The 288,358-nt window shown below is 33.2% G+C and overlaps 1 protein-coding gene across 4 annotated transcripts; it reads right to left on the minus strand.

Moving 5' to 3' along the window:
• Positions 1–18,886: 18,886 nt before the first annotated feature.
• Positions 18,887–236,935, minus strand: COL11A1 (collagen type XI alpha 1 chain). 4 transcript variants are annotated; one of them, XM_025398280.1, is made up of 67 exons: positions 236,506–236,935; positions 211,183–211,350; positions 207,075–207,288; positions 203,020–203,182; positions 165,230–165,358; positions 159,862–160,014; positions 159,583–159,675; positions 156,790–157,044; positions 155,768–155,830; positions 154,278–154,319; positions 153,285–153,347; positions 151,154–151,228; positions 150,006–150,089; positions 147,571–147,627; positions 143,587–143,640; positions 141,672–141,725; positions 141,482–141,535; positions 141,264–141,317; positions 140,042–140,095; positions 139,872–139,916; positions 138,617–138,670; positions 138,153–138,197; positions 137,839–137,892; positions 137,337–137,381; positions 132,340–132,393; positions 131,108–131,152; positions 130,034–130,087; positions 129,908–129,952; positions 123,568–123,621; positions 121,693–121,800; positions 118,613–118,666; positions 113,812–113,865; positions 113,485–113,529; positions 113,285–113,338; positions 113,133–113,177; positions 109,265–109,318; positions 104,342–104,395; positions 99,915–99,968; positions 97,059–97,166; positions 96,583–96,672; positions 96,270–96,323; positions 81,081–81,188; positions 75,344–75,451; positions 74,060–74,113; positions 70,085–70,138; positions 69,471–69,578; positions 64,599–64,652; positions 63,096–63,149; positions 61,876–61,929; positions 57,254–57,307; positions 56,301–56,408; positions 55,949–56,002; positions 55,239–55,292; positions 53,753–53,806; positions 41,812–41,865; positions 41,534–41,641; positions 40,998–41,051; positions 32,892–32,945; positions 31,893–32,000; positions 31,292–31,345; positions 31,147–31,182; positions 31,001–31,054; positions 29,245–29,494; positions 25,621–25,733; positions 24,111–24,179; positions 22,110–22,343; positions 18,887–20,589 (listed from the first exon to the last, which is right to left on the minus strand). In XM_025398280.1, exons 1-67 carry the CDS (start codon positions 236,609–236,611, stop codon positions 20,443–20,445), a joined length of 5,457 nt encoding a protein of 1,818 aa, XP_025254065.1. In that variant the 5' UTR covers positions 236,612–236,935; the 3' UTR covers positions 18,887–20,442. The 4 variants fall into 4 exon arrangements, with proteins under 4 accessions (XP_025254065.1, XP_025254074.1, XP_025254084.1 ...); XM_025398289.1 differs by lacking the exon at positions 159,862–160,014 and adding an exon at positions 160,278–160,394; XM_025398299.1 differs by lacking the exon at positions 159,862–160,014.
• Between the last annotated feature and the right edge of the window lie 51,423 nt (positions 236,936–288,358).

The raw sequence follows: 288,358 nt of genomic DNA on the forward strand, positions 1-288,358 counted from the left end.
TGCATGGATGTTCATCAAGGATATTGGCCTGAAGTTTTCTTTTTTGTTGTTATTGTATCTCTGCCAGGTTTTAGTATCAGGATTATGCTGGCCTCATAGAATAAGTTAGAGAGGAGTCCCTCCTTTTCAATTTTTTAGTATAGTTTTAGTAGAAAGGTCATCAGCTCTTCTTTGTACCTCTGGTAAAATTCAACTGTAAATCTATCTTATCCTGGGCCTTTTTTTGGTTCATAGGCTATTTATTACTGCTACAATCTCAGAACTTGTATTGGTATATGCAGGGATTCAACCCCTTCCTAGTTCAGCTTTGGGAGAGGGTACATGTCCAGAAATTTATCCATTTCTTCTAGATTTTCTAGTGTATGTTGATAGAGGTATTTATAGTATTCTCTGATGGTTGGTTGTATTTCTGTGGGGTCAATGGTGATACCCCTCTTATCATTTCTGATTGTGTTTACTTGACTCTTCTTTCTTTTCTTCTTTATTAATCTAGCTAGCAGTCTATTAATTTTATTAATTTTTCCCAAAAAACTACTTCTATATTCATTGATATTTTGGAATGATTTTCCATGTCTCTATCTCCTTCATTTCAGCTCTGATTTTGGTCATTTCTTGTCTTCTGCTAGCTTTGGGATTTATTTGTTCTTGGTTCTCTAGTTCTTTTAGTTGTGATGTTAGGTTGCTAAGTTGAGATCTTTCTAGCTTTTTAATGTGGGCATTTACTGCTATAGATTTCCCTCTTAACACTACCTTTGCTGTGTCCCGGAGGTTCTGTTATATTGTATCTTTGTTCTCATTAGTTTCAAAGAACTTCTTGATTCCTGCCTTAATTTTATTGTTTATCCAAAAGTCATTCAGGAGCAGGTTGTTAAATTTCCAGATAATTGTGTGATTTTGAGTGAATTTCTTAATTTTGAGTTCTAAGATTGTTCTTAGATTGCTCTGTGTTTATTATTATTTCCGTTCTTTTGCATTTGCTAAGGAGTGTTTTACTCATAATTTTGTGATCAATTTTACAATAAGTTACATGTGCCAATGAGAAGAATCAATATTTTATTGTTTTGGGGTGGAAAGTTCTGCAGATATCTGTCAGGTCCACTTGATCCAGAGCTGAGTTCAGGTCCTAAATATCTTTGTTAATTTTCTGTCTCGGTTATCTAATATTGACAGTGGGGTGTTAAAATCTCCCACTATTCTTGTGTGGGGGTCTAAGTCTCTTTGTAGGTCTCTAAGAACTTCCTTCATAAATCAGGGTGCTTTGCTGTTGGGTGTATATATTTTCAGGATATTTAGGTCTTCTTGTTGAATTAAACCCTTTACCATTATTTATTGTCCTTGTTTGTCTTTATTTTTATATTTGGTGGTTTAAAGTCTGTTATGTCAGAAACTAGAATTGCAATCCCTGCATTTTTCTGTTTTTCATTCCTTGGCAAATTTTCCTCTATTCCTTTGTTTTCAGCCTATATGTATCTTTGCAATGTGTGACTGATCTCTTGAAGAGAGCATATTGATGGGTCTTGGCACTTTATTCAGCTTGCCATTCTCTGTCTTTTAATTGGGGGATTTAGCCCATTTACATTTAAGGTTAGTATTATTATGTGTGAATTTGATCCTGTCATCATGATGTTAGCTTGTAACTTTGTAAACTTGTTTATTTGGTTGCTTCCTAGTGTCACTGATCTGTGTATTTCAGTGTATTTTGGTAGTGGCTGGTAATGGTATTTTCTTTCCATATTTAGTGATTCCTTCAGGAGCTCTTGCAAGACCAGCCTGGTGGTGACAAATTCCCTAAGCATTTGCTTGTCTGAAAATGATCTTATTTCCCCTTCACTTATGGAGCTTAGTTTGGCCAGATACGAAATTCTGGGTTAGAAATTCTATTCTTTAAGATTATTGAATATTTGCCCCCGAGTCTCTCCTGGCTTGCAGAGTTTCTGCTGAGAGGTCTGCTGTTAGTCTAATGGGTTTTCCTTTGTAGGTTACCTGGCCTTTCTCTCTGGCTCCCCTTAACATTTTTTCTTTCATTTTGACCTTGGAGAATCTGATGATTATATGTGTTGGAGGTGATCTTCTCATGGAATATTTTACTGGGGATCTCTGCATTTACTGAATTAGAATGTTGGCCTGTCTTACTAGGTTGGGAAGTTCTGCTGGATGATATTCTGAAGTATGTTTTCCAACATGGTTTTATTCTTCCCATCTCTTTCAGGTACCCCCATCAGTGGTAGGTTCAGTCTGTTTACATAATCTCATATTTCTTGGAGGTTTAGTTCATTTCTTGCCTTCTTTTTTTCTATATTCTTGTCTGCCTATCTTACTTCAGAAAGATAGTCTTCGAGCTCTGAAATTCTTTTCTCCACTCGGTCTATCCTGCTATTGATACTTGTGATTGCATTATGAAGTTCTCGTTTTGTGTTTTTCAGCTCCATCAGGTCAGTTAGGTTCCTTTCTAAACTGGCTATTCTGGCTATCAGTTCCTGTATTGTTTTATTATGATTCTTAGTTTTTTTTGCATTGGGTTACAACATACTCCTTTAGCTCAGTGATGTTTGTTATTAACCACCTTCTAAAACCTACTTCTGTTAATTCAGCTAACTCAGCCTCAGTTCAGTTCTGTGCCCTTGCTGGAGAAGTGTTGTAGTCATTTGGAAGAGAAGAGACATTCTGCTTTCTTGAGTTTTCAGCATTTTTTGTGTTGATTCTTTCTCATCTTTGTGAGCTTTTCTACCTTTAATTATTGAGGTTGCTGATCTTTAAGCAAATATTTTGTGGGGTCCTTTTTGTTGAGGTTATTGTTTTATGTTTGTTTGCTTTTCTTTTAACAGTCAGGTCACTCTATCATAGGGCTTCTGTGGTTTGCTGAGTATCCACTCCAGATCCTAATTTCCTTGGGTTTTCCCATATCACTAGGTATCACGGTGAAGGCTTCAAAACAGCAAAGATGCCAGCTCCTTCCTCTGGAAGTTCCATTCCAGGGGTTACTTACCTGTTGCTGGCCTGAATACACCTGTAGAAGATGGCTGGAGACCGCTGTTGGTAGGTCACACCCAATCAGGAGGAACGGTATTAGGGACCCAATTAAATAAGCAGTCTGTCTGCTTTTGGGTAGAACAGGTGTGCTGCATTGGGTGGGGTCGTGGGGGTTGGGAGCTTTCCTTGTCTGGACTGTTTGTATTCTCCAGAGCTGACAGACTGGAAAGATGGAGTCAACTGAACTACAGAGGTGGTGGTCATTCCTTCCCACCAGGAGCTACATCCCAAGGAGTGATTAGATCTCTATCTGTAGAACCCTGGCTGGTCTGGCCCAGTGAGGAGGAATAGATTGAGGTCCCATTTAAAGAAGCAGTCTGGCCACAATCTGGTAAGGCAGCTCTACTCTTTTGTGGGGGACCCTCCCTCGTTCAAGCTATTTGTATTCTCCAAAGCTGGCAGGTTGGAACGGCTGAGTCTACTGAACTGCAAAGATGGCGGCAGTCCTACTTCCAGGAGACTGGAACCCTCTCAAGCAGATTTCAGCCTGTTGCAGTTGGCTGGCTGGAGTTTCAAGCCAGTGGGTCTTAACTTGTGACATACAATACAAGTGGGGTCTGCAGAATAGCCCTGCTTGGCTCCCTGGATTCAGTCCCCTTCTTAGGGATATGTATTGGCAGATTTCCTCCCATGCCAGAGAACCCAGGGGCAGAGTATGTACAACTCCTGGGTCTCTGTGTGTGCCCAAGGGGCTGTATGCCAAGATTCCACCCAGCTCTGTGTATTGGACCCAAAGCACTGGTGATGTGGGCTCATGAGGGGATCTCCTGATCTGTGGGTTGCAAAGATCCTTAGAAGAAGCATGGTTTCCAGAGTGGGGTCACACTATTACTCACCACTTCCCTTGGCTTGGGGTGGTGGTTCCTTGGGCTCTGTGCCACTCCTAGGTTGTTTGTCACCCCCCCTCCTTTTCTTTATTTTCCATGGGTCAAGTTGTTCGCCTAGTTATTCCCAATGCAAGAACATGGATATTTCCATTGAAGGTGTTGAATTCACTCACCCCTTTTCATTTCTCTTTGTGAGTGCTGCAGACTGCAGCTGCTTCTAATCAGCCATCTTTGTTCCTATGTCTGGCCTATCTTTGAAGTCTCAAAGGTGAGGAATTAGGTCTGTCTCATCCACCACCGGATATCCAAAAAAAGAAGTAAAAAAGCATGTCTTAGCTACATCCATACACTTTTATGCACTCTTATGCCTATTTTATTTTTAATCTCATATACTTCATTAACATTTAGCACCTGTTTGTCAATCACCATTTTATAGTTGCACAGAGCAAAACAATCCACTTTACTCTCCAAATTTAATGATTGTTAGTCACCTTTTTCTTTCCTGCTGCATGTGTTTCCTCTCCTCATATTCCAAGAAATAAGAATAGGGGACATAACTGGTTCACTGGTTACTAGCTTAATTCTGCGTGATACACACTGAAAGCAAAATCTCTTGTTCAATGCATCTGGAATGTGAGATCCAAAACCTTTAAGTTCCTAGCAATTTAATAAAACTCTCTATTTTCTAAGAATGTAGGATTATTGCTTAATACTAATACATCTTTTATCTACTCAAACAATATTTACTTAATACCTAGTTTTCTAGGCCTGCTGTAACAAAGTACCACAAACTGAGGCACTTATACAACAGAAACTTGTGTTTTGTTTTTTGTTTTTTGTTTTTTGTTTTTTGTTTTTGAGACAGAGTCTCGCTCTGTGGCCCAGGCTGGAGTGCAGTGGCCTGATCTCAGCTCACTGCAAGCTCCGCCTCCCGGGTTTACGCCATTCTCCTGCCTCAGCCTCCCAAGTAGCTGGGACTACAGGCGCCCGCCACCTCGCCCGTCTAGTTTTTTGTATTTTTTAGTAGAGATGGGATTTCACTGTGTTAGCCAGGATGGTCTCGATCTCCTGACCTCGTGATCCATCCGTCTCGGCCTCCCAAAGTGCTGGGATTACGGGCTTGAGCCACCGCGCCCGGCCGAAACTTGTGTTCTTACACTTCTAGAGGATAGAAGTTGACACTTGAGATATTGACAGGCTTGGTTCCTTCTGAGAGCTGTGGGAGGAGGATCTGTTCCAGGCCTCTCTCCTTGTTTGTAAATGAGTGTCTTCTTCCTGTGTCTCTTCACATAGTTTTCCCTCTATGTGTATCTGCCTCTGTGTCCAAAGTTCCTTTTCATAAGGACTTCAGTCATAATGGATTAGGGCTCACAATTATTACTTTGTTTTAACTTGGTTATCTCTTTAAAGACCTTGTGTCCAAATAAAATACATATGAGATACTGGGATTAAGACTTGGATATATGAAATTTTGTAGGATACAACTCAACCCTCAACATACCTATTATATAATTAGAAGTGATTTTTAAGCTGTGAAGGATGCACATTTGTACTCTTTCTGGGTAGACTAAACTAACATTCATTAAAGAGCAGTATATGACACAAACAACTATGTGACCAAGGGCTGAAATTAAGTGGACTTCATGTTTGTACTGTAGGAGTTCAAAAATAAAAATAACAATATGCATTGGAGTAATCAGAAAACATTGGAGGCTTTAATAAACATAAAGGTTTAATAGAAATAAAGTTGAATAATAAAAATAGAATTTTGATAAGTATAAAAAAATTTTTAAAAAGCATTTAAGTTAGAGGATATGAGTGAGAGCACAGAACTAAAATGGAAGGCATATTCATGTCAGAGTGAACAGATGCTCTGACTCAGGGAGGAGAAACACATTGAGGAGAAATAGAAAAGAAGATTAAAAAGAAGAAAAGCTTAGGCCAGAAAGAAGCAGTTTTTGTATATTAAATAAGTAAAAGTTCTTTGAGTATGAGATTGACAGAGATTATGATAGAATCCAGATATCATCACAATCTTTCACTCCTTCCTATATTCATGCATTTTGCAATGTAACTTTTCAGCTCCTCCCATTCAGAGGTAGAGATTATTATTTCTTTTTTTCTAGTGAACATGATAGCCTGTGACTTGCTTTTCCAATAGAAAGTCTCCTAATTAACAGCGAAGCAGTTTTGACCCTTTTCCTCAAATGAATGGCTGTGTACGTGTCTCCTTATCTTTCTCTCTCTTCCTTTCTGTCTTTACCCATTGTGATACCATTTGAAGAGATGTGGTCTAGCATGCTGCCATGTGAAGGAAACCCACACAGGCAAGGTCATTCTTTATTGCCAGACTCTAGTTGGCCAACCAATTGCCAGCAAACACATGAACAAGCCAAAGCAAGATCAGTCTAGTCTAGTTCAGGCCAGAACAGCCTCCCATCCATCACAAAGACTTAATATTTAAACCACAAAGTTTTTCAGTTGTTTGTTAGGTAGCATTATTGTGGTAGAAAAGAAAACAAACTGTAACATTTTGTTACAGTAGGTAGATAATCAGGCATGAGAAGAGAGCAGGAGAGGGCTCCTCCCTCACCAGCCTCCTCCATCCAACCAGTCACACACACACCAGGAATGTCAGTGGACCATTAGGTGATGCTCAGGCAGTTGTTAAACTGTCTCTCTAAAGTAATAATTAGTCGCAGCTGGTGCCAGGGAACGGCAGTCTCCCAATAGATAAGAAACACTTGAAACTGTTTATCAGCACCTTCCCAATAAGATCTCAGGAATTGGGCATGTTGACTCAAGCATGTGCACTAAGAGGCAAAAGGGTGAAGTTTAATTGGTCTATGACCTTCCTCTAGGAATGGTAACTGGTAAGGGAAGAATGCTTCAAGTGAGTATGCACACAACTCCAGTAAACAAATTGTTCATGTGGCCCCTCCCAAGTGCTAACAGGCCACTGTGTTTGTGGACAGCCCACCTCAAGGGAAGAATCAGGTGAGAAGGGACACAAGACCCCAGAAGCATACCAACATATAAAACCCTAAGTCAAAGGTCAAAGTGTGCACAAGTCACCCACTTGTCCTTCTTCACCATTTTACAGTTGCACAGAGCAAAACAATCCACTTTACTCTCCAAATTTAATGATTGTTAGTCACTTTTTTCTTTCCTGCTGCATGTGTTTCCTCTCCTCATATTTCAAGAAATAAGAATAGGGGACATAACTGGTTCACTGGTTACTAGCTTAATTCTGAGTGATACACACTGAAAGCAAAATCTCTTGTTGTTGCTTTCAAGTGTACTTTACTTCCTTTCAGTCCTACTCTAAAGTTTGTTAATAAACTTTCACTCATGTTGTGAAAGATGCCTTGGCCTCTCCTTCTGCCTTCTGCCCCTCAGTCAAACTCTTTTTACTGAGGAGCCAAGAATTGAAGTTGCTGCAGGCCTATATGGGTTTGCTGCCAGTAACAATCTGAGTAATTAAAGGAAAATAGATCTGACAGCAACAGTGGTGTGCATTGAAGTATTTGTGAGCCTATTTGGAAGTGAAAGTGATGATTAAAATAAGGAAGAATATTTGGGAAATTGATTTAAGAATGAACTCAGTCTAGATTACTAATAATTTAGTTTTACAATGAAAGAGTCATAAAAGTATTATGAAGAGAAAACTGAAAGACCTTGCAAATAAAAAAAGGAGATGGGGAAAATTAAGAAATTATTTGGCTTTTTGTCAAGTATTATAGCCAACCTTTTGCAACTTTCTTTTAAAATATTTCTAAAGTGATTTGTATGGTTCAAATAAGCATTTTTTTTAACCCATTCCTTTCATCAGTTTGTTAGTCATTTGTGGTGCTAAGAATGGGAAGTTTGAGAAACATTTCTATAAACTGTGTGGTTGCTTTTGAAACTTTCAGAAAAAATGAAAAGGCTTTGCTCTGAATGATTGGTTAAAATGTGAATAACAAAGCACCTTAGATTTTTGATAAGAACTTGCATTTAGATGACTTTGGTCTTTCAGTTAGTAAGATTTTCTACTTGCTCCAGTTCCATGGTATATCAAGGACAAAGTCAAATTGAATATTTTCCTGTCCTGCTCCTTGACTTTCTACCAGACTCATAGTGCTTCATTACACCTATCCTCTATTTTAAACTAAATCCTTCCCACATTGTTTTACAGGATGTGCCATCTGAGCAGGGAAGGATCTTTAAAATGAGTGTAAAAGGCACACCCATATATATAAAAACTATGAAAATATGGATAAATATACCAAGTGTAATTTTTGTTTTACTTTGTTATGAGTACCAAGAATAAGATAAAATTTTGAATATTCGAGTAAATTAATGGTCATGGGTATATGTTTGTTAAGAATAGAATAGGCTGGGTTCAGTGGCTCACGTCCGTAATCCTAGCACTTTGGGAGGCCGAGGCAGGTGGATCTCAAGGTCAAGAGATCGAGGACCTCCCGGCCAACATGGTGAAACCCCATTGTATCTACTAAAAATACAAAAAAAATAGCTGGGCGTGGTGATGCGTGCCTGTAGTCCCAGCTACTCTGGAGGCTGAGGCAAGAGAATCACTTGAACCTGGGAGATGAAGGTTGCAATGAACCAAGCTCGCACCACTGCACTCCAGCCTGGGCAACAAGAGTAAAACTCCATCAAAAAAAAAAAAAAAAAAAGAGTAGGAGAATAGTAATCTTAGGTCATTTTTAAAACAATTCTCATCAGTAATCAAGTAATTTTCTTTTAGGTCTATATTCATGTATATAATGCAGCTTTCACTAAATTTTCTTGGAAGAAATATCTATTTTGCTCACAGATAAGCAAAGCATCCATTAAAACAGAATACGTTAATTTTAGGTAGAAATTAGTGAGTAAAGAAGAAAATAGAAAATATGAATGGTGTCTACCTTTTCTCTGTTGGGCTCTTTAGTTGTGATTCTTCAAAGATCTGTACATCTGCACATCATTTTCCTTTTGTTACACAAATGTGTTACTTAAAGACAACGTAGCGACTTCAGTAATACTAATGCTTCTGATGACAAGGCATATAATTTTGATACAGATTTGTATTACTGTGGACGATTCTTGCTGGGAAGGCTTGCATAGTAACTGATGCAGTATATGATACTAACCTACCACTGAGCCTGCTTCCAGCTGCTCTATTTGAATGAAGTTAACTAGAATTAGCCTGAAGATTCTCTGTTTTTAGTTTTTTATTTAACGATTCATCTCTTCTTTTATGTTACAAATGAGAATTTAATATGGAAATAACTAATTTCCAAGACAAGGCTAGGGTATTTGAGCAGCTTGTTCCCAGTGACTTCAAATGATTTAAAAAAAAAAATACAAAAAGAAGCAACATTTGTCTTCAATTTATGCAAAATTACTTATGAAACTCAAAGTTTCCTAGACTTTTAGATTTTTTTGCACTGAAAAGTACATTACAAATAGCATCTCATGTCATTAAATTTACTAAACCTGATTTTTTAACAACTTTATTATTCAAGCTACAAATGTACCTAACCTTTTTGTAAACCAATGTCGTAATAGCACACATTTCTATTCTTTTCATTTTTAACTGGTATTGGATAGACAATTGCAATGAACATATTTTAGGTAAAATCTATCTACATGCAATAGGGTCATACAATTCAACTAGCATCACAATGCCAAATTGCACTGTACTTAAACATAGGAGTCCAGAGTGAACCAACTTGGACAGAGGCAGAATAGGAAGGAATGTCACTCAGGTGGCCTTACTCAACAATGTAATGTGTTTGACATCTATTCCTTTGGCCAGTGTTTTCTAGATTAAGTAACTGATCATTCTAATGAGTACAACTAATATCTTCTGAAATAAAATACAATACTATAAAATGGAATATTACATACCATGGTGAATCACAATCAATATATTTGAAAATATTATTTCAATTTTGTGTGGAGTGCCTATAGATAAGAGAAAGAGTGAAGGAGTGGTTGTGAAACGTATGTTTTACACATGGTAAAACAGAATAAGTGAAAGTCAGTGTGGTAGGTGATAGGAAGCCATTGAGGAATTTCATATGTGGGAGTGAACTGTGTGTGGAAGTTAGATTTGGAAATAAGGAAAGTAAAAAATATCACATAGCAAGCCTTTTAAAATTGTGTAGTGAACAATCATCACTACACAAACTTGGACAGTGCTGTAACTGCCGAATGGATTCTTCTCACCTGCTGCCTGGATAGAGCTGATTTATCAAGACAGGGGAATGGCAATAAAGAAAGAGAGTTTAATACATGTAGAGCTGGCTAAAAGGGAGACCAGAGTTGTATTATTACTCAAATCAGCCTTCCCAAAAATTTGGAGGCTAGAGTTTTTCTAAGATAGTTTGGCAGGCAGAGGGCTAGGGTATGAGTCCTGCTGATTGGTTGAAAAATGAAATCGTAGTGGTGTGGAAATCGTCCTTGTGTGCTGAGTCCCTTCTGTGTGAGTGTCACAGAGAAGTCACTGGCCCTCTTGGGACCATCTGGTCATCAGAAATGCAAAAACTTGAAAATACATCTCAAAAGGTCAGTCTTAGGTTCTACAGTAGTGATGTTATTTACAGAAGGAATTAGAGAAGTTACAAATCTCTGAAGTGACCTCCAGAATAATGGCTAGTAATAATTTTATTATGCCTGTATCTTGGGCAGATATCAGGCCCTTCTCATCCTCCTAATCTGGTGATCTTTAATGAGTTTTACAAAGGTGGTTTAGTTTTCGGAAGTGCTATTATTAAACTGTAGACTAACTTCCTTCCAAAGTTAGCTTGACTAGTGCCCAAGAATGACCAAAGGCAGTTTGGAGGCTAAAGGCAAGATGGAGTTGACTAGGTCAAATTTCTTTCACTCTTATAATTTTCTCACTGTTATTTTAGCAAAGGTGATTTCAGTGGTAATGAAAATAAAGGGGAAGGAACAAGTCTGAAAGATATATAAGTATAATTGACAGAAACGGATGACTGATTTGAAAGAACAGCAAGCAACTGATAATTACTCCAAATGCCTTTGGCTCAGGCAAAAGAGTGGATGGTAGTGCCATTAAGTGAGATAAGGAGCACAGGAAGGGGGAGCAGATTTTGACATGATAAATTGTCATCTCTGAAAATATGCATATTGGATTAGGTAAATATTTTATTATTTGTGATATCAAAAACTTTTAAAAGAGTTCAGAAGATAATTTAAATTGCAGTAGATTAAAAAGTAAATCTTGTGTAAGAAAGTAGAGACTGGGTGCAGTGACTCATACCTATAATCCCAGTAATTTGGGAGGCCAAGGCAGAAGGATGGCTTGAGAACAGAAGTTCAAGACCAGTCATTGTCAACATGGCAAGACTCCCATCTCTATTAAAAAAAAAAAAAAAAAAAAAAAAAAAAGTTAGTGGCTATAATGCTCTGATCTTTTTCAAACCAGATAATTTTATTCCTATAAATTATTCATAATTATGCCCAAGGCTTACAGTCTATTTAGCTATTCCTTCTGTGCTAGTGTTTACTTAGGAAAATTTTAACATTAGCAGACAGAAATATATAACTAAATTTTAGCAATTAATTACTCTATAAATGTACCTCTTCTACGGTTGATAAGGTACACAAACTTTTATTTATATGAGGCAAACAACTGGCCCGAAACATTGTAAGTATGTATTGTTTAAGTAATTGCAAGTTATTTTCATATGTAATTTCTACAATAGTAAATGAGATACAATGGAAGATACAAAGTCAAGCAATAGAGTTATTCCAGATATCATTTATTTCACTGAGACTTGTTGGCTTTTCAGATTTTAGTAAAAGTAAGATTTCTATGTTGTTATAAGTTCTTAAAGGCTAGGTAACTATTTTAAGATGTGTCTGGTGAATGACCCTGGGATATTTGTAAATTTTTTAAAAAGTAATTTTAAAAATTTTATTTATGGCCAGGCGTGGTGGCTCATGCCTGTAATCCCAGCAGTTTGGGAGGCCGAGGTGGGCAGATCATCTGAAGTTGGGAGTTCTAGACCAGACTGACCAACATAGAGAAACCCTGTCTCTGCTAAAAATACAAAATTAGCCATGTGTGATGGCACATGCCTATAATCCCAGCTTCTCCGGAGTCTGAGGCAGGAGAATGGCTTGAACCTGGGAGGCGGAGGTTGCAGAGAGCCAAGATCACACCATTGCACTCCAGCCTGGGCAACAAGAGAGAAACTCCATCTCAAAACAAAACAACAACAAAAAAGATTTATACTTCTTTCTTCATTTTAAGTAATGCATGTATGGTTACTGTAATACAAATTTGTCTTATCACCCACTTAAATATCTTCAACAATCTCTTGGCGCTTGGTCTTCATTATCTGACTCATCTCACAGATTCATTCAACATAGATAGAATATCTAGTAGGTAGATTCTGAAAAATCTGCCAACATTGTCATTCTCAACACGACTTCCATTGTGACTTTGTCCTGCTTAAGAACTAACATTCATTCTTCATTATATGTTGCATACTATCCAGACTCTTTTGTGTGATTTTTAAGCCATTACAACCCAACCGTAAATACAGATCTTGGCAATCCATCACCTGTGTCCATTCACTGACAGCTGTTTCATCAAAGTTCTTGTCCTTTTCATATGCTATCCCTGCTTATGCTTCTGGAATACTTTCATGGATTTCCTATTCGAAGTGATCTTCTTTTTCTCCTCCACACGCACTCATCTAAACCCTACAAATACTTGGGGACCTACCATCATCTTTACAATGTACACTTACAAACTGACTGTTATTCTTTTTCCAGTTCTGTGAATCTCTGTATAGTCAGAAACTTGATAATAAGCTTTCCTTTTAGATAGGATGGATGCATCTCTTCCATTAGGCTGTTATTAAGGATATAGTATAGACAACTTATGACATAATTATTTTGTGAACTTCTTTCTAGTAGAAACCTGGACACATCACAATGCTAAATCATATAATTGATCATTGATTAATTGATGAATAAGTGACTACCATATTTTCAGACATTGACATTCCATTATTCCATGATTTGAAACCCATTGAATATATTTTTAGAAAATATTTACATGAAAATTGTGAGAGACTTTCAAGAATTTAATCCAAAATCTACAATGAAAACTTAATTTGCCCTAGTTACATTGGTTTTTTACTTTTAGTTAAACAGATAATACTTTAAGGGTTGGTGTTATTATTATCACTTTTTTTCATTCTTATTTCTTTCACTAGTGTGTTAGTCCATTTTCATATTGATATGAAGAAACATGAAAGACTGGGTAATTTATTAAAAAAAAAAAGTTTAATGGACTCACAGTTCCATATGGCTGCAGAGGCATCACAATCATGGTGGAAACCAAAGGAGGAGCAAAGGCACATCTTACATGATGACACACCAAAAAAAAAAAAAATGTGTGCAGGGGAACTGTCATTTGTAAGACCATCGGATCTCATGAGACTTATTTACTATTATGAGAAGAGCAGGGGAAAAACCCACCTGCATGATTCAATATCTCTTGCCAGTTTCCTCCCACAACATGTGAGGATTACGGGAACTACAATTTAAGATGAGATTTGGGTGGGGATATAGCCAAACAATATCATTCTGTCCTTTTCCCCTCCCAAATCTCATGTTTTCACATTTTAAAACCAATCAAGTTCTCCCAACAGTCCTCCAAAATCTTAGCTCCTTTTCGCTCTAACTCGAAAGTCTATAATCAAAAATCTCATCTGAGAATAGGCAAATCTGTTCCACCTATGAGCCTGTAAAATCAAAAATAGGTGAGTTACTTCCTAGATTCAATGAGGCACAAGAATTGAGTAAATACACTCATTCCAAATGAGATTTGTGTTGGAACACAGCCATACCACATCATTCCACCACTGGCCCCTCCCAAATCTCATGTCCTCTGATTTCAAAACCAATCATGCCTTCCCAACAGTCTCCCAAAGCCTTAACTCATTCAGCATTAACCCAAAAGTCCACAGTCCAAAGTCTCATCTGAGAATAGGCAAGTCCCTTCTTGCCTATGTCTGTAAAATCAAAAGCAAGTTAGTTACTTCCTAGATACAATGAGAGTACAGGCATTGGGTAAATACAGCCATTCTGGCCAGGCCTGAGGTCTCACACACTTTGGGAGTCTGAGACAGGTGGATCACAAGGTTAGGAGTTTGAGACTAGACTGGTCGATAAGGTAAAACACCGTCTCTACTGAAAATACAAAAATTAGCTGGGTGTGGTCGTGGGCACCTATAGTTCCAGCTACTTGGGAGGCTGAGGCAGGAGAATCGCTTGAACCCAGGAGGTGGAGGTTGCAGTGAGTTGAGATTGTGCCACTGCACTCCAGCCTGAGCGACAGAGTGAGACACCATATCAATAAATAAATAAATAAAATAACTAACAGATAAAGCTATTTCAATGGGAGAAATTGGCCAAAGGGACTATAGGTCCCATGCAAATCTGAAATCCAGCAGGGCAGTCAAATCTTAAAGTTTTAAAATGATCTCCTTTGACTTTGTGTCTCACATCCAGGTCACACTGATGCAAGAAGTGGGCTCCCATGGTCTTGGGAAGCTCCAACCCTGTGACTTTGTAGAGTATAGCCCCTCTCCTGACTTCTTTCATGGGCTGATGTTGAGTGTCTGCAGTTTTTCTAAGCACACAGTGCAAGCTGTCGGTAGATCTACCATTCTGGAGTTTGGAGGACAGTGGCCCTCTTCTCATAGCTCCATTAGGTGGTGCCCCAGTAGGGACTCTGCATGGGGGACTCTGACCCCATATTCCCTTTCTGCAGTGCCCTAGCAAAGGTTCTCCATGAAGGCCCCACCCCTGCAGTGAACTTCTGCCTGGGCATCTAGGAGTTCCCATACATCTTCTGAAACCTAGGCAGACATTCCCAAACCTCAATTATTGACTTCTGTGCACTTGCAGGCTCAATACCACATAGAAGCTGTCAAGGCTTGGGACTTGTACCCTCTGAAGCCAAGGCCCAGTCTCTACATTGACCCCTTTCAGCCACAGCTGGAGCAGCTGGCTCTCAGAGCACCAAATCCCTAAGCTGCACACAGAATGGTGACCCTGGGACTGACCCACAAAACCGTTTTTCCTGCATGGCCTCTGGGCTTGTGATGGGAGGGGCTGCCATGAAGATCTTTGACCTGCCCTGGAGACATTTTCCCCATTGTTTTGGGGATTAATTTTCCTCTCCTTGTTACTTATGCAAATTTCTGCAGCTGGAATTTCTCCTCAGAAAAGGGTTTTCATTTTCTATCACATTGTCAGTTTGCAAATTTCCTGAATTTTTATGCTATGCTTCCCTTATAAAACTGAATGCTTTTAAAAGCACTCAAGTTACCTCTTGAATGCTTGTTGCTTAGAAATTTCTTCTGCCAGACACCCTAAATCATCTCTCTCAAGTTCAAAGTCTCACAAATCTCTAGGGCAGGGACAAAATGCCACCAGTCTCTTTGCTAAAACATAACAAGAGTCACCTTTGCTTCAGTTCCCAATGAGTTCCTCATTTCCATCTGAGACCATATCAGCATTTTGCTCAAAACCATTCAACAAGTCTCTAGGAAGTTTCAAACTTTCCCACAATTTCCTGTCTTCTTCTGAGCCCTCTAAACTGTTCCAGCCTCTGCCCGTTACCTAGTTCCAAAGCTGCTTCCACATTTTCAGGTATCATTTCAGCAGTGCCCAGTTCACTGGTACCAAGGTACTATATTAGTCTGTTTTCACCATACTGATAGAGACCTTCCCTAGACTGAGCAATGTACAAAAGAAAGAGGTTTAATAGGACTTACAGTTTCACGTGGCTGGGGAAGCCTCACAATCATGGTGGAAGGCAAGGAGGAACAAGTCACATCTTACATGGATGGTGGCCGGCAAAAATGAGAGAGCTTGTTCAGGGGAACACCTCTTTTTAAAACCATCTGTTCTCATGAGACTTATTCACTATCATAAGAACAGCATTTGAATGACTTGCTGCCATGATTCAATTGCCTCCCATCAAGTTCCCACACAACAAGTGGGAATTCAAGATGAGATTTAGATGGGGACCCAGTCAAACTGTATCCCCGTGGTTTTGTTTAGCTCATACCTGTAGTATTATAGACAGAACTACCATTATAACGTTATTGTAAAATAAATCACAGTTACTATAGCATGAAGCATTTCTGAAATTATTTCAAAATGTGGTTTTAGGACAGAGTTAACGGTGGATTTGTAAATTTTTTTTTTCTATTGTTTTCTTTTTACCCTGAACCATCTCCTTCTAAATATTGACAGATGGATTTATTAGATGAATAGGGAATGAGGATTCTGTATGGGTTACTATGTACAGCTTACTGAACTTGGAATGGCTTAAGCAGGATATTTTTCCTTAAAAAACTTTCTGTAAATAATTCTGCAATCTATGGATCTCTTGGCTGCAGCTGTACTGAGCAATGGTTAATCACACAGCCAGTACAGGGATATGAAACTAGCAAAGTACCAAAGTTGAGAGACCCCCAAGACCTATTAAAATCATCCTCTGGCAAGTGAAACACATTTTGGTAGATATAGAAAAAGAAGATTTGATAAGCTATGTCTCATGAATTCAGACTTACTGGATATTAAAATGTTTTAGGCTGCTGTTCTTTTTTTTGGTATCTTTTGCAAATCATTTGTAAAGCTTGTATATAAATCTCTTTGATGATTTGGTCCTCTGTGATCATGCAATTTGCATAATATTTACTTTGTTAATATGAAATCTTTATAAAAGTTCTATGATATTTGGTAGCACAGGTGTTACTAGCTACATTTTAGAAAGGGATTTATACTGTGGTGATAATAGTGGCAGAAAGAAATCTAGAGCAGCAGCAATTTCTTTATAGCTGATACATGCCTGATATTGTTAGGTAACTCATATGTTTTGCAGCTATCCAGCATGACACCATCTATTTAACATGAAATTCATAAAGCTTAAGCTCCAGGACACTTCTTTTACATGGGCTCCATTTAAGACCCTGGGAGGTCTCCTAGAAATATGTTTACGTGGTCATATTATTAGTAATATTTGCTAAAGTAAGATTGACCATGATTAGTTAAGAACGTTGTTTTACTGCTGCAACTACTCTTTGTCATTTCACCTTTTGTTAGGTAGAGTGGAAGGGGCCAGCAAGGAGAAAATTCAAATATAGATTCATTTATTTGGGGTTTGTATACTATATTTACATGAGGGGGTATAATTATACAACCTGTCATTATTTTTGTATATTAATGCTGGCAATTCTAGTGTAAACGACTTTCTGGAATAACCCTGTCATCCACTGATACAGTTGGGATATGTGTCCACACTCAAATCTTATGTTGAATTGTAATCTGCAATGTTGGAGCTGGGGCCTGGTGTGGTGTAATTAGACCTGGGGGTGGATCCTTCACGAAGAGTTTAACGGCATCCTCTTGGTGCTGTTTTTGTGACAGTGAGTTCTCATGAGATATGGTTATGTAAAAGTGTGTGGCACCTCCCCCATCACTGTCTTTATGCACCGCTTCCAGCCATGTGAGATGCCTCACTCTCACGTTGCCTTCTGCCATGATTGGAAGCTTCCTGAGGCTTTCCCAGAAGTAGAAACTGCTATTCCCCTGTACAGCCCGGAGAATCATGAGCCAATTAAACCTATTTTCTTTATAAATTACTCAGTTTCAGGTGTTTCTTTATAGCAGTGGTGGAATGAACTAATTATATGTCATGATGACCACAAAGAGGACTGAGTTTGTACCTTGGCATGCATGTGTTTTATGGTGCCCAGAATATAAAATCTGTAGGCAGCGGAGGAGAAACAAGATTTGAAATATACAGAATCAGAAGCTAGTCTGTGGAAATTTCTCACAAATTTTGTAGTGCATATGAAATATATGTAATAGAGATTTTGCTACATTTTTAAATAATCTAAAAATTTTATGATACTTACCAATAACGACATGACACAGAAATATTTCTAAGGTATCAATAAGAAACATTTTTTCACCTTGCAGGTTAAGAGTATCTTACTCTACAGGAAGTTAAATTATGAAATCTCTTATAAAGAGGCACTTGATTGCAGCCAAAAATATAATATAAAAACTCACAGAAGTGTTTCAGAAAGATAGAAACATTGTTTTCCCAGATTTCCTGGTATTTTTATGTGTCAACTTTTTAATAAAATTAATAATTTGTTGTCCTATCTTTATTCATTATAGTCACTTCTGTACTTTGTGTTTGTAATTTTATTTCTTAAAGAAAGTTAGATCAAATTTCCTGTGCACTAAGTCCATGATTTACCCTGCCTTCAAGGTCTATACTATTTTTTGTATTTTTCATATGAATAACTTATACCTGCTGGGGCTAGTATTAAAATGTCATCTAATAGTTTTTTTCTATTCTGATGAGCTTTCTTTTGTCTAGACTAAATTAATCATAAGGGAGAGAAAAAAGTCTGATGTCCTACAGAAGACTATATCCATATATGGGAAGAATATAAAAGCAAAGCCATTCAATTATCTATTCATTCTGTTGAGTGCCAAATTAAAGATTTTTTTTTGTTTTAAATGGATAACACTGCATCCCTGAGGCAGGCTAATATGCAAAATATTTTGTTATTGCTATACTTTCACTAAAGTAAATTTTCCAATGTATACAATCCTTCTATTCCATGATACAAAAATTGTATGTATGTTTTAGATAATTAAAAAGTTCTGAATGTATGACTAATTTTGAAACAAAAACACTTTTGACACTTTGTAAAATACTTAATTACAAAAATATCTCTTTGAAATTTTAAGTATAATCTACTTTTATTTTATAAATTTAGTATTACCATGTTCTTTTTACTATTTTACGCATGTGGGGGATTTAGACAACTTATCTCTGAATGGTAATATGTTTGTTCAGAAGTGTAAAACTATTCTAATCTGGATGGTCAAGAAAGAATCAAAAGCTTTATCTGCAATTGAGAATAATTTGAAAGCTATTTAAGAAAGAAAATGACCAATCCAGGTAGCCAAGACTTGAGTTTATTTATTGGATTCATATCTCCCTTCTTAAAAGGACATTTACAAACTCGATTTCAAAAATAAAAGAAATTCTTTATGACAAATTTCACGTTTTAATTTCAATATTACAGGTATGTTCTTTTGTGATAAATTATCAGTTGAAACTGTTCCAGTGAAATCTGGTATCAATTAATTTAACACTTTATATAAGAAATAATAAAACATTTATTTTCAAGTCTTACATATATTACTTAAAATAGATACAAAATTCAGTTTTTAATTTTTAAATTGTATTGCTATTTCAAGCTACCTTAAAGTAAATACTTTAGTGGGAAAAAAGGTTTAGATTTTCCTGAATAAGTATGACTTAAAACAAATACTCTTAATAACAGTCCACCATATGTTATTTACTTAGCAATAGGTAGGTCAAATGATTTATAAAATTATCTTGAAAGGAAAAAAGTAATATTTGTCGGGCAAGTAAAATAATTTTCGAGACTGTTATAATATGCAACTTAGAATCAAATTCGAGAACTTGATTGATAAGAAAATCTAACATTGCACAAATTCATAAATAATTGCTTAATTTCCATCTTTAATATTAACCTGCATTATTGAAGCACACTGAAAACAATGAGATGAGATAAGGTAGAAAAAAATTATACATATGATCGTTTGCTTGACGGAAGCATTGATTTGTTAATATACTTTCTTACACACATTTCCCTGTCCAAAAGTATAAACTTGCTTGTTTTCCATATATACAAGTATCCTGTGAAATCCTGGATTCTGAGAAGAACAAGTTTGAGGTATAGCCTTGAATAAAGCATCAAAATGCGTAATATTTTTGGCTGAGATTCAGCAAAATGACTGTTGGCAGAGAAGAGCTGATCGGAGTGTGCTTCCAAAAGTCTTCCAGATTTTTGCCCTCTGAGAATTTTGTTGGCGACATCAAATAATTGAACTCTTCAACATCAATATATACAAAGGCATTTTATTATTAACCAAAGAGAGGGGCTTAGAGTCATCAGAAATTACAACTTTATTTTTTCATAATACATATATTTATTGCCATCAGAGTTCTGTAATTCTCATAAAATTAGAGTCAGATGGAATTCCGGGACATGTGCAAGTTTTGGAAATGGACACAGGTAACAGTATAGAACTGTACACAAAATAATTACAATTTATTAAACACATTGTTTTAGCACATCCTGGATGGATGAGAATGAGCACCATATTTTTTATGAATATATATTTTTCTCTTTTTGTTTTCTACAGCACCAAAGAAATTCAGATAGGAAAAGGAGAGATGAGAATTGGGAATCAAGAATCAGCCCTGTTTCCATCTTAGCCACATTAACTTATATCTTTACGATTTTCAAAGCTTTTGTCATGTGATTATGCCCCCACAAGGGCATCGGTATCTCCTAAATGGTACCTGTATATGTAGCAAGTTGTTTTCTATACCATCCTTATTCAAAACTTGCATGTGGCACAAAATGGGTTGGTGGCACCAAGGTATATTTTCTGTTGATTTCATGTGTTCTTTGTCCTAATCTTAGCCAAGAAAACAAACGGGACCAACTTCAAATCCGAACTTCTGATTCTGATCACCGAAGTCATTGATCATGACATCAACAATAGGTACTTGATCAATTTTTGGTGTATTGATTTCAATGACAGTCTTTTCATAGCCTTTTCTGGACTGTAAAATAAAGCAGAAATAAAAAGTTACACAATCATTTAATATTTTTAAGTGCATCTTAATTTTTCTTAGGCTTCTAGTGGAGGTAAGAAGCTGAGAGAGAAGAGAATAGAAAAACAAATTTTCTATTATCTATGTAATAATTCTTATTACTGAAATAGTTCTAAATTTTGAACATTGATTACTACATTTAATATTTAGCTATAATTACTTAACTATGATAGAGCTATATATTTCATAGTTAAAAAGAATCTTGAGTTAATAAACACAATATGAAAATTGATGTCAGTATTGAATCATATATATATAAACATATATATATACACACACATATATATATATTTTTTTTTTCTTTTTCTTTTTTGAGATGGAGTCTTGCTCTGTTGCTCAGACTGGAGTGGAGTGGTGCAATCTCAGCTCACTGCAACCTCTGACTCCCAGGTTTGAGCCATTCTTCTGCCTCAGTCTCCCAAGTAGCTGGGTCTACAGGCATGTGCCACCATGCCTGGCTAATTTTTGTACTTTTAGTAGATGAGGTTTCACTATGTTGCCCAGGCTGGTCTTGAACTCCTGACCTCAGGTGATCTGCCCACCACGGCCTCCCAAAGTTCTGGGATTACAGGGGTAAGCCACAATATCCAGCTCCTCCTGTATAAATAATACATCTTTACCATTATAGTTAAGATATACATGGTCAAATTCTGTTACAGAAAAATTTGAATACAGGTTCAGAACTATAATGCAGAAAATCAAAAGTCAAAAAATTTCTTCTGCTATATGTTAATTTTATGAATATTTAACAATAAACTATATTGGAGAAGATTTTCCCAACTCTTTCTCCATTCATTTGCTTTATTCTCTCTTCTTTATTCTACTTGCACTACACTCATTTTGAGGAAAACATGAACTTATTTATCTATAATTGTGACTTCTCTTTAATCATCAATATTTGGCTAAAGCAATGAGCTTTTTAGGGCACCTATTTATTATTTTCTTATATAAAATCTTATGTATGTGAAAAAGGTACTTCTATAAGATAGAGATAACAATAATGATAGTGGATCTCAAACTGATATAGTACAAATTAACAAGTTTCTTATAAAAAAATATAGGGCTAAAAATTACTGATATTATAAATGGTGTAATGGTGATTCCTTTATCTGTCATTTTAAAATCACCAGTAAGGAGGCAAATGACATAAGGTTTTTTTATTTTCTTTTTCATTTTAGGAATAACTGGCTGTGATATGATTCAAATATCAGGATTAATAAAATAACATAATCCAAGATTACATTCTATTATGCCTTTAAAAATGTTTCAGAGTGTCTATGCGTGTAACTGTGTGTGTGTTAAGATTACTGGTTTCTCACATACCATAGTTTAACATGTCAGGATTAAGCATCAAATGTTAATAACAACTGACATCCATTTCATGAGAAAAATCTGGCTTAGGACCAATTGAAACGGTGACATATTGCCTCTCATCTCTGTGAAGGCAGACAAGCAGAACTTATACTCACCGCACAGCCATCATACAGTGCTTTGATGAAAGGGTTATTGTCATAGGACATCTCCTCATCATTCGATCCCAGGAACCGAAGGGCTTTGTCATAACTTCCTGATGACACATCATACCAGGCTGCTGACTGATGACAGTGGTAGGTGAAATTTTGCCGAGCAGAGGCAGTCAGAAGTTTCAGGAATGTCATTTGCACCATATTGATGGAATTTCCTTCAACATCTAAATATGAAAGCTAGGAATAAAGGAATAAAAAGGCACCTAATGACTCTTTTCCTCCTTTATGCTACCAAGAATAACATCATCGTCGACAGTGAACTGTGATGCCAGAAGCATGTAGATGAATCAAAAGTCCCATGTTAACTTAATTGAAAAAAGTGTACATTGAGGGTCAGAAGACCCAGAGACAGGATTTTATGAATTGTATCCCACCTAAGTTACTGTAGCCGCTGCTTACCTTTGAAACAATCATGTTATCTCTATGTCTTAGTTTCCTAAACAGTCAACTCTATAAAAAATGCTTTAGTTTCCAAGAAATGTTTCAGTATATTTGTGCATCTTTTTGAAAAACAAATTGGTAAAATAATGAAACAATGAAAACCAAGGAATCTCAGAGTAATGCGAAGATTATCTGGTTTTATGATGTTTGATTTTGACTATTCCTTTCAAACATTTCAAAATGTATCAGCTTTATCTAAATCTGTAAACATGTTCTTGCACTTTTCATTTTTGGGGCAATAGTTCTCAAAGGTTATTAATATTTTCAGAAATGCCTGTTTGTCTATTTTTAGATGATGTTTGTACTCAACATTGTATTGCTAGCACCAAGCATAATGTGCAAGACAAGTTAATACTTGTTGAGTCAATACTTATTCTGTGATTATAGCAGTAAAGTAGTCTTAGCTGTAAATTATTAACAACTGTCTCCTATCATCTTTATAAATTGTCTTAGTTTTGGTAATTAAAATATCTGAGTTCAGCTGAAACATATACACTTAAATTTGAAAAAAAAATTTGAGATGTTCACCTAGATTACAGATGAGGTTAATGTAAAGGCAGTTATCTGTTACTTTCTTCCTTAAAACAGATTGTACTTAGTTCTTATTGAATAGCAGATCAGATGATGAGTATTTTTGTAGTTTTGAAGGAAAAAAATCTACTGGGAAAATTTAATCCACAAAGATAGAGTTCTATCTGTATATATTTTAAACTTATACAAAGATAATAATGTAATATGGATGTTTAATATGCAACTGGAAGACTATAATAGATAATTATAACTCCAGTGGAGAGCGTCAATGCAAGTGGTTAATATGCATGAGTTTGTATAGAAATAATAACTATATAGTCATAAATGGAAAATAATAGCTTTTCAAAGAACATTAAACAACTGAATAATTATCTGCATAATTGGAAAACACTTTAAATTCAATAAATTCTAAATAAAATACTTTAAACACATGTATATGTTTAAACACCTTTTAAATACGAATTTAACTTTGACATCTAATCTTAAAATATCTTTAGAAAATTATTGAAATGAACTGGTAATTGTACAGAAATCTTTAAATTTGTGCCAGAACAATCAGAAGAAGTTGCACATTCCAACTTACTGAAATGAAGAACAAAGAAGGAATTAGGTTTCAAGTAGATAGAAAATGAAATAATAGGAAGATACTAAGTAGATATTATATTCCTTATACCTGACATTTCTAACATAATCAATTTTTATGATGTCTATCTCAGGTACTTAATAAATTGCATGATTTGATCCTCGTTTTCAGTAAATTTAGCATATTTCCATTTACTTTTATACAAAAATGTTAGGTTGCTTTAAGATACCACCGTGCTCTAAGAGATATTAGGTGGAACAAACTAGAGACCACAGGGAATCCTCCTTTAGCATAATTTAGACTTTCACTGTTAAGGTCCAGAAATACATAATTAGAACTTCACTTCTTGAGTTTGTGAAAAACCATTTCATGTTGAGGTAATAACATACCAGTTTTCCCCTCTTAAATTCACTAAACCAACTTCCTGGTTTCTCCTTTGGCCATGATGAAATTCTTACCTGTTGTAAAGGAATAGAAAAGTTAGTAAGTAGGTGAAAATTTACAGTATAAACAGCATTTTTATAGACATATAATTCATTTTTAGTAAGACTGAGAAAATAAGGAGTTCTTAAAATCATTTTAAAATGATACAAATTAGATTATACAAAATGAGATAAAGAGAGAAATTTGAGATAGATCCTGTAAATTCTATGCAGTGAAGATTGAGCCATTTCCTTTTTGTTCTCTTCATCGGCTCTAAAGGAAAAGGGGAAAGACGACCTGGTAAAGGCATACTAAGGGTTGCAGGGGACATTGGTGGAACACTCAGAAACCCTTTGCAAAGGAAATCCTCCAACTGTCAGTCAGTGTCATCAAGCAAGGCAGGTACCGTCTTCACTCCATAGCCAAGGAACATGTTTGAAAGTATTTAGACAGTAGCTAAGGAGAGATGCTATGTGAAAGGCATTGACTGGAAACAACCCGAATCATTCCCTGCTGGTTAGAATATTTAGAATCTTTTATAGATCTGCATTTATTATTCTGCTTTGTGAAGAACAGCAAAGGGTATGTAAGTCCTCACAATAGGGAACTTGAGTTATCTGTGTAAGAAACGGCATTTTCTATTTTTCCACATTTCTCTGGAGGCTAGGGTAGCTTTACTGTGCTTCATCACATGCCAAGTAGGGTTGGGAGATGGAAGTTGTTTTTTCTCCTGCCCTTACTACCCACTCTTTCCTCAGAAACTTAATTTTTCTCCCAAAACCATTAGTCACACATAAAGCTACTTGTTTTGCCTTAAGGAGTTTCTATGCCTCTATTGTCCACATCATTTACTAGGAAGAATGAGATTTATTACATGAATACCAATAAAGACAAAATGTCCCACTGATAAAATGTTTGGAGAATATTGTTATGCTTGTGAATAAACTTTCTTTACATTAATGATTTGCATTTAGCTTTGAAGATAGAACTCAGTATACTGGTAATACTGTTAGGTAAAAATTAAATAATTTGTTTAAAGGAGCTAAATATTTAAAAAATATGTAAGTGCAGAAAAGACTTTTGTTGTATATAAAAGATTAATTCTTTATAAAATTAGATATTTTGGGTGTAATATGCAGCTGTGAGGTCTATGATGTGGTAATTGGGCAGAAGAACACTATACAGGCACTAAAATTTGAGATTCAGCTGTGCTGTGTCATGGAAAGCCATAGAATTTTTGAGAGCAAGCAGGTGCAGAAAGAATACATCTGGGTAAAAAATAAAGAAGAGAAGTATTTGTTAACTCTCTGCATCAATTTGGTGCTTATTCATGTTTATGCAAATGAAGTGCTCTAATTATTCTGTAAGAAAAGCAGATAAATGAAAATATGACAGTATAATTTTCCTGTTTAGTTCAATATTGCAAAACATGGCAGGAACTGTCAACATTCACCACCAAAACAGATTGGTACTTACTCCCTCAGATTTTTTGTCTGGATAAATGCAAGTCTCACCACCAGATGTGAAATTACAGTAAACTTTGAAGGAATCTCCTGAGCAACCTTGGTTAGGATCAATCCAATATTCACCTAGAAGGTAGCAAAAAATATGTCATATAAAAATGCATTGACATCATTGTTGAATGCATTAGATATCAAATTTTGTTAGAAAGAGAAATAGGGAAAATACATGTTAATAGATCTTTTCCCTTTTAAGCTTTTGGGCATATTGGGGTATGTTTTTTAATAGACAGTGATACTTTCTCTTGTCTGCCTCAAAGCTTTGCAGATGCCCCATATATTCTACCTGGAATACCTTTTTAAAATTCTTATCATGCCTATCACTTTTTGCTTTCAGCTTAAATATCATCTCCTCAAATATTAACATTCCATTTATCCCTGTGTAATAAATTGTATGCATATTGAAATAAGACATACTTGACTCCAAATCTCATAAGTATTATTTACTACTTAAATAATCTGAGTAGTATAATCAATATATTGTCTTCCTAGTTTATTCATTTGTAACAATGGAGGTGATGTCGGATCTACTTAGCCTCAGGGATCAAACCTCTGCCTTATTTTATATATATAAAAAAAACTTCTTGCAATAAATGTACTCTCTCTTTGAAGGGGGTCCTAAGAAGAACTACTTTATATATTTTAATGCAGCCTGCTATTAATGCTATTGCTGAAGTGTTGCAGAACACATTTTATCATGTGAATAATCATCACCATTCATTTGGTGTTACGTGAGTAAGCACTGAAAATAGTGGAAGTAGCAAAGTTATTCTTTAGATAACTGACAATATGGTTTTAGTTAACAAGAGTTACTAGGAGTGAAAAGTGATATACATGTAAACATTACTTTGCTTCCCTCTGTTGGTGCTCAGAAAATGATACCCCAAAGTGAAAGCCTATGAAGCAGTTTTTCTCTGACCTCTGCCCTCCTCTCATCCCTCATTCTCCCCTGAGGCAAGTTATAGAAATTAGAATCCCTCCTCCCCAAAGTGGGTCATAGAAACCAGAACCCCTTTTCTGCAAAGCCAGCTATAAAACCTAAACACATTACTCTAACTGTTACAGTAGGTAGTCAGTCAGACATAAACAGGGAGGGAGAGTCTCGCCAACCCCACCAGGAATGTCAGGCGACCATCAGATGAAGGTCAGGCGGTTGTTAAACTGTCTCGCTAAAATAATAACTGGTTGCAGTTGGTGCCAGGGAATGGCCGTCTCCCTTTCCCTCATAGAAAACACCTGAAACTAGTGACCAGCAGCTTCTTTATATGATCTCAGGAGGTAGGCTAGTGGGCTCAAGCATGCGCAGTAAGACGCAAATGGTTGGAGTTTGACTGGTAGATAACCTTCCTCTGGGAACACTCAACAGGTAAGGGAAAAATGCCTCAAGTGAGCATGCGCACAACTCCAGTGAACACAAGGTATGTGTGGCCCCTCCAAAGTGCTGACAGCCCACTGCCCTTGCAGACAGCGCACCCCAAGGGAAAATCAGGGGAGAAGAGATGCAAACCTCAGAAACATACCAATATAGAAAACCCCAAGTCAAAGGTCAAACCACACACTTGAATCCCTCAAGACGACCGCTTGACCCTCTTCCAAGTGCACTTTCTTTCATTCCTGTTCTAAAACTTTCTAATAAACTTTCACTCCTACAACCCTTAGTATGGCATATGGATTTGCCACTGCTAACATAACCTTCACCCACCTTTCTGTGTAACAGTTGGCCATAAAGTAATTAAAACCTTTATTCAGAGGGGTTCTACCCTGTACTTGGGAGGATGAAATGCTACAATACAGAGGCCAGGGAGAATCTGAACAGAAGGCCTTACTAGGTTTCCCTACTCAGATTAGTACCATTAGCTCATACCCTTTTTTTAATCCAATATTATATTGCATTTCTACACAGCTGTCCCTGCCTTATCAAACCTAAGCACAAAATCAGACAGCTTCCTCTGTATCTTTGCAGCTTGAATCTGAAGACTCCTATGTCATGTTAAACTATAATCAAATACATTTTTAATACTTTTCTCTTGTTAATCTCTTTTTTTCTTATATAGGGGTGGCAGCTTTGACCTTTATACTGAGAAGGAAAGGAATCAAATTATTTCTACCTTTATACTTCCAACTGTTTTTCATCCTGCCACTTCATTTTAAATATTTGAATTACATAAGTCCACTGGCTATGAACTTTCAATATTTTAAAAGCTCAAATTGCTTATCTTGGTGCTGGAACTCTAAAAAATGCAGTATCAACCTGCTTTATCTTCTGCTACTACTTGTATATAAACAGGAAAAGTATTCTAACAGTCACATAGCTTTAATATGTTTTTTAACAAAAACATCTACATTTTTTCAGATTACACCATTAATATACTCATGTCTGAAACAAATTAGAATTCTCAGGAAAAAAAAATACAAGGAAATAAAAAAATCATCTAAGATTTTACCAAGTAGAGATAACCACTGTAAATCTTTGATATTTCTTATATGGTTTTTAGGAGTATATAACATTGAATTATCTAAATCATCTAAATCCTTTGCTTAAATAATACCAGTTAAAAGTAAATCTCCTTATAAATCACTAAACTAAATGTATCTTTTTCAGATAAACATATTATAAACATGAAGATGTCAGATACCAGTTTGTATAGGAATACTAATAATTACCTGTGTTTTACCTTTAACAGGTGTGCTTAAGATTAGAAGATTTTTGTGACATCCTTTTTTTATGCCGGCTGTTTTTGAACTACACTGAATTTTTCTATCTGCATTGAGTTACTTAGATCACAGTTATAACTGTCATTATATGACTGGTAGTGCAAAACGATATTTTCTGCTGAGTAAAGGGGAGACAAAATAGTTCAACATAAAGTGGGAAATTTAAAAACCAGATGAAGATCTGCCCCTTGCTACTTTAATAATTGTATAAGTTTAGTCAACTAACTTAGCATACCTGAAACTCTTTCTTTCTCTGACCAATAGGTATATAAAGGTTTTGTCAAAGAGTTGATATGATAAATTATCCTAATTGTTATTAGTGAGTAAGAATTCACAGTTGTTTGGAATATCTGTGGATGAGTTAAAGATACATTTTTGCTCCAAGCTATCCAAATTCTTAAATATTTGGTGTACCAAATCATTGCTAAACCGATAGATCAAATATACATCAGTTATGCTATTTACATATATCCATATTATTCATACTAATCTAAAATACTAATCATATTAATGTAAGTATTCACATTAACATGAAGTTAGTAATCATATTACAATATACACATGTGTGTATACACAATATCTATTCTGTGATAGTTATTACAAGCAAAGTACATTTGTGTTAGCTCTAAACATCCAACAATGATCTTGTCATAGTTTAATAAAACCTTATTTAACAGACAAGGATTTTCCAAAGCAACTCTTGATTTATACAGTATAAATGATTTTTTTCTGTCTAGAAGAGAATTAACTGTTTCGTTTTATTTAGAGACTGTATTAAACATTTAACTAGAATAAACGAGCTGACAATGCACCTCAGAAACTCAGAGGCTCGGTACATTTGCTTTGTCATGTATTATTAACATACCATCTGGGAAGTCAGGATGGCTGAGTTGCAGGTCTTTACAAGTTCGGGCTGGATTGGTCTGAGTACCCATAGGAAATTTCATATGCTCGATGTCTTGTTTCAGGGAATTGAGGGAACCAAATATTTCTTCCATTCCATCTGAGTAATCAAGAATATTATCATCTGCATCTGCTTGCATGCCTTCAGTATGTCTTCTCGTTTTTTTGGAGGACAAGATTGGTAAAGGCTGAATGACTTCTCCAGGTGGACCCTGTAAAGAAGAAAATATAAGTGCAATTGTTTCATAAGGTGGAATATTCTGCAGATATTAATTAATACTGGTTATGTTTTTGTTATAAGAAATTAAAGTTGGTTTAACTTTTCAGTAGCTACAAAATTTATGCTATAGGATAAGTTTATAAATATATAAATATCATAGATTCTTCTATGATGAACTTGGTGGAAATACTGAGGTAGGTGAATAAGTTAGATGACTTCTCGCCCTTTATGTACACAATAATATAGCACAGATTTGTGTAGATATGTTATATATGTTAGTCTCTTGTTTATTAATTAGTCATCATTTATATGCCCTAACTCTACAACTAGATTGTAAAGTCTCTGAGGATTAGAACAGCACTTTAAAGCTATTGCGCTCTTAACTATTATATTTGATAATTTATATTATAAAACATTAAACATTAAAAAATATGTACACATTAGTTTGCTTCAAATACGTGTGACTTAAATCATTATAAATGAACAAACTTAAAATAAATGCACCCAGACTTGAATTCACATTGCGAGCAGAGCTATAGCAAATAGTTTTCATATTGTCATGGGTTGAATTGGATCCCACGACAATTTGTAATGTTGAAGTCCTAATTCTCAGTATCTCAGAATGTAATCTCATTTGGAAATACAGTCATTGAAAATATAATTAGCTACCATAATGTCACTAGAGTGGGCCCTAATCCAATGTAAGTGATATTCTTATAAAAAGGAGAAGTTTAAACACAGATACACCCAAAGAGGGAAGATAATGTGAAGAGACAGGGAAAAGACAGCCATCACAAGCCAAGAAGAGAAGTGCAGAACAGATCCTTTCGCCATGGACCTCAGAAGGAACCAACGCTGTCGACACCTTGATCTAGGAGTTCTAGCTTCCAATACTGGGAGATAATACATTTCTGTTGTTTGAGCCACCAACTCTGTGGTACTTTGCTATGGTAGCCCTAGCAAACTAGTATACATATAGTTGGAAAGATTTTAGCTCAAGAAAGAAGAATAACGTTTCTTTCACATGGATCTATATTTTAATTCTACCATTCAATTAGTTATCTGAAGCCTAGAACATTTTAGTATCAATAAGTGGTAGCTATTACTATTGCTTTTATTAGTATCCTTATATATGCACTAGGAAAAAATGTGAAGCATCTGAATTTTTGTCATTATTCCTAGAGTCAAGCATAAATGTATCTTTATGGCATAAAATAAGTTGGTTTCAGTAATGTGACAAAATAGTATAAGAATCTCTTGAAAAATTAATAAAAACAAGGCTATAATATATAATTAGGGTATTTATATTTGAACAGTGAAATCAATTAAAATTTAAGTCTTGGCATGTAGACTTGATTATGTAAATGATATAATGTTTCCTATAAAATCAGCACTTTTGACAGAATGTGCTTTTTGTCTATCTTATAAATTCAGAGAAATCATTGGCAGCTTCCAGATGCGAATTATCAGAATATCACTCTTGTTAACATGTACTTACCGGAGGCCCAGGAGGCCCTGGAAGACCACTGTCACCTTTCTGGCCAGCGGGTCCCTGTTAGAAAGAAGAGAGAGGACATAAATAAAGAAGAGTCAATTAAATAGGTTTCAATGAAAAATTAAATTGTCAAAGGGAAAAGTACTTACAGTAGAGCCTTTGTTACCCTTTGGGCCTTGAGGACCCTAGAAAATGCAAAGGCAAAAGCACAGATAAAAATCTGGAGCATTTGTGTCTCTTTGTTATATTTGTAACTTAACCCTACCTTATAAGGTTATTTTGTCTTGTACTTACTGGCAAGCCTGGAGGACCAGGTGGACCTAATGGACCAGCAGGACCAGGAATTCCCTAGAGAGAGAATCAGCCAATGTAAAGGGATTTCCTCAGCTATTTCATTTTCATGTTTTCATAACTTTTTAACATTTTCGTAACAGCATACACTATAAAATTTAGAGTATGCAAAAATATTTATGAATGGCTTAAACATTTTTCCATGGTGAATCTAAAAATTAACTTGTGCAAAATAATCAGAATTTTTCCTATGTTGCTACAATATCAATGAGGTTTTTCTTTTAAATCTATGTGTGTATATGTGTATATTCCTTTATCCCTCAGAATATGATTTACAGGTGATGGGAATTTAGTACATGTTGGTTTAAATAATACTCAACTGTAATTTTTATGGTTTCTAACTTAAATATTGTAAAATTTATTTACCCTAGGGCTGAATACAAATATCTTTTTAAGAACATTACTGACTTAAACAAATTAGAATTAAGACACTCTAAATTCTTTCTTTGATCATACTTAAAGGACTGTGTGTGTGTGTGTGTGTGTCTGTGTGTGTGTATATTATTGGAAATGAGTAGAAAAAATAACCTGTATTTTTACTCACCCCATCCCCTTTTGCTCCTGGAGATCCTTGAGTTCCAGGGAGCCCTCGGTCACCTTTTTCCCCTTGTTCTCCTGGAGGACCAATCAGGCCAATTAAACCAGGATGTCCCTTTGAAAGGCAGAGGAAAAAGTTATAACATGTGCATTACTATCTTCATAAAATTTTAGTTATAAAATATTTGCACATTACATTTCTAAAGCATAAAAATGAACAATGCTGATAAAACAACATTAAAATAACCCTTCTGAATGAAATATACAGTTAAAAATCTCCTTCTCATCACCTAACTGGATCTTTTACTGCTTACTTTAAGTGAGGGCTTTATTAAGCATTGGAAATAATACAAAACAAAATGCTTTCTAAAAATATCATTTTAAGTACTCCATTTGAGGAATCTCTCAACCAAAAATGACCATCTATAATATTAGTTGAATAAATAACAGAAAACTCATTATTTTAATAAGTATCTCATTTAATATGAAATAATTTCTATTCTTCAGAGACTCTGCAGTCTTTAAAAGGCATTTGAAGATTTAAAAATAATCCAAACAATAATAATACCATTTTTAAAAAGGCTCATTTCTCTAAGTACTTGGTGCAACTCAGCATAAATTATAGGAGAGCAAATTAGTATTTGAAAGATATTTCTAGTTTAAAATTTTTATTTTCACATTTAAAAACATAAAAATAGATATTTTGTTATTCAGCCTGTTTATTTTCTGAATAGTTATTTTAGTATAACCATATGCTTTCTCCATATGGTTGCTATAATGGAATCTTGAGAAGATATAGCACTGAATTCCGGCACATTTTTCACTATTTGCATATTTTCTCCCCTCTAAATACATCTGGGAAACTAAGGATTGAAGCTTTTTTTCAGGGTTAGAATGATGAAGATATTGGTTGACATTTTTTTTGAATGATTTTAATCTGCAAAAGCAAGGCTATTAGTATATAAAAGCATATTCTTTTATCAATAACACATTCTTTCATTCTCACCTTTTCACCCTTGGAGCCAGGGTCACCTTTGAGACCAGGTAAGCCAGGAGGTCCCTAAATAATAAAAAAAATAAATAAATAAAAATAAAATAGAATAGGTATGAATTAAAGAATCCTATGACTAGTCACAGACCTAGTTTGGTTTTGAAAAGACGGAGTTGAAAATAATAATGATTAATGTTGCTTTATTTTTAAGGCTTCTAAGTAAATTTACATATTTAAAATGCTATGGTTTAATTTGTAACCATAATATTCATAATTTTGATTAAATGAATGTGAAGTTAGAAATAGAACATGGTTATATGGGTTTTCAGTTAAGAAGAAAGTGTCAGTTTTTAAGTATGCTAGTTTCAGAAGGGATTTCCAAATTATATATCCAGTCAGTCAAACATTTTTATGTTACACAAATTTAAAAGGTGATAATATTTTTAGTACAATTTTTGAAAATCTCAATAAACTTTTGACAGTCAATAGATCTTTGATAACCACAGGAAAAAAATTAGACAAAATTTTAATACACTGTTTGGTTTGTATTTAAGTAATAACCTCTATTTGTATATGTTAGAATGGTTGCCTAGTAATATTCTATAGAATAAGAAGATAATTCCTATATATACTAAATTAAAACATAGAACTCTGTAATTCTTCTAGGCCATGGCCAATTTTCTGAATTCTGATCTCAATTCTTATTCTTTGTTCTCTTGAAATTAGATGTCTTTCATTGTGATTACTGGAGAGAGACATATACTAAGAACACTTAATAATTCCAATAAAATATTGCATGTATATTACTCATGAAGAAGTTAGAGACCATGACTATTAATTTCTCTAAGTTAAACTATACAACGTTACAAACTACATCAAGATGGTACTTTCAGCTGCAATTTCTAAATTGTACCTCATATCTAAATGATTTATGAAATTAATAAAGAAATTTATTTTTATATAAATATACTTCTATTTCAATAATTTAACTTTTTTAATAGTCCCAGACTAAGACATTTATCTTTTTGACTTATATTTCTATGCAAATTATGGCATGACTTTAGCAACTAACTCTTTGTCCTGCCTCCCAACCAAAAAAATCTTCATACTGATGACTTTCGAACAAACTGCTTTATCTACAAATTGTTGTACTCTAGCCCAGGCACAATGGCTCACACCTGTAATCCTAGCAGTTTGAGAGCCTGAGGTGGGAGGATCGCTTGAACCTAGGAGTTTGCAACCAGCCTGGGTAACATAGCGAGACATTTTGTCTCCAAAAAAAAAAAAAAAAGCAAAAACTAGAATTGGTGGTGTATACCTACTGTCCTAGCTAATTGAGAGGCTAAGGCAGGAGGGTCACTTGAACCCATGAGTTTGAGTCTTCAGTGAGCTATGATCACACCACTGCACTCCAGCATGGACGACAGAGAACACCCTGTTGCTAGAAAAAGTAAACAAAACAAAAAAACACACCACACTAACAAACCAAATTGTTGTACTACAATTTTGAAGACAACACAAAATACAGTCCTTGTTGTGAAAGTATACAAGTGAAACTACGCAGGCAACAGATGCTGTTGGAAGTGAAACTGAGGCTAAAAAAACGATTTATATGTGACTCGTGAAATTAGGGCCACGATAACCTAAATATGTCACTACTGCTTGCCACAAGTAAGGCACCCAGCAACAAAAGCAAACTGTTCATACGGTTTCTCTATGAATTAGAATTGTTTTGATAGAATTGAATTTTCTCGATTATAATTTCAGTAATAATTTTCATCATGGCTCTATGACAGCAAATTGTTTTAACTTTTTACCAACGTACATCATGGGTCACCACTACTGTATCTTCTACAAGGCTACCATGAGTAATATTTTCCTCTATCTGGAAACACTCTATTTCTTCAGTGTAAAAAAGCACATTATATCCTGGTCCATAATTTTTGTGAATTTAAAGCATTAAGAACTATGGATCTGATCCAAGCAGTGTGATGCACTAGGAAAAGTATGGGTTCAGAATAGGATAGGTCTGGCATAGAAACCAACTCTCTTCTTAGCTACTTAAATTAGTTGGACAAATAGAGCTTCAGTTTTCTCATCTACAAGCTGGGGACTACAAGTCCTGTCTCATAGAGCTGCTACATGAATCAGGATGGGCCTCCCTATTTCTTCGTTTCTGAAGCCTGCTTCTCAAACTGAAACTGTGAACATCAGGAAAGAGCAAGAATAGTGTTAATATAAATTAGCGCTTGTGTAACAATGGTATTTTGGACTATTATTAGATATATTTATGTTTTCGGCCGGGCGCGGTGGCTCAAGCCTGTAATCCCAGCACTTTGGGAGGCCGAGATGGGCGGATCACAACGTCAGGAGATCGAGACCATCCTGGCTAACACAGTGAAACCCCGTCTCTACTAAAAAATGCAAAAAAACTAGCCGGGCGGGTTGGCGGGCGCCTGTAGTCCCAGCTACTCGGGAGGCTGAGGTAGGAGAATGGCGTAAACCCGGGAGGCGGAGCTTGCAGTGAGCTGAGATCCGGCCACTGCACCCCAGCCTGGGCGACAGAGCAAGACTCTGTCTCAAAAAAAAAAAAAAAAAAAAAAGATATATTTATGTTTTCAAATTCAGTTAATTCTCTAAGTATTAAAATGGACAATTTCCCTATATTATTCAATTAACAACAGACAAAAGTTATTTTCAAACAAGCATATGCAGTTTTAAGTGTGGATATACTTAATAATAATCTTCTAATAAGGAGAAAAATACTAATCCTCAGAGTCAAATTTATATGAGTTTAGTTACATTCTCTTTTATATAAGAATAAACAATCATCCCGCCCTGTTAAATCTCAGACAAAAAGATCACAAGGAAACTAGCAAATTCATTTTTGAGTAATAGTGATCTCCCCATTATCTGGTGCTTTGCTCGCCACAGTAAAAACTGTATAAACAGTGAAGCATAATACAAATTTGAATTATTATCATTAGTTTTAGATATGCTACAGATAAATACCTATCAACTTTTTCATCCCATTCTAATAGAAAAAACTAAAATGGCAAAAAAAGAACTACTAGTGATTCTAATTGCTCAAGCTTAATGAAAAATATATTATACATTATTTGTGTTTTGAATGCATTAAAAATCCTTTCCATAAATATTATTCATGAAGAAGTTAGAGATAATGAGTACTAATTTCTCTAAGCTAATAATCTCTCATAACATTACAAACTACATCTAAAGATGAATTTGCCAAATAAAATCAGTTTTTATTCTCATCAGCTGGAAACAGAAATTGGTATGATATTGAGAGCAGTTATAAATAACCCTCTGAACCTGAAACAGATCAAAAACATCAACTCTGCATATAAAAATGTTATTCTAACTATACATATTTTCTATTTTTCTCTTTCGGATATTGTAAATTGAAAACCCCCAGGGAAATACATAATTCATAAGTAATAAAGTGAAAAGGAAAACAGGGATGATACATTCTTAAGTGTCTAGAATACACAAGCAAACATTTTCCCCTGCAGTATTATGCTTTCTGGAATATTTGCTTTGATCTGCAGTTCAAAACTCTAGTTCATTGAAATTTAAAGAAACTGCAGATCCTACACTTTATTTAAAAGACAAAATTGTGGAATAATATTTAATCTGGTGAAAACCAAATGCTTTGTTTAAACCTTTTTAATCATTATGGAATGCTACCCATATCACCCTTGTCTACAGATAACTTAAATGTAGCATTAAAGAAATAAACTCTAATTCAGTATCCCATCCTATCTTTTAAGTTTTTATTGTTTAAAAAATAATGCTATCAGATATTTATCATTTTATTATCAAAAGCAGAAATGTGTGATAATACTAAACTTGTTTGAACATAAATGCTAAATAATTTTTCAGCTGCATTAAAACAAATAGAATCTTAAGAGAGTATGAAACAAAATAAAATAAAAGCTTAAAACTAAGACAGATGTTAATTCTGACTTCAAAAAATCAAATACATTTTAATTTTTAAAGTAACTAAATTATTTCAATTTTGACTTTGTATCAGAGGGTAGAATTTAGACATCATCATTCTTCTCTTTAAAACACTCAATTGGTGAGGCGTGGTGGCTCAAGCCTGTAATCTCGCACTTTGGGAGACAGAGGGGCATGGATCACTTGAGCAAAGGAGTTCAAGACCAGCCTGGGCAACTGTTAAAAACCTATTTGTACTAAAAATGCCAAAAATTAGCCTGGTGTAGTGGCACAAGCCTGTAGTCCCAGCTAATCAGGAGGCCGAGGTGGGAGGATCACCTAAGCCTAGACCAAGGTTGTAGTGACTCGTGATTGTGCCATGGCACTCCAGCCCCAGTGACAGAGTGAGACTCTGTCTCAATAAAATAACTAACTAACTAACTAAATAAATAAATAAATAAATGAAACATTCAGTCTTATTCCCATTTAATGTTGGTTGACTACTAAAATAGCAGTATAATTCAACCAATACAAAATTCTATTGAAATTTTGAAAAATCCTTTAAGAAACCCTAATAAAATTATACTGACTCTAACAGAGTTCCACTTAAAAAAATAAACTCGAATAGAATTCTTTATATAGGCTCATCACCATCCTTAGCTTTTGATTAGCTTCCATATGTGCTATTTATCTTTTTTGTTTGCTGGAGTGCAATGATATGATCTTGGCTCACTGCAACCTCCGCCTCCCGGGTTCAAGCTATTCTCCCACCTCAGCCTCCCGAGTAGCTGGAATTACAGGCATGAGCCACCATGCCCAGCCCATCTGTGCTATTTGTCAAACTTCCATTCCATACGGTGATCTAAGTACACATTTGTAGTGTGTGTGTGTGTATGCCTATACACATATACAAATGTAAATCTGTTGAATTCATGTTCATAAACAAGTTTTTTACCATGTGAAATATGTACTTTTTAAAGTAAAAAATAAATACTATATCATATCTGACTCTAGGAGAGCTGATAGCATAGTGTAGGCAGACACCAAGCAGAAATCATTTTAAGAGTCTAAAAAATTAGTTTGTTGTACTCTATTCCAAAGAATTTCATATCCAGAAACTTCCTATAAAATTGTTAAACTTATCTATGTGGGTAATGGATGCTCTGTTAGCTATTTCAATTGTCTAAATAGGCAGCTGCCAATCTGGAGAGATGAAAGTAGGTAAGTTGTACTTACTGAACAGCTAAGTTGTATTTAAAAGTTGGGGAAAAGGGGAATGTCTTGGTAGCTTTATCTCACCAGTAGAAACAATACAGTAGGTAGTTACAGGCAGCTTCTAGAAGGGGAAAAGAGACCCAATAGGTACTTGTGGAAATCCAGAGATAAGCAAATTGAAGCCTGTGTAGATTTGGATACGGGTGTGAATATATGTTATAATGAGGAAAAAAATCATCATGGAGAAAGTATTATTATTATAGCTTTCACACAGATTAATTCAGAGATTAATAGAAACCTCTATGAATTTCCAAATCTCTGTTAGTCTCACAGCCACTGTGTTATCCACACTTAAACCTCTCTGTTCCTTCTTTAATAATCACATCATGTTTCTAAACAGGGAAGGGTCCCTAGAGGAAATGACATTTAAATGGTCCGACTCTGTGTATATCTAGTATCCTCTGCTTGAGTCTATCATAGTACTTAATATGTTAACACTCTAACTTTTGTACAAAAATACAAGGTATTTTTGTATAAGTATAATTGTATTTGATCTCTTCCATTTGCTTTAATAGTCAACAACTTTTGCATAAGGTTTATTGATGATACATATCATGAATGAGGTCGAATTTAGTTACCTTCCACTAAGAATATAAAATTGATTGTTTTTCAAAATATTTATCATTATTTCATTATTTCATTTATCATTATATCATTATTTCATTCATTTAGTGATTCTTGATTTGGTGCTACTCGTGCTAATTGGTGATATAAAAGTGATTTACAAGCAATTCATTTAATTAATCTAAGAACCCCATGGGGTAGAAGATATCCATATCCCAATTTAACTCATTTAAACTTTAGAAATATCATCGGATAGAGGCTAGCAATATTCCCATTTTATAAATGGGAATATATAAATGAAGAATATATAAATATTTAATATATATTTAAATATATGTTTACATATATTATATATTTTTATATATAAATGAATAATATATATAATTATATATATATATATATATGAAGAACTTAAAGCTAAAAAAAAAAAAAAAAAAATGTTCCTAAAGTCATCCACCAAGTAAGTGGTAGTGCTTGTTTCTGAATCCGAGAGTTTGGCTCTAGAGTCGATAACCTTAACTAGTAACCATAATAAGCTACTTCTCATTCTGATTTTAAAATTACCTACTAAAATAGATCTTAGTTGAGTTGAAAGGCTCATTGAATTGCCATAAACGGCATTTTGAAGATGATTTCTCTGCCCATCCTCACCTCATGAAGAGTAAGTAGCATTTTCATTGAGATTAGATATCACACATCAAGACTAACTAAAGCTATGAAAAAAAACTACACATTATATTCACATCATAAGTACTCTCCATAAAACAAGCAGTCAGAATGGAATGTGCCCATGCAGCCCACTTCTGATGCTTATCATTCCGCTTTACCTAAAGGATTTGGAAATTATTCTGTCCTCTTGCACTGTAAACTCACATTTATTTAAGAGTCAAAAATGCAAAAGTTTGTATGCCGAATCAGGTGGTATGTCAGAAGGTTTTATTTTTAATATTAGCTGAAGGAAATCTCCAGCATGGTGCTTTTTATTTCATCTGCAGAAAGGTCAAAATATTTACTGGAAAATCTGAAATAACAAGAAAAAAAATCCCTGGCAAATTTTAGAGTGACATTAAGGCAAGGCATTTTTTTCCTTCCAGGCTCTGACTCTGGGCAGTTATGAGTTTATCATATCTAAGGAGAATATTCCTAAGTAATGATACAGATGTGGAGCTGATCCTGCTTCAATCAGTGCCCTTTTCCTAAACTGGAGGTAATGGGCAGCACTGATCATCTCCTGCTTGAAATCTACCAAAATTTGATAACTTTCATCTAATTACTAAATAAATGATCTTTAAATTCTTCAGTGAAAGTTTAAATAATCTCTTTAAAACTTATGAAATATTTGGTAGGTATGCTAGAGGAAATTGCTGTGGCATCTTTGTTGAAAGGAATAACCAAAATTCTTCCTGAATGAATTGTGAATCCCAGTTGTGATGGCTTTGTGCGTATGTTTCTATCTCTGAGATAATTAATATATTTATGATAAGAGGCATTTGAATACATTTTAAAATATATAGAAGGACTTGACTAAATTAATACTCATCACACTTACAGAGTGCTATATGTATCATTTGCCATTTTGATTAATCACTTCACACTTAACTATTACTGGATAATGACACTCAAAAATCTCTACCATAAGAAATCTATATATAAAGCAAGTAAGTCACCTAGTAAGGAATTATTTTAAAGGGCAAGTCTTTTATTCTCACTTTCTGCCCAAATTTGTATCAAGAATAGCTTTGGATCCTATAATAAACTCCATCTATGAATAATATCCTAGTCAACAAAATTCTTTATTGCATTTCTGAAGCATGTTGTTTGCACACAGACTTAATGATAGTGACCAAGCTTCACTGTTACAGTAGCCATATCTTTTTTTCACTGAGATTTATTGTTTTATATTTCAGCCTGTATGACTCACGAACAGAACAATTTATTTTGTCAAAGAATCACTGTATGCTGGTGCCAGCATACTTTTTAAAGTTAAATGCCAGGAAAATAAGCGTAACTGCAAGTGTTTTAGGGAACTATCCAGACTAGGAAAAGCACTGGCTGGATCATTAGTGGCATTTCATTCAGAGTGGAAATATTTTTTTTTCATCCAACGTGCATAAGAAAGAAACAAATCTTCTGATCAAGTGGTGTATTTTCCATCTACCTATCAGTTAGGATTACTTTCCTCTGAGACAAAATAATATACTTCTTGGAATATTAGAAAAAATACAAACCTATTTGTAAGCTAAAGTGTCAAAAATTCTAGCTAATAGACAATTTTGTTGTAGAAATTCTCATTATTTGAATGACTGAAAAGATCTTACTCACCATAGGACCAGGTGGTCCATCTTGGCCTGCAGCTCCAGGGAGACCTTGTTCTCCCTAGAGAAAATAAAAATGATTGATTTTTAAAATTAATAAAAGAATACATATTTATTTCTTTATTTAAAATTTTAGAAATATGATAAGAAAACAAAGCAAACATCACCCATAATTTCTGCCATATGGAAGACATCTACAAATATTATAAATAATTTTGTTCCTTTACTATGCATATATGTCTATATTCACATACACACAAATATATATATAGGTGTATATATAAACATTTCAAATCATTGAAATTTTAAAATTTAGTTTTCTATTTTCTCTTTATAAGTTAGTGTTTCACCATGAACTTATTAAATAAGTGATATACTTAAATATATAGTATCTGACTTTTTTACATTATATGTATAGAATTCCTGCAAAATTATCCACATGATAACTTATGGACTAATGCTAAGATAAGCACCTTCATTCACAATTATTTTAAAATAAAAATGTTATTTTCAAAAAAGCATATTTTTAACACAGATGCTCACCACAGGGCCAGGGATGCCCCGAAGACCTTCTGGACCAGGCTTTCCTGCAGGTCCCTGAGGACCGACTGGGCCGGTTTTTCCAGGAGGACCTTCGGCACCTGCTTCTCCCTGTTAGGGAATAAAATATGGGAGCACATTAATGATGAGAAAAGACTTTTATCATTTTACTAAATGTACTGAAAAAAAGTTGATCAGTTTATGCATCAAATTTTCAAATATAATGCCTATTATATATAATATATATTATATATATGTATATATTATTATTATTTTTTTACCTTTGCGCCTTTTTCACCTTGTCTTCCCTCTGCACCTGCAGCTCCAGGAGGACCCTATAGATATAAGGTTTAATGTAAAGTATGTATCACATATAAAAGCAAAGTTAATGAGCACTTGTTTACAAACACTAAAGTTTAATTTGTAACAGATGAATAAATTACAGTTTTCTATCACTATTTGGTTTAAAACATAATAATGAAAATCAAAACCCATTTTATGTACAAACTTCGTCTTAAAATACTGAAAAACAGCACAGATTAAGTATACTACAGATAATCACTTCACATCAATATAAGAAAGCAGTAAAAATAAAATTTTTAAAGAACTGCTGATAAATTAAAATCAACACCCTGAATGTGTTAAATACTGATATATCATTTATGTTTATTATTAGAAATTAATTTAATGTATCTATTTGTATTCTACTTGTATTCTCATACGTGTTTTAAGAATGGCCCCTTTCTTAATCTTAGAATATGTATATGTTCATGCATTCTTACAGGATCACATAACAACTAAAGAAACACAATATTTTAAATTATGATGGTCAACAGACACAGTATTTTCATTTTTGAGAACTATGCAATTCACATAAATAGGTAAAATGAAAGTGAATATCACTTTGTAAATCATAATATTGGAAGTAAAATTGAAAAAAAATTACACTTCAGATGTCATCCAAAAGTATGAGTACAGAACGACTGAAAAAGAAACTTAACGATCTCCAAGAAACTGCTTTTCATTTTTTCCCCTAAGACTCTGTTATTTTTCCATCAATTTACTTTAATTTTCATAATAAATTGTGCTCAAAATCATTAACTGAGATTGGGGTGGTGGTTGCAGAGAGTAGTCATGGTGGTGTTAATTGGTGAGAATAAGGCGAGACAGGAGGATGCCATATTAATATTCTAATGGTGACTATATCCCAGCCTTTTATATCGTATTTTAAACTGTATATCAATAGCGGTGGATGATGACAGGTTGCTTGAAGGGTACAACATGCATTGCTTCAGTGTTGGATGCACTGAAGGCTCAGGCTTCATCACAATGCAATAACAGTATAGCAAAATTACACTTGTACCCCATGAATATATACAAAAAGTAAAGACGAATAAAATGAATATCAAGCACTTCATCGATTCCATGAACTCCATGGAATTCCATGAACTCATTTTATCTCAGAAAGAGTCAATGATGACATCATTAGTAATTATTTTCTCAATATCATTCCTATAACTTTATCTATTATTAGACATTCATTGCACCTCAACCCAAAGATAAGAAATGTATAAATTCTATGGGTAATATCTTGAGGTGGAATCAACATGCTAATAATAATATATACATTAAAACTTCAAAGAACATCTTTCGAATTTCGTATTTATGCAAAAGGAATTCTGTATTGAACCATGAATTTCAAATTTGTTCTATTGTTAAAATGTTGAGTCAGAAATTATTTTGGTGTGATATTTAAAATAATAACATGCAAAGTAGATACAACAATAATAATGACTATTATTTTGGAAATAGACATGATGCTATCCAATGAAATAATAGCTTTTCCTTATTCAATGATAGTTTTTTCTTAGACTAGTAGCATAATGATATGTGGGCTTAACCTCAAAAGATTGCATTTACAAACATGAAGCTTATAGTAGAGAAGACTTATCAATGCATGGCTTTTTAAAAAGCAAGCCATCTATTGTCTAAAATTAGAAGGAAAATATCACCTTTATGTGAAAGGAGAAAGAAAATCAGAATTAGAAGAGCCTAGAGAATTTCAACATAACTAAACGAAAACACAGCAACTAAATCGTGATTAAAATAAAGGGCTTCTCTTCCCTACATAATTTCTTCCCTCTGTGAACAAATATCTCTCATAGTAATTTTTTTTTTTTATTAAATGACTTTGTTCTGTTCTTTTTCTCATTTTTCTCAATTTTATTTATTCCTTATATTTTTTCCAGATGACAACAAAATTAAGAAAAATGAGGATGAAAGCAGATATACTTTCCTGAGAAAGTAGTAAGTATCCTTTAGAGAAAAACTCATGTGTTCCCCAAAAAGCATAGGCTAAAAACTTAATCCTCAACACAGTGTTGAGAAGTGGGACCTAATAGGAGGTGTTTAGGTCATGAGGGCTCATGAACTGATTAGTAATAAATATAAAAAGGCTGAGGCAGCCAGGCACAGCAGCTCATGCCTGTAATCCCAGCACTTTGGGAGATCAAGGCGGGCGGATTGCCTGAGGTCAGGAGCTTGAGACTAGGTGGACCAACATAGTGAAACCCCGTCTCTACTAAAAATACAAAAAAATTAGCTGGGCATGGTGGTAGGTGCCTGTAATCCCAGCTACTCGGGAGGCTGAGGCAGGAGAATCGCTTGAACCCAGGAGGTAGAAGTTGCAGTGAGCCGAGATCGCACCATTGCGCTCCAGCCGGGGAAACAAAAGCAAAACTCCATTTCAAAAAAAAAAAAAAAAAAGGCTGAGGCTGTGATTTTGATGTCTTGCTCTTTCTTGTCTGCTCTTTGTCCTTCCACCATGCCATGGCATCACACTACAACAAGGCCCTTGCAAAACGTGGCCACTCAATCTTGGACGTCCCATCCTTCAGCCAATAAATCTGTGCTTATTATACATTACAGAGTCTGTATTATTCCGTTATAGTAGAACAAAACAAAGGCAATGCCTCTGGGCAAATTCTTGTCCCAATAATTTATTCCTCATATGTTTGCATAAACGAAGGGGCAGAAACTTAATCTGGTGAGCTCTTGCTGTACTTTCATGAAGTAATGAGTGTTCTTATTGAAAAATACCTCATAAAAACATAACACACTAAAATAGGGTCTAGTTAATCTCCACCAGTGGTTATTGTTATAACAGATTTTTCTACTCATGAGAACGATTCTTCACATAAAGCATCTAATATAATCTTCTTTCCACTATTCAAGTTTTACAGTATGATTCTGTAATTTAATAATTTTTCCACTCATGTCACAAACATTTAAATAGCGCTTATATTCCAGAATGTGCTATGCATATAAAAAACAAGTAAAATCAAATCTGTAAGGAATTCTCAGAATTTAGTTACAAACACAGATACAAAGATTAACAAATAGAACACTGTAAAATAAACAAAGATGAGATCAGTGTATGAAATAGGTACAATGATCCAGTTTGGCAGTATAGAGGATTTTCCTAAAAACCTGGTCTCTGATCTGAATCTTACAGTATGGGTAGATGAGAGAGGGATGGCTTCTTCTAACACTTTCTTTACCTTCTGATCACTCACATGCATGCTCAAAGGAGTAAGAATGGAAAGTACACGATACTCTTTACGGACCTGCTAAGAGTTCACTTAGGCTAGCAGCTAAGCATTTATGCATTTGTCTTGCTATGAGGCAGAATATTAGGGTGCATGACTATGTGGTGACTTGAGAGTTAGGGAGGAAAAAAGAGAATTGGAGAAAGGCAGAGACTTGGTATATGGAGATCTTGATTTTTTAATATTAGCAAATAAACTGCCAAGTTTAGTATAAAATTAGCTATTTGAATAAACAAACATTTTTGAACATGTTAAATGAACAAGAATTTTTGTTTCCCACATTAAAAAATTAGAACAATTTTCCCAAAAATATTAAAAACATTAATATTTAAAATAGTTTAAAAATAAATACATTTGATTCAAAATTTTCAGAACCTTTAATACTCCTCTTGAACTATGAATCTGCTAGAAGGGAATTATGAATCTCCTAGAAGCAGTGGTTCCCAAATTAAATGCAGACCTTTTTTTCATAATGACCTTACTTGGAAGGCACAGTTTTGTACCACACAGAAATTTTAAGTGGATTTACAATTTATTTTATTATTACAATGTACTTTCTACCTATACATTTATATAAGAATTTTTCAAGGATTTTGTAAAAAAAAAAGTCTGAATTTGAAATTTGAATTAATTCTATATATATTATAATACTTCATATACGTGTGCATATATATACACATACACACATAGTACATGCATATACAAGGTACACACACACATATATATATAGTTTGTGTGTGCATAGTAAGTTAAAACCTCATCTGTCATTATAACCAATTAATAACAAGAGTTACCATTTTAATTTTTTATTGTGAACTTCCCTTTGGCAATATGAGCTGAATTCCATTTAATATGTGCATTTTGAGGTTATAATGCTTAAATTATTTTAGTCAGCTCTAGATTTTTTTTTTTCAGTAAAAGGACATGGGACTAGTTAAAATGATAAATTTAGTATTAGAAGTCCATGGCTTATTGAAACAAGCTGTACAAATCTTCCAGTTCCTTAAGGAAATATACATTCATTCTCAAGTATTACAAATGAATGACAGAAAGTACATGTACTACGAATGATAATGTAATTCTCCTATTTGTTTAATAACCATTAGAATTTTCTTTCTCAGTATCACTGCCACTTACAACATTGTGATCAATATTCTGTTAGGAAGTTTTATTATCATTCATGCGTAAGATTCAATCACAGAAAAAAAGTGGTAATACTTTTGAACACATTTCTTGTCATTGCTACTTCTGACATAAGATATTATGGAAAAAAAATGTGACTTTTGTTATCGTTTCCACAGTGGGAAAGTAAGGATTTGAGAAATGTTAATTTCCACAAAATATACACAAAGCTAATTTAAGATTAACATTTCTAGATGGACTAAAGGGACACAGATTGTACGGCAATTCTGTATTCAGCCAAACCACGAGCCTGTTGAACAGATATTATCCTACTGCATAGAAATACGTTCTTGCTATTTTCACAAAAGTGGTATTAAATTGATTGCTGCATCAGATATTGCTGTCTGCTGACTGAACCCAAAGGTTTGTGGTGACAGTATTCTCAAATCAGTTTCAATTCATAGAATTCACTCTGCATTATATCCCTCTATTATTAGATGCTTTGTGTTCACCCGTGGTATAGACAAAGTGACCTCACATATGTACAGTGTATAAACAGAGTGATCTCACTTATGTACAGTGTTTTCCTCTTTTTGACACAGTGTCTCACTCAGTTGCTCAGGTTGAAGAGCAGTGGAGTGATCTCGGCTCACTGCAGCCTCAAACTCCTGGGCTCAAGCTATCCTCCCACCTCAGCCTCTGAGTAGCTGGGACTACAGGCTCATGCCATCATACCTGGCTAATTTCTGTATTTTATTGTAGAGATAGGGTTTCACCATGTTGCCCAGGCTGGTCTCCTACTCCTGAACTCAAGTGATCCTCTTGCCTCAGTCTCTCAAAGTGCTGGGATCATGGGCATAACCAAATACCTCTTACTTGGTTGACTCATAGTTTAATAACTTTATTTTTTCTTAAACCAGTCTTAAATATCTACTGTTTGACAAAAACATTTTATTAAAAAATATATGCAGTTGTCATGAATTTAAATGCTTCTATTTTTGGTAATTGTTATCATAGGAAATACTTTAACATATATGTCACATGAATTTGCACCAAGGGATAACCAATTTATATTAGTAGTATAAGTATAAATTTCTTTAAAATTACAATATCATATACTTTGAAAGTGTATATATATAGAATATATCCTTTTTCTATGTGTATCACCCAGTTAGTTCTGTATTGGTCACCGCTGAACTCAAACACCAAAGCAAAATCAACAATAAACAAAACTAAGTTTACCGTGAATTTATTGCTAATGATCTGTCCTTCCATGTATACAACGAGGACATTAGAAGAAAATATTTTACTCCTTTTTATCTTTATATTCTTTTTAATAATAGGTTTATTGAGTTTATAAATAATACTAAAATTTGAAACCCTTATTCAATGCTTAATAATAACATCCACTGTTTGAGATCCTGATAAATTCAGGCATTAGGCTTTGTGCTTTAAATATACATTTTCTTAATTTCATTTACTCCTCACTTCAGTATTGTAAATTAGTTACTATGCCTACTTTATAAATGAGAAAACTGAGACTCAAATAAATTAACTTATGCCAAGTCACATTTTTAGGTAGCAAGGATTTGCAACAAGTTCTGTCTGATTCTGATGCAACAGCATTCTGGTCTACTTTTTAGTGAAATTAAGATAAAAGGAGTGTCAGTTTATAGGTTGCAAATGATGTTAGTAAATAATTTCAGCTTCAATTTCTGGGTTTGCTTTTTTTTTGTTTTGTTTTGTTTTTTTGTTTGTTTGTTTTTTTTTTTTTTGAGAGAGAGTCTCCCTCTGTTGCTCAGTTTGGAGTACAGTAGAACAGTCATGACTCACTGCAGCCTGCACCTCCCAGGCTCATCCAATCCTCCCACCTCAGCCTCCCAAGTAGCTGGAACTACAGGCATGTGCCACCACACCTGGGTAATTTTTTAAAGTTTTTGTGAAGACGGGGGTCTCACTATGTTGTCTCAAACTCCTGGGCTTAAGTAATACTCCTGCCTAAGTCTCTCAAAGTGCTGGGATTACAGGTGTCAGCCACTGCACGTGACCTGTGTTTCCATTTTTTTCTTTTTCTTTTTTTTTTCAAGCTAAGCCACCTATTTGTTTATGTTGAGGTAGAGCTATTGACTAAATTAATTAGTGTTGTAGGCTGTACATTAATGGTACAAGCATTAATTGCTAGTGTTAAACCAGAACAAATCATAGTTTTGGTAATAAGATTGTTGACATAAGAGTAATTTTTTACACCATTGAAATATATTTTACTCTGGTGAAGAAAATAGATTATTATGTAAAACAGACAGAAGCAATTAAGCATGCCAGTTTATCCAAACCTAATATAGAAAACAATTTAACATATTGTGTTAAATGGTTTTCAGTTTCAATTCATTGTTGCCATATTTTAAAAGAGAAAACCCTGCATATTATTGCTCGATTGGACTGACCTAAGGTTGATTTTTCTGTTATATCAAAATGAATGTGAATAGCTTTGTAAGCAATGCATAGTCACCACCGTTCTCATGTTATTATTAATTTATGAATACAAAGCCTTCTAATTTTTTTACAAAGTGATGAGAATGCATTAAAATAGCTCATCCTCTTTCTATAAATTGTAATTTAAAAAGAGAGGATAGAAGAGTGCTAAAATTTTTATGAGGTTAATTTAAAACAACTTATCAAAATCAAAGGGAACTCAACTAATGTACTTTCTCATAATGCTATAGAGCACATGCTAGAATGACTCAATATTATATAATTTTAGTCTTTCAACATAAAAATGCATTACATATACAGTACAGTATCATTAACTTAGAAGCTTCCTACATACCACTTGTAACAATTGCAATCCATTTTTATTCCACAGAAGTAACTACTATCCTAAATTTTTGTTAATCATTGGCTTACATTTCTTTATCATATTTACCACTTATGTTTAAATGCTAAACATGTCCTTAACAATGTTGCATATTATATAAATGAAATAATGTAATCTATCTTTTCCACATAAACATTATATACACATACACACACAAGACATATGTATAAACACACACATATTTATTCTGCTTAATATTTAACAATAGATTTTGACATTCATCTATGTTATGCATGCATCTGTAGTGCATTTACTTGTATGGCCATACAAAATTTTAGTTTATGAATATACCTAAATTAACTTATCTTGTCTACAGTTATTATTAACAAGGATAACAAAACATTATTCCTCGAGTCTTTTGGAGCAAAATGTCATCTAGGATATGTGCTTAGAAATGGAATTACCAGATGACAGAAAAAGTTCATGTTACATTCTATTAGGTAACGTAGAACTATTTGCCTAAAGCAGCAGTACCCAGTAACTCATAGCAGCCGTGCATAATAATCTTCACTGTTTTTTGAAAACATTCTTCCCAATACTTGGTTTGTCAAAATACATTTTTGTTAATTGGTGGATGTGATATAGTATCTCAATGTAATTTCTAGTACACACTTTCCTAATTCCTACAAATATTTTCTTTTTTCAGGGGGTATTTGTGTCAAATACTTTTTCATGCCATTGGCATATTTTTTTCTACTGTTTTTTCTTGCTACTATAATTTGTAAGACATACTTAGATATCCTAACAAATTATTCTATGCATGTTTCCTGTATGTTAGAAATATTTTCTCCTAATCAGATCTTTTTGTTCCACTGTCTTCTAAGTACTTTGGGTAAATAGGAAATTGTAATAGCAACTTGATACATCAATCTATTCCTTTCTGATTACACCTGTGTGATCAGAATTTATGACTGGATGTCAAAAATTATTCTCAAATAATTTTTCCTAAAATATTTCAAAGTATACCTTTGACATTTATGATTATAAATCAACTGGAATTGAATTCTGTGAAATGAGCTAGATGAGGTATATTTAATCTTTTTCCATATAGAAAATCACTTCTCTCAGCAGAATTTTTTCAATAGCCTATCCACTTTCCATTGATGTGTAATGTCCAATTACAAATAAGGTTTACATATACTCATGGGTCTTTTCTGGGCATTTTCTTCAATGGACCATTGCCTATACATCTATATTAAAAAACAAGCATAACTTTCCAAATAAATTATCTTAGGGTCTTATTTTCTACTCATCAATCCACTTAACCATAATTTTATTTTTTTAAGGATTGTTTTATTCCTTTTAATCAGGGGAATTAACCAGGTTATCTAGTTAGAAATATTGGCAGGACTGAGAGTAACATAATTTTTCTATTTTGTAATTGTATTTGATACTTATGTCTAAAGAAAAATTTACCAATTGCTTATAATTTCAGAATATCATGTAATCTTTAATGCTGGATGAGAAAATAATTATTGATTATTGCTATAATTTGGATATTTCTCCCCCCGCCCCAATCCTCATGTTGAAATTTGATTCCAAATCTTGGTGGTAGAATCCAATGGGAGGTGTCTGAGTCATGGGAATGGATTTCTTATGAATAGATTAATACCCTTCCTTGATGGGGGTGAGTGGTTTCTCACTCTGTTAGTTGCTGAAAGAGTTGGTTGTTAAAAAGTGCCTGGCACCTCTGCTGCCCCTTCTTGCTTCCTTTGTCACCTTGTGATCTCAGCACACACCTGCTCTGCTTCTCCTTCCATGAGTGGGAGCAGCCCGAGGCCCTCACCAGAAGCAGATGTTGGCATCACGCTTCCTGTAGAGCCTGCAGAACTGTGAGCTAGATAAACCTCTTTTCTTTATAAATTACCCAGCCTCAAGTATTCCTTTACAGCAACACTAAATGTACTAAAAAAGGATGCTTCATATTCTTAAAGCAACAAGTAACTAAATATGTTTGCACATTTCCATTAATATACTACTGTATTTTTATTATAACTGATTATTTCTAATATATGAAAATGCATCCTTCATTATAAGAGACAGGAATTAAGAATCAGCAATTAATTCATGTTTTAAAATTATATCTCATTTAACTAGAAATTGTGAGGTCCAACTTAGATGTAAATGAATAAGAACGTAAATACACGGACTTTCTCTTACTTAAAACTACTTCAGTGTTGTAGAACAAATGTATAATCTAAACCTCTGAATATGTACTGACTTTTCTATGATATTTTCTCAATTCTAGAATTGGGGGGAGGTCTTCCTAGAAGTCTGACTTATTCACTAAAATTATAATTGTCGATCATTACCCATTCCAAAGTAATAAACACAAATATATTTTAAAAACATGTTATAATAAAGAATAAAAATTTGTTGTATTATATTATCATGATTTTAAAATTAGTAAATATGACTGAAAATATTTGAAAGTTTATAATATCAATAATGTCAACATTGTTATATCAAAATACTTTCATACAACAGCTTAATAGTTTTAACATATAATATTTTTATGTGATAGTTATAGATTTATATATAAGTTTTGGGTCATATTATTATACTAAAAGGGGGGCATGAGACTTACTGGTTCACACATACATGTCTCTTTTTTATGTTTCCATTAATACTCTTTAATAAGTTATTTTATCATTTACTTAAAACATTTTTCAAAAATATTCAGCTGTTTTCAAAATAAATAATTCATGTGACCCACCACTGAATGGCTAAAGAAAGGAATTCATTCTAAAACTCTGTTACCACATTAAGAGAATTCATCTCAAATATCAAATGGTAATTAGTTAAATTTATAAAAAAAATAAATAAATAATCTTTTGACATATTTTAAAATGAAACTAGACTAGATAGCACTTGCTAAGAGTTTGACTTGAGTAATAAAATGAGCTGAGAAGCTGCCAATATATAATAGAATATTCAAAATCAATTTTGATACAGTCTCTCCTTTTCTACTTGCTACATTTTGAAGCAAGGTTTAATTTCCTCTGTATCAAAAGCATCATGCTTTATACCTGTATGATGATTATCCTTGCGCTCAGAAGTTTTTAATAACTATGCCATAACTCAGAGGTAACACAGCAACAGTTGTGAGGTGAATATATTTTTTTTATTGTGTTACGTGAGTTATCTTATGTTCAACCCAACCGTAGTGTGGGTGTTAGGTCCCCTGAGAAACAGAGAATACACAATTTGCCAAACGTAATACAGGTAATAACTGGTGAAGCTCGGTTGAAAGCCAGCTATTATAACTGCATTGTTCTACCAACCATATTATATAGCATCCCACCATCTGAGGCCAGAAGGAAGAAGAAAAAAATGATTTACTGTTTTTTCAAGAAGTATTTCAATACATTCTCAAGGACATTTTATATAATTATTCTTCCAAAAGGTCTGAAATAGTATAATAGACAGCTATGCATCACAGTTTTATGAGCAGCTGGACTTAAAGCAGAAAGAGGCAATGGATATGAAAAAATCATGCAACACTTTCTAATTACTTTCTAAGAATAAGAGCCCCATGGTTGTTTGGGGGATAAATCTACTTATACTGAGACCATGCTTTGGGGTTGCAGACACAATAATAACAAGAGAAAATGTAAAAAAAAAAAAAAAAAAAAAGTACTTGGCCAATGAAGAGCAAATTGTTTTCAGAGACAAGTTTTATTATAAATTAAGTATATTTTTGGCAAAGAGAAATGTTTGTAAATATTGATTCAAATTTGTATTGCTGAGAGACAAAAGTAAAACCCATTCACATTCTATGTTTACTGTAAGGATATTCAATATCAAAAATTCCCCTAAACTAAAGATACCATTAGAAAACAGCAGTGGCACTAATTGCCCTGCTGTAATCCAGTAACTTTGGATTACTGAAGGGGGAATCAGCCTGATAAATATATTTTGATGTTTATCACATATTTTACTTATGTGCCGGTTTGAAAATAGACTGAAGGAGGTACAGAAGAACGCTCTAAAGTGAAACAGCTGCTGCAAGAGGCAGGTCTGCAGAGATTGCTTTATTATGAAAAGAATGCACCAGTGAGAAAAGGACAGGAAAGTAAACCTCCTAGGGTCTACTATGGCCAATAATTTCAGCAATATCTATTTATTTATATTGTGCTATAGCACATCATTAAAATACTGTTTCTGAGTCAGAGAAGTTTGACACTGTAAAGCAATTTAACATTATATACTGATTCCTGAGCTCATTCCATTGATGCATTCAGGTTTTTACAATGTTTTAAGCTAGCACTGGACTTTTGACAGCTCATCCCCATGTATTACAACAGGAGTTAATGTTCAGGATGCCACCAAAGTCTTTTATAATAATCTACTACATTTGTACAAAGGGGAGATCTAAGCACAGAGGAGTGGAAAACTCCTTAAGTAGAAGTTGCTTTTCTCATTTTTATTGTGACAGTGAAATAGTTAGAATATGTTATATTTTAGTTATTATTTGGCGCATTTACAAATTGTTTTTAGGATTTATGATATTTCTCATTATTCTTATAACATGCTGCCTGCAGCTTGCATATTGTATAAATTTATACATGGTGACTAATGAACATATGTTTCAAATAAAGAATTAAAGAAACTTACTCTTTTTCCAGGAGGACCTGGTGGGCCAGCCTCACCAGATGGACCAGGAGGACCCTATAAAATGTGAAAAAATACCTTTAACAAAATTGGATATTATTTTGTGGCCTATATAAAATTTCAAAATCTGGATGGAAACCCACCCTCTTTCTTCATTTCCATATGTCAGTATTTCCTGGAAAATCTCGGCCCTATTTCAGATACTTAAACTTCCTCTAGATATTTATACTTAGAGCTGGTAAATTTATATGGTAAAATGATTTATAGTTAGAACAAAATGAATCAAACTCTTTTTATGTAAAACTGTGTCCTATTAAAAAGTGCTAATTTATATCTGGCAGGCATTAAACAGGCATGCTAATTAATATAATCATATGGTTCATAATTCCGCTCATATCACATAAACATGTGAAATCATAATACTATGACTTCTAAATTTCTTTTTGTACAACACTAACATTCTATGCCAAGGTGTATATATCGTGTTGATATGGTTTGGCTGTGTCCCCACCCAAATCTCATCTTGAATTGTAGTTCCTATAATTCCCATGTATTGTGAGAGGGACCCAGTGGGAGGCAATTGAGTGATGGGGGTGGTTACTCAAATGGTGTTCTTGTGATAGTGAGTGAGTTCTCACAAGATCTGATGGTTTAATAAGTGGTTTTTCACCCTTCACTTGGCACTCCTCTCTCCTACTGCCTTGTGAAAAAGGACATGCTTGCTTCACCTTCCACCATATTGTAAGTTTCCTGAGGCCTTCTCAGCCATGCAGAATTGTGAGTCGATTAAACCTCTCTGCTTTATAAATTACTCATTCTTGTGTACTTCACAGGAGCATGAGAATGGACTAATATACAGGCTGAGATATGACCCACAAGTCTTATCTATGCAGAATAAGCCTGTATCTGTGATAGCAAAGCATCTAGCGGGAGTGGCCCCAGAGACAAAATTGTGTTGAGGGACCATTGTCTTTGATTTCTAAAGTGAGTGCCCTCCCTTACTTTCACCCTAAATAACTATATGTGTCCAAAGTACACTCGTGTATCATTCATAAGTTTTTTTTAAAAAGGCCTATACTATGTTGAGAGTTCATTTAGGTTCACAATTAAAATAATTAATGCTAATGATGGGATAATAACTTTGTTAATGATGAGATAACTTTTCTTTTAGTATTATTGTGTTTTTAATTTTTTAACAAAATGGATAACTGAATTTGATATAGTGATACTATATATGATACTAATCATATCATTAGTATGATATGATTACATTTTTCATTATAAAGACTGTTTATTAATTTACATCAAATAAGAAACACTCCATGTAAGATTGACTTTTAACTGGAATTCAAAAAATTTTTTGATAATTCTTTCAGAAAAGTGCATATACAGAGAGCTATGTTTTTCAAAGGCTGATTACTTCTGATTGTCTCATTAAAATGCCTTGAAACTATGTAAAGACTTAAAAAAAAAAAGTATATTTACTCACCGGTTGGCCAGGATCTCCATCTTCACCCTTGTCACCACCAACACCATCTTGACCCTATAAGAGGAAATAAAATACGAAGCAAGATGTATCTCAGTATCAATAAACCACACTACTTATCAGGAAAAAGGTATGTTAGGCCACCCCTTGAGAAAAATTATCAGATGGACAACTAAAATCACTATATTCTTTTATCCTTTTTAAAAAAGATTGTGGTACCTCTCACTCTCCCTACAAAATTTTGTAAAACTGCTACTATTAATATATCAAATTTAAAATCCAGCATGCTCTTTATATAAGGAAGAAAGAAGATGTCATTAGTATACAATGCCAGTGAATTCTTTCACCATGAACAAATATGGTATAGTTTGAAATAGGATTTATATTATAGAATAGAAACAGAAAACAAAGATCCTGTAACTTTGAAATAACAATAATGATACTACTCAGATAATTTGTTTTTACAACCCATCAAAGACTAGGAACCTAATCCAACTGTTGCACCTACGTTGCACGAAGAGCTTAATCACTCAATGTTGGTGAAACAGTCTCCAACTATATGGATTTTCCTGCATTTGCAATTACTTTTTATGTTTTCTTTTTCTTTCTGTTTTTGGGAGTTCACTTGGTAATTAGATTTTTTCTTTATTAACAATACAGAAACTGGAAACATTCCCACCAAAATAATTTCTTAATTTTTCCCTGATACTTACTGCAGGGCCAGGTTCCCCAGGAGGACCAGGATCCCCAGGAAAACCAACAGGGCCCTAGAATGACGTTTTGAAAGAAAAAGAAATAAATGAAAAATAAATTTTTATAAAGTTATGACATTCTGGAGGTTAAGAGGTTAAAATCATGGCAAAACCTGCTGAGAATATTTCTCTTCTCCCGCCAAAAATATTCTGAAGAATTAATTCAATTGAGAATGCTTATGAATATATGAAATGATGAAAAGTCAGATTTACCAACTACGGTCCAGAGCCTCAGGATTTCTAATTTTTCTAAGAAAAGCTCCAAGGTGAGTTTGGCATAAATGCCACATTAGAGGGGATTAAACTCACTTACCGGGTTACCCTTAGGGCCATCATCACCTGGTGGCCCCTTGGCACCAGGAGGTCCAGCAGCTCCAGGTGGACCAGCTTCTCCTTTCTCTCCTCTTTCTCCTTTGGGACCCTATGCAATGTTTTTTTTTTTTTTTTTTTTTTTAAGAAAAAAAAAAAAGAAGGAAAGAAGAGTTATCTTACAAATTTTGCATAAAAGTTTATTAATCTTGGCACATTGGGCCAGATAATTTTTTTTTTTTTAAGACAGAGTCTCACTTTGTCGCCAGGTTGGAGTGTAGTGGCACAATCTGAGCTCACTGCAACCTCTGCCTCCCGAGTTCAAGAGATTCTCCTGCCTCAACCTCCCTAGTAGCTGGGACTACAGGCATGTGCTACCATGCCCAGCTAATTTTTGTACTTTTTAGTAGAGACGGGGTTTCACCATGTTGGGCCAGACAATTTTTGCTGTGGAGATCTGTTCTCTGCCCTTTAAGAAGTCCAGTGGTATCCCTGGCCTTTACTAACTGGGTACCAACCCTCCACGTTTGAAGACCAAAAGTGTCTCCAGATATTGTCAAATATTTCCTGGGGGGCAAATTTACTCCTGGTTTAAGCTAATTAGAATAATATAGTCCTAATACGATTGATACATGTTTATTTAAGGCAGCAGGACTTTTTTGCTTATTCCTTTTATGGACAGTTCATCAAAGGGAATGTATACAGTAAACAGCCCATAGTTTTAATGTTCTAACTTCAGCAAATATGATCTTTTTTTCAATTTGTTTATGAATCCACATATGCAGAGGACATCCAAAGTTATTAAGCAAGGCTTTATATTTGTGATTATCCCTAACGGGTTGGAAAGGGAAAGTAAAAAGTTGAATCACAGCTAAGAGTTAAGTTACATGTTTGTAATGCTGTAAAAGAAATTCTCATACCAAAAATACACTGTGTTAACAATAACACAGTACTTACGCCTACGCCTGCTTCCCCAGGAGGTCCTGGGTTTCCTGCTTCTCCAGGTTCACCCTATATAGAGAAGATCAAATTAGTATTAGAATACAGACATGATATTCTACATTTGTAAAATTCAAATGTTATCATATAATTTTAGATTGGCCTTTTTATATATTATTTAAAAGGCATTGAAAAACTTTAATAACAGAAATAACTTTTTCTATTAGTGACTCCAGTGCTTTTATTTCTCAGGTAAGTAGGCAGAAATACATAGGCTTGATGCTATAGTTCTCACTGGTTAGTTAATAGTCAGCATATTAATCCAGATTACCACAAAACCATCACCAGACATGCATGTTTCCTAAAATATTATGTATTTGCACTGTGTCAATATTCAAATTACAATCAAGTTTATTGAGTGAACAATTTCAAATTGTTTGCTAAAATACAAATTTATTTCTCTTAACTACAACAAATTAACAGATGACTTGCTGGTACATATGTTGATATTTTATAGGATTTGTTTAGTAGGAATCTAAAGAACTTAGAGGAAAGACAATAATTATAATATATGTAAAGGTTCTTAGACATTAATTAAAACTGCTCCATTTGAGTATACACATAAATGTGATAGCCTTTATTATCTCCCTGTTTAGATATGAATGGCTTTTTTTCTAGCCCAGTGGACTAATAAATAAATCTCTTTAACTAGTAGGTTTTACCTATGAAAGTCTGTTGCTAATGCCTCATACTTTAAAATGCACAAAAAATATAACATCTTGTTCAAGTAATCATTTAAGTAAAACAGTACATTCATTTACCATGTTTCCACTCAAAATTAGTCACACTAGTGGTCTTCGCAATTGTGAGGTGGTAATTGTTCTTTTAAATTGAAAAAGAAGTGAGGCCTATATTTCCCTTACTTTTTAACTCTAATATTTCCAATATTCCTGACACAAATCCACTGCTCTTAAGTAAATGTGTCATATTACATACAAACACAATTTCAGGGCAGAGACTTTTTTTGTGTACATAGTTTCTTACTCTGAGAACATACACATATTTTAAATTCTTAAATTGCCCACTTAATGGTGGAGATATCAAGTACTTTTCAAGAGTTTATTATTAGTAGTGTGATGTGTACATTACTTCATCTCTCAAGATGAACAGCAAATACTTCCAGAATTTTTGGATAAATCTTACAAGAAAAATATTGCATTTATATTATTTATAAAGAGAGGTATCATTCATCTATCTCAGTATAATGGAATGATATGTTAGTGATATTTCCAAGAGCTAATATTCATATCTTAAAAATGAAGCAAGTACTTTGGCATTGAAATCAATTGTAAAATGTCCATATTAAAATATTTATTTAGAAATATGATAAATCTATTGAGCATGTACATTGTACATGTCATTTTTCATATAAATAGAAAAAAATCCTAAAATTCACATGAACCCACAAAAAGAGCCTTATTGACAAAGCAATCTTAAGCAAAAAGAACAAAACTGGAGGCATCACACTGCATATTTACAGCAAACTAATCTTTGACAAAGTTGACAAAAACAAAAAGGAAAAGATCCTGTTTTCAATAAATGGTGCTGAGAAATCTGATTTGCCTTAAGCAGAATTAAACTAGACTCCTATCTCTTACCATATACAAAAATCAACTGAAGAAGGATTCAAGAATTTAAACATAAGACCTGAAACTATAAAAATACTAAAATAAAACATAGGCAAAACTCTTCTGCACATTGGTCTAGGCAAATAATTCATGACTTAAGACCTCAAAAGCACAGGCAAAAGAAACCCCCAAACTAGACAAATGAGATTTAATTAATCTAAAAACCTTCCACACAGCAAAATAAATAACCAAAACGTTTTCTTATGTACCACATTAATTCACGGTAACATCACAGAAAGTTAGAACTACAGAAGAAATAGTTGAAATATTTTTAGTAACCCTCTATAAGTTTTGTTGTTCTCTTTTCATTCTTATCAACTATAAAGTTAAATTTATGGATATTGTGAAAAGATTATTTTTTTTTTTATTAAATGAGTGAAATGATATGCAGTGAAAAGATAGGTTTAAATAATCTTAGAATTTAAGTATGTGCTTTCTAGTGATAAATGCTTGAGGTGATAAAAAAATTAAAACATTAGAAAAATTTAAAAAGTATGAGCTTTTTACTACAAAGTCTCTTCATTTTAAGAATAATATATTAATATTCATTTGTCCAAAATATAAGAAAACTACCATTTTGGATGTTAGATCCAAGTGTGCACATTGTAAAATGACAATTAGTTAAAATGAAATTTATAATTTAACTAAAATGTTTTATTTAAAATATTTTAAGGAAGGTAGAACAAAATCACAAGTCAATAAACCATGGCAATAAGACTAATATTATATAAATTAAGTCTATATATCTAGTATCGCAATGCTACACACCATTCTGAAGAATAATATTTAATATAAGTTTTATGATAGAGCACTGGTATATGAAGGAGATGTTAGGTTATGAAGTCATCATTACTTATTGTGTAACTATTTACCTCATTACATAACACAGGTATTTAGGTACATATCCTTTTAGAAAAAACAACAAATTACTCTGTATGTACAAAGTTATAAAATATGTATAAACCTTAAGAAAATATCCTGACATATTTCCAAGTATTGACAAAATTACTGAAGTGCCAAAGCTACTTATAGCAATTATACAGTACATGAAGAACAGGTTAAATATATTTAAACAACATGCAACATGACTAAAATATACTTTTTTTATTCTTCATTGTCAGTGACTGGAAATAAATTTTTCAATATAGAAATGGGTATACATTCAGCCAGAATCAAAGCTGATGTTAGAAATTTGTAATCTATTAGAAATTATATTATCCTTGATTAAAAAACAACAACAAAAAAACGAAGGTTAGAATTCTGCTTCTATCCTGTTCTCTGTCACATTAAAAAAATGCAAAAGAAAGGAGCAAAATTAAAACTGCTTTTTATTGTAACACATTTTGACTCGGATTGATTCAAAACGATTCAGATTGACTGAATTATTCTCATAAGAGTCAAAGTTGGCAAAGTATTACTATAATATACATAGGCTTTAAATTAAATGGAAACAATGTGGAAGGAAGTTTCTCAGAACTCTAAACATCTGGCATTCATGCCTATTTTCAAGAGTATCACTGAAATAATGACAGCTTTCCCTCTGCATTCAAAATCTTTAGGAAACAAGTCAGTAAAAGCTAGTAATCCTAGAGACTAGCTCCCACAACAATTGAGTCAGCATTAGAGCCGAAAGGAGATGATGCAAAGAGAAGAGGAAAAGGTGTGTGCCTTGGGGTCTTTTGTCTACCATGATGATATCCTCAGAGACCAGTAGTCTCCCATAGGAACCTGAGCACCATGAAAAATGTTTTTTAGGACAACTGAATGGAATAAAAAATGTGTTTTCAATTTCAACACCAACTACCGGAACAGTTTCAACACACAACTTTAAATATAAGAATATTAAAAAAAGGCAGTGAATCAAAGAATGCAGTAAGAATTAGATAACGAGTTAAAAATTATCTTAATCAAATAACATTGATTATAATTAAAATACTAGAATACAAGCGTTGAGCTGAAGTAAACATCAAAATATAGTAACATAATCTAATCATATTATATTTTTTCTGAGAATTAAATGCTTTAATTAAAAGAAATCAATTTAAGTATAATATAAAATATATGAAAAAACTTGAGACCAAGAAGGGAATCATTTTTAAGAATAGGGTAAGTCTACACTACGGATATCCTTTAATAACTAGCAAATTAAGGAAATCTTTAGTGTTTTCACTGCATAATATGTGATGTTATAAATATAATTCTTTCCTTTCTGAAAATGGGTAGTTTATTTTTTAAAACAAGCAAATACCAATAATTTTCTTGAAAATTCTATTAACAAGCGAGCATGAATGCTTAAACAAGAAATCAATGGATCATTTTGACATTTTTATAAAAGGAAGAGCAGATTTTTTAAACAAAATCATGTTCACAAGAAAAAAATAAAAAGCTATTCTGAGCCCAGATATTGTGGCTCATGCCAACTATTTTGAAAAGTGACAAAGATAGGTCAGAGTATTAGTAATGAAAATATAACTCAAAATGTAACAAAATGAATGATTAATTCCTTTGCTGTTTGAAAGATTCCTTTTTCCCTTTAAGTCAGTTACATCAACCAATCTCTTCTATTTTGAGTACTGAGTATGACTAGACATTCGTGGACTGCAGTGTATCCTAGCTTAGTCACCTTCTAAGGAAAAACTTTGATGAAATTACAGGAATCCTCTAGGGCTCAGCTTTCTCAGCTTATAAATGTAGATAATAATGACACCATAATTATGAGGTTCCTGCTTAAAGAAAATAATATCTGTACTCATTCAATATAATAACTGGCAATCAAAACATATTTCAAAATCATGTTAACTTTAGTTTTTGAAACTACTAGATGATATGTGAATCATATAACTATGTAAAAGGCTTAGAAACACTCATACTAGAAGCACTTAAACTACTACCCAATATTATTAAAGTTCTTAATTAATGCTGTTTCAAACTGTGTGTCACTAATAGATTTACCTTTTCTCCAACACCACCAACTGAACCAACAGATCCTGGGGGTCCTTGTGGTCCCTGCAGTGTAGAAAAAGGAATGCAATTATCCATATTCTTATTAAAATAATGCATTTGTAAACATGTATCTAGTTGTTCTCAAAAAAGAGAGAAATAGATGCATGAGTATTCTTAGTCATTTAAAGAATGAGACTAAATGATACTTAATAGAGTTGTCAAATGTGCTGGATAGCAAATAATTTAATATATTACACTGATTTTCAAATTCACTATAATTTTGAAGATAAAGCAGGAGACTTTCACACTCTGGTTCATTCCTGAAGCATAATTTCAATCTCTTTGCCAACAGAATAGTTAGATTGGTTTTAGGCAGTGATTTTGTAGTGAATCAAAATTATGATCCTGGTTAAGAATTACATAATCCAGGCAAGAAACAAACCCCTTATAACATCTTTTAGCTTTTAAATTACCTAAGAAGAATTAAAATCTACAAACTCTTTTAGTTCCTCCATTTCTAGTTTATTTTTTTTTTCTCAGTTCTGGCCTGCCAGAATTTAAAGCAGGTATTAAAGAAGAATGAAGAAAATGAAGACCAGAGACATGAAGAAAACATAGATTTCATTGTGAAAAGTTGGCCAGAAGGAAAAATACTGTCAAAGCCATAGATCCGTTAATGGTAACAGTAAGATAAATATGGCATTATATTTCAAAATCTTATAACACTAAAATAATTTTTAAGCTTGGAAAATATCATCTTTATACAATTAAAACATTTTACATGATAAAGGGTGCATGTGCTGCTGTAACGTTATATAGACTGAAAATACAAAATACAAAGCTTTTAGATGAAAGGCAGTGTTAACAAGGGCATAAGAGTTATCATATGCAAGGCACAGTTTAAGTATGTTGGTTTGAACATGGTATTATAATTACCATGATGTGGTAATTATAATATACACAACATTATAACATTTCACAGTCACAGTAAATATATATTGAATGGAAAATGTGTACCTATGTTATATTTACCATGATTTGGTCACTATAAATTCCATTTATTGTGTTACATAATGAAGTGGAGTGAATAGGTGACCCTTGAGTTCTTAACCACTTAATATTAAACAATAGTGTGATTATCTGCATTATAACTCACAGAGAGCACCTGCTATAAAATAACAATATCTATATAACTTCAAAGTAATTAACATATATTTCAGAGTTCTTACATCAGCTCCATTGGGACCCTGAGGGCCTCTTGGGCCTGGAGGACCAGGTGGACCCTATAAGAGAGAAATATTGAGGTTTACAAAGACCAAATTCAAATGTGTTTCCAACATTTTCATATTATGACTAAAAAACTAAAAGAAGTTTAAGCCTGTAAAAACTATAGTTAGTGAAGCATATCAGGGTTATAAGTCATCCCTGATGGATACAACATCATGTTAGCAAATGAGCCTTTACACATAGCTATGAGGAAATTAGGATTTCAGGAGAAATAATTTGATTAGAAAATGGGTCAAGAAAGTCTATTGCTACTGTCTGGTATAATATGTTCACAATATAATTAGCTATATTTCATTCTAGAATATGTTACAACATAAAGAGAATGTAAAGTTGGAAAAAGAAATGGTGCTTGAGTAGATTTAGAATGCATTAACTCAATAGAAGTATTTTTTGTGGATACGTATTTTTAGCTTTTTCTATGTCAACTCCTAGGTTCTATATGCTAGAATTAGAAATAAGAATAATTATTTAATTTCATGGTAAAACAAATATTCTTTCTCCAGACAGTGCAGTCAAATTAACTTGGAACACTTTATATAAAATACTGATGACAGAACCTCCTACCTCAAGGTTGTGATTGAAATAGTCTATAGCAAGTGTGTTTCACTGCACATTAGTGCATTTCACAGGACATTAGTATTTTTAAAAGATTTCAGTTTATTCTAATGCCATGGTTGAAAAGCTTTTCTGTTATTATCTATTACTATGTAATCAGGAATAATATATCAATGATTCACAGAACCATGGTAACCATATCTGGAAAGTATCTGATACCGCTTGGAACTATTAACCAGCTATTTGAATCAGCAAAGTTTTTTTAGGCATTTCTTATATCTAATTTTATTAATGATGATACAGATCATTTCAAAGAATATAATAGATTTGAGTGTAATTCCTAAGGAGAATAAAACCTAACAGACAAGTGTTAAAATTTCAAAATGTGTATTCTGAAGGAAGTGAAAACTGGGGGCAATGTTGAAGGAAAGGGACACTTAAGACATGCAGTCATCACATTTCATTATGGATTTCAATTACCTTTGCTAATTATTTTCTTATCTAAGGTAGTGTTACATAAACAATTATATGCATTTCAAATTTTCAATTCAGGTCTTAGAGAGCCAGAATCAATAAATGCAAATAATTATAAGTCACAGCATTCTAATTAAGACATAATTGCTTATTAAGAATTTATTTCAAAGTACAGTTAATTTTTGATTCTGTATAAATTGCTAATTATCTAAATCTTGAGTGAATATCACCTATTCTTTACCTGCTCCAAATAAAAATCCTGAGCTACAGACTAAGAAATAACTAAAGCATGGCAGTTGTTTATATACACCTCAATAATATATACATAGTAATGAAAGAACACATAATAATTTACAAAGCAGTGACTGCCATACATCTGACACATACCCATCAAACATCAAAAAATAAAAACTTACCATGGGACCAACATCCCCATTTTCACCTTTTTCACCAGGTGGGCCTGGCAGACCCTAAGAAAATATAATAGAAAAATAATAAAAATCACTCAAGTATTTAAAAAGACACGTTTGATCAATTTCTAAGATAAAATCAAGTATAAAGTTCAATAAGTACATGGAAATGAAGATTCAGATACTAACATCTGTTAAAATACCTACTATACGAGTGTTGACCACATGTAATAAAATCTTACACCTACATTTACAAATAACATTTATTTTTTGTATAATATTATATTGTTTATTTTTAGTTACAATAACTAAATATATAATTTGATCTGGGAATTTATGAATGCCCAACCATTTGCTCAGTCCTGTACAAATAATATACAGAACTTCTCTGGTACAGATTTCTGGAAACTCTTGGCCCAAAATATTTTAGAACACGAGGTTTTTATAGTTAGGTACCAGTTTGGTAAAATAAATATTCTAATATATTTCAAAGGTTATGAATATCTTCTGAATTCTTGAAACTGTTAATTCAATTTCTGAATCTCACAAATCATTGAGCTCATGAAACCTACTATATTATACTTTTAAAAACTCTTTCGGGTCGGGAGCGGTGGCTCACGCCTGTAATCCCAGCATGTTGGGAGGCTGAGGCGGGCGGATCACGAGGTCAGGAGATTGAGACCATCCTGGCTAACACCAGTGAAACCCCATCTCGACTAAAAATACAGGAAAAAAAAAAAAAATAGCCGGGCGTAGTGTCAGGCACCTGTAGTCCCAGCTACTAGGGAGGATGAGACAGGAGAATGCTGTGAACCCGGGAGGCAGAACTTGCAGTGAGCCGAGATTGTGCCACTGCACTCCAGCCTGGGCGACAGGACAAAAAAAAAAAAAAAAAAAATCTTTCAAATCTATTTCCATTGTATTCAATTGCACTGTAACTGCTATTTAGGAGAAGCTCTGTGTTATGGTATAAAGGAAGACAGAAAGATTGCACTCAAATTTCTATTTCTTTATGGAAAAATCTATCTATTTCTTTATGGAAAAATTATTCTACTTCTTGACTACTTACTTGATCATTCCAAGAATTATTCCATGAAGATTATTTTTATTTCCTCTTTCATGTCACAACAATACTTGGTAAGTACATCAATTTTACATTTATAAATTTTCTTATGTCACTTTTGTGTATATTTACAGTCATGAACTACTTTGGGGCACGCATTCATCAGTGATCTTTTAGGTGTCAACTGTTTAGGAACTAGCAGAGGAGCAATCAAAAATTAAAATGTTTGTTGAATGAATGAATTCTAAGAAAATAACCTAACAAGGATAGCTACATTCAATAAAATATTTCTTGCTAATAGTAGCTATGATAGTAAAAATTCTGTCATTCCAGAAGTTTAATCTTAGAAAAAAGAACTAAAGAAATTCAATTATATAAAGTAGTGGAATGTTATGTGACTATTAATGTGATACTAATACTCTAAACATGAATAATATATACAGTAAATAAAAAATAAAAATGAATATGGATGGTATAACTTTAACTGTAAAATATGTATCTAGAATAGGCACGCTAATTATCAGACAGAAATAGCAAACATAGTAATCATTTCTAATATTGTAGGATTATGGATTTTTTTCATTTTTTAATGTTTTAAGAGTATAATTATATATTAATACATCTCACATATGCAATACATAATTTTTAATGTTTATATAATAATATTTTAGGTGTAATCTATTTTAGACAAAAAAATATAAACCATGTAAAAGTTCTAAATAACTGCTAGTACTTTAGTGATATTACTGACTTCTTGACACTGCACTGCAATTGCTGAATATTATTTGACTATGAGCTACTGTGAAAAATACATTTTACTTAATGCTCCCTAACCATGCACATGTAAAGTAGCTGAAACATGAGTTTCAAAAAGCAGTACTTAGCCTTTTGCGCACAGATGATAGCCTTTGATATTTTCATTCTATTTTACTTTATTCTGTTCTATTTAATTTTTTAATGTTGGTAATGTACAAAATTGTTTTTATAACCTACTATATCCACGTGATTTTCAGTTTTTAAAGAGAGTACTTTACTGGATGTATTTATATATTTGTTTAATTGTGGCATATATTCATTTTTATAAAGAAATCTTAGTTATGAATTTGTAACAAAAAATATGTACCAGAATTTCATTTATTTTTTCTCAAATGTCAGTAAGATATCTAAGAAAAGAGACTGCTATATGTACTCCCCAAACTGTTACTATCATCTGATGATTGTTTCTAGAATTATAAGTGAAGTTTCTGGAAGAAAAAGACAGGTAGTATTTCTCAGATCCTATTGACCTAAAAATTACTTGTAGGTGATTGCAAAAAATTTTAGGTTCTAAGTCAGTCTATTTCAGAAATTCAAATTCTTAATTTGATGAAACACATAAACTTAAATTCTTAAACATGCATGCATATTTCAACACAGTTGAAATAAATATTTCACTTTAACACCATTTTCTTAAATAGTACATACCACAACTTAAACATAATTAAGTTTCCAAAAACACAATAAATTAAAAATCACATTCCTTATTTTCTATCCTGGTTTTCACACCCTTTAGGATAGGGTTCATCTAATTTAGTATCCCCAAATTAAAAGGTATATCAATATTAGTTCACAGTTTTATTTTTATTACAAACTCAGTTGTACATTTTCATCTTTTTAATGCATATAATTATTCCAATTAATTCAATAAAAATATCACAATAGAAAAAAAATTATTTCTTTTTAATTAAGTTAGATCATAGTTTATATTGTTTAAGACAGAAAATTATCATTATTACAATCAGTGGAGACATAATGAGTCAAAATCTCTTGTTGCATGGAACTAAACACGCTGAAAGGCACTCTAGGGTTAATCAGTTCTCATGAAATGTCCTACCTTTCTCCAAGGAGGTAATTTATGCATAGAGAGTTTCTGTTTTAAGGTCTGTCAATTTAAAATCATTGCCACTTAAATGATGAGTCGAAAATGAAGTTAGACCAAGAACGCACACTCTCTCTCCCTCCATATATATGTATGTGTGTATATCCTTCATATGCAGATGATAGTAAACATCAAATTGAAAAATCAAGACATTTAATCTGAATGTTAGATTATTTTATGTCTATTATAATTGCTAATATCTATTCTGCCATGAAGACTCAATTAAAGGAGGCAGATGCAATTGTGAACATGTTAATTACATTAGCATCATCCAATTTCCTGATTTAAAGAAGTAGCTGTGGGAAAATATAATCACAATTGTAATGAATTGATTTCTTGAGTCACCCTCATCAAAAAGCACATTTCTTACTTTGTGGAAATGAAGATGATAATTGTATTGAATATTTTATAAATATAATCTACAAGACACCTTCTTTAATCATGAGAACTGTTTCTAAATTACGGTTTTATAGGATTCAGACTAATTAGTCAAATGCAAAAAAAGAAAATAAATATCCATTGGCAATCTAATTTTAATGTCCTGCTGTTTTCAAATATGTGTGCTTCTTACACATATTGATATGTGGTACTTATCACTGTTTATGTATAATTGTCTAACAAGTATAACTGAGTTAAACATGACAAGTATGAAAGTAAAATTTTTTCACTTTCCAAGTTTAAAAAGAATTATTTTGACCTTAAAATAAAATGAGACAATTAAAAAATCATGTTATCTGATAAACATCCATTGAGTGTTTTAACAGTAATAGTTCATTATACTGTGTTTATAATGTAATTTGTGTAATTATGCATATAATAAGCTATCTAATATCAAAAAACAGTAATTGTATAATTATATTTATAAAAATGAAGATATAAACTGTTTATATAAATTCAATTTACATATACTTTTCTACAACTTCACAAATTTCTAGGTTCAGTGAACTAGATGACTTAATTTACCATTTCTAATACTAATAATATACCATAAGTTATCCTCATGTGGTTCCTCAATATCATTTAAGACAAAATGTTACAACCTTTGCGTGGATCACTAGGAAGAGATAGAATAAGCAAGAGGAAGAAAAAAGCTCAATGCCTCCAAAGTTCGTAGGAAGCAGTGAACATCACGTGCAAAGTAAAAAACAACCTAGAATAGAAGATGTCCGCTCTGGAACATTTTCTCTAAGAGTCCAATTGTAAGATATATTTGAACAGAATTCTCTCAGCCTTTAGTGTTCTACAATTTAATACTTCTTTTCCTGGATATGCTTCATAAAGTTTAAATTATAATTTTAAAATAATAATAATTTATCTTAAATGATCGACTGTTAATTTGTTTACCTATTATTGTTTAACATGTGCTGTTGGCAGTTGCTATTGGCAGGATCCCATTTCTTTGAGAAATGCTTCTAATTTTTTTTAGCCATCTTGAAAGTAAGAGTCATAGGTCGAATTTCTCCAGGGATCCATCCCTGTCTCCCTAGGAATTTGTGTGCCTCCTATTGCTATCAGTCTGAAATACTAACTTATCTTCTTATGAGTCGTATGAAAGAACCCTAATACCTTACTTTTAAGTATCAGACTTAGGTAAAGCTGTAGTTCATTTTCCAAACAAAATAGGAGTGAAGAAAGGAGGTGTAATAATTAAAGTGGGGCTAAAAATACTCCAGAATTAGGAACCAGCCCTGATACACGTTCAGGAGAATTAATCAAACATGATAACAAGGATTTCAAGTTCAGTTACACATTTAAATAAAATAATCTTTATGAATAAACATTATTCTCAAGTTCTTATGTAGAACAAAGAAAAAAAATATTTTGTTTTACATCCATCAGAAAGCCTGGTGAGAAGTAGGTAGAAATGATGGAGTAAACAATGACAGGGGCATCTTACCTGAAGACCTATTGGACCAGGAGGTCCAGGGAAGCCTCTGGCACCCTCATCACCTTTTTGCCCAAACATCCCCTGCTGTCCTCTAGGACCTGGTTCACCATCACCTCCCTAGAGAAGAGAAAGAAAAATTGTCCCAAACTAGAAAAAAATTATTATTATATGGGTCATTACAAAAAATGTGACCATTTCCAATTTAACCGAAGCAGATGTATTTAAGAATAACCAAGTAAAAAGTAGACTAAATTCCCATTATTTGCTTCAATATGTTATTGTTTGTTTTGCTTGCTTGCTTTGCTTCTGGATTATGACTGATTTTGATTTGATCCTGTATACCAAGAGAAGCAAAAGCTGTCTCATAATGGAAATAATTTTCTGAATTATTACATATTAAGGAATTCTCAACAAATTATTACTTATTTTCAAATGAAGTTACAATATGTTTTGTTTCTAAGAATCAGCTTGGCTAGCTATATTTGATCATTTAAATTCGATTTAATGTGAAACATACAAACAAAACTTATTACCCCAAAAAATTGACTGGTTATGGGACAGTATATAAATTTAACCAGGGAGCTGTAAGGATTTAGATTTATGGAACAATGTGGAATACTTACAGCAATTCCAGGGGCACCAACTGGTCCTTGAAGACCTGGGGGACCAGGAGGACCCTGCAGTGAGATAAAAATAAGTAATTTATAAAGTGAAGCCAGAAGAGCCTCAGCTATATGAAACAGAACATTTAGCCTACCAAGATCAAATATTTCTGCACTCCTTTGGAAAAAAAAGAAGCATCGCATAGAACTCTTTTGCATTTAGTGCAATCATTATTTATTTTACTTCTTGATACTCAAACTTTCACATTTGAAATCAATTTTAAGTTGACATATATTGAAAGCACTCTTATCTGTAATATTCAAGATAGATTTCTATGCTAACAGAAATCAAGTTGTAAGATTCACATTTGAAAATTTTCAAAGTATCAGATTTCTTTAATGAGATAAATATGATTAGGAAAGAGTTCATGAAAAATTTGTATACTATCTTCTGAGTAAACATCAGAATTCTGAAGGTTCTATACAGATAGAATGTAGTGATATATGAAAATTTGGAATTTTCACATATGCATACACATGTAAACTAATTGTTACATATTAAGTACACCAGGACCTCTTATTTTGAGCAGTAGTTTTCAAAAGGCATTATGAGTCTTACATGCATAGCTATTTCTTCAGTGTCTCATTTTCTTACATTAGTAACTGGTCAGGTAATAGGAAAAGCTCAGGCATTAAAGAAATAAAAGTATCATTGAACTGTTTTGTTCTGTATCATAACTACTACTTGTGGGGAAACTATTAAAGCAAGATTCTGAAAATCTGGTTCATGGGCCACTGGGAGTTCTTCATATCCTTTTAGGATTCTGCTAGTTCATAACTCTTCTCATAACAACAGTAAGGCATTATTTGTCCTTTATACTATATAGACTTTTACATTAATGATGTAAAAATCTGTGGTGAATAAAATTGCTGGTAACTCAGTGCTAATCATGTTGGTAGCTACCATTTGTAAAAGTATTAATTGCGTTTTATCATGACATACTCTCAGTCAACATAAAAATGGCTGTTCCGCCCAAGAATGTTATGGATGTAATTGTATTGATGAGGCTTTGGTAGTTATCAATATTATTACATATTGACCTTGAATATGTGTCTTTTCATATTTGTTTGACAAATTGAAGACATACATAAATTATTTTTGCCTCATACTGTAGTACAGTGTTTGTCTCAAAGGAAAAAAAAAAAAAACACTTGGATTATAGTTTGAAATGCCGGCGGAACTTTTACATGGAACACTAAATTTTACATGGAGCACTATTTTTACTTGAAAGAGCAGCTGACAGAAAAACTATGATTATTTATAATCACAGTTATAAATAATAAATGTGATTATAAATAATCAGTTATAAATAATAACTGCGATTATAAATAATAAGTATGATTTTGGCAGATGTTATTCAATATAAAGGAAGCCTTGGATTTCAAAGAAAACAACTGACAGTATTGACCATCAATAACATTTAAACTTTAAAACAAAAATTAGAATTTTGGAAATCTTTCATCTGCCATTGCAGGCTTTACATCTTCCCAATCTGAAAGTATTTTCCTATGATATTGATATTGCATAAAGAATTGTGTCAATACTTTGAGGATCGTACCCAGGAAACTAATAATTTCCAAATTATCAATGAAGGGTATTACAAAATTCTGTATGAAACATAGGCATCAATGTGCAAGATAGAGCAGTGGAATATAAAGTAATAGCACAAAAAGTTCACTGTTTTTGTTTCAAATTCTGTTTTGCAATTGACCTTTAAGAAAAACTACCACTTATAAAATTCCTATGTAAAATCAAAGAATATTCAAAATTACCTGAAAAGTTACTGAAAATGCTCCTCCCTTTTATAACTACATAATTTATGTGAGCCTAGATTTTCTTCATGCTTTCAACCAAAACATGTCACCACAGGCTGAACTAGATATGAGAATATAGCTTCTTCTATTAAGCTAGACAAAAAAAAATGTAACAATGCTACTCTTGGGACTATATATTTTTATTTGGAAAAATATAGCTTTTTTATTAAAAGTGCTTTGGGCTTCTTATTCTTAATTTTAAATAAATCAATCACTAAATATTTTAAATATATCAGTTTTCATTCATATTATAGTAACCCATATAAACAAAAGCTTTTTGGGCTCCTCAAAAACCTTTCAGAGTATGCAAGGGGCCTGAGGAAAACTATTTGAGATTTGCTGGCCCAAATAATGGTCATTCAGTCATTTTAGCATAGCTTTTAAGGAGTAAATAAAACTTTTTAAAATGTGGCTTCTGTCAAGTGTATAAGGTAGTCTAATTAAATCAATAGTATTTATTTATCATTAAGAAATCTAAATGGAATCTAAAGTAATTTACTGCTATCATTTGCATATGGTTTGTCCCCACTGAACCTCATGTTGAAATCTAATTCCCAATGTTGAAGGTAGAGTCTAATGGGAGGGGTTTGGGTTCTTAAGGTGGATCCATAAGGAATAGCTGCATAGTGATTGAGTTCTTGCTCTAGGGAGATTGAATTGGTACTTGAAGGAATGAATTAGTTCCCATGAAAGAGGGTTGTTTTAAAGTCAGTATTCCTGAGGGGTTTGGTCTGTCTTTGTTCAGGCCTGCTTCCCCTTTTAAGTTCTCTGCCATGTTTTGACACAGTACAAAAGCCTGCTCACCATAAGCCAACCAGATGCCAGCCCCAGGCTTCTTTGTACAACCTGCTGAACTGTAAGCCAAATAACCTTATTTTACTTTTAAATTATCCAGCCTTGGGTATTCCTTTATAGCAACATAAAACAGACTAAGGCAGACACCAAAATACATTTTGTAAATTTACAGTCAATACTAACTGCACCAAACATATGCAGCTGGTTTTCTGTACACAATTTCTTGTCATAATTTTACAGTACGGATCCAGAGTATCAGTGCTATCACCTATTTGTTGATGTTTTGTTATACTGCATATAAAAATGAATCCAGAGCCTATTATGCATTAAATACTACAATTATTACTGCAAGATTTTTCTCTTTTAATTCTAGAGTTTTCTTTTTAGTTAGAAAAATTCGTCTCATAGGATTTCAGTAACTCTTCAGTTTGGGATTCAATCAATTCTAATAAAAACTTCTTTCAGTTATGTATTAACGTAGGCAGTAATTCCAACCCTAAAAGCATCAGACTGATGGATCACAAAATGGAACCAGACTGGTCTGTTAGAATAAAATTGCTGGTGATAATGTATAAACTTCTATACTAGGTGAAAAAAAAATACTTGAAGGACGTATCTCTGTACTCTCCCAATTTATGTTTCTATTGGAGAGCAAATATATGAACACTTAAAGGGGGAAAAAAGTGAAAATAAAGAACTTAGAAAATAATGTCCACAGATATTCTTTAGAAAGTATAAATTAGTAAGGAAATGCTGAAGCACGTGACAGTATCATCATCCAATATAGTTCATTTAAGAAGTAGGAACATGTTTAAATACATACTTTAAAGAGAATGTAAACTGGTAATGACCAAAGAAAAACATCATAAAGACAAGAGTGAACATACCATTTGAATGAGCAACCAAAATTATTTTGAAGTTTTATGATTTAAAGGAAAAATTTTAAAATAAGTGCTTCTAATATATTGGAATGAGCTACCAATTTGTATACATGTAAAACATAGTAATGCTATTAATTTTGGTAAATATATGTATATATAATTTCTCATAATCTTACAAAAAAGACTATTTCATTATGTTACTCTTTCATTTGTTATAGCAGAGTTATAAATAATGGCCTACAATCATCATACTTTACTTAATCACAGAAATAGAAAACATCACAAATATATAAAATTATAGAATTATGTAACTGCAGAGGTAATGTAGTATTGGTATTATAAGTTTTGGCTAGGAAAGTAAGTAGTATGATATAAAAATATCAATGGTAAATAGGAAAAGGTGTTAAATAAATAATGTTCTCTCAATAAAAAGTAGGAAACTCACATTTTCTCCTTTGTCACCCTTGCTGCCTTTTTGTCCCGGTTCACCAATTTCACCCTGAAATTGAAAGATTTGATTTACAGTGTATCTCTAACATGCTATTTCATTGTCTTAATTATCATCAGTTAAGTTTTGCCTTTAATATAATGACATGCTAGTGTGTACTGTCACTGTTTAAAATGGAAAATCTTGGGTTCCCTCTGCTTCTACCTTTCTAGTGTTGACTAATGTTAACAGACAAGTCAATTTAACTTCAAAGAATACTACAACTGAATTTATAACTTAAAAATTCAATGTGTCTCAAATATTACCTGTATAAACTGATAATGGAAGTACACTGATTTATAAAATCTATAATTACACATTAATCAAAAATTACTTTACTAGCCAGGTGCTGGGTCTCATGCCTGTAATCCCAGGGTTTTGGGAGGTTGAGGTGAAAGATTTGGCCGAGGAGTTTGAGACCAGCCTGGGAAGCAGAGTGAGACCCTGTCCAAAAATAAATGTTTTAAAAAAGTTAGCTGCACATGGTGAAGCATGCTTATAGTCTCAGCTACTTGGGAAGCTGAGGTGGAAGGATCACTTGAGCCCAGGAGTTGGAGGCTGCAGTAAGCCCTGTTGCGCCACTGCACTTCAGCCTGGGCGACAAAGCAAGACTCCGTCTCTCAAAAAAGTAAAAAATAAAAATAAAAACAAAATAACAGCAAAACTACTTCTGCTAATTTTCCAAATGCTAAAATGATGCACATTATCAGAGTGCCGGTTTACAAATTTTTAAATAATATTTTAAAATAATATAATAATATATTCAATCGAAACATTTAACACACAGCCATACATTTGGAATTAGGAGCTTAGAGTCTGTACTCACATGTTGGTACATGATAACAGGATTATCAAGTAAATACATAGCTCATTCTTCAGTCTTATTGTGCAATATGCAAGACATGAGGGCTAATCATATACATGTAATTAATGTTTTTATTTTATATTCATTTCAGAAAGATATTCTTAAAAATAAATAAATTTTGGCATCTACTATTTTTTCTCACTACCACTGTTCTTTTAATTGATTTTTCTGTTTATATATCACATACTCTTTTATGGAACAGATACTAATTCTGAACCTCTTAAATAAAACTTTTGAGCATATGAAAATGTGTGTGAAACTTTGAAAAAGGTAACCATCCACCTGGAGCCTAATCATAAAGATTAGAATTATCTAGAATTCTTGACAAAAATTAAGCTTTTTCACAGGATCTACTAACATGGATAACGAATACCAACCTTGTCTCCGTCTTCCCCAGGAGAGCCGGCAGGACCAGCTGGCCCTGGGAGACCAACAGGACCTTGAACTCCATCTCTCCCTGCAGGCCCTTGGGGACCTTTTTCTCCCTGTATTGAATATCCAAAGATCATTAGTTTTACAGTTTTGAAGTGCAGCTACAGGAGTAATAATCTAGCTTCTATATTTGACAAGGATATTGTTTAATGTTTTTTAGAAGAATGTTTTAAAGAATAAATGATACATGATTCCTACCTTTATTTGTGACTAAGAATACTATTCTTTTAAAATCACTTATAAATCTTAGGCTATGATCCACAAAAATAATTAGGACCCAACTTAGAATTTTTCTTTCAAACATGCAATTATTACATATTGACAAATCAGATTCCTTACGTTTGTAAAACTTTGTTGAGCCTCTACTCCCCTTCCTTTGTGCCACTGACATAGCTGTGCAATGGGTATTAGGCTTTAGAAATCAAAAAATGCACTTGCTCATATGTCCAACTTTGCCATATGCTTTACATGTTTCATATGTAACTTTCTTACTTTTAAGTGTTTGTTTTGGTTCTCCTGGTTTTTGAAAATGGCATTATTTTCATGTTTAAATTGACCTATATGGTGTAATCTTTTAAAAAGTGCCTTGATAATGAACTCAACTTCTGTTTCCAATAAAACATATTTCTATAGTTGAAAATAAATTATTTTCTAGAAGTCAAAATTTCATCAGTTTTGCACAAGACAATATTCTTGATTACATTCAGAGGTCCTTTCTGTCCTTCTGTTATATAAGCTGGGAATCTACAAGTCATTAGGATTTTGCCTTTTCACAACCCCACTTTCCCTCACTTCTCTTAACATCTCCTGTTCCTTTAAAATGACTTAGTTTTGTACATTTTATCTCCTAATTGTCTCTTGAATATATTCACTTTATCTCCACCACTGACACATTATTCTAAAATACTGGTATCCTTGTTCTGAGCTACTGAAAAAAAACGCTTGTCTTTCCCCATATGTATTCTTACTTCCTTCCAATCTATTCATCACACTGCATCCAGAAAGCCAATCAGATCATGTTACCTACATTTTTAGGTAAATTTACTTGTTTACTTTTCCTCAGATAAAGACTTCACGGCTTAGTACAGCCTACCATGATCTAGTTCCTGCTACCTGCCCAAACACATCTAGCCTCCCCCAAGCCTTGCTCTCTGCATTCCAACCCTTCTAGACATTTTTCTCAGTCCCTTCTAGACATTTTTCTCAGCCCCTTAAATCTGATGCCGTGTCCTTTCCTGTGACATTGCCTGAGCACATTTTGTTCCTCTGACCTGGAATGCGCCTATGAGAACTCTTTGCACAGTTAATTCCTTCTCATCTTTTACATCTCACCATCAATGCCTTGTCCCAGAAAAGGCCCCAATTCTAGCAGGTCTCTGTAGTATAATCTGACATACACCATTACATTCCCTTCATATCAGTAACCTGAGTTTGTCATTATATATGTATTTAGTGATTCTTTGCATATTATCAAATTGCCCTATCAGATAGTAAACTATGTGAGGGTAGGAACTGTGTCTGATTTTGCATTCTCTTGTATATCTCTGGCCTCTGGACCAGAGTAGTCACTTAAGGAACTGTTGCTACATTACTTAATTAATGACAACAAAAGTAACACTATCTATAAGGCAAAATTAAATTGTTAACTAATTTATTACTTGCCTGAGTTCCACATGTTCTTATTTTCTAAAAAGGTGCCATAATTATTATGTGAGGGATACCCCTGATGTCACTCTGGAGACCTTTTATTTTCTTCAAACAAATATGATATTTCAAATCTATCAGTACTCAAAGGATGTGCTGTGCTATTCACAGTAAACTTCACTATATTAAATACAATAGTTGATTCAGATAGCTCCCCTTAATTTGAATTTCCTTGCTAGCCTTAAACTCTAAAAGTCAATCCTTTTGTATAAGGTTTCCTGTAAATAAGGCAGATATATTCTCTTCTGCCTTCATTATAGTACACATAATCTCTAGCCAGGAATCACCTGCCATTCATTTCTTCTGACCTGGTCTGTGTGGTGTTGGGAGAAATTCAACAGATCTATAGCACTCTAAATTTATATTAGCTATTTATAATAACTCTTCCTCCATTATGTATCTCTTGGCCCGCAGTCTACACAACTACTGGAAACATTCATCTCCCCTTGTAGCCGGTCTTTATTTCACCACTTCTAACATTCCATTTACATTAATAACTAAATCTTCCCTTAAAAATTGATAGAATTAGCTAAACATCCCCATGTCCTTTGTTTGATTTGGCATGGTCTTATATTTAACCTATACTCCCACCCACAACTTTTATTACAATACACAAAATCCATCACTCCTTCCTCAACAGCTCATTTATGTATTTATTAGCAGTTTATTATTTCATCCTTTTTTATGGCACTCTGGTTCACACACTGATGGTAATGATAATACTACTACTAATAGTAATGATTATTCTGAACACTTATCACAATTATGAAAAATGATTGAGAACTGTGATTTTATCTAGTCCTCACAAAATACTGTGATTATCTTCTTTTCAGAGACGGCCATCTTCTTTTCAGAGATGAGAAAACAGAGGTTTTGATGTCAAATAACTTAACCGAAATCATGAACTAAATAAATGATAGGGCTAGCTCCCAACCCACTTCTGGTTGTCTTCAAGCAGGCAACTTGAGTCTACTCTCATTTCCTTAACTCCTTAACTTTTCCACCAACTATTTTCTTATTATTGATCAAGTAGATAAATATATGCACCACACAATAATAATAATAATGAGGCAATGTACTCAATCTTACTAGTACTTCCACCTACTGTTCATTTTTCTATGGGTTCCATTGCCTTGCTTGAGGTGATTTACACTCCTATATAGCCCATTTTTTTTCTTTTTGAATCAATTTAGAATTAACCTAAAGCTATAAATGTCCAGCAGGTAAAATCCCAGTCTCTTTATTTCTTTGTCTTTCAGATTTCTGTATTCTCGATCTTTTACAACATCCCACAAAAGGGAACTTGTTTATCTCTTGTTCTGTTTGATGGCATGCCTCTGGAGATACACACACACACACACACACACACACACACACACGAAAGAAAGAAAAAAAAAAAAACCTCGTGGACTATTTCTCTCTCTTATTAGATGCTTTGGAAACTGACACCCATTATAATTCTCCATTAAGACTGAGTCCAGACTTCTGCTCTCCCTCAACATTAAATCACATAGTGATCCAAAACTATGCCTTTAAACATCACTCTTATTTTAAATGACTCCCAGACTTACATTTCTGGCACTAATTATTTTCTCTGCAATTATACACAGACACACATGCTAGAAATTGTAAATAAGTATTTGGAGAATATTTTTCCTAAAATCTCAAGACCTACCTCCCAGAGTTTCTAATGTAACTGATTAATATAGGGATGTTACTTAGGACATTTCTCCATTCCAGGAAGCAGGGTTGATAGGTAGGTGGACCAAGGGCTTGTCTGCCACAGGCCCCATCTTGTCTTTTTTTTTTTTTTTTTAAATGCAAGTATAAACCTGCTGATAATTGCATAACATTTTGATAACACAAGCTACTCAGCAGAGGTAAGATCTAAAATTTGTTTGGAAAAAGGAAGAAGTAAAGGCTAGATATAACATTTTGCCAAACATTTTCATCAGTTTTTACTAAACCTCTGAATATATATCTATAACTCCTTTCACTGAACACTATTATTACCACTTCATGCTACTGTTCCTAAGCAGACAGCTCCTTCAAAAGTATAATGCTAGCAATACAGTGCCTACCCCTTAGTTATTCTAAATAGCTAATTTTGGCTAATAGAAAATGGAATGAACATCCTGGAGTTGTTGTCCTTGGCTGGGATAACTGAAAGAGAATGGGTAAGTAAGGCATTCCCTTTTCCCTTCCCTAGTTATGATATCACTAATTACCAACAAAACTCAGGCATGAATCCTGGCTCTTACAAAGGCTAATGTCAATAATTTTTCATCTATCTCACCTAATTAATTTCTTATCAATTTCAATGCTTTTCCATATTCTGATCTTTATTTCAATAATTTACTTATTCTTCATAAAGCTAAGGTAATTATCCACTTTAAAACCTACCATTCAATATATTATCTTCACAGAAATATTGACTTATCTAATTAGTATATTCTCAATTTGTATAAAAAGCAATTTATGCCTATTTTCTCCATATGCATTATTTAGTGTATTATGCAAAATATGTGTTCCCTATATTTTTAAATTAACTTGTACTAAAGGACCTGAATCTATTTTCTATCTTCTCCCGGTACACAGTACACTATGAAATATATTTTCTCAGCATATTAAAAGTGCTTTTTCTGTCACCTAAAAGTTCTATCCACAGGTGGCATGGCCCATTCCAACACTCTAACTCTTTCTGAAAGGTAATGGATTACAGGAAACAATTTTTTTTTAAAATTTTTAAACTGCTACAGTTTTAATGTGTCACCAAAAAAACATCTTTTGGAAACTTAATTCCCTATGCAACAGTGCAGGGGAATGGGGCCTAATGATTAGGCCATGAGGGCAAAGTGAAATTAATTAATGCCGTTATTGCATTAGTGGGTTCATTACAACAAAGGGAATTTGTTTTCTTTTTACTCTCTCTCTCGCCCTCTCTTTGTCCTTCTACGATGGGATGATGTGTCAAGAATTTCGTTACCAGATGTGATCCCACTAGCTTGGACTTTCCATCCACCAGAACCATGAGCCAATATATTTTTGTTCATTATAAATTACCCAGTCTGTAGTGTTCTGTTAAAACTGCACAAAATGGTCTCAAACAGAAACATTGGAATATCACAGAATAATCAGAGAAAATGCATAGATAACGAAAGCAAATCAAATTGATAAAACTGAAGTCTTAGTGATAGAGGAGTATTTTTGAATATAAGCTTAAGCTTAATTTTATATCTCAACACTTACCAGTATATAAAAATATTAAACTTATATTTTTGTGTATCAGAGCCAGTACTTTTTATCTACATTTACTGAAACAGTTTGCATTTTAATCTTGTAGAAAGAGAGAATTATTTTTTAAAAATACAATCACATCAAAACCAGGAACAAAAATAGAGAAGAAATCTTAACAAAGAAATCTAAATCTAATAAGTGGAATAGAGTCCATAGTCATGTAAATATAAAATGTTAAAATCCAATAAATATTAGATGAAATAATTGGTCAGATGTTCCCCGTCTCATTCACTGGTGATCAGAGCTCAAATTACATGAGAAGGGCAGCTACTTTCTATGAGTTTCATATACAGACTATGGAAATGCTAGAAGTTGAATTTGTATTACAAGAGGTGTAAAAAGTTCACACTTTTCTAATGTAAAGCAGCAAGGTATAGCTTTAATCAAAAACTCACAACTTTTTTTATTTTTTATTTTTTAAAGCAAAATGAGAAGCCTTTTACATTAATAATATCCAACTCCCTTACAGGTATTATGGTTTCATAAAGTGTGGGAAAATGTCATCTCATTTAATTGAATTTGAAATTTTCTCTATTATATATATACAAGCCAGTGTATTTATATGCCAGACACATATACAGAGAGAATACAGTGGTGTACGAAAAGCTAATATTATTGAATAAAAAGTAATAATGTGTACAGGGTAGCAGTGTAGTATATTTTCTTCTAGACATTACTTACAGGAGCACCTTTCTCTCCAGCTGGACCAGGAGGACCCTGAGGTCCCGGGCGCCCTGGTAAACCAATTGGGCCAGCTGTACCTGCTGACCCACGTTCTCCTGGTGAGCCCTAGTACACAAGAAAAGAAGTATTTTGTTATTAAAGAAAGCAATACTGGCTTAAGAATCGCTTATTTAACAATAGTTTCTTACAGTCTAGTAAATTATGTTAAAGTAACATTTAGAGTTTAGATAATTTTAGGATCCCAAAGAGAAACAGTTGTATCCACCATTTGAGATACTAATTTCCAGGCCCAATATTAAGCATAGATGTTGGCGTTAGAAAATATTGATGAGATGAAAAAATACTTCAAAATTAGATGTATTTAATGTTTACTTAGTTACCTGTTTTTATTTAAGTGTTCATAATTGGGCACAATGCTTTATAAATAATAACTTCCTACACAAATTTCTCGCTGTATTATAATGAAATGGCAGAATACAATCCCTAGACTAGTGTTTCTTGAAGTTATCTCTGGGCTTTATTTCAAATGTGCTGAACGAAGATTTCAAAATAAAAAAAAAAATGAGTTCAGAAATTCTTTGCATTAGGATATACACATAATTTTTTACAAAATAACATTTGATAATCACGATCCCAAAGTTTGGACATTTTCTCATAGAATAAGCCCTTAAATTTAACTTAGAGTTCTATAAGAACATGGGGTCTTATGAACACTGATGAGATAATTTGAATCTGATTAGGATTTTTTTTTTAACTGAATTTCAAAAAAGATGTTATGTTTTTAACTAGTTTGCTTTTTAAAAAAACCCTCATATATATAGATTTTTGAAAATAACCACATGGATACTGCCTTTATAGTAGTTATCTGTACCTACAATTTAAGAAAACATTATTAAAACAAGAATAAAAGAAATGCAGACATACGTACTAAGTACTGTAAAGCTCAAATATAATCTATTACTACTTCCAATTTTGGGTAGTAAAAGATAACAAAAAAATTGTCTTTGGATTCTCAGAGGGGTGATTAAATTACAATTTATCTTTTTATTTTATGATTCAACTATAAAATATTAGAAAATATAATTGCTAGTATTTTTTCTTAATAATTAACATACTTAGATAATAGCATCATCATTTCAAAATTCAGACGGAAAATTATTTATAAAAGTTGGAAAAGACATTACTTCATGTTTTCTACTATTATACTTACCATATTTTAGAAATCAGTTTATTATACAAATATGCATTATTTACCTTGTTTAATTTGTATTTTTATTAACTAGGAAATTAATTACATGTGATAAAAATGATAATCATACAAACAACTTGTATTAACATAGTACTTTACAATTTACCAATCAGTTTAAGTTTCATCTTATCATTTTATTCTCACAATTCCAGGTAGTTGATAGAGCTATTGTAGCATCTGTTTTAAAAATGAGGAATCTCTGGCTCAAAGAAGTTAACCGTCCTTCCTGTAATCATATAACTAGTTAAGAGAACCCTGAGCTTGGACTCTACTCTGATTTCTTGACAAAGCCACCTTTGGTTCTTTCTAATGAGGACAGCAATGTTTGTAATTATTGGGTATCTTAAACTTAGGTGACATAGTTTGGAGAGACATTGCCAAAAATATAGTTAAAGAAATTGTGAAATTTGACCTTGATATAAACAAAAGTGGCATTTTTGAGCTGTAAGTAAGTAGATGTTCAAAAACGAATCTAGGGAATATTTTTATATGGCATAATAAACGAGTTGTATGTAAACTCTATTTTTACCAATGAAGTATTCCAAATACTAAAGAGGAGGCTATAGTTACAAGAGAAAATTGCAGTTAGTACTTTTTAGATAATAAACATATACTCTTTTGTCAATGTATTTTTTTAATTTAATAATATTAAAATATTTTATGAATAAAATAGTCAACCACAAGTTGTATTACTGTTAACCAAGTAACAGACTCCTGGTGAATGATTCTAGAAGTCAGTGCAGAAGAAAAAATTATAAAATCCTCTTAGTGTTGTACATTCAAAATGAGCAACCCTAAGAGTAAAAAGAACACAAATATTTGCCTCCAATTCTTTGAGAGGGAGGTCAGGAAGGAAGAAAAAAGCACAGGAAGTGGATAAGGAGAAGAGCAAGAAGAACAAGGGCTATGAATTGAGAGGAATGCAAAGGTGTCTCTTGAATTACTAAAAATAGAGGAAAGAAAAAAAATCAGTAATAAAAGTTCTCCTTTTTTGGCAACAGAAACACATCAACAGAAGACAATACATGATGCAACTAGGGTTATTCTATTCAAGTTAAAATTAATACCACTAAAGATAAATCTCCACTAATCTGAAAAGCTGATTTATTGAGGATCAATGTACATACAAGGTGACTATATTACATTTTTGTTTAGTATTTCACTTCTAACCCTCACAAAATGATTGCTACCCATTAGTTTTATCAAACCTAGAATAAGCATTTGATTTAACTCCTGCAGTATTTCATTTGTAACTGGCTATTCAAAAAGAGGTGCAATTTTAATTTGTCAGGCCGTAAAAATTTTCTCTCTTTAATCCTATTTAAACTCTGACTGTTCAAAGACTACCCTAGGAAGATATCATACTAGGCTATGGTAAAGCTGATGGTTACTAGACTAGAATGAAAAACGGGAAAATCAGCAAAAGTTGGAAATCCATTCTAAGAGAATTAACTAATCTCCAATTATTATGCCTACTAATTAACAATTATTGTGCTAAGTACTTTGCATACATAATATAATTTTATTGCTGTATGACTTGTATATTTTTAAGTTAAAGACCATAGACTCAAGGTCTCTGTGCCTTAATTCACTACCAAGTTTTTTCCTACAATACTTAGCAGTTTATAAATGGTGAGAACAAAATTTCCTTGACTCATTGTACCCATAAAACTCATGGGTACAATGAATTGTGTTAAATTTTAATAAGTGGAAGAAATATAGCCATTTAAGAGCTACTTCTACCAGAACAAGCTCATATTGGTTGAACATTCTCTAAAACAAACAAAGAAAAAACTTAAAGGAATTGATGAAAATGCTTATCTCCTTTATCCAAATAGCCATTCTCCATCATTCATTTAGTTCATTTGACCTTTGCTACACAAGTCATTAGAATCTCTGCTCTTGGCCGGGCACTGTGTTTCATGCCTGTAATCTCAGCACTTTGGGAGGCCAAGGTGGGCAGATTGCTTGAGGCCAGGAGTTCGAGACCTGGACAACATGGTGAAACCCCCTCTCTAATAAAAATACAAAAATTATTTGGTTGTAGGTCCATACACCTGTAGTTTCAGCTATTCAGGACAGGAGGGTCACCTGAGCCCAGGGAGGTCAAGGCTGCAGTGAGCTGTGATCATACTGCTGCACTCCAGTCTGGGTGACAGAGCAGGACTCTGTCTCAAAAGAAAAAATAAAAAGAATGTCTGCTCTTTGTCACTATTGTTTATAAGTTCATTTGAAATTTTCAAAAACAAAGAACTGTTTTCACTTTTGGTAACTTTTCAACACATTTCACTGGAGACACCATGGTACTGTTTCACTAGGCTTCCCTCCTGATTTCAGAGTTCACCTATGCTGAACTCTGAAATAGTGTGGTTTAATGCATCTTTTTGACATATTTATCCTCAGTCATCCTAGAAAAATACTCAACTCACATACTTAGATTTTTCTTTACTTTATATTTTAGCATTTTACTTTGAATATTATTTTTTCCTAAAAATATTACATCTATCACTGCCCCTCTAACACAATATGTCCATTTTTACCTCTGAATATTTGGTCACACTTGTCTTCTGACATGGAAAATCTCTGGTATTTTCCTATACTACTAAAATTCCAGCTTTTTGTTTTGTTTTGTTTTGACGCAGGTCAATAACCATCTGACATGGTTAGGCTTTGTGTCCCCACCCAAATCTCATCCTGCTTTGTAACCCCCATAATCCTCATAATCCCCATAATCAAGGGAGAAATTAGGTTATGACAATTGAATCATGGGGGCAGTTTCCCCCATGTTGTTCTCGTGATAATGAGTGCGTTCTCATGAGATCTGATGGTTTATAAGGGGCTCTTCCCCCTTTGCTCAGCACTTCTTCCTGCTTGTGAAGAAGGCGCCTTGCTTCCCCTTTGCCTTCCACCATGATTGTAAGTTTCATAAGGCTTCCCCAGCCACGCTGCACTGTAAGTCAATTAAACCCCTTTCCTTTATAAATTACCTAGTCTTGGGCAGTTCTTTATAGCAGTATGAAAATGGACTAATATACTATCTTACCAAAAAATTGTATTTTCCTGAGAATAAGAAGCATGAGATCCTTCAAAGTATTCCTTACACACTCTCTTACAGTACCTAGGAGCTCTACCATTATTTTTGGAGTGAATTAATGCAGCCCTTGGCACTACATCCTGAGTAGTAAATATCTCCATGCTGTCTTAATTCATATTAACAAAGAATAACATGTTGATTGTATGCATTAAATAACTATAGTGAATTTGTGTTTTTATTATATATGTAAACACGTTGAACGTGTTAAAAATTTAGGCTTCAGGCCGGGCACAGTAGCTCACGCCTGTAATCCCAGCACTTTGGGAGACCGAAGTGGGCGGATCACGAGGTCAGGAGATTGAGACCATCCTGGCTAACACGGTGAAACCCCGTCTCTACTAAAAACACAAAAAATTAGCCGGGCACGGTAGTGGGCAGCTGCAGTACCAGCTACTCAGGAGGCTAAGGCAGGAGAGTAGCGTGGACTCGGTAGGCAGAACTTAAAAGTGAGCCGGTATCACGCCACTGCACTCTAGAGCCTGGGCAACAGAGAGAGACTCCATCTCAAAAACAAAAACAAAAACAAACAAACAAAAAAAAAATTAGGCTTCAAATATACACATATGTAATCAAGAGAAAATTTTAAAATTTGCAGGAAAAAAGCAATTGAATGTATATCTTCCCCATAAGAAATGGTTTCAAAATGAAAAAAAAAAATTACCTTAACTGGATGCATTATGATTGATATGTTATATGAAAATAAGCCATGACTTTTACTTATGAAAATAATGGTTATTAAATTTATACTTAAGTATGTTTATTAATTGAAATATTTTAATAATTATTTTAATATATCTCAAGAAGAGACAGAGTGCTGATTTGACTCTTTGGCAATGTGTATAGTTTGTAGATACTGTATACTTTTTTTTTTTTTTTTTTGAGATGGAGTCTCGCTCTGTCACCAAGCTGGAGTGCAGTGGCACAATCTCAGCTCACTGCAACCTCCAACTCCCAGGTTCAAATGATTCTCCGGCCTCAGCCTCTCGAAGAGCTGGAATTACAGGTTCACACCACCACGCCCAGCTAATTTTTGTATTTTTAGTAGAGATATAGTTTCACCATGTTTGCCAGGATGGTCTCGATCTCTTGACCTCGTGATCCGCCTGCCTCGGCCTCCCAAAGTGCTGAGATTACAGCCAACAACCACCACCACCGCACCCAGCCAGACACTGTATACTATTTTTTATTACAAAGTTTAACTGTTGCAATTTCTCCCTTGGAGCATTCATAAGATTAAATTTCAAATTGCCATCTTGCTTGTGGAACCTGCATTAAAATTAGTGTTGAGAATATATTACTTCTCTGTAGTTAAAATATTGCTCATGATCTTGTCACAGCTCATAAACTTTGAAACAACAAATGAAAACAAGAGGAGACTTTTGGCATGTATATCCATGCCCTAAAGTACAACTGCAATTTCTTTTTCTATTAGTTATTTCAAACACTCTCTAAGCCTAGATGTTTGTAATAACAGCATGCTCTGCTATAATTTTATTTTATACATCTATAAATGAAAAGTGAAAATCTCTGATGGTATCTACCAATCAAGCAAATGACATAGCAAACGTGCAAATCTTATTCAAATATTCCCAGGCCAACTTTAAAAGAATAAACTTATGAATCCTTTAATCTCAACAGAATCACTGGAGAAGTTCTATTTTTTTAAACAAAAATTTAAACCCAATATGAAAAGAAGGTCCCATTTACACATTCAGCTAAAAACTCTATATTCATCACTAGTGAGAATCTATTCTCTTGTGACACTTGACTGTGAATATGAAATGCTTTATGGCAGGAAGCAGCCCTTGAGAAACTCACATTGTGTATACACTTTTTATTTGTTTCTATAAAGAGTAGGCATGTATAGTGAGACATTTTTGTATTGCTCTACAGCTGGCTAAAGAACAAGGGGCTTTATAATTGTCAGATAAATAAACTATTATACCTAAACTGAATGATTGTCTTTCAGCATAGGTAAAATAGATAATGATTAACTTCACAAAGGTAGAGGTTTTTTTCTTTTTTTCAATGATCCCCAGCAGTTTGAGTAGTTACTGGCACATAGTACACCATAAATAAATGTGTCAATTAAGTGTATGATCTTTCCCTTTCTAGCACTGGAACCACTAGCTTTCTGATCTTATGCAAACTCTCTATGGGTCACTTTTGTTGATATAGATGGAGAGAAATAGTTTGTTGTCAGGTTTTTGTGATGCTTATTATGATACATCTGAAGTTATTTGGACAATGCCTGTCATAATAGAGACAGAAAGTTTGTCATCAGGTTTTTATCATGTTTAATATGATATAGCTAAAGTTCTTTGAACAATGCCTGTCAAAAAGTATAAATGTTAATATATGTTAGAGAACTGTACATGAACAGTTACATATTTCAGAAATAGATGTAAAATCTCAAATAATTGTAGAAGTAAAATTTTACAGAGAAGTAAACTAAGATCCAGAAAATTATATGGCATATTTAATACTTTAATAAATTAATATCAAAACAATAGGTATAAAATACCCTGTTAAAAGAAGGGTAGGGCTTTTCCCACATAATATAGTATTGTTAATCATAACTTTAACTATTTGTATACTTGTCTCTCTGCAAGAAGGATAGATATTTTACACATCAAAAGTGCCTAGATAGAACGCAAAGGAGGAACTAAAAATTATAGAAATAATATTTTCTTAATATGTGATTTAAATGACAATAAAATCATGTTTCCCAAAGGCAATAATATCTGTTTAATTTCATGAATTATAATGACCATAATATCATAAGTATTCTGTTATTTCAGTATTAAATGTTAACAACTATGGAAAACATGCCATTTTTCTCTCGTTTTGAACTGAAAAGTGAACATTTACATGCTTTTAAAAAGGAGGAATTTACATTTCTCTACTTAGTTACCTTTCTTTACTTGTGTATTAGCTTTATCCCCTTCTGCAGCCCTTCCCCTAAAACCTACTGCACCTTCATTTAAACCTTACGATGATAATGAAACAAGAAGCAATAGCATTGGTCTATACTCCTGGAACAATGGAAATAGGAAGTAGTTCCCTAATCCTTCACACAGATGAGAACACCAAAATAAACATTTTATCAGTTATTTTCACTGGGTGTTTCATATTCCGAGGAGCATTTATAAAGTAAATGAAAGTGATAGACAAATCACCTCATCAGCATTCAGTTAAGAGGCAGCCCACTAGAGAGAAGAATAGAAGTATAAACACATAAAGCTCTTATGAACCAGAGCTATACAACTAGAAGGCAAAAGCATGTCTGTTTTGTCTTTTTTTTTTTTTAATTAATTTATTATTATTATACTTTAAGTTGTAGGGTACATGTGCATAACGTGCAGGTTTGTTACATACGTATACTTGTGCCATGTTGGTGTGCTGCACCCATCAACTCGTCATTTACATCAGGTATAACTCCCAATGCTTTGTCTTTTTAAGTTGACCTTCTGCCAGGCACCTTGGCTCACTCCTGTAATCCCAACACTTTGGGAGGCCGAGGTGGGTGATCACTTGAGGTCAGGAGTCCGAGACCAGACTGGCCAACACGGTGAAACCCCTTCTTTATTAGAAATACAAAAGTTATCTGGGTTGGTGGCAGTTGCCTGCAATCTCAGCTACTCAGGAGGATGAGACAGGAGAATCACTTGAACCTAGGAGGCGGAGGTTGCAGTGAGCTGAGATTGCGCCACTGCACTCCAGCCTGAGCAACAAGAACAAAACTCTCTCTAAAAAACAAATAAATAAAAAAAATAAAATAAAATAAAAAATACAAAAAAAAGAAGTTGACCTTCATGTCAAAACTTTCACTCTCTACAGGACATACATTTTAGATTATGTGAACTAAAAATTTAGATGAACTATAAAGCATTATCAGAATTTAAAGCATAAACTCTGAATGATCAAAGTCAAATCAAATGCCTCAGATTTTGATCACTGGTCCCCATCACTATTGCTACACTTATCTCATCCCTAGTTGGATGTAATCATCTTACACTAAGGTCTACCTGGGTCACAATGGAGAAAATGTGCTTTATCTAAAAATGTATAGAGTCTGACTTGGCATGTCAGTATATGCCATCCTTCTAAATCTTGGTTATTCCCTTGCTTGAAGAATAAGTAAAAACCAAGGAAAAGAAGGTTCTCAGAAATAGGATGAAGAGCAACAAAATAAGAGAAATAGGAATTATGATAGGAAGAGAATGAGAACTCTTAAAGAAGCAATGAGAAGAAGAAGAAATAATAAATAGAGAAGGAAGATAAAGTCAGAATCAATGGGGGGATGGTCAAATAAGAGTAGTCACAGAAAAAGAGCAAAGACTGCAACACCGCACAATTTTGAAATACTGGACATATACCCTGTACCAGTTATTTGGCTCCTCTCATATACTTTTTGCATATTAACTCCCACAGCTCCTGGGAATAAAATATACATGTGATTGTAAAGATAGAAGGCTTTTTACTAAACACACTACTATATTTGTTTTAATCTCATTTTTAGATAAATAACTGTTGTTAATGAGATTGTTCTCTACCGTGAAGAATATCTGGAGGAGAGGTTATTTAAGGAAAATATATTTTCCTTAAATATTATTTTCCTTGATTTTGTTTTATAAAAATATATGCAGTAGGTGAAAGCTGAGAATTTGTTGCATGATATATTTACATATATGTGTTTACATACATAGAAAACATTTACCCAGTTTACGTTCATCAAGCAGAAAAGTGCTGCACTGCCTTTCTCTCTTGATGTTCAGTCTCTTGCTACTTTCTGTCTTGCGTGTGCATCAAGACATCCACTTAGTGACTACATCCCTTGAGATCAGAAGACATGCCCTGGATTTGATTGGCATCTGTTACCAGTTCTTGGATACAACATCATTTATACAGCGAATAGTTTGTTTTCATAGACTTTAAAATCCCAACATCACAGCACCCTATTTGTATAATTTTGTCATAAGTGGTAGCATGACAGAACGTTCCTCAATATACAATAACTCCTAGGACCAAAACCTTTAGAGAACCCTAACTTTGAAATACTAGTTCATTACTAAGAGGATAAAAAGTGTTGAGCAGTTCAAGACTAAATTTTGCACACAGAAAGGCTGCTTTTCATAGATAAAACTGGTTTTTATTTACAACTTCAATTCAAACATAATTTCCTTAGGCAAAAAGCATTGTTCTCACCCTTGTGTTTTCTGTTCTTTTAATATATTTCATATTATTTACTATGTTATTTTATCTGCTCTTTATCTGTCCTCTTCAGTAAACCATAAGCTCTTTGCAGCAAGGTCCATTTTATGAATCAATATAACTTCAGTTTAATAGATTGTCTGATAGTTTCAGGTATTTATTTCTTTATGGTACTTTCACAGAAAAAGACTTATAGCAGCTTAAATAGTATGCATAAAGTATTAGACAATATAAATTTAAAAACAGGAAAACAGGTAAGCAAATAACTTTTTATTGAAGTAAAATGGAGCCAGCAATATTAGTAAACTAAAGATGCATACCAAGACCAAGGATTTTTCTAACTGTAGATTACGATCAATGAGTAGGTTATAAGATAAATTTCATGGGTCTTGTCGAGTATTTAAAAAGTATTAACTATAACAAAATGTAATAGACAATGTTAAAGTACATCATAGGTACTTTTTATAGTAAGTTGTGTTCAAAAAGTTTTTAAAATAGTTATAACACATTATCTTCTGTACCGTCTCTATTTTGACTCCATTATTTCTGTAAGCCAAAGCAAAAAGAATTCTAAGTTTTGTAATTCAAATTGACTAAAGAAATAAACAAGTCAGTTAACTGTTCAAGAAATAACAAGAAATAATTTAAAATATTCTACAAAAAGAATACTTGAAAAAAATAAATTGCAAGTATTTTTAAAGCTGTGGTTAGCAAGAGATTTCTTCCAAGGATATTCATAAAGAGGACCCTGTATAAAGCAATATCCCATATCTTCAAACAGATCTTTTTAGTTTATTTGTTTTACGAATAAAGTTTCTCTAAATATAAGTCAATGGCATACACCTAGACCCACCCTAGTACAGTAAATCCACTTCTATGGAGTGTCATAATAATGACCTATGCTTCACACTAAATGGATTACAAATAAAGAGAATAGGTACTAAATATACTTATAAATGAATAGATAGAACGACATTTGAATGGATGCATGAGAATTAAATATTATATTTGTTCTTTTCTCGGATTAGAGCATATAGTAAGAATATAGTGCATAAGCTACATAATTGGGACACATGAAAACTTTGCAAATATCACTGTGAGCGATAAGGTTAGCTGATTAAAGCTCTGCTTAGGACTTTTAGTTTTAGTTCATTAGTATCCTATGCAATGAGGAAATTTATTATTTCCCTAGCAATCCAGAAATACACAGCACAACTACATTCCTTATGAGTTGTATTATAGGAGAAAGAAACTAAGAATTCAATGGTATTCTGAAAAATATCTAGTCATTAAAAAATCAATCTGTATATTAGTTTAATCAGTTTCATCTTTGATTCATTCAAAATAAGCAATAGTTACAGAGAATAGTAATATTAAAGCCCAGGTAGTTGAAATATTAACTCTTCTCACTCTCTTTCGACAAAATTGTTCATAGAGATTTAGAAGGATCAAGATGACTTGAAAATGAGTTTATGTAAAGTGCTATCATGGATTTTTGCCCAGATAATTTGGGCAAGCTCTATACTTCTTCAAGCCTCAGATCTTTTATCTTTAAAAATGGAATGATAAAATAGAAAAAAAAATTACCATTCCAAATTGCAAGAATAAGAATAAAAGATATAAATCACAGATACAAAATATCTAGCATAAGAATTGAAAGAATACACACTCAGTATTATTTCATTTCCCTTTTCTATTTCCTTTAGACTTCACATTCTCTTCCTTAGAACTCATCACTTTGCTTTTTCCTTAATACAAACAACTGCTGAATACCCATCACTGTTTCTGTGAATTCCTGTCTTGCACTTACCATTACTTGGTCAATATCCTAAAGGTAAAGTTAACATGAGATTGATATAAACTCAGACATATCCATTATAAAAGCAAATTTTAGAAGATGTTCTTATGTCTTTATTCCTCATGACTCAGAATTTTATCATTTTTCACCAACTGATCAAATACTTCCCTTTAATATTTTGCCATAACCTTTTCTATTACCATTGCAAAGCAGAACTTGCTACCTTTTAAATAAATCTCTACTCCTCATTCTTTTTTTTCCAATATTAATTGTAAGAGAACCTAATAGTAAGTTTTGAACCCCAAAAGATAAGAATTAACATGAATTAATTTTCTAGATAAATTATACTTCACATTTAGAAAATCATCCAGTTTTTGTTTTGTCTGTCATTTGGAATAAAAAAAAATCAAAATCAAATTTTATGTGATGTAATCACTTTAAATGGAGTAAACTAAGGCTTGTTATGAACCAGGTCATCATCATGCACCTCTTCACTATATTCTGCAGCAATTAAAACAATAGTGTTAGGAACTAATAAATGTGTATGGTGTCTTCCTTTTAGTGAATCACTTTCCAACAACTTTAAGGAATAATTTTAATTGGTTGATGTTTGCATATTTGATTTGTGAATATAAGAATGGGTATTAATTTCAAATAAACACAGTGAGCATCTATCAAGCACATCTATTAGCAAAGTAGATAATCAAAAATTACAAAGGTAATTTGTAATTTTTTTTGACTGCCAAGAGGTTTTAAGTTTTTTTGTGTGTGAATATTTCTGGTTTTTGTTTGTTGTTGTTCTTGATGAGGTAAAACTGCTCTAGGCACGGAAGACATCACCAAACTGTCATTCTCTCAAGGACATAAGCTTGAGGTCATTGTTCAGTTTTCATTTGTCCTCACTGCCCATATCAAATATTAGTCTTAAATCTTACTATCTTGCGCCCTCCATGTTTGCTACATCAGCACTGTCCTTGGATTCCACACTGCCCTAGTCATCAGCTCACTGCAATGTTGACACTGGTCAATGGCCTTTTGTGATCTATTCTCTCCTATCTCTGTTATATATTAAACACTAACGACAGATTTGTTTTCCCAAAACTTCAATTTGTTTACTCCACTTGCTCTGTACATTTCAAATATTCAAATGACTACATCTTGCAATTTTAGAGCTTCAGTAATTATATTACATGTTGCATTAGTGATTTAGTTTTTTTATTATGTAAAATAGCAGAGTGCTTGGATGCTAGCAAGAATTCAACAAATGTTAGACCGTCTCCCAAATTTTGTCCCACTTGGGCAAAAACAGATACTAATTAAACATCGTATCCCTTTCCTAATATTTTCTTTCTTTTCAGTGATTTTTGTAATGTTCTGCACTCTGTGAAGCCAAGTTCAAGGGTCATCTTTTCCACATGGCCCTTCCCCTTATTTTTATTATCTTTCTACCTCACTCATAGAATTAACATTTATTGTTTGCATGTCATTAGGCATTTAATCACCAACCAACTTACAGTGATATTTAGTCTTTGGTATATTTCTGTTCAAAATTGTTCATCCTATTTTATCTCAAGGAATATCTCCTGTGATGTTGAGTTGCATATAACAAAGTAAGTAATAATTGTCAAATACACAATTGAAGCCAAATAAATAAAAGTACATTTGATTTTTATATCATATTTAATGTTATTCTACATGTAGCGATACATTTTTCAATTAATATCTTGAAAATTCTATCCCCTGGACATAGTATGCAGCCTACAAATACACTGGTTTCAACTGTTCCCAACCCCTGAGACAGCTTCAGTGCTTGGTCCCTGAAAAACAACTTAAAATAATTTAATCCTTGTAGTCACAGCTCAGATAATTAGTTCAGTGTGCATTGCTCTTAAAGCATCATTTATTGCTACAGTATATCTTTAGAATCTGAAGGTCTGGTTAAATGGATCTCATTTTACTGAAATTTAGAAGATTCTATACCCAAATACGAACTTTTGTCTTATTAAGTTGCTGTTTCTGCTAATGCTACTGCCACTAACTTTTGAGGATATTAGAAAATGTTCATAATTTTATGAACTCCAGTGGAAGTCTAATACAATTTTCAAGATATATTTTCTTTAAAAAATATCTTTACCACATTTCCATAATTATCTCAATGGTTGTGATATGATGTGAGGGAAGTAAAGTAAGTATCATGTGAATCAATCTGAAAAATGATATACTTGTTGTATTCCCAGTATTAAGTAATTCTATATAAACTTTATTCCAATATTAGGATTCATAATAATTCAAATGAGTAGGTGTGAGATGATTACTGTGCTTCAGGCACCATATTGTGAGTAACCAAAATAATACAGGTAACTCACAGCCTGATGCGAGAGACGACCAACTATATTCCAATGTAATCTCTAAACATGGAGATATAATAAAGGGCAGTGGGTGTGGGTGTGTGTGTGTGGGGGGATTTTTACCAATACATGAAATGGAGGTAAATTATCCAAAGACAACTTTACAGAGATTTAACATTTAAGAGTTATCTTTATGGATGAGTAGGATGTTCCTCAAGTAGAGAGAGAAAAACTGGAGTTTCCTGGAGAAAGGGGAAAAGTATACAGTATACTCTTTTCAAAATTGAAAAGGTCATGGTTTTGAGAAGCAAGACAACATTCAATGCATTAAATTGGGTAGAATTGAAGTGGTGAGCATGAAGAAAAAAAAAAGACTATAGAAATTGGGGTTGAACTTTGAAGATGACTTGCTGGCTAGGATAAAGAGCTTGGTTTCCGAAGGCAGTGTGGAGCTGTAGGATGGGTATGATAGAGGAATGCCATAGTTAAGGATGTATGCTAAACTAGTATTCTATAGGTGAAACAGACTGCAGAGGATAAGAAAATGAATCCAAAGATAAGATGTTATTAGTCAAAGAGAAAGGAAGAGGAAAGAGTCTGAACAAAGACGGTGGCGGTAGAAATGAAGAAAAGGGGAAAAATTAGTAAAATATTTTGGAAGCAGAACTAATAAATATTGTGTGAGAGGAAGTTGAGAGGGCCTTTAAGGCAACTTTCAGCATTTTTAGGTTGGTGAAATAAGAAAATGAGAAGAAAACACTAAATACGGCAGTTTGGCTGTTATAGTGAAATTTCAGTATACAGATAAGAATAAAGGTGAATTTATTAAAAAATGAAGCATACATTCAATTGTTTTCTGAGGGATTGATATGTATCTCAAAAAAAAAAGATGAGGCAAAAATCTGATATTTACTCATTTGCCAATTATTTCATAATGTTTTGATTAAATAAATATGGATAATATATAAGATTATGCTTACGGGTTTTATGCTTTTATGCTTATGTCTTTTGTATCATTGAAAAATTCAAGTCTCATCAAGTACTTATAAACAAATTAAATATGTTTTATAATAAATGAATGATAGAATATAATTTATAAGAAATCAAATCTTATTTTGTAAGTAATTTTAAAATAATAGATGTAAATGAAGTAAAAATTTGAAACTACAGCCTCTCCAGGCCTTCTGTGACTATGAGCTTCTATTACTCATAATGAGGATTTATTTCCTTGGGAACCGTAAGAAGCAAGATATCTCCTTTTACCTCCTGACAGCAGCAGAAGCAAATATTTCCAATCATCTAAACCCTTCTGTTTCTGCATTCATTAGTGTATGCAATTAGTGGGAACTAGGCATTGACTGATTTGATTGACATGTGTTTATTTTCTCTCCCACACACTGTGGAATCACAGCATGAGAGTAATGAAAGAAGAGCTGTAATTCTCAACCATGATTGTCTGGCTATTTATTATCATCCTACTTACAACTGGACCTGGTGGGCCCTGGGGACCTTCCCCTCCTTTCAGTCCAGGTGCACCCTGGGAAAAGTGAAAAAATAAAGCAAATGAATCTCTATGAATTGAATACCAATAGGAAGAGATATCTGATTAATAAAATAAGGATGTCAGATAATGTTTTTAGACATAACTACATATATACACACATATATAACAATAATCAAATGCATATGTTTACATATATTCCCTTAATTACTCATCGCTCTTTAAGTTCTGGGAAAAAATGCTTCTAATAAACAATTTGAATCACTTGCTTTATCAATATAGATATTGATTATACCTGAGCTCCAGGAAGACCTCTTTCCCCTGGGAAACCACGTAATCCTGCTGGTCCATCTTTCCCTGAGATACCTTGAGGACCTGGATCACCCTAAAGAATATAATAAACATCCATCGAGACAGATTAATTTCTACACATATTTCTACAAACAAAATTGTGATTACTTCTAAACTACTGTAAGTAAAATTTGAATCTTATTTAATGATGAGAATATTGGGTGGATTGCCATATGCATTAAAATGAAGTTCCCACTACCTACATTTAAGGGTATATGTATATTAAAGATTTTATGGTCAATGGAGCTAACAGTCTTATGTAAACGTTGGGCAATATCTTGGAGTATAATAAATGCACACTAAATATTTCCCTGACACATCTTCTGACACTCATTTAAATGGAATCTGTAGACAAGTGGTGAGTATAGTGAAATATAAATTAAAGTTTTCGGCCAAAAAAATTTCTGAAGCATGTTGTACCTTTGCACCTTCTTTTCCTGCAGCACCAGGAAGACCTTGCTCACCAGGAGGGCCAGGAGGGCCAGGATGCCCACGTTCCCCTATTGGACCAGTCTCGCCGGTTGGTCCCTAAATTAGATAAGCAAAACCACTTTAGATTGCTCTTTTATTTTTGGCAAAGATAACACAAACTCAAAAACAGTATTATTCCCATTTACAAAAGTGTATCATCCTCATTTACTCTCATGACATCCTACAAAACACTTTATATAAAGCACTGAAAGTAGTATATCAAGTAAGAGTCTAAAAAGATTTTATATAATCTTGGTTAGAATCTGAGTGTAAAAGGAAAGCACATAAATAAAGACCAAAAAGATGTTTTCTTTGCTTAATACAATAATTTCTGTAGAGTGGGGCAAGTCCAAGTATTATTAAAACTATGATTTTTAAATACAGTTTTATGCCATTCCTTCTTTTCATATGAGATGTCAAATCAGCTTCATAAAGAGGCATAGAAACCACATTGGTAGCCACTCAATGAATCACTGTTTAAAAATAAACTTAGGGCCTTGAGAACCCAAAAAACCAGTGGTTCTCCTTGGACTTTCCAAAAGCTTAAAACTTCTCCACTATTAATCTATATTCATTTCTCAAAGTCTAGGGAACGTGGCAGGGGATCCTGAAGGCAGTGAGTATGGGTCAGCAGTTCCTCCCGGCCAAAAGCTATAACAAATGCTCAGCTGCCTTAAATTGCAGCAAATGTCAAAGTGAAAAATATCAGGTCACTTATGTGTCCCTTGAGTGGTGCTGTTTTGTGGTGCTTGAGTATAATAAGCTTTCATGTATAAATAGAGGATGGTGATCAGCTACTCTCTATCTTAATAAAAAGCAAAATGAAGGATTTAAGTTAAATAAAGGGCAAATTTTTAGATGCTAATGTTGTTAAACAGTAGAACATGTTCCTGTACTTGCTTATGAAGTATATGTATTTTTTTTTCCTAAAAATGCAACGTATTCTTAACTGTTTATCTTGGATAAGGAATCTACCTGTCCCAATTTAGGTATACATTTCTAGGCTTAAACTCCTTTAATTATATGATTGCTGTAACTTTTCAATTTAACATTAACGTGCAAACATTTATCAAAAACATGATGTCTTCTTAACTATCTGAACACCAGAATCTGAACAGTAAGGAATACGGAATTAACCATAATTGAACAGCTATCACCACTGAGACAAAAATGATCAGAGATTCACATAACTGTTTAAAGAAAACAGTGGATATTCAGTATTGCAATCTATATCATTCCCATTAAACCAAATCTTTTGTCTTCACATGAAAGTATGGCTACATTTAAAATAGGCTATTGGATATTTTTTCTCTTAAAAAGGACCAATAAAAAATGTAATTTGGTGAAGGTGCATCTTCAGTAAAACACCCAGTATTTTTATGCCTTAATGTCAGCAGGGGAACAGAAAAAGAAACACAAGTCTCAGAAGTTTTAGATGACCACAGTGAACAGAACTGTATTTTTGAAAGATGTGAGGTCCTAAAATATTCAGTTATGCTCCATGATGTTTATATTTTAGTTAAGAATCTAATTCCATTTCTGTTTATGGATATTAAGTATAAGAGGAATTTTTTTCTGGTTAAATTTTCTCACAGAAAATAATTATAAAGTTGTTTTAAACAGAAAAAATAAAAGTTTTTTGGAGGAAGCTTTCTAATTACTGAGAAAGTATATATAATGTTTTAACTAAAACTGATAAGCAGCTAAAAAGAAGCCTTTAGCACAAATAAGTATTCATGTTTACACACTCTATAAAATAACATAACATTTCCCTTGGTTCAGGGTTAACCTCTGAAATAAAATAATCAACAAATCCAATAATTCTTCATTTTTGCTTCTGTTACACATATTCCTAACAACAAAATGCAGTTTTTCTGTTTCTCTAGATGTGTGTGTGTCTGTGTGCGTGTGTGTGTATGTGTGTGTGTGTGTTTGGATGTGCATGTGTGTGTGCGTGTGCACGTGTGGGCGTGTATGTGTGTGTTACAGTGTTGAGAACTATTTAGAGACAGAGAAAAGACTAAACCAATTAAATAACTAAAACATGTATTCACCTGCTTTTGCTCCTTTGTTATAATTTGTTATTAGTGGGGGGAAAATTCCAGCCCACTAAATTAAATGTGTTCTGCCCAGTCAATATGCTTTGCCAGGGAAGAAAAACATTATTTTCTATTACCATGAATTACTCTTTATAGTTATTTCATACTATAACTCAGGATACTGCACTAATTTTTGAGACTTCTTCTGCCACCTATCGTGAAAGAAATACTTGTCTCTTCCATTATTTTGTATATCCTCAAAGATAATTAATATTTATTTCTGATATAATTCATTATTATGAAGGCAAAAATCTTAAGAAAGACCTAATATGCTACAAATATTAAAATTTTAGGATGTAAATTTCTAAATCTAATTTATACTCAAAAACATGAAGTCATTTTATAATTTAAAATTCTAGAAAAAGATGATGGCCCACCTATTTATAAGGAACTTTGTATTTTTATTAGTAGATGGTGTCATAGTCAGGCTTTAGTGTTAAATTCAGTGTGAACTTTCTGATTTATTTTCATTTATTTTATTCTTCTCTTTTATTCTTACAGGCAATTGAAAAGTTGCTTTAGTTAAGTAATAGTTTGTTGGTTTCATTTGATGTACGAAAGCTGCACATATTTAAATACAATCTGAAATAAAAAATACATCATTTTGAATCATAATAAATTTAGAAGATTTTACACAACTTAGGAAGGTTAAAATATAAACAAAAATAAATAAATCTTGCTCAGGAAATAAAGCAAAGGCACATACCTGTGGTCCAACCACTCCCCCTGGCCCAGGAGGGCCGGTCTTGCCTTGAAATCCCTAAGAAGGCAAAGTATTATCTGTAAAAGCTACACACAACACAAAGCATAAATCAAAATTCTATGAGATAGCTGAATAAGTCACATTAAAAGAAAGTCACCCATTGACTAAAAATATTTATTTTCAAATGCTTAAATATAAGTTTAATATGTCAAACTTATTTCAGTTTTCATTAAAATTCAAAATTTGCCATTTCAACATTTCACATGCTAGGGCAACAATTACCTTTAATAAATTAACCTAGAGCAAAAAAATGTGTTCTTTGCCCTGTTCCACCAGGTCAAACAACATACAGAATTTTAACCCAGGAATGTTTATGGATGAAATAAATGATGATTTAGACATTCTTTGAAACAGTTTACTGATTATTTATACAGAAATAAATTCACAGTGATATTAATACATTTCTCTCTATTGTATTTCTAAAATCTCATAAAACAAGATATAAAAATAGACCTACTAAAATAATGCTTTGCACAGTAATTATTTTAGTATTTATCAACATTCTTTCTTGTAAGAAATTCAAGAGATATAGTTGTAAATGCATTTTGCAAATAATGCAGTCATTAAAATATCTGGTTGATTTGAGCAGAATATACTCACTAAATAAAACTTCCGGGCATATATTCTGGTATTTATATTTCTCTAGGCTGTGGGTTATTCATTCCATATAATTGTATTAAGATAGGTAAATTTCTTACTCATGAGAGTTAAGTTACTTTTAACAGCTGGAGAAGTAGATAGAAAATGTTGGGAGAAGAAGTTTTCAAATAACTGAATATTTTATTCTCTATAACATCTAGTCAGACTGAAAGTAATAAGATTAGGAAAAAAATGGGTAGGAACTAGCGATCTCACGTTTGTATCACAATGCTCCTGATAACTATGAATGAATTATTTACAATAATAAAATTGTATAAGTAGGTAAAGATAAGAGTCTGTAATTATTGCAATTGATGCTACAGGGAAAGAAAATAGATTTGTTCTATTTTGAAAATCTATTAATTCAGACTTTCAGAGTTCTATTTGAGCTATCATTATCAATGGCAAAACCAATCAATTCTGAGGGGAAAGTCATAAAATTTATTTAGTATTTTATAATTATATTAGTCACTTAATTGTAATTTTTCAGTAACTAGTTGGTTTGGAAATCTGTTATCAGATTTACATACACACATACACAGATACATAAACACATTTATACACGTGCACATATATGTATATGTGTCCCTGGATTATCTCAACAACCTCCATGACCACAATTGCCATCTCTGTGCTGATGAATTCCTCCACTCCCAACTATTTATAAACCTCTAATCAGTATGAGCCCTAAAACTCGCACGGTAAGTGCCTACTAGAAATTTCCAATTGTATATCATGCTCTCTCTTCAACATTCCTAACATGGAACTTGCTGATTGTATCTTCTCTTTTGATTTTCCTTCTGTGTTCCCCGCCTTTATAATGGAGTGTTTTCATATCCCAGGCTTTTCTTCAATGCCCATACTTAATCCGTTATTTCATCTGAATGCGTCACCTGAGAAGCTCCCTCAAATACAGCTTTTTCTCACTTATCCTAGTAGACCTGTCTTATTCGGACTAGAATCACCTCTTTCCTTCACCACTGGTGAGTTTTTCAAATAAGGTTTACTCACTTGTTTACATTAGCCAGAATCACCACCCACAAAACCAAACATAATAAATTCATTTTTAAACATACGGATGACAAAGTTCTAGCCAATAGGGGCCCAGTGTGTGAATTCAGTTACTTCCTTTGCTTTGAAAATGTATCCTAAATTCTAGCCATGCTGATCTTCCTACCTTTTTCTGAATAGCCACACACCCTATATTTGTATGACCTGTTTCCTCTGTCTGGGTTATTCTTCTTCCAATTTTTAATCCCTAAATTGGACAGGAAGATATAAAGGCAATTCCAAACTTTTAAAAAAAGTGTTAGAAAGCTTTTTGTCTTAGTAACTGTGAGAGCAAGAATCACACACAAACAAAATACTGCAATAATGATTAATTAAATGTATTTGATTACAAATCAATATTTAATTGCAGAAAATCTGGACAAAACTACAACATAGACTTGCACTCATACATCTTAAGGGGAAAGAGGAAGTTTTGACTGCTAGACCATGTGTGTGAGTGATGGATTTGGGAAAGCTGGAAGACAGCGTTGCCCATATGTCTGCTCATTCAAAACATTCAGACCATTTGCAACTATCTAAAACATTTGATCTTGGGGATCTTACAAACAAACTACACAGGAAAACTTTTACAGTTCACTGTAAGGTGTGCTTGTTCAATATTGTCATGTAATAAGACTACACTTGCCACTTAATTTTAGAATAGCTAGTCCAATTATGTTTTTCAAAGTTGCTGAAAATGGAAATTAATTTGACATATTCATAGGTAGTTTGAAAAATGTGCTGTTAAGATCCATCAGAAATGTGACTCCAATTTTGATAATCTTTAAAAGACTAAGCCAATTCTAGGACCAATATAGGATTTGGCATTATGCTTCTGAGACAAATTTGGGTCACTTCAATATAATAGAAACCATTTCTGAAGCTGTTTAAGGCCACCGGGAAAAATTTGGAATAGTTTCTATTATACTGAAACAACCCAAATGAATGTAAGATGTCAGAACAAACATTTAATTAATGGATTTCTGCCTGGAGACAAATTTCAAATATCATTTAAAAATTTATCCATTGAAATAAAATAGTAAATATATGACAAAGAATGCCCACTTTAGATTGTGACTCTTGTACAAGGTAGTCCTTTGAATCTGGGTCAGCAGAGAACAAAGTGAGAAAGGTTTGGGGCTATAGGAGGATTCACTATTCCCTTAAAGTGGATGTGAAATCGGGAATATAGTTTTTCAGAAATAATCCTGGCTTTAATCTGTGAAAAACTACAAAACAGAAACATTCATTCTAGAAACATTATGCTATTTTTCTTCTATGTTTAAATCTCAATATTATATGTGATATAAGTATTTTCATTATAAGTGGAAGCTCCAGATTAAATCATAGACATAAAGAATTTTATAACATTAATTCTCTAGATATCTTTTCCCCAGAAAACATTTTGGAATATTCTATAGTTATTCCCAGGAAGTTATACAATAATTTCATTAAAAATGATTTGGCTGAAAGATTTGAATGAGAATGCATTTGTAAATTCAGTGTTGATTCTCCTTTAGAAAGTTTATTTCTGCTCCTCATATAGATATCCTTCCCAAGAAGATACCCAAACAGTTTATTCTTTGGTCTCACTAAATCATATTTCAACTTTGCTTTAGAAGTCCAAGACTCCAAAGTTTCCCATCTGGCTAAAGCTAAGAAATAGTGAAACTAAGAATTGCCACATGGTAAGCAAGGCAAGAATTGGGTGGCTGCTGACAGATTGTTTCCTCCATAGCAGAAAAATCATAATCTTTTCAGATTTCAGATTTATTATAGGACACTGCTATGCAACTCCAATATGTATTCACGCTGGCCAAATACCCTAACATGATTTTCAACCGCATAGGCAAAGGTAGTCTGTATTTGTGGTTTCCTTGAGAAATCTGGATAAAAGTAATCATTGGTGAGAAGCAAGAACTGATTCCATGGAGACATGCTAACCCATGATGATTTCTGACCAGAATGACAATCCACTGGAATAGCCAGATGCCTGGTTTTTAACAGGAGCAAAATAAATGAGCTCACCAGGATCCTCAAACCATCACTGAGCTGCCTGTTTCCTCTCCGCCCAAATTGTTATACACATGGTAGGTTATTCAGTCAATTTGTTTACTTTTATATTATTTATAGTTTTTCAGTAAAATTTAGTCACCATTTTTGATTTACTTTTTCCTATTTCACATGAAAGGATGCTTTTGCCATAGTTCCCAACCAATTATAGCTAATGGGTCCAATATCAGCAAATATTTAATCTCTTAGTTCTAGATTTAAAAAATGTTGTATTCTGTGCATGGCTATTCGTAATCTGTTGCCTTTGGAGAGTGGAGAGATGATGGGTTTGAGTGGAATGTTTCTGTAAACAGGCTTCAGTGAAAAGAGTCAGAGGGACAATCTTGAGGCAATGTCCAAAAAATAATGGTGTCTTCTCCATCAGCTCATCCTTAAAATGCGGCTATTGACAATAAGAACAATCATATCAGCTAACATCCTACTTCCTGAAATATATTTCTTGGGTCTATTTACGAATTTATGTATATATTTCAACAAAAGGCTTAACGGAATTAATTTTTCCATTTTTCTCAACCTAGTAATTGAAATGTTCATAATAAAGTAGCTTTCTACGAACTGATGAGGTGCTAGAGATGGAAATTTTTAATAAGAGTAACAAGGTCACTTACAGTCTCCCCACGTTGCCCAGGGTGTCCTGGCAGCCCATCCTTCCCAGGTGGTCCCTGAAATTACAAATATTAAATACCACATGTCATAAATATTTATTTAATTATTTTATAGTCTAAATGTGATATGTTAGAAAATTGTCTTTTCTTTTTATATTTTCATTAGATATTTTACTTTGCTCTTCTGTTGATTTTATATATGGTAATACGCACACATATCTCTTCAATGTAATTCTGTAGATATAACTGCAACCAAAATAAAATAGTAGCACCCTTTTCTGAATATTTTACATTTAAATATATTTCATTTGCATCAATCATCTGTAAAAGAATATTTACAAAGGTTTATATTTTCGTTTTGTGAAAAATATTACTTCTTTAATACTTCACAAATGAATATTTCCACCGTTTTGGTGATTTATTCCTAATTCTCGGTGCATCAAAACTTGGATAACAGAGAGAAATAGTGCCCTCTAGTGGTAATCCGAGCTTCTAACTAACAAGAATGCAAAAGAAGGCCGGGCTGGGTGGCTGACACCTCTAATCCCTGCACTTTGGGAGGCTGAGACGGGAGGAACAAGAGGTCAGAGGATCAAGACTATCCTGACCAACATGCTGAAACCCGGTCTCTACTAAAATACAAAAAATTAGCCGGGCTTGGTAGCATTGCCTGTAGTCCCAGCTACTTGGGAGGCTGAGGCGGGGGAATCGCTTGAACCTGGGAGGCAGAGGTTGCAGTGACCCTAGATGGTGCCACTGCACTCCCGAGCTGAGACTCCGTCTCAAAACAAAACAAAACAAAACAAAAAAAACAAGAATGCAAAATAAATACAAACTCATACAAACAATGGCATTTTACCGCTCAAATTTTTTCAAAGTAAAGGAAACGATACATTACACTCAATTCTAGAAGTTGTCAGGACAAATTTTTCCCAGTAGATTTTCTTAAATGTCCTCTTGAAAGAATAATGTTTGTGAAGTACCACAGAGCAAATCTGCTGCTATCACTTTCTATAAAGGATGCTGTCTTTGTCATGGTTTAAGAAATAAATGAAGCGAATAACTACAAACTTTAAGTGAGTAAGTCTGTGAGGGTCCTATATTTTAAATACTTAGTAGAAAGAGATTGCTTCTTTAGACTGCCTTATGGATTATTCATTCTACTCAGTAACCATTACATATCAAGTTCAAATTTCAAAACATGGTCAATGGGTAGAGACAGAAATATTCTCACCCTTCTAGATGAATGAAATGATTCTTTTAATAATGATATTTTTTAATGACAACAGGTACACCTTTCACTGTATGTTAATTATTTAAATAAAATTGGTTTTGAACATCTCTTTTTAAAATATGTTCTTATAGAGTGAGTATGAAAAACAGGCTTTGTTCCAAAATATCATTTTCTCAAATAGCTTTCTTCCAACTGAGTGAGACTTTTTCCAGGTTGGCAAGCTACTTCAGGAGAAAGGTTCTTAGCGGTGCCAGAACCATCTCTGTCCCTTAAGTCATCTGTATTGACATCCTGGTTGCCCTGTAAATTAACAACTCTAATTAAAAACCGTTAAGCTACTTCACAACATCATGACTTGCTTAGTGACTTGTTCAGGTTTTCCAGGGCTACCACTGCCATCTTCTTCTTCAAAAAACAAAATTGGGGTGTTTTTAACCAAAGGTCCAAAACATTCTCGGATGTCATTTAACCATGGCTTCTTTAAAAAACATATATTACATGCCCTTGTATCAATCACTAGGTATATATTAATGCTAAGACTTAGTTTTGCCCTCAGTTTGGAGGTAACATACAGAAATAAGTAGTTAGTTAATTGGTAATGGACTTCATTGAGGTCTGGTTTTACAAAATAGCAAACAAAAAACTTCTGTGCCTCATCACTGGTTTGACACATTTGGCAATAAACTTGCTTTCAATTCTGGGCAATAATAAAAGTTTTACAGAGAGTATGACAGCTGAAGGATATCAAGTATGCCTGGCTTTTTTTCCACCATACTAAAGTGCTTCTTAAATGATGTACTTTGCCATTAATACAAGACTTAATTTTTTTTTAACAGAGCTGTAAATACAAGATTAAATATCTCTTATTTGCTGACATAGATAACACATTCATTGCAAAATATTATAATACTTTAAAATAGCAATCTTAGATCTAAGCAATCACATCCTGGGAAGAATGCAACATAATATTTAATGGCTCCCCTAGATAGTCTGAGGGAGTAGTGTTAATATACTGCATTAAAAATTGGTGTCATTATTGGCCGGGCGCGGTGGCTCACGCCTGTAATCCCAGTACTTTGGGAGGCCAAGGTGGGCAGATCACGAGGTCAGGAGATCGAGACTATCCTGGCTAACGTGGTGAAGCCCTGCCTCTACTAAAAATACAAAAAAATTAGCCAGGCATGGTGGTGAGTGCCTGTATTCCCAGCTACTGAGGAGGCTGAGGCAGGAGAATGGTGTGAACCCAGGAGGCGGAGCTTGCAGTGAGTCGAGGTCGCGCCACTGCACTCCAGCCTGGGTGACAAAGTGAGACTCTGTCTCAAAAAATAAAAATAAAAATAAAAAAATAAAAAAAGAATTGATGTCATTATCATATTTCCTGATTTAAGTATGTACTTTCAATATCAAGCAATTAGTCCTAAATAACCATAATGGCCACCAACTACTAACCCATAAAATAAGCAGACTAATTACCAAATAATTTCATTGTATTTATGTAAAAGTAATAATTTTTTCATCAAAATAGGCTTCCCCTTTGATCTAGTTGGTACAGGACAGAGGGAACAGATTTGGCGAGGGAATCTGTGAAAACTTGTAAGTAATTGTTTAAGGATGTTTTCTCACTTCTCATTGGCACTGAGTTTTGACTTTTATATTCTAAATAGAACGTTTCTCATACTAGTCATGCTATAAATCTTAATCATTTCAAGTTAATATATTTTTTTAAATGGATGCCTGCATATTCCCAAAATATGCTGATATGCGTATGAGACTAACAGAATCTGAAGGGAATATTTAGATCCATGTGTATATATGTCTGTGTGAATATACATCATATATATATATATGATTTTTTCCTGATATGATGAAAGAGATGAACCAATTAATTTACAGGAAGAGGTTTTTCTATCTCTCCACCCCAGTTTCTTCTTTCTATATAAAACAGATGAAGCCATTTCTATCCCAAACAGCATAAAACAGCATACTAGAGAAATTAGGTATTTTTATTTCATGCTCTAATGTCTCGTTTGTTAGAGGAACATAGTATAAAAATCATTTTGTTTATTAGTGAAAGCAATGCTCCTGTCTTGTCTCTCCTACTAGAATGCATGCTTCTCAAGTGTAGGCATTTATTATGCTTCTGATACCTCTTAGAGACAAAACACATGCACGATCAATGGCTCAAAACTTGTTGAAAGATACATAAGACAATGGGCTGAAAAAGTTTGAGAAAAAAATGAGTCAAATGGGTTTGTTTGACAATGAAACAGTATTACATGAGTCAAGCAGTTCTCAATAATGCATACAAACACAAATGGTACAATACTGAGGTTCTATACATCACTAAACTTTATGTTGCTAAACAATAATCTAACACACAGCTTAAAAATAATTATGAGAATGTTTATAAATAAATACATACAGTGACTTTTGAAACTGTTTTCATTTCTCTGTGAAACTTTGCAGAGTCTTCATGTTACATTTGGAGCAAAACTGACATAGTAGGTAAGCATTATACACAGGTAGTATCAAGATTACTTTATATTTAATATTAGCCATATATATAGATCTTTCTATAACGGTGTAATACAGATAACACTACTTTCCTAATATGTTTGCAGGAATAATGCAAAACTGTTCAGTGGTAAAATAATAATTTAAACAGTGTCTAAAATTATTGTAAAAAGTTAAAGATTGTCTTAATATTTGACATTTAATTATTTCAAAATAAATAATTCACCAATATGATTTGTGTGCACATTAAAGTGTGGGTAGTATTGTTCCTCTGGACTAGCACAGTAGTTCACACACTTTAACATGCATCAGAACTGTCTAGAGGGTTTTTTAAAAGATAGACTGGGCCCTTCCTTGCCCATCTCCAGAATTGTGATTTGGTCAGTGAGACAACATTTCTAACAATATACCAAGAGCTGTGGATGCTGCTGGGCCAGGAATTACATTTGAGAACCACTGTCCTAGACAGGTAGATAAGCTGACTCCGGCTGTCTTAAAGAAACTGAAGAGGTTGCAAAACAAACAATCAAACAAACAAACAAAAACAAAGAAGACCTCAGCATGTTCTATGTCTTCACAAATACTTAAATATGAAAACACAGTATTTCAATTAACTTTATGAAGATGCCTGATGAACATTCAAGTGTTGCTCTAAACATATTTAATAAAATGAATATGATTTAATGAGAATTCTCATTACATTTTCTAAAAAGAATAGATTATAGTGACAGACATGATACTAATATAATACATTTTAGCATGACTTAAGTAATATCAGAATGTTGGAGGGATTTAGGAAGTGATATTTGAAGAAGTTTATATTGATGATGGAAGATAAAGATAAATTCTAATATACCAAATATTTAAGAGTTGATAACAATTTGTAATGTCATCAATTATGTTCATTGCAGTAAAGGAGCAGCTGAGAGAATGATATTCATGTTTTTCTAGTCTTTGGTATACTATCAAAAAATACTTAATGAAAGATATTGAAATTATATTAAGAAACAATCTACGAACTTCATAAATTAAAAATGTCTACTTTCTTTGACATCAATTGTAATTTTCTAGAGATTTTATCAATATCCTATCTAACAAATATTTAAAATGTAAGCTGTGACTCTCAAAAATGTAAAAATATCAAATATAGAAGGAGAAAGAGAAGCTCTGACACTTACAGGAGGGCCTTTTGGTCCAGGGAATCCAACTGGACCCTGAGGTCCTTGAGGACCCTGAAAATAAAAAGCAGTGGGGAGAAGTTAACAATATGCCTTAGAAGATGCATCTTTATACTTTGAGGTTTAGTTATATTGATAAAATACAATGTATCGTACAGCTTCTTCACAGTGACAGAACTATGGTAATACAACATGATAGTAATTACTAATTTAAAAGTAAAATGGATAATTTTTCACACTATTTCTACTCAAAACCACACATCACATCAGTGTTACCTCAGGAACACTGTAAGTATTTAGAATTCATATGAATTAAAAGTGAATAGAACGTATAAGTATTGAGAAGTTCTGCAGCGTCTTTACTTTTAACATTGGCTAGAAACATTCATAGAAGGAAGATATTTTGATTCAATTCAATTCCACAGCCCCTCTTAAAAAAAAAAAAAAAAAAAAAAAAACCGTTTTATAACTTCTTCCATCCCTGTTCTGTATCTAGCCATATATTCTAACACTAAAAGAGAAAGTATGTGAAGTATGTGACTATCTCAAAAAGACCACAGAAGATGCCATTAACTATTCTCCATATCTAAAATATATTTATTTTGGGTGATGTCAATATATTTTTTACTGATGTATAAATTTCTTTTGTAGATAAGGTTAAAATAACTTTATTGTGTAGTTATTAACATTCAGTTCAAATAAAAAAATTATATCATTTTTGGCTTGATTTTTAATTAATTATATTACTCATCTCTCAAAGTTACCTATTTTTAAAGTGCATAGTAAGTCCCATCAGAGTGACTCCATTGTTGTCAAAAAAGTAATTGGTAAGAGATAATCCTCCATATGACCAGAACATAATAGTTACATTTATTTAAGAAGATTTATGAAAGATAACATAAATAAAATGTGTTAAATAATACCTTTAGGGTAGGATTTATGTATTTTTCTAATCAAAAATAGTTTACTGAAGTTGATCTTCAACAGAATTTACTCTTTCTATTTATCAATCTAGGCTTCCCAAGAAAAATCTGATTACCATTCATAGCCAATGTTAGCTCAGAAATCATCACAAGTTTTTACTATTACCAGCATCTGATATTAAAAAAGTATCTTCAAAGTTATATATAAAATTATCAAAAATAGATGTCACATGAAACTACCAAAACTACTGGGCAAATTTTAGGAACTTACAAAATTTTAAACTCTTATTAAAGTATTAAATGACGATTCCTAAAAACTCATTTTAAGTACAAATTTTAAAAATAGCATTCTTTCGGTTATGTAGCAAATTCTATTTATCTGATTTCTTAAAATGTCATGTTTTTGCTTTCTAAAATTTTGCTGCCTTTCAAATGCAATTTGAATTTAAATTATTTTAAGAAAGAAACATTTCAAAAACCATTACTTAAAATAAAAATGAAAAATTGAGTCTTCATAAGATTTCACAGCAAGCATCGGCATATTCTTTCTTTGTTGTTGTTTTTTGAGATGAAATCTTGCTCTGTTGCCCAGGCTGGAGTGCAGTGGTATGATCTCGGATCACTGCAACCTCTGCCTCCTGGGATCAAGCAATTCTCCTGCCTCAGCCTCCAGAGAAACTGGGATTACAGGCGCCCACCACCATGCCTGGCTAATTTTTGTATTTTTAATAGATACAGGGTTTCCCCATGCTGGCCAGGCTGGTCTCGAACTCCTGAACTCAGGTGATCCACCCGCCTCAGCCTCCCAAAGTGCTGGGATTACAGGTGTGAGCCACCGCACCTGGCTGGCATATTCTTTGTGTAATCATCAAAATCGTTTCCAGGTGGGATTTAAAAAATTCCATAATGACTCAGTGTACAGACGGTGTTGAAACCAGATCACCAGATAAAAAGTGCCTAAATTTGAGCTTTAAATAAATAATGAATAATTTTTAATATATCCTAAATATCACAAGAGACCTAGTTATGACAAAAATGACTTATTCTTTATATAAAATTCAAATTTATCTAGTTGTCTTGGTTCTGTTGTTCCATTTTTGTTTTGTTTTCACTTAATTTGGTAACTTTACACCTAACTAAAAGCTATAGTTGACCTTTAATAACCAGCATACATGATCTGCAAATTATGATTATGCAGGATTATATTTCATTTGTAGAATATCTTAATAAAAGTTTATGTATACATATATATATATGCATGCCATATACAACTATATCATTAAATATAATGATAATTAGGGAGTCCTTTGAAATGGGCAAAAATAGGTATTTCATTTTCTAATCTAATAGTACTACAGAATTAATTCCCTGAACTTCCCCCAACTCATATATTTTGAAGAAAATATTTTATGGCATTACCTTTGCCATGTTTCAACTGTGCGCTTAAGACATGAACTAAATAGTTCAAGATAATTAAAAATTCTTGGCAGAAAATGAAGGCATATTTGGAGTGAGATGTCTCATTAACTACAAGGAACATAGGAAATATGTTCTTCCTATATAGATATTGAAAACATATCTGAATATTTATTGAAAATAAATTCACCTAGATTACTAAAACAGCAAAACAAAACAAAAATTCTCAAGAGGTACCTTTCTTACTCTCAAAGTGATTTTAAAAGTAATTGTACTGTTGGATGACAGTATTGTTGTTTTTCAAATTAAAATGCAGTATCAGCAAAAGCATATTCACTTGTAAGGAAATGTTGTTGATCATAACATTTTGGAAGACAAAACCAAATGCATGAGAGAATCAGTGGTGCTCTAAAAACAAAACTCACAGTTGTGCTTTTTTTTGTTAAATTGTTCTACTCCATTTAATTATTTAGCCATTTTAAATATTTTAAATGTATCTTATTAAAATGACTTTGACCATAAAATACTTCAAATGAGTGTATTATTTATGAGCTCAAAATTTACAGGATAGACCTAATTTGGGAACAGTTCATCAAGAGTGAGAAACATTTAGTGGAAAGTTAATTAAATATGAGCCAAATACTTAATGCAACTCTAATTAAATGTCTATTCTTCTGTGTTATCTACTCCCATTTTCGTCACGAATAAAAACTCAAGTTTTGCTCATTGCTCCTACTCAAATAAAAATTATTCATTTTCAGTTTTAGGTTATGCACTGCAAGGTGTTTCTGTCTTTTGTAAAACGCCTATTATACATTTCAAATAATAATATACAAAAATATATGAACCTGACTCCACACTACTGAAAATTATTATAGAATATGAAGAAATGATTCTAATTTTTTAAAGGAATACAGATTCTAATATTTAAACTTATATCAGGAGGATAGCCTTTTTAAAAATCTGGCTGCAAAAATGCTACATTTTGCCAAAAAATCCAAACAAAGGGCATGCTTGTTCATATGATTTGGCCACCTCTTATATCAATTTAAAATCAATTTACCAAACAGTTTTTCTATTTACTGGAATAGATGTTTTATCTTGAGTTGAATGTATATTGATTCTGGCTTAATGGCTACTAGTAGCTTGTTTTTTTACCAGCATAATATCGCTGTCAGCTCTGTGAACAAAATGAGTATCAATATGGAAAGCAGGCTGAGTGGAGAAGAGAGCAAAGACGTTTTAAAATTTTAAAAATATATATTTTTGTCTTGACTATAAGAGTGATATCTTAGTCCAGTTACACACATTTTTTTTCTCATTTCTATAACAAAATTAGTAGAACATATTGATTAAGCTTTTTTATTGGTGAAGAGGAATAAATTAAAAGATAAACATTTTTAAATTCAGACTAGATTGTGTGGATAAACTTGCACATGTATTAGCAGATATACATCTTTTCTCTGAAATCTAAATACTTGCAGAAATACTAATTTTCATTTTATACTATATGGCTGTATCATACGTACTCTTTCACCTGGAGGGCCAGGAGGGCCATCACCACCCGAAGTGCCCTGGCACCAAGAAAAGAAAAGAAAAATCAGTTTGAATTCCTTCTCATAGCATCTGCCTGGAAAAAACACCTGCAGTAACATCCAAACAGAAAAAGTGCAGGTGCTACCTTTGGCCCGGGTTTCCCAGTGGGACCTCTTGCACCTCTCGAACCTCGAGGACCCTGCAGATGAGAACAAAAGATGAGCCCAAACAAGTGCCAGACAAATCCAAAGGCACTAAATCAATTTTTATTTTTGAAAAATAAATTATCTTGAAACACTAAATTCAATATGAAAAATGTACATCATTTTAAATCAAGGCACCTACCGTTGGACCACGCTGACCCCGAGGGCCTGGTTTGCCAGCTACTCCCTAGCAAAGACAGTTCAATTTCAATATGCAGTATAGCACAGTAAATTATGACTCTGGTGCTGAGACTGAGTAGTCATGCAAGAACATCATTCATGCATTCATTCATTCATTCATTCATTCAGAGACAGACTTGCTATGTTGCCCGGGTTGGCCTGGAACTCCTGGATTCAAGCAATCCTCCACCTGAGCCTCACAAATATCTGGGAATACAGGCACACATCACTATGCCCAGCTAAGAACATTTATACACACAGTTCAAAACATTATATTTATATATCATACCCGTGCACCTTTCTCTCCATTGGCACCTGGAAACCCAGGGAATCCAGTGGAACCCTACAGTAATAAAATTAAATAATGAACAAACATGGCAATTAATGTTTTCAGTCACAAGATGTAATTTATTTTGGAACAGAGTGATTTTCACACAGATGTTAATATTTAAATCAAAAATATAAATTTTAAGATACCATCGTAGTAATTAAAAATGAACTTACAATGACATCTGAAATCCTGGAAGCATTGAAAGCACAAATTGATAAAACATTTTAGTTTTTAACCTTCTGAGTAAATGAACTAATCAAGAATTATTTCATCTCTTGTTATAAAATAGTAATTATAGGACATTTTATAGAAAACGTATTGCAGTGTAAAATTCTTTGTATTTGCTTCAACTCTAAAGAAAAATTCTATTTTCACAAACAGGAATAGTCAAATATCAAAATAGGAATTTTGGAAAATGTTTTTCCTGAGTTAATATTATCATATGTCTATAGTTACCACTTTTGAGTTGAGTATTTTTACACTTTTAAAACTGGATCAATTCATAGACTAAAAACCTTCCTCCACGTTTTCTATTTGGTGTTTGAACACAACTATACCTAGCTGAAAGTCTGTTTCAGACAGCCAGGCATTACAATTCTATTTTTTAGAATTCTGGACATAATATTGAGATTTACGTTAGTTATGCATCAGTTAAATGGATCAGCTAAGTAAGTTTGGTATATTACTTATGCTCATCAAGTATAGATTTTTCTTCTGCAAAGTGAGGGCAATAATACACAACTTACAGGTAATTTGAAATTTGTGGGACTGAAAAAAAATAATGCTTGGTATAAAAATAACAATGATACATAATAAATAATAATTAATGATACATAATAAAATATAACTATTTAAAAATGTAATAAGTTTATAAAAGCACTATTTCATTTACAAATGGCCATATTTTACAGATGGAATACAATATAATCCCCAATAATCAAATGTCCCATATGATCTTGTACATATACCTAAATTTGTATCTGCTTGTTTATTTGATCATGATTGTGATTAGCTTCCCTCATCACTGTATCATAAAACAGAGAAGAATAGTGTTCACATCCTTGCTGCTCAACTTGTTAATTATGAGACCCTGAAAAGGAATGAGTGGAGGGTTTTCCTGTTTAAACCACTGTACGGATTAAGCGCAATAATACATAAAATGTTTAGCCTCTGCTAGAATACTAGACATCAAATTTTGCAAACTTCCCCATATATTAAGGGAAATATAACAAAGCCTTCTTAGACTTGAATACATTCCTTTCTTTTTTTAATCCACTCACTTGCATTGAAATACCCCTAAAAATAATGTTTCTCCAAGTGATACATGGCTCCTCTGTATCAGAATAATCTAGAGTAGTTGCTAAAAATATGGGCTGCCAAGGCACACTCCACATCTACTGAAACTGAAACAGACTCTCTGGCAGTGAGGTCCAGGAATCTGCATTTTTAACAACTTCTCGGGGTCACATGAACTATGAAATCTGGGAAGTCTTGAAGCTGTATTCTCAGGCACATACAGTTAGAATAGCCAGGTGTAGAGTATTACCCACTCACAGGAAGTAACTATTTAGCCCTATTCCCAATTTGAAAGTAGTCAATATTTCACACTTATCAGGAAGGTAAGATGCTATCAATTTGTATTTCCTACACCATGCTATTAAGGCAGGTAAATAAAATTGTAAGTGATGCCCTATGGCAGCTGATAGTCAAAAGAATAACCCGAAGGATGCACTGCTAAGCTGCTTTTTATACCATGTTTTCCTATATGTTTCAATACGTGCCTATATAGCTAACTTGTGATCAACCTGAGAACAATTGTTAGGATGTGTTAATATTCACATACTGGGGGAAAAAAAATCTCTGCACATTACATTTTGAAGAGCTTTCAAAATCTCTTTTCTTTCTCTACACGAAATCAGATAGTTACATCTAGCACAGTATTACTATGTGACTATTGCAGGAATTGGACAAATGAGTATAATACAGTATGAAAATAGAAATTTTGACAGGGGGGAGACAAATATTCAGTTCTGTCCTAACTAGAAGAGATAACTAAGCATATTTATAGATACTTCATTTAATCAAACAGATATTATGCACCAATTTTGTTTTTCATAAATGTATTTTCTTACCTAGAGTTTCTACTCTAGGAAATTGATAGAAAACACAGAAAATGACCAACCCACCAATTAATCAGTTGAATATATGGAAATGTTATTTTTTTTTCCACATGCAGAATTATCACCAAAGTATATAATTTCTATGAAAAAGTATTACCTGTTTTTATACAGAAACACACAAAGGCCATAAAGTCAAGTATTAATTGTGAAATTGGCTTGGTCAATAAATGTGAAACTAAAAACGTGAAATTTTTAAAATGCTGTCTGACATATAAAAGTATCCTACCTTAAAATAGATGTCATTTTAGAAACAGCTATCATTTTATAGCACATGTGGTGCTACATCTTTTTAATACCTTTATGGTTTATATTGCTACTAAGAAATTAATATGATGTCAAATTACAGTCCTTAATCTGCTTGAAAGCTACTAAGAAATTAATATGATGTGAAATTACAGTCCTTAATCTGTTTGAAAGAGACTGGTAACGGCATTTCACTTTAGTAAAATAAAAATTTAAATTCATTCAAAATTCATCAGCTTACACATAGGAAAAAAACATGAAGCTATCTTTCATCTTTGATGTCCCAGTCAGTTTTTCATTTTAGAACAGAGAAACTTAAAAGCTTTTTTATCATAGAAATAATAAATGAGCTATGAAAAGAAGCAATATGAAGAAATAAAGAACAAAATTCCAGATATTTCAGTAAAAGGATTAAAAGATGTTAGATACCTCTAGGAGGAAGCATTTCTGTTTATTCTGTTGCATTTTGTTAATAAAAACAATTCAAAGAATACTGATCAGAGAACTTAGGAAAAACCAGAATTTTAAATAAGTTGATAAAATAAAATTCTACTCATTCATGTAATATTGTGACAGTTTCTTATGTTTTTAAATCAAAACAAAACAATTGCAATTTAACTTAATAAATAGATCTAGAATGCATGAAGTGATGTAAGGATAGCTTGAGGTCCTGGATTATACAGTAAATGGCTTTTCTTGCTCTTAATATTTGTGAAAATGCTTGACATTGAAAGGAAGCTAACTGAAAGACAGAGCAGTATGTTAGAGACAATATTTAAATGATAAAAAGTATTAATCAGTGTCCTGAGTACAGCCAGAAAATATTTAAATATGCCCATATTATTTTTAAATCACAGATGGCATAAATCTTATTTTAGAAGGGTTCAAAGGCATTATATTTATCCCCTGCTACTCAAGGAAGGAAATATTTTTTTTTTGAAACTCAATGAAAAAAAAATGTAAGAAAAAGCTGTACAGCAAGTCTAAAAGAGTATTATCACGTGGCAACGAGGGAACACAAGGGCATGTGGTTTACATACTCAGGGAGAAGGGCGTTTTTGTCTCCTATAATTATATGTGAAACTTATGAATAGATATATGTTTAAGAATGTTACAGAAGCAGGATTTGCCATACCTATTGTGTCTGTTATACCTAAATGGATCAAACTCAACTAACTGATAGATTGATATAATCTCATGTACATATAATTAAAAGAATGATATACCTGAAACTATCATCATTTCTCTGTCCCCCTCCCGTATCATAACCACTCTGTTATTAATAATCAACATTTACATATTAATTCACTTAAGCTTAATTTAACTACTCAATGCATTAAGGGCATCCTTAACAAAGTTTTATGGTAGGTTTGAGAAAAATTAGTACACTGAGGTAAATATGCATTTTTAAAACCATATTTTTTATACTTAAAACATGTATATTTCAAATAGCCACAAATGAGATGTGAGTGATACAGCGAATTGAGTGGTGGCTCCTCAAAAGTTATATACATATCCAAATCTATGGAACCTGTCAATGTTACCTTACTTAGAAAAAAAAGTCTTGCCAAAGGCTATTAAATCAAGGAAATGAGATCCTCCTGGATTGCCCAGGTGATCCCTAAATCCAATGGCAAGTGTCCTTATAAGAGACAGGAGAGAAGAAGACGCACAGAAAAAAGGCCAGATAAAGAAGTGAATAGAGATTGGAGTCATGAATCCAGAAGCCAAGGAATGTCTGGGGCCACCAGACGCTGGGAGAGGCAAGAACAGATTTTGTACTAGAAACTCTGGAGGCAGTATAGCCCTGCGACACCATGGTTTCATACTTCTGGCCTCCAGAACTGTAAGACAGTGAATTTCTGTTGCTTTAAGTTAATAAGTTTATGGAGATTTCTTACAGCAACGCTGGAAAAAAATACTCATGGAAATGAGGGTAACAGACAGTGTGAAAGATGTATTAATTAAAAAAAGAAAATCAAGTGGTAATATAAACCCTTAGGATAGTAGAAAGGAAATCAAAAGCTATTGTCCATCAAATGTCATCCATGTTAAAACTTCCAGATATATTAGGATCATTCTTGTTCCAATTACAAAGAAGTACTGATTATGCCTTTGTTTCATGACTCCTTCTCCTAAAATATTGCAATCCATAATCACTTAAGTTCTTTGAGCTCCCTGCACTCCAGGTGTCCACACGCTCTATGATTTTCCTTGTGAAATTACTTTTAAGTACTCATCATAATATAGAGATGTTACAAACTGTAAGGTAACCATATGTGATTAATATTGTCTTCACAAAATGTTAATAAACTATAAATATCAAGTTGTTTTACCTTTGGACCTTGTCTTCCCGGATATCCTGGTAATCCTGGAACTCCAAGTTTTCCCTATAGTTACAATATATAATAATCAAAGTAATATTTTTAAGTTGAATTAAGTTTACATAATGATTTCAGTATTTTTTCTAAATATTAGAATCACATATTGTACACTCAAAAGGAAGATTTGCAGGTTTTTATCATTATTTACCTTAATTAATTTTCTTCATGTGAATTAGAAAATTCTTGCTTTGAACATATTTCTAATGTTATAATGTTGCCTAACTTAACCTTTATTATATAAGTGATAGTGCCTTCTTTAGGTACATGAATCCTGAGGTTTTAGAGTACTCTACACTTCTTTGTGAATTATAAAGCATGGTTAAAAATACTCCTAAGCTTTTTCAACATTGAATACTATTTTATATTAGTTGATGTAACTGGCACAATATTTAGAGTTTATCACTCCAACTAGAGTAAATCTTTTTGATAAAATTATTTCATTTATCCTAGTCTAAATATAAAACAAGGGATCATGAGTTACTTAACTTTTCTCAATGAGTAAGTAAACCTAGATATGCAAAGACATTCAGAATTAAACTTTAAGCCAAATTTCTTCTTTCACTCTAACATGTTGAAATATCTGGACTAATAAACATAATATGTGTTGAGAGCTTTAGCTAATAATGATGGTTTTTGTGGAGTGTTTATTCCTCCAAGCAGATAATCGAATATACTATTTTATTCCAATGCAACGAGGTTGCCTTTCAATCTGAAAGTGCTAAAACAAAATTTAAGTTATAATGAAGTCCAACAATGTGTAACAAATACCAGATGGTTTAAAATATTATCCTAAACAATTTACTTCCCTAAAATTTCTCTCTGAACAAAGCATTAATTAAAAAAAAAAAAACACGTAGAAAGATAAAAATAAATGAATTGAATAAAATATGTATGTGGAATTTTACCATGCATCCATTTCCTTAACAAGATAGTTATAAAAGCATACTTCATTTATAAAATATTATTTACTACTGTCTTAAACATTAGAAAGCATAATGTATCATTTTCAATGTACATTGAACAACTAAAAATGGAAAATAAACACAAGTTCAAATTTGTATGTGCATTGATAAAAGATGAACAGAAGTTTCTAAATAAAAATAAGTATTTTACTAGATGAAACAAGGCAAAAAATTAAAAGTATGGTTTATGACCTTGTTACAGATTGAACTAAAGAGCTGTCCATGTCATGATCAGCATTGCATAGATAAGTAGTCTTTAGATGGAAAATATGCAAACTAACCCTAAGAAGCATACTTACAATGATGTCACCTTGGATATATTATCACAGCTTGTTTTATACCATCAATTTCAAGTTAAGTAAAATTATCTAATTCTGATCACAAGCTATTTGTTTTCTTTGTTAATTACCACATTAGAATGTATGGATATACTCTAATTCATTTTAGAGTCATTTTAAAATAAATTCTGGCAGAAAGTTTGCATTTTCAATAGGGTGATAGGCAACTTCAATAAACTAACAAATACTAATGAAATGTTACAAAAGGAACCGTGAGGTAGGTTAAGCTCCTGATTTATCACAATAGATTGTGTGACCGTTTACACATGATAGAGCCTAAGAAGACAGGAAGGTACCAGGATACCCTTTTAACCACTAGCGTTGAGCATTTTAAATGAAAAGGTTTAAACGTCTCAAAGGGCCTTGTTTTCCCCTGATCTTTTTCTTCTGCTGCCAAATCACTATAACAGTGTTCATTAATTTACAATTAGCAATGTTTTTTCAAAGTGTGAAACTGCAGAAGTTTCAAAGTATAAAACCCTATAAGAACTGTCACATTAGATGATTCATAAGGACATGAGGAATTTTCTATTTGTTTATTCTTATTCTCTGTATAATACCTATACCATGTATTTTCTTTCTGAGATACAATGGTTGGGACTCCCATTTGTAATTTTCTTAAATAGCATGAAATTTCTTTATGGCATGTTTGTTGCAGAAAATATAGACATATACATATAGAAAAGAAACCATTTGAATTATACCAGCAAGATATTATTGATATTTTGCTTTAGTGTATATAATGCAATAACATTTGTCATAGGCTGTTCTCATTTTTTTAATTTAGCTTCATAGTACATTATCAAAAATTTGGCATGTCACTAAATACTCCATGAAGTCAAATTTCAATGTTGCCTAATATTATATTGCAATATGAATGTAATGGTTGCAAATATTTTTGACACAACACAGAATGCCCAGTGTCTCTCAAAACAATGAATATTAGAATTATCTGGGGATGTTTTAAAACATATTGATACTTGTGTCAAGCCCAGATTAAAATTAAAATCCCTTGAAGTTGGGCCTGAATACCAGTATTTTTTAATAGACTTATGTGAAATGCATGTTTACGTGGAAAAAATAAAAGATGATTCTACTTGGTCCAAAACCATAAGTAGATCCTCTTTCATTGATTATTTCATCCTTTAATCGTGCATCCTTTAATTCTCAACATCTAATGTGGAAGAACTCTAAGAGTAGCTGATTCTATATGGCCAAGGAGGGCATAGAGGACTAGAAAATAAGGAGAGTAACAAAAGAAGTGTCTATCTCATAATCATACCTCCTAGGAGTATTTAACAGGAATAACAGAATTCTCTATTTAATATAGACATATATATACACACACATATATATGTAGAATATATATACATATATGAAAGAAAAGGAATCATCTGAATTCTGCCCACAAGAGATTATTTATATTTTGCTTTAGTGTACATAATGTGATAACACTTGTGATAGACATTTCTTGCTTTTTTTAAAAATTTAACTTCACAGTACATTATAGAAAATTTACCATATCACGAAATACTTTATGAAGGCAAATTTTAATGTTGCCTAATATTACATTGAAATGTAAATGTAATGGTTGCAAATTTAAAATGATAATGAAAAATTTTATCTTTAATGTATTAAGAACTCAATTTCTGACACCAGTTATTGAAAGAATTTAAAATGATGTGAAATATCATTTGCAAGTGTACCGGTGAATTTAAAGTCATTTACCAACCTTTTCTCCTGCTTGACCTGAAGGACCTGGGTCTCCGGTTGGGCCTGCTCGACCTTTCGGGCCTTCAGGGCCATCTTCCCCTCTTGGGCCAATCTGACCAACTTCTCCCTGAGGCACAGAATAACAACATTCTTATGAATGAAAATGAAACTTCTTTACAAAAATTATAACAGTGAAAAAATTATGACAGTGAAAGAGATCTGATTTAACAAACTCCATCTTGCCTTTTACCTTCAAACTGCCCTTGATCATAACAGGGCATGGGGCAAGATAACATTCGGAGAAATATACTTTATAGTTCAAATGATGATAGTTCTCCCCCAAACAAATCTGTCTTTATAAACACTAATACAAAACCGCAAGGTTAGAATTATGAGAGGGGTGTGAATTCCACTAAAATGTAGGCATAGTAAAGAATTACCAGCCATTGGTCTGAAATTTACAATTTTTATAACTTCCCTAATTACTCCTGTAAATAAGATTGGCCTGTTGAGGTGTCTTATCAGACTTCTGAATTTGTGACAACCAGCTGACTCCACCCAGACCAATGACTCCTGACTTAACTGGCCGTGTGGTCCCCAGCCAGAAACTGAATCAGAACACAAGGACCATTTTTCCACCCCCCTATGATTGAATCCTCAACCAAGCAGCAGTTCTCATTTCCTAGCCTCCTGCCCACCAAACTATCTTGAAAAAACCCTATCCTCCAAATTTTTGTGGAGGCTAATTTGAGTAATAATAAAATTCCAGTCTCCTATTCAGCCAACTCTATGTGTACAGAAAGAGTCAAATTCTTTCTCTGTTGCAATTCCCCTGTGTTGATAAATAGGCTCTATCTGGGCAGCAGGCAAGATAAACCCATCAGGCAGTTACAAAAATACATTTGGAGATTGAAAGTCATAAATTACAATCTATTGCAAGAATTTTCAACTTTGGTGTATTTACTAATGTTTTTGTTCATGACAAAGAGGCTTGAAAGTGACTTCATCAATCATTTCATGTTTAATAAACTGAATACAGTCTGACATTTGAAAATCTACAAAAGTCTAATCCTACCATATATGACACTAAATTGCTTTTAATGCATCTGTGTTGCAGAGAGAGGGAAAAAAATATAATAAAGATTGGTCAGTAGCTTTGGAAATTACTGTTTGGAACACAAGAAAAATATCTCTATTTTGTACTTGGCTTTTATCTTTAATGTTTAAGAACTTGTATATGGATGCTATTATCCCCAATCCTGCATGGAGACTTCATTTGTATTTTAGGAAAACAAATATTTTCTATAGAATGCTTCTTTGTTCAGATGTATCAGGTACCAGCATATTAATTAAAAATAAATCTTCCCAATAAAGCATTTAATTTGCATTAGATAACTAATATTTCTGTTTGTTCTCTATAATATATTACTAGAAAAAACTACTATTTTTACATTCAAAAAGTGAACACCACCATATAATGAAAATTCATGAAAGTTGCACGCATATACTTTCCAGGCAGCATAGCTCATTATATATGAACAAAATTTAGAACAAACTTATCAAATTACTTCCAGCAATTTGATCATAACTTTCTAATGTCCTGTGTATAAACAATACTAACACGTGTGTGTGTGTGTGTGTGTGCACGTGTGCGCGGGTGCATGTTTATTATGGAACTTACGGAAATATAGCATCTAAAAGACAATTTATACTACACTATCTCCACAAAAGTTAAAATCCCTAAATCTTAGTATAAAAACTTAAATGATTAAAGACTTAGGTCGTACAAACATTTTATTTATCATATGCTTACTATATTTAAAGATAAGCAAAGGAAAAAAATATATATATATATTAAATTTTATGTACTAGTGCACATTTTCTTTATACTTACTCTGTCACCTTTTAGACCCATGTCACCTTTGAATCCTGGAAAACCATCTTCACCCTAAAACATTATAAAAGGAGTTTAATCAGTCCTTTGGAGTAACCTAAAATAGTGCTATAAAAATGTATGTGTTGATAATGAGGGAAAATTATTTTTTAGAAATGTGAATGGTAGTTTTGAAACTTACTCCTCCCTTTTCCAACTCCAGCCCCAGATTCTGATCCCCATTGTCATCTCATTTTTTTCACAATTACTGGCTATAAATTACGCTAGGACATTTTTCACAAATATGTTCATTAAATCTTATTTTATGAGGGAAATAACCATTCTCCCATAAAAACGTATATTCTATACTAGTTCAACAAATAAAAAGTAAATATTTAGCCAGGTGTGGTGGTTCACACCTGTAATCCCTGCACTTTAATAGGCTGAGGCAGGAATTTGAGGCCAGCCCGGGCCACATGGCAAAACCCCAACTCTACAAAAAAAATAAAATAATTTTAAAAAATTAACCAGGTGTGTGGGTGTATGACTATAATCTCAGCCACTAAAAAAGCTGAGGTGGGAGGATTGCTTGAGTCCAGGAGGTCAAGGCTGCAGTGGGCCATGATGGTGCTACCGCAGTCAAGCCTGGTAACAGAGCAAGAACTTCTCCCCACAACAACAACAACAACAACAACAACAACAAAGAAAAGAAAAAAAAAGGAAACAATTATCATTTTAACTTTGTATTACAAGAGCTCTGGAGTAACAAAATGAATAAAATAATTTTCCCTTAATTTACTAATTTGTGCCTATAAATTTTATATCGTGTATTTTTTTATCATGTCCATTAGATAAATGCCTTCTAGCTCAATGTGTTCTGTATCTTACAATCTTCTTTCAGGTAAAATTAATTATATAAAATAGAAATTAATAATGTCCTTTACAGGTAGAATTGCTCATTGTAGCACTAAACACACAGAGCAACAATGCTGAAAACGGAGTCACTAAATGAAGAGAGGAGCAATTTGGGCTATGAAAATATTTTCTGTCATTCTTATTGAAACCTGGATTTTCAAGTAAGTTGCATAAACAACCTTACTATCTTTTAAGTTCAAGAAAACAAATTACTAAGAAATAATCATTCATGTATTCAATAAAATTAATCGAGCAATTACTCACTCGAAGTGCTGTGGAGTATTTTGAGGTTTTTGTTTTACCAGTAAAATCTAAAAGTGGGCCGGGAGCAGTGGCTCACACCTGTATTCCCAGAACTTTGGGAGGCTGAGGTGGGGGGATCATCTGAGGTAAGGAGTTTGAGACCAGCCTGGCCAACATGGTGAAAGCCTGTCTCTACTAAATACAGAAAAATTAGCCGGGCATGGTGGTGGGTGCCTGCTATCCCAGCTACTCGGGAGGCTGAGGCAGGAGAATTGCTAGAACCTAGGACGTGGAGGTTGCAGTGAATTGAGATCACTCTGCTGCACTCCCGGCTTGGCAACAGAGGGAGATTCCATCTCAAAAACAAAACAAAACAAAACAAACAAACAAACAAACAAAACTGAAAGTGGGACATTTGCAGTCATTTTGGCACAAATGAAGTAGAAAGGGTGTCCAGAGAAGAACGCCAAAATGATGATAATGACGATGATATATGCTGCTGGTGGAGGGGGTGGTGAGGCAGGAGGTTAATAGGGAAGGTTTGATGGAGGGGTTGGTATTTCAGTTGGTAGAAATGGATTTGATTTGAGAATTTCAGAAAAGAACATTTTGGGCTGTGTATGAAAACAAATCTAGGAAGGGTAGGCACAAATATCTCCACATCTTGCTGCCAAAATGACCTCTTTAAAATACAGAATTGGTCACATCAATTTTTACTTTAAAATATCCTAGTGGTATCAAATTCCTAATAATCAATATAAGGCACCTCCCTTCACCACATGATCTAGCCCTTCTTTACCTCGTCAGTCTTTTGTCTTGAATTTCTCCTAAAATTAACCTCTCCATCTCGTGGCCTTCACTGAATAATTATTATCCCAACAATATGCCATCCTGCATTTTCTAGATCATAGGTTGCTTTCCTCCTACTAAATGGCCGAACACAAGAATCCTGCCGAATTAACTTGTGAGTCTCCAGTGCCAAACATGTTTTGGACCTTCGGTAACCACAATGTTCAAGAAACATTTACTAAATGCCTCAGTGTGAGTTTAGCAAGGTATATTAAAGTCCAGAAAACACCATATACTGGGCACTTATGAATATGAGACCTAATCCTGGAAAAAGAGATTCAAACTGTGATCTTGCATACTCAAAGAACTCTAGCATGCCTGGGATTTTCTTTTTTCCAAGAGAAAACCATGTCATTTTCACCATCCTGCCCATAAAGTGGCCTCGTAAGGAGCAGGATGCTTTCTGTACTGAATGTGATTGGGCAATGGCAGAGGCTTAAGAGCTGAGAATGACCACTGAACTTGCTACTGACAACTGTCTTCATTATCTTCTCCCAAGAGAAAAACATAATTACACAGTTGCCATGCTTAGTTTACAGAACACTGCCCTATATGTCTAAAAATCACTTATAGCTTTTACAGACAGAGTTTTATTTTTTATTTATTTTTAAAGTGAGAACTCAGTCTACGGGGAGGCTATTTTTCTCATGTCTTAGTTTTCAACATGTTCATGTTAAAAAAAAACAATTAGATGATTCAGTTAGGTATTTCCTTACAACAAATGTCATTTTTTAACAAGTGACATATCAAGTTATTAAGATTTCTAGTACTAAAATAATCAGACAAGGAAAAAAAAAAGAAGAAAACATAGATTTAGAAGATGTATAAAAGTGGAATTCATCTATGCCATCTAATTTATTGAGCTGTGTTGCTCCAGGCTTCAGACACAAATCTGAGGCTAAAAAAATGGAGAATTTTAATCATAATTTGAGTATTAACTTGCTATTTCACCTTTGGTTAACAATTAACATCATAATTTTTAACAACTTTCCATTTTCTTCTATCCCTTATGAGATAAATGATCAATTATCTTGAATACTCAGAAAAACGAAATAAATAAGGCATATTAATAATTCATCAGGACTTAATCCTTCACAGAGTTCAAAAATATGGAGAATTCTTACCATTAAAAAATTCTACTAACATTTATACAAAATTTCTCTAAATCTATAATTTAGAAAACTAAATCATAATCTATAATAAGACATAATTTACTACTTGATTGGTATATTAGAATAAAAGGTATAGCTGAAAATATCTTTAAAATGCTTTAGGAAATTGTCTTTATTTTATAGACTTCAAATGAGGCTGAGACAAAGTAACTAGGAAAACTGTAACAAGAACCCAGAACTTTTGGTTCCCAACTTAAAATTTCAGTTATTTTCCTCTCTATATACTTGCATATTCTGAGACTATACACCCTCAAAACAATGAGCAATTGTTAAGATGTTTTCCTACACACAAAAAAATGTATCTTATTTCTTTTTTCCTGTATGGCTTTGTCCTCACATATATCTAGTCATGTATAATTTTATTTGCCTCTGTCACTTTGAAACTCTCCGACAAGTTTCAGCAGTTAACAACATCCCCATCCCACTCAGGCACTTTTCTTTTAAACACTGCCTAGCCCCTCTAAACATCCTTGATGGGGACTGATTCCAGAGAAAAACATTTGCATTGTTACTTACATTTCTTAACAAGACAAATTCTAAACAGATACATTATTTTTAATATAGGCAACCTACAAATTACATGTTAAACCCTACCTGACTCACCACTGTGCTCATTTGTCAATTCAGTGAGACACTATAGTCTTCTCTTGGTATCTAAGGGTGATTGATTCCAGGACCCTAACCCAACTTCCTATATCAAAATCTGTGGATGTTCCAGTTCTTGAAATAAAATGCTACAGTATTTATTTATAGCCTACTCACATCCTCCTCCTTTATACTTTAAATCACCTCTAGATTACTTATAATACCTAAATTTAAATACTATTTAAATAGTTGCTATATTGTTTTTTAAATTTGTATTATTGTATATTGTTACACTGTATTTTTTTGGCAGGGTCTCAGTCTGTCATTCTGGCTGGAGTACAGTAGCTTAATCATGGCTTGTTGCAGCCTTGACCTCCTGAGCTCAAGCAACTCTCCCTCCTCAGCCTCCCAAGTAGCTGGGACCACAGGTGCACATTACTACAAAATTTTTTTAAAAATTTTATAGAGATGAGGTCTCACTCTTTTGCCCAGGCTAGTCTTGAACTACTGGACTTAAATAATTCTCCTGCCTTAAACTCTTAATGTGTTGGAATTATAAGCATGTGCCACTGTGCCCAGTCATATTGTAATTTTTAATTTAATTTTTTTGTTTTTCAAGTATCCTTGATCTGTGGTTTATTGAATCCATGTGTGCAGAACCCATAGGGAGAGCCAACTGGTACTCCAAAGTTCATCTAGGTGATCAGGATGAACTGAGATTACCATTAAGTAGGTAAGCTAATGTGAAATGCATGGCCTTTTTCATACAATAAATCTGACAACATAGTTGCTTACTTTTAGTATATAACAGTAGCTTTTTTCAGATAAAGTATAATGGCTATAATAAATTTGTCCCTTTTTGTTACCCATTTCCTATTGGTACCACATCCACACATAAGCCTTTTGATAATATTGTAACTATGAAAATAAATTACTGTCCTTGAAAAAATATTAGCATTTGAAATAATTTGGATATTTACCCACCCAAATCTCATGTTGAAATGTAATCCCCAATGTTGAAAGTGGAACCTGGTCGGGGGTGATATGACCATGGGGGTGGATTTCTCATGAATGGTTTAGCACCATCTCCTTGATGCTGTTCTCCAGATAGTAAGTGCGTTCTCAGGACATTTGATTGCTTAAAAGCATGTGGCACCTTCTTCACCCCTCCTGCTCCTGCTCCCAGCATGTAGGATGCCAGTGCCCTCTTTGCATCCCACTGGAAGCTTCCTGAGGACTTCTAAGAAGTAGATGCTACCATGCTTCCTGTACAGCCTGCACAATCATGAGCCAATTAAACCTCTTTTATTATAAATTACCCAGTCTCTGGTATTTCTTTATAGCAGTGCAAGAACAGTCTAATAGAGTATGATGTTATGAGTATGATATTAGCAATAGTTAATATCCATGTATATCTCACCAAACCTACCAACATTTATACTATGCAACTATGTGTTGTTTTAACTTTGTATGAAACATTGTAGTAAGAATTAATTCAATACCGATTCTGAGTGTATTAGTCTGCTTTTACACTGCTATAAAGATACTACCTGATATTGGTTAATTTATAAGGGAAAGAGGTTTAATTGACTTACAGTTCTGCACGGCTGGGAAAGTCTCAGAAAACTTACGATCATAGTAGAAGGCAAAGAAGAAACAAGTACCTTCTTCACAAGATAGAGGAGAAAAAGAAAGAAAGGAGAAGCACCAGACACTTATCAAACAACCAGATCTTGTTAAGAACATACTCACTATCAGGAGAATATCATGAGGGAAATCACCCCCATGATCTCATGACCTCCCACCATGTACCTCCCTAGACAGTGGGAATTCCAATTTGGATTAGAATTCAAGAGGAGATTTGGGTGAGCACTCAGCTAAACTCTATCACTGAGTAATGCCATTCCCGTTGCATTTCATCATAATCTTTGAAGGATTTGGGGCTCTGCACTCCTATTAAATGTATCCTTGAAAAAAATCTGAATGTCATGTTCTTCAGCAAAAGCGAATTATCTATAAATTCCCTATAAAAAATGCCATATTCATTCATAGTTTTAGGTATATTATTTCATTCACTTCTGCCTGGTTTTAATTTTTATTTCTCTCTTTTTAACACTATTGATTTGTGTGTAATATTATATAGAAAGACTTCCTCTTTCCCTAACGGATTTAGTGTACTTCTAACTCTCCTGTTTTGTGCTGAATTTATTTATACATTTTGGGGATTTCAGCAGGGAAAAAAGGAATAAACATTCATATGTTATGCATCTAACTGGACAACATCTAAATCCTGTAGCAAATCCATTCCTAAAGCCAACCCTATGATTTACAAAACTTAAGCACATGTAAAAAAAAAAACATGCAGAATTAATTATCTTATGTAACATAATTTAGTTTCCGTTCTAGTATTTAACCCTCATCACAAGATACAAGACATTGTTTTTAAGTTGTGAGGATAAAGGGTACAAAATTATACCAGCATTGTGTAGCATGTAAATAATCACTCAATATATTCAAGAAACAAAATGTCTGTTGAATAAATTTAAATGTTAACATAATATACAGAAATTAAAATCACCTAAACAATCATATTTTACCTTTTCACCTTTAGATCCCTTGAGACCTCTGACACCATCTGCTCCCTGTGGAATAAATTAGAAGTATCAAATGACTATAACATTTCACATTGAAAGTGTATAATGTGAAAACAATTTAACACTTACCTTGACTCCTCGGGGGCCAGGGTAGCCAATAGGACCTTGTGGACCAGGAGGACCCTGAAATATATTAATTACCACTTATATGTATAATAAATTGAAAGTGCTACTCATTTACATACTGTAATTTTACCAAATCATCTACAAGGATATGGTTTTTTCTACTGCTAATATTTGATAAAGATTTTTTGGTAGTTTACTCTTTGTTTCTACAATCAGATATGATGAAAAAAAACATGTAACTAGCACTATTCACTCCAAATGTATTATGTCATATATTCATACAAAAAATATGATACTGAAATGGACTAATAAGGCAAATCTTATAAGCATGTAAAATAATGTAAACAATTCAAAAATTAATAATTTGATTTTTAACCTAAAATATGCTATACTGAAAGTCTATAACAGTTATTGAAAAACTAACAAGATTGATAATTTCAAATAGAAAATTATAAATTAGTAGCATTCACTTCATCAAGTATATAATCAAAATTATATATCTTCCACAGCTGGTTTTACTTCTCTAGTCTATCTACATAAAATGTTCTATAAATCATAATTTATAATTTCTGCAGTAATGCTGAAATTTTAATGCTGTTTTAAAAGAATTCAAAACAAATGTAAACAAAATGATCCTACCCCTGCTACTGTAATCTAAAGTAGTATATTGTATTTCACTTTGATATTTTGATAGCCATTGGTCTTAATTTAACATTTTATTAGATAATGGTTACCAGAAAGTAATAAGTAATAATAAAATTGGGGTTACATGAGCAGTTCAGTAATATTGAGTAATTCTTGTCCAATTTCATTGTTTTACATTATTACCGTTTACTCCATGCATAATTCACATGTAGAACGTGCACATATTCCTAACCATGGGAATATTTTTTAAAAGGACAGAACATAGTCTAATTTCTAAAGTTACTAATATAAAATTAAAAGTAGTCTAAGATATCTTTTTGATGCCCAAAATAACTATATGAAGATGATTTTTATATATGAGAGGACCAAATTAAGGCATTTTCTCTTGGAAATTTTTTAATAGGACATTTAGATGGATACTTTGTAACCTACCAGAGCACCCTTTTCTCCAGACTGGCCTTCTTTTCCAGGATGACCCTGTATTTAGCAAAAACATACACTGATAAGATGTTATATAAACAGAGTTGATAATACTATGAAAGTATTTCTTCTGTTATTAAATCTACTAAGATCTTACTCTTTAAGTTTCAAAAACATTGGACACTTTTGCATCAGTGTGTATGGCTTTAAATAAATTGGAAACTGTGGCATTTGGAAGTGAACACAGTAAGCTTATATGTGATGGATGTAAGTTTCCTCAAATACATAATGCATTTGAGAGAGTTTAGAAAAAGGACATCAAATAATATATATTGTTCATTAATAATTCATCCCCAGCCTCAGAGACTTATATAAAGGTATTTAAATTGCCTTATATTTTGCAAATTAATCAAATGATCATATGTGCACCTTCAAAGGGGCACTAAGACGTGGATGAGACAGCTGAATATACAGCAAGATCATAAATAGTAACAGTGTTAATAATCAACTTATTGAGATTCAGTAAATAAAAATTATAGCCATATCACAATTATACTCAATAGCAAGGAGAGGTAGGATGAGAAATCTTATATCCTAGCACTAAAAAATCTGAATACGTCATTTAAAGAGGAAAAAAATCTGTAAATAACAAATGTTTTAATATAATAACCGTAGAGGTTACATAATTTCATTATTTATTACTATGTAAAGGGAAATAATAAATATTGCTATATTTCCAGAAAAGAAAGAAATCCCTGTAGGCTGAGGTATTTTCATGAAAGATGTCTGAGAACATTTATGAATGGTGAGTAACATCACCTGGACTCATAGAAACAGATACTTTGAAAAGGAGGAGAGAATGGAAGGGCTTTCTAGGAGAGGAAACAGAATTGGGAAAGATAAGGTGATAGAAAATTTAGATTATGCTAAGAAAATGTGAGTGGACTTGCTTACCTGGAGCTAATGGTTAAGGAGGAAGTAAAAATATATATATATATATGAGATTCTGCGGAGGTTCTAGCTTAGAGTGTCAAATGAGTTTCTACAAAAGCCACGGTGAACTCATTAAAGATTTTGCAATATGGAAGTGACATGATAAAAGGTATTTTAGAGAGATCAATGTTTAAATACTGGCTCAATTTATTTTTATTACTAACTTCATATAATCATTTCTAAAACACATGTAAAATCTATTTTTAAAGATAATGTAAAGAAATTTTAATGACCAGGTAGCTGTTACTTACAGGAGGCCCATCAGCACCAGGAAGTCCAGCAAGTCCTGGTTTTCCTTGTGGTCCCTTATGAAATAGAGAAAAAAAATTATTAAAAAAATAAAAATAATTTTAAAAAGCTTTAACTTATACATATACTACTAATGAAATTCTTATCCTGAGTCACTGGCTTCAATCCATAAGTAATAAACATTTAAATAACTTTTGAATATATTATTTGGAGGAAATGCCACGTAAAGATGAATTAAAACTAAATTTAACATGTCACAGGTATGCTAGGTTTTAGTCTGCTTATAATCTTAGATGTGTCTTTTTTAAAATTAGCAGATTAGTTTTTCAATACCACAATAAACTGAAGCTTAGAGAACAAAAAGGAAAGCATTATAGGTCAGAAATATATTGATTTATATCATTAAAGAGGTAAAGATTGTATTATTTCCCTCAATAATATTAATAAGTACTAATTCAAAAAATTACACAGTAACATTGATGAAACACCATTACATAGTAACATTGATGAAACACCATTTTTATTTTTAAAAATTAAATAATATTTTGTGCAATGTTATGGTGTGATAGTTATTCACAGGAAATGAAGGAAAGTAAATCTATTTTAATGTAAAAATAACATATCCTAATAGGTAACCAACAAGATTATAATAAAGTAACGATTCAACAGATTAATCCCTGTTTAACCACACAGTTCCAAATCACATTGAACATGACCATTTCTAAGTTTGGAACATGATAAGAATCACTACATTTTCTTGGTAGTGACAGTATCTTTTCTTGGGAATCAGACCTTTTCTTGGGAGAAAAGTAGACATTCTTCTAAGAATATTAAATTTATCAAGCTCCCACAGCCCAGGTCATTATTATTGACACATCAAGTTATTGTCCAGGATTCAGAATCAATGGGAAGGTCAAGGACATATCAGCAAGCCTAAATGCTGGACATATTTTTGGGCTTTTTCCATTCTTATGGAGTAATGTATAATCATTGCATTCATATTGCCTGACATTGCAGTTTTACAAGAAAGTTTCAACCAAATCAGCATAGAACAAAAAATGAATTAAAAGTAATCTTTAAATTGAAAAATTAAGATTTTTTAACCAAATGTAATTACACCTCATTTAAAGGACTTGAATGTTTCAGCCCTCTTCACCAGTCTGCAAAAGTCATATTCAATCAAGTAATTTAACACCATGTAATAAGTATCATAAAACACAAAATTTTTACTCTCATTTTGCCTGTCATTTAAATTACCTTTCACTCTCAAGGTAGTGGTTTTATTTCTTCAAAGTGAAATGTAGTATATAAACAATTATTTCATTAATTATTATTATCAGCGAATGTGATATTTTTATGACAATAACCTTTTGGGTAATACATATTGCATGGAATTTTTATGTTGCTATATATTTGAGAATAGACAAGAGGTCGGGTGCGGTGGCGGCTCACGCCTGTAATCCCAGCACTTTGGGAGGCCTAGGTGGGCTGATCACTTAAGGCCAGGAATTTGAGATCAGTCTAAGCAACATGGTGAAACTCCATCTCTACTAAAAATACAATAATTAGCAGGGCCTGGTGGCACATGCCTGTAATCCCAGCTACTAGGGAGGCTGAGGCAGGAGGATTGCTTGAATCTGGGAGACAGAGGTTGCAGTGAGTGGAGATGGCTCCACTGCACTCCAGCCTGGGTGGCAAAGCAAGACTCTGTCTCAAAAAATAATGATAATAATAATAAAATAAATAAATAATAGGCAAGATATATTAAAACTCTTGCACTACAAGATTGTTATTTAAACAAACTAAAATGAAGAGATCTCTTTCAGAATGGAAGTTCCATGATAGCAGAATATCTTGTCTGCTTTGTTAACTGTTTGCTATTTCCCTGGAGGGGTAGGGAAAAAAAAGTTAAAAGAATGTATATTTAGATTTTAATAAAGTAGTTAAAGTATATTGAATGTTTCTATGTACTATGTTAGGCAATTTATGTTCGTTATCCACATTCTCAAAGAATTGCGAGAAATAGTATCGATTAAGAGTTTAGGTAAATTAGCCGATGCTAATACGTGGCAGCGTTGCAGTCTGGATGAACTTAGGTCCCTATCTATGTCTTCAAAATTCCTCCCTTTAATATTTATTTTGTGTCTTGTTATTTTATACAGGACTCAAGACAGTTATGTAACATCAATTGCTACCGAGCAATTAATATATGAGTAAACTCAGAAATTAAATCACAGGAAATATTTAGGAGAAATCACAATGTATCACAGGATGTACTTGGTTTATTTATCAAAAATATTAGAAAAAACCAATATAATATCTTACCTATTTTAGTTAATTAACATAAATTTTATGAAATATTTTTACCGAAAATAAAAGCACAGGCTATAATAAGTTAGCAAAAAACATTGTTCTTGGATAGTAAAAATAAATGACATTAGCTAAATTATATTAAAATGCTAAATTATACCATGATACAATTAAAACATTACTATTTACCAAATTTTCAGAGAGAAGACTCCTCGGCCAGAATAAATAAATCATAGCTATCATTAAAAATAAAAGTAGGCCAGGCGCGGTGGCTCAAGCCTGTAATCCCAGCACTTTGGGAGGCCGAGACAGGCGGATCACGAGGTCAGGAGATCGAGACCATCCTGGTTAACACTGTGAAACCCCGTCTCTACTAAAAAATACAAAAAACTAGTCGAGCGAAGTGGCGGGCGCCTATAGTCCCAGCTACTCGGGAGGCTGAGGCAGGAGAATGGCGTGAACCTGGGAGGTGGAGCTTGCAGTGAGCTGAGATCTGGCCACTGCACTCCAGCCTGGGTGACAGAGCGAGACTCCGTCTCAAAAAAATAAATAAATAAAATAAATAATAAAAAAATAAAAATAATAGTTTCTACTTTTTAATATAGATGTAATATAAAATTTACATTATAGATGTATTATCATTAAAAAGTGTTTTCCTCATATTCTTGAGCACCTTTCTCCTTTTGATGGTAAGAGATTGGTTTTCAATCTCCTGGCTGGATATGTTCAGATCAGAGGCAGAAGCAGTATGCACATAAGACAGCTCTCTTCTTACCACCAGAAATGCAGTAAACCAGATTCTATATTTTATCCGGCTTGGCACAGGGAATTCAGATATAACAACTTTTCCTAAGAGCAAATTTCTCTTAACAATCTAGTAAATACATAATAAAATCATGGTAGAAATTTAATAGGTGCACGTGTCAAGTGCGATGTAAAATAAATATATTTCTAATGTGCTAATCTAAAATATGAGTGACCCAGATTAAAATCCCTGATCTAAATATTAAAAATAACCTTTAGAACCTAACATAACTCATAGGACATTTTCCAATAGTGCTCTGCATCTATGTCTAAAGCATCCACAGAAAAAAGTACTTTCAAAACTACTTAAATCTGATGTTTGCTCTCACAACTCAATATTAAGATAAATAATCCAATGAGAATATTAACCAAAAGAGTTTAATAGATATTTTATCAAAGACCTGATAGAAATGGCTGCTAAGAATAGGAAAAGATGTTCAACAAAAGTAGTGATCAGGGAAATGCAAATTACAATCACAATGAGATACCATTTCACACCAACAAGAATGATCGTAATCAAGAAGACAGACAATAACAAGCACGAGTGAGAATGTGGAGAAATTATTATCCTCATACATCTTTGCTTGGAAGGAAAAATGGTACAATTAATATGGTAAAGAGTGGAATTCTCAAAACATTAAACATAAGTTTATCATAACCGAGGAATTCTACTTCTAAGTATATACCAAAAAGGAATGAAAACACATCGATACAAAGACTTGTATGCAATTATTCACTACAGCAGTGGTACGGATAATAGCCAAAAAGTATAAACTACACATATTCTATCAACTGCCAAATAAAAGTAAACAGAACCTGGTATAGCCAATCAATGGAATACTATGAGAACAAAATAAGGAGCAAAGTACTAATAAATAATAAGGAGTAAAGTACTACTAAACGTACTATGGCATGGATGAACATAAAATGAAAGAAGTCAGACATAAAGGTCACATATGCATTCATATGATTAAATCATATATTAAATTTATTCATAAGTTTCATTCATATGAAATATTCAGAAAACTCAAATCTATAGAGACAGAAAGCAAATTAATTGTTGGCTAGGTTTGAGGGGGTGGAAACATGGACTGCAAATTAACACAAGGATTATTTCTGGAATGATGTAAGTATTCTGAAAGTTAGATTGCAGCACAACTGTAAATTTAGTAAAAATCATTCACTTGTGCACTTAAAACAAGTGAATATTTATAGTATGCAAATTACACCTCAATAAAGCTGTTAGTTTTTTAAAAAAATATTGTTATGTTTGTAGAAATCAACAAAAATAACGAAAGAAAAACGGTGTTGGAAAGAGCCAGCTAGCAATGTGCTATGACTACAGGAAACAAAATATTACTCAAGAACTCTCACAGTGGAGATCAGGGAAAAAGACATGTGTTTAATTAAAGACTTATTCTTGTTTTGATCCAGACATTGAGTTATTAACAAGACCATCATTTGTCATTCATATATGAGAGATGATGGCAATGACAACTTCACAATTTTCCCTTCATTATATCTTCCTACAAATGTTTTGTCACAAGCAAACTTAGTTACTTTTCTGGAAAATAATGAGAAAGAAAAGGAGACCTAAAATAAAGAGAAAATATTCACTCGTACCCGTATGTTCCTGAAATTAATATAGCTGAGAACGTCACATTTAGAAGCTGTTTAAATGGTAACTGAAGTTTTATCATTCACGGTTTAAGAACATATGAATGAATTCTCCCCACACTGTATTTCCATGTCAACTCTAGATTAATTCCTTATGTGCTGAGCAATCTAGATATCTTAACAAAAACAGAGGCAGACCTTACACCTGCCTAAGATTGCTAAAGCAAACATGTTCACTAGGCCTTACTAGAACAACAGATTAACTTACTTTTTCACCAGGAGGACCAATTGGACCTTGTGGACCAGGAAGACCCTAATTTAAAAGAATGTATATCATATATCAGAAATCAAATCACAGTAACACACTTTTAAAACACTAAATTATTAACTCACTATAGTACATAGAGTGAGTTATAAGAATCTGTATATATTCCCATACACCCCAAATAATTTTAGAACATGATGAGGAGTTTTACACAAGCTACTCTTTTTGCAAAGGGACTATAATGTGATCCTATTCAAAACTCTCCTGCAGGTGGCTATCAGTCCTGGCATTTCCTAAACATTGAATGACTCATTTTTCCTTGGGAAGAGAGGGGCTTCTGCAAGTTTGCTCAACTTTTTTAAAAAAGAAAAGGATGTATTTTTCTACATTCACATTTTAAATATTGCTAGGCCTACACAGAAAATTGTGAGGCTGTCAATTTTCTTATGCAAAGATAGCATCTTCCCCCCATTATTTCAAAGGAGCTGCAATGGCTTAGACTTACCTGAGGTCCTGGATTCCCTTGTTGACCTGGAGGCCCAGGCTCCCCTTGGGGACCCTGCCAGAGGAAAATATAAAAAGTCTTTAATGGGCTATTTTACACAATAGATTTTTTTCTTCTCAATTGGAAAATATCTCCACCCATCCCTAAACAGTTTGCCCTCAAGAGATTCTGGAAAATACTGTAAAATATTAATGTATCTAATATACTTAGCAAAATGTAAGAAATCTTCATATTTTAGATTTAGCAACAAAAATGGCTTCTTAGTGGTTATATTCAAAGATGAGTTATTTTATCACTATTTGCTACATACATACCATGTTCCCTTTTGGTCCTGGGGGGCCATCTACACCTGCCATACCCTGCAATGAAGAAAAAGGGTGTATGGTTGCTTATATGTTTTGATGCTAAAATAGAAAATCAAAAAGACTAATCTAATAGCACGATACTACTCTATCGACTAAAAAATCATTCTAGGATTTAATGTAAATGAAGAAGAGAAAAGACCTATACTTTCTTTTCCATGTCCACATTGGAGACAATCTACCAACATTTTCCTCTGCATGCTGGGGATGTATCATGAAAAGAGTAAGATAGATAATCAAAAGGAAGATGGAAGGAAAGGAGGAAATGATGAGTTAAAGTGAAAGGCAGCATCTGTAGATCTTCAAATATAACAAGGCAATAAACTCTTGGCTCTTTACTGAGGGCTTCTATGGCCTCTCAACGGTTGATAACAAGCTTTCCCTAGAAAATCTTCAATGTTTCCAGCAGTACATACAGGCTGCCCTGGAGCTCCTGGAGTTCCCCTTGGACCCAGCAAACCTCGTGGGCCCTAGGAGAAAAAGAAAAAAGCACGCCTTTAAAAAAAAAAAAAAAAAAAAAAAAAAAATGAAATGCCCTAAAAACATGCCTCTTCCAATGAAGAAATCCTAAGATTATTTTTAGAGTAAAAATATCTGGACATCTTTTATTAACACACTGAAAGTGATGTCCATAACATAAATATCTAGTGTTTATACTGATCCAAAAGCCAGAATAAATAACAGTTTTTAGTACAGAAATTGTGTTTCTTTGATTCTATAAATGTACATAGGAACCACTTGGGGAATTTTTAAAATATGAAATAGTTTAGTATTTTCAATATGACACTTTTGTGTCATTTTTTGATTTCAATGACAGCATTCAACATTATTATTCAATCAGATATACTATACAAATAGAAGAGTCCTGATTCTCATTTATTGTACATTTAGGTAAATTTCATCTTAAGATAGCATTCACTGAGAAAAGAAAACGACCAGCTGTGTAGCTATATATGCAGATTACAGAAACCATTTTTGAGAGGTTCCTTAAATTATTTTTATTTACACTTGATTTCTCCTTCTCTTCTTTTCTCCCCTCCTGCACCTGCTCACCTTTTTTTCCTTCTTTAGAAAAGTCAATAAAATAATCTAATTTCTCCCCCATTTGCTTGAATTTACTTGTCAAGGATCTAAAATGTGGTACAAGGTAGAATGTAGGAATTTAAAACCAAAATTAGGAGGCCTATTTCTAGTTTAGTTATTTTGTTAGCTAACTTCAAGTAAACATTCCCAGATCAGTTTTCTCATTTGTAATATTTCATGGAGAAAAGTGATATAATCCATATGTCTGGTATATTCCAAGTGACATATTATTATTATTTTTTTTCTGGTAATAGGATTCATTTCTTCTCAGTACATAAATTTTGGAGCTACTGATGACAGGACAAAAAACAAAACAAAGAAACAGCAACGAAAACTAGGTAAGGTAACATTTTTGGTTGGAAATATGTTACATTCCAGAGATTTTTCCCTCAATTGTCTAAGATTTTCTCTGTAACAAAAGAAGACCTCTATATATCCTTTTTCATTTTTTTCACATGGCAATTATCTGGTTAGCTTAGCTAAGACTGCAATATTTTTCTGAGTTTATCATTGTTTTTATATGTGTAACACCAGTCACTAGTCCTAAAAAATAGTGATATTACTAAAAATAAAAAGTAAGTTGCTTACAGCTTCACCTGGAAGACCTCTTGGTCCAATTTCTCCATCTTCTCCCTGTCATTGACGAAATTAATGAGAATATAGAACATTTAGACAATGTATCATTTCAACATGATTTTGTTATAGTATATTTTAATTTTAAATATTTCTTAAAGAAATGAAAAGAAGTATTAATATACCCTCATTCCATCATCACCAGGAGGACCTGGAGGACCTTGTGGACCTCGTTCACCCTGTTAAATCAATACAAATATGATTAACATATGGAAATAAGTAGAATGTTTACCAGTCTATCAGGTAGCTATCTAAACCAAATAAAACAGGACATTTGACAGGGAAAACATATGCTTTATTTACTGTCCTCAAAACATTTTGCAGATAAATTATAATTTAACAACTTTAACTGGCTTTACATGTTTAGTATGCTAATAATATTTTATAATTATAATATTGTTCTGTTAATTTTCAATACAAAAGTTTTATGTAAAAATAAGTATCTTAGTTTTCAGACATTTAATTATTTTGAGATAAATTATTTAGAAACTTATTTTGCTGATGATTGTACTAAATATGGATATACTTTGGTGACTTTGAGTTAAATATTTTCTACTTCTAAATAATTCATATTAAATCAGCATAACTCAGGTGACGAAAGAAATTTGGTCTTTTTTAAAATGGATAAAAGTAGATCTTGATCTTAAGATGTTAGACACACACTATATGTTCTGTCAGACATTCACAGGGTTTTCTTTTCTTTCACTATTTTTTTCTTCTCCAATTTTCTTAAAACTTATCTTAGCCTCATTATTAATGTTGGTAAAGAAAGATATGAGGATCTAAAGCTGATCTATTTTTGAGAGACAGTCTTCATAATTTCCTACTAAAATTATCTGCTGGAATACTGTTCAGGATCATGGTTTATTTAGCCTTCACAAATTACAAGTTCTTGACTTGTACTGAAAGCTTTTATCATGACCAAAAAATAATATAGTGCCTAGTATATTACTGTGTTAATGACAAACTACCTACAGATGTCTTCTTCTGAGTATATCTCCACAGACAAAAAGTAATGAAAAAGTTGAGAAAATTATTTAAAAATTAGAGGTAAAATTAAATATCCACATTGCTCTTCTGTTTATATTTTCCAGGTACCTGTATATAAACATTCTGATTCAATTTATGCTTGCAAAAAAGAAATATTATAATGTCTAAAAATATTCAAAGAACTTACACTGATACCACATGTGTAATTTTACCTATTTTCCTCCTAGTACCTATTACATTAAGTCGATTCACAAATGTTAAAATTAATTGTTCTTCTTTTTCTGGTTTCCCAAATTGTTATCAATTCTAAAATATTTCGTAACATTCCCTGGAAAAAAAGGAATAGATGTATCTTACCCTGTGACCTTTGTCACCTGGCAGACCTGGAAGTCCATCAAACCCTCGATCTCCCTGTAAAACCATCATCATCATCATCATCATCATCATCACAATTCCAGTCTTTCCATTAAATGTGAAATATTCTCTCAGATTCAGAAAATAGATTTTTAAATATAAAATTTTACGTGGTGAACTGACACACAGGATGTGAATATAAAAATATGTGAGCTCCTGACCTTTGACCCAGGTTCTCCTGGCATTCCTCTTCCTCCATCTGCACCTGGACGACCCTGATAATGCCAACAGCATGATTAAGCAAAGTGACTCTGATTACTAGTAGGTAAAGAAAATAAATAAATAAACAAATAAATAAAACTAATGATCATGGCAGATGTCTTCAAAATGCACAACGAAAATAAGCCATACCCTTTTTCCAGGTTTTCCCGTTGGACCAGGGGGACCCTGGACGCCTCGAGGGCCCTATATCAAAACATCATAATTAAACCATATTATAGAATTCTTGATCAACAAACTCAATAGCATCAAGAGAGATGGTGTCAGAAACTAGTATCCTCTTAGCTTTAACTTAATCATTCAAACACAAGAAAATTATTTCCACGTAAAAGTTCAAATAAAGCAGAAGACAAAAGGTTTCTATCAAATAAATACCTATTTTTTCTAAATGGCTTCGTACAAAAAAATACCACTTATTAACTAATATGTAGACGTGAGGTTACATTTAAATAAAAGAAATAATTACACATTTTATTCTCAAAACCTTGGGGTTTTATATTTCCCTTGATGGAACACACTCTTAACTACCCATTCCATTTCTCTTCTCTTACCAATCCCCTTTCTTTCATCTTTCTCTCATTTGTTGTATGTTCTTTACTAGATATTTCTCCTTTTATTGCACTTATAATGTTGGATTATAATGGTCTTTTCTCATGTTTGAATCTCCCATTTAGATTGTGAACAGCTAAAGTCTTTAATCAATTTTCCCCACTATACTCCTAGAATTCAGCACGGTCCCTGGTACACCTCTCTTTCAATCAGCTACAAAAATTTGGAGGACAATTTGGCAATCCCTGAAGCAAATTATTGACTGGCACTATACTATGTCAGATTAAAGGTTTAAAATTCTCATTATCTTTTTCTTCAGTAGCAGTATACCATAATGGGTCAATATATACTTTTCATGGGGATCGATATATATGTTTTAAAGTGAAATTATACAGCTAATAATAGGTCAAATGTAGTTCCACTATAAATATTACATAGGCCTTCATATTTAACTAACTATATATGCTATTTAAAGTTAATTAAAACAATATGCACATAATAAACATAGCAGAAAATAATGAAACCCACATTTGAAAATTTAAATAATTTTTATAATCACTGTGAAATGTTCATTCTAGAAATAAAAAATCAAGACTGTCTAAAGGCCCTGCATGGTGAATCATTCCTATAATACGAGCACTCTGGGAGGCCCAGGAGGTCAGATTGCTTGAGCTCAGGAGTTTGAGACCAGACTGGGCAACATGCTGAAACTCTAACTCTAGAAAAAATATAAAAAATTTGCCCGGCATGGTGGCATATGACTGTAGTCCCAGCTACTTGGGAGGCTAAAGTAGGAGGATCCTTTGAACCCAGGAGGCAAAGGTTGCAGTGAGCCAAGATCATGCCACTGCACACTGCAGCCTGGGTAACAGAGCAGAGCAAGACTCTGTCTTGAAAAAAAAAAAAAAAAAAAAAAAAAGATGGTCTACAGGTTGAAGAGTATGTAGCTTTGTAATGAGAACACTGTAGTCTGAACTCCAGTCCCAAGGCATGGGCCAAGAATAACAGTACAAATACTTTTTAGTTTTTAGTGTAAATAATCCTTCCTTTGATAATACATTTCTCTTTTTGGATTAAAGGAGTCAAGGAAAACTAAAATCCTAAACAATTACTGCAGTATGTTTTCAGATTCATCTATTTTATAAAAAGAAAATGTTGAGCAAAAAGTTCACAAACATTGGGAAAGAATAAACCCCCTACATTTTCATGTAGTCTAATATCAGTGTTTTTACACGATTCGCAGTTAAGCATTTTCCATCCTTTCAATGGCAAAGTTAACCAAACATAAAAAAGAAGGCTACTATATCTTGAATCACCCAAATATCGTAATCAGTTTTCTCTGATTTTTTTAATTTCAAAATAAACTCTCATGCCTTAATAGAATACTACTCAGGAACAACATCAACAAAAAAGAATGAACTATTGATGCATTCTCAAAGGAATTATGCTGTATCAAAGAAGCCAGTCAAGAATAAAAAGACAAATTTTGATTTCTTACCTGAGGACCTGGATCGCCACTCTCACCTTTGGCCCCAGCTGAACCAGGCCCCCCCTATAGAAAAAAGTGAAGATATTTCACTTAATTTAGTAATTTCATAACTACTTTTATCCTGCCAATTGCACCTGAAATACTTAAACATTATTCAAAATATATTTAATCATATTAGCATTATCTTATTAACACAGTAAAATTCTCCAGCACTTGCACTGAAGTATATCTCTTCTCAATATATTGATTACATTCCAATTTGTGAGCAATAAAGGTCTATATTTTATGTACCACTGCACAGAAGCTAAAGTCATGAAATCACATTGAAATTGTCTTTTGTGTGTGCACTATAAGAACTCATAGGATGATACACAAAACATTATTTATCACTACTCTGTGATGTAGTAGTAGAGTAACCCATTATTACCAAATCAGATATACATTTAATCCATTTATACTATAAGGATTAACATTGACAAAATGTTACTGCTTTTATATTCAGATATTTTTTAGACTCTGAATTGTATAATAATAAAATGGCAAGAACCTGGTGTTATTCATACTATTATAATTGCCCTGAAATAGTGTTAACACATTTTTCCCAGGTTGGTATGTTTTTTCCAATGAGAATAAGTCTGTATAACAAATATATCTTAAATGCATTTACATAATTAAGGTGACCAGACATGGTGGCTCAAGCCTGTAATCCCAGAACTTTGGGAGGCCAAGGCAGGTGAATCACCTGATGTCAGGAGGTCGAGACCAGCCTGGCCAACATAGCGAAACTGTCTTTACTAAAAATACAAAATTTAGGTGGACATGGTGTCAGGCGCCCGTAATCCCAGCTACTCAGGAGGCTGAGGCAGAATCGCTTGAAACGGGGAGGCAGAGCTTGCAAAGAGCCAAGATCACACCACTGCATCCCAGCCTGGGTGACAAGAGTGAAACTCCATCTCAAAATAAATAAATAAAAATAAATAAAAAATAAAAAGGTGCAACAACAACCTGGCACATAAAATAAAATAAACAAACCATAAAATTGCTTTATAAACAAGTTGTGAGTTTTAAAATTAAACACTAGGCAACACGTATCCCCAAAAAACTTCAGAACATTAAAAATAAACATGGTGATTATAGTCACTTCATGTTGAAACACTGTGTGTTCTAAAAGATTCTAATTTATTTAAATCCATACACATTCCATTAAATACCACATTGTATAAAGTATGACAAAGATTAAAATTATGCTAAATCTGAACATGTCAGCAATCTATAGCCTCCTGGTGACTCCAAAGTAAAAGAAGTATTAACATGATGTCTACGAAATACAAAAAGTCAAGTAACATGAATTTTCTAATCTTTAAAATTAAAAGAATAATGACTTTCAAGCTTCTAATAAAGAATTATTGCAAACAAACTTCTGCAAGAGAAAAACTGGGGTTCCACATTAAGTCAGATTATTAATCACTGAATTGAATGCAATTATAGAACAGACTATTTTTAATTAATTGACTGTTTTACATTCTCTCTATATAAGCACTACCTACTCAACAGATTATAATTATTTTGCTCCAACATTTATTCTAAAAAATGTCACACAGTCATTGACAATAAAATAATAGAGAAAAATTTTTTCTATACTTCCTGCATGTTTTATGATACAGTCCTCCATTTGTCTATAAAGGCAACTGGATGTAAACAAGTGGTTAAAATAATTTTTCATAGGAAAAATGCGCAAATGTCAAAATATTGATGTAGAACTTTCTTTTCTAAATCTTAATCTAGTGAATACTTTTTTAGACTATAGAGTTAAAAGATATTTGGAAGACTAACAATTTAACATTTTGATGCAAACATCAAATTTGTATGTTTTGAAACAAAGTATAATAGAGTAAATGGTAAAAAGAAACGATACGATTTTTTTTCTCTCAATACCTACCTTCAATAATTAAGGAAGCTGAAACTTTCATACCAAAGAGATAAGTAGATAAAATTAATCAATTTGGGCTATGACATTGAGAATGTGTATATGGTTGTCAATATTTTCTCTTTGCCAACAGGCTATGGAAAATAGGCTGGCCCTTAATGGTTGTTTAATGAAAACAAGAACCGCTAATGTGCCTCCCTTATTTCTGCTCATTGCTGCCGTTAGCCTCTATGGATCCATTTCCTTGTGTTTTTCAAGGTAAGTAATGAAATTTCTTTGGATAATAGAATTTTAGATATCCTAGGACTGATATTTGGTTTTTTTTTTTGAGATGGAGTCTAGCTCTGTCGCCAAGATTGGAGTGCAGTGACATGATCTCAGCTCACAGCAACCTCCACATCCTGGGTTCAAGCGATTCTCCTGCCTCAGCCTCCCGAGTAGCTGGGATTACAGGCATGCACCACCACACCCGGCTAATTTTCTACTTTTAGTAGAGACGGGGTTTCACCATGTTGGTCAGGCTGGTAGCGAACTCCCAACCTCAGGTGATCCGCCCGCCTTGGCCTCCCAAAGTGCTGGGATTACAGGCGCGAGCCACCGTGCCCGGCCTGATATTTGTAAATTAAATCATATATGGCACTGTTTCTCAAACATGTTTGCCCATAGGAATCAATCTGGTGCACGTATTAAAATTACAGTGCCGGTTCTAATTCTGAATCTACAACATTAGAGTCTCAAGTTCAGAGTCTCAGAAATTTTTATTTTTAATAAAATACCTAGGTTAATTCTTCTGACCCCAAATTTTATAATACACTAACATACTACTTACTTTCCTGTTACGTAAATTTGAGTCATTAACAAATAATTAAAAATTAACTCTATTTCATTTGTTAAGTGATATAGAATTTGCCATATTACTGTATTTTGGAAAGGCAAAGTATGATAAAATACATGATAAATATTTAATAATGTGTTAAATTATATAATTTAAATTCTATGAAACATATCATCAGAATATATGTTCCACCTGAGCTTATATGATTGACTGTATATTCCTGCAAAATAAATGTAAAATTTTGACTAAATTATGGTAAATATAAATATAAGGAAATCTACACAATAAAATCTTGAATAAAATACATGAAGAAAAACTATCACCCTAATATAACCAGTAAAACAGATTAAATAATTAGAAGACTAAGCACTTGATTTAAATTTGAATACAATAGTTTTGCTGTGTCTAGTATGTACAATACAGATTTTAACTTTCAGAATAATACATTCTGTAAAAAGATTTACTTTCATAAAATATTTTGAAAGTCTGTGAGAGCATATGAAAGCACAGTAGAAAAAAATTATACTAAAAAGCAAATATTTAAAATATAAATTATGTATCCATCTATTCTAAAATTAATGAGAATCCTGGTTTGAATCCTGTGAACTGCTACACCACTTAACATTAGTACATTCTAGTGTCTTTGAAGATTTTTTAGACAAAAATATTTGAAATATCTTAGCTTGCTATCATGCTAGTAAGAAAAAAATAATACTTTGTTATTTCCAAGAGTTTCTACAACAGAAAATACTCTCTCTAATGTCTGAAGCATCTTGTGGAATACTGAGACAACCTGCAGTTTAAAAAAGTATCTTGCTTGTCCGAAGATATTGTCATAATTTTCCCTGGCCTCAAATATATTTTTCTTTTTTAACAAACATTTTGTTTAATATAAAATTAAGTCTCAAGGATTTAATGTAAAACATCATTTTGGAAACTGAATGTTAGGCAAATGAATGATACTTATAGTTTAAGAAATTAATAGTTGGATATGACTCAATTACATTTTTATTTTATTTATTCAATTTAAATTGTTTTACTGAGACCTTTTGATCAAAATGTACTGAAAACTGAATTGAGAAGGATTTTTATTTTAATGGAAACAACAGCAAGCATGAAAACATACACTATTGTCACCAACCAGAGATATGCACAATCCCTGGAAGAAGTTGCACAGGGAACTGCTAATTTGAACATTTTAACATATATTATCTTTGTTGGGGTAACCTACCACAGGACCTGGTCTTCCAGTTAGACCCATTGGGCCAGGTGGGCCTCTCAGAGCAATCTAAAAAACAAAATATGTCAAATTCAGTAATATTCTCCTGAAGAGCAAATTAAAGTACAATATGAATATGCACAAGCTACCCTTAAGTAACACGTGATCAACACAGATTTAATAGCTACATGCTAGAAAGTGTCGGGTTACTGAAGAACTGCAAATTTCTAGAATGACAAAAGAGGTAAATATCAGACATTTTGAAAACTTTTTAACATATAAAATCTTGTAACATATATTGCTATGATTTAATCAAAAATAAAAGTTAAACTAGATTTTAGAACAACTAGTATCTGATAATTTACTATTCTGAATTTACTCAAGAATAATGCATAGCCTTTTTCTCTTAAATGTGTAGGCACAATTTGAGAGACTTTAGATAAAATTATTTTAGCAATAATTTAGGAAAAATTATGATAACTAAAGCCAGACACCATCAAACAAAACTGGTCAGGAAGTGTTATGATAATATGTGCCTTTTAACAAATCTCAAATATAATGCTATAGAAGAGTGTTTTATTTTGTATAATCATAGGCATAATAAACTGATTACATGCACTATTGCTACACTGAATATTAGAAATGTGAAATTAGCATACTTAAAAAGTTGGAACACATACAGTACAAAAGATAAAAATTTGATAGATGTTAAATTAGTATTGTGTGCTACTTTTGAATATTAGAGAGCTGAAGAGATGAACACTTAGATTTATCACAAAGATATCAAAAATAATACCACAACAGAAATAAATGCAAAATCATATTAGAAAAGTGCACGAGATGAAAACAGTAGGATCTCCAAAGTCACTACTGACTCACCATGAGATTTTTGACAATATACTTCTTAATCCTTGAGATTAAATATCTGAAAAATTGAATTATAATGCTTGCTACCTATTTTTCAAGTAGGTGAAGAGGGCTAATAAAATGAGGAATTCAATAACCTCATAAAATATTTAAGTTCAAATAATCACCTTAAAATTGTTCAAAATAATATATTTTATAAAATAAGTTGTAGAAATCTTTAGTAAATTATATTAAATAATTTTAGATTTGCATTACGCCAAAATCTAATAAACAAATATTTTAATTTTTCATTATCTTTAAACATGATGAAACCAAATAATGATGTATTTTCAGATTAATAGACTTAGGAAAGACATAAACAAATATTGAGGATGAATTACAATTTTCACTCAGATATTTTAATACATGCATAAATTCATCATCATTATGAATAAAAATTTTATCACAGAAGTGATTTATATTGGTTAGAAAGTAGGTAACCACATCCATACCAATCATAAATCCTTTATTTCCTTATTCCTCAAAAAGAAAACCAATACTATTTGGCCGGGCGCAGTGGCTCAAGCCTGTAATCCCAGCACTTTGGGAGGCCGAGACGGGCAGATCACAAGGTCAGGAGATCGAGACCATCCTGGCTAACACGGTGAAACCCCATCTCTACTAAAAAATACAAAAAACTGGCCGGGCGAGGTGGCGGGCGCCTGTAGTCCCAGCTACTCGGGAGGCTAAGGCAGGAGAATGGCGTGAATCAGGGAGGCAGAGCTTGCAGTGAACTGATATCCGGCCACTGCACTCCAGCCTGGGCAACAGAGCGAGACTCTGTCTCAAAAAGAAAAAAAAAAAGAAAAGAAAAAGAAAACCAATACTATGAATAAAAAAATGTTATACGAATTCCAATTCCTCCCTGGTCTATCCTTTTGACTTTCTTGTGTATACTCTAATTTCAATGAAACTAATTAAAAACCAAAAATGTACTTCTATATTTTATAAGTCTACAAGTAGTGGAAGCTTTAAACTAAAAAAAATCATAAACTGCAATTTTAAAAACATTACAGATTATAAAGATTAGGGTTGGTAAGACATGTGAAGGTTCCTTTCTTATATATGATCTCCGAGAAATTTAATTTTCTGTGTTACTCTTGATATCTTAGATAATCCAGAAAATTAAGAACAAATGTGTTTCAAATTTTATTCTCTTAATTATAACCAATCATTGACTTATGAGTTAGCAGAGTAAAACTGGATGTGATAGATAAGGTGCACTAGGTATAAATATATCAATACTCTTGGGAAAAAAAAAAAAATTAGAAATCTTGTGTGTTATGGTGGAAGACTGCTAGAATTATATAATGGCAATTATATAATTGCCAATTAGGATCAGCTACCTAACTATAATTTTCAATTAATAAACATTACTACTAGAAAAGTAAATATAATTTTAGCAGTTTTCCAAGTAAGTTCAATACACTATTCAGAAGTAAATATTCTATTAATAATGGTAGCATCTTCCATATGTACAAACATATATACTTGACACAGAGTCAGTCATCTTGTGGGAATGCAAGTTCATCCTTTCTTACCCGAGCCTGCTGAAGAATAGCTTGAGCCTGAGCTTCCTGAGCAGAGATGGTTGGTCCTTTGGAACCATCACCACCATAACGGAACTTGGAAGACATAACATTAAGAAATTCAAAATCAGCTTTGTCAAACATGTTGAATTATGTGCTTTGATCATTAGATAAAAAACACTTAAAATGGTGGGATTTTACAAAATTACAAAGTAACTCCATAATGAATCATGAGATCTAGTCTGTTTTGTTTTTACTCTCTCTTATGGAAGTTCTTTACACTACAGGTTACCAGTTGTAGAAGAAGAAACTAGAAACTGTTTCAATTTTAAATGCTATAATTTCTATACCTCTGGAATAAATAATTGTGACTTTTTAAGCACAAATGCTTAAAAAGTTTTATTGATTAATTTGTATAAAATTCCAAATATACCAAGTTCAGTGACGGTTACAGCTCAATCTCTATTTTGTTTGTCAAAATTTTTGGAATATCCATTAATACACAGGAAATTTTCCTTGTGATTTATTTATTTTGTTCACCTATTCTTAAGTACTTAAGTTATAAAACAGATCTTCTGTAATATTCCTCTATAAAATTTGCTCCATTTTAACTCAAAATGCAGTACAAATCAATTTTTCATTCTAAGTAATTATTTCTTGAAACTTTGTTCATGACATTGAAATTGATAAATAAAATACACATTTTTTCCCCAAAATACCAGGGCAGCAAAAACTTTACAAAGGAATCTTACAGTAAAGGAAATAATTTTTGAGCAATGAATAATAACACTACAAATAAATACTACTTATGACTATATAGATAATAGATGGTAAATAGTATATTAATGCTATGTTAAATAACGTATAAAAACATGTTAATAATGTGACTCAGGATAAACCACAATTGGAAATACTATTAAAAACTCTTTTGCTAAGAGTGTAATCAAATAAGGAATTCTTAGTTTTAATTCAGAAATTGATACTTATCAGAATTTTGTTTTGTGAAATTTCCCTGAATTTCCAAATGCTGCTTAATTTCAAGTATTTCTACCTCATACAATGGTTTTTAGTTGATTGCTCTTCAATGTGGTTGAACAATAATCTTTAGAAAAAAGATGACAAAATATCAAGTCATTTGTATAACATAAAAAAGAACATACCGGTAACATCAACATAGTACCAGGAGGACCAGGTAGACCATCAGCCCCTGGTAAGCCAGGACGTCCTGGGGGACCCTAAGAAAATAAATGAAATAACCAAAATAAATAAATATCAAAATAATAATATTTACTAGAACTAGAATAACTTATAACATAGGTCTACTGTATCTAATTTACATTTGCCCTTTCCATCTTATTTAATCCGTTTTTAGTAAGTATACCTAGACAAAATTCTATTCTGTTGCACTAGTTTTAGATGATTTTAATAATATTTGGTTATTAGTATATAATCCAATTAAGACATAAATTTTGCTCAAACTTTGTTTGCAGCCTAAAACTGTGTAAAATGAAGAGTTCACATATATTTTGGGGGAAAGTAATGTGAGAAAACAAGTAGTACAAGCCTGGTTCTTATAGTTAGACAAAAACAGATTTAAGTAAATAATGAAAGTTTTATTTAAAAATTACTAGGTTTAAGGTATATTTTAGTATTCTTTAACAGCTACATAAATAGTATTTATTTAGTAGAATACTTAACTACATACTATTTTTATAGACAATAGATACTATCTTCAAGAGAGATATTTTTTAACATAGATAATGGCTAATTTTAGCATGCTAATGTTAATCATAGATAATCACTAATTTATTTTAAATGTTTACTGATGAAATATACTCAGTGTGTGTATGTGTGTAGGTGTGACAATGCTGTCTAGAAATCTAAGATATGGATGTGAATATAGAAAATATTAAATATGTAATATATACATCTGTTCATAAGTATGTGACAAATAGATACAAGGTATATGTCCATAAGCTTTCAATATAAGGAGACACTTCTACATAGCCCTATCATATTTGGCAGGAAAGCAAGCAAATTCAAAAATTAATAAATAACTGGATACAAAATGCTGTAACTCAAAGCGTTCATCCAATATAAAAAAAAAAGCATCAGCACTTTTCACATGTGAATTTCTTATAAAAACTTAACTCTTAGAAAACTGTTAACATTGATTCTAGATTGGCAAAATTATATTTTATTTAGGATATTATTTCAATAGATTCTCTACAGGCTTCAAGGAACTATTAAAGTAAGTTCAAATAATGGCTTCTATAAAGAAATAATTGTTTCAAATCCTAACAAATCTAGCTTGAATTGTATAATTTCCTATTTACTAAAATATTTCCTACATTTTTAGATCATTTATATGTTTGTATTCATAAGGCACAGTGTAAAGAGATAAATTTATCACCTGATATCGCGTTTAAGGCCAGTAAATTACAGAATCCAAAAACGTCTCATGAAAACATGGTGGGATTTAAAAATATTAACTAAAATGACTATTACAAATAAATATCTCCAAGAAACTGGATATATCATATTAAGTAAGCAGAGCATGTAAGAACTAACCTTGTGAACTTTATTTTAAATAAAATGTTTCATAATCTTTGCATAATATACTTCTTATGTCCTCTGACCTTAAATAGCTGCCACTCAGGCCAGAATTTCTGAAATATAAAAAAATCTTCTTCCATTAAATTTAAATTAAAAAGTTTTACATTCTTTAAAATGTAATGATATGAAAAGTATAAATTATTTGCATCTCTGATCCTCTAAAGAATAAAAGAAAAAAAAAGTACAAAGTCATTGGCTACTCAAGGATGTGGGAAAAAAAGGGAAGGGTATTTTATGAGAAGAGTTTGAACAGACTTAACACAAATGAGATAGCTCAGCATGTAACCCAGCGTTTGATCTTCAAAGTGGAATTTAGATTTATTAACTCATTCTGTCAGCATCCAACTAAATATAAATGGGAATATCTGGAAAAATATGTCTGGAATTCAAATTTGAATACCAGAATCCCTAATGTCATGAGTTCATATCATCAGGGATATTGGCTGAAAATAAAAGTTTAATATTAATTATGCCATAGATAAATGCACATTTTTTATCCTCACTTTAAAATAATTTTTAAAAAGTTAACTAAAATGTTGTGCAGCACTGAATTCATGCTGCCTTTACCCCTCCCACACACAAGAAGAATAACATGTTAAGCTTGTAGAATACATTTTAATTATTTTTGTCTGTATGACATGCATTTGTAATGAGATGTCATGTCCATTCACTTACCCTATCGCCCGGGTCACCAGGGGGTCCAGTGGGGCCTTGTAGACCTGGAGGACCCATAATACCCTATAGAGAAACAAAACGTATCTGAATCAGATTCCTAATCTCATTAAGATTCAGATGAATTCACCCTAGTCCTGTCGAAGAGTTCATTTATATTTTATAAATATACACTAGTCTTCTAAACAGTTGCCCTATTTATCTGCCTGTGAAAAGACAACATATAGAAACCAATTTGTAGCTAGTTCAGCTGCTCTCAGAGTGGAGGCAAACATTCCAAGGAAAAACAGGAAAGAAGAATATGCCAATGTAAAGTCCCTAAGGTCATATTTGGTCCCAGTTCTAACTGAAGAAACGGAACACTCATAAAATTAGAACTCAAAAATTTGATAGCCAAGTTGAACATGTGGAAATCTTTTAGGTTAGAGGCAATTATATGTTTTCTTTTATGGGTAAACATTTAAATGCATCAGTATCATATATTATTTCAGATGACAAGAGTTTAATTCCACAAAAGACAGAGGATTTATTACAGGGTCTTACCAGTGCAATCACCTGAGAATAAACACACTGAGCAACAACAGCCTTATCAGGAAACCACAATGGAATCTGATAATTACTCCACACAGAGGTATAGATAAGGCAGCTACATTCTACCTAGAAGTCGTAATTTCATTTGTTGAGATATAATTATACCTCTGCAATGAAAATAAGGATGACTCTTCTTTACTTTTATATATTTCAGTAGAAAGATGAAAGTGAGTTGAGAAGATGCAGATCATCTAAGCAACAAAATTATTTAAAACAAAATTTAAAGAGTATTACTTGGATAGACAAATCAGAAGGCAGTTTAAAGGCACCAGCTCCTCTGAACAAATGTTTTTCTCTATAGTTCAACATTCTAATTAGTCTAAAATGTTCTCATTCAGTAATTAATAGAAATCTTATATATGATTACTTTAAATACACAAAAATACTCTTAAAACATTTACATACTGCAGGTCCTGCTGGTCCTGGTGGTCCTTCGACAAGCATGCCCTGTAATAAGAAAAGAGAACATCTCCACTAGGGAAATATAACCCCCAACCTCTTAATTACATGAATATAAGAGAACACTATATCATTGCATATTAAATAGTGAATTATCTATTCATACCATTTAAATTAATTACAAACGTTTTTGCACAGGGAAGGAAAGAAATTCAAAATGATAGAAGATATAGCCTGTGTCCTCAGAGAATGTGTGAATTAAGTGGAGTGGAAATGAATATTTAGATGAATAATACTACAAAGGAGAATATACTAAGTGCTTCCAAGAAGAGTACAGACAAAACACTCTACCAAGGTTTTGTTTTTGTTTTTTGTTTGTTTGTAGCCCACAGAATAATACCTGGCACAAAACAGAAACTTAGTAAATATATGCTGTGTAAATGATTGAATGGAAAATAAGCAGTTTAATTCAGGAAAATTACAGAAAATTCCAAGAAAAAGGAAAATGGATAAATATGATATAAGCAAAGGAATAAAGAGCTATTCAGAATAAGAACTCAGTTCTAAAACCTTTATCATTCCACTCCATCTTTGGACTACTGAAAAGCTGTAATGTTATTTAAAAAGGGGGTTAAAAATGTTTATAACAAGGACGGATTCATTCTGAAAGAAATATTTTCAACGTTTTTGTGAGCATGTTGCATGATTTTGGAGTAATGAGTAGATGGCCAACAAGGTCCTTAAAACTGAGTCTTTTTATTCTTTATCATTTCTCTTTCTTTTATTATTATTTTTTGGAATTTTTATATCCTTACAGTTTCTGAAATGATTTTTATGTTGTTCTACCTTCAGTTCTAATACATTAGTTTTTCCGAGTTATTTATTAGCAGGAAACAATGGTAAAACTCCTTCCAAGTAAGAATTTGTTCCTTAGCAATATTATTATTAATATAAATATTTATACAAATTTTTAAAAAGTAATTTGGAATGAATTAGAGATTCTTCTGTAGATGAAAAGGAAGTAAACAAATTTTATAATATCATATGACACAATTTGGATATGTAACAAATAAGTGTGTCATATATTTCAAATAATGTGAAGTCATAGAGATTAGATAAAAATATCATTGACTTGGAAAGCAGGAAAGCTGAAAGTCCTATTATATCTGATTGATCAAACATTTGAAACCTCAAGAAAATTACTTAAGTCCTTTAGATCTCTGGTTCTTTAGCTTTACAATGAGAGAATTAGACAAGATAAATTTCAGCTACTTTCAAATTCTGAAATTCTGCAGCTCTATGTTTTGTTTTATTGAAATTCTCCTGTCTAGACAAGACCTTACTAACTTACTTATTTGTGGTGAATTGCAAACATCTGGACATCAAAATTATCATTGGTAATCTTGGTAATACATGAATATACATAATAATTTAACATAATGGTGGCTCCTAAGCAATTTTACCAACCTTTAAAGTGCATTCACACCCCTACTTACAGGCTCAACCACTGCTGGTTCTCCTTTCTGTCCTTTCTCTCCATATGCACCATGGCCATTTATCTGTTGAATGAAATATTCAAAACAGCCTGAATGTCTGTAAGGTCATTTCTTTTCTTTATTTCTTTTCTTCTTCTTCTTCCTTTTTTTTTTTTTTTTTTTTTTCTTTCTTTCTTTTTTGGAGACGGAGTCTCACTCTGTCGCCCAGGCTGGAGTGCAGTGGCGCGATCTCGGCTCACTTCAAGCCCCGCCTCCCGGGTTCACGCCATTCTCCCGCCTCAGCCTCCCGAGTAGCTGGGACTACAGATGCCCGCCACCACGCCTGGCTAATTTTTTGTATTTTTAGTAGAAACGGGGTTTCACCGTGTTAGCCAGGATGGTCTGGATCTCCTGACCTCGTGATCCGCCCACCTCGGCCTCCCAAAGTGCTGAGATTACAGGCACAAGCCACCGTGCCATTTCAGTTTTTAAAAAGACAATTTAGTAAACACATTTAAAATAACCTATTAAAATATATTTTTAAGTATGAAGACCTATTGAAGTCTTAAGTAGGGCAAAACTTAAAAGATAGGCATAAGAAGCATTAATACTGAACCTTAAGATGAATTGAACAATTGCCTCTTATTAACATGTTTTATAAAGACATCTATAGATGTCAGTGATTATTCCCAGGCATCAAGGAATGACATCAAATTAAATTTGATGAAACAGTCTAAAAATCAGACTTGCTACTCAGAATAAAAACAACTATGTTTTAATCTTATCAATGACAAAATTTCTGATGCAATTCTATTCGAGATTTTACTTTCAAATAATGACTCCAAAAGTGTGGCCAACAATACAATTGCTGAAGATTCCCATGTGAAAGAATCTAAGAAGGTGTCCTAGTGGTAATAGGCATTCATAATTTACATAAAAGCTCAACCTGCATTTTAAACCTGAAAAGACATTAAGATGGACATGGACATAAAAATATCCCATAAATAAGACATACAATGACACGGAGCATAGTATCAACTTACGCTTGTTTCTGTAATATCAGTTTCTGCTGGTACACCTGGACCAAATTCTTCATTAGGGGGCCTTGTTGGTTTATCTTCATATTCTTTATATTCATAAAAATCATATTCGCCTAAATCTCCATCTACCAGAAGATCAGAGTCCCTGTCGTCTATTTCTTTGTTTTCATATAGTGTATCCTCAGAATTTTTCCTCTGGGAATCATAATCCTCTCCCGTTAGATATTCTTCAGTAAATATTTCTTCAACTGGATTTGGCTATTAATTTAAATTGCAAGGAATTGAGGAACATGAAGTTTATTGTTAGTAAAGCAAGGTAAGCATTTAAATTACAGTTTGATGGCATGTGATGGGATGAGATTTTGTTACTACTCAAGCAACTCTAAACACCTGGAAAGTAGTCTTTCAAGTATCATTGAAAGAAATACATTTGTACATTGCTATGTACAAAGAGATATTGCTTTCAAAGCACTTTCTCCAATAAACTACAAATATTCACATGGAATTAACATGTGTATTTGCTTGTTCCATTGGAAAAAACATGTTAGTCAATTTCATATTAACTTCATAGTTTAAGATTTGAACAATAAAAAATTGTAGGGAGTTAAATCTTTGTTAAATTTTTTTTTCTTTCTTTTCTTTTTTTTTTTTTTTTGAGATGGAGTTTTGCTCTTATTGCCTAGCTGGAGTCCAATGGTATAATCTCGGCTTACGGCAACCTCCACCTCCTGCGTTCAAGACACTCTCCTGCCTAAGCCTCCAGAGTAGCTAGGATTACAGGCATGCACCACCATGCCTGGGTAATTTTGTATATTTAGTAGAGACGGGTTTTCTCCATATTGATTAGTCTGGTCTCGAACTCCCGACCTCAGGTGATCCACCCGCCTTGGCCTCCCAAAGTGTTGAGATTACAGGCGTGAGCCACCACACCTGGCAGCTTTGCCTAATTTTTAAATCTTACAGAACATCATCATGAAATAAATTTGCTACAAGGATAAACCATGTAAGTTTGAGTCTCATCCCATAAAAAAAATAACAATATACCAGTATCAGTATAAATAGAGATGTGTCATTACAATGATTATGCAGAGCATTTCTTATGTAAGGAAGTAGCATGACACCAAAGAGTTCTTTAAATCAAATAAAATAAATGATAGCTATCAACATTTAAGACAACAAAATATAAAATATCACTGTACAATTCTCAAGAAGAGTAAGGAATAAATATTAATTCTTAAAAGTGAGAATTATGTCAATAATACTTCCCCAGAGACACAGATAAAAACTGATACATTTTTTCTCTCAATTCCTTACTAGTAGAATAAACCTGAATCTGACTTAACATGTGAATATTTGGTTTTATTATGTCCGTGATGAGGCTCAAATTAAATAATTTATCTTGTTACTTTTTATTTTTTTGAGATGGGGTCTCACTTTGTCACCCAGGCTGCAATCGAGTGGTACAATCATACCGCTCTGCAGCCTGAGACTCCTGGGCTTACATGGTCCTCCTGCCTCAGCCTCCCGTGTAGCTGGGACTACAGGCATGCACCACCATGCTCAGCTAATGAATTGATTGATTTATTTGTAAAGATAGGATCTTGTTGTATTGCTTAGGCTCATCTTGCCAATTTGTAAATTTCATTTTTAAGTAACTGATTTTCTATTGCATAGTAAATCTAGATGATAGAGTAATATTCGATAATAGTATTACACAATCTTGTGAATTAAAATATGTAGATAAATGATTAGTAATTTTTCACTAAAATTAAATGCTCAATAACCATAATTTTTTGGATTCTTAGATAAGGAGTATATGCTGTCTACAGAGACTGCATATATCTAGGGTGAGAATATTGTTATAATCATAGCTCAGCACTAAAATGCTGGATGAATTTGGTTAGGTAAATAAACATCTTGAATCAAAATACTCATTTTTTTTGAAAATTATTAATTTGAGGTTAAAGAAACTTAAAATGCATTCTCATTCTAAATATTTATTATTCTCAATTTTGTGTTTTCATATAAAGGCCTATTGAATCTATTTGCCTCATTGTGAGATATTTTACATAAATTTTCTTATAACTAAATTATATTTCTTATATTCATTTTCTGATAAAATTAAACCAAAATGTATACCAGATATTTAACAAAGTTAAACTGAATTGTATGTTGTATTCTTCATGATCAGAATGCATGTACAATATGAAATTCAGGATGATTAATTTTTACCTACATGTACTTAAATATTTTCATAGAAAATAATGGAAAGATTAAGATATATTAGTTTTATAAGAATTAATATTACATTCTTAACATTTGAAAATGTAATTATTTAAGTCCACTAAGACTACATTTTCTCAAAATGCTCGCTGTCATAAAATCATGATTATTCATCAGATGGAGTAAAATTCTAATTGTATCCTTTGATGATACAATTTTCACTTTAGAGGATTCTTCTTACAGAAGAAACATGTTGTGAATACCCTTAGTCACAACATGTTGAAAAGCTTGCTCAATTCCAGGAGCAATTAAGAAAATAATAGCAGCCAATTCAGTTTGATCAATTTAGCATCTGCATGAAGCAAAGAGTCATGCAAAACCTGAATTGACATTGATTTCAGATGAACTGCTTTTAGTAATAGTGAACCATTGCTATTGTTTCTCTTACTTTAGTAAAAGAATTAAAACATCAGATGTTTGAGAAATTATAGATTCTTCCAGAGTGAAGTATATCAAAATAAATTACACATTTAAAAAGTGGGACTGTGATTTAATATTGTCTATGTGTATTACCTCATTTGTCCCAGAAACACGCCTAGGAGCTTCTGTCTGGTAACTTTCCATTGTTCCATAGTTGTATTCTTGAAAATCATCAACGATATTTGCCTAATGGTAAATTCAGAAGAGAATTAGTAAACATGTAAGGTAATCCCAAATGTATGGAAATCATGATTTAATTGGGTTATAGTATTAGCCGAGTGAGTATTTATCTAGTTGGGTTAAGACTATGACTCATGATCAGAGATCTTCCAGCTTATCTAGGATAGATCTTGATTGCTTTTTCTTTGCTACCTTGACCCCTAGTTTGGCTTTTGCTGATGCTTGATAACTTTTCTTCTTCTTGGATGAAAATTTTTCAGATTTGGGGGGTGTAAACTTTTTGGACTTTTCCTTTGAGTTAGTAGCCACTGTCCTCGTCTTCTTTTTGAAATTGGATTTCTTTTTCTGTAAAATGTGGTGAAAGATGGAATGGAAAACATAAATAAACAAGGAGGAAAATATAGAGCATAGATGAAAGGAAGGCTGAGCAAAAGTGAAACGGACATCATTCTTCAAAACGGCTACTGTCAAATAAAAATCACAGTTATTGGTTCAGAGAAATAAGATGAATGAAAGGTTTATGGTAAGTTTGAGGAACAGTCAACATAAGGAACCACAGGATGACGAACAGCAGGACACCACATACACAGGCACTGCTTTGTTTTTACCTCCGTCTGTGCTATTGTCTCCTCAGTTACAGTGGGTCCCTCTGTTACACTTTCAGCCTCTTTATACTCTGCTTCCCCATACTCATAGTCATATTCGATTATATCCTCTGGTTCATACTACATTGCAAAGGAAAAAATATCAGGCAATTGTGTTAGTGGCAAAATACTATTCACAAAGTGAGAACCATCTTAACTTTTACATAGTGTAAATGTTAAGAGACAAGAAATTAATGTTATTGATGAGTTATTTTGGCATTACATAAAAGTATTATACTGTCTTATACAGAGTATAATAACATAGGAGTGACAAAGCACATTTCCTATGAGCAGAATGGTGATTAGTATCACAAGAAAACAAAAAAATGTGGAATAATAATTCAAGTTCTTAATTATGGAATGTTAATTGAAACAGTAATTATGTACTTGAACATAGATGTCAAATATTAATTTTGATTTGAAAAATTGCTATGCAATGTTTCTCTATAAGAGCGCTACAGTAATTTCAATGGGAATTTTTCATTAAGCTACATATCTAAAAATAAAAATGTTGAGAGTAGTCTCCCTAAGTATGAAAGGATTTTCATATCTATTGAGAGATGGGAAAGAGGGGAGGAGGGAAAGGGAATACAAAGAATATCAAATAAGTATATACTCTATTTGAAATACTGTAAACAATGGGAAAATAAAATCTAAAATGTATTAAGAAATTCCTAATTTCCTTTAGACTTTCTTAAAATCAAACAGAGTACAAAATCCTTGTGAGACCTTAAGGATTCAAAATTAGATATGCTTATAATTAATGCATAATTTTAATATTTAAAATTGCTGCCTTTTTTTCTATCGAAAAAAGGCATAACACTTAGATATCTTAAAAAACATAATAAATTCACATTGGAAATAGTATTTTATATTAATTTCTTCCGTATTAAAATATTTTAATTAAGGGGAGATACGTTTCCTAATAGAGAGAGTTAAAAGACAATCATACATATTAAATAATGAGCAAAATAATGTGCTCAAATCCAAAGCTCAATATCTTTATAAAAATTTTAATTTTCAATCAAGAATATAGATATTATTAAACATAAGTAAAATTTAGATTTTAATCAAAATAACTAAATACACTAAATCATATGTAGCATAAAAATTAAGTAGTAAACTAAACAAGTTAAAACTCTAAAAAAATTATATGTGTATATATATATGTATGTATGTATATGCATGCCAGAGGCAATTTATATATAATTGCCTAGGGGCAAACATACATAATAATACAATAATACATATAATAAACATATATAATAATAAATATAATATAATAACACATATAATAATACATAAAATAATATATATTTTCCAGGGACAATCTATACATAATTCCTTGAGTAATGTATTTGATACAATTCCATTTATGTCTCAACGGGATCTCTCTTCGCATTTTAACCATTCCCTTTTAACCTTCCAACAAAATAACTGTTGACCACAAATGTTTTAGAAAATAGTGATCACAGTGCCTTCTAATAATAAGCTCTAGTAGCTTATAGAGGAGTTATGAATTACAAAAACCATAAGTAAATGCATAAAGTGCCAATTTTAAACCTGGACAACTTAAATGCCTTTTAATTGAAATCTGCTATTCAAAGATATATATATAGAGAGAGAGAACTGTACCAAAGTAGTCAATTAATTTTATATCATGCTTTTCTCTTATAGGATAAATTATCTTCTAACTTTCATAATTCTGTTCTTTATTTAAACTCTCCAAATATTGACTAACCAGACTGGTTAAGAAATAATGGAGAAAATAACATGTTAACTGCCCTAGACACTAAAGCACATCTTTCTGGGTTTTGTTTCTTTGTTTGTTTGGTTTTTGTTTTATTTTGTTTTGTTTTTGAGATGGAGTCTCGCTCTGTCGCCCAGGCTGGAGTGCAAGTGGAATGATCTCAGCTCACTGCAACCTCCGCCTCCTGGGTTCAAGCGATTCTCCTTCCTCACTCAGCCTCCCGAGTAGCTGGGATTACAGGCACCTGCCACCATGCCCGGCTAATCTTGTAAACATTTTTATTACAGAGAGGGTTTCAGTAAGTTGTCCAGGCTGCCACTGAACTCCTGACCGCAGGTGACCCACCCGCCTCGGCCTCCCAAATTGCTGGGATTACAAGCATGAGCCACTGCGCCCAGCCAGCACATCTTTCTTTTAGAGCTTATTCACTCCTGGTTCTCCTTTATCTGCACAGTTTCCTCCATGTGGTGGTCATGAATATACTCAGGACACTGCTGACTGTATATTGCTCTATATATATATATTACTACATAAAGCCTCATAACATATTTTTGGAGATAAATCTCTCTCCTCACTATGGAATTCTAAAGATGGCTTGAGACAAGTAGAGAGGAAATAACTAGTTATAATCAATCAGACAAATATATGCAAAAAGACATGCAGTGATGGAATAATTTCAACTTTGTCGGTATTCTAACAGAAATTAGAGTAGGTGAGGAAAAATAATCTTCCAGAAATTTCATGTCTGTTCTTACTTAATCTGTAAGAAAACTGGTGACATCAGTTAAAACCTGTGCATCTGATGAGAAATATAATGTATGATACATATTAAGTGAAAAGATAACACATTTTGGAAAGCTAATTGTTTTTTAAATTCCTTTATAAAAGATTGTCTGTCACTTTATTTTCTGTTTTCATCCTTTTTTAAGAAAGAATATCAAAAGGAATCCTATAGATTTAACTTCTAATTTTTTATAAGACAGGAAGATAATTTCACTTGATCAGAAAACCCCAAATTCATTATAATTTTAATATTAGCTTGTCACGTATTTAAATGGCATTGTGTAGTTTCAAATAGAATTAAAATGTGGTGATATTATGATTAAATTAAAATCTGCCTACATTATACATCTCTTACTGCATGGTGATGGTTGTAAAGTTGTGTCAAGCATATAACAATGTGAATCTTAAGAATGGATTAGGATATGTTATTTGAGGATACTAAGTAGACAAAATTATAAGCTGAAAAAGCATATGGGTTGATCTATAAAAGAAATTGACATATTTATTAATCTAAATTAGAATAATAAACATGCAATACCAGAAGTTTATTAGTGAACAATTAAGTAATATAAAGTACAACATGTAGGACTGATGCTCCATATTGCACTTTATGTTCTTTACATATTGACGACTAACATTGCATTATTAATTTATATAGGTAGAAGTTCTACAGATTAGTAATATGCATTTTATCATATAATGATGTATTAATGGATATAGTTTAAAATTACTATAAAGACTACTTACTAATTTGATTGATTAGTTTTTGATACTGGTATAGATGTTTATCTTATTGTTGAAGGATCAACATAATTTAGAGTTAAAGAAAAAAGTGAAAGCTAATTCTTCCTTAAAGAAAACACTTTTTCATTATGACTTATTCAATTTTTAAAGAGGTAAAACCCAACCAGATTGTGATGCAGTTTCTGCTATAATGTGCTGTTTTTCTCATCAAATGCTTCTAGTAAAACTAAGTTTGACATCTCAACAGAATGTTAAATATACATGTCAACAACTAACATGGTAAAAGGCAAGTTCATTTTTAAATGAACTTAAGAAGGTGGATACAAATGACCTTGATAAAATAACAGCTTACCTGACATAATAGCATTACAACATGAGAACAAAACACCTCAAAGTGATATATTAAGATTGCAAACCTCCCTTCTTCCAAAAATCAGAGCCATATCTGTTGCTAAAAAGAATAATATGCCTTATCTTTCTTTATAAAGGAGCAAAACAGATCTCATCAACCTTGAAAATGAACAGTAAATGCTATAAATTTTAATATTAAGTCAGCACATAACCTCTTAGATATAAAAACACAAAATCTGATAATTATTTTATCTATCACTTCAGAATTCACGGAAAATATATTTAGTGAATCATGAGAGAATAAAAAGAATGAAGTAATTGGGAACTGTGAAGCAGGTAAATAAAATATCCCAGTAATTTATCTTTACACTCTCATATTTGCCTTCCTGTTGGCTTCTTAAAATTTTACCCTGCTTTTTAAACAAAAACTAATATTACGTCATGGAAAAGATCAGTGCAACAGAATTCACTATTAAACGTTAAAAAGTAAAGTAGTGTCAAAAACATATTTCTAGCATTTAAAGTGTAAAATCCAACCTTAATTCACATGCAGAACTAACAATAAGATGAAAGATTTTGACTCATTATAAACAGTAAAACTCAAATGGTGGCACCTACGAGTACATTTAAAAGGAAAGTACTTTCTATCTGATTCATTTTTAGAACAATTTTGATGTTTCCAAATTTCTACTTCCTTTTTAACACTCTAAGTCTTGAGGAAAAAAATCTAAAAATACAGTTTTGCTCTCAACTGAGGCTTAAATTCCTTTCATTTCACATGCTTTTAAATTTTCCTATGAGAAATGTTTTTTTTAAAGAAAGCTCTCTAATTATTGAACACAGCCTGAAAACTTTAAGGTAGTTCTAATGTCACTTTCTCATTTGCATGAATTGCCAAAGGTCTAGGGAGATGGCATGTACACCAGAAAATATGTCACTCTATCTTGAAGCTGTGTTAATTATTTAAATGCTAATGGTTGAAATATCACTCTTAGAAATTATTTTCTTCTCACCTCCTCCAAAATAGAGTATGTGCATATACACAGTATACAAGTGAAGCACCACTATTTCTAATAAATTTATGTAATAAAATGCTTAAACAGCAAGAAAACAAGTACCAGATATATTCAAGTCACTTTTTTTCCTGGAAATATTACAACACTATCAAAATACAAAGCATAATTTAACTAAAATGGAATAAATAAGTGTAAGTTCAAAAACTGCACACTGCACTGCTATGTCCGTATCACTGAAATACAGAGACCTTCTCTGGTCTTGTGCTCCTCACCTCATCTATCTGAGGTTCCTGAGCCTGAGCAGCCTTGGGTGCTGAAGAGTCACAGTCTGGACTATAATGCTCACAGTAGTCATATGCTGCCTTGGGGTCACCTGTGATCAAAAACTGCTGGATGTCCCCCTGCAAAAAATAATAATAATAATAAATAAAAAACACATAGACACAGATGCAGTTAGCATATTAAAGTACACATATACCAGAGTGAGATGTATTCAAGACAATGTGTGGTTTATTTTTAACTATTTGAAGAAGAAAAATGACTTATATTTCAATGTTAGGAAGAGTCTTACAGGATTGAAACACCTATTTTACAAATTAGCTGTAAATATTGGGCTGTTATTCTATGTTATCTTCTGGCTCAGGAAATCTGTACTACATTCATTCCTTTGTTAAAACTCAATTTTACTTCATTGGTAGTTTATACTGCATGGTAGAGGACAAATATAATGTGGGCAAAAGGCTAATTTTAAAAGTCAACACATTTTAAAAACTGTGCATATATAAAAACAGTAACAAAATTCTAATACTAAGTAAGTAAAAAGCTCAGTAAGCTTAAAAGGAATTATTGTTAGGAAATTTATATGAAATTTTCAGAGTAAATATATAGATCCAACTATTATGTTCTGTTAGAAAAATCAGTATCAAAAGGAATCCCTACCTACAAAGATGAATGAGAAATGAAGACACCGGATAAATCCAAATTAAAAATAAAAAAAGGATGAGTTTGATGCATTTATATTAAGGAAAAAAAAAAGGAGTTCCTAAGGATACATTAAACATCACCTATCAAAAAATCTGTGTGATTTCAATAAAATCAAAACATTAGTAATATTTAATAATAGATTTACCTAAAGAGTTTTAATTTCAAGAGTTTTGGAAACTGCAAACAAGAGAAAAATCCAAATATTCTTCTCTTGACATAATGTGACTACTTCCACCTGGACCTTATTTCATCATGAAACTAGTTTAATATAAATCTGTGTGTCATGACCATATTAATTCAGAATTACACTCAGACCTAGAGGAATATCTGGGCTGATAGCCATTTAACTTGAGCATTCGAGTCTCTGTAAGTTTGAGCACATAAATCTGATGCATAAAACTCCTGACTCCATATTTAATAATTTAAAAGTCATTCCAGCTTTCTCTGCATCTTACCAACAGGGATTATTTAGGACTTGATAAAAATATGGAAATTAAATTACAAAAATCTTTAAAAATTAAAGAGTGTGGAATAATTCATTCTACATTTACACCACAATATTTATTTATTAACAAATATTTATTGAGAAAGTATTATACACAAAATATTGAACCTGTGGGTGTAGAAACACATATTTGATGCAATCTTTGCTCTTTGGAGAGCTCAAACCAGTGGTTAACAATATTTAAAACTATAGTACAAGGTGGAATAAAATTAATAACTTGAAAAGATATAACCAAATAGTGTGAGAAGTGCCAAGAAAAGAATAAGTTAATTCGTTATTTAATTAGAATTAAGTATAAGTTATTTAATTAGAATTAGGTTATTCAATCCTAGCAGGCAATTTTTTATTTAATACTATGGTTACTACCTGTGGTGTGGTACTTATTTTTATTTGTATCATTCTTTCTTCTGTCAAAAACTGTGTTCATTCTCACCCTTAGAATTAGGATTTAGTTTTAAGGTTCAAAAATTTATATTTCTATTACATTTCTCTTTTTTAAAAATAATATATTTATTGAGCTTTTCACACTATTCAAATATAAAATCAATTATAATGGATTTAATTAATTCACATATAAAATCCATTCTTTCAAAATTTACAATACAGTGGGTTTAGTACAGTCACAACATTGTCCAACCATCAGTACTAATTGCAGAAAAATTTCATGACACCTAAAAGATACCCTGCAACCAGTGGTAGTCACTTTCAATCCTTCCCTTTTCCCAGCCCCTGGTAAAAATTGGGCATTTCCTATAAATTCAACCATACAACATGTGACCTTTTTCAATTGGCTTCTTTCATTGATCATAATGTCTTCAAGATTGATCCATGTTGTACCATGTATTAGTACTTCATTCCTCTTTTCAAGTAATATTCCCTTTTATGGACATGCCGCTGTTTATTAATCAGTTTCTGGAAATTTGAGTTGTTTTCATTTATTATTTTGCTATTTGTTTTCTACATTTTATGCCTTTGTATTAATATTACGTTATTCTTCCATTACTGCCTTTTTTGAGTTGAATAGATATTTACTATTTTAAAATTTTACTTCTCTTATGTTTTCACTATAGCCTTACAGATTTGTTAGTGGTTACTCTTTTTTGAGACGGAGTCTCGCTCTGTAGCCCAGGCTGGAGTGCAGTGGCCGGATCTCAGCTCACTGCAAGCTCCGCCTCCCGGGTTTACACCATTCTCCTGTCTCAGCCTCCCGAGTAGCTGGGACTACAGACGCCCGCCACCTCGCCCAGCTAGTTTTTGTTGTTGTTGTTGTTGTTGTTGTTTTTGTATTTTTTAGTAGAGACGGGGTTTCACCGTGTTAGCAAGGATGGTCTTGATCTCCTGACCTCGTGATCCACCCGTCTCGGCCTCCCAAAGTGCTGGGATTACAGGCTTGAGCCACCGCGCCCGGCCAGTGGTTACTCTTAGAATTATAATTAATTTATTACAATATTTTTCAAATTAATACTTACTTCATGTCAATCTTACACAAAAATGTGATCTTATGTAGCTCTAATCCCTCCTTCCGCCTTGTAACTATTATTGTTGTATAAATTACATCTTTATATACTATAAGCCTATCAACACAGTTTTACAATTATTGTTTTATGCAATTTTGTTTTTAATCTAATAAGAGAAGTATTATAAACAAGAAGTACAATCTTTTATATTTACCTCACCCAGATAACTGTACTTGTGTTCTTTATTTGAGTTATTGTCCAGTAATCTTCCATCTCAATCTAAGATACTCTTTATATTTCTTGAAAGGGAACTTTGTTAGTGAATATTCTTTTAAATATGGGAATGTCTTAATTTTCCTTTTTTTAAGAGATGGTGCCTTATTATGTTGTCCAATGCTGTTATTGAAATCCTGGACTCCAGCTATCTTCCGATTTCAGCCTCCTAAGTAGCTGGGCCTATAAGAGCACGACACTGCACCTGGCTGTTTCCTTTGCCTTTGAAAGTCGGTTTTGCTGGCTATAAAGTTTTTCGTTGAAGTCTTTCCCCCTTGCCGCAGGAACTGTGAATATGTTACCCTACTACTTCATGACCTCCACAGTATATGATAGGGAATCAGTTAATAATCTAAATGAAAATCCTTTATATGTTATCAGTCACGTCACTCTTGCAATTTTGAAGTTTCTCTCACTGTCTTTGCTTTTTGATGTTTATGATGTATCTAGATGTAGATTTTACAAGTTTATCCGATTTGAAGTTATTGAGAGTCTTGAATGTGTAGATTCATTACTTTGTTAAATATGTTTTCTGCCCTTACTCTTTTTGGGACTCCTATTATGCCTATTTTGGAATGTTTGGTGGTATTCCACAGGTCTCAGAGTCTCGCTCAACTTTTTAAAATTTTTTTTTCTTCCCTTCTTCTCATCATAGATAGTATCAACTGATTTATCTTCAAATACACTGATTATTTTGTCAGCTCAAATTCTTTGTTGAACTTATCTAGTCAATTTTTCATTGTATGTTATACTTTTCAACTACAGTACTACTATTTAGTATTTTTATAGTATATATCTTTATTGCTACTTTCTATTTGGTAAGACATTATCATATTTGCTGTTAGTTATTATGTTTTCTTTTTCATTTTTTAACATATCCATAATTGTTCATTTAATGTCTTTGTTGGGGAAGTCCAATGTCTGTGCTTCTTCAAGGACAGCTCCTCTTAACTGCTTTGCTTTGCTTTGCTTTTTACTTTGTATGCTATGTAATTTTCTTTTTCTTTCTTTCTTTCTTTTTTTTTTTTTTTTGCTATCTCATGATGTTGAAAGCTGCACATATTAAATAACAACCCTGAAATCAGATACTATCCTCCCCTTCCACCAAGCCTACTGTTATTTTTCTTTATAGTTGTTGGTGCTTGTTTGTTCATGTAGCGATTTACTTGAAGTAATTCTGTAAGTCAGTAGTCTTTGCTGCTTGTGGCCAACGAGGTCTCTGTTTGGTTAGGTTAATGATCCGTAAATGATTAGACTGAGATTTCCTTAAATCTCGGAATCAAATGGAAAAAAATAGTATCCCAAGAGCCTTTCTGTGTGCTTTGGTAAACACTTTCAACACTCCTACAGTTTACAACACTGTCTTAGCTCTCACTTTTTGCTAGGTAGATCCTCAAAGTCAACCAGATTGAAATAGCAGGGCCTTCTCCTCAGGTCTTACCTGGACAGGCACACAGGTCTCCTAGATCATCAGATTAATGTCTGAGCTTTTCAAAGCTCCTTATGGACATCTCATTTCAAATCTTCTTTTTAGTGTTTTAACCTGATCCCCTTTTGATCCATATTTTGACATTTAAATTCTTATTGCCAACTACCTGAATAATCTTCATCTAGAATGTCTCATTATCACCACAAAACTGAGCAACATTACACCACAAAAATGACTCAAAAACACACATCCACTAATAAAAATTGTGCTGACATAAATGAAATACTATGTTTATTCATCTTCATGATAAATTTTGTTGACTTCAGAAATATCTCCATTGATAACTCAGATTGTGTTATATTTATGCAAGTTTTTAGTCATTTTATTTAATCATTAAGTCATTCACTCATTCAAATAGTGCTTTAAAAGTACATGTAATATACTAGTGTGTCCAAGTAACACCCAAATAAGGAAATGCCTTCTTTAATTTATGGTGAAGCATAACATAAAGCAAAAGTAGAAAATATTCATCTAGACAACCATATTTAAAATCATCATAAGTATTATTAGTAATTCAACCTTGAAAATATTTTTACGTCATGAGACAATATAAATAATTGATCAATAAAATTAGTTTCTGAGTTTTTTTGTAAATTATTTTTAAGTAGAAGCATCTCTAATATTGTCTAATACCTACTAATTTTAAATAGACACATAGCAAATAAATACAAGTTCTTAACACATACCAATAGCATTTCTCAAATTCTAACCAGATAATTCAGAACACTGAGTAACCATGAATTGTAATTGTAATTGTAATAAATGAAAAATAATAAAGAGAAATTTGAATACAAAATTATTAACATTTAAAACAAATAAGAAGGCACTATTGAGTACATGAGTATATGACTGAGTAATGGAATCACTGAGGGTTTCAATTAGAAACTCTGCTTCCTAAATTTTCTCCCAGCTTTGCCATTAACTGCTTGGAATTGTGCATCACTTAATTTATCATTTGTAAAATGAATGCACTGAGAGATAATACCTAAGGTCCTCTCCAGGAATAGAAATTCTGGAATTCCATACTTAATTATATATAAATTATAATGAATCAAGTGAATTTATTGCTGAAAAACAAAAAAGTTGCTATCATATATATGATATTTATGTATATAAATATATATTATATATAATATAAATATATATGCATCATATATAAGTATATAGTACTTTTAAATAATAAATATTTTTAAATAATGCTGGTTTTGTTAAGTACTTGCTATTCTATTTACAGTCCTAACTTCACTAAATGGAATCCTGCCAACTTTTCCACTATATATTCTTATTTCAGGTGTTTAATAGTCATAAAATATACTACAAAAGGAACAGGAAAAATTCAATAAAAAGCTTACAGTACTATTTTTCCCAGAAGGCATTTTATAGTGTTTTATGTTAATCATATGACATGTTTTAATACAGTCTGTAAACAAGCTCATTGTGACAGATTGAATGAACCATAAATATTTAGATTCAATAGTGCCATAAAAATTTTCACAGCTAAAAAAGGTAAAGTTATTGAGTAAAACTAGCATCTTTAGCATACAAGGCATCCTCCTCCTTTAATGATCCACAAAACCAAGATGAAGGTACAGTTGATACAATTACTTTGTGATCTCCAGCTGTGTGAACTGGGTTTATACTATAGTGTTTGCCTATAGACAGTATAGGTATAGAGCAAAAGCAAATAAAATGTAAGAAAATTAAATAGAAACTGTCTATACAGATGTTCTTGTGAATGTCACATGCATTGCAAAATGATCTCACTATATTTCTTATCAATACAAACTATATAAGTAATAGCATACTTTTAAAACCAAACAAATAATGCACATATGCTAACAATTTTTTGCTCATTTTTTTTACTTTGGTTTGTGTGTGTGTGTGTATATTATATATATATATAATATATATTATAATATACAGCTATGCCTTATATAGACTTTATATATAAGTATATAATATACAGCTATGCCTTATATAGACTTTATATATCTATATAATATACATTACATATAATGTATATTATATATTATTATATAATATATATATTATATTATATAATAATTATATTAAATATTAAATATATAATAAATATTTAATATAATATAACTTATATTAAATATTACATAATATAATAATTATATTATATATGATTATAATAATATATAATATATTATATATGTATAGAATTATATATAATATATAATATGTATATAATTATATATAATATATGATGAATAATAAAATAGTAAAGATATATAATACATAATTACATATATTATATATTTTATAAAAATATTTTTTCATATATTATTTCTATAATATATAATTATATATTATTATATTATTTTATATTTATATAATATATAATTATATATTATTTTATTATTATATATTATTATAATATATAATAATATAATATATTCTATTATTTTATTTTATTTATTATTTAATTATTATATATTATATAGACTTAAATATAAAGTCTATATAAGGCACAGGTGTTTCAATTTTCTGTGCTATGAATGTAATTACATAATGGTCTATGAAATACACAAGTAAAGATAAATTTAGATTTTGTGTGTGTGTGCGTGTATGTGTGTAAAGAATCACATTTATTGAAAAAGTATGGCAAATAATATTGATCTAATGTCTTAAGATCACATGTCAATGTGTCAGCGTTAAGGTTCCGAATTTTCAGATTGAACTCCTTGTCTTATGTGAAGCCAACCAGTGATTGGTTGATGTTAGTTCTCAATCTGAGCATCCACTGAATTGCACAGCAAAGCAGCTGCCTCTAGAGAATGAGCAATGAAAAATCAGCCTCTGATAAGCTGTCTTGTTCAACTCCATCTGATTGAATAATGTGACTCATAGATGGATTATGTGTTTGGAACTTAATAGGATCACAACAAAGGCAGAAGAAATTTAGATATAACTAAAATAGTTAATGCAGATGTTGAATCAGTGCTCAATTACAACTGAAAAATGATCATCTCTCTTAAATTTTAATCTTACAACTGGTGACTGTACAATTCCATAAGGCTTTCAATTCTACTCTGAATCTTGCAAGATCTAAACTTTTAACATTAACATTTAAAGTTCTTTATTCTAAGAGAGCAATTTTTTGTAAGATCTGGAAAATAACACTCTAACAATTGACTATATACCTTATTAAATTACAGAAATATCTAGGATTCGATATTTAATCTCCCTCAATGCTAGAGTAAATCACACAGCTATAATTTTGTTCCATAAAATCATCTAGATTCCATTTCCTATAGTTAATTCTTGTCTCCATTAACTTGCAACATATAGGTATCTCAGTGAGAATGAACATTTTTATGAAATGGCTCTTGGAAAAATATTGATGATTTGTTACAAGCAAATGGGAGTTAGCCTAATGAAGGGGATGGAGGTAAAATAGCATTAAACATAAAAAGCATCTTAAACAAAACTTCTGAGGGATGAAACTGTATGATGAATTCAGAGACTTAGGGCAGGTGCAGTGGCTCACACCAGTAATACTAGCACTTTGGGATGCCAAGGTGGGTGGATCACCTGAGGTCAGGAGTTCAAAGCCAGCCTGACCAACATGGTAAAACCCTTTCTCCACCAAAAAATACAAAAATTAGCCGAGCATGGTGGTGCATGCCTGTAATCCTAGCTACTTGGGAGGCTGAGTCATGAAAATCGCTTGAACCTGGGAGGTGGAGGTTACAGTGAGCCAAGATCACGCCACTGCCACTGCACTCAGCCTGGGCAACAAAGCCAGACTCTTTCTCAAAAAAAAAAAAAAAAAAAAAAAAATGATCTGACAGTCCATACTTCTTTCTGTAGCAATTTTATACCCATTTTTTTCATTGATAATCAAGAACAGGATGAGCTTGCCCAGACTGAGTGCTAAAGGTTAAATTGTGTCCCCTCAAATTTGTATGTTGAAATCCTAATTCCCAATACCTCACATTGTGACTGTATTTGGAGACAGGGCCTTTAAGAATGTAATTAAGGTTAAACAAAGCCACTAGGATGGTCCTGATTCAATCTGACTGGTCTCCTTTAAGAAAGGATTAAGACACAAACACACAGAGGAAAGACCATGTGAAGACACAGGGAAAAGACAACCATTTCCAAGCCAAGGCAAGAACTCTCAGATGGAAGAAAATGACTCTGTCAACACCTGGATCTTGGACTTGTAGCCACCAGAACTTTACAAAACTAAGTTTCTATTATTTAAGCCACTGAATCTGTGGCAATTTATTATGGCAGCCTTAGAAAACTAATACAAAACAGTTAATACTAGATTGTTGTTTTTTTTTTTAATTCCTCTCAAGTTCTGTCTTTATAACAGAGCAAAGGTCACTTCAATTGAAAAAATCCAAAATGGATATTTGTTTATCTACAACAAAAGTAATAACTGACTATATCCAGAGTCCAGTATTAAGTAGATGCTGTAGAAATATTGGCTGATTTAATTTGGCAAGTAGCTAGAACACAGGGTAATCTGAAGTTATAAACCAGACAGTATCATCCTCACAGACATCTATTTCTGGAGATAATAGAAAGTAAGAATGGTAAAAAAGCATCATTCCAAGTACAAATAAATAATTTAAAGAGAACAAATTTTTTAAAAATATCCATAAAATAGTCTTATATTTAAAATACATTTTATTGTGCTAGTAAAAGATTAAAACAATTTTGTTTGTATCATTAATTCCATCTAATAAAGTTATATTATAATCCTACTTCATGTCAACAATGGAAAACAAAAAATGCTAGAAAAACATACCCCTAATATTTGAACTATGTGTGTATATATTTATGTATATTCCAATTGCATATATTATATAAAGAGTTCAAATATATAGTTCAAAAAGTATATATTCTGAGATAAATCTCAAAATATATATTAAAATATATATTCTGACAATCTCAGATTGTATAATTTTGTGTATTCTTTGTTACATTTTATCAGTTTATGTTAATGTGAATCAAGACTAAACATGTTTATTTCTTGTTGATTGAAGGAAACTCTCATGTAAAAATTTAAATTAAAATTCTAAAAAAATACTTAGAGATGATTCTCAGATTACGAAAGAGTTCTTCATATCAATGTTTCTTTAAATAATTAACATTTAAAATGTTACCACAATTTGATCCCCTTCCCAAAATAAATTCATCTGATATATTTTAAAAACATTTGTTGTCCAAAATATGATTGAAATTAACATTTAAAATGCTAAAGAGGATTTTAAAACAAAACGAAAATCATTTTGAGACCTCTTTTTAAAAAATCAACTTGAGAAAAAATATTCATATGTAAGGAAACAGGTATGTAATATTTTTATTTTTCTTTAACTTTTATATTTTTACATAATATATTCAAAACATATAATTTCAATTTGTAATTAATATAAAAGCTATTATTATTCCTAGTAAGTTTTTGAAAGATTATATATATTTTACACTAGTAGCACATCTCAATTTGAATGCTAATTATCAATGAGAAATTCTTCATAAGTATTTATTTTTAATATGTTTTTAATTTTTATGTTTTATTTTGAATTGACACATAGTGATTAACCTGTATTTTAACACTTAGACTCAAAGGACAAGTTCATATAATTAATATCATTGTAAAGGTCAAATATGACCTTTGCATTAGGTATTACTTTCACTGCCTGTTTCACAAAGTTAACATTAGAATTTGACTTTTACATTTTATTTCATAGTCTTTAACTTGGCAGTAAATTTTAGACTTAATTGTAAAGTAATTGTTATTTTTGGAATATGAAAGAAATTACAGACTATTTTCACTATTTCATAAAGAGTTAACAGTTGAACTGACACATTTATTCCTCCAACACAATACCAGATATTTGGGTATCAGTATTTTACATATCAATTTTTAGCATCATCCTTTTTTTCTTGCCTGTTTTAAGTCTCTTAGAGAAAATACCAGTCAGAGAATAAAAAGAAATAATTGGTAGTTGCATTTCTATACATTTATTATTTTAATTTTATATAGAATGGTACTATTCCAGAAATAACAGATCTTTTAAAAATAGTCCCTTATTTTTGCTCTGTTGCAATCCTCTATAACAATGAGTGATATATTCATTGTTTAGAGAAATGAAGTCTCTTTAAATATAAATTGGCTACTTTATAAAATATGTAATTCTGAGAGGACTTTTAAAGTATGCATATATATACATAATATAATCAGCACACCTTTTTTTATTCTGAAAACAAAAAAAAATAGTTTTTAGTGTCAAATGTGAAAACCTCTTTTCTCTACAAAATATAGTCAATCTGTACTTTGAACATGTAATATTTGTTGAACAGTAAACGATGGATGGCTTACTCAAAATTGAAAGCTAGAATTCCCTACTGAAATGGGTATATTTTGGAAAAACTATTTTGATTGAAGGCAAAAACAATCTGTTATACAACATTTTTGTATAACAATATTGGTTTGTTATTTTAGGAAAAGCTATATTTTTCCCAAAACAAAATGTTTTTCTTTTGTATGTGTTACACAAGTTAATAAGCTAAGAAATATTACAGATAAGATAGTAATTATATTTCTCTTATAACTTTTAATTCTAACTTGCACAAGGATTTTAACAGCCAGATTACTATGAGAATATTTGTCTTTGCCTGTTTACTGTCATTCGTCTATCCATTAATTCAATAAATATTTATGGAGACAAAGTATCATGCCAACACCATGAATAGGAGAAAAAGAAACCTCCTCTCCAATACTTATAGGCTTGTTATTGAGATTATTATACACAAATACATAACATATGAGACACATATTTCTTTACTACCTGCTATATTCCAATTATGAAGACATAAGACATTTGAAATAACTTTCACCTGAGAAAATTAGAGGATTTATCTAGAATTTCATGGCATAATTTATGTGAAAGTGGTCGGTTTTTCTTCTAAATAAAGGGATACTTGTTATCCTCTGCTGGCACCTCAATTCCTATTACTAACATTTCTGTCTTTTACTCTGTGCCTGAAAGAACCTGACCCCTAAAGTCTGCATCACCAGACTCTCCCGCAGGTTGGTTTCCAGAACGGACCATGGAAGCCACCACCAGGAATTTGGAAGTTGGGAAGGGAAAAAGGTTGGCATCATTTACTCCCATACTTTCCTAGCTTGTCACAGTAGTCTGGGACCCTTATCATTATTGACACTGCTAGAAAGTACTTCTACAGAACTCCAGCTCCTCCCTGAGTGCTGTACCAGTATTTTCGCCCCTTGCCCCTTTAGCCCTCAGGAAGGTAATGCTAATTACTAGATTCCCCAGCCTCCCTGCTCAAATTTCTGAAATCATCTAAGGAAAATTCTATTTTCTGTGGGAACTCAGAGCAACTCAAAAAGAGTATGAGAAGTTGAGGAAACACCATCTACTTGAAGACCTAAAATAGAAATTGGTATCATGTATATAAATATATTTCTCTCTCTCTCTCTCTCTCTCTACATATATATATATACACACACATATATATATGAGAAATACGAATACATCATATATATGAAATATATATAATATATATATCTGGATGACCAAACAGTAAGTTTAAGGATTTGAATAACCAGTATGTGTGTCACATACCAGGAAGGTATAGCACCTCTACAAGACAATAAAAAGTATAGTTTATAGACTCGGCTCCTTACTTAACCAGTCAATCTATTTTGTTCAATTAAATTCACTGGAATATAAACTTCATGAGAGCAGGGACTTTTCCGTTTTATTGTCAGAAATTTTCCCAATTCCTGGACTAGGCCTTCTCTTAGTGGGTACTCAATAAATGATCAATAAATAGATCTCCTGACCAATAATTTATTCGTCATTGAAAGACTATTTCAACACCTGTAAATGAAGAATACTATTACTACAACACCTGTAAATGAAGAATACTATTTCCTCAAAAATTCTAAATACAACTAATATAGATTTAAGTGGTTTATAAACTGTAAAGTACATACAAATGTAAGATATTTTATCGCAGTGTTTGGAGTCAATTAAAGGAAAACAAACCTTTAAGTGGCAGACTTCTAGTTATAATTTTTCTAAAAATAAGTTCCAGTTTCAGGAGTCTTAAAGTCATTATTCTATAAATCTAACACATGAGGAAAATGTAATAGAAATAAAAGAAAAATACATTTAGATAAGTAGCCTAATATGTGCAGTGTAAAATAAATAGCTTAACAACATTCTATACTATTTTCATAAGATAGCCCCTAGACCCTAAAACTTCTGCTCACATTTGATATTATAGCTTTCAGGAAAAGCCTGGTGGCTCTTGGCAGAGTTTTTGATTGCATATCCAGAAACAAGGCTGAAATTAAATATTAAATATGGCATGAATTTCTTAAGAAGTAACTACCACAATCAGAAGATTAATTGAAAACCTATGCTTCCTGTCTACTTATAATTCTGAATTTGCCAAGGCATTGACTCTCACCATTATTTTTTCAAACATCCCATACAGTTAATGATTCCTTCTCATCTATTTTGGGTGGTAAAGGCAAGTTTCCAAAATGCTTAGAATTTTAGTGTAATTGAAAAATGCATCAGAGATTACATCTGAACCATAATTCAAAGGAAAAAATGAGGGAAACCGTATAATCACAGACAGAACTGCTTCCCACACAGCCCTTATATTGCACAGTATCCCAAAACTAGCTTGAGAAACCAGCTTTGAGAAAATTAGCAGTGTCTTATATTACTTGAATGTACTTCTAATTCAATATCTACTTACCAAGTACTACAGAAAATGCCAAAAGTTGGATAAAACACTACCATAAAACTGTATATTTATCTTATACTTTCTATATTATCAATGCTAAGGATTCTTACAAAAGCATAACTACCAATATGGCTCTGTTGCATCAATTTAATTAATTAAAAGGTTAGAAAAAGGTAACAGATCTTGCTTCCCACTTCCTTGCCTGCTATAGATGACCTATACCCTTTGAATTAATAAGTGTTAGAAAGTATATTTATTTATCCACTAAAAAATGCAAATATTACATGTCAGGTACTATTTTAGATTTTGTGGACACAGCACAAAGCTCCTGCATTCTAGGAGCTTATATTCCAGAGGGAGAAACAAAATAAGAAAAATGTAATATGTCAGAAAGTGATAAATGCTGTAAAGAACATAAAGTAATAAAGGATAGGGAAGATGTGTCAGAAAGTAGAATATTCTATTATAAAGTGGGATCATGGAAAGTTTCACTGATTAAGAGACACAGAGACAGAGACACCTGAGGAACTGAGGAAATAAAAAATGCTATATCTAGGGGAGAGCATTACAGGCAGAAGGACTGATAAATGTCCAGGCCCCACAGCACAAGCAGCCCCAAGGCAAGGGATTAATTAATATATTCAAGTGAGGAACACCTTGTGAACCAACAATCCACAGGTAGCAACATGGAGAGGAGCCACTGATAACGTCTGAGAGGAGAGGCAGAGGGTGTGGTATGGGTCACATAAGATCCTGCAGACTATTGAAGTAACTTTAACTCCAAATGAAATAAAATGCTACTGGTAGGTTATGAGCAAAGAGGTGGCACAACTTCATTCATTCATTCATTCATTTATTCTTTTGGTCAGGTGCTACTTGACAGAAATAGACTTGCTTTTCTGTTTGCTGCTTAGAACAGATGAAACAACAAAAGCAGAAAGATCAATTAAAAGGCTTTTGCAATTATCCAAGGAATAAGTAATACTAACAGTTATAATAATAGACAATACTTAGTTGGCACTCACTATTTACCTGCCACTCTTCTAATAACTATATATAGTCAAACTGTAAATAGAAATAGAGTAGTTTATGCTTTAAAAACATCAAATTCTTAAAACAATTACTTAAACAATAATTTAAATAATATATCAACATTCTTATTACACTTCTTTTAGCTAATAACAATTTCATATTAACTGCATGTTTACTCTAAAACTCAAGAAGTGTAGAAAAGATGGTGAAGTGATTCTTTGGCTCAGGACAGTCCCACAGTCTTTTACTAATTTAAAGCATGGTTAAAAACACATAGTTCATAAATAATACAAAAGAGAGTTAAAGTCCTCTACATTTAGTCGAAATTTTAAACAGTTTGTGTCTTTAAAAGTAAATATCACCTATTTCTTACCTACATACTAAAGGCCAAAAATATTAAGTTCCTCCCTCCCATTACCTCTCATATCCCAACAGGTCCCAAGACCTACCAGTTTTATTCCATAGTGAAAATAAGACCCTTTTCTCCATTTATTCTGCCATGGCCTTGTCTCTACTCTAAGTACCTTTTATTTGAACCAATATTCAACAATTCATGTTTTCTTTTTTTAAAATCAGATTCTTCCAATTCTAGACTAGCTCCTTCGCTGTCACAAAAATAATTTTTAAAAAATTGCAATGTGTAATTCCTCTACTTAAGGAACATTCTCATAGTCTATAGTTTAAAGTTCAGCCACCTTAGTTTGGTATAAAAGGCAAATGGGCTCTTACACACTTACTCAGGTCTCTTCCCAAATGCCCCCAAACCACATTACATTTCTCAGAACTGCTGGGCTTATTACAAATGTTCAACTTTTACATGTGTTCTCATGTTCTTTTATTTTTATTACTCTGGGTTTAGTTATCATTCCCTCCCTTGAATATTTTTTATGTCTTTATTATGTAACACAAGTCTTTTATTACAATTATGTTTCTATATCCCTTACTCAAGCACAATAATTAACACATAGTATGTATTTTGTTTCAACAGAGAATAGTCAACTTAAGTGAACACCTAGCTTTTGAATAACATATGCTATCTTACAGTTTTCCCAACCCTTTATTCTCCCTGATACTTCTAACAAAGCCTTAGTCATTTCTGGGTAAAGCATTCATTCATGTATTTACTAATCTTTATTAACTATAAACACTGTGCCAAACTTTGTGATTGATGTTGCTCCTGGAATATCTAAAGTAATGGAATATAAAAATCCAGCACTCAAGAAATATGTAGTCTAATAAGAAAGCTGTACATTAATAGATAATTCTAAAACAATCTGGTAATTACACACAAACAAGAATGCAAATGTAAGATGATTTCTTATTTGAAAAGTTAATAAAGTACTGGAGGCTAATACTAGACCTTAAAAGAGGGGGAAAAAAAACTAAGGTCATCAATACGGAGACAAAATTTGTAAAAGAGGAAACATAAAATGTATGAAACACTATTGTGCATTGCTGGCAGTAGCTAATCCAATGATGCACTAATCAGCAAAGCAGAAATCCAAATTAAAAAGGGCAATGCTCCTTTTAGAGGACAAGTAGCATCCTATATAAACAGTGCTACTTTGGATCTCTATAGAACTCAGAAATCTAAATTTGCCTTAAATGTGTCATTGAGTTTCTTGAAACAGTTTTAGCCACAAATCCTACTAAATATAAGATTATAACAAAAGGTCGATCAACTCCCAAAATAAGGCCTATTACTTGCATATCACAATACAATGGTGCTGATCTGATTCCAGATGCTCTGACTGGCAACAGGATACCTTGAGGCTGTTGTATATATAGTAGCATCTAGAAAGTAGAACTGAGAAAATCAGTTTCAAATTCAGCACTACAGAATCACTGAAGCTTGGTCATAAATAATGTGGCATATTTTTGTGTGTTGTTTTTCACTACACTTGACAGACAAATTCAGTGCGAAGCAATAAAGAATGTAATTATACATAAAACAGCCAAAAACAGATGTGCTTTTGAGTCTTGGCTAAGGATAACTCTCAAAAAAGAATTACACCAAAGTTGTGGCTCTGTCTACTCTTATACAAGTGGTCAGTAGTGGAACTTAAATGTCTCCTAAAAAAAAAAAAAAAAAAAAAATCAAAAGAGAAAACTTGTATGTGGAATCTCAATCTGGTAAATAATTGATCACTAACACAAAGTCTAATAAAATCTAACAAATGCTAAACTTATTGCCATAAAAACATCTTACGTTTTAAATACTGCTAAAAGATACTGTCATGTAAATACATTTGACTATTTCTTCACGAAAACAATAAAACCACCTTTTAGAAAGAACAACTGCACATGTTGTTCTATATTAAAGAAGTTCAACACGTTTGTGAATGCAGTGAGGCTTTATATTAGTTTTGTTACAAAACTCTAATATTAGCTGGATGTGTGGTATCCCCTGGGATTTTCACACTAATGTGCATTGAATTTGTGTGTCATACAGAATTTAGACTTGGATTGTTTTTGAACATCAAGTCTACCACATTTTTACCTAATGTTTGTTATCCACAGTTTATTTCTGTTAAAATTGTACCTTAATTTTTGATTTTAGAAAGTAATGTTGTTGTTTTAATACATCATACAAAAAAAATGAATCACGAAATAGATTCCAGACAATATTTTCAAGAATTTAAAAAAAGCCACAACTACATTCCGAAATACATATGCCAACCAAATATCTACAGACAATAATTAAACTTAACATCCATAAATAAACTCAAAGCTTCCTTGCTTTTCTCTTTTGCTGGCTCTATGCTACTCTAACAAGAGTAAGTGATAAAGTACCATACTAGAATGGCATTTTACTTTTGCCTTCAGGTATTGAAGACTTCTTTAAAATAATAAACCATAAACCTGAGTCTTTTACAAAGCCAAATGTGGCTTTTATGTTAACCATATCTGTGTGTTTCACTTAAATTCAGAAATAATAAATGAAAAAAGTTTTTTTTTTTTTTCTTTTTCTTTTTTTTTTTTTTTTTTACCAACAGGGCAGGCACAGTGGCTCATGCCTGTAATCTCAGCACTTTGGGAGGCCGAGGCTTGAGGATCGCCTGAGGTCAGGAGTTCGAGACCAGCCTGGTCAACATGGTAAAATCCTGTCTCTATTAAAATTACAAAATTAGCCAGGTGTGGTGGCGCATGCCTGTAATCCCAGATACTCCAGATGTTGAGGCAGGAGAATTGCTTGAACCTGGGAGGCAGGGGTTGCAGTGAGCCAAGATCACTCCACTACACTCTGGCCTGGGCAACAAGAGTGAAACTCTGTCTCAAAAAAAAAAAAAAAAAATTAAAAAAAAAGCAAATAAACACTCATAAAACACTCAATACTGAAATACACAGATTAAAGTATTTTATAAACATTAATTTAATTTCCAAATGACTCTATGAGATGCATAGCCCTGTTATTCCATTTTACAGATGAGGAAAGAGACAGAGAGACTGGGTATGTTGTCTGCAATCTCAGAGCTGGTTAATTTCCAAATCCAAAATTCAAGCCAAGGCTGTCCAACTCCAGAGTCAACATTGTTAACTACCACGTGTGTGATTTTAAAATGCAAATACTTAATTATCATTATCATAATCTTTTTCATTCAACCATTTCTGTATTTGTTAGATACCGAATGATACCTTTACCTTCATCTTTTATTTCTCAATTAAACAATATTGTTATCACCTGTGCCTACTCACATCCAACATTGTGTTTGTAAAGTTCATATTTTATGGAAGACCTTCTACACATTTACAAAGATAATACTTAAAGAAATAATTGGTGAATACACCTTTATATTTTAAAATCCAGATAGAAAACATGATGTGAATTTTTTTAAATAGTGATAGCTTATTTTGTTTTCTTTCTTAAAGAAGTTCCACAGAGAAGACACAGCAAGGAGGATTTAGACATTAACTGTGAGATAGTAGAATTGTACCAATTTTAGGGATTTGGAAATGAGGCAACAGCAAGTACCATGCTTGTCTCTTTAATGGTATACATTAAGCTTGTCCAACTCATGAACCACAGTCCAAATGAGGACCAGGAGGCTTTGAATGTGGCCCAAAACAAATTCGTAAACTTTCTTAAAATATTACTTTCATTAGTGTTTGTGTATTTTATGTGTTCCCCAAGACAATTCTTCTTTTCCAATGTGGCCCACGGAAGCTAAAAGATTGGACACCTCTGGTATACATTTTTCATAAGAAATGAACACTTTTCACACATTCGTATCTTGAGAAAGCCAATACTCCTATGACTGTGTAAGCCCGCTACAGCCCAACTCTCTTGCTGTTGAAAACTATAAGCTCTGAACAAAACGCAATCAACAACTAGCTGACAACTCCATAAATCATGCAGATTAAAGAGAGAGTCAAGATTTGGAGAAATTAGCCTATAGGTATAACTTACTTGTGTTTTACTTTGTTTTGTTTTTGTTTTTGTTTCATATTTTATCAAGGTTTTGTCCCAAAGGTGGAATCCCGTGGCTGAGCAGAACAACTGTGTTCTGCCTAAAACTTTGAAAGAAACCCTGTGTTTCTGGACAGAGGAACTAGGGGAAAAATGCAGGTTAGAGAGTGTACAGGGAATCTGAGATGAGAAAAATGAAGAGGGGAATTGCTTAATTTTTGTGTGAACCATAAAAACCTCAGGCTATCTCCAGAAATAAGCATGTGTAACAGACCCAAACCAATTGAGAAAAAACGTAAATAATTGAACTGAAATTAACACTACTATATGAGTCTCCTAATAGCTTCTGAATTTTGTTATGTGAGAGAGAAAATACCAATATTCGGACAGTTAAAAATTCCAAGAGTTAAAAACACCAAGGGGACTCAGTCATGGGGTAATCCTGCACTTTTGTGAGTTTTACTTGGAAGAGCTTTATAAGGCCTGTAAGTGAATATCATAAAGATTTCCTCTCATGCTTCTGGAATTGGGAGGAGAAAAGGAATCATGTTGAAAACACCAAAACATTCTGTTCTTCTTTAAAAAAGCATGCCCTGAGAGTAACCTGCTGGGATTTCATCATAGTTAAACTAACTTGAGAAAGGGAAATGCAAGCATACCTTGAAGATATCGCACATTCAGTTCCAGACCACCACAACATGGAAAATATTGTCGAGAATTTTTTCAGTTTCTCAGTACATATAAAAGTTATATTTACACTGTCCTGCTGTCTATTGAATGTGCAATAGCATTAAGTATAAAATAAATGTCTGTACCTTAATATAAAAATACTTTATTGCTAAAAAATACTAACGATTATTCGAACCTTCAGCAAGCAGTAATCCTTTTGCTGGTGGAGGATCTCACCTCTTTATCAATAACTGCTTAGGGTGGTGGTTGCTGAGGTTTGAGGTGGCTGTATCAATTTCACAAAATAAGGCAATGATGAAGTTTGCCACATCAATTGACTCTTCCTTTCATAAAAGATTTATCTGTAGCATGTGATGCTTTTTGACAGCATTTTACCCACAGCAGAACGTCCTCCAAAATTGGAGTAAACATTTTCAAATCCTGCTGCTGCTTTATCAACTAAGTGTATATAGTATTCTAAATCCTTTGATGTCCTTTAACAATATTCACAACCTCTTCACCAGAAGCAGATTCCATCTCAGAAAAAAAAAAAAAAAAAAAAAAACAGTTTTATTTCCTTATCCATTAGAAGCAACTCATCTGTACAAGTTTTATCATGAGGTTACAGCAATTCAGTTACACCCTTGACCTCCACTTCCAATTCTAGTTCTCTTGTTATTTCTGCCACGTTGGCAGTGAATTCCCCCACTGCCATCTTGAATGCCTCAAACTCACCCATGAGATTTGAAACAAACTTCTCCTCCCATGAATCACAAATGTTTTTATTGACATCTGCAATGGTGAATCTTTTCTAGAAAGTTTCTAATTTACTGTGTCCAGATTCATCATAGGAATCACTATCTATGGCAGCCATAGCATTATGAAAAGTATTTCTTAAATAGGAAGGCTTGAAAGTTGAAATTACTATTGATCCATGGGCTACAGAATGGATGTTGTGTTAGCAAGGGTGAAAACAACATTAATCTCCTTATACATCTTCATCAGAGCTCTTGGGTGACTGGGTTTATTGTCAATGAGCAGTAATAATTTGAAAATAATCATTTTTTTCTCAGCAGTAGATCACAACAGTAGGCTTAAAATATTCAGTAAACCAAGATGTAAATGAATGTGCTGTCATTCTGATTTTGTGGTTCCATTTATAGAGTACAGCAGGATTGATTTAGTATAATTCTTAGGGTCCTAGGATTTTTGAAATGGTAGATGAACACTGGCTTCAACTTAATGTAGCCAGCTGCATTATCCCCTAATAAGAGAGTTTGAAGCTGTCCTTTGAAGCTTTGAAGCCAGGCATTGATTTCTGTTCTCTAGGAATGTCATAGGTGGTATCTTCTTCCAATAGAAGGCTGATTTGTTTACATTAGAAATCTGTTGTTTAGTGTAGCAGCTTTCAACAATTTACCTTAGATAGATCTTCTGAATAATTGTCTGCAGTTTCTGTATCAGCACTTGTTGTTTCACGTTGCACTTTATGTTATGAAGACAACTTATTTTCTTAAACATCATGAACCAACTTCTGCTAGATTTGATCTTTTCTACTGAAGCTTCCTCACCTCTCAGAGCTTTCACAGAATTGAGGAGAGTTAAGGCCTTGTTCTGGGTTAAGCCTCAGCATAAGAGAATGTTGTGGCTGGTTTGATCTTCTATCTAGACTGCTAAAACTTTCTTCATATCAGCAATAAGACTGTTTTGCTTCCTTACCATTCATGTGTTCATGAGAGTAGCACTTTTAATTTCCTTCAAAATATTTTCCTTTGCATTCATAACTCTTGCATTCACAGGGCACAAAGGGCCTGGCCTTTGGCTTATCTCAGCTTTCAACATTCCTTCCTCACTAAGCTTAATCATTTCTAGCTTTTGATTTCAAGTGACTCTTGAACACTTGAACCTGTGACTCTTCCTTTCCCTTGAACACACATAGGTCATTGTCAGGTTACTAAATGACCTCATTTCAATATTGCTGTGTCTCAGGCAATAGAGAGACTCAAGGAGGAGAGAATTTGAGAACAGCTGGTCAGTTGAGCCAGTTGAGCAGTCAGAACACAAAAAAAACATTTATCACTTAAGTTTACCAACTTATTGCATATATTATTATTATATATAAGATAGCATATGCTCATTTCATGTCTCTGTAACATATTTTGGTATTTCTCATGACATTTCAAATCTTTTTATTGTTATAACTGAAATGGTGATATGTGATGAGAGATTTTTAATGTTACAGTTGTAATGGTTTTGGGGTGCCATAAACCATACTTATAATAATAATGAAAAGTTTAAAATATTGTGAGAATTACTGAAATATGACACAGTCATGATGTGAGCACATGCTGCTGGAAAAAAATGATGCCAACAGACTTGCTCGTTCAAGGTTGCCACAAACCTTCAATTTGTAACAAGAGCAGTATCTGCAAAGCATAAAGCAAAGCATGATATAACAATGTATGTTGTGCCTAATTCCAGTTCAGCATGATCATTCAGTGTGAGAGAAAGGAAATTTCCTACTACAGCTCCCTCTGGACTTCCACGTGGAAGAAGGAAAATAACCCCAGCCCCCTTCAGCCATCCTGTTCCACCTAAGGTCATGGGGTAAGGAACTATGAAGCACTGATAAAGTTCAAAGGCCAGGGCTCAGGCTCACCAAAATCTGAGACCTAATCATAGAATGAGTCCCTTCCCCTCTCACCTTACCACCACATTGCTAAGGGCTTATTTACCACAGTTTCTTTTACCCAGTGCATCATGTTCACTTTTCAACACAAAATTAAAAGGCCTACTGCAAGGAAGAGAAACCACAGTTTAAAGAGACTGAATAAGAATCAAACCAGAGTCAGATATAGCAGAAAGCCTGGAATTGCCATTCCAGGACTTTTTGAAACTACGATTCCCATGCTAAAAGCTTTAATAAAAAAGTAGACAACAGGCAGGAACAGAATAACTAATGTAAGCAAAAAGATGATAACTGTAACAAATAATCAAAAATTTGTTGATTTAATAATTGAAATGAAGCATACATTTGACGGGCTCATTAGTAAATTAGACACTGCTAAGGAAAGAATCTGAGTTTGAGGAGCTGATGATCAAAACGTCCAAAACTAAAAGCAAAGAGAAAAAAAGCTGGGAAATACAAAACTAAACAGGATATCTAAAAGCTTTGCGACAACTACAAAATAAGTGATTACACACAATAGGAATACAAGGAGAAAGAGAAAAGAATAGAACCAGCGTTTGAAGCAATAGTGACTGAGAACTTCCCCCAAATTAATGTCAGACATCAAACCAAAAATCCAAGAGTATCATATTCAAATATCAGACCAAAAATCTAGGAATATCATATTCAAATATCAGAAAATCTAACATAAATTGAAAATCTTAAAATAATTCAGAAGGGAGAAATAAAGCAACTATCCTACACAAGTGAAGATAAGAATTACATCTGACTTCTCAGAAACCATGTAAGGAAGAGAGAATAAAGTGAAATATATTGTGTTGAGAGAAAAATACCACCAACCTATAATTCTGTACCTAAGAAATCATTATTCAAAAATGAAGGAGAAATATAGATTTTCTCAGACAAAAATTGAGGAATTTGTTGCCAGTAGGCCTGCCTTACAAGCAATGTTAAAAGAAGTTATTCAGAAATAATAAAAATTATGTAAGTGAGAAACTTAAATCTAAATAAAGAAAATATTCAGAGAATGAATAAATGAAGGTAATTTTTTTCTTATTATTAATTGATCTAAGGTATAACAGCTTTTTCAAAATAATAATAGCAATAATGGATTTCACTGTATATATGCTTATGTATAAGTAAAATGAATGATGGTAATGACAGAAAAGGCAGGAGAGAGGAATTGGAAATATTTTTATAAGGTACTTGCATTACTCATAAATCAGTATAGTGTTATTTAAAAGTTGACTTGGAATAGGTGTAAATTCATATTTAAACCTAACCAGGTGAAGCAGGACGTGCCTTTAATCTCAGCATTTTGGGAGGCCAAGGCTGGTGGATTTATTGAACCCAGGAGTTTGAGACAAGCCTGGACAACATAGTGAGACCATATCTCCACAAAAAATAGAAAAGAATTATCCATGGTGGTACAAACCTGTAATCCCAGCTACCTGGAGGCTGATGTAGAAAGGATCACCTGAGCCCAGGAAATCAAAGCTGTAGTGCGCTGTGATCACAAAATACACTCCAGCTTGCATGACAGAGCAAAACCATGTCAAAAAAGAAAAAAAAGAAAGAAAAAGAAAGAAAGGAAAGAAAGAAAGAAAGAAAGAAAGAAAGAAAGAAAGAAAGAAAGAAAGAAAGAGAGAGAAAGAGAGAAAGAAAGAGAAAGAAAGAAAGAGAAAGAGGAAGGAAGGAAGGAAAGAAGGAAGGAAGGAAGGAAGGGAGGAAGGAAGGAGGGAAGGAAGGAAGGAAGGAAGGAAGGAAGGAAGGAAGGAAGGAAGGAAGGAAGGAAGGAAGGAAGGAAGGAAGGAAAGAGAGAGAGAGAGAGAGAAAGAAAGAAAGGAAGGAAGAAAGAAAGAAAGGAAGAAAGAAAGATGCTAGGGCAAATAACAAAAGAAGATTTACAAAGAAGTATAATTAATATTTGAAGAAAAGAGAGAAACATAATCATATAAAATGCTCTACTTAAGCCACAGAATGTAGAAAAATTGTGGAAGATAAAAACAGAAACAAAAAACAAGGGCAATAAATAAAACATAGTAACATATATGGTGAATATTATTCTAACTATATATATAATTGCCTTTAATATGCATGATTTAAATACACTCATTAAAGACAGATTGTCAGAGTGGGACCAAAAAAAAGGCTCAATTACATGTTGTCTACAAGAGATGCACTTTAAATATAAAAACACATACAAAATAAAAGGAAAGATATAAAGAAAGGTATAACATTTTAAAACTAATAAAAAGAAAACAAGAGTAGCTAAATTAATTTCACACAGTGTAAACTTCAGAGCAGGGAAAAGTACTAGAGATAAAGTGAGGCATTACATGATAATATGGGTAAAAAGGTCAGTACAACAATAAGACATGCAATCTTTAATGCATATGCACCTAACAAAATACATGAGGCAAAGTCTAATAGATCTGGAAGGAAAAATAGATGAATCCACTATTACATTTAAATGGTAAACACCATTCTAACAGCAGTAAAAAAGATAGAGCAGGCAGAAATTAGTAAGGACAAAGTTGAACTAAAAAACACTATTAGTCAAAAAACATAATTTGCGTGTGTGTGTGTGTGTGTGTGTGTATTCCTATAACCAACAACGGCAGATTACTCATCATTCTAAAGTTCACATGGACATTCTCCAAGATAGACTACATTCATGACCAAAAAGAAAACTCTTAAAAATTTGAAAGACTATACATCATCCAATATCTGCTCTCAAATTGTAACAGTAAGATAGCTGGGAAATTCCAAAATAATTGGAAATGTAAAAACACACTTCTAACTAATACATGGATTGAAGACAAAATCTCAGGAATAATTTAAAAATATTATAAACAAAATAAAAATCAAAATGTAACTTTTCTTTGAGGGAAACCTATAGCATTGAATGAAATATTAGAAAAGAGAAAAGGTCTAAAATCAACTATTTAAGCTTCTATTCTGAGAATCTAAACAGAAAAGAGCAAAATAAATGTGAAGTAAACAGAACAAAAGAAAAAAATTAAATTACAGCAGAAATAATAAAACAGACAGCAGAAAGTCACCATAGAATTAGTATCCAAACCAAACCCTTGTTCTTTCAGAATATTAATAAAATTGATAAGCCTCTAGCTAAACCAACTAAGTAAAAAAGAGAAGTTACAAATTATTATTGTCAGGAAAAAAAAGGAGATATCACCACAGAACCCATGGACATTAAAAGGATGATAAAATAATAAAATAATATTATGAAAAACTGTGTGCCCACAAATTTGATAAATTAGATGAAATAAATGAATTCCTTGGTAGATCCAATCTGCAAAAACTCATAAATAAAGAATTAGAAAATCTGAAAAGGTCTATGTCCAATAAGAAGATTGAATAAAAAATTAATAAACTTTCTAAAGAAAACAAGATGGGTTCACTGGTGAAGCCTATCAAACATTTAAGGAAAAAGATATATCAATTCTCTGTAATCTTTTTCAGAATATAGAAGCAAAAGGAATATTACTAACTCATCTTATGAGGCCACATGATCCTAATATCAATACCAGGTGAAGTCATTAAAAGAAAATAATACTAGATACCAATATCTCTCATGGACATAAATGCAAAAATCCTTAACAAAATATTATCAAATTCAATCCCATGGTATACAAAATAAGTAAATGCCATAGTCAAGTGGAATTTATCCCAAGTATGCAAGGCTGTTTCAACATTTGAAAATAAATTAGTATCACCATCAACAAGCTAAAAAAATAAATAAATTATCATATCATAGATGCAGAAAGGCATTTGACAAAATACAGCATTCATTCATGATTTTAAAACACATTCTGAAAACTAGGAACAGAAGGAAATTTTCTCAAACTGATCAGAAACAAGGCAAGGATGTTCCCTGTTAATATTGCATTTCTATATCATACTGGGAGTCCTAGTTGATGCAATAAGACAAGAAAAGAAAAGAAAATGTATTCAAATGGGGAAGAGAAAAATTAAACTTTTTCACAGATTACGTAATTGTCTATGTAAAAAATCCAAAATAATTGACAGAAAAGTTGGAAATAATAAATGATTGTTACAACGTTGTGTATACAAGGTATATAAAACATCAATCATTTTCTTAAGAATAATTTGAAATTTAACACTCAACACCATTTACATGAGGACTCAAAAAAGAAATACATATGTATAAATCTAACAAAATCAATATAAGGTCTATATGAAGAAAACTACAAAACTCTGATGAAGGATATCAAACAAATTGAAAAATAAAGATATTCTATGTTCATGGATAGAATGATTCAACACTGTCAAGATGTCAGTTCTCCTCAGCTTGATCTATAGATTCAATACACTCCCAATTAATATCCCAGAATGTTATTTCGTGGATCTTTCCAAACATATTCCAAATTTATAAGAAGAAAAGCATCCAGAATTGTCAATTAACTCAATATTAAAGGTAAAGAACAAAGAGGACTGACACTATCTGACTTTCAGACTATTATAATATTACAATAATGAATACAAGGTAGTATTGGTGGAAGAACTGATAAGCAGATCAATGGAATAAAGATCCTAGAAAAAGATCCATATAAATATACTAAACTGATCTTTGACAAAAGGAGCAAATGAAATACAATGGGGCAATGATAATCTTTTCAACTAATAGTGCTGGAACAACTGGACAGCCACATGCAAAAAAATATCTAAATACAAACCTTAAACTGTTCAGAAAAATTAGCTCATAATGATTCATAGACCTAAATGTAAAACACAAACCCATGAAACTCCTAGAACACAATACAGGAGAAAACCTAAATAATCTTGGGTATGGTGATGGCTCTTCAGACACAACACCAAAGATATATTCAATAAAATAATTTATTGATAATATGTGCTTTATTAAAATTTAAAACTTCTATTCCGAAAAGACAGTATCCAGAAAATCAGAAAAAAAGCCACATATCAAGAGAATGTGTTTGCAAAAGACATACCTGATAAAGGACTGTTTTCCAAAATATACAAAAAGTTCAATATTCAACAATAAAAAAAAAACCAACAATCTGAATTAAAAATGCACAAAAATGTTGAACACCTCAACAAGGAAGATATACAGATGGAAAGTAAGCCTATGAAAATATGTTCAACATCATATGTCATTAGAGAATTGCAAATTAAAACAACAATGAGAAACCACAACATAACAAAAGGAAATAGTACTGTTTTGGGGCAAATTCAAAACAGTGATGACAAAAATTCCTGGAAAAGTTGTGAAGCAAAAGAAACTCTCATTCCTTGCTGGTGGGAATCCAAAAGGGTACAGCAAGACAGTTTGGCAATTTCTCATAAAACAAAGCATATTCGTACAACAATCACACGTCTTGGTATTTATCCAAATGATTTGAAAATTTATGCCCACATAAAAACCTGCACATAATTATCTAGTAGCTTTATTCATAGTTTCCAAAATTTAGAGGCAACCAAGATGTTTTTTAGTAGATAAATTGATAAATATGTGCCACATCCGGCTAGTGGAATGTTATTCAGCAGTAAAAATAAATGAATCTATCAGTCATGAAAATACATAGAAGAGGGCCAGGTGCGGTGGCTCACACCCGTAATCCCAGCACTTTGGAAGGCCGAAGCGGGCGGATCACGAGGTCAGGAGATCAAGACCATCCTGGCTAACATGGTGAAAACACTTCTCTACTAAAAACACAGAAAAAATTAGCCGGGCGTGGTGGTGGGCGCCTGTAGTCCCAGCTACTCAGGAGGCTGAAGCAGGAAAATGGTGTGAACCAGGGAAGTGGAGATTGCAGTGAGCTAAGATCGTGCCACTGCACTCAGCCTGGGTGACAGAGAGAGAGAATACATAGAAGAACCTTAAATGCATATTACTTGGTGAAAGGAGCTAATCTGAAAAGGCTACATACTGTATGACTGCAACTACATACATCCTGGAAAAGCCAAAATTATAGAAGAAGTTAAAAAAAAAATAGCAACTTCCAGGGGTTAATCAGGGAAAGAACCGTGAATAGGAAGAGAAAGGAAGATTAGGTAGAGAAAAGAAGATTTTTAGTGCAGTAAAATTATTCTTTTAGATATTAAAAAGGTGAGCACATGTCATTACATATTTGTCTACACTCTTAGAATGTGCAACACCAAGAGTGAACATGTAAACCATAGACTTTGGGTCATAATGATAAGCCAATGTAGTTTCATCTGTTGTAATCAATTCACACTCTGGTACGGGATATTGATAATAGGGAAGAGTGTAGGTTGGGGTGGGGCAAGGAGTATATGGGAACTCCCCGTACTTTCCGCTCAACTTCCCTGTGAACCTAAATGTACTCTAAAATAAAGATAGTTTATTAACAACAACAGCAACAAAGGCAATAAACAGATGCCAACCCTGAGATCGGGTGGACATTGAAACCTCAGGAAGAGTTTTTAAAATAGCTATTATAACTCTCCTCCAAGAAGCAAGTGATACCCTACTGAAAATAATGAAAACATAAGAGTACTTAGCAGCAAAGTAGAAACTTTAAAGAGTGAAGGCTTCCTAAATTTGTTGAAAAACATTCATTTACCGATGGAAGATGCTTAATAAACTCAAAACAGAATGAATTCAAACAATATTATGACACCATACTTCATAGTCAAACTACTGAAAAGCAAATAAAGGGAAAAAAGATCTTACTAGCAGCTAAAGTGGTACATCAAGCACATGATAACAACAATGTGAATGTGAACTGTGCATCAGAAACACAGGGGCCAGAGACAGTGGAACAACATTTTTACAGTGCTAATTGTAAAACCGTCAATTCAGAATTCTACTGTCAGTGAAAATATCCTTCTGTAATGAAGGCAAAAGAACAACATTCTCACATATAAGAAAACTCAAGAGATATATCAATAGCATATCTGCTGTACAAGAGATGTTAAAGAAAACTTTTTAGACTGATGGAAAAGTGTACCCTAGAAAAATATGGAGCTTCAGAAATAAAAGATAAACAGAAATAACAAATATTTACTTAGATATAAAATTATATTTTTATCTTAAAAGCTTTAAAACATTTGATTCTTTAAAGCAAAAATCATAACATTTGGTGGTATGTTCAATATATACAGGTCTAATAAGTATGACAACTATGCTATACAGATCAGTATGACAAGGAGATGGAAAGGTTTCTACATTACATACATACAATGATATATTATTAGCAATAAATACATCATAAAATTTTGGCACAAATTTTAAAATTCTTATAAAAATTCCTTCTTAAATAAAAAATATAGCAAAAATCCAATAGGTAAAACAAAATGGAATACTACAAAATATTCAAATAAACCCTCAGCACACAAAAAAAAAAAAGACTGGAGGTAGGAAAGCAAGAACAAAGAATCATAAAACAGAGAGTACAAAGAAAATACAAACAATAAGATGCAGACTTAAATCCAGCCATATCAATAACAAATCAATGGCATAATGTAAATTACATGTTTCTAGTTTCATGACACCAATTAAAAGGCAGAAATATATAGACGGGATAAAAAAAAGACCCCCCAATAACCTGACTCTAATAGGCACACTTTATGCAGACACATAATTTGAAAATAAATGGACATAAAAAATACATAGCATTCAAATTGTAGGTTAACAAGAAAAGGAGTGGCCATTCTAATATCACATAAAGTAGACTTCAAGACAAAAAATACTAGTGGAGATAAAGACAAATATTTCATAATAAAATGTGACAAGCAGAAAGATCCAACAATGATAAATGTGCATGTGCCTGAGAATATCGTATAAGCAGCAAAAAATGGTAAAATGAAAAGGAAGATACACAATTCTACAATTATGGTAGAAAATTTTAACACTCCTCTATGACTGATAGAACAAACAGACAAAAAAATAAGAAAAATAAAAAAAGATCTAACTGACATTTATAAAAGTCCGCATCGAACAATTTCACAATGCTCTTAGTTTTTAAGGGCATTATTACATTAACTGAGACAGACTACATGTTAGACCATATATCAAATCTCAGTAAATCTAAATGGATTGAGATAATACCAAATTTATTCTCAGAAGACAACAGAATTAGACATCAATACCAAAAAACTAAGAGAAGGTCAAGTATCTAGACATTAAACATCACTATATAATTAGTGGGCTAGAAATAAAATAAAAAAAGAAATTGAAAATTATTTAAACTAAATTACCATAAAAACTGACACAGTAAAATTGTGGTATGCAGCTAAACCTGTGTTTAGAGAGAAATGTGTAATTTTAAATTTTTATACTGGGAAAAATAAATCTTGAAATAATAACCCTATATTTTGAGAGGCTAGATAATTTTTCGTTTTCAAATTTATGATAGAAAAAAATAATTATGAAATATAAATGAATCTGTTAAGAGTGATAATTAACAGAGCCTGAAACTGGTTTGTTGAGAATACCAACAAAATTTTCAAGTACCTGTTCAAATTATTGATCTGGGGGAAAATAAAAATTATTAATATCAGGAATAAAAAGTAGTTTTCCGTAGAAAATTTAAAGACATTAAAATTTAAAACAATGAAATGCTACAAACAACTTTATATGAACAAATCCAACAACTTAGTTGAACTAGAAAAATTTATTGAAAAAATAAAACAACACAATCGACGCAACAAGAAACATAAAAACTAAATTAACCTGTATCGAGTAAAGAAATTGAATATGTTAAAACAATTTTAAAAAGAAAACAGGGCCTGAAATTTTCACTGCTTAATTCTATCCTGTATTCAAGAAGGAAATAACATCAGTAATATAAGAAAGTTTTCAGAAAATAGATGAGGAGAGATCACTGAGCAGATGAGTTTATGATGCCAGGATAACGCTATCAAAACCTAACAAAGACATTATCAATATAGATATTCATAGACTAGTATACCTCATTAATATAGACTAAAAATTCTTAAAAATATTTTAGAAAATGAAATTATATGTTATATTAATAGGATAATATACTACATGACTACAGAGGACTCTATATACATTTAAGGAATGAAAAGTTGTTTCTAAATATTTGAAAAATCAATCAATGTAATTCAACTTACTAACAGGAAAAAAAACCTACATGATCATTTCAATAGGTGTAGAAACAGCATTTTACAAAATTTAGTACATGTTTATGATAACAAATTATTTAGGAAACTAAGACTAATCGTAAATTTCAAACTGATAAACAGCATCCAATGAAAACTTTCAGCCAACATCATACTTAATGCTGAAAGACTGAATTATTTTCCACATAAGGTCAGAAAAAAAAGTAAGAATACCTGCTTACACAAGTTATATTCAATATATATAAATGCCATATTCAATATATATCCCATTGATTGCCATAAGATAAGAAAAACAAGTAAAAAGCATAAAAATAGAAAACTTGTGAAATGGTCCCTACTTTCAGATTATGTAATTTTTTACATTAAAAAAAACCCTGAACTAATAAATGAATTTAACAAGGCTATAGGACACAAGGTTAATACGAAAAATTGTGTTTTCTATATTAGCAAGAAAATATTCAAATACGACATTAAAAACAAATTCATTTACTATAGCACTAAAAAGAAAAATACTTAGGAACAAATTAAATAAAAGATATCCAAGACATTTACCCTGAAATCTAGAAAACATTGTAAAAAAATTAAACAAGATCAAAATAAATGGAGAGTTATACTATGTACAGGAAATAGAAAAACTCCGTGATTTTTCAAAATTTCAATTCTCTTCATTATGATCTGTAGCTTAAATGAAATCCCCATTAAAACTACAACTTTTTGTAGAAATTAATAAGCTTATTCTAACATGTGTGTAGAAATGAAAATGAGCCAAAATTAACTACAGCAATGTTTTACAAAGAACAAAAAGTAGGAGTATTTATCCACATGACTTAAAAGCTTTCTGTAAAACTATAGTAATCAAGATATTTTGGTGTTAGTAAAAAAAATAAAAGAATAAATAAAATAAGGTAGAGAGTTCAGTAATAGGTGCACTAATTGGTAGTCAATTAATTTCTGTTTTAAAGACCAAGACAATACAAATCATGAAAAGAAAGTCGTTTCAGAAAAATGTGTAGAATGAACTGGATATCATTATGTAGAAAACAGTGAATATTGACCTTTACCTTACATTATACGCAAATATTAACTCAAAATGGGACATGACCTATGTGCAAATCCTGAAACAACAACATTCTGACACTAAAAATAGAAAATCTTTGTGATCTTAGAGTAAAAGTTTCTTAGAACACAAAGAGTGTAAAACATAACAAAACTGATAAATTGAACTTTATCAAAATTAAAAGCATTTACACTTTGAAAGACGCCATTAAGAAAATTAAAAAAAAAAAAAAGGCAAGTCACATACTGGAAAAAATATTTGCAAACATTTATCAGACAAAAAATCTATATGCATGATATTTTGTAAAACTAAACTAACTCCTTAAACTAAAGACAAGCAGCTCAACTTTTTTAAATGGGCAAAACATCTGAAAACACACCTCACAAAACAGTATGCATAAATGGCCCACAAGCACCTGGCAAAATGCAAACATCATCAGTCAAGAGAGAAGTGCAAATTAAAACCACAATGTAACACTACAATGCATCTAGCTAGAATGCCTAAAATGAAGAAGATTGAACATATCAGAGGTTGGCAAGGATACATAACGACTGGAACTCTCATATACTGCTGAAGAAGGTATAAAATGGTTAATGCCACTTTGAAAAATAATTTGACAATTTTCTTTTTTTTTATGTTAAGCATGCACCTACCAAATAACCCATTCATTCCACGTCTAGGTATTCAACCAAACAAAGCAAAATGTATACATGAAAGTTCATAGTGGCTTTATAGAAGCCATAACCTGAAAGCAACACAAATGCCCACTAATAGGGTGAATATGAACACATTTTGGTTTAGCTATGTGTTAAAATCCTACTCAGCAAAATAATAATAATAATAATAATAATAATAATAATAATAATAATATTAATATTAAATACAAAAAATATTGTTAAATCTTAAGATCATTATACTGAGTAAGAACTGAATTGTATGTTATATAAATAAGACAACATGCTACATCACCAGTAGGGTCTATAGACCTCTAAGGATTGAAAAGTTGTTTTTAAATATTTGAAAAATCAATCAACATAATTCAACATACTGTTAATAACAGGGAAAAGAAAAATGAGTTAAAATGAGTTAAGTTAAAATGAATGCATCCAGTATAACTCCATTTGTAAAAGTACCAGAAATGCTACAGTGATAAAAAGCTAATTAATGATTGTCTGGGGTTAGTATAGAAGAAGGAATGAATTATAAAAGGTGATGAGGAATCTATTGGGTGAGATGGCAATGTTTATTTTATTGATTATGATGATGGTTTCACAGTTGTATACATCAGTCACAACTGATCAAATGGTATACTTTTAATATTTGCAGTTTACTGTGATTCAATTATAACTCAATAAATTTAGAAAAAAATCACAAAAAAACATGAACTAAATGCATCTAGACTGGGAAAAGTGGATAAATGGAAAGGCTATCTGCATCTTATAACATTGTTCTACAGGAGAACTATGTCTAAAATTCAACTTTTAAGTGTGTATCTTGGATAATATATGCATTAAAAAGATATATGGACACCATAAAACAATAATCAAACTCTTAATGGCTTTTGAGGTGCTTTACTTTTGGCCATCTCAAAAGCTATCTCAAAAGAGTTTGATAATCTTACTTTTTTCAGGCCTTGTAGAATTATCAAATAGCATAGCTTTCATAAATTATTATTCATTGGTTTCTCCATAGAAAATTATATTCAAAATATTTTCTGAGTAGTTTCAAAAAATGTAAAATGTTCATCACAAAGCTTTTCTACTCAAATGGCCGTCATATGTCATATTTTACTCATTGCTTCAATGAAATAAATAATCTCCCCGAAGATGGCTATTTGTTAAAAAATATAAAAGGCCTGCAATAATCTGTTTTGATTATTTTAAAAAAGAAAATAGAAGTAACAGTGTTTTTAAAACTTGAACAATGGCTATAACTTGCTATTTAGTAAAGAAATTTTCCTGTTTTAAAGACTCCAAAAATAATTGTATTGATAATAAATACAAGCAATACAATTCTTCTAATTTAGTTTTCCTCACATCTTTGAATCTTATCAAGCAGGAAAAAAAATCAAGGCTGTTGATTAATGTTGGTAGGAATTTTTTTTTTTTTTTTTTTTTTTTTTTTTTGCTTGCATGGAAATACTCATTAAGTCAGACCACGTTCCACTTATTAAGGTCTGCACTCAGGTGTTACCTCTGTCTAGAGGGGACAAATGTATCTAATCTCTACAAGGTACTTTGTAAAAATGCAGTGGCTCAGGAAAGAAGTACTGCATTTAGAACACAGACAGACGGACCCATGAGGACTTTCAGAAGACAGACAGAGGGACCCACAGGACTTTTGACTGATAGATGGGTCACTGTTAGTCGCCCATATCAAAAGTATTTGAAATATCACAGTTGTAAAATCATAAGAAAAAGAAGTTATAATAATGTTTGTAAAAGTACACATTAATGAATAATTAAGTTAACAACATACAACCACATTTATATTACATATGTGTGTATGTGTAAAAATCTATATGTATTTATATTTATACTAGTATCTTAAAGACTGTACATACATCGGCTCATTTTTTCTATAAGTCCTATGAGGAAGATTCTGTTATATCTCCCATATGAAACTGATATAGAGTAATTATACAGAAAAGGTTGAATATTAAGCTATATGCTGGGATTCAAAATCAGATTTTTGTCATCCCCAAATCAATCCATGTACTCACTCTGCTATGCTGAAATTATAAAATCTGAATTATGAGTCTATATGGTCATCTTGTGATGAGCATATGATGAGCATAATATGTAAACTATAATTGTTCAAACTTTAAAATCATCTTCAGCTTTGCTTTTATCTGTATAAAGTTGAATTCTAAAAAGTCATTAGATTGGAACTCAAATATGACCATGTTTAGTATTTTTTACCATAGTAGTACCATTCTATTAATGCAGGGTAGTGTATACATGAAATTACATACACTAAACAAATCTGCAACTAAATCTGACTTATACTATATATATATATATATATATATATATATATATATATATATATATTTTTTTTTTTTTTTTTTTTTTTTTCTTGTTTGTTTTTGTTTTTTTGAGATGGAGTCTCGCTCTGTCGCCCAGGCTGGAGTGCAGTGGCGCCATCCCGGCTCACTGCAAGCTCCGCCTCCCGCGTTTACGCCATTCTCCTGCCTCAGACTCCCGAGTAGCCGGGACTACAGGCGCCCGCCACCACGCCTGGCTAGTTCTTTTTCGTATTTTGAGTAGAGACGGGGTTTCACCTTGTTAGCAAGGATGGTCTCATCTCCTGACCTCGTGATCCGCCCATCTCGGCCTCCCAAAGTGCTGGGATTACAGGCTTGAATACTATGTCTGAAAAAGTGACATTTCTAGTTTTCAGACTAATAAATCACTGGTATTATATTATCTTCATCATCACAACTATTTATAAAACAGTAACATAATGTATAGACAGTACAATTTCTCTCTCCTGTCATTTTTAGTTTAAATTCTATGTGTTTACTTGCAAAGTCATAAGTATATAGGTACTATAATATAAACCAAAAATAAAAGGAAATACATACTTGAATAAGTTTTTATGAAAAGATATATTAACATCAGGTAGAATGAACTAATTTTACAAAAGAGTGAGAATTTTAAATTCGGACTAAACATCTATATACTTGAATTACTTATTTTCTTCATGTTCTATTTTCAAGTGGAAAGAGACCAAATTGTTATTGAAATTTCATATATACATACAATACTATAATTTAGAAAGAAAGACCTGAATCTTATATCTGATGGCTATTTGAGTATATGAATTAGATAAATACTAAATTTCATCCAATTCAAATACTCCTACTCTAAAGCAGTCTCAATATTTTTAGTAAGTAAAAATAGTTTCCCTCTATAACTGGTCAAAGATTGTGAAAGATAAACCTGAGAGAGTAAGTTCTGTATCCATTAACATTTTATAAACTAACTGCACTTAATAGTAAGTAAATGTTCTATTTAAAACTTCATAGGGTTTCATGAAACTCTAGTATGCGAAGCAGCTTAATAAACTTATTTTTCACTACTCATTGTCATATTCGCTAAAGGTTTCATTAAAGAATCCTTTCAACATTACTTTTCTTAATGTTTTAATAGTTTCTCCAACTAAAGAGCTAGAGTTACTCCAGGATTCAGAACATGGCTATAATATGACAAAGCTAAGAATCAATTTTTTAAAAAAGAAAGAAATTCCATTGATATTGTTCTTCTCTGTCTTATACATTTATGTTCCTGGAAAATAAGGTGTAGTTTACAAAAATAAATTATAATTTATTCATAATTCACATGAAACATATTTATGAATAGTTTTATTTTCAAAAGGTTTTTCAAGACTAGAAATTATTTAATATTTATTTATTGAAAGACTAAATAATTGTTTATCATCATGTGCATGTAATCAATGTTAGATATTGGGAGATCTGAGAATATATTTCCATTATATACTACTCAAATCAGTTTATCATTTACATAATCCAGCATGATATGGTAGTTTAAAATATTTTATATAGAGTTAAAGGCTTAGGTACACACTAGTGGATAAAAGTCAGAAATAATAGTATCTCAAATAACATGGAACTTTCACAAATGTTAATTGTAATAAAAATTTTAAATAAAACTACACTGTAGGTTATATATATAAGTACAGGAGCGAAATAGTCTAGCTGACGCTCTGAATGAACATTGTTCTGTTTATGAAAATACATACTGTCTGTATGTTTGTGTGTATATATGTGTGTGTGTGTACACATGTGTATATGTATATTCACACATCATAAAATATAGCAAATCTCCAGGTGAAACTGTCTATTAATTTGTAATATGTTACACAGCTTTACTTTGTTATACCTTGACAAAGAAATGACTCAAATTGTTTACAAACAACCACCAAAATAATAAATAATGTCTGGAGAGTGCATCCTTTAATTGTGTCAGAATTCAGATCATTTATTCTTTTAAAAAATGACTAAATGAAAATTAAAGCATAAATTGCCATATCCAATGATTGGAGAACTAAAAGAATGTGATTATCATAATTAGTGAAATATAATTAGATGGAAATATCATACCATGATCTTTACATTATGTTTTAAAGTGATTTATAAACTTAAAATTTATATTTTGCAATATGATCTCTATTTTACCTTAAAAAACATTCACAAAGAACAGAGGAAGGCAAAACATATGGCTTGTATATACATCTCTCTAAATTAACCTCCCATAGAATGAAATGAAGAAAGTGTTCTTTTCTGCAAAGAAAATAATACAAAGTACTAAGAGTTAAGCTGTTTGTCCTTTCCAGGAGAATAGCATGTCTGTGTTCAAATCAACCAATCCCTGTAAATGTTTCCCAGGCGTTACAGTCACCATTGTCTGGTCATTCTCTTACTGAAGAATAGAAAACATCACCACTATACTCACACAGGAAGAAACTAGGTCACCCTTTAGAGTTTCAACTTTGCTTTACAACATATTGCTATAAAGCAGTATTTTTACTGTTGTTAACCCAGTTCATTTGATTTGTCAATATTCAGCTTAGAATTTCATTTATTTTTACCTCAAAAACTTCTTCATCCAAAATCCTTGTTCCAAAAACCGTGATTCCATTGGTATCAACAATTGCTCTCTCACTTCTATCAAGTGGTTTCGTGGTTTTCTTCTTACAATCAACAATCATTGTCACAGTTTTCTTCTCCACGCTGATTGCTACCCGATGCCACCTAAAAAAGACAAGTAATTCTTTTGTAAGCTTCAAAAAAACAGTGGTTGCCAAAGCAGTATTCACATTAAAATACTGTGCATTTTAAATTATAAAAATGAACTGAAATCAGACAAAAAATGTAGACTCATTTATTAAGCAGCCGGTTAACAGGTGACTACTTACTCTTTACCTAACAGTGCTACATACTCAAAGGGACACAAGCAGCATAAAATGCACAGTAGAATTAGCTGTCTGTGCTGATAAGGAAGTGCCCATCCTTTGCTTCACTTTGTGTTGTAGTAACAAAAGCTTAATCTCACTGTGTCCTGATGAAGGTATTTGATAGAGATTAGGGTGGGATATGGGGTAAGTAATAGTTTCCAAGTACGTAAATGCTTTCTTCCAAAGTGGAATTCCATTTAAAAAAAAAATCTGCTCTAATGATCCCCTGAGATTGACTGTAAAAGGGTATGTCTACTAATTGAGTGAGTGCTCCATCTAGAGCAAGTCAACGTCCTAATTGTAAAACACAATGTGCTTCTCTGTCTTTATTCACATTTATTTCAAGTGCTTTCATTATTTTTCCACTTTAATTTCAAGACAGTTATAGATCACTACTGTAGGCAGGATCCAAGACTGAGACACAATATCTTTCCTTCTTTCCAGGGTTGGCAGGAAGTGGAAAACTGAAAGAAAACATAGTCAACACATGTGTGGAATGAGAGTCTCAATTCACTCTGCAGCTACTGCTCCAACTAATTCAGAGCAGTGATGACAGGCTTGGCTGGGGAGACATGGCCAGCCCTTTGGAAACGCACATTCCCTAACCATACTGTAAAATGGTGGGTTTTATTAACAATGTATGGTGCTAACATAAACCATTAAAAGAAGCCCACTCAGATTCTGCAAGGCAGTCTGGTTTGTATTTTATTTTTTTTCCAAATGAAAAGTGCTAGATTAATATTCCAGAAGAGTCTAGGACTAGATCCATAAAATAAAATACCCAAAAAGTTGCAGGAGCCTTCCTAAAATCTGTTTCATGTGACTTGGCATGGTGACCAAGTGTATTTCCATATACACTTAATCTTTGGTCTTTCCACTAGAACATTCAACTGGCATAGGTGTCTGCTTGGTATGAATTGAGCAAAGATTTATACAAGGAGCTACTTAATAGAGTGAGAGTAAAATTTACACATACTTCATGCCAAGAAATCTGTGTCTTCACTTAAACCATTCCCAGTATTATAGGTATGTGCTTTTCATTAACAGAAAATAAACACAATTTCAATAATTAAAATTGATTAGAACTCTAAACTTGATATTTTTGTTTAATTAATGTAGGCTGTGATAATGATATGTCATAATCATGGTATCATATATAATATTCAAAATACTAAATTAACATTTAGCCTTAGAGGCATTCTTAATTATTCTCTTTTTCTCATGCTACACACTCCTATAGTCAGAAAATTCTATCAGTTCATAAATTCGAAAGTATAAACAGAATCCATTGTGTCTCAACTTAGTCCAAGCTGCTATCTCTCACAGCTAGACTCCTAACTGACCTCTGCTTCTACTCTTATGCAACCAGAGCCACCTTTTAAAAACATAAGTCAGATCAAGGGCCTGCATTCTTAAAAACTACCAAATACAACACTCACAGTAAAAACTGAAGCCCTTACTCTGCTTCATATGAGGGTCCCCTAGCCTTCTATAACCTCATGAGCTCAGACGCTCCCTGGATTCCTGGCATCCCAACCACAAGGATGTCTTTGTATTGCCCCTTGCACAGGTTCTTCACTCTGGAAGGATTGTTCTTTCTCCATATCCCTACATGGCTGTACTCTCACTTCCTTTGTGATTTTGCTTAATGCAACCTCGTCAAAAAAATATGAGTAAAACCTCATGTTTTACTTTAAGGATTCATTCATATTAAACTGCCCTATCTAAAATAGTACACTCTACATTTCCTACCTTGATTTATTTTCATTCACAGAACTATCAGCACTTCACATATTTAAGCTCCAGGAGTGGAGGAACTTCGCCTGGGTTGTTCATTGCTACAACTGCTGTGCTCTACAGACTGCCAGCCAAGTGGTGGCTAATAGATAAGTACGTATGGAATGAATGTTCATTCATGATGAATGCCATGATTGTTCTTGAAAAATATCAGACTATGCTTAAATACCAGTATTTTTGCATCTAAATTATTATGTCAGTTGAGCTCCACAAATATGTCACATTTTAACAGTCTCAAGTAAAAGTACAGGACCTATCTAGCACACAGTAAGCATTTAACTAATTGTTATTGAAGGCATATACGAATGAAAAAAATGAATACTACTAGTTATGAATTATATTCAATATAGTATCAAGATAATATTTTACTACTGTGATATATGTAAATATAACTTCTTATTCTGTTTGATAATCAATTAAAAATATTTATTGAACATCCTCCCTTTTTTTGTTTTTATTTGTTCATGTTTTACTTTAAGGATTCATTCATATTAAACACTGCCTGTTAGTTTTGAATAGAATGTGGTCTGGGCTGCAATAAATTGAAGTGTTTTTTTTCTTTTTTTCAGTTAGGAAAGTAGGATTAAGGAAAAATAAGGTGTGAATAATAAGATAAGTTCAAAATATTTTCTACAATTACCAAATATAGACTAAACTCTTAGTATGGAGTTTGCTAACAGTCAAAAAATGAAACACGATGTGCTATTATATCTAATTTGTTCATAGGATAATAATGTAAATTAGTTGTAAAAGCCTGTTTTTTTGTTTGTTTGTTTGTTTGTTTTGTAACACTGAGACTTGAGAGTTTCTCTGTGGTCCTGACAAAAATGTAATGAGTGTCAATGAGCGAGCACTGCTACTTCCTTCTTATATCTCTGACCAAATGTGCTATTTCGGATGAAGTTTTTTTAGAGGTCTGGATTCAGTGATAAAATATAGAGTAAACTTAATAAGCATAAATTTCTATTTAGCTGCTCCATAAGTGAAAGGGAATGACCACTATGCATAATTCAGAATTCGGCATGATTTGCAAAGGAGCGCAGTGCGAGCCTGACTTCCTGAGTTCAAACCCCATCTCTATCACTCTCCAACTATATGACCTTAGGCAAGTTACTTAAACTCTCTGAGCCTCAGTTCCCTTACCAGTAAAATTAGTTTATTAACTTTACTTTCTTAAAGGAATCAAGAGAACTAAATGAGTTAACAGTGTATAAAGAGCTTAGCACGTGGCACATATCAGTACTCTATAATGCTTCCTCTGATCTCCAGTATTATTAGTAAAACGTAAGTCGAATTAGATCATTCTTCTGCTCAAAAAGCCTCCAGTAACTTCCTGTTTCACTCAGAGTACAATCCAAAGTGCTCACAACCTCCTACAATGTGTTATACCATCTGGCCTCCCTCTGCTTCTCCATCCTCATCATCCCACTCTTCTCCTGCCATGCTGGTATCCTTGATATTGCTTGGAACAAATTGTCCACACCCTGGAATCAGAGACTGTATTTGCTTCCTGCTTCTCCTGGAACACTAGGCTTTTAATTATCAGCATGGCAAGCACTCCACCTTTTTTACATACCACTTTCTTAGTGGGATTTGGCTTGATCTCACTTCTTAAAACTGTACCCACCCCACTGCCACACCCTATCTTCTTTACTGCTCTCTTTTTCTTTCTCACTTATTATCACCTGCTATACTATTTATTAGTGATTTATTTTGAAAACATTGTTGTTTCCCTGTACATACTATAAATTATGTCTTTATGTATTTTTTGCTCATTTATTTATCAACAGCCACTGGAAAAACTGTATCATACTTCATAAATATATGTTAAATGACTGAATAAAAATAATGACATCAGCGTAGTTAAAACATTGTATTATTTTGTGACTTACTTCCCATCAGCGATGTTAACAGTTCTGAAGAGGGGATAGTCTTCTGGGGCAGGTTTTCCAGTGTGGTCTTCAAACAGAAAAACAGGTGATCTTCCAACCTCAACACCGATTTGCTGAATACCATGCTCATTATATATAGATAAAAGGAAAGACTGAATTCCCTTTTTTGGTTTCACTGTAAATAATATTGAAAAGTCTTCTGGAAAAGGTCCACCTGAGAAGAAAAGGCCAAAGAGTTAGAAATTTCCAACGTCCAATTTCTACATTGTTCCTAGATCACTGTAGTATTTTTGAACTTTCTACCTGGCCTTTATAAATCAACTAACTTTGAATAATAAACAGATTAATAAATAAATAGGGGTCTTCTATTAAGGTTTCTCTTCAATTTTTATCCAAGCTATAGTCAAACTTTAAAGCCACTCACTTAAAGCACTTAAAGCACAATGGCTATATGAAATTAAATTTGATTTAGGCAACAGGATCATGATACCAGTAAATATCAAACACATAGCCAGTACACTTAAAACACTTATTTAAGTACTAATTTTGGCATAAAGTTTGTATGTTTTGGCTTTGTCTAGTCTGTAGCCATATATTCCCACTTTAAAGAAGCATTGTAATGACCTAATTTACAAATGTATTATTTTTGTTGTTTCTTTAAAAGCTTAAGAGTTTTCTATTGGTTCTTAATATCAAACAATGCAGTTTCACTGCCTATTGGTTCTTATTAAAGAAGTGTATGTCATTATGAGCTAGAACTGTAAGGTAATTGACTAACTTGATTTTAAATTCAAGAAGGTAGAATCTGTTTTTCTTTCTTTCTCTCTCTCAATCATGTGCCAAATATCTAGCATACAGTGTGATCTACATTGGTACTTACAAATGTATCATTTAAACAATTACCCTAAGTATATCTCAAATAATTAAGCAAAGAATACTGATATTTTTATAAAACACTGCATGTTAAGTTGTGGATTTTATTTTTCAAAATAGTTTTGCAAATATATCTTATTTGATCCTCTTACTACTCTGGCATATAAATAAAGCAAGCATTATTATTTGAGAAATGAGATGCTTTTAGTTTAAAAGTTGTCTTTTTACAAAACCATTGTGTATGTGCATGTGTAATCAACAATATCTAGCCCAATATCAAGACCTTCCTTTTTCAATCCATTCATTCCAAATTCTATTACAGGCAGTAGTATAAATCTATAAAAGAAATATGAATATGTCTGTCTTGGATTCAAGTTCAAACAATTGTAGATCAGCAATTCTACCACCAAGAATGTATGTGGAGAGGATGCATATGTGTAAACGTATTATGCTTTCAAATCACCAAACCACTATTTATAATAGTAAAATTTTAAAATAAGCTGCAATGATTGAAACTGGTTAAATAAAATACGAATATGTATGTAATAGAATCTTATGAAGCCACGTAGTAGAAAGACATTTTATGAAGTGGAAATTATTAAAATGTATTACAAAAGAAAAAACAGCAAGAGGCTTTAATACATTTTTATGCTATAAATGTATGCATAGAGTAGTTAACTGGAAGACAGTACAGTATCTCAAGTGAAAGTTCTGAATCTTGTCAGATCATTTGGCTCAAATCCCAGCCCTACCACATCCAAATAGGATTACATTTAACTAAAAAGCATTTACAAAGCAAAAGAAAAATTTAACAAATGAAGAGACAACCTATAGAACAGGAGAAAATATCTGCAAACTATGCATCTGATAAGGGGTTAATATTAAAAATATGTAAAGAACTCAAACAACTCAATAGAAAAAAAAATAATCCAATTAAAAATGGGCAAGATGTCTGAATAAACATATCTCAAAGAAGACATACAAATGGCTACTGGGTATATGAAAAAAAATGTTCAACATCATTAATCATTAGCGAAATGTAAATCAAAACCACAATGAGCTATTACTCCACTCCAGTATGAATGACAACTATCAAAAAGTCAAAAGATAAGTGTTGGTGCAGGTGTAGAGAAAAGGAAACAGTTTCATACTATTGGTGAAAATGTAAATTAATACATCCATATAGAAAATAGTAAAAAGTTTCCTCAAAACATTAGAGCTAGTGCCATCAATCCGACTACTGAATATACATACAAAGGAAATGAAATCAGTATGTCAAAAACATATGCACTCCTATGTTATATTATCCATCAATCCTACTACTGGGTATATGCACCAAGTAAATGACATCAGTATGTTGAAGGGATATCTGCAGTCCAATATTTATTGCAACATTATTCGTAATAGTCAATATATGGAATCAACACACCATCTCCTAGCCACGTGTTCTTAGCAAATAAAATCCTACTTGCCCTTCCTATCCATTGACTGGCCTAATAATTTAATCTGCCCCATGGAACTACTGTGGAAATTATATGAGACTGTATCATAAAGAAAGCAGTCAGATAATGTTGATTATATAGCTTTTATCACTTAAATATATAGTATTAAAATTAATTATATAAAATTAATGATTTTAAATAACTACCACATTGGAATGCAGAACACACTGACCCTGAGATAATGAGCCAAAGTATAAAAATTATAACCTGTAATCTGAGTATTTCTAAAAGTTTTTAATTGGTATATTTTTCTTTGTTTTCCTCTCTTCAAAATTCCCATCCCTTTATCTATTAAGGATGCTTTAAGAAATGCAGCAGAGTGCACATAAATAGAAAAAGCAACTTACCTTTTTACTTTTAATTTTTTAATTCTATTTTTAAAATATTTTATGAACTTAATAATCATTTTAATTTTTTTTATTTTCAAAGTCAGAAAAAAGTTCATTTTATTCTTTATATTTTCAGTTTGTTCTTGTTCACCACAAAGTATTGCAAAACAGAAAATATATTGGAAGAATCAGTGAACAATCAAAATAAATGTATTTCAAAGTATTTTAAAATGTCCTTCCATGAAAACTGTACTGTGCTGTTTTGTAACGTTTAAATCCCTTGATTTATATTTGTTTCCTCTTGTTAGAAAATAGTTTCATATGAAGATAGGAAACTCAAATTTTCTCAAGCAGAGATAATATAGGATAATATGAAGAATTTAAATGATAAATCGCTGCCGAGAAGATCCCAAAGTGCCAGAAAGGACCATTTGATAACATAAAATATATGGAGCAGAACAGACCTAGATTATATATTGACCACAATGTAACTTGGTCAACTCAGAGAGTCTCTGTGAAATTCAGTTTCCTCCTCTGTTAAATAAGGATGAGAACACTTGTGAATCAACCAATCATAGATAACTGGTATGTATCAAATGGAGGCAAGCACAGTTAACAAGTTACTTGCTCTGAAAATATGAGGCTCAAAAATTGTCATTTCACCACTCAATTCCCTTTCTCCACATTATCATGATTTCTAGATAATTAGTGTTATTAGGTCAATTAGTGCTCTCATGGAAGGAAAAACAAATATTCAGCAAGTACTTTTCAGTACCATTACGAAAAACTGCCAGCTGATATTTTAAAAAAAATCTCTAGTTTCAGTAGAGATAACTGTGAGATGTGACTAAATTTTCTCATATTTTAGCTAAGAATGACATGCAAAAATAAAGCAAAATTATTTTCAAAAAAAAGTATCTCTTTCAACAGAAACATTTACCTTAATGTTAGGAAAACCTGCACGAAGTATGTTTAAATCCAAATGCCCATTAAATTAACTTAGGTAGTCATTAAGGGGAAAGATTCCGTCCTATACCCTAGTCACGATGAATAACCTCTATATGATTACATGTAGAAATAGGCTAGATATAAAATGCTGTCTCCATATATTATGTTCTAATAAAGTAATGAATTACTAAATGCTCAAATAAGCATATTTTCACAGAAATGTGATTGTGCTGAATTACAATTGGCAATTATTAAATTATTTGTTATTTTCATTACATTACTTTGGTGACCACAAAGTATTTGGTGTCTGATATATGAAAGAATTGCATTTTACCATATAATTGGGCATTATCTAACCTGATAAAAATACTAATTAGTAAAGAAATACTAAAAGTAGTATTAGTAGTAGCAAAAGTAGTAATAATTTTAGTAGTAATAATAATAAAGTAAACATACCTGGAAATAACTGTTTTGTTGGGGCACTGAGTTGTGCTTGCTTTGAAACTCTGTAAGCAGTATCTGAGCCTTTAGAATTCTTTCTGTTTGTGCAAAACCCCGTTGTTTTTGATATTCCCTCTGGAGAATTGTGAAAATCTAGTGCTTTTAGTACATCAACTGGAGCAGCTGAAAAATAAGCAAACAATAAAAAAAACTAGAACTGAACAACTATCTGATATAACAATGAGTATTTTTAACACAGGATAGTATGTCATTTCATACCTTGAATCTATTTATCACTTGCCATGCTTCCCTAACATTTAGGTGGGAGTTTGGGGAGTGGGGCAGCAGGTAGTAATATAAACCATAACAACATTCTCAGATTCAAAATATCTCAAATCTGTAATCAAATTTTGGTTAAGCAACACAGAAGGGGTGTGTGTGTGTGTGCACGCACGCGTGTGTGTATACAGGCATGTGTGCATCTGGAATTTAAAATTTCGTATATATGAATTTATAAACATTCATATGTATCTTGATTATAATTCATAAAATATTTAATAATTCCAAGTAATAACATTATGTAGAATTTAAGTGAAAGTTAGCATTTGTATTTTCTAACAGAGTTACTAATAAACTATTCATAATCTAAACAGGTGATTTTGAAGATTCAAATTTACAATGGATATTATATAAACACTGTAAAATGTGCACCTACTTAGTCATTTTGTATACACAAAGAGAAGTTGAAAGAAAGGTGTTAAAAAAATAGGCGGCACAATACAATGCCTTTTTTAGTCCTTTCCTGTGTTAATTATTTACAAATTATATACAGGTACAAATGCATGTGCACAAAGGTTTATGTATCTATCTATATGTAACTTATTGATTTGTATTCTCTCAACTTACCAGTTACTTCATGGATATTACTACATACTTCATGATTTAGACTGAAAGTCCCTAAAGATGAATAATTTAGTAATTGTGCCCCTCCACATTTTTATGTAGCCTTAGATTATGTAATACTAGGTTGTTTGTCAGTAAAAGCATAAATTTCCCAAACCTAATTCATTCCAGGTACTTGTAGCTACTCTGAAGTGGTCAATATAGTATATGTTTGGAAACTTAAACTTTCCTTTGTAAGTGTGATCCATTTGTATAAACATCTTTATTGGGCTATAATTCACATACCATACAAAACATCCATTTAAAAGGGTACAGTGGGTTTTGGCATATTATACTATTATTATTTTTAACTGTGATCAATACATATAACATTAAATTTGACATTTTAGGTTTTTTAAGTGTACAATTCAGTAGCATTAATTACACTCATAATATTGTACAACTATCATTCTTATCTATTTCTGAAAATTTTTCATCAACCCAAACTTCATCACCATTATGCAATAACTCCTCATTCCTTCCACCTCCTACCCCTGACAACTTCTTATATACTTTCTGTCTCTAGTTCCTCATTCAAAAAAGTTCATTTAAGTGAACTCATACAGAAGTGCCATATGACCCAGCAATTCCACTCCCACGTATATGCCCAAAATAATTGAAAGCTAGGACTCAACCAAATATTTGAACACCAATGTTCACTACAGCATTATTCACAAGAGCCAAAAGGTGGAAACAATCCAAGTTTCTTTCAACAGATGAATGGATTAACCAAAAGTAGTCTGTATGATGAAATACTATCCAGCCGTAAAAAAGATGGCTGATACATGACACAACATGGATTAACCTTCAAACAGTACACTACATGAAATATGCCACTTAGAAAAAAAAAAAAACACTTTATCATTTTTAGATCTTCAAGTTCTCTGGTCCATAATTACATATCTATTTAGGTCACTAAGCAAGTCAGGATATGAATAATGCAGTTCAAGTATTATTATAAAAACAGACTTTAGAACCCATATTACTCAATGTATAGTAAGTCCTCACTTAACGTCCTCGATAGGCTCTTGCAAACTTCGACTTTAAGCAACTGAACTTTAATGAAACCAATTTGACCATAGGCTAATTGATATAAACCAAAGTTAAGTTCCTACAGTCTATTTCCAGTCACAAAAAACACCACCAAACTTCTAAATAAAGACTGAAAACATTTTTCATATTGAACATTGAACTAAATGTGAGCTATACATACACTTAAGAACGATTAATGAAAACAAAATAATTATCCAATTTCTGGTGAATCAATGAATGACGGTGGTCATAGTAGGGCTGGGTTAAATTAAGGTATAAACGTTCAAAAAGTGAAAATTGTAAGGAGCATGTCCTTCCACATGCAGTTCAGAATCAATCACAAATATGATGAGCTCTGGGTGCTTTTGTACTGCATTATTTATCATGTGCATTTGGATAATTATGGTATAGTTTATATATTTTTATTTGACAATAATTTGTATTCGTTCATTAATTTGTTCATTCATTTTCTAACCTGCTTATCCCAGTTCAGGGCCCCAGATGGTTGGAGCCCAACCCAAACATTCAGGACACAGGGTGGGAACCAGCCCTGGACAAGACACCATCTCATGGTAGGACAAACATACTCACTCAACCAGACTGCGACCATTTAGAGACAGCAATTCTCTGTACACATTTTGGGGATATGGAAGGAAACCAGAGTGCCCAGTGAAATCCCATGCAGACATAGGGAGAACATGTAATTGCCACATAGTGGCCCTGACTGGGAAGGACTTTTTTTTTTTCTTATCAACACTATAACTAAACGAGTTGAACAAAACAACATTATTTGAGTACTTGCTTGACTTACATTCTATTAGCTTCATACCTGTATTCAAAAACAAGCAAAACATTCAGAGTAGACCATATGCTGGCCAAATAGCATTCAGCATGCCTGAGATACAAAATTATAATGGTGTTCAAGAACATTTTTTTGCACTAGTCCTGCTTGGCTATGTTTTTAGGCCAATAGGATATCTGTTTTTTATGTGTTCTTTTCTCTTACCTCATAACTAAGAAAATGATAATCATAATAACTGCCAGGGAGAGCCTAATATGTGCCAGTCGCTAGACTAAGTTCTTTACAGGGATTAACCCTCACAAACCATATATTCTTATCCCTCCTGTGCAGAGAGAGATTTGAGAACCAGAGAGCAAACTAAGATTACTCTTAACATCTGTGTAAATACCAACTCTATGCTCCTTCCACTTCACCACTCAAACTGCTATACCCCAAAATAAAAACTCTGCAAAAAAAACTTAAAACATACATATAATATGTTAATGTCATTTGAGCCAGTTAATTGTTTCCCAATGATGTTCATATTTATTTTAAACTAAACTCATTACTTGTTCTAGTAAATAAATGACTCTGAAGAAGAATGTTTCTGAAAACCACAGCACTTTATCTGCTTAAATTATCTCATCTTTTTGCTCTGAAGCCACTCTCCAAAGTAGAACTGAATAAAGACTTGAGGATAGACATTAACACATCTATGAAGGCTGTAATCTTCCTGGGGAAAAAAAAAAAAAAAAAAAAAGAATGCATCCCCACTGTCATAGTCACAATTGGACAGAGGTAAATAACACATAAAATGGACCGCAAAGTCTACAATATATCTTTTAACACCATGACTTTCTCCAAGTGTACATACCTCAAAAAACAATACAAGTAGAGACATATAATAAAGGTTTCAACCAAGCTTTTTCTTTTTCCAAAAAGTCATCTCAAGTTACAAAAAAGTAAAACTCCATTAATTAAGTCCTTAAGATTATTTTATTTCAAGTGAACTAAATAATGAATTAAGCTACTTTGAAATTCTGTTATTTGATCTCATAATCCTCATACACATTGCATTTAATAAATTGTCATTAAATGGATTCTACTGTTTTATACACATACATACATATATGTTGGAAAGCTATTCTTTGTATTTGGCTAACTGCAACTGTTCAAAGATTTAAAGAAATAATTTTATGGCTAAATATTATACATGAAAAAAGTAAAATTTCCATATTCAAAGTAATTATTAAAGGACCTTAATATTTTAATTATCTCTGTGTTGCCAACTGTTGGCACAAACCATGTGTATGCAATTCAGGTGTATCCAATTCAGCACGTGTTGTTCAATTATGTTTTCCTGTCCTTTATTGAATAGCTACAGGTTTATTAAATGGGAGACTAGAATATCCAAGCCCATGTGCTACTAAAATAGCCATTTAACTGGGTTCCATACTTTTTCCCATCAATATTCATTCCACCAGCTTGATTAAGCTTCCAAAAATCCATGTCTCATGTCACTCTTCTGCTTAAATTCCTTCAAAGAACCCCACTGACTCTCAAATGATTTCCACATTCCTTGAATATACAATTTGGATATCTGGACACTCCAACTTATCCTACCACTCTAATCTCACTGAATGAACAGTCTTATCTCTGATGAGTCCCTAATTCTGTCCTCATTCAGTTTTCTAGCCATACTAAACTCAGTCTTTCCAGAATCCACCATGTTCTCTGGCTTGCTTCTGGGCCTTTATAAATCCTACTCTCTGTTTCAAACACTTCACTCCACCTCACCTGAAGGAGTAGAAGAATATACCTGATAATGCATCTTCTGCAGAAAACATTCTCTATCTCCCAAAGCTGGGTTAGATCCGCTAACCTCTGTTATAGCACTTTTCACACTTGTTTTTAATTATTTGCCTTGTCTTTGTCAATTTTTGCAAACTAGAAAGGAACAGGTATACACACACAAACACACACAGACTACATAAAATGTTGGCTGAATGTGAAACACGATAATGTGAAAATATATGGAAGGAACTTCCTCTGAAATACTCAGGCTATCTAGCATCGAAACAAAATTTTTTTAGGTCCTAATATGTACTTTTTATTGTATTCTATTGACCTCTTAAACACCCCCACCCTTTCACTGATCGGTTTGATCCCAAGTCTTTGATCCTTTCTCCTTGTTGTTGCCTTCAGCATCCATATAGATTACTGATGTAACATCTCACAATACTTTGTTTCATCTCTAATTCCTTCTCTAAGCTTCTTTGCACACTTCCATGACCAGCAGTGAACAGCACCATTACAATGATAAAGGTAAGACTGCTTCTTAAGTCCACCTCTGCCTCTTAGCATCTGTGTGATTTGGACAGATTACTTACCTACTCCGGGTCTCCGTTTCTATACCAGTACAATGAGAATAACAAAAATATTTACTTCAAAGAGTCTTTGTCAGAACTAAATTGCTTTTTGTAACAATACCTTAGAATGCTGGTGGAGGAATCTATGCCTATGGGCTAAGATTTCCTTGCTGCCTATTTTTATATGGCACATGACACAAGAATAATTGTACATTTTACATGGTTGAAAAAAATCAAAGGATAATATTTTGTGACACATGAAAACTATATGAAATTTCAGCTTTCATAAATAAAGTTCTTATTGGCATATAGCCACACCCATTCATTTATATATTGTCCATAGTTGCTTTTGTATTGCAACAGAGTTGCATAGCTGTAACAGAGATTGTGTGCTCACAACAGCTAAAATATCTACTACCTAGCCCTTTTAAGCTGAGTCCTGAGAGATAAATAGGAGCTCCTCAATGGAGAAGAGAAGGAAAGAAACAGTATATATGGTAGCACAGATACAAAGAGAGTAAAGAGTTCAAGGAAACCACCCATGCTTGCCCAAGGAGACATCAACACTAAGCAAATTTAGCTCTCCAGATTTGATGCACTATGGCTGCTGAGGAACACTGGAGAAAAATCATATCTTCATCATGCGTTCACTGCCACAAACTCCAAGAGCCATCTACTTGCCCACCCTTACTTTTATTACTAGAACTGGAATAACTTTCAGTTTCTAAAATGTACCTTGCTGTCTTTTTTTTTTTTTTTTTTTTTTTTTGAGACGGAGTCTTGCTCTGTCGCCCAGGCTGGAGTGCAGTGGCGCAATCTCGGCTCACTGCAAGCTCCGCCTCCCGGGTTCACGCCATTCTCCGGCCTCAGCCTCCCGAGTAGCTGGGACTACAGATGCCCACCACGCGCCCGGCTAATTTTTTCTATTGTTTTTTTTTTTTAGTAGAGACGGGGTTTCACCATGGTCTCGATCTTCTGACCTTGTGATCCGCCCGCCTCGGCCTCCCAAAGTGCTGGGATTACAGGCGTGAGCCACCGTGCCCGGCCCTTGCTGTCTTTATCTGTAGATTTTTTCCATTCCTTCCTCAATTGGTTAAGGGCAGTTGACTTATTTTTCAATCCTGTCAATAGAATCACCTGGAGAGTTTTTAAAACCTATGAATGCCTGGAACCCACCCCAGAGCTAATAAAGTAGAATGATTGGGTACAGACATCCATATTTTCTGAGTTTCCCAGGTGAGTCCAATGTGCGGCCAGGGTTGAAACTTGGTGACTTCAGACCTAGTCAACCTTTTGGTGTAAATATAAGCATGCCTTATTCTAGGAGATTTATTCTTAGCCCTTCCAGGAGGATAATGTGACCTCTTTATATGATCCCAGTGTCCTGTATTTCCCCTTAGATCACCTTACACTATTTTGTTTGCTTGCTTAATTATGTCTTTGACTTTAGGCTATATGTTCTCAGGCACCGCATCTGTCTAAATTATGGTCATGATTTTCTTGTTACATACTCACATCAGCTAATATTTCTCTCTCTCTGTTAAGCATGGAATTTATTGTTTAACATCTGCCTCCCTCGATACACTGTAAACCCTCTGACAGTGAACATCAGTGCTATTGATATTCACTATTAAATTGCAAAGACATAGCAGCTGAAGCACAGTATATAATCAATAGAGAAATGTTTAATGGATGAATAAATTAGTAGCTACAACCTGTCTCATAGTTGAAGCATTTTTCCTACCAATCTGAGACAGGAAAGGAAGAGGATTGGAAGTGACCTTTACCAAGAACTTGAAGAGGTTTCCAAGTTTGTTTGTTGCCATTGTTTGATTCAGGTGTGGCAAGAATATAGGTGTGAAGTAGTGCGGTGGCTCACGCCTGTAATCCCAGCACTCTGGGAGGCCGAGGTGGGTGGATCAGGAGGTCAGGAGTTCAAGTCCAGCCTGGCCAACATGGTGAAACCCTGTCTCTACTAAAAATACAAAAATTAGCCTGGCATAGTGGTGCACACCTGTAATCCCAGCTACTCCAAAGGCTGAGGCAGGGGAATATCTTGAACCTGGGAGGCAGAGGTTTCAGTGAGCCAAGATCACGCCACTGCACTCCAGTCTGGGACAGGGCGAGGCTTTGTCTCAAAAAAAAAAAAAAAAAGAAAGAAAAGAAAAAAGAAAAAAAAAAAGCCTTCCTAATGTAGATACTTTCCCAACTTCTTGAGAGTCACTTATTCTTACCCTGTACCTTACATCACAGACTATATATGAGGCATACCATTATGGAACTAATAAAAATAAAATAATACAGAAGAAAGTTCTCAGCCATCTTCCACTCAGTCAAAAAACCAGTATTGCTACTATGAGCATGTGGTAGTGAGATGTAGGACTCACAAAAGAGAAAAGGATAGACAATTGATTATTTCTTATAATTTTCCTACTACTAATATTCTGCCATATTTCAAAATCATGATGGCTCTTAAGAGCGAGCCTAAAAACTGGGACATGCCGAGCATATAAACAACAACTAATAACTAGCTTCCACAGTGAGAACTGCCCAATAACTAACCCAAATTCAGCATTTATTAGTTCTATGACTTTGGATAAGCTATTTACCTCTCCAAGACTTAGTTTTCTCAATTCAGCCTCATTTTGAGAATTAAATGCTATAAAGAATTTTAAACTTAGAATGGTGTCTAATACATAATACATATTCAATAAAAATATTATCTAAAATGATTATTCCTGGAAAATGTCTACCTTTTTGAACATCTTTAATGCTTCCAATGAACACAATCTGCATTTCCCTAGAGCTATAATTAAACTGATTCCTGTTATCTGCTTCCTCAGACTACCTTGGGAAGGTTCTCTGCAGTTGAATAGAATACTAAACAGTTTTCATCTGTAAATGTCCATTCAAAATCATCCATAAAAATTATGTACTTCTTAGCAATCTCTTCGGCATGTTCATATGTTATTTCAGATACAAACAACCTCGGGAGGTTTCCTGGAATTTAGCTTAAGCAACCAAATAGATCTTAAATTTATATTTTCATGCTCAGCACTTCATTACTCCCTGTAGTACAAACTGACATTAATACACTGATATCATTAGCATTTTTCTCTTTTCATTATTTTTTTCCTTGCATTGCATAGAAATTGATATAAGTATAGCTTAAACACAGTAGGCCTGATATGAGCTATTTACTAAAGATTTAAAAATGTAATATTGTAGACCCTTTTCTCTGACACTATTCTTTCATTTATTTTAGATACATATATTCCACATAACAACCGTGAATTATATATGAATATAAAATATTAGAAGATTAAGCACGTTGACCTAAATACTCCTATATTTAAAAAGATATAGAAGTTCGTATTCAAATGATGATGTGACACAAATAATGCCAATAAAAATTACATAAACTTCTTACCCTCAGCAGAACCCTTTTTGGATGAAATTACCAGATGTTTGATTTGTATGTTACAATCTAATCTTTGTAGTCAACACAAGTGCAAAATTAAAGAAATGAACTAAATACATTAGTAAACTGTAAGATTATATATGAAGCCCTTGCAGTTGTATAGTTTACATTAATTAGTACAGGACATGGGAAGCGTTCCATAATACTATTTAGAGTTCAATTTTCCCCAAAGGGTTCTATAATCAACTAAGATGTGTTGTCATTAATAATGCTCTGTTTACTTAATCTATTTCTCCACATGTACACTAATATACACACAAATACTACAAATAAACAAATGTATACAAACTGGGTATTTCATATTCAAACAGTGAATAGCACCAAACTGAGAATGACATAAGAAAGAAACATAAATCAGTAACCTGGAGTTTTAGGAATTTTAGTGTTAATTTCATCAAAACAAACACCTAACAAGCCCATTAGTACTACCTTCTCAGAAAATAGAAATCCAATGAACAAATGTAAATGTACTTTCTTACAATTTCAGGAAAATTCCAATTTAAAACAAAACCAACTGCATAGTAAAATTCATAATTAGAAAGGTCAAGAAACATACATAGTAAAATATTCTGAAGTGCAATTAATGAAAAAAGTGTGACTTCCAGCAAAATCAACTGTATCAGCATCCCATTGTGGCCTGTTTATAATTCTAACCTATTTAGGGATTGGGAGAAATACAGTTGACCCTTGAACAATACTAGTTTGAAATGTATAGGTCCTGTTATCTGTGAATTTGTTTCAATACACAAATTTAAAATTTAAAAAACATTTTTGGAGATTTGTGACAATTTGAGAAACCTTCCAGATGAACAAAGTAGCCTAAAAATATCAAAAACATTAAGAAAAAGTTAAGTATGTCATGAACGCACAAAATATATGTAGATACAAGTCTTTTATGGTTTACTACCACAAAATAGAGACAAAGTATAAGAAGCCAAAATTTGTCAAATCTTATGCACACAAACACAGATCATACATGGCACCATTATACATGGCACCATTCATAGTGGAGCGAAATGTAAACAAATGTAAAGATGCAGCAATAAATCAAAACTGAGTAAGATTAACTGAAATGCATACTGTATACTGTAATCATTTGTTAGCCACCTCCTGTTGCTATTGTGGTGAGCCGAAATGTGGCAAGTATCTGCTTAAATATCATCTCCACACGAGCAGTGGATCTCTCTAGGAAATTGCCTATCTCTGTAAAAAGTGATCTCTCAGGGTTCTCGTGTCCTTTTCATCATGTTTAGTGCAATATTGTAAACCTTGAAAAGCACCAGGGAACCTATCTGAAGTGCCACTAATGTTTTACATACTCCCGAGAAGCAGAGAAAAGTCCACACACACACACACACACACACACACACACACACACACACAAAGTTGAATTGTTTGATATGTACTATAGATTGAAGTCTGCTGTGGTTGCCTGCCATTTCAAGATAAATGAGTCCAGCCTAAGGATCATTGTTTAAATAAAAAAATTTAAAAAAGAAAGAAAAGAAAAGAAATCTATGAATCGGTCACTGCATCTATGCCAGTAATTTGCAAAAATCTCACAGTTTTGCAAAGCATCTTTTTTAAAAATCTTATATTGAAAATGCAGCTTTATGTGGGTGAGGGGGGCTATGAGAAAACCATTATGTAACTATGAAGCTCAATATGATTCAAGAAAAAGTGAAGTTGTTATATGACAACTTAAAGCAAAAGCAAGGTTAAGAATCTAAAGCTGAAGAATTTAATGCCAACAAAGGGTTGTTTGATAATTTTAGAAAGAGGTCTGGCTTTAAAAATGTCAAGATAACAGGAGAAGCAGCTTTCATTGATGAACAGGGAGCGAACCATTTCCCAGATACCACTAAGAAAACCACTGAGGAGAAAGGATACCTGCCTGAACAGGTTTTTTCATGCATATGAAACAGCCCTATTCTGGAAAGAAAAAAAAAAAAAATTCCACAAAGGATATTTACTAGGAAGGAAGAAGAGCAAGCACCAAGATTTAAGGTAAGAAGCAATAGGCTAATTCTACTGCTGTGCAAATTCAGTCAGGTTTATGAGGAGGGCAGCCCTTATCTATAAAGTTGCTAACTCCAAGCCTTGAAAGGAAAAGATAAACATCAACGCCTGTCTTTCAGTAGTACTACAAGAAGGCTTGGACAAGAACTCTTTTTCTGGAGTGGTTCCATCAATATTTTGTCCTTGAAGTCGGAAAATATATTGCCAGTAAGAAACTGCCTTTTAAAGTTCTTTTGATATTGGACAATGCCCCTGGCCACCCACAACCCCATGAATTCAGTGACAAAGGTGTCCAAGCGGCCTACTTGTCCACAAATAGATCTGTAATTCAACCTCTGTGTCACAGGGTAATAAGAATCTTTAAGGCTCACTCACATGGTACTTTACGGAAAGCACTGTCAAAGCTTTGGAGGAGAACCCTGATAGAAAGAACATCATGGAAGTCTGGAAGGGTTACATCATTGAAGATGTCATCATTGTTACAGAGAAAGCCTTGAAAGCCATCAAGCCTGAAACAATAAATTCCTCCTGAAGAAAACTGTGGCCATATGTTATCCGTGGCTTCATAGGATTTGCAGCAGAGCAAATCAAGGAAATCAGGAAAGAGATTGTGGACTTGGTAAAAAAAAAAAAAAAAAAATGTGGAGGTGTGGGGGTAAAGGGTTTCAAGGTATGGATCTTGGAAAAATTCAAGAGCTAATAGACACCACACAGGAGTAATTAGCAGAAGACAACTTGATGAGGATGAATGCTTCCAAACCAGTGTCAGAAGATGGGGAAGAAGAAATAGAAGAAGCAGTGTCAGAAAACAGATTGATATTAGACAATCTGACAGAAGTGGTCTGATTATTGAAGATTTCTTTTGGCTTCTTTTATCACATAGATCCTTCTATGATATGGTCACTAAAATTAAAGAAAACAGTGGAAGAAGGATTGGTATCATATGAAAACTTTTTTTAGAGATATGAAAAAGCATAAAGTAAGGCAGCAATTACAATGTATATCCCTAAAGTTACACTGGTGTGTCTCCAGCTCCTGCCTCCCCTTCCACTTCTTCTGCCTCTGCCATCCCTGAAACAAGATCAGCCCCTTGTCTTCCTCCTCCTCCTCAACATGAAGATGATGATGATAATAATGAAAATCTTTATGATGATCCACTTACATTTAATGAATACTAAATATATTGTCTCATCCTTATGTTTCTTAAGAACATTTTCTTTTCTCTATTATAAGAATACAGCATAAATTTATATATATATATATATATAACATGCAAAATATGTATTAATCAACTGTTTATTTCATCAATAAGGCTTCCTGTGAATGGCAGGTATTAGTAATTAAGTCTTGGGGAAGTCAAAAGTTATACATGGATTTTCAATGCACAGGTGGTTGGCTCCTCTTACCCTCATGTTGGTCAAGAGTCGACTCTACATAAAATACAGGATTCTGAATTTATCTTTAATTAAGGGCAATACTACTTTCTAGGTAGCCATCACTATGGTTCTCTTAAACCAACAAAACAAAGTACAAAATGCCACTACCATTTCTATAGAGCTGTCATTTCTCAGAACACCTGAATTAATATGCACAGTGTCCATCAAATAAGAAAAAATGCTTTACTGTGTAGAATTTGGCTCTCATATTGACTATGCATAACTGTGTAAAATGGAATAACACACTATGGGAATTATTGGATATAGATGGCCTAGATGCTGCTAACATCTGAAGGCTTAAATAATTTAAGGCAACATTTATATTCCAAAATTATCTAATTTCACATTTTACATAGAAAATTAACGCAAACTCAGTATCTTTCAATGCACCATTATTTTCTATACATGAAAAAATATTTGATTAGTACCAGGGAAAAAATGAATCAGGAAAAGATTATAGGGAGGGTTGCAAAGGCCTGGAAAATAATATCAAACAAAAAGAACAGGCAAGTCCTTAATAAGAAAATGATATTTGGGCAATGTCTACAACGTCATAGAAAGCTCCTCTATCCCGTTATTTTTGCAGAATAGGATTCTAAGCAAAAGGAAAAACAAGTGCAAAGAACCTAAGACAATAGTTGGCCCAGAATGTTGAAGGAAATGCAAGGAGACAAATATGTCTCCAACAAAGGGATCTTTTTTCAAAAAATTCTCCCCCATACCCACTTCCTAATATTTTGGCTCTCTTTTCTGCTCAGGTCCCTTCATTTGTACATTGGATATTTTCTCATGTAAATCTGTGTAGCAGAAAATATTGTTCAGTTTGGATAGAGAGCATGGAGAATTAACCAAAAAAAGATAGCTGAAATTCAGATTGAAGAAATTTAGTTCTGTGTAAAGTTATTTTAAACTCTGTATTATATAAAAGCCAATGTGAATATGTATGCACTCGATGTGAATATGTGAATAGTGCTATGAAAAAGATTGATGGCATGGACAAGAAAAGAAGAATGAAAGAGATGTGGTCAGAGAAGTAAAAGTGAGGGTACACTGAGAACTGAATGCATAGGTCTTGTGGAATGTTCAGGGAGACTAGATTTTATTCTAAATGGGATTTTAAAACCATTGGAAGGGTAAGGGGAGAAGGACGATGAGAATCAACTTTTTTTTTTTTTTTTTAAGAGCAATTTTGGGTTTACAGAAAATTGAGAGGAAGGTGCAGAGATTTTCCATTCAGTTTATGTTTTCAGACCACTGGGGCTGCTGTGTTGAGAAGAAAGTTTAGGCGCACTGGAGTGGAATCAGGCGGCAGTAGGGAAGTAACTGCAATTTTCCAGATATAAAATGTTGCTTTCTTAGACTTAGACAGAAAGTACGGGTCAGATTCTACATATATTCTGAAAGTGGAGCAGACAGGAGTTGCTGATAGGTAGAAAAGGAGATAAGAGAGAAAATGAGTCAAAGCTAACTTCAAGATTCGTAGCTGGAACATCATGATTGATTGGGTTGCCATTAAGTGAGATGGAGAAGACTAAGAGAAGAACAGATTTTAGGAGAGGAGTTCTGCAATTCAGTTTTGGGTATACTAAGTGTGAGATGACTTCATAAATACTGTTAGAAATCACTGAGTAGGCAGTCAAGTATGCAAGTCTGAAGTTCAGGGTAAAGCAGGATAGAAATAAAACTGTAGGAGTTGACCAATGCTATCCAGAGCTACAATTAATTAATCAATGACATGATTACTTTAAAATTCTGTTTGAATAATTTCCACTCAAAGAGACCTTTAACATTTAAAACAATGCTGACAATAAACAGTTGGTACTCTCATATAATCAAAATAGAGATCATGACTTCACATATTAATCCTAAGAAACAAAAATCATTATTTGCCTTTTTTTTAAAAGCTGTTATACTTTGGGTAATAACAAGGACAGTCATGTAAGGTTTAGAAATGCTAAGTGATGTTTTTGTCTTATAGCAGATTTTACTTTAACATTTCTTTCATACACCCTTATAGAAGTGGAGGTTTAGTTATATATTTGGCAAGACCATAGCTCCATATAAAGTGTGACTTAAATGTACTCATTACTATTGAGAACCCCAGGTAACTTTACAGTGGGGCTGGCTATTCCAGAAAAAACAGCATGACCCCAGTTCACTGACTGTCAGAGGATCCAATGGTAGTGGGACAACCAAGTTGTGTGTAGATATCAAAGCATGCACTGACCCTGCTAATTTGGCAGTTTACTTGTACTTTTCAATTAGTGGCATGTTTCCACGCTATGCAGAAAAACCTATCCTTAGGATCTTACGTTATGTGTCCCCTGCCTCCTTCCCGAGCACTATCTCACGTTTTACCCCCCACTGCTGCTTCTCCAGACACAATGCCATTTTTCAAGTCCTTTCTTCAAATCCCTTATGGTGTCATTCTCCCTTCATAAAGGCCTTCACATCACTTCCTGGAATGCTCTTTCCTCTTCACTTTAGTTAATTATTCAATGCTCAACTGGTACTTTCTCAGGGAAGCTTTCTTCGACCTTAGTGAACTTCTCTTCTGTATTCTCCAGGAACCATACACCTCTCCTTCAAAGCATCTAGCATAGCTGTAGTTTTATATTTACTTGTGCCACTATTTGATTAATTACTGTCTCCTCAAGTAGACCATAATCACTCTGAGGCAGGTTTGTAACTATCTTTGCCCACCAACTTCCTTTAGCTTATAATGAGCTTTTAACCTGTACTTGTTGAATATGCAATGAAATGAATGAATTAGTTTAGAATTTAGGAAGAGCATTTAATAGGTATTTAACAGATATTTGTTGAATAAGTAAATGAATAATTGCATGTATTACTTAGCTTTTCACTCCATGAGAATAGAGATCATCATACTGTCTGTATAGCCACAGCACTTAACACTGTGATTAACACAGAAGATAGTCATTTAACTTTTACGGTTATCGAACAGCCTCAATCCTGAACATTTTTATATCATAAAAGCTTGACCTGAAAATGGAAAGCAAAAATAGCATCACAACTCCGAGTATGGTGAAGAAAAGAACACAAACTAGTTGAGAGTGTGATATTTTAAAAGTATAGCATTTCTAATTTACAAATAACCAAGGCTGTTTAAAAAAAGGTGTATTATAAAACTAAAATTATACTTCCAATATAACCACTTGACTTTAATGCTGAGAAGAACAATATTTATTGGCATTTAGTTTATTACATTCTCTGGAGAGAATGATGAAAAGAAAGCATTTTCTACATTGTAATTAGTTGATTTCCTCAATTCAGTTACTGCAGAGCCACTACTGTTTAGCAACAGCATATTTATCAAATAATTTGCACATTATGATGAACAACCTTTCACTTGACTTCCAGTGCCTAGTTATACAAGCCAGACACATTTCTATTTATGTATATGTTTGTTTCCTATTACAGATGGTTTGTAAACCCCTGCTTCTGCATCAACATTATCTGTGAAACTTTATAAACCATCTATGCTTGGATGTCATAAAATACTATTTCATCAAAATCCCCAGCATTAGGATTGGAAATAATTGTGATACTAAGCCACGGACCCCTGTCCTCTTGACTTTATTGAAAATATCTTGCTTATGAGTTCATTCATTCAACAAATATTTATTGGCTATCTATTTTGCTCCAGATATGGTGACAGATGCCAGAATGATTTGCATCGGTGAAAAATATGTATTTCCTGCTTTCATTATGCCATCAAAAATGTTTTTAGATAAGTATTTGAGTTTTGGGTAAGTACAGTGTGCTTTATAATGTTATGCCAGGCTAACTAACCCAATCTTCGATGATTGAAGAAAGTTATTTCCAGAGGAGACAATATCTAAATCTCAAGCAAAGATAATTTTTACTTTTAGAAATAACAAAGTGGGAGAGTGCTTAGGGTAGAGGTCATAGGTTGTCTTGGAGGCAAAATAGAGACTGATAGTCTCAGTAAATCACAATAATATCAGCAGAAATTGGTTCAAGATAATTCTGTAGACATGGAGAGTAGGTGATACACATAACTATATATCACATCTCAGGTGGTTAGGTTATGGACAATCAAGTCATTAGCAATGTCAACAACGCCCTCACTTCATTCAGCAAAGTTTTATCAAATGCCTACTATGTGATGGATTCTGTTCTAGATGCTTTGAACACATGAAATAAATCAGATAAATATACCTATACCAGTGATTTTAGTGTAACTAAAATATACAATGGATAGCAATATAGTATAAAAACTATGTAACTATATTCCAAAAGAATTTTACAACTATTGTTTATTAATCTTATTAAGCACTTCGAAGATCTATATGTTTCTTGTTTGGAGATGGTACTTCATAATACAATAATTCCAATATATGTAAAATATATAATTTATTTCCTAACTTGAAGAATGAGTTTATTGAAATAATCATAAAATACTTTATACACATATGCACATACACCCACACACATTCATATATATATATGTATATATACACATATATACATATATATGTACATACATATACACATATATACATACATATACACATATATACATATATATGTGCATATATACATATATATGAACATATATACACATATATACATATATATGAACATATATATACACATATATACATATATATGAACATATATATGGATAAACCTCTATTTCTAATAGTTTATAAGCAAAGTCAGACAACTAATCCCCAATAGCATACCAATGTGAGATGAAAGATTCAATAATGAATATATGAGAGGACTATTTCCAATTATCAATTTTACAGATTGATATTATTCTCAGATTAAACTTTCTTGTTCACTAGTAGAAAAGTAAAATTATTATTTGTGCTACTGTCAATACCACTTCATATCTTAAGGTATTAACAAAACAAAGTTTTGGAGGTAATACAGTCAGTCTGTAGCAAAAAATATTCAGAGGCATCTTTGGAGAAAATGCAAAACTGTTTTCCATATGAAAAAACTAGAGGTAAATTGCAATTTATTTACTTTTAGAAAATGAATTTAAAAAGGAGGAGTCACTACTCATGTCACTACTAACACCATAATCTGAGGAGGTCCTGAGGAGGTCCTCAAACTTTCAGTTCACACCATTCCAAGCTAACCCAATTTTAATCTTGTTCCAGTCTTCTGGGTAAAACAAGAATATAATTAACCTAAACAGTTACTATATCAATGTTGTGTATTTTGTCACCATGGTAGACACCGGGGACACAAATAAAACTAGATCACAGTCACTACCCACCCAGGAACTCCTAGAAGAAGACTGACATATAAATGAGTAATTTTTAAAATAATGATGTTACATTCTCTCAGTTGATTACGCTCCAAAAAAGCTTTTGGATAATCAAGTCTGACATTTTATGCTGAAGACAATAAGAAAACTCCCGTACATCAATCCCCAAAAGCAGAATAAGGCCTGACAATCCTTGCAATGGATCCTGATTAGGACAAGCAATGATCTATAAGAGTTATTTTACTTAATGAAACCAAGCCAACCACAACTGGAACCGTGAATACTAATAGATGCATCTGTCAGCTTCTCCTTAAGTTAGTCAAAGGAACAAAAGTAATATTTAAGGGCTCCCAGAAACTCTCCTTTCAGTTCTCCACTACCACTGAGGCTTAGGTTTGTCCATAAAATGGTAAGAGTAATATGATCTCCACCACCGAACTTAAGTGCAGGCTGAAGAGTTATCTGGATTCTGACATCACCTTTTACCAGAACCTCCTTATATTTCTCCTTGAAGGCAGTCAAGTTATTCACCCAATGACCTGATATTTTCTGGGGTTTAGCTGCATGATGTGTACATTAATATTGGGCCCCAGGGCACCATAATCATAAGACAAGTCTAGGAGGCTGTGTAGAAGCATTAGAACACCCAGCAAAGTAAACATGGACAAGTGGTCAAAAGCAAAGGCCCTGGAGAAAGCTTGGCAGCATTCAAATTCTGGGCCTACTACTTACTAGCTGTGTGACTTTAGGCAAAATCTTTCACTTCTCTGTTTTTCAGTTATCTCATGGGTAAAATCAGTATTTTGATATCAGTTTACTTCCAGGAAAACTGTCACAATTCAATAAGATTCTCTATGAAAGTGCATATGGCAGAATCTTGCACATACTGAGCATGCATTCGGTATTAGGGCTCACTATTATATCCACCTTGATATATAAGGGAACGTTTTCTAGAGCTATGATATTTTACTTAAATTTTGAAGTATAAAGTAGGAGAAGGTGTTTGCTGATGGAAGAGAATGAGATATACGTTCCAGGGAGAGTGTTCAAAGATAGGGGAGAATACAGGCAAGAGGTTTAACATCACTCAGTACAAGGTAAATGGAAGTGGGCTTGGGGAGGTAGGAAATGGCTGGTCATGGGCTTGGACATAAAGATAGGCCACATCCCAAAGGGCACTCTAAGCCACTTAGACAACAAACTTATCCTAAAAGCCAGTGAAATACTGTGAAGTTTCATTTGCATTCAAATAGAAGAGTGACAGTAAGTAGTAGGTTGAACTCCACTCTTAGACTCTAAGGACAGAAGTAAAGGAAAGACAGACACCACTGTAGTATTTGTGTTTTTTCTTTCTCTGCAGAGCTATCTAAGAGCACCAAGTATGAAAGAGCACCAAGTATCTAAGAGCACCAAGTATGAAAATGTTCTCATTCGCCGACTACTGCTCTTTCTGGCAGTCATCCTTTCAGGAAGTCTATGAAAATCTGAGTAAGGAAGGAAAGCCAACTACCTCACACAGTCTAAGGTTCACTCCTTTAAGCCCGGATGTCAGTTTACCAGTCAAACAGAGGAAGGAAGCTTCCCCTGATACTCTATGCGCTCAAGTTCTATGAATAGGGACCTTCATTTGCCTGTACAGTACAGAGCCATTCAAGAGCAATTAAATTTGGTTAAAATAAGAAAGAAATGCTTTTTAAGAAAAAAAAAAAAAAGAAGGTTTGAGGGGATTGCAAAAGTTGATTGTGCTAAAGCACTTTTACACAGGTTTGTTTTAGTTCTCAATTGTCAAGTCGTATTTAAGCTGGTCTCTTACTCTGAAATATGATAACCTTTCCTTTCTCTGAGTTCTTTCTCCTAAATTAATAGCACTGTCTCTAATTCCATGCGCAGCAAGCAAAGAGTTTATTTTACCAGATAACAGTAGGTCTGGTGATCAGCCAATGTCTAAAGAACCACTAGCCAAGTCAGTAGTAGGCCAAAGACTGCAACTGATAAATAGATATTACTCACTAAATCACTTTAAAATTGTCTTTCATCTTTGCTATGAGCTAGTATTATTCATGTTGAGTTCTGACACAACTGAATGTATAAAAGAATACACTTACCTATATCAATAAAACCATATTAGGGTTTTGAAGGAGGGAGAAAGAAATACATTAGATGCATTCTAAAACAGAAAGTATTTTAAAATTGGAAAAAAAAATCTTTAGGTTTTGAATTAAATTGCAAGATAATTTAGAAGGAATATGTCCTCATGTAGAAAGTGAATTAATGTATACTAAAAGTTACACTGAAAACTGCATTTAAAGTTGACTCTTTAGTGAAAGAACTTAGGGAACACTGCAACTTTTTATAACATCTGCACATACCTCTCTTCTTTGCTAAGGAACAAAACTTGAATGGTCAAAAAAGAAAAAGTTTGGTTTCCTCTCTCACCACTCCCAACTCAGGTCATATTTCCCCAGTATTACCTGAGGGAAGTGAAGGAGTAAAAGCAGAAATGCTGACCAATGCTCAGTCCCCACTTGCCGTTGCCTTGAATTCCTAATGATTAGGCCAACCATGCTTAATTATTTCTCCAAAGGTAAGGAGAAAACAAAAGTGTATTTAATGAAATTCTGGCTTTTAAATACCTAAAGATAATCATTAAAAATCATGTACAATGATGGAGATGTCTCAGCATTTTTTAAACTCCATATTTATATAAATTGGTATAGTTACTTGTGAGTATAAAAACTCTATATAAATGCTTTCACAGTATAATCTTCAGGACCTTATGGTCATGTATTGCTTTTCCCTAAAGACAGAAAAGACTCTTAATTTGGTAGGAATACTAGTTGAAGATTGAACTTCTAGAAGTAAATGTTGAGATAGAAAATCAAATTTTTCTTCCCTTACATCCCTGCCATTTCACATACGGTAATTAAATTTGTAACAGTCGTTGACAACACAACAGATATCATGGTAGCCTATTAAGAGTGAATACTTCCTATAAATTAACTGCCCATTTATGCCTAAGCTAAAAGGTAGTTACAGTAATTTCAGATGCTTTGACAATCCAAAATAAAAACCTTAATTAGAACTTGCACTACTACGTTCTCTCATGTTTTTTTCTAAAGTTTGCCACTTGTTTTTTTTTTAAATCTGTTAACACATAAGTGTGTCATAATGATTATTTGACATTAATAAAAGCCATATTGTATATATAAACTATGTCATCCAATTAAAATTAACATGAAAATATCAGAAATTTGCCATTTTTAATAATTTTCTTAGCTTCTTAGAAATTCAAAGTTGGACCTAGTCTTCCATTAACAACTTTAGAGAGCATACAAAACTATGTTCTTAACACAGCAACGAATAGAGTATTACACCTTCTACTCTGATGTAGATAATCTTATAAAATCACATAGTTAGGAATACAAATGATCAAAAATTACCTTTTTTCAAACGTAGTAAATACAGTATTTTTTAAATGCATTCCGTAACTATGTTCTATTTAAATTTCTTTATATAAGGCATTTTCACTATATCTACCTTTTCACTAATCTAAACTCTAGCACATATACGGTCTAGTAATTTCAGACTTCTGTAAATAAATATAGCAATAGTGTATCGAATTATTTCTCTTTTACTGCCTTGCAATTTCACATATGGTAATTAAATTTGTAATAGTTGTTGATCGCACAACAGATATCAGGGTAGTCCATTAAGAGCGAGTATTTCCTGTAAACTAACTGTCAATTTATTCTTGAGCTAAAAGGTACTTATGTTAGTTTCAGGTGTTTTGACAATCCAAAATAAAACTTTAATTAGAACTCGCACTACTAAGCTCTCTCCTCTCATTTCATCGTCTCAGACTTCTATCATTTAAAATTCTTTTGATCACTAGTACAGGTCTTCAATCTGCTCAGAAAAACTTTGAATATTACAGGAATATTTTTTATGAGGAAGATTATTCAGCTGATAACATTTTGTGCCTTAGTTTCCCCATTTATTGAGAAGGTAAGATTGATCAACAATTTCTATAATTTCTAGTGCTAGCATTCTCTTTTAAAAATCTTATCTAAACACCCTTTTTTTAACCTTTTAAAAATTCATCTTTGTATTACAAAGAGACTCTCAACCAAACTTGATTTGAATCCTCGTTATCATGAAATAGGCAGCATCTTACTACATGAATCAGAGTGAAGAGAATTTATCCCAGGAAAAAGCAAATGTTTAGAAAAGAAAGGTGACTATTTATACATTTTTTCTTAGCTAGAAATCCAACCCATAAATTTGAAAAGAGGAGATTTTGCTTTGCTGTATTTTAGGGATAACTTGAACAACCATGTGGTTCTTCTATTTTAGTCACAAATTGAATAAAATAAAAAACCTAAAAAAAATTAACTAAATTTTAAGCAATTATGTTATGTAAATACATTTCTCACTTTGCTAATGCCTAACTTTGTTTAAAACTATACAATTACCTTTTAGAGAATAACTTCTATAAAGTACCGCCTCAGTTAAGTATTAATTATGAAGCAAATTGGCACTTTAAGATATTAAGAAACTTAATTTCAAAACTAATGGACAATTAGATAAAAGAATCTGTGCCACCTAAACTGAGGCTATGTGTGTAAAGCATGCAGAAAGGTGTTTCTCTTTATTCTATGTTATTTCTCTATTATAGTCCTGATAAATTTTGAATTTAAAAAACAAATGGAAAAACATATTAATAAGTTTAGCAAACACTGCATTTCTTATCAGAAGCATATCTGAGTTTCTGATTTCTGATTAAGGAAACAAATGGACAAATCTGATATCTTTGCAAGGTTGAATTAGCACATACTCTGGAAGCCAGGACCATTTCACCTGCTGATCCCGGGCACTCAAAACAACACTTCTACAGGACTCACTATCAATTCCTGACAAGCTTTCAAAGTTCCAAGTTTGATCAGCCTTTTACAAGATACAGTATTGGCTTAACCACCAAAGGTTATATGTAATTTTGATTAGTAAAAACTGATTCAATTAGATTTTTTGTTAGTACATGATTATAGCTAAGTCTAACTCTTACTTAAAACCCTTACATAAACTCATTTATCTTAACATAATCAAAGTATGGTCACTATGAATTCCAGGTAAACCCCACCTCTTGTGAATAGTAAGCAGTGGACTAACTGCCAAAGAATATCAATAAATCACTGAGATACATCACTTATTTTAACAATAAATATATATATGAAACATAAAATTGAAGTTAATGTAAATAAATATTTATACAAATCACACTTAACCTTGTTGTTCTAAATCAAAGCAAGAATTGATTTTTAATGAGTATAATAAATATTTCCAAGTTATAGTTTGATTTTTCAAAGAAAATGATATGACTAGGTATGAAGTCATAAATTTTCTTTAATCCATTCACTTCCAAGAAACTTTCTCTATATTATTTTCTCTAGAGTCTAACTTTGTTTTGAACCCAGATGTTTTAATGCTTTAATGTTTTAATTTTATATAACAGTAGGATCTGCTTTAAATTATCTTTGTACTTAATATCCAAACCTTATCACTGTACCTCAGTGATATCAATGCCATAGTATGATGCTGGGATATAATATCTTTATTTAGAAACTGGTATAAAATCTTACTTCTTACTTCAACCACAAATCTAAAGGCTACTCTCAGAACTGGACACTGGGTTTATGTTTCCCTTGTGTGATGATTCAGGCTTTGTAGCCAATGTTTCCTTTTTAAGCATTAATATACTATTATTCCCTTTTTGAAGTTAATTTGGGGATAAGAATGCCTACAAAAGTGGGTTTATGTTAACATGTGGCCTCCCAGGAGCAATGAGCACCAAACAGCTTGATAAAACACATTCCAAAATCTTACAATATAAATATCTAAACTATCACATAACTTTCAGGGCATTTCATCAAGAAGAAATCCAACAAAATCTAATCCTTATGCTTTGCTATTTCTATCATTACTTGGTTTTATAAAAATAGGGAAAGTGGTTTTCCCATCATTTATTTGATGTGGTACTGGGATGCTATTTAAAAGTGTTTCAGGTATGTTGCTAGACGGAAAATAGAAAATGTATTCATTAAAAGTACAGAGATTTGATTTTTAAAAATATCCATCGATCTTTACAGAAAGGCTCAATGTGGAAAATAAAAATAAATATCTTCAGTAAAATAATCCCTGAATTCATGCAAAAGTGTCTCTCAGAGCTTGTATTTCATTTATCACCAAAGAAATTCTCCATTTCTATAATTTTAAACAAATAGCTGTCATTACATTATTTTCATTTACATGCATATGTAACATGCTGAAAAAGAAATGGTATATCCATTTTTCCTTTATCAAGGGTCCTTTTTCAGTACTACTGTAGTTAAGAAGGACTCACAGAGGTCTCAAGTCCCATGGTAGATGCAGGAATTCTAAATAATAAACAAAACCAGCAGAGGGCAGAACTGCTGACAGAATGGACCAATCCAACCGGTGACCAGGTACTAAAAGTAAAATACAAACTTTTTGATGGATTTCACTTTCAAAGACTCTTATCTATCCGTGAAAATGTGGAAATGAATGAATCAACATAATTAATCAACATAATAAATCCTTTCAAAATTCAAATATAGTCCTAATGGGAATTTCACTGCATTTACCAGGAAAAATCACCCGGGGGAATAATTTAGCGCTGCCTGCTACTTGGGAAGCTGACAGTCACTAAGCGTGTGGAAGGAATAATCTGGTCGCAGAGATCGGCCTCCGGGAGGGCAGACTCCCGTTAGGGAGAGCTCAGATCTTGGCATCTAGGCCCAAGGCCAGACTCAGGTTTCTGCTAAAGCCTACGCATTTGGGCTTGACCATTTTTATCTCCCTTGACCCATCCTCGTCACCCTCCTTCCTATCTCCCAGCTTCTTTCTGCACTCCTCACAAAGCTTGCTTTCTACTCTAAACTGCCTGGGCTCCCTGAGCTCCAAAGGCGTTCGCCTGCCAGCCGATTCTAAGGCACCTAACGGACCGCTCCAGCCAGATGCCTTTTCAGGAAAGGGCGGGGGAAGGGAGGGAGAAGGCAGAGGGGAGGAGTGAAGTCGCTCTCCCTCCGTGGGTACTGACAGGGCTGCAGACTTCCGAGCAGGTCTGGCCATTGAATATTTGGTGGTGCCACGTAGGAACTTTTCCTTACCTCTCTCCTCCCACCCCACCCACACCCCCTCCCCTTCCCTCCCAATCCCTAGTCCTCCGCCCCCACCCCATTTGCTTGACGACTTTCATCATTCTCCAAGAGAACTGCACGTCCAACCTGCAAGAAGAAGCGGAGGGGTGGGGTGGGGGGAGTCACTGAAATTCAGGGGAAAGTGTTCTCCCTATCTTCAACCTATTCCTAATAATCTGCCAATTTTTGTCCACTTAAAATAGATTGACCCTCCCGCGCCCCCCAAACACACACAGTGTTCCTAATCTTCTAGATTCACCCCCCTGGTTTCTCTTATATCCCCGAAACTAAAACAGCCTGCTTCTCACTTTGTTGCAGACAAAGAACTTTATCAAGGTTCATTTTATACCCTTTATATTTTCTCCTCAGTTCACCCTTAAAAAGATATTCCCATTAGTTAGAATCTGAAGAAACCAGATGTGTTCCAAGGGCAGTCTAAAGACTGTGCCTCAAACAAAAGCTTTGTATAACTGCCCTTGTGTTCAAGGTAATATTTTTCCTCTTTTCAAAGAGACTGAAAAGTGGTGAAGGGCATTTTCAGCAGGCTCTCCGCCTGACAGATCTTTTTTCCTGCTACCTACCTCCTCTCCCTTTATTGTCCCGCCTACATCCATCTCTTTCTCCAATTTCCAATTCCAACCTGGTAGCAGCTACAATCTGGATTTTATTTTAGGGAATTGCTTTTTTTTTTTTTTTTTTTCCTTGAAGAGCAGGGAGGAAGGGTAAAGGGGTGGGGGGAGGGGCGCAGGAGTAAGACCCACGGCAATCTCCCACCTCCCCAAATCCATTTTTTCTTACCTCCTCTGACCTCTCTAGCTTGGAAGAGGAAAGTCAACGCGAGGGTTGTTACGGTGAAATCCCAGAGCCACCGTTTCGTTTTCCACCTAGAGGACCACGGCTCCATCTCCGAGCCCCGCACTCACAACTGTGAACTCAACCCACGAAATTGCGACTGCAGACCAACTTCGTCCTTTCCAAGGTATTGCCGGGGATGTTTGCTACACAGCCATTGGGGAGGGAGAGGGGGAAAAAGTCAAAGGGCTTTTTCTTCTAAATTTGATGGTTTGCTTTCTTCGTGTCTCTACCCCCTTCCTCTCCCTCTGAGTTGGCCCCGCCGGCCCGGACCCTCCGATCCTTCCTCTGCCGGGCCCTGCCTTCAGAATGAAGGCAGATGAGGGGCTTCCACCAACAAGCTGAGAGTACTGTGTGCCCCTAAAGGCTTCATGCCGTCAGTGGGCTGGACGAGCGGCTCCGGGCAGCCCCCTCCTCCGCCCACTCCCCTCCCTGCTCCCGGCTCCCCCACCCAGGGCGAAACTGACAAGCAGGCTGAGGGTCAGACCCAATCACACGCCTCTGGGCGGCCCCAAGCCCGCCCCCGCCTCCCTCAGCCCAAGAATGAGGACTCCCGGCAGGCCCAGCCCACCAGCCACCCCCCATCTCCCCACTCCTCTCCTCCCTCCTCGCCCACCAAATCCCCGAGAAAAAATGGGAGGGAGTTACGCGGGACGCGTGCTTGGCTCCAGCACTTTGGGAATGAAAGGAATTGCAGGAGAGCCCCGGAGCACCCGGAGTTTTCAAGGAGCTTCTGTATTCAATAAAAACAGCTACTTGTCTACTTGCACCCGTCTGTTAGCTCTCACCCGTCGGCGGGAGAGGGGAGGAGTCCAGCGCCTGATCGGCCACACCGCTGGAGTCCTGGGCTGGCGGCGGTAACCTTATCCTTGTGCAAAAATCTGCTTCGTATGGCAGACGTGGAACCAGTGGACTCATTGCGCTGCCTACTCTGAAAGGTGTTTTTATTTTTATTTTTTTAACCCAATAATTAGAAGAAATGAATGAAGGTGGCATGGAGGGACCCTAGAGGTCAAAACCTAGAGTTTGTAGGGAAGTCCTCTTTGGAGATCTGAAACTGACAGGTTTATCTCTTAAACATTTAAATTCAGCACTAGGTTCATTCAGGAACTGTACTTAAAAGAGTTGAACTGTACTCTGAGGGAGGAGGAAGAAAAAATGTATGGGAGCTGACATTAAGAGGGTGAGTAATTTAATTTTCCAGCTGATTCTGTTCTGATCCTGGATGAGGGGGTACTGAGGAGGGTGTAGAAAAGGCAAGGAAAGCAACTAACAGAAATCTCCAAGAGGCCCTGCCCACAGCTCCTCATTAAGGGCCTGGCCCTGGCCCTCAGCCTCAGGAGCCAAAAACATGGTCACTCCACAGTGGAAGTAATGAAGAGCGCAGGTTTCTAAATTCCCTCTCTGCTTAACCCATCCTCAAAGTAATCCTCTTCCACCTGGAATACAGATTCCCAAGTCACTTTTTCCACGTTAAAATCATTCCATCCTATTGACTCCTTTTTGTTCGTTAATAATTCCTAAGATGTTTCTCTCAAAGATTTTCTGGAACAGTGCCCATCAGGGTGCCAGCATACATTAGCCACTCAATAGAGATGGGTTGGATGAATGAACACATTTTTCTGTTGACAAAGACTAGACGCATTGGCCAGGGCCTACTTTGAGTATTTAAGTCTTTTAAATGCTTAAAGGCTCTCAACTAAGTTTACTAGGTACATATGTTCAATTCTACAGCTGCCACTAATCTTTAGGAACTCAGTGTTCTATTAGTCATCAAAATATGCCTCATGATCTATCAGATTATATCAAATCTTTTCATGCAGTTTAAAATTGGAAGAAAGGTGATCAAAGACTAACTAGATTGAGCCCTTATAGAAGTTTAACAGCATGAACAGAGACATATAAAATGAAGAAAGCAACTAGAAAATACCTTCAATATAAATATCACTCTCTGTAACAAAGAACTACTCCCTTATCAAGAAGTTATCTCTTAGATCACAAGTAAAAAAAAAAAAAAAAAAAAAAAACTTGATATTTGTAATGCTGTTGGAAGAATGTTTGGGATGCCTCATATCAGCTGCAGAGAAATATCATCAACTAGTTTTTCAGATTACAACCTCAAACTGTTGCTTAAAATAATTTAATAAAATAATTTAATATCATATTGCATTTGAACCTGAAATGCACAATTACAAATTAAGACCCTTACAGTAAAAATATATATATTTGCCATCTTCATTATCTTTCATCGTCTCACAGATGGAAAATTTGTATATATTTGCTGTTTCTAAACTTCTGTACAAACTGATTTTTCTGTCTAATCTTTGGGTATTTTAAAAATTACTTTTTACATCTTCTCTCAAATGTAAAATAGTGAAATGAATACAAGTTTAGAAATACATATTTGTGAAGCTGCCAGAATTCTAAATCAATTCAGTAGCCAGAGAGAGTTACGGTGCTTGTAGCAACATGTACAAATGGTGTTCCAAATTGTCTCTTAATAGCTCTCAAATTTATTGAGAGTTCTGTGGCTTGATACTGTTCTAGAAGGTGAGAAATGATGCAGTCAATCTAGCAGTCCCTACTTTCTGGTTACATCTCAGACCTTCTCACTGCTGTGAAAGGGTTCTTTCAGGCAAAGCATTTTGGGTGAATAGAGTTATTACTACCTTATGCTCTCTGTACTTGTGGTCTGAATTCCTCTGGCCACTGCCCAGCTAGGCATAATCTGGGTCTGAATGAATGCCTCTAGAAGGAAACATAGCAAATTCATCGTGAGGAATAATTGTATCTAAGCCCTCTAGCCTGTAGCTAGATGCCAGATCTAGAGCCTCCCTAGGAACCAGCCCATGGATTTACAGGAGATTAACTCAGTGAAAGAAAGGATAATACTAAGCAACAATGGGAACAGGGGAAAGCCAGAGGAGAGGCACCTTAGCTAACTTCAACTTCACATGGGGGAACTTCCAATGGCATCATTTCCCGGGCCATCTTTCAACCAGTCCTTTTATGTTTATATGTAGATTCAAAATATAACAAAACAGGCAGTTTTCCTGACATAGTCTTTAGTTTGAAGCACAATTAGTGATATTTTCCTATTTTGTCACATTTACAAATAATGATGTTTAAAGTTATTTCTTCAGCTTTGTAGAATTAGTTGTTATTGCCAAGATTTTCAAAAACAGGATTTGAAAAGTAGAGAAAAAATAGTCACTTTTTCTGTAGCAGCATTTTAAATTAACCATTCATCCATATTGGCTTGTCAGAGAAACTGAGATAATAATTTGACAATGGATTGAGAGATCAAATTAAGGAAACTTAAAGTTCTAAACAATCTTCAGAGTCCACGGAACTTTATGAAACATTGTAAAAAGCTCATAAACCATCCTTAACATCTTCACAAATCTCTAGGAATCAGGGGAGCTGGACTCAGAACCAGTGTTTGAAATATTAAGACCTCTACAACCAAAGGGAGACCGAAGACACCTTGACAATAGCTGGATGCCCCTAATACAAATAGTATGAAAATATTGACAGAACTCTATAACAATCCTTAAATTACTACAGTTGGAATTATGGGAAAGAAAAAGTATATTAGGTAACATGATTTTATAAACAATGCATCATCTTTTAAGTCACTTGGCATGTATTCCCCTTTTCTCATACTGATGTTTCATCCCCCTATTTTTGATATAGATAGATACGTAGATAGATAGATTAGATAGATATAAATTAGATATTTTCTCTAAACATTTTACTATAATTAAAATTACAACATCAAATGTGATTTGTTGAATGAGATATTATGGGGTGAGGGCTCTTGCACACACCAAAAATACTTAAAATGTTTAAAACAAAATTGCTTTTGCATGTAATCCCTCTCTTACTGTGCCTAAAGGTTTGCATTTCTTGCCCTTTTCTGAACTTTAGGTCAATTATTTTGAGAAGGAAATGACTAAGCAGTTTGACATTCGTTTTATAGTTTTTCTAATACATGAGTGACTAGAAATTAGTCTCTGTTTAAAAGTAAAGTTAGTCTCTCTGACGTCACAGATGGGCCATTGTATTGTAGAGTGGTGGTGGAAGAGGGACAGAGAGATTTATTTCCATAGTCTAGCCTAGCTCACAAAAACCTTACTGATGGTTGGGTAATTATTGGCACCATTACTCTGAAATAACTTACAGAACATTATAGGAATCCAAATTTAGCCCAATTTCCATTATACAACAAAATCTTCAGATGAAGAAGATTTTTACCTTCTTCTGTTGGTGTGTTGAAAGAGCCATCTCAGAGATGACAGGTGTATCCTGTTTAAAAGGACCTGAGGCCGGGCGTGGTGGCTCAAGCCTGTAATCCCAGCACTTTGGGAGGCCGAGACGGGTGGATCACAAGGTCAGGAGATCGAGACCATCCTGGCTAACACGGTGAAACCCCGTCTCTACTAAAAAATACAAAAAACTAGCCGGGCGAGGTGGCGGGCGCCTGTAGTCCCAGCTACTTGGGAGGCTGAGGCAGGAGAATGGCGTGAACCCGGGAGGCGGAGCTTGCAGTGAGCTGAGATCCGGCCACTGCACTCCAGCCTGGGCGACAGAGGGAGACTCCGTCTCAAAAAAAAAAAAAAAAAAAAAAAAAAAGGACCTGAAATAAAATTGGACCTAAATGAACACCAAACAAACAAGGAATATGGCCTTGTATGTTCATGTTATTTCTGTTAAAAATATATTGTTGTTAGCTATATTCACAGGAAGCTATCAGAGTTCCTTTTCATAATTGTCCAATCAAAGATAGAAAGGAGAAGCAGAGAATGGAATAATTCAAGGTAAATCTTAGATATCTTTTGGACTTTTGTCAACATACCTTTACTCTCTGAATCTCTTTTTTTTCTCAATTGAATGGGTTTGACATTTACTAGCTCTTAGGGCATCCTGGGAATGTGTGTCAGCAAAAATGTAACATGACTTTTTCCCAAGTTGTATAGGGCAGCAGGAATACCTGTATTAGTAGAGGTAGAAGAATTGATTTTACATGTTTTAGTAAACCATGTCCATAACTAAAGGAAGTAATACACCACTACTAATGTATAACCAAGATATTTTACTTTCTATAGTGTTCCAATTACCACTTGAGTAGTATTGACTGGATTCACATTGGTTCTTCCTAACAAAATAAGTTTGCTGAAGGTAGAGATGTTAGCATCTTTAAAGGGATAATTTAAGAATTTATTCATAACAATTTCATAATTTTTTACATTTTATTTTCATAGTTAAATGAGAATGTACAATTAATTTTCCTTTGACATTACTTTATAAATAACAAAAGGCAACAAGATACCAAATACATCATTACATTATTTCTAAAATAAGTAGGATCCTCTTTCTCACCTCTACCATTTCTTCACAGATTGATCCACCCCAATACCATTTGACAGTATTCTTGACTTAAACTGTATATTATTTCTAGATAATCGTATGTAATTGTTTTATGCCTCCACCATTTGTACCTAATCATTTAAGTCTGAAACCAAATGCATGTGCATTAAAAATCTGAAGAGTTACATTGGATAGTTTTCTGAATCATATGCAATATTTCTGTTATTTTTATATGACAGTCTTATACATTCCACAACAGATGCCAAATACAAGATTTAAGGCTGGCAAATATGGTTAAATATTGAAATAGATCTGATTTTTAAAACATCTGTATTAAATAACTTCAACTTAATTTGTTTCGCAGATTTTCAGTGTTTAATAACCCTCCCAATATTATACTTTCTGCCAGTAGTGGTATGGTGAAATTATTGCACATTCAAATGCTGGACAAACAACAGATATTATTTCAAAAGCTTTTACAGTCTAATTTGCAAAGACTGGAAAATTACATATGAATATAAATTGTTGGGTTCCAAAACAAAACAACATTTAGTATAAGAGTATTTTGTTAAAAACAAAATGCATTTTCCAGTATAGGAAAATTCTTTTTATTTAAAATGCTTAATGGTTTTTTGTTAGTTTTCATAACATCTTCATGAGATAGGAATGTAGCAATTTTAATGATTTCATTTTAAGGTTGAGGTCTGGGACACTTAAAGTTCAAACTAGGAATACTGAAACAGATGTTATATGTGAAAATATTTATATTTTTACACAACTGCTCTCATTATTCTGTTCTTATAAATTATGCATTTTAAAATTTGATTTATATTTTTATAAGTTAAGTATTAAAATGAATGAAATCTCTTAAAAATCTCTTAAATAAAGCTTAAAATATAAAAGATAATGCCATTAACTGTACTTAAAGCCTTAAAAATGTTGAGTTATATCTGTGGATGAATTTTTATGAATAAAAAAGATAAATAATAATGAGCAATTTTTATACTCATGCCAACCCTCAGGTTTCTCTTTCTCCTAGGATTTTAAAATCATTTTATAACTTTATATGCGTTTGCAAAGGTAAAATACTGCTGGAATTAATCCGAAGTCATGTTTTATTTTCCAAGAAGAAAAAGAGAAAAGGAATTCAATGTCTTAAAGAGATGAAATAAAATTATTATTTTATTAATATTTTGTAAATACATGAAGATCTTGAAAGTCGTAAGTACTATGCAAGGACTTCCATTGCAAGGCATAAAAATCCCTAAATTGGAAAACATATCAAGTATTACATAACTGTTTTTATATACCATAAATTCTTTGAGAGCAATAATCCTCATTCTATACTATATTTTCAATATCTTGATTTCCTCTTCTCTTTGTGCTCCATATGAATTTGGTAACATTTATCTTAGTTGCTCACTTTAATTTGCGTTTAGATTTAAAACACAAAAGTGCCAATTAAAATGATTTTGTCCATCATTTTAAAGCATTAGATCTTCAGATATGAATTACTGTGATACCTAAGACCCAAGCTTGGATTGAAACTCCAGGATGTTACTGGTAATACCATGGGGCTTCTACCAATTTAGAAAGAAGACTAAACATCTCTACCACCTGTGAAACTATCAAGACCAAGTTTGACGTATTTCATGGGGTGGAGTTCATTGCAATGTTTTACTAAGTCACAGTTGAAAACTTCAGGATCAATTCTGTTGATAGGATGCATTAAATTTAGTTCTCCTCCTCATCTCCACCATCTCATGACAATAAGGATCCTGCATAGTTTGCGTATAAACTTACATGAGCTCTGATATTGACCAAAAAAAGCACTACTTCCTGTGTTCTCCATTGTCTTCCCTTGTTATTTCTACCAATAATTCTGAAACAGGATATCTGGATAAATTTTGATAAGTGGATAACAATAGGAAAAATGTCAAGAAATTCATCTTAAAATTTCAAATTTTGGAGTTACAAATAACTCAAAGGTGTATGTTTTATATGTAAACATATTTATATTGTAGTAACAGTAAAAATTGTTATACCAAAAAGTCATATATATGCATGGATAGTGATTTCATAAATATTTGAGTAGGACATTGTCCTAAATTCTAGAACATTATATTCTAGTACAGGAAGAAAATATATTAATAAATCAATTAATTACCTAAGAGATGTATTAATAAGTGAATTAATTTTATAGGAAAAATCACTTTCTATAAGAAATCCCTTGCAAATTGTGATTTCTTACAGAAGGCAACTTTTAAAATAAAATCTACATTCTTCAGTACTGTCTTCAACAGATCTTTGAGATTATAACTTAAATAAAATTTAATCAGCTGGGCACAGTGTCTCACGCCTGTAATACCAGCACTTTCGGAGGCTGAGGCGGGCGGATCATGAGGTCAGGAGATCAAGACCATCCTGGCTAACATGGTGAAACCCGTTTCTACTAAAAAAATACAAAAAATTAGCCGAGCATGGTGGTGGGTGCTTGTAGTCCCAGCTACTTGGGAGGCTGAGGCAGGAGAATGGTGTGAACCCGGAAGGCGGAGCTTGCAGTGAGCCGAGATTGCGCCGCTACATTCCAGCCAGGGCGAAAGAGTGAGACTCTGTCTCAAAAGAAAAATAATAAAAATAATAATCATGTGACGATGGAAAACATTTTAAACACACACACAGAAACACTTAACTAGATAGCATAAATAAATACCTTACTGAAATGTAAACATTATCCAAAACTTCGATGATGTATATTATAGTGTTGGGAACATATGTATAGTGTTTTTTTAATTATTATTATTTTTAAATAACATTTTAGTCTCTAAGCACAGAACAAAAATGATGCTTGTTATTTTAAAATCCTGGTTCAGTCTTTACTCCAATCTACTTTTTAGCAATATTTCTGAGGAATATTCAGTATAAATGCCTTTGCTACTTTCTATTCTCATAGTTTATAGATATTTTTATTCTATTTGTATTCCAAATCTATTGCCAAGACATTTTCTTTTTCTTTTTTTTTTTTTTTTTTTTGAGACGGAGTCTCGCGCAGTGTCAGCCAGGCTGGAGTGCAGTGGCGCGATCTCAGCTCACTGCAAGCTCCGCCTCCCAGGTTCACGCCATTCTCCTGCCTCAGCCTCCGAGTAGCTGGGACTACAGGCGCCCGCCACCACGCCCGGCTAGTTTTTTGTATTTTTAGTAGAGACGGGGTTTCACCATGTTAGCCAGGATGGTCTAGATCTCCTGACCTCGTGATCCTCCCGCCTCGGCCTCCCAAAGTGCTGGGATTACAGGCTTGAGCCACCGCACCCGGCCGACATTTTCTTGAATATTGTTGCCAGACAATATTATTTTTCAAAATCTTAGAGGTTAAAACAGGGATAAAAATGTGAATGTTTTTTCAAGAAAACTAATCAACATGAGAGAAAATTGCACCTCTCAAGGGGAACTGCTAGGACATTGGTAGAAGAAAGAGATGAGCAGAGGGTATATGGAAACAGGAAAGAAGACAATCTTAGCAGTCTTTATAACTGAGAAATATTGAAGGAAGGGAGTGCTGCTCTATGATTCATTTTCTTAAGTGTATCTATTTTCTTGCTTCGAGGAGAACCATTTAGTTGCTTAGTAGTTTGGTCACTGCAGAACTTGGGGTCTTCCTGCTGGAGACAGGTAACCTTGACTAAAACTATCTGAAGATGTACCATAAAATACAGAAGCTCAGTTGGGGAGTGGGGGTCTATAAACAGCCAATAATAACTATCACCCATCACAAAGGAATTACAGGTGAGAAATTCCCAGCATCTTAGTGTGTGTGTGTGTAACCAACAAAATTCTGTGTCATTTATCTAAGAAGCATAACAACTCGGCACTTATGTTTTGGGTTTATAACATTTAAAAAAATTCTCATAATTCTGTGGATTTCTTAGGCTCAGCTAAGTTGTCCTGCTGTTCACTGTAATGTCAGCTAGGATCATCCAAGCACTCGAGCAATTGCAGTGAACTGGGGGGAGATTGGCTAGTCCTGATACATAAAAGGCAGGTATATTAACATACCTAGTTCCTCAGCCGAGGTGGCTGGAAATGCTGGAAATGGTGAACTCTGACTGAACCCATCTCTCTAGTAGGTTAGTTTGGCTTGCTAAATGTTAGTTCAGGGCTGCAAGAGAGTATAATCAAAATCAGAAGCAGGAGACCCCTTCAACGCTAAGCTCAGAAGCAGTATAATCTCACTTTTGCAGCATTTCATATGTCAAAACCAATAATAATGAAAACCCAGATTTACTAGGAGGAAAAGAGTAATATACAATTATAGGCATGGCAAGAATTATCAGCAGCCTTTTTTGGATCTAATTTAACACAGCCTATGCAAAGTACACTTACCTCCTCATAATTCCCCCAAACTTCATTCAGTTGTGTCATCAGTCTCAAAGTACAGTGTCTCATGATTGAGTAAGATCTAGATGTAGATGAGATGTGGAGGTACATCTCCTCTTAATCTGGAAATCTGTGAACAAAAATGACAAGTTATCTGTCATCCACAATAGACAATCTCATTCAAAAAGGGAGGAAATGGAAGGCACAGAAATCACAGTCCATGTAAGCTATGAAATTCAGCCTGGTACTTTTTGCTAGTTCTCTATGGTAGCTGGAGATTTTTTTTTTGTCACAACCAAATTATGCTTTCTTAGAGTTGTTTGATAATTTGTTATTCTTTACAGTTATTGGTTCAAGCTCTGGGTTCTATATATGCCCTGTGAGACAAACTTCTTCCATAAAAAAGTTCTGTGTTTATAGATCCGTAGCTTTCAGAGCTTTCCTCCTATTCACAAAAGTGGAGACTTTTAATGACCTTTTTTTCATTTTGACCTATATTTGTGCCTTTTAATCAACCAATGATACATTTGTTAATAAAGTGTTCTTAAAACCTTTGTGGATTTCCTATGAATCTTATTGGAGTTCATTTGATTCACTCAAAGCTATATCCATAATTTTCTAAGACAAACATTTATCTAATTTTGGCAATTCTACTTTCTGAAACCATGTCCTTAGGAAGCGTTTTGTTTAGTTGAGGGGTTATATAAAACATATCCTAAATGTTTATGAGATTTTCAGAAAGTCTTTTTACAGGTATAGCCTTGATTTTTTCTTGATTCACTCTGAGGGTCATGCAATTGGCTGAATTATTGACTTGATTTTTTCCTTGAGGTCCTCTCTTATCTTGAAAATCTTTTTGCTGAAGCCATCTATGTTTCTTGGGCCATCTATATTTCCTCTGAATTCTGTTTGAAATAAAATAGTGTTTTAGTTAGTTTATGTCTCTCTTAAAATACATTGTTAAACAGAAAACAATGAAATCAAATGCCAGTATCAATATTCTGATGAAAATCTCATTAACCAATTTTGATACTCTGAAATACATATTTGTTCTTCATCTCCATTTCTTGGCACACACCTTCTAAAACCCTTGAAATCTCTTAAGTGATAAATTCCTTTATGTATGCTGAGATAACTGGTTATGGGGACTAGGGTTCTTGATAGCCTCACGATGGGGGAGAGTCAGCCAGGGAAAACATCCATGTGATTAGAGGATTGGAACTTTTACTCCCATTCCTCTACCTCTGGAGAGGAAAGAAGGGTTGAAAGTTTAGTTGACTGCCAGTGGACAATAACATAATCAATTATGCCTTCTTCATTAAGCCCCTCCTTCATTTAGCCTCCATAAAAATTCAAAAGGACTGAGTTTGGGAAGCAGTGGAGCTTTCAGATAACTTCATTTAACTTGGGTGCCTAGAGAGTAGCATCCCAGATAGGAAGTGGAAGCTACATGCCTCTTAATGCGTACCTTGCCTTGTGCATTTCTTCCATCTGGCTGTTTATCCGTATTATTTATAATATCCTTTATAATAAGTGAGTAAATTAAAGTGTTTTCCTGAGTTCTGTTGAACCACTCTTGCAAGTTAATCAAAGCTGAGGAAGGAGCCATAGGAACCCCAACCAGAAGCATGGGTCATAGTTTTAGGCTTGTGGTCGGCATCTACAGGTGTGGGGTAGTCTTGTGGGACTGAGCCCTCAAGACTGGCCTCTTGGTTCATAGTTCAAAAATAATAATAAATAATAATAACTGCATCTGATCATGTCTACCTCATTCAAGAGGGTTAAACTCATCACTGACGGTGTCCAATAGTTGCTAAATATAAGACTAAAAATCAACAAAAACTTAAAATTTGTTATGCCTCCCTATTAACTATTTTCAATTTCATTTCTCTCACCACTATGGCAATCTCCCACTTGAAGCAAAACCAATTTTTTAGTGATTCTGGTTACATTTTTTACGTTTTTAAACTTTTAGTGTATTCAACTTCTCTGGAAGCTCTTTCAGACAGATTTAATATTCTCTTTGTCCATACTGCCCAAAATATTTGTTTTTAAAAAAAGACTGAAGCATAACCAATATTTGTTAAATGACACAAAAAAGAATTAAAGAGTCCATGTAGAGAAATCAATATTTATATAACAAATATTAGAATCATGAGCTGGGCACAGTGACTTGCGCCAGTAATCCCAGCATTATAAGAGGCCGAGGTAGGGGAATCACTTGAGGCCAGGAGTTTGAGACGAGCCTGGCCAACATGGTGGAACCCATGAAGCAGAGGTTGCAGTGAGCCAAGATCACCCCATTGCACTCCAGCCTGGGCAATGGAACAAAACTCTGTCTTTAAAAAAAAAAAAAAAATCATGAAATTATTAATCTTCCACATATAATTAAACTATGATGACAATAAAACACAAAGAAAATTGTACATTGGCCAATTTAGTACAACAAACAGATATTCTACTCTCTAACATAGTTTTTGTTTTGTTTTGTTTTTGAGATTGAGCTTCACTCTTGTTGCCCAGGATGGAGTGCAATGGTGTAATCTCAGCTCACTGCAACGTCCGCCTTCCAGGTCCAAGTGATTCTCATGCCTCAGCCTCCCAAGAAGCTGGGATTACTGGCATGCACCACCATGCCCAGTTAATTTTTGTATTTTTAGTAGAAACAGGTTTCACCATGTTTGTCAGCCTGGTCTCAAACTCCTGACCTCAAGTGATCTGCCCGCCTTGGCCTCCCAAAATGCTGGGGTTACAGGCATCAGCCACTGTGCCCAGCTTCTAACGTGGCATTTTAAGAGTGATGCATAGCTTTATGATATAGATGTACCAATAGATCTATGTTATAGATCTAACATTAATAAGAAAAGTAGCAACAAGCTAAGCTGGGAATGAGAACACTTTTTATTTCCAAATAAAGAGACATGCATATGTATACAACTCCAAGTAGAACAGCAATAATGTGGTTTAAAGAAAACTATATTTATTTATTTATTTATTTATTTATTTATTTATTTATTTAATGTATTTATGTATTTATTTATTTTTTGAGTCGGCATCTAACTCTGTCGCCCAGGCTGGAGTGTAGTGGCACAATCTCGGCTCACTGCAACCACCGCCTCCTGGATTCAAGCAATTCTCCTCCCTCAGCCCTCTGAATAGCTGAGATTATAGGCACCTGCCACCACACCTGGCTAATTTTTGTATTTTTAGTAGAGATGGGGTTTCACTATGTTGGCTAGTCTGGTCTTGAATTCCTGACCTCAAGTGATCCACCTGCCTCAGCCTCCCAAAGTGCTGGGATTACAGGTGTGAGCCACCCTGCCCAGCCAGAAAACTGTTATTTTTTTACACCTATTAGATAGCATGGTAAACCAAGTCATATCTTGGTTCTCTTATAAAATATTCTGTAGAACATATATCATTCAAATAAATTGAAGCCTGTGTATCCTGCTTTTAAATAGTGATCCTTGTGAACTAAAATCTTAAGTTATTTCAATTTTCAAAGCATGGCGAGCATCTGTAGTGTGAAGAAAAACCTCCAATTTTGTCAAAATGTTTAACTTCTAGTGATCATTATGCAATTACCAAAAGTTCAAAAAACCTCATATTTAAAAACTACTTTTGACATTTCAAATTTAATAGCTCAAGACAAAAAATCGTAGGAAAATTAGATGATAGCAAATAAGACAGAATAAACAGATCTAATGGCCTGTCTCTCTAGAGAAAGATTAAAAAAAAAAAAAAAGCAGAACTGTTGGAATCAACTTTGTTAAAACTGAAAAATAAATGTTTACAGAAACAAGAGAATGCTGAATCAAGAGAAAGGGAACATACAAATTATAAGAAGGCTATATAGCATTATTATTTGCATTTGCTTCATCTGGCACAGCCTGTATTCCCAATGTGCCTGGCAGAGCGAGCAGAGCAGACCTCATTCTCAAAGAATGCTATCCTGTATGGGAGCTACTTGAAGGATTAATGAGAAGTGTTTGTCTTTATTTTATCTAACTCAGAACTCACACTGAACAGAAAAACAGCAGGCTTTCCTCAAGAATATGATAAGGTAAACATATAAACAAACAACAAAAATGAACAATAAAAAACTGCAGCTGCCTAGGGCAAAAGATTAAGACTGAAGAAAATATAGAGTGCCCAGAGTCTGGAAGGAAAAGCTAAGGAAAGTGTTTCTTTGAATAATTATAACAATCTTAAGCAGCTCTATATTGTGGGGAAATTTAGAAAACAACAGCACATAATTAGGGCAAAATATTTACTCAGAAAAAGACCAGAGAAGACTCAAATCATTTATCCCTGGCTGACATCTAGTCTTATCGTTTGAAGGAAGGAAAGGCTAAGGTAGATTTTCAAATGGGCTGGCTAAGCAATAAAAGAGTATCCCAGCACAGAAGCAATTTGCAAAGACTGGGATGACAATCTCTCTGGCTCCCTTTTCTTCTCCCTTTCTTTATTTCTCTCTGTCTCCTCTTGGTTTATCAGAAAATCTTTGACAAAACGCTAGCTGAACACAAACTAAAGAAAGAGAGATTTCAGAGGCAAAACATAAAGAAGTTATAGACCTTTAAAAATAGTTTAGAAAAGACACTAAACAAATATCCCTGTCCAAATTCCAATGGCCTCTTTTGCAGAAATGGAAAAGTTGGTACTCAGATTTCATACAGAACTGTGAGGGGTTTTAACTAGCCAAAACAATATGGAAAAAACAGTGTTGGAGGACTCAAAATCTTCCCAAGTTCAAAACTTACTAATCGAAAAAGTGTGATACTAGACATATTGATCAATGGAATAAAATTGATCATCCAGAAACTGATCCATATATTTTATAAACAATTAATTTTGACAAGGATGCCAAGATCCTTCACTAGGGAAAAAGTACTGTCTTCAACAAGTGATGCTGGAATGATTGGATATCCATGTGCAAAAGAATGAAATTGGATTCTTACCTCACATCATATATGCTAACATTAACTTAAAATGGATCAAGTAAATATAACAGCTAAAATAATAAAAATTATTAGAAGAAAACATAAGGGTAGTCTTCAGGATCTTGAATTTCCCAAGGCATTCTTAGGTGTGACACCAAAACCAGGAGCAGCAAAACCAAAAACAAATAAATAAATATGACTATGTCAAAAGAAAAAATTTTGTTTACCGAAAGATACATTATCAAGAAAGTGAAAAGAGAACCTACAAAATGAGCAAAAATATCTGCAAATCATATATCTGATTATCATCTAATATAGAATATATAAAGAGTTCTCACATTCAACAACAAAGATGAACAAACCAGTTTTCACCCATTTTAAATGGGCAACCCATTTTAAAACAACCAATTTTAAAATGGGCAAATGACTCGAGTATATGTTTCTCTTAAGAATAGGTACAAATGGCCAATAAGAGCATATGAATATGTCCAACATTATCAGCGTTCAGGGAAATGCAAATCAAAACTCTGATGAGGTGCCACTTCACCACCACTAGAGTGGTGATAATTCTTATTTTTATTTTATTTTGAGACAGGATCTTGCTGTGTCAATCACACTGCAGTGGCACAATCATGACTCACTGCAGCTTCAACCTCCTGGGCTCAAGTGATTCTCCCACTTCAGCCTCCCAAGTAGCTGGGACTACAGGTGTGCCACCACACCTGGCCTTTTTTTTTTTTTTTTTTTTCAGTAGAGATAAAGTCTTGCTATGTTGCTCAGACTGTCTCTATCTCCTGAACTCAAGTAATTCTCCCTCTTCAGCTTCCCAAAGTGTGTGCCTGTCCAGATTTTTTAAAATGAAAACAACTAATACTGGCAGCAGTGTGAAGAAATGAGGAGCTTCTTTCTTACTGGTGAGGATGTAAAAAATTTTAGCTGTGGACAATTGTTTGCTGGTTTCTAAAATAGTTGAACATAGAATTCACATATTAGCCAGTAATTTCACCCTCAAGGATATGCACAAAAGAATTGAAAGTGGTACTAACAAAAACATGTATACATATGTTCATAGTAACAATATTCACAATAACCAAAATGTGAAAACCCAAATATCTATCAACAGAGGAATGGGTAAACAAATTGTGACACATACATAAAATAGAACATTATTCAACCATAACATGAAATGAAATCCCAATATATTATAGCATGAATGAATCTACAATATATCATGCTAAGTTGAAAGAATCCGAAGACAAAAGATTGCATGTTATATGATTCATTTACATGAAATATCTATAATAGGTAGGTCCATGGAGACAAAAAGCAAATGTGTTGCCAAGGGCTGGAGAGAGAAAGGAGTAAGAAGTAACTGCTTAATGAGTATGGGATGTTCTTTTGGGGCAAGGAAAATATTTTATTGCTAGGTAGATACGGTGGTTGCACAATGTTGTGATTGTACTAAATGCCACTGAATTACTCATTTCAAAATAATTGATTTAATGTTATACGAATCTTACTTCAATTTTTTAAAAGCCTCTTACTATTGGGTACAATTTTCTTCTCACTTTATAAAAACGCCTCATATTTTTCTAGGAAAACAATATGGCACGAAGACTAACATGTACTTTTTTAACAGAAAATACTTAAAAAAAAAAAAAAAAAAAAAAAAAAAAAAAAAAATTTGCCGAAAATTTGGGGGAAAAAAAAAAAAAATAGAGAAATTGCATGGTACCAGAGGTTTTCTGTTGAAAGAAAGAACAGATGTTTCTAACATGTCTCAGGTTATGATTTTGGTAGATGAACTGCTTCAATAATAAAACAGCAAGGATGAATTTTGTGGGTGTGGTCAATAAAAGCAAGATGTACTGGAAACAATTTAAAATAATCTTTAATAAAATAATGTTTATTGACAAAACAGTTTAACTGTTTTAGTGTGCCTGTTATGAAATCAACAAAGAAAAAGAAAGATTCTGAAGTTACATTCAGAAATATTATTATGTGAAGTATTTCTTTACCAAATTATTCACAAAGAAACCATTGCAGTTAAGCAGTAGTAAATAAAAGGCACAAAGATATCACCAATGAGAATAATGTTAACTTTTAAATGTTTAAATATAGTCAACCATCTCTTCCTCTCCTTTGATTGCAATGTATGCAAAACAAACATTTTGAGTCATCCAAATATGGAGGGATAATAAAACAATAGGCCACCTATTTTTATAAAGTTTTATTTGAACATACAAAAAATACACCTGATGTGATATTTCATAAGATGGAAAGTAGCAAAGTATTTAAGAGATTGATGAGCGCAATTAAAATTATACTTTTCTGTTATCACCCCCCTAAATCATCTCAAATTTACCGAACTTTTTTGATGATAAGTAGTTGTCAGTACTGTTTAACCTAATAATATTTTTAACCAGTTTTTACATACTGAAATATCCCTTCAAGGTAAAAAGGACTTTTTAATAATGGCTAAGAAAGCAATAGCTTTTTAATAGAAAGAAAGTTATACTATGGAGAGAGCATTTAGAAAACAGGATTTTGGAAATGTATCTACTATTATGCAATCTTTTTTTTTTTTTTTTTTTTTTTTTTTTTTTTGAGACGGAGTCTCCCTCTGTCACCCAAACTGGAATGCACTGGCGCGATCTGGGCTCACTGCAAGCTCAGCCTCCCCGGGTTCACGCCATTTTTCTGCCTCAGCCTCCCAAGTAGCTGGGACTACAGGTGCCTGCCACCACGCCCGGCTTATTTTTTGTACTTTTAGTAGAGACGGGGTTTCACCGTGTTAACCAGGATGGTTTCGATCTCCTGACCTCGTGATCCGCCCGCCTCGGCCTCCCAAAGTGCTGGGATTACAGGCATGAGCCACCGCGCCCTGCCTATTATGCAATCGTAATGGCCAAACTACATGTTACTTAAAGAATTCTCATACTGCTATTCCTCAAAATATGGAAAGTGATTTTTTAGCTATCTAAAATCTTCCAAATAAATGTTTTAGTGGATTGGAAATAATTTTTTAAAAAAATATAGATTCAAAACTTTCTAAAATTTTCAAGATCATTTACAGCTTGAAGAAAACAATTAGGTCATGAAAGACCAAGAAATGACAATTATGATTGATTATGGAGAGTAGATCTTGTCCACTTACAACCATTGAAATCAAGATAAATTAAATGTGGAGCTGTATCTTTGATGTTTTATATATCAACATGTAAAGTCAAGATATTCAGAAATAATGAACCAGTTTCTATCACATTTTTCTCACTAACAATATTGTCCATTATTTATATTTTAGAGAACAAATGTCAATACAATAAGAAATAAATTTACCTTTAAGAGATAATCATGTTTAATTTTGTTGTTTAGTCTGTTTATTTTTCCAGATTTATTTTTGTATATATTTTAATATATTTATTATAGAATACATGAATATATAGCATTAAGATTTATGTATTAATATTTATATGTATGTGTATACATACACACATTACTGTTTTTTCTTTTTTTGTATATATGCTACTATGACTCAATAAATGTCAATTCCAAGTTGGTACCTTACTTTAAAAGAGTATTCCATCACTCTCTTAGGCCAGAAACTTTTAGTGATGCAATATGTAGCAGGACTGGTGGATTCCACTGTCATGTGTTTATTGCTAAACCTCATTTGTTACTGTAAAGTGTATTTCTGCGTCTGATGTAATGTTATGCATACTGTGTTGGTAAATTAAATACTCTGTAATCTAGCTGAGTCCATGTAGACAGGAAAGAAGAACTTATACCTATGGATTTGATTTAATACAGTCAAGATTAATTGCTGCCATTCTGATGGTTTGTTATCAACTTATCACCAAGTGGCTGGTTGGTTTCGCTGGAAGATGATTTTACACTAGAGACTCAGTGTTGGTCATGCTTTTGATTGAATACCATCAGGGGAAGTAATTTATCTGCTTTTTTCCTTTTTTTTTTTTTTTTGGTTTGTTTTTTTTTTTTTTTTTTTGGTGGGAGCCCACTGTTGGGCCCATGCATAGCCTCAATTTCTGTCATCATGGTACTTCTATTATTATGCTCATTGTTCCAGCACTGGGGTAGCCAGTTATAGATTCTGGCTTTTGTCAAATGGCCAAGTCATTTTGTCTAATTAGGTTAGTGTCTCTCTCACTGTGAATGCTCTCTTGAACATATTAACATGTAATACAAAGATCTTCAAACTGTGTTCCTATACAAATGGCTTCAGATTTTTCAACTAGAGCTTTCTATGTAAGTCACACTTTTTTTTTTTTTTTTTTTGCCACTATTGATATTCTAATACCGTAAGGGCTTCTGGTTACTACAGCTCAAACATCACAGCTGCTTACTCCACAGCCTAGACGTACTGAAGAGCCCTATCCTACTCTGAGCACTATCCAAAGCTAGCAGCCTTTTTTATCACCCAGTAAATAGACCAGGACAGCATTCATAAGTGTGGAATATACTACCTCTAAAATTTGAAGACACCTATCGAGTGTTATCTTTCTTTCTTAGCGGTGGACGTTGTGAGATGCAATGATTTTTCTTTTACTTTGGAGGAAATGTCCAGGTATGAAACAGGCAAATGGACCCCTAAAATCTTTACTGATATAGTAGGCCCTGAATCTCCATATATTGTTATTCCCAACCTTCTGTAGCACATATGACTTGTCAAGATCTCCAACATAGTTAACACTATGGTTATTAAGTTTAATATGGTGTTATCAATATAGTGGACAAATGCAATATTCTGAAGAATGGTCAGATTTTACAGGATCACCTGGCTGGCTGTATTAGGCAAGTTCATAAAGCCCTAGGGCTAAAGGGCTAGACTGTAAATATATATTACTTTCTGTCCCAAATGAATTTGAAATATTCCTAATCCTCTTCCTGATAGAGATGGAAAAAAAATGAATTCACAAAATCAATGACTGTATACCATGTATCTGAGTTTCACACTCATCTACTGTAACAAAAATGCCTATCTGAAACAGCAGTTGTAGCCTGAGTTTGTATCCTTCTCCAAGATCTAACTGCATGCTTTGTCACATCTACAACCACCTTAGCCCCACCATCAAGATGAAATATTGCTTTTGTTTTATAACTTTGACTCTGAGGGCATTCATTTCCTAGTCTTGAGCTTCACTTTTCCTACTATAATAGCTCTTGTACCACAGAATAAGGAACCTATATGGAAGTTGTGCCAAGGATCAGGTATATCCATTACAATTGTGTGTTCAAGAATGGAGTAACTGGCTACCAGAGTGCTTTCAGGGAGATTCAGACCTGGGCCACGTATCCATATACCATCTAGCTCCTATATACTCCCACTCTTAAAGGGGGGCAGGAGGAATCCATGACTTTGGTTTCCAAAGTATAAATATTTTAAATACTTTTGATATTTTATTTTCTCCATATGGTATTGCATGGTTCTCCTCCTGGGGACCTGGTCTATTCTTCAATTAATGAGATTTTAAGTCTGTGGATTGGTTTGATTCTGTAAGCCAGACAAGGAATTATTGAGAGGGCTATTGTTAGTCTCGAGGTCATCATTCATCCATCTTTGATTTTTGTTGTTGTTATAGACTGGGTAATAAATTTGTTGGATATCCTTCTGTCTTGACTCTAGGGATGCTATATTTTGTTAATCATCTCCATAGTTTTCTGCAGGCCAGACCTCTACTAGAAACTCCAACTATGCCACTTGTCACAAAATTGTACTCACCTTGCTTTTCATAGCTAGATACAACTACCTCCCCTCTATTATCTTGATATCTTACCAAACTGGTTGGTATTAAGGAGCTCAGCTCAAGAGCTTTCTGTAATAGCATCTTTTACTATCAGTACGGGACTATAGAAGACTGCCATCATTCAGTACCATTTAGAACACAGGCATGGGCAAATACTGCATGATAAAGACACCAAAAACAATTGCAACAAAAGCAAACATTGGCAAATGGGATCTAATTAAACTAAAGAGCTTCTGAACAGTAAAATAAACCATTAACAGAGTAAACAGAAAACCTACAGAATGGAAGAAAGTTTTACAAACTATGCATCTGACAGAAGTCTAAAATAGAGTATTTACAAGGTACTTAAGATGAAGTTACAATAAAACAACCAAATAACACCATTAAAAAGTGGGCAAAGGACATGAACAAACACTCTCAAAATAAGACATACATGTAGCCAACAACCATTAAAAAAACTTAAAATCACTGATTAGAGAAATGCAAATAAAAATCACAATGAGGTACCATCTCACACCAGTCAGAATGACTGTTATTAAAAAGTCAAAAAATCACAGAAGGCTGGCAAGGTTGTGGAGAAAAAGGAATGCTTATACACTGTTGATGAGAGGGTAAATGTGTTCAACTATTGTAGAAGACAGTGTGGCAATTCCTCAAAGACCAAAAGGCAGAAATACTATTTGACTCAGCAATCTCATTACTAGGTATATATCCCCAAATAATATAAATCATTATATTATAAAGACATGTGCACACGTATGTTCATGGAATTGCAGCATTAGTCACAATGGCAAAGACACGGAAAAAAACCTAAGTGCCCATCAATGATAGATTAGATAAAGAAAATAGGGCACATATACACCAGAGAATACTATGCAACTGTAAAAAGGAATGAGATTATGTCCTTTGAGAGGAGCTGGACATGGATGGAGCTGGAGGCCATTATCCTTAGCAAACTAACACAGGAACAGAAAACTGAATACCACATGTTCTCACTTATAAGTGGAAGCTAAATGATGAGAACACCTGGACACAGAGAGGGGTACAAAAATTCAAAGAAGTGGTGTTGGTATGGGTCCTGGAAGCATGAAGAATGTAGTATTTTCCACATTAAGAAACTATGTTTTACACTGGGGCCTATTGAAAGTGAGAGTGGAAGGAGAGTGGAAGGAGGAAGGGGATCAGGAAAAATAACTAATGGGTACTAGGCTTAATACCTGGCTGATGAAACAATCTGTACAACAACTCCCCATGACACAAATTTACCTATGTAGCAAATCTACACATGTACCCTTCAATTTAAAAGTTAAAAAAAAATAAATTTTTTAAAGGGAAGACTGCTGTCGTTGAACTTTTCAGCAATACCGATGCCCTTTTTAGCAGTGTATTTCTTACTCCTTTGATAAGTGGAATGTCCCTTGTGTCTTCACATAGAACTTGATTATCTGGTGTGTATTCCAGTCTCAGGCAGTATATTTAATTCAGTATTCCATTTCTCTAAGTCTTTTGGTACATTCTTCTACCGTCTTCCACAAAAACTAGATGATCTACCATTTCTATTTCACTTAATGTGGATATTTTTTCATGCTTCCAGGATCCACCTGGCACCATTTCTTCGAGTTTTTGCCAGGATTCATAGGAATCTGAGGATTCACAATTATCTGGTACATTGAGTCAGACATACCCATCCCATGTCTCATCACTTCTCGTTTTCTCAATCAGGGCCCTATCTGGCATAAGAAACTTTCCCAAATTGAGTATTCAACCTCCTCTGGAACTCTGCTGCCCTTGCAATTGTGGGTTTGATGCTCAGTTTTTTCTGGCATAAACTTGAAAGAGATAGCAGTATTTTATTTATTACTAAGGAGACCTTCTGGCTTTTGTGCCTAATTGGTTAATGCATGATTAATCATTTCATACTTAGACTTAATTTTTTCCTAATACATCAATTATATCAATAACCATCCCATTTCACAGTTCTTACATCTCCTGAATTTCTGATATACCTGAGATATTGCACCTGCCTGTGTATTTGCTTCCATCAGTTTCCAATTTCAGTTTATCACAAGTGAAAGTTTTAACAATTATTAATACAACATATCTCTCATGCCAGAGATTGATCATGCCTTCCATACCACCAGTAATAAGGTCTTCATTTTCAGATGACTATCTGATGATTCAACTCCAAAATCCCATTTTAGTTTCCACTTCCTTGAACTACTTCTGATTTCAGCCTTCTTAAAGTTCCTAGGCAACAGATTGAAACAGATTTGCTTGTACCGTGTTTATTGGAGACTACCTGCAGGATAGACACTTGTGGGAGAATGAAGGCCATGAGATTGGGCTGACAGAGTTGTTAAACTACTCTGCAACTGCAGTAGAGAACCCAGATGATTCTCCAGGGAGCTCTGGAGCTGACTCAGACTTTATGAACTGCCCAGAATTGACATAGTATGACATTTGCACCCCTTCTATATCAATGTCATTGGATGCAGGTTGCCCATGGGAAGAAGAAATTCTTTTCTGGGTGTCAGAGAAGTCATGCCAGCAAAGACCCTCAGATATTGGCAGAAATCTTGCGAAAGGCATGCCATAAGGCCTCATTCTGGACCTGGGATCTTAAAAATCCCTATTGATATATGAATTGTGTGTATATTACTTTTGGTGTGTGATTTCTCAGGTGTAATTGAAGAGGATATATAATATTATTATTTTACTTTAAATATTATTGTTTTAGCAACTTCAAAGGAAAAAAATCTCAAAATAATATCTCAAATATTATCAGCATTCCTTGAAACATATTGACATTTGTTTTTTCACCTCCCATTAAAACAGTCTATTCTAGTTTCTCCAAGTGTATACATCATAATACTTTTTGGAGAACCATAAAAATATTTATTAACAAATTAGATACTAATTCAGATTTGAGGTATGCAAGATAATTTAATACTGAGAATGCTACAAGTTTCTAAATACTGTCTTCCAGAATATATTTTTCTTCAGATAAGATAATGAATGCTTCAATGAATTTCAAGGTGATAGGCAGAAAAATTCAGTGTTAAGGATTATAATAGACCCCAAAAAACTGCTTCCAATCTGTAGGTTCCAATAACTGGAATTTTCTGGTTTCCAACATATCTTGATAAAAATTGAATTCTTTTACAAAATATCAATTGCTCCAAAATTTGAGATAATCCCATTCAATTATTCTCACATCATTTGAAACTAAATCCTTAATGGCGTAATGAGAATAAATTGTATATAAAATACAATTTTTAGTTCCTTCTTTTTGGCATATTTTCATATATGTTTTCATTTTCAGTGGCATTTCAGAGATTTTCTTATCAAAAGCTTGTTAATAATTTTTTTTAATATTCAATGTGCTTGTTTTGATGCTTTATGTGCCCCACACATCGTAATGCGTTTTCGTAAGATTTCTATAAGGTAGATACTACAGCATCCTCACTTTCTAGATGGTGAATAACACAGAGAGATTGAGAAATTTGTCTGAGACCATGTAGCTAAAACTAAGAAAATATTCTTCCCTCGGTTGTGCAAAGGGCTGGCTAATTCTCACTTCTCACCTTGATGTCTCTGTTCAAATGTCACTTACTTCAAAAGACATGTCCTGATCATTCTATCTATAGTAGAGTCCTACAATCTACTTCATAGAAATTATCTTAATCTGTAATTATACTATTCACTTTTTCTTGACTTGTCTATTTTCTATCTTGTCAGATTGCAAGATTCACGAAGAGAAGAAACTTCCCCTGTCTTTTGCTGTGTCATGACTGCCCATCATATAATAAGAGGCTCACTGAATATTTTATAAATGAATGAATAAAGATTCCATGTAGTCCCATTTGGAATAAGTACCTAATACACTTAGTCAATTAAAACAAATATGTCTTTATTTGAAAAAAATCCATAGGTTTTTGGGGAACATGTGGTATCTGATTACATGAGTCAGTTCTTCAGTGGTGATTTGTGAGATTTTGGTGCACCCATCACTTGAGCAGTATACACTTCACCCTATTTGTAGTATTTTACCCCTCACACCCTTCCTATCCTTTTCTCCTGAGTCCCCAAAGTCCATTATGTCATTCTTATGCCTTTTCCTCTTCATAGCTTAGCTCTCACGTATGAGTGAGAACATATGACATTTGGTTTTCCATTCCAGATTTACTTCATTTAGAATAATAATCTCCAATCTCATCCAGGTCACTGTGAATGCCATTAATTAATTCCTTTTTATGGCTGAGTAGTATTCCATCATATATCACAGTTTGTTCATCCACTTATTGATTGATGGACATTTGGTTTGGTTCCATATTTTTGCAATTGTGAATTGTGCTGCTGTAAACATGCATGGGCATCTTTTTCATATGATGACTTATTTTCCTCTGGGTAGATACCCAGTAGTGGAATTGCTGGATCAAAGTTAGTTCTACTTTTATTTATTTAAGGCATATACATACTGTTTTCTATAGCGGCTGTATTAGTTTACATTCCCACTAGTAGTGTAGAAGTGTCCCCTGTTCACTGCATCCATGCCAACATCTACGTGTTTTTATTTTATTTTATTATTATCATTATGGCTGTTCTTGCAGAAGTAAGGTGACATCACATGATGATTTTGGTTTGAATTTCCCTGATCATTAGTGATGTTAAGCATTTTTTCATAAGTTTGTTGGCCATTTGTATCTTCTTTTGAGAACTGTCTATTCATGTTCATAGCCCACTTTTTGATGGAATTGGTTGTTTCCTTCTTACTGATTTGTTTGAGTTCGTTGTAGATTCTGGAAATTATTTCTTTATCAAGTGTATAGATTGTGAAGATTTTCTCCCACTCTGTGGGCTGTCTGTTTACTCTGCTGACTGTTCCTTTTGCTGTGGAAAAGCTCTTTAGTTTAATTAAGTCCCACCTATTTATCTTTGCTTTCATTGCATTTACTTTTGGGTTCTTGGTCATGAAATCCTTGCCTAAGCCAATGTCTAGAAGGGCTTTTCAAAAGCTATCATCTAGCATTTTATCTATTTCAGGTCTTAGATTTAAGTCCTTAATACATCTTGAGTTGGTTTTTGTATAAGGTGAGGGATGAGGATCCAGTTTCATTCTCCTACATGTGGCTAGCCACTTATCCCAGCCAGCACCTAAAACAAATGTGTCTTGTATATTTGCTCCTTTATTCTTCCAGATAAATTTTGGTATCATTTTGCTCAAGTTTGCTTGAAATTATGGTAAATAGAATTAATTTAGTTTGATTTTTTTTTTTTTTTGCAAAATTTAGTTTTTAAAATCCAAGAACATGATATGTTTTTAAAGTATTTTTTTTTCTAATTTTTAGATGTTTTTCTGTTTTGTTCATAGAGGCTTTTATCACTCATCACCCCTTGCCCTTTATTGCCATCATTGACTAGTGGTAAGAGAAGCAGTAGTCACAATCATGGTGGTAGTATTAAAAGAAGAAGTAAGAGTAAAGATGGAGTAGGAATAAAAGTCATAAGAGCTGGAATTAGCATGGAAGCAGTAGAAGTTATTGCCATGTAATGGAATTTCCTCTTCCAATTTTTTTTGAAGTTTATTTTATTTTATTTATTATACTGTAAGTTCTAGGGTACATGTGCACATTGCGCAAGTTTGTTACATAGGTATACATGTGCCATGTTTGTTTGCTGCACCCATTAACTCGTCATTTACATTAGGTTTTTCTCCTAATGGTATCCCTTCCCCCATTCCTACCCCATGACAGGCCTGGAGGTATAATGTTCCCCGCCCTGTGTCCAAGTGTTCTCATTGTTCAATTTCCACCTATTAGTGAGAACATGCGGTGTTTGGTTTTCTGTCCTTGTGATAGTTTGCTCAGAATGATGGTTACTAGCTGCAACCATGTCCCTGCAAAGGACATGTACTCATGTCCTTTTTTTTTTTTTTTGTGGCTGCATAGTATTCCATGGTGTATATGTGCCACATTTTCTTAATCCAGTCTATCATTGATGAACATTTGAGTTGGTTCCAAGTCTTTGCTATTGTGAATAGTGCCGTAGTGCTGCAGTAAACATATGTGTGTTTGTGTCCTTACAGTAGCATGATTTATAATCCTTTGAGTATATACCCAGTAATGGGATGGCTCGGTCAAATGGTATTTCTAGTTCTAGATCCTTGAGGAATCGCCACACTGTCTTTCACAATGGTTGAACAAGTTTACACTCCCACCAACAGTGTAAAGGGGTTGCTATTTCTCCACGTCCTCTCCAGCATTTGTTGTTTCCTGAGTGTTTAATGATCGCCATTCTAACTGGTGTGAGATGGTATCTCATTGTGGTTTTGATTTGCATTTCTCGGATGACCAGTGATGATGAGCATTTTTTAATGTGTCTGTTGGCTGCATAAATGTCTTCTTTTGAGAAGTGTCTGTTCATATCCTTTGCCCACTTTTTGATGGGTTGTTTTTTCTTGTACATTTGTTTAAGTTCTTTGTAGATTCTGGATATTAGCCCTTTGTCAGATGGGTAGATTGCAAAAATTTTCTCCCATTCTGTAGGTTGCCTGTTCACTCTGATGGTAGTTTCTTTTACTGTGCAGAAGCTGTTTAGTTTAATTAGATCTCATTTGTCAGTTTTGGCTTTTGTTACCATTGCTTTTGGTGTTTTAGTTATGAAGTCCTTGCCCATGCCAATGTCCTGAATGGTGTTGCCTAGGTTTTCTTCTACAGTTTTTATGGTTTTAGGTCTAACATTTAAGTCTTTAATCCATCTTGAGTTAATTTTTGTATAATGTGTAAGGAAGGGATCCAGTTTCAGCTTTCTACATATGGCTAGCCTGTTTTCCCAGCACCATTTATTAAATAGAGAATTCTTTCCCCATTTCTTGCTTTTGTCAGGTTTGTGAAAGATCAGATGGTTGTAGATGCGTGGTGTTATTTCAGAGGCCTCTGTTCTGTTCCATTGGTCTCTCTCTCTGTTTTGATACCAGTGCCATGCTATTTTGGTTACTGTAGCCTTGTAGTATATTTTGAAGTCAGGTAGCGTGATGCCTCCAGCTTTGTTCTTTTGGCTTAGGATTGTCTTGGCAATGCAGGCTCTTTTTTGGTTCCGTATGAGCTTTAAAGTATTTTTTTTTTTCCAGTTCTATCAAGAAAGTCATTGGCAGCTTGATGGGGATGGCACTGAATGTAAAAATTACCTTGGGCAGTATGGCCATTTTCACGATACTGATTCTTCCTATCCATGAGCATGGAATGTTCTTCCATTTGTTTGTGTCCTCTTTTATTTCATTGAGCAGTGGTTTGTTGTTCTCTTTGAAGAGGTCCTTCACATCCCTTGTAAGTTGGATTCCTAGTTATTTTATTCTCTTTGTAACAATTGTGAATGGAAGTTCACTCATTATTTGACTTTCTGTTTGTCTGTTATTGGTGTATAGTAATGCTTGTGATTTTTGCACATTGATTTTGTATCCTGAAAATTTGCTGAAGTTGCTTATCAGCTTAAGGATATTTTGGGCTGAAAAGCTGGGGTTTTCTAAATATACAATCACGTCATCTGCAAACAGGGACAATTTGACTTCCTCTTTTCCTAATTGAATACCCTTTATTTCTTTCTCTTTCCTGATTGTCCTGATTAGTATTCAATAAAAAAACAATAGTTATTAACATTCATCAATATAGAACTGTTTTATGAGTTTTAATGTGTTTACAACTGATATCTTGGGTTTTATGAAGGTATAACATTGTTTCATCCTTTCCAAATCTGTAATTCTTCTTTCTGTGTGTGCTGGTTCTGGCAAGTTTGCCTACAGATCCGTTCCTTTGACTGCTCTTCGTTTCATGTGGTAAATGACACCTGTAGGCATCATTTTTCAAGCTCCTGTATTAAACAGCTTTTGGCTGGTATAGCCAATGATAGGTATTAGTAGAGCTTGAGAGATAAACTATAGAGATACAGCAGTGTATCTTTTCTTCCCTCTCTATTGGTGTTCCTGCCATTGGAGACAGTACCATGAATGGCTGCAAATCTCTGGGATGCCTATTGAGCTTCACAGATCTTCCGACTTTACAAATTAAAAGTTATACTGATTTTAATGTCAATATTGATATTGACAAATGAAGTTCCACCCATGCTAAGTTTACAAAAAAAAAATGAAGTGAAATACGTAAATAATTAGGAGCGCATTGGGTGCCTTCAGACCTGTTTAGAAACAGCCAAAGTATAAAGAAAAAGCACAGCTTTAAGCGACTTTAAGTGGTTCCTGTCAAATCACTAATGAATTGATTAAATTTTTCTCAAAATAAAGTAATTCTATCATGCCATAAATGCCTCAGAAATTAATACATGATTTAGACATTAAAGTTGAAGATTTCTATTCAAATTCTAAATATAAGTAACTTTACTCTTCTAAAAGTAGAGTAAAGAGTTTATTGATGAAACCTATGGCTTATTCTCATCTGGAAAGTAGAAAATCCACCAGCAAGGTTAGACAAAAAATACGGTGATAGCAAATGTAGACAATTTTGCAATGCAGGCAGTAAACAACACATGAGATACATCCTAGGAAAAAGATGCATCCAAATTGTATATCTCTCATGCAATAAGCATGTTTGAAAACTAAATGTAGAAAACTAAAAAGCAAATGAAATGTTGTATTAAAGAACTAAATGAAGATAAAATTTAAGCGAAAAAAAAAAAATTCCAGCTCCAAACTAACACAATGTAAGAAATAACCAAAATCAGAGCTGAACTGAAGGAGCTAGAGATATGAAAAACTATACAAAAGATCAATGAATCCAGAAGTTTGTTTTTTGGAAAAATTAATAAGTGATAGACCACTAGCTAGACTAATAAAGAAGAAAAGCGAGAAGATCCAAAATAAACACAATTAAAAATGACAAAGGGGACATTACCATTGACCCCAAAGAGATACAAATAAATACTAGAGACTACTATGAAAACCTGTATGCACACAAACTAGAAAATCAAGGAGAAATGGATAAATTCCTGGACATATACATCCTCCCAAGACTGAACCAGGAAGAAACTGAATCCCCAAAAAGACCAATAATGAGCTCTAAAGTTGAATTAGTAATAAATGGACTACCAATCCAAAAAAAAAAAAAAAAAAAAGCCGAAGAGCAGATGGATACACACCCAAATTCTACCAGACGAACAAAGAAGAGCTGGTACCATTCCTACTGAAGCTATTCAAAAAAATTGAAAAGGAGGGACTCCTCCACAATTCATTTTATCTATAAGGCCAGCATCATCCTGAAAGCAAAACCTGGCAGAGACACAGCAACAACAACAAAAAGAAAACCTCAGGCCAATAACTTTGATGAACATAGATGCAAAAATCCTCAGCAAAATACTAGGAATGATGAAGTAGGATTTACCACTGGGATGCAAGGTTGGGTCAACATACACAAATCACTAAATGTGATTCATCACTTAAACAGAACTGAAGATGAAACCCACATGATTTTCTCAGTAGATGCAGGAAAGACTTTCAATAAAATACAGCATTGCTTCATGTTAAAAACTCCCAATAAACCAGGCACTGAAGGAGCATACTTCAAAATAATAACAACCTTTTATGACAAACCCACAGCCAACATCTTGCTGCATGGGCAAAAGCTGAAAGCATTCCCCTTAAAAACTGGAGCAAGACAAGGATACCCTCTCCCATCACTTCTATTCAGTATAGTATTCAAAGTCCTGGCCAGAGCAATCAGGCAAAAGAAAGAGAAATAAAACTATCTCTGCTTGCAGACAACATGAGTCTATATTTAGAAAACCTCACAGTCTCAGCCCAAAAGCAACTTGAGCAAAATTTTGGGATACAGAATCTGTGTACAAAAATGAGTAGCATTCCTATATACTAACAGCACCCAAGTCTAGTGCCAAATCAGGGATGCAATCTCCTTCACAAATGCCACAAAATGAACAAAGTACTTAGGAATACAGAAAACCAGGGAGGTGAAAGATCACTATAATGAAATTTGCAAAACACTGCTCAAACAAATCAGTGATGACACAAATGAGTGAAAGAAGATTTCATGCTCATGGATAGGAAGAATTAATATCCTTAAAATGTTCATACTGCCCAAAACAATCTATAGATTCAAAGCTCTTCCTATCAAACTACCAATGACGTTCTTCACAGAACTACAAAAAAAAAAAAAAAAAAAAAAAAAAAAACTATTCTGAAATTCATATAGAACCAAAAAAAAAGAGCCCAAATAGTCAAGGCAATCCTAAACAATGGTATCACAGCTGTAGGAATCACATTGCCTGACTTCAAACTGAACTATAAGGCAACAGTAAGCAAAACAGCATGGTACTGGTACAAAAACAGACACATAGACCAATGGAACAGAATGGAGAACCTAAAAATTAATCCATACACCTACAACCATCTGATCTTTGACAAAACTGATAAAAATAAGCAACAGGGAAAGAAGTCCCTATTCTATAAATGATGCTGGGATAACTGGCTAGCTATATGCAGGAGATTGAAACTAGTCCCTTTCCTTAAAACTTATGCAAAAGTCAACTCAAGATGGATCAACGACTTAATTATGTAGAATCCTATAAAAATCTTGGATTATAACTTAGGAAATACCACTTTGGACATAGGAACTGGCAAAGATTTCATGATGAAAATGCCAAAAGCAATTGCAACACAAGGAAAAATGGACAAATGTAACCTAATTAAACTAAAGAACTTCTGCACAGCAAAAGAAAGTATCAGCAGAGTAAAATAGGCAACTTGAAGAATGGGAGAAAATATTTGCAAATTATATATCTAATGAAGGTCTAATATCCAGAATCTACAAGGAACTTAAACAAACATACAAGTAAAAAACAACCCATTCAAAAGTAGACAAAGGGCATGAACAGACACTTTTCCAAAGAAGACATACGTGTGGTCAAGAAACATATGAAAAATGCTCAACATCACTAATCATTAGAGAAATGCAAATGAAAACCACAATTAGATGCCATCTTTCATGAGTCAGAATGACTATTATTTAAAAAGCCAAAAAATAACAGATCCTGGTAAGGTTGTGGCAAAAAAGGAACACTTATACACTGCTGGAAGGAGTGTAAATAAGGTCACTGCTTTACTCAATGGTAGACTTGATAAAGAAAATGTGGTACTTACACACCGTGAAATACTATGCAGCCATACAAATCAATGAGATCATGTCCTTCACAGGAACATGGATGGAACTGGAGGCCATTATCCTTACCAAACTAACACAGGAAAAGAAGACCAAATACTGCATGTTCTCACTTATAAGTGAGAGCTAAATTATGAGAAAGCATGGAGAAACAGGTGAACAACAGACACTGGGGTCTACTTGAGAGAGAAAGTTGAGAAGAGGGTGAGGTTCAGAAAGAAAAGAAAGCAACTGTCAGGTACGATGCATAGTACCCAGGTGATAAAATAATCTGTACACCAAACTCCTGAGTCATGAGTTTACCTACATAACAAACCTGCAATATAACCCTGACCCTAAAATTAGTCAAAATGTTTTAAAAAAATCATCTATTTCCTGTTGGGACTGTATATACCAAATAAATATGTTAAATTTGAATTGCTGGTTATTAATATTTCCTCACAAATTTGGCAATACTTTTGGTGTACAGAGTAATGTTTGATTCCAAGTCCATTTCCCTATGCCGGAAACTACCTTGGCAATTATCAGAGTGATTTCCTGGGTTGCTGCAAGATATAGGCACTGAAAAACGAGTCTATTTTACTCAGTAAAATGCAGTCTTCTGAGGATGAGGTGGTTTATGGAATGATTTTATCAATGTTAATGATCCATTGTTCTCCACATTCACAAATTACAAAACAAGAAACTTCAATTTTGTTATGATTTTACATAAACGTTGTAAAATACAGGAATACATCAAAATATATAAAATGTTTAACGACAATCATTAAACATTGGTTTAATAAATATATTTCAGAAATTACTTGGACATAGTATGGAAAGAAAGTACATTAATACACTACATATTCTTTCAGTGTATTTAAGATATAATTTTACTTACTTTGTTTCCGTTTATTTTGTATCATTATCTCAAAAAAGCATTGTTGAATGTTTGTTATAAATTCTTCATAACTTTATACCTGGCATTCAACAAACCATGTCTATAATCTAACAAGAAACATTTATATCCATAAGTTTACAGTTTTGCTGGTAAGATTGTTTCTTTTCTTAAGGAAAAACAATAAAGATAAATTGTAATTTTGAAAGTCAAGGTTTCTGGACACAATTTAGACTAAAGAAAAACAGAGCTAATTTGGTCTTCTTAAGAAATCTACAGAGATGTGGTAGTAGGTTTTCCTCAGATATTTATCAGGTAAATAATTGGGATTATGGTTTGTACCTGAAAGAAGAAGAAGTGGTGGAGGCATCAGCAACATAATGATTGAAAGAGAATGGGGTGATGTCAGGCAACATGCCATTTCTTTGTGGTGGAACTGGTTAGGACCTTTAAAAACACAAGGATGTCAGCTGGACATGGTGGTGCATGCCTGTGGTCCCAACTACTTGGGAGACTGAGGCAGGAAGATCCCTTGAGCCTAGGAGTTGAAATCCAGCCTGGGCAACACAGTGAGACCTTTTTCTCTTAAAAAAACAAAAGAGAGACATTTGCATTTCTCTGATGACCACTGATGATGAGCATTTTTTCATGTGTCTGTTGGCTTCATAAATACCTTCTTTTGAGAAGTGTCTGTTCATATCCTTTGCCCACTTTTTGATGGGGTTGTTTGATTTGCACATGTACCCCAGAACTCAAAGTATAATGAGAGAGAGAGAGAGAAGAAAAAGATGCCTAATATTTATTTTATTTTATTTATTTATTTATTTTCGAGACGGAGCCTCCTCTGTCGCCCAAGCTCCGCCTCCCAGGTTCACGCCATTCTCCTGCCTCAGCCTCCCGAGTAGCTGGGACTACAGGCGCCCGCCACCTCGCCCAGCTAGTTTTTTGTATTTTTTTTTTTTTTTTTTTTTTTTTTTAGTAGACACGGGGTTTCACCGTGTTAGCCAGGATGGTCTCGATCTCCTGACCTCGTGATCCACCCGTCTCGGCCTCCCAAAGTGCTGGGATTACAGGCTTGAGCCACCGCCCCCGGCCTATTTTTTTTTTAGAAAACAAACAATATTACATTGTTGATCATAGCAAACAATGAGGTGATATGTGTTCCTGGGAAGTAAGCTGGAGAAGAGGAAAAGGCGACAGAACTTGAAGCACAGATGAGAATATAGAGAACTTTAGAAAAGAGTTTGAGAGTGGGCTGCTTAGATACAAGAGGTATCCCACGTACACTCCATCTCTGTCCAGTAAAATATTTGGAGAGGGATCTCCATATACATATTTGGAGGCCCTTCTCCATATGCAAGGAAGATGGCAGTACTTGTTTACATTTTTGAATATTTAAATATAGGGTCACTCCTGGAAGACATGAGGACTTTGGATTATCAAGGCATCTTGATTAAGTTTGTTGAATACTAAGCTACAGATATGGTAATACAAGATAATTAAATATGAGTATATATATAATTCTATAACCTAAATACTATTTTATAACAACTTTTTTCATCTCCCTTGGGGAGGACACATGACTTGCAACTTGAATGAGGAGATAATAATGTGAGTATACATGAAGGAATTCTGTCTCCTCTAGATATACCAAGCATATCAAACACGCTTTAAAATAATAAGTGACATTAAAATCTACATACAATTATATGTTAAATAAGTAAGACATTTCGGCTGAAAAGCTTAACATTTTATAAGAATATTAATACTTGGAATGGTTAAAACTCATCTAATCCTCCAGGGAAGAAGCAGAATGAAATGTATAGGCTGGACAAAGAATATATTCAAAATCAAGCCTTTGAGAATCAGGCTGAGAAGCATAGTTTCTTGGATAATATTATCAAATGTGGGGAAAATTTAACCATATTTTTAAGAACAGTATCACTGCTCCTTTTAAAGAAGGAGATTTTAGAAGATTTCCTGCATTCTTATGGTATAATTTGGGATCTTTTCCCTTTTGATCAGAGTACATCTCCAGGTTAATAACTGAAGTACTTCCTAACTGTACTTATATAGTGACATTATGTGTTTTTACCATATCTTTTGCCAGTGTTTGAAGGAGAAATGAAAAACAAGCTGTAAACTGTGTTGGAGACATGTAGGATGGACATGAAGTTGATTATAGGTGTACAATATGTTTTAACTGGAGCTACCAATACCACAGATGTCTTTTAATGAGATTGAGGAATAAAATTGTCCTCCACAATTGCCTTGGAAAGTTCATACATGGATCTTAGAGTGAAAAGATTGAAAGATACTGCTTTACAGGAATGGAGATAAGAACATTTAACTGAAATAATTATATTTTCTTTTAAAATATATTTTACTTTTAAAAAACCAAAATTTTTTTTTGTTGTTTTGTTTTGTTTTGTTTTTTACTATTCATTCAGGCATTCAACAAATATTCATTGCAGATGCACAACTATGTACCACACATTACATTACCTCCTAGACTTAGAAAATACGAAAACAAAATCTCTGTCAATAAATGTTCAGTTTTTTGATATCCAGTTTGGCAAATTAACTTTACCATATTCAGAAAAACTCTTGTCAAAATATGACACAGTGGAAAATATTATAAAAGCATAAATTGCAATGGAAAAATTATGTAATCTTAAAATTAAATGTATCCTGATGAATGGGCAAGCCTTAAAATTAAGAGTTGTTACAAAAACTATTGAATCTAAGCAGGCAAAGGGATATGGAAAATTCCACCTAGGATGAAGTGGGCCTAGAAATTCAGTTCCATTGCTTCAAAGATGAGTTATTATAGGACAGCCTAAATATGGCGGAAAATTTCTGATCATGAAACCAAACTAACTTCTTTCTTTGTGACTAATACTCTATTTCTGGAAAATATGCATCTCAAAGCACCATGAAAGGCTGAAATTATGAAAGAGGAATTCAAAAGTTTGAAAGCTCAGCTGGTCTGAGGTGAGGAAAAGAATGTGAGGTTTTAAACACCAAAGTCAGTTACTCTAGGCATGAACTCTGGGATATCAAAGACCATACCCTAGAACGACCCCTTTCAGGTTTAGGATGTACTAAATATTACTGTTTTTGATTGTTAAACTTAAATTTCGTACCTGTTACTTTTTATTCATATCTTTTCCTACTATACAAAATCCGTTTGAATGAAAATAGTTTGAAAAGACTTCATTATTTTTTAGTAAGGAAATGCATTACAATTTACTACTAACACTTGATCCTACTTAATATTAGCATAAGTATACTTACAGGAACATGATATACATTTTACGAATAAAAGCAATGATGGGCAATAAACAGCATTTTCAAACATCACAGTTTTTTTGAACACTAAAACGTAATTATTTGTTGCTGGTATTTTGTTGAAATTTAAAAATAGATATTTAATCACTTGTTTCCTCCTAAGGTTTTAAAATGTGATAAATATATAAATGATCACAGATAATTTTATTTTGAATTCTTAGCCTTGAGTTAGACAAATATTTTCAATTAACACACCAAGAGTCAAATATTTTGCCTAACTTAAGTCAGTGTCATTAAAGCTATCATCTCTGTTAGAAAAAGAAATTAAAGTTAGCACATCTACAAGGCAATGAAGCTTGCCAAGTCCCTGTGTCTGCAGGCAGGCTGCCCAAACAAACAAAAAGTAAATAAATAAAATAATTAATGTCACTTTTAGCTATTTGTGCTGAAGCACAGTATTACTCTTTGGTTGAATGGTGCTAGTGGAAGGAGTTTGAAAACAGGAAATGAAAGGGGAAAAAAGAGGCTCTTTCATGAATTACTGAATCTCTAGACACCAAACTGCCTTAACCTCTGAATTCTCTGCTTGGAAAAATGCTAATTTAACTTTACTCTTGAAAACTAAAAACTATGCTACACATTAATAGTATGAGATAACTTAAAATATAAAAGTTAGTTGTATATTTTTTAATAATTTTACACTGTCACAGTTTGTCTTGCCAGAGAATCTGAAGAAAATAGGCTCCTTATTCACAGTACCTCTAAAAGACGCTATTTTTCAAAGAGATGAAAAATAGTCTCGTTTCATGTACAGATAAAAGGTCTCTATTAGCAGAAAACTACGTTTTTTTCTTTGGTTTCTAATTTCCATGAAATTTCTTAAATTATTATTATGTTTTTAATTTCAAAGTCCTTAAATGGAAGGAAAAGTGCATTTTTTAGGTGAGTGGACTGTTTTTAATTTTTCCAGCCTACTTTAGTTGACTACAAGCATGAAAGAAAACCAAAAAACTATTTCACACTAAATGTACTGTAGGAAGGGAGTGGTGTTAGTGGTTAGAGTGTGGGTCTCGTAGCTCAATTTCTTCAGTTCTATTTTGGGCTTAATGCCTGGCAAATACTGTGGTTTTGTGATAGTTGCTTATATGGTCATATATGGGCTTGTCTATCTGAGGATTGGGTGTTGGGAGTTCTCTCCACTTCTAAGAAGTGGTGTTAAGTAGAGTCTTGCATTAAATTCCCTACACAACTAGAACTAAGATTGTATTTCAAACTTGTCACCTGACCTCACTTCTTGAGATACAATTCTTAAAGTATTTTATTTCCAGATGTGTACTCACAATGTTCTCTTGTACCTACTATGTGCAATAATGACTAGATATTGAAATTATACATATCCTCCCATGTTCAGACTGTACCTCATTGTATCCTAATTACTACATTTCATTTGGTTATGAGAAATAGGAATCTCTTCTGGCCAACTTAGACCACAAATACATTTGCTTGAAAGGGTTCATCAGTATTTCACAGAATCCCAGGACAAATTATTCAACCAAGCACTAGAAAACATGGGAATAAGGGTAGTTTCTAGTCCTTAGTAGAAAGAATTCACAAATTGTTCCACTGGGGTAATGTCAATAGTATGATTGTGCATCTATGATTCCACATGTCCTTTTCTCTCAATTTCATGCTATAAATTCCCAGATAAGTACTATGATAGGTCTGGAACTATGAAGAGTCTCGTCTCTGGATTAATTACTTGAGGTGTTGGATTGAGATTATTTTCTTTAGCAGAATAACTGACATAGTAGCCATGTATGGGTAACAGGAAAGATAATTCTCAAAAGTGAGTGTTGGAGACTAACCTGTTGGTCTCCATTATACTCACCTTTTATCTACCCATTCAACAAATCTACAGGCTTCTTATTGCCTACCAGATACTATGATAAGGACTTAGAACAATGCCTGGTCTATTTGTGTAAGAAGATAAATAAACTATACATTGTACGACTACTCCAAGACAAGTATGGAAAAATAATTATATGAGATGAAAAAGTATAAAAGGGGGAATAATTAACTCCCTAAGAAGAGCATGGAAATTATACTGGATACAAATTATTATCTTGGAAATTATACTGGATACAATTATATAGGTTGCAAGTGTGTTTCTATTTTTTTTCTACTGGAAAGAATTACCTCAGGTTGCAAGTTACAAAAAACCAAACTAAACAAAGGAAGGTAGCTTTTTTTCTTAATTACACAGTAAGAATTCCAAAGGTATTTGGCTATTCACATTAGTTCTGCAGTTCTGTGAATGATGTCAAGATCTTTTCCTTATAATCACAAGATGGCTGAAGGAACTCGCTCTATAAAAGACCTAAATTTATTTTTGTTGTTACTGTTGTTTTGTTTTATGTTTTGTGTTTTGTATTTTTTAATAAAGAAGGAAAAATCTGGCAATTGTTTATTTCTCATGTCCATGGATCAATTACAAATGTAAAGGAGATTTTAATAAGAAAAGGTGTGTATTTGGTTTCCTTGAGACCTTTAGAAGCCGTATCACTGATAACCCATACACCAAGGGACTACAGAAACCCTTCTAAAATCTTGCAGGGCTTTTGACTGTCTATTCCTGTATCTTCTGCTCACTTTCCAAGTTGTATTCACATTAATGATATGCTAACAATACACATTTCTTTGCAGAACCTCCTCTCCTTCATATTCTTTACATTGTGCTCTTATGAAGTCTATTTTATGATATAAGAACTCTCCTTCATCTTCAAACTTTTCATAGAATGTCCTCTTCTTTTTCCCTGACTGAAATTAGATTTCCACACCTTAAGAGCAAAAGGTGAGGTTAACTTCCTATTTGTTTCTCAGCCACTGCTTAGGGATTATTAATTCTCCATCCTTACATAAAACCCATACACATTTGAGGCATTAGACTTTTTAGCAACTTGGTCTTCTATCTCTCCTGCTTGTTTTGCTGCTACACATCCTGATTACCAAATATCTCACCATTAATTTAGGGTTTCTCTCTCCACTTTACTCTGTGCCTTCATCTTAGAAGGATTGTAAAATCCAAATAAACAGTCAATCTAAAGCACTGCTCTCAGTTTTCTGTTTTTCTCTTCTTTGGTAGTATAATAACTATCTTAATTCATATAATGTATAGTGTTATGTAATAATATGTAGCATGTATTATGTTATTTTAATGAAGTATAAATATATTCGCCTTGGCACAGTGGCTCACGACTGTAATCACAACACTTTGAGAGGCAGAGGCAGGAGGAAACTTAAGCCCAGGAGTTCAAGAACAACCTGAACAATATAGCAAGACCCTGTCTGTACAAAAACTAAAAAAATTAGCTGAGTAAGGTGGCATGTTCCTATAGTCCAACCTACTTAAGAGGCTGAGGCAGGAGTACAACTGGAGCCCAGGAGGTCAGGACTACAGTGGGCCATGCTTGTGCCACTGCAGTCCAACCTGGACAACCAAGTGAGACCCTGCCTCAAAATAAATTTTCAAAAATATTATAGTAATACTAAACTCATAAATTTGTCGTGAATAGAAAAAATATAATAAATATATCCAGCACTGCACATGTTACATAGGCAAAAATAAATCGTTACATTTTTTTTTTTAAATCCCTAGAGACTAACTTCATGGCTAGATCCTTGATTTTCTCAATGTTCGAACTGCTCACTTTTTGAAATGTTAACTTTAAACATCTCAACTACGAGCTTCTGTTTTTTGTCTCTTCCTTATTCTTCCTATAATTTACTTTACTTCACACCAATCTTGATTCCTTAGATCTTCTTATTTTGTCTCCATTAATCCTTTCTTGTTCAATGCAATACTCCCTTTTCTAGCATAAATTTCATGGTTCTTTATATGAACCACCTTCTCACCACTATTCTCAATACTATCACTCAATTAGCTTTTATTATAACATTCTAGAAAAGATCCAACCACAGATTAATACAAGAGTCTAGCCTCTTCCATGTGTGTAACAACTTTAATTCTGAAATTACTAAAGCTCCCCAGCTTTCTTCTGAATTGTTTTCCCTGATATCTTAGTCCATTACTTTCCTTTTTATCCTTCTGTGTATCTATATTTAAGATGGGTTTCTTGTAGACAACATATAGTTGGGCATTTTTTTTTTATTCACTCCAAAAATCTCTGTCTTCTAACTTGTAAAAGTCATTGACATTCAAAATGGTGATTAATGTAGGTGGAATAATACCTATCATATATGCTATAGTTTTCTTTGCTGTCCTTCGTTGTTTCTATTTTTTTCACTCATTTTCTGCCTTTTGTGGTTTTAATTGAGCATTTTATAACATTCCATTATCTCTTCAGTCATAGCATGTCAATTAAACTCTATTTTTTACTTTTTAAAGTGAAAAACAAAGAATAAAAAATGTTGCCCTGGAGTTTACAATAAACATTTACAACTAAAGTTAGCCCTCTTTCAAAAAACACCATACTGTTTCATATGTAGTGCAAGTACAAATATTTCCAATTCCTCCTTCTCATCCCTTGTGTCATTGCTGTCATTTGTATACATTGACATTGTATAATCATTGAAAACACTGTTGCTATTAACATTATTATTGTGAACACTGTTATCTATTAGATCAATTAAGAATTTTAAAAAGCTTTCATTTTGCCTTCACTTATTCCTTCTCTAATTCTCTTCCTCTCTATGTAGAAATATTTCTTCCCTGTATTATTATTATTATCTCTGAAGAACTTTTTAAAATTTTCCTGCAAGATAAGTCTACTCACAACAAATTCCCTCAATGTTTGTCTCAGAAAGTTTCTATTTCTCCTTAACTTTTGAAGGATAATTCCACAGAATACAGAATTCTAGGTGGATTTTTTGTTGTTTGTTTTTATCCCTCAACATTTTATGTATTTTGCTCTCTTCTCTTCTTACTTACATGATTAGCAGAAGTCAGATGTTATTCTCATGTTGACCCCCTATACATAATGCTTTGTTTCCTCTTGCTTCTTTCAAGGCTTTTTATTTACTTTAGATTTTCTGTGGTTTGTATATGATATGCCTGGGTGTTGTCTGGTGGTTGTTGTTTCTGTTTTGGTTGTTTTGTTTTTATCCTGCTCAGTGTTCTCTGAACTTCCTCAACCTGCAGTTTGGTATCTAACATTAATTTGGGGAAATTCTCAGTTATTATTGTTTCCAATTACTAATTTTAGAAATTTTACATTGTGAGATACAGGATTTCCATATGTATTTATTCTTGAGATATGATTTGTGACACAGTAATTTTGAAACAGTTTAATCATTTGGGGTTGTGCTTAAAATGTATTAAGCAATATGATACTAGCATTAGTGTGGGGCAAATTATTCCCTCACAACTGTAGTGACCAAGTGTCCAGGTTTGTCTACGACTGTCCTGTTTTTAGCATTAAACATCTAATATCCCTGAAACTCTTCCACTCACAATACAATAGTTGATCACTGTACTACTTCCAAGATAAGGCACTCTTGGATGCTCTATCCAGTGTTCCATGGATCTACATTTCCCTAGTAGGAACAGGCACTTTCTCTCTAAATATCTGTCATCTCCAGTACTGTCCTGTAAACTCTAATGTCAAGTTTTCTGTGGACTCTCAACTTTTTCTCCTCAACTTCATGGATCTTCCTCATTCTACCTGGCTTTACACTTTCATGGTATTACTCAGAAAAACTCTCCCAGCAATTATAAGAAACAATAATAACTCATATTTCATTTGTTTTTCACTTCTCAGGGATCACTATCCTTTCTTGCCTGATGCCTTTTATCTTAAAACTTTTGCCTCATGGAATTTTTAAGTTTTTATTTATTTCAGGCAGTAGAGTAGATTGAATCATTGTTACACTATCTATATTGGAAGCAGAAATCACTCTATTGTTTTTTAAAACTATCTTAAAAGACTTGTTCACATTGACTTGCACCATCAGACATAGTACAATTATATCTTCAACAATAATTTCAAATGTAAATATTCATATTTGCACTAATTCCATCAATTACCTTTTATAAACTCTTCAAAATATCATTTGATGATGCCATTCAGGCAGCATCAGGACTAATGTGAAGCAAGGCAATCACCCAGAGTGCAAAATTTAATGAGGCGTTCATTCTTCAGGTCATTTAATTGCACAACCTTGAGGGTTAATACCTTTTTAAAACTGGGTCTGCGAGAAACAGATTCTCTCATCATTTCTTAATATATAAATATAAGTCAAGTGCTTATTCATTGGAAGTCCTGAAAGGCTTATGGAGCCACATTCAGATTCCATATAGTGTTGTGTTATTAAAGTGCAATTTGGTTATATATTTCTTTTTCCAAAATCGTGACCAGGAAAAGTGGAGAAATGTGTTTTATTTACTTTCCACAAGTCTGAATTAAGATACTTTTTGTCCAGAGTCTGAAGATTGTTGATTCTTGTTGTCATTATTGTTTTGGTACTGGATATTTATTTAAGCATGTGATCGGAGAATGAGGAGAGTAGATTTAATAGTTGGTATAGGCAGGCTTATCTCCTACTTTATTCAAAGTGTAGGGATGATTGGTGTGATATAACTTGAAATGAACTATACATTTTCTATACACTGAGTATGGTAGATAATGGTATTTGTAATTTAGACAACTATCTAGTACAATAAACAGCTCTGAGTTTTGGGTAAGAGCCTCTAAAAGAAGCTACTTCTGGGAGAAATCCCCTATATTGGAAGTCTTGATTTTTTTTCCTATTCTTTCAAAGGCTTCAGAGATAACTTGTAAAATGTCAAAACTCAAAAACTTGTACTATATAGAATTAGAGAAGACCTTACAAATATTTTGAAGCAAGAGCCATATAATTAGTGTCACTTTCATGAGATTAGAATTGGTGTGTCAACAAGGAATATTAATACTTGTTAGTAATCAAATCATTTCTACTCTGAGCTATATATTCAAGTGAGCACTGGGTACTTTCAAATGTTCAAAAGACTCTACTGATGTCTTCATGGGGCTTACAGTCTGTTAGAGAAAACATATCTCTTAAAAATATGACATAATAAATGTAAATGCTACATAAGAGATGTAGCTATTATGACAGCTACAGCTAAAAATGGAAACATTTCCACTTGCCAGGGTAAGTGTCCCTAGGAAGTGATACAGGAATGAATGAAATTCAGAGTATGAATTACCCATGCAAAAAGAATAAGGAAGAAAATTTCAGAAAGGGAGATAAACACATAGTTGGAGGGAGAAAAAAAGTAGAAAGGACTGAAAGAAGACTGGTATATACTGACTGGGAGGGAATGAGAAGACACAAGAGCAATAAAACTTTGGAGATAACTTAGCGGTAAATTATGTGAAAGCCTCTTGGTCAAGTTATGATACCAGCAATGAGAAGCCAATAAAATATTTTAGACATAATATAAAATTATTATACTTAAATTTCAAAATATTTGCCTTGGATATGATATGGAGAACAGTTTGGAGGTGCGCCAGAGTGGTGTTTGGAGACGACTTAAGGAGCAATTGAAGTATCCATTGCAGCGATAATGTGAGCCTAAAGATAAAGGGTGGTAAAAATGAAATAAATGAATAGATTCAAAAGATGCTTTGAAGGCAAAATTGACAGTTTTAACTGTAAGTTAGCAGAGCTGTTGATAGAAGATTCACACAAAATTTAAAATCTGTGCAGTAAATCTTTGTGGGAATATGTATTTACCAGAATATCTTAATTTCAGTACTTCATGGAGAATGAAAGATTTTAGATATATAACCTGGGACCAATATGGAGTGTAGTCCAGACAGAATTCACATGTAATTTGAGAGATATATCAAAAAACACATGGAAAGAGATAGAGGTAGATAAAGAGGTGAGGTAAGGAGATTTGGGAATATTGGAGTTTTTTTTATTTTATTTGTTATTTTTTTTAATGACATAAAAAGCAGGAAATTTAAATTTAAAAGATTCAGAATCAATTTCTTACTGTTATCACACTCTGACTCTAAGATTTGGACAGACGACCTAATACCCGGATCTTAACTCAAGGATACTGGGGGAAGAGACTCAGAACAAGACAATGTAATTAGAAATAAATTTAACCCAGGAGGTGAAAGATCTGTACTCTCAAACAATAAGATATTGATTAAAGAAATTGAAGAAGATACAAATAAACAGAATGATAGCTTGTGTTCATTACTAATATTGTAATATAATTAATATTGTAAAAATGACCATTCCACTCAAAGAGAACTATAGACTCCATGCAATCCTTATCAAAATTCCAATGGTATTCCTCAGATAAATAGGAAAAAAATACCAAAATTTGTATTGAATCATGAAAGATTCAAAGTAACCAAAGCAATCTTGAGAAAGAACAAAGCTGGAGTAATCACACTTTCTAATTTCAAAGTGCATTACAAAGCTACAGTAATCAAACCAGTCTGGTACTTGCATAAAAACAGACACATAGACAGTCTCATTGCAATAGAATGAACAACTCAGAAATAAACTCATGCATATATGGTGAACTAATATTTGATAAGAGTGCCAACAATACAGACAATGGGGACATGATAATCTCTTTAATAAATGGTGTTGGGAAATTGGATATCCTCATTAAAAAATAAAATAAAATTAGATGGCTATTGTACACCACTCATAAAAATTAACTTGAAATAGATTGCACTTAAATGCAAGCTCTGAAACTGTAAAAGCAGAGAAAAAGAACATTAGGTCAAAGCTTTTTGATAATGCTCTTTGCAATGACTTTTTGTATACAACATCAAAAGCACAAGAAACAAAAGCAAAAATAGGTAAGTGGGACTATATCAAACTAAAGCTTCTGCGCAGCAAAGAAACAATCAACAAAATGAAAAGGAAATAAATTTTATCTTACTCTTATAGAGTAAAATAAAATGTCTGTGATATGGTTTGACTTTGTGTCCCCACCTAAAGTTCATCTCAAATTGTAATCTTTCCTCAACACCTCAGTTACAATTCTAGATGAGATTTGGATGGTGACACAAAGTCAAATCATATCACAGATACTTTGAGAGGTGAGAGGTGATTGGATCATGGGGGCTGTTTCCCCTATGCAGTTCTTATGATGGTGAGTGAGTTATCATGAGATATGATGGTTTTCTAAGTGTTTGTCAGGTTCCTCCTTCACTCATAACTTCTCCTTTCTGATGCCTTGTAAAGAAGGTGACTGCTTCCCTTTCACCTTCCAACATGATTGTAAATTTTATGAAGCCTCCCCAGCCATGTAGAACTCTGAGTCCATTAAACCTCTTTCATTTATAAATTACCTAATCTCAGGTATTTCTTCACAGCAGTGTGAGAACAGACTAATACAATCTGCAAGCCACATGTCCAATACAGATTTAATATCCAGAATACGTAAGAAACTCATACAACTCAATAGCAAAAATCAATCAAACAAACAAGTAACAGAAACAAATAATTCAACTAAAAATGGAGAAAGCACTTGAATAGACATTTCTCCAAAGAAAATATAGAAATGACCAACAGGTACATGAAAAAGATACTCAACTAATCACCAGGAAATGCTATTCAAACCCAGAATGAATTATTACTTCACACCTGTTAGGATGACTGCTATCAAAAAGAAAAGATATAACAAATTTGACAAAGACATAGAGTAAAGGGAACCTTTGTATACTGTTAAGAAGGTCGTGATGCAAACTGATACAGTTGTTATGGAAAATAGTATGGAAATTCCTCAAAAATTTAAAAATAGAACTACCATATAACCCAGCAATCTCATTCTGGATATATATCTGAAGGAAACAATATCAATAGTTTGAAGAGATATGTGCACTCCCATGTTCATTGCAGCATTACTCACAATAGTCAAGATATGGAAACTACTTAAGTGTGCACTGACAGATGAATAAAGAAATTGTGATGTGCATATATATGTGTGTATGTATGTGTGTGTATACATATGTGTGTGGGTGTGCATATACAGGTCAATTAAATATTTTAATATTATAATTATTACCCTTTAAAATTTTTAGGAAAAAATACATTTGTGTCACAAGGTCTCCACAGTAAAAGAAATAAATTTTTTTGTTGTTATTGTTTTATTTTTGTTTTTATCTCTAGAAAAGAAAGAACAAGTAAAGATAAAATAATTAAATACTATAGAGCCATTTGTGTTAGGTTTGTAGTTACAAACATACCTTGGAACTTGAAAGGGTAGAAAAATGCTTGTATTGTCTCAGAACATAGACCTCATGCTTGTAGAAACTTTGTATTATTCTGCGCATTCTTTTTTTGTTTTCTTTTTTCTTTTTTTTTGAGACGGACTTTCACTCTTGTTGCCTAAGCTAGAGTGCAATGGCGCGATCTCGTTTCACCACAACCTCCACTCCCAGGTTCAAGCGATTCTCTTGCCTCAGCTTCCCGAGTAGCTGGGATTACAAGCATGCACCATCATGCCTGACTAATTTTGTATTTTTTGTAGAGATGGGGTTTCTCCATGTTGGTCAGGTTGGTCTGGAACTCTGGACCTCAGGTGATCCACCTGCCTCAGCCTCCCAAAGTGCTGGGATGACAGGCGTGAGCCACCGCACCCGGCTAATCTGTGCATTCTACTGAAAATTTATTTAAACTACAGTGAAGGAACAAAATAGACATACACCTACAAAGATAAAAAGAAAGACAGTAGATATAACAAACATTTCATATCAATAAAATTCTAGAAGCCAGAAAATGGTTGGAAAGTGGTACTTTCATTTAGAAGATGGTAAAAAAAATAAAATCTAAGTGTTCAGAGAGCAAGCCAACAAGTAAGACCTTCATGTCAAAGAATCCACTAAGTCCTAGTACATAGAGACACCAGGTACCTCTGGAGAATAAACATTAATAAATTTTGAAGTTTATAAGAAATATTTAGATCCTCTAAACCTTTCCTCTGTTTGAAAAAACAGACACATTTTCTGGCCACCTCTGGCAAAAGAATATGGAAAGACTGAACAAGACAAACTGTGTTTAGGGATAAAAGAGAATGGGCATGAAACACAGTTCTTAAGAAAAATAGTGGAAAATAGTAAATTTTAATATAAAAGTCCCTTCTACCTCTGGATTCTCAACATTCCTAATTGCATTGCTTTGTGCCAAATGAGGCACAAGAAAATGAAGATCTTCTGTCTACTTTATTGCTATAAGCAATAAAATGTCCTTTTTTCTTGGATCCTCTAGTCTTGTGTTTCTGCCAACATTCATGAAAATGAGGCATGTTAATGTGTTAGCTTGCAATTAGGGTAAAATATCAGCCCCTTCATAATTCTTAATGATCACATATTTACAAATCAGAAAACAAGGCTCACAAGGTTAGATGACATGTTCAAGGTAACATAACTAACAGAGCATAAGGTCAGATATGAACCTGCCTATATGACTCCAAGTTCACCAACAGATACGTTACTTGAGTTAACTATTTGATAAGGGAGACATCTTGGTAAAAAGTATTTAGTGATGGGGGAAGGTATCTGTGTAATACATTCACATAGGCTATATTAGGCTTTCATTGGCATGGTTATTAAGAATTATCTGTAAATACTTTGGAAGAAGAAGTTTACCTTCCCTTAAAGCAAACAAAACTCTAAGGATGGTCTTCTTTAAAATTTGCAATGGACCCTGGAGCTGTAAACTTTTCCTGAGTGTTATTATAATATATTCCTTCTTTTGAAAGATTTCTGGATGACATTAATTATAACAATGAGGTATTAAAGTAATGTGATGTCCAGGAACTCTACTCTTTATTACTCTTACCATCAAAACAAGAGTGGCAAGTGTTTAGTCCAACAGAAAATAAAAATCAAACTGGAAAAACCACAAAGTGATTTCAAACACATGAAGCTGCTACTACTGCTGAATAATGGTTAGCCCTGACCAACATCTCTCTTTTTTATTTCTTCTGATTGCCTTCCAGCTACAGGAACCACAGGAATTAACTCTAGGCAAACAAAGCCCTGGACTTGTGATAGTAATCTTTGCCACAAAATACATGAGCTAGTCTGGAAACCCTCAACTTCAGAAGAGGACTTTCAATTTTGTTAATGCATTGCAAGCTTTTTCTGAGATGCCTGCGCTAAGTAGAACTCAATGAAGTTGTTTGGTGGATAACAATAAGAAGAGATATATAATAGTTCCTGGAAAATCCAGAAAAACACTTTCTTCCCAATAATCTTCCTTTTCATTATTTTAAGCTCCTAATTCAGTGCTTAAAAAAGGATGTTACACTATTTTAAAAAGTTATTGTTAAAAATTCAAATTTGTCTTCGTACCCAAAGTTTCCCTAATGTCTTTGGACTTCTCAAGGGAGTCCAACAGCCTCAGGAGGCTGGGAAGAGCAGAGTAACATACTCTTATGTTGATTTCTCCTCAACAATGGTCTCAGCTCCCACATCTGTTTCTCTAGACGTTTAGGTATCAAGATATGTTATTAGTGACAGACTCAAGATTCAAATCCAATACACCTTAACCTCCAAATTGCAATATTTCTATTTCTTATTGTCAAATTAAATACGTAGCAATTGGGCTGAGACTGTCTCTGTGCTTTGAGTTCCCATAGGGAAAATAAACCAACAATAAAAGCTCTGTAACTAACTTAGTATGTAAACACATCAAAACCTAATTTAGGAGATTTTATATATTTATATATATATATACACACACACACACACACACGCGAGCGCGCGCGCACACACAAACATATATATGCTAGGTTTTCAATCACAGACAGGTAAGCTTCATCCAATCATAGACAGAAAACTGATCAGATCTTAACCAAATAAGGTAAATGCCTCATCACACCACACCCAAATAAGGCAAATGCCTAGCTGTAGCCAATCAGGTGATTGCTCTGCTCTGCCAGGTGTCTGGCTTGTAAAAGTTCTCTGCTCATGGTTCTGGGCAGAGCTCACTAAACTTCTTCTACTTCTGAGTGCTGCCAGATTCAGGAATTGTTCTTTGCTAAAACAAACTGTGTTAAATTTAATTTGTTTAAGGTTTTTAACATTATGCTGGCTTCCCACTGGAAAATACCTCAATGGGAGATAGAGACAAGGATCCACTAAAATGGCAATAAACAGTACCAAAACCCAAATTTGCCTTATTTAGAATTTTCCATAGTGACTGCACATAGCCCTCAAAACTCAAAAGAATAACAAAAAGTAAACAGAAATCACAGATTATTCAGGAGAAAATTAAGGCCATATCAAAAACTTCAATATGATATTTTTAGTTAAAGTCTTCTTCAATTATTATTTTCTTACAGGAAAAGCATCATGGAAGTGAATGTAAGAATTATGCCTATCCATATCTATAAGCATGAAAGCCTCAAAGTATTTGATGCTGAAGTTTAGTGCCCATAAAAGTGTTGGTCATCCAGCAAATTACTGTTTGATAAAAGTTAAATATGTGAATAAATGAATGAGTGATTAAACTAATTTTTATTTCTGTCTTCAAGTTCAACTTCAGTAAATCCTAGGTCTAAACTCATTCAGACCACAGTTTCTGAACTAACCCAGATCATATCTGGAAGTATATTAGAAGCTTCATCTTCATTAGTAGGTAGAGTCTAAGTTAATCTTGAGACCTTTTCTAGGTGCTCCACAAACCTGTGATTTGCTTTTAAGCTCTCCTGAACCAACTAAGCAGCACATTTCTACTTTAGTCTCCATTGCATAAATCAGGTTTTTATGAATAAGTTCCTTCTAAGATCAGAGATCTACCTTAATGAGTGAAGTTTTGATCTTCATTCTAACTCCATCTTCTTTCCACAGCGGCTGTAGTCATACTTTGTTCCAGCAACTGATTGGTTTGTTATCTTGCTAGAGATATAAGCTACCACACCTTACTCATCATATAAAACCTGTTAGATATTATGCAGTGGTTTATATTACTTAATGTATTTAAAGTTTTCCCTAGATTATACATTCTTCAAAAGCAATGACTTTCTTGTTTAGTTTAATCGATTTGTTGAATACCATGCTAGGGCTATAATATATATTAAATAAATGCTTGTTCATCAACTAAACTTTTTTGTTCTAGCAATTTTTATCTGATATGCAGTATGATCGAACATTAATTTTTCTGTTCAGTAATAATTCAGATTAATCATGATTATTTTGAAATTATTATTTTATTTTATTCTACTGACACATAATAGTTGCACATATTTTCAGGGCAAAGGTGTTAATTTAATACATTCATGTATTAGTAAAGATTAAATCAGTGTAATTGTGACATCTATAGCCTTAAATGTTCATCTTTTCTTTACATTAGAAAACTTCAAGTTATTCTCTTCTAGCTAGTTGAAATTAGTATTTCCAATTTTAAGCTATATTTTTCAAAAGCTATTATAATTTTATTTAGTCCTATGTCCACTGCTCATAATATTATTTTCTCAGCATTCCCATCAACAACTTCATTTTAAACTTTCAACAGGCAATTTTAGTTTACATTAAGTACTCTTAATAAAGTTTTGAATAAAGCAATCAGTATTATAAATGTGCTCATCTTAAAAGAATAAAGAATATAATTTTAGAAGTACTTATCTGAATGAATAAATTTTAGATAGCTATCATTTAAAAGACAAAATCAACAAATACTTATTAAACATGTTTGTCTTGTATATTGTTAGATTCTGGGAAGGAGATAAATAAGTTAAAGAAAATTATTTCTGCCTCTGTGGAGCTAAGGAACCATGTGAGTAACATATATGTCTAAGTTTAAAATAACAATTATCTGTACCCCAATTAGAGGTTCAGATAAACAAGAGATCAATGTAGGCTAAAGGATATAAAAAAGCCTCCTCTGGACATTAGAATTAACCCTAAGCCTTTTGAGGTGAATATAAATAGAGTGGAGGAAGTTAACCACATGGAGAAAGAACACTAGCACATATACAAGGAATGGAAAGATATTTTCTTGGGATAAAAAAGATATAAAGATGAAAAGGAGTCTTGGTACAGATTGCAATGCAGTAAAAACGATGTTAAAACACTGTTTTCTCTACTGAATGTGAATTTTAAAAGAGAGAGAGAGAAAGAAATCTGAAATTAGCAATAAGAGGATATTGTACTTACTGGCCATATAAGGCATCCTCCTAAAAGGTATATTTTATTAGTTGAGAATTCATCAGGAGATAGGTGGCTCATTCACAGGATGTAGTTAAAGAGCATTTAATGAAGAAACTATTTACAGGATTGGGGGGCAACAAGAGCAAAACTCTCCCTCAAAAAAAATTAACATATTTAAATAATAAATTTTTAAAATTCAATATTTAAAGATTTATTTCTATATTTCAACACTTAAAAATTGATTTTAAATATTTAATTTTACATTGAGAATAATTGTGCACTTGATATTTTTTCTTCAAAATCAATGTTTGTTTAAATAGAAAGGAAAAAATATATATAGGAATATTAAATTTGATTTCCCACCAAATGAGAGTGGCTTATCGCTGCACTAGAAGAGGTCCTTTACTTTCTAGTTTTTACTACCAATATGGTCCTGAAATCCTTTCTTTCCAATCACTTAACTAAAAATTATATCATGCTGTTTTGTTATGAAGTTTTAATTTTTTTAGGTTGTGTTCAAGTGACGCAAAAATGAAATAAAATATCATCAATTATCTGTATTTTTTACAACAAATATTTGGAAATTGAGTAGCTGCATGAATCGTTAATCAAAAACTTTCATTTATTTGTAGATATTAGAATCATGTGGATATAGTCATTGGAATGTTGCTGGAATTAGTTTTAACTCGTATACACAGAAGTAATAACATCATTTCCAAGGTTGCATTTTAAAATTTAGGACAGAAGCTCAGTTCTCAACTGGAAGATGATTGTAGCAAAACGCCACTTTTGCAATAAGAGAGCTATTGTGTCGCTTAAAAAAAGAGTTTCACTAGTCTGTGCCAATAACTATATAACACAGTTCAGTCCTCTT

Source organism: Theropithecus gelada, chromosome 1, assembly GCF_003255815.1.
Source record: "Theropithecus gelada isolate Dixy chromosome 1, Tgel_1.0, whole genome shotgun sequence".
In the NCBI taxonomy this organism is placed as follows: Eukaryota; Metazoa; Chordata; class Mammalia; order Primates; family Cercopithecidae; genus Theropithecus; species Theropithecus gelada.

Coding starts and splice junctions, on each gene's coding strand:
- COL11A1 (XM_025398280.1), bottom strand. CDS start 236,611: ATGGAGCCGTGGTCCTCTAGGTGGAAAACGAAACGGTGGCTCTGGGAT. Junction 137,382..137,838: donor AAGGGAATCCAGGACCTCAG/GTAAGTCTAAGC, acceptor CTTTTAAATTAG/GGTCTTCCTGGTCCACAAGG. Junction 99,969..104,341: donor CTGGGCAACGTGGGGAGACT/GTAAGTGACCTT, acceptor TTGCCTTCTTAG/GGATTTCAAGGCAAGACCGG.